General features: G+C 44.0%; 2 protein-coding genes and 2 pseudogenes across 2 annotated transcripts; 3 read left to right on the plus strand and 1 right to left on the minus strand.

Annotated features, from left to right (window-relative positions):
* The first annotated feature begins 14,742 nt into the window (after nucleotides 1–14,742).
* LOC118584666 lies at nucleotides 14,743–15,207 on the plus strand (annotated as a pseudogene).
* A 15,937-nt stretch (nucleotides 15,208–31,144) lies between these two features.
* Bmp6 (bone morphogenetic protein 6) lies at nucleotides 31,145–184,938 on the plus strand. The gene is made up of 7 exons (XM_036187195.1): nucleotides 31,145–32,627; nucleotides 151,478–151,670; nucleotides 167,003–167,151; nucleotides 167,959–168,156; nucleotides 179,453–179,529; nucleotides 180,527–180,637; nucleotides 180,728–184,938. Exons 1-7 carry the CDS (start codon nucleotides 31,973–31,975, stop codon nucleotides 180,875–180,877), a joined length of 1,533 nt encoding a protein of 510 aa, XP_036043088.1. The 5' UTR covers nucleotides 31,145–31,972; the 3' UTR covers nucleotides 180,878–184,938.
* Txndc5 (thioredoxin domain containing 5) lies at nucleotides 182,026–211,367 on the minus strand. Its single transcript, XM_036187196.1, has 10 exons — nucleotides 210,707–211,367; nucleotides 206,270–206,419; nucleotides 200,568–200,673; nucleotides 193,957–194,053; nucleotides 191,654–191,769; nucleotides 189,071–189,157; nucleotides 188,352–188,492; nucleotides 185,666–185,748; nucleotides 184,372–184,501; nucleotides 182,026–183,488 (listed from the first exon to the last, which is right to left on the minus strand). Exons 1-10 carry the CDS (start codon nucleotides 210,922–210,924, stop codon nucleotides 183,366–183,368), a joined length of 1,251 nt encoding a protein of 416 aa, XP_036043089.1. The 5' UTR covers nucleotides 210,925–211,367; the 3' UTR covers nucleotides 182,026–183,365.
* Nucleotides 211,368–235,039: 23,672 nt separating this feature from the next.
* On the plus strand, nucleotides 235,040–235,574 carry LOC118583458 (annotated as a pseudogene).
* Nucleotides 235,575–282,699: the final 47,125 nt, after the last annotated feature.

Consider the following 282,699-nt stretch of genomic DNA (forward strand, 5'->3'; position numbering starts at 1 on the left):
AATTTTGGACCTTTCTGCTGTAATTTAGCTTTTAAACACCACCCCCAGAAGCTTGGTTTCCAGGCCATGGCACTACTGTGTGGTGGTACCTTAAAGAGGCAGAACCTGGTGGGAGAAAATTAGGTCATTGGGGGTGCACTCTTGCAAGGGATATTGAGATTCAAGTGCTATTGTCTCGTGCTTCCTGGCCTCCATCAGGAAAGCAGCCTTCTCCTCCGTGTGCTCCTGTGTGGTAAGCTGTGTTCCCACAGGCTTAGAGCAACAAACAGGGTGAGACAACTGTGGATTGCAGTTTCTGAAACCATGGGCCAAAGGCAAACTTCCACACTCATCTGTTGGTTTTCTTAGGTAACTTGTCACAGTGATGGAGAGCTGGCTGGTACTCCTCCAAATGCAAAGAGTTTTGTCCTAAAGGAAAATATACTTGTGTTGTACCCTTTGGGTGTGGTAGAAAGCTCTGTCCCTAAGGCACATGGGTGAAACCCTCAGAAACCCCCTTCAGATATTGAGCAAAAGGGAGAGGGGAAGGTACTCTGCTAGAGGAATGTCTCCTTGTGAACTGGTCTAGGAACTGGTTTTCAGCCCAGGGTGGCAGCTATACATCCTTAATTCCCACTGAGGAGAGGCATCCTTCCCTGTGTGTTCTCTTATTTTCACACATTCTTACCTGAAAAAACTGAACTACAATGAAAAAAAATATTTATTTTTATTTGTGTGTGCATGCAATTTGGTTACCCATGGAGGCCAGAAGAGGTCTCCAGACCCGCTGGAGCTGGAGTTACAGGCAGTTGCGAACCCGGGGCAGTTGTGAACCATGAGGTATAGGTGCCGGGAGCTGAAGAGTTTTGAGCACTCCTAACCACTGAGCCATCTCTCCAGCCCCTGCACTTTTTGAGAGAGAGACTTCAGGAAACTTGTAGGTTCATCATCTTATTTGTAGTAGAAGAAAGTAATACAGAAAGGTCAAGGAACTTGCCTAAGGTCACATGGTGGATTCACGGCAAAACTGGGCTTCGCATCCAGATTCAGTATTTCCTTGGAACCCACCCTGCTACTGAGAACAAATTGGTTCAAAGAAATAACTGCTCCAAAGAGTTTGGATTCTTAAATCCTAAGAATATTATTTCAATCACTAAATGTCAGGAACATTAACACTGAGACTATCAAGCAAACAATGGGGATTTGGAAGTAAATGGAAATTGTGTTTATTTAAAAAAATTCTTCTTCTGTCCTTATATGTGCAATGATTTTTAGATTATCTTTTAAATTGTTGATGTTTAGTTTAGAAAAGCAATTAACTTTGAAAGACATGTTAATAAACTGAAATTTTATTTGTTGAATTTATGTAAACAGATGGACACTAGAATGTTATCTTTGAAAAGGATTCATTTGTTCCTGGTACATATGAGCTCAGTAAATATTTGTTGGATTATTGAATAAAAACTGCAGTGTATTTGACTGTAGACATATTAATAAGATGTATAAAACATGAAGTTGAGAAAAATAGCCAAGACACAAATTAGCATATTATATAACTGACTGGCTGACTGACTGACTCTATGTATCTATCTATGTATTTATGTATGTATGTATGTATCTATCTATCTATCTATGTATGATCAATCATCTATCTTTCTTTTGTTTTTTATTTATTTATTTACCTGTATATGCATTGGTGTAAAGGTGTCAGATCCCCTGGAACTAGAATTAGACAGTTGTGAGCTACCATGTGGGTGCTGGGAATTGAACCTAGGTCCTCTGGAAGAACATCCAGTGTTCTCAATTGCTGAGACATCTTTCCAACCCTATCTTTTGTTTGTTTGTTTTTGAGACAAAATCTGACTCTAGTCCAGACTGAACTGAGACTCATTCACTCTGTAGCCCAGGCTGGTCTTGAACTCATGGCAATCCTCCTATTTCAGCCTCCTGAATGCTGGGCTGAGCTTACAGGCATGAGTTACCATTGCTGTCTTGACTACTTTTGTATGAAGTTCAAAAACAGGCAGAGTTAATGTAGACTGTTGCAATTCAAGATACTGGTCATTCATGGGATAGGTTTCTAGTTGTTAGGAGTTTCTGGAAGGGAACTTGAGAGACTCCCATGTTTTTCTTGACTCGGGTGCTGCATATTTATGAGTGTTCAGCTTGTGAAACTCTATTAAGTTCTGAAACACACACACACACACACACACACACACACACACACACACACACGCACACACGCACACACGCACACACACACACCCCTGGAATTTCATACAACCAGAAAGGATGAACAGTTATTTACTTCTTGGGAGAAATTCCTATAGCATACATTTACAGATGATATCAGGGTGGAGTTTTTTACTTTCTACAATGCTGCTAACCATTTGCAACTCTCCTGCTGTCACTGGCTAGATAGACCTTGGAATGGCTCGTTGCATTCACAGCTCTCTCTGTAGACTCTGACAGGTTTATCACATTTTTGACAGTTACAAAGCATGTGTTAGACATCAGGATGATGCATGGTGGTGCTGGAGAGTCTGCGTATGCAGTCTCTGTAAACGGAAAATGTCTTGGCAGAAAATAAACCATGGTGTCAGTCAGTTAACCTATGTTGCCAACTCTATGGAAGCACTTTAAGTGTGATTCACTAAATACAAAATGCTGAAGGATTATCTTTCTAAATTAGCAAACTGGTTTTGGAAAAATCACATCCAAATGAGTACTTGTTTAGAAGGAGTATCTAGTGTTAGGTATACTAATGTGTGTCCATCAGGGTCCATCAGCACCCTTTTTAGAGGGAAATAGATAATCAAGTGATACTTGGCTATCAGAGGCTGAGGTGAAAACCTCTTTTGAATAGAGTTTTATCAGTTTTCTACCTCATCTCTTCTCAAGAAGAGGCCAGTGTATTTTTAAGAAGCAGACAAGTTCAAAAGACTCTGGCTCTTTTGACAAATGCTCTACACTTTGGAGCTAGCGTGTGTGTGTGTGTGTGTGTGTGTGTGTGTGTGTGTGTGTGTGTGCACTGGTGAGGGTATCAGATCCCCTGGAACTGGAGTTACAAACAGTTATGAGCTTGGAACTAGCTATCTTTTTAGTGTAGCCATAACAAAGGAATCCTTTTGTCTGGGAGATGTGTTCATTCGACATTTGATAGCCCTGTGTCTTGCGTGTATCAACAAAAGTTAAGAGGTAGGTGGATTCACATTCCAATGGGAGGGGCTTAACAAGAGAGTCCAATTGGTGCATAAATAAACACCCCCTTTCCAAAGCAGATTCCTTCAAGATCTGTTCTTAGTGGAATGTGTGCACCCAAATGAAAGTGTCCGTTCTGTGTTTTTGCAGTGAACAGTCAGTTGGTCTGCTTAAAGAAATACAAATGAATTAAACCAGGTACCATATGATATTCATAACTAGATTTATTTAGCATGTTACAGTGTACAATCTGTGTACTATTTCTTCTCTTTCTAGTCAATTCTCGCAGTAATTCTGCTAGGATTATTTAGGTATAAATGTTCTCTTTCTAAAGGAGAAAATTTTTTCTAACATATTCTTTGAAAAAATAAGTTTGCAAAAAATATGCTAGAATATGCTGAGAAAATTGTTTTCAAATGTACAACCTGTTTTCTAAAATAATAATTCACTATATTCAGCAAGTAAATTTTATTTTAAAATATTCATCCCTCCCCAACCCCACCCTCGTGGTACTGGGGATGAACTCCAAGGTCTTAGCCAATTAGGCAAATACTCTGCCTACTGAGATTCACTGTCTCTATCAACTTTTTATTTGACATATATCTGTTCAGCATCTCTTGGGAGTCACAAAGGATGCTGGGTTCTTGGGAGAATACACATGGTCCTTAACTTCTTGACAATTATGAAGTTGTTTGCCAAGACAGAGAACATTTTAGTCACATACAAATGATAAATGCAGTGGTCCACTAGTATCCACTGGGAGTTGTTATCAGGACTTCATTTGGATATCAGAATCCCTCCAAGAACAAAACCCTTCTGTAAAATGACATAGTGTTTTCAGAAACCTACACACACTTTCTTGTATGTATTGAAACTATCTCTCATGACTTATAATATCTAATACAACCTATATCATATTGCCTAGGGAATAATGATAAGAAAAAATGTCTATGTATGTTACAGTAAAGATGCAGGTTTTTTTCCCTGATTTTTTTTTTTTTTTTTTTGAGCTGAGGATAGAACCCAGGGCCTTGTGCTTGCTAAGCAAGCACTCTACCACTGAGCTAAATCCCCAACCCCTTCCCTGAATATTTTTGATTTGCAGGTCATTGAGTTCGTAGGTGGAGGATTGATAAACACAGGGGATTAACAGTTTAACTAAAAGGTGCTCAATACTACCATAATACCTGTAGAGGGCGCTGTGAGCAGTTGTCACTGGAGAGAAACCTAAAGTCCAGTGGGAACTTTTTGGAGGAAGTGATATAGAAGTATCAAGGCAGGGCTTGGGGAGGTAAAGAATTTTGGTGAGGAAGATTATTCCAGAAGGAAAGAACAGAGTTAAAGCAAAGTGTAGACTGAAGTTTCTTTGTCCTGCCCATTCCCACTCTGGCAGCAGCTGTTTTTATAAAATAATCACTCAGAGGCTTAATATTACTTACAAACTGTTTGGCCTATGGCTCAGGCTTATCGCTAGCTAGCTCTTACATCTTATTTTTTATTTGTTTGTTTGTTTTTTGTTTTTCAAGACAGGGTTTCTCTGTGTAGCTTTGCGTCTTTCCTGGAACTTACTCTGTAGCCCAGGTTGGCCTTGAAGTCACAGAGATATAAAACTTTAGACTCACAAATATAGGATAGATGATAGAATATTTTCTTTAATTTTTACCAGATACAAATAGACTAGATATTGTAACTGTAATTCTTGCTTGATAACTGTTTCGTTATAAATAATTTTACTATGTTAAAACGAAAACCTTCCTTTTTGTTTAGACAGAAAAGGGGAAGTGCTGTGGGATGGTCTTTCTGAATGCTGTGAATATATGTTGCTACTGTTGGTTATTAAAGAAGCTGCCTTGACCTATGGCAGGACAGGTTATAGCCAGGCAGGAAAGCCAAGCAAAGGTACAGAGAGAAGGAAGGTGGAGTCAGGGAGATGACAGACCGCCGCCCAAGGAGGTAGATGCCAGCAGAACAGAAACACCAGAGCCTTGTGGCAAAATATTGATGAATAGAAATGAGTTAATTTAAGATGTAATAGCTAGATAGCAAGAAACCTAAGCCATAGACCAAACAGTTTGTAATTAATCTTAAGCCTCTGAGTGATTATTTTATAAAAACAGCTGCTGCCTGAGTGGGACTAGGTGAGACTGAGAAATTTCAGTCTACAGCAAAGTCCCTGAGGCTGGAGACTGAGACCTTAAGGAAGTGGGAGGAGCCTAAGGGTAGCAAAGCCACATAGCAAATGGCAAGGGCAGAGAGTGGTTTTGAGGCTGTGAAGGTTGGTAAGGTTTTCGGAGACAGTTGGAAGATTTTGACGAGGGATACAATTTAGATTTCAAGTCTGTTGTGGCTGCTGTTAGAAGAATGGATGAAAAAAAAAAAGAATGAGCAGAGGCAAAGGACCAGAAGAAGGGATAGGATACAGCCAAAAGAGGACTTCATTCAAGTCCTGAGGCAACAGCGTTTTAAGAACAGGGATGAGGTCATGTGTACCTGCTACTGTGAAAAATTTGCAAAGCTCTTGGCTTTGACGGGCTAAAGCTAATGGTGGCCCGCAAGGGGGAAGGTAGAAGCCAGTTTGAATGAGCTGAAGAGGAGACTGCATGGACAGACCACTCTTCGTGGGAAAAGGAATAGATGGAGGGGAAGCTTGTGGGAAGGTGCTGTGCTCTGAATGTTTGTGTCCTCATCAACTGTCGGAATCCTAACCCCCAAGGTTACATGTTAAGAGATGATGCGACTTGGGAAATGATTAGGTCTCAAGGATGCTGCTCTCATGAATAGTGTTAGTGCCCTTATAAAAAAAGCTTGGCCACCCTTTCTACCATGTGAGGACACAGCAAGAACATCTATGTACCAGAAATCCCTTACTGGACACAGAGTACGCAGGTCCCTTGATCTGGGATTTCTCAGCCTCCAGAACTGTGAAAGTTGAGTTCTGTTGTTTATAAGCCACTCAGTCTGTGATGTTTTGTTTTAGCAGCTGAAACAGCCTGACACAGAGTATGCATTTATCAAGGGATTTTTATAAAGGGTAGGCCTCAACAGGCAAACAATCTCAAACTAAGGCACTTGGCAGAAGATGAATGTCATGTGTCATGGATGGAGAGATCAGTGATGATGGTGGCGTATGAGTGAGAAAATGTCACATAGGCACAAACTTTTGGCTCATCAAAACCAAAACAGCAACAAAACCAAAAACCAAACACCCCTCAACCCCCATAAAAAAGACCTAGGTAGTCACAAGATGTAGCCATAGCACACATGGAAGCCTATGAGTTTACTCTGCCTCTGAGGTAGGAGAGCCACTCCATTATTATAATACAGGACAGGGAGCAGATGTATCTATAGTCTTGGTGTAGGAGGATGGAAGCATTTCGTCCCAAGAGGTTGCTTGTCTTTCTCTTTCTAGCCTGACTCAAAGTCATAGTAAATGACAAGAAGTCAGCTGGAGCCAGGTGAGGACACACAACATTGCCTTTGTTTGGAGTTGGAGAGCTCTCATAGTGTAGTGTCTCCAAGAGACCAGTGAGGACCATGGTGACTCCAGACTGCACCCTGGGCCCTTTCTGTCCCCTGTATGTCCAGCTGTGCTATTTTGGAGGTTACATAGGTTGCAGAGAATAGCAGGGAAGTTGTTCGTTGGTTAGATTATACTTCAGTTGTGTTTTGGGAGACATCTAGGAGTTCCATCACAATACAGGTTGCAAATGTGATGTGGCAAGAATTGAGCTTCAGTGGCCAAGTGAGTCTGGCTTCTCTGGTCCTTTCATTGGAATCAGAAGTAGGTATTTAGACAAAGAAATAGAATGCCAACATTGGAAATTCAGTTTCTGGCTACTGAATTCTACCACAGTGTTGGATACCCTACCCCACGAGGTATTGAATCCTACCCTCTCTCCTCACATTGCCAAGGAGGGAAGTGAGAGGGACTCACTGGATCAAGATCAGGAGAAGCATGGCTTTTTTAGTCACTCCCTTGCCATGGAGGGCCTGTTTCTGCACAAAGCTGGGTATATGTGGAGCATCCACAGGACCCACTGTGAGAACGAGAACATTCTACAAAGGGAAGGTTGGGCCTCATGCCTTCACTTTGTGCCTGTGAGACTGGCAACCTGATGGTCGGCTCTCATGCTACAGGAGAATAAAGAGAAGCTAGGGAACAGAGTCCTGGGGAGGCCTGCCACATGTTCCCTGGAGTTTAGGGGGCCCATGTACATGGAGAAATAGGAACCTCCTCTGTTGGAAATTTCTCAAGGAGGGCCTTTGGTGGTCACTGTGCTGAAAGGCCATGGTACAATGGGCTTTGTATGAAGAGGGAGGGTGCCGAGGGGTCTTGCTGCAGTTTCCCTGGCCTTCAGAGCAATGGCTTGACACAAAAGAGCACAGGAACTGGACAAGGAGAGAAGGGAGAGTGAACCAGATGGACTTTGGGGCCACCAGAAGGAGATTCAGCTTAGGAGACAGAGGTCATGGGCCCCCATTCACAGTGTCCCCTTTCTGAAGGATCTTCAGTGGTCCAGGAAGAGAAGCAAACCCAAAACCAACCTATAGGCCACATGTGTAGACCTTAGGTCCTATGTGTGCAGAAAACACTGTGTCACAGAGGAAAGGAGTACCAGATAGGACCAGATGAGACTAAAGATGACTACCATTAACACCTTACCTGATGTTCCAGGTTATTCCTGCCATGCCCCATTCCTGTAGAAGATAGACTCAGGACAGGGAAGGGAAAAGGGTCCCACAGTGACCATACCTTTCCATCTGGTACTGGTTTGGAAGGATGGTAGGCAGAAATAGAGCTATAAGTTGCATGTATACCTACATACATACTAATAAACATATACACATAAGTATACATAAATATATGCATATAAAACATACAAATGTATATCCACAAGCCCATGCACACACAAGCACATCTACCCAACACACACAAAAATAAAATATGAACATACAATCAGACACACATGTTGTATATATACCCCAAATATAAGTATACATAGCCAACACAACACATGCACATATATACACAAACAACACAAAACACAAGTATATATGTATTCAACACATACAGAATCAGAATAGTCAAGGAAATGTATTTGGAAGAAAAAGACAAATAATTCGAGCACTTAAAGTTCCTGTAGGTGAGCCCACTCCTGGATTTTTCAAGTGTAGAACATACCTAAACTACGCAACCAAACAACACACAGAGTATGTGTAATCTTTTGCAAACCTGGACCAAGGTAATAAAATATTGCATCACCGATGAATCAGTTCTTCCATTAAGCCATCCCAAACATAAAATCCATTTAAATGTTAGAGCTCTTAAAAGATGAAGAACAAAGTATAAAAAGTAGAGATTTTTAGCCGGGCCGTGGCTGTGGCGGTGGTGGTGCATGCCTTTAATCCCAGCACTCAGGAGGCAGAGCCAGGCAAATCTCTGAGTTCGAATCCAGCCTAGTCTACAAAGTGAGTTCAAGAAAGGCTCCAAAGCTACACAAGAGAAACCTTGTCTCAAAAAAGTAGAGATTTTTAAAAAGGTTCATAAACAAATGAATATCACATCAAGACATACATCAGTAGGCACCCCCACTGCCATGTGTTTACATGCAAGGTAATCATGCTCATAGATCTCCAAGCTGTCTTAATTAGGGTTTCTATTGCTGTAAAGAGACACCATGACCATGGCAACTCTTATAAAGAGTTTTAATTGAGTGGCTTACAGTTTCAGAGGTTTAGTCCATTATCATTATGGTGCAGCAGGGTGGCATGCAGGCAGACATGATGCTAGAGAAGTACAAGTACTACATCTTGTGCAGGCAACAGGAAGTAGTCTCAGACACTGGGTGGTATCTTGAGCATATATGAGACCTCAAAGTCTGTCTCCCACTACAGTGACACACTTACTCCAACAAGACCACACCTACTCCAACAAGGCCATACCTCCTAATAATGCCACTCCCTTTAGGGACCATTTTCTTTTAAACAACTACATTCTACTCTCTGGCCCCCAAAAGCTTTGGAGCTATATCATAATGCAAAAATGCATTCAACCCAACTTCAAAAGTCTCTATAGTCTATAACAGTCTTAAACTTATTTAAAAGTCTAAAGTTCAAAGTTTCTTCTGAGATTCATGTAATCTCTTAACTATAATCTCCTGTAAAATCAAAATCAAAAAGCAGATCACATAATTTCAACATATAATGGCACAGGATATATATTATCATTCCAAAATGTAGGGAAGGGAGCTTAGTGAGGAAATACTGGACCAAAGCAAGACTGAAAACCAGCTGGGCAAACTCCAAACTGCTTCTCTATGTCTGATGTCAAAGAACTTTCCAGTTCTCTACCTCCATTTAGCTTTGTTGACTGCAACACACTTCTTTTTCTTGGGCTGGTTCCACTCCCTGTTAGCAGTTCTCCTGGGCAGGTATCCCATGGCTCTGGCATCTCCAACAATTTGGGGTTTCCAAGGCAATCCAGGCTTCAACTTGACAACTTCACAAAATGGCCTATCTAGGCCTCCATTCAGAGACACCTCTGACACATGCCTGGCCTCAGTGTCTTTACTTAGTCTCAAAGGCAAATTCCATAGTCCCTTTCTTCTGTCCTTAACTCTAAGCCAGAACCATGTGGCCAAAGCTGCCAAGTGTTGTTGTTTATTTTTGCTCTTTTGGGGGTCCTACCACCCAGCTCCCAAATAAACCACACATGGAGGCTTATTCTTAATTATGAATGCCCAGCCTTAGTTTGGCTTGTTTCTTGCCAGACTTTCTTAATTTTAAATTAACTGCTTGTCTTTTGTCTCTGGGCTTTTACCTTCCTCTATTTTTTTTTTTTTTTTTTTTTTTTTTTTGAGATAGGGGTTCTCTGTGTAGCTTTTGGAGCCTTTACTGGAACTCACTCCATAGCTGGCCTTGAACTCACAGAGATGCGCCTGCCTCTGCCTCCTGAGTGCTGGGATTAAAGGCATGAGCCACCACTGCCTGGCTACCTTCTTCTATTTTTGTATACCTTTCTTTCCTTCTTACTCTGCGTTTGGCATATATGAGACCTCAAAACCTGCTTCCATAGTGACACACTTCCTCCAACAAGACCACACCTACTCCAACAGGGCCACACCTCCTAATAGTGGCACTCACTTTGGGGGCTATTTTCTTTCAAACCACCACACAAGCTTTCCCTCCCTCTGAATATCATATCAAGAATAAAAAGAAACATGGTTTCATCATGACAGTGAACTGTTTTTCTTATACTTATAGCTGCTTCTTTCTCCTGGTGTTGGAAATTCAGGCTTTATTGGGGTAGAATTGAGAAGAACTTGCTGAGAAGCAGTGATAGTCTGTGAGACTGGCTTTTCGGAACATTATAACAAGATTTTAACTACTTTTCATTCAAGCTGGGGACTGAACAATGCTTGGGGGCCTGCTTCAAAGTATTAGGCATTTGATGAGGACATTGGAGGGCTATACTGAATGGAATCTTAAATCATTAAACCTTTACCATCTCTGCTAAGAGATGAAAAATAGGGATTTGAAAGAAAACAGTTGAATGCATAGATCTGAGAAAAATGTGTAGGGTTTTACATTTTGATTATATGGAACTGAGACCAGAGTAACAAAATAAACTTGATTTTTTTTTTGTTTGAATTTTTCATTTGCTTCTATTGCTGTGTAACAACTCACCCCAAGATTAGAAGCTTAGCACACACAGGCTTTCCCTGTCACAGTTTCTGAGTGTCAAGAAAGCCCAGCCAGGAGTCCTAGACTCCTGGCACCTGAGTTTGCTGTCGAGACACCAGTTCCACTACAAAGTCACCTGAAAGCTACTCTGGAGTAGGATCCCTTCCTAGCTCCCCTGTGTGGTTGTTGTTGGGCTTTAGTTCTTGGGCTGTGGGACTGAGGCTGGTTGGCCAGAGACCTTTCTCTGTCCTCCTACTGATAGGCTTCTCCACAGGACAATTCCTAACATGGCAGCTGGTTTTTCTCAGAGCAAAAGAGTAGGATGAGGGAAGACATGTTTTATTTTTGTTTTTGTGTTTTTTGTAAACAATTCACAGAAGGAATTTCCTTCTTTACATTAGAGGTGACTAACAGGAAGTATGGGTACCATCAACAGCCATCTTTCTGGCTGTTTAACCTCACCTCACTGTTCCTCTCTTCTCTTTCCTCTAAGGTTCCCAGTCTCACTTAGTAACATGGCTTCAAATTCTTTAAGAAAGCAGATAACTTCCTCTTTTTATCTTCTTGCAGTTCTTGTGCTGGCCTGGACAGGACAGGATGGTGATTTATCACACTCTGAAGAATGACACACAGTTTAAATCTTAGGAATTCTCTAATTAGGAAGTTTTCAGTTTAGTACTGTCAAACTGTAGTTGATGACAGGTAACTAAATGACCGATAAAGGGGACAACCACTTTTCTGTACATGAATTTTGTTCTTAAACATGAGATTGATTTTTCTTTTATTTTTAAATTATTTATTTATTTATTTGTGTGTGTGTGTGTGTGTGTGTGTGTGTGTGTGTGTGTGTGTGTGATATGTCTGTGTGGATGTGCATGTCACATGTGGAGGTCAGTAGATAACTCTTCAAAGTTTGTTTTCCTCTTTCTATCAGTACATTATAGGGGTCAAACTCAGGTTGCTAGGTTTGTGTGGCAAGTGTCTTTACCCACTGAGCCTTCTCATTGGCCTGTTTTTGGTTTTAGACAGGATTTTAGACTTGTAATTCTTCTGCCTCAGCCTTCTGAGGGCTGGGATGGTGTGCCTCCATCACCAGGACTCAGGAAATTATTTTATCTGGCAGATACCTCTAATTTATGGAATGGTTCTTCCATTCACTTGAAGATCTTCTTTGGATATCTCAGATAGATCTCCAACTAAATGCCTGTAATAAAACTTTTGCCCTTCATCCTAGCTTGTTTCCCTGTACAATCCCCCACCTCCATAGTGCCTTTCACTTTCCTGTCCACTTCCCTGCTATCCTCACCCCCTCATTCCTGCCGCCTGGTTCATTGCATCTGGCTTTTAGACTGTGCACAACAGCCTAATTAAACAGCTCAAAATTCTGTGTTCCTTTTTCCCTTTGTTCTCTGGAGACCTCAGTTACTCTAACTCATGTGCAATGTGTCTCCTGATGGTCCTTCCAAGCTCAGATCATTCTATCCACCTGCACTTACCATGTGTCAGCTGTCAGCTCTAGCAGCTCTGAAGAATGCCAGGTTCTCCACGGCAGTTCTTCCTGGACCTCTGCACAGTTCTGTTCCTTCAGTTTGAAATTCTTTTCCTTCTGTTTCTTGCAGTGGCTACCTCATGCATTTATCGCTAGCTCATGCAAAATTATTTAGTTGCACAGTTATGCATCCTGTTCAGTTATGGCCTATCACATTAGACTGAAACCTGCTTAGTTTTCAGCAGTAAATGTAGCACCAGCCACTTAACATGGTTCTTCTTAGAAGAAACAGCCTGCAGCCATGCTCTAAGTCTTACCTTAAATCTTCTTCTCTCAGCCAGTGTGTAGATGAATTTTTAGAAGGTCTTATTAAATAAAAATAAACCCAGGAGCCAAATATTGGGGTGAATGCTGGAAGATCAGAGAAACAGAACAAGCCACAGCCAACCTCACCTCGCCAATTCCTCAGCTGATTTTGTTTCCTCAAACTGGAAGCCTCTGTGTCCTAATCCAAATGGATCTCAGTTGAACTGCTGCTCAAAAGCCTAAAAGCTTAAAAAGCTTCTAGTTCCTGGTCCTCATGCTTTATATACCTTTCTGCTTCCTGCCATCACTTCCTGGGATTAAAGGCGTGTGACACCATGCCTGGCTGTTTCCAGTGTGGCTTTGAACTTACAGAGATCTGGATGGATCTCCGCCTCCAGAATGCTAGGACTAAAGGCGTGTGCTACCACTGCCTAACCTCTATGTTTAACATAGTGGCTGTTCTGTTCTCTGACCCCCAGATAAGATTATTGGGGTGCACAACATATCAACCACACCAGTGAAATCTTCCCAGATTCCTTCGGGCTCACCTAGACATTTCTTCCCCTTCCCACGTTCCCTGTAGCAGGGGCTGTGATGTATGGACCACTCTGCACTCCCTCTACAGTGAACCATACATACACTTGTGGAACATGTTTATTGTCTTTCCATCAGCCCAAACCCAAGCCTTCTTTATGGTATTTGATAGGGACACATGTGTGCCTGGTGATGATCTGAGACTGTGTGTGTCCACCACCCTGCACCAGCTCTGGGGTAAGAGGGAAGATGGCAGCGATTTTCCTGGCTCAGGCACAAAACCTGGCTCCCTGGCCGCTCTGCCAGCCTGGGACCTGTAGTAACCTGAAGGGCGTGGGAGCCTCTCTGGGAAGTGCCCCTTCCAGGCCTTGGGATTTTGCTAAGGGAAACATGCTTGCTGTAGGAAGGACAGCAGAAAGGTCTTGCAAAGGCTGTTTACTGAGTCCCTCTGCTCAAAGATAAGAGAAAATGACTCAGGACAAGGGTAGTTACAGTAACATGCTTAACCCTGGGCCAGTACACACACACACACACACACACACACACACACACACACACACACACATGGGAGTGATACCATCTTCATTTTATTAACTGAATACAAACAGCTTTTTCTTTCCCCTCAGTTCCCAGCTAAGGGCATGGGCAAGTCCCATTCTTCATTTAGCAGAGCATGCCTGGCGACAGCACCCATGTCCTGCTGGCATTGCCTGGAGGTTCTTTCTCCTACCGGTGCTGGGGAGGTGGGATTGGAGGCAGGTGTGAGTGTGCATCCAGAGGGCGTGTGAAGGAATCTGCTTCTCATGCCAGGAGATTCAGTTCTGGTGAGGGACATGAAGGAAAACTATGAGAACAAGTGTCCTATTCACAGGCTAGGAAAATAAATGTTTTACTAATCCTTAAATAACATTTTACTCTGAGGTGTATTGGCAAATTTTAGTTTTATTTCTGTAGGAAAGTCTCATTTTTAGAAGTGTGATTTGTACACATTTAGGTAGTAGAAGTGACTGTTAAAATTAGCTTCTATCATCCTGTTCTAATGTCCACATAGAAAGAGGGTATTGTGATTAAAGTTGTAACATTCTTGTAGTGTTTAACAAATAATATTTGTCATCACAGGCTGTAGCTTATTTTAAATGTTACAAACATGCTTGCTCATCTATGTTTTAATGCTCTCTTCTCATAGAGCATAGAGGACGATGAAGGAGGTATCCTATATGTTTTCTTTCCCCACCCAAGGACTTACCCAAGAAAATTCCATCATTGAACAAATATTTATTGAGCACTCTACTGTGTGCCAGGCACTGTGCTAAGTCCTGGGAAACAAAACAGCCTATAGCCTGACTTGCTGGTAGGTGAAAGTAGGTTTCTTATCTGTCAGGATCAGGAGGGATATTGGGAGTGACCGAGGAGGTGGCTGCTATTACCTGTGCTGTCCATCTCAATTCACATGTCAGCAGAATCAATTTGAGAAGCCTCTGTATAAAGACTGGGCAAATAATGCCACATAAAAGCCAAACAGATTAAAACTCAAGTAGCTGTTCGGGACCATGGCCAGCAATGAGTATTTCTTTATTGCTACCAAGCCACATGGGGTTCAGTGGGCTTGTGGGAGAGATCATCAAGCATTTTAGACAGAAGGGATTCTACCTTGGAGATCTGAAATTTATGCAAGCTTAGGGAGACCATCTCAAGGAGCAGTGCATTAGCCCGAAGGACCTTCTGTCTTCTACCTGCCTGGTGAAATACACACACCCAGGGCCTGTGGTTATTATGGTCTGGAAGGGGCTAACTGTTGTACAGACGAGCTGGTGATGCTTGGGGAGACCAAACCTGTGAATTCCAAGCCTGAGACCATCCCCAGAGACTTGCATCCAAGTCTGCAGGAACATCATTCATGGCAGCCATCCTTGGAGGGCATAGAGAAAGAGATCAACTTGTGGTTTTTGTCTGAGGAACTAGCAGGCTGCCAACCTCCTTCTCTTCGTTCCCGCAGGCAGGGCAGCAGACTGTAGCAAATTTAATTATTTCTAGAACTCCCTGATAGCCTAGTATCTTAGTTGCTGTTCTGCTGACGTGTAGAGACATCATGACCAAGGCACATTAGAGAATAAAACATTTAATTGGGGGCTTGCTTATAGTTTCTGAGGGTTAGTCCACAATCATCATAGCAGGGAGTGTGGAATCAGTTGGGCAGGCAGGCAGGCATGGAGCTGGAGCAGTAGCTGAGAGCTTACATTTGGCATGAGATTTTTGAAAAGCCTACCCCAGAGACATCCGTTCTCCAACAAACCCACATTTCCTGATCCTTCCTAAACAGTCCACCAACTGGGAACTGAGTATGCAAATATATGAGACTATGGAGGCCATTCAAACCACCACACCTGGCAAGAAACTCGGAGCTGTAAGTGTTTCCTGCCCGCCATTATGCATTGCCATCAGATCCAACAATACACTTCAACAGTGGCTTCCATTCCGTGATGGACTGACTACACCATCTGACTCTGACTGGAGAAGCTCCAGCATGTTTAATATATGTATTCAAGTAAAAGGGAGAAATTAGCATGTGCTCGTCACAATTGGAGAAAAGGATGTCAACACTCAGATGCTTCTCCAAAGAGCCATGAGAGCAAAAACAAGTCACTGCAGACAATCAAGCATCTGGGTGTGGGGAAGCTGGCTCTGGGAAGCCTCTTTTTTTCCGAAGACCTGGTGCCAGCCCTCATCAAGTGGGCATGGAAACCTCACTTCCACCTAGCCTTCTCTGCCTTCCCAGCTTCATCATTGTACTGCTTTAAGCCTTCCACGCGTGTCGCTGTCATCAAATCTGATGTCCGAATCTCAGAAGGAAAAGGATAGTCTGTGGTCTTTCCCCAAGTTTCTCATCTTTTTGTTCTTCCTTTCTGATCCTTCAAGATGATTTCTACCACTTTACTTCTGTTGAAGGGATTTCCTTTGCCCGTTCTTTAAAGGCAGGTCCCCTTAGGCCCGATCCCCTGAGTGGACCTTTGCCTGAGAATGAGTTACCCAAAGGAGTTGAAAACTTGCATCGACACATCCTTTCCTCCAATTGACAAGCAGATGCTAATTTCTCCCTTTTACTTGAATACACATATTAAACTGGCCTGGGTGTTGATAGCATCTCTCCTTGTAATTGTTAAAACCCAGAATGAGCCAACAACACCTGCTTCAGGAGAATGGATAGATCAAACCTTCCTAATGCTGTGACCCTTTAATACAGTTCCTAATGTTGTAGTGACCCGCCCCCCACCATAAAAATTATTTTCATTGCTACTTCATAACTATAATTTTGCTACTATTATGAGTCATAATGTAAATATCTGTGTTTTCCAATGGTCTGAGGGGATTCCTGTGAAAGGATCACTTGGCCCCAAAAGGGGTCACGACCCACAAGTTGAGAACTGCTAGGATAGACTGAGAAGCACTGGGATAGACAAAGCATGGTTCAGCCAAACAGTGAAAAATTTATCATTCAGTGCTAAGAACAAAAACAAATGCAAAACAACAGCAAACATGAGAGACTGATGTACATCATCCTGAGTAAAGGAACCGAGTCTGGAAACCTGGAGAGTTTGTCATCCCAACTCTGAATGGTTCTGAAGAAGGTGAAACCATGCAGACAGTAAAAACAAAAAGAAACAATATTGGTGAACTCTAAGTACAAAACAAAACATCAGAAACCCTACACTTCTGGGGATGCAGGTGAGGGATGAGAGGAGCACAGGCGTTTTTAGGGGAGTGAACCTGTTCCCTGTGAGATTATGGTGGTGGTTATGTGTCCCCCTGCATCTGGAGGTGCATCACCAAGTGAGGGATGTAGATTTTCCACGACAATGTGTCAAGGAGGTTTATCAGTTGTAACAAATGTATCACTCTGGTGGAGGGGCCAAAGGGGAAGTATCAAGGGCTTGTGGGAAACTCTTGCATCTTTCAGTTTTGATGTAAATCTAAAAATGCCCTAAAGAGTTGTGGGTTTTTTTAAAAAGATAAATTGACAATAGCACAGAAATCAAGCAGGTGTAGAAATTATCCCACATCATCCAAATCAAAGAGTTTTAACTAGTTGTCACAAACAAAGCACCTGCATTGTCAATTATACATTTTAAAGCAAATGAAGAGCTGCAAATCTTGGCAACAAAATAGAAGTTTTATATTTTATACTGATAAACTGCAGAAAAAAAAAACTTGCTAATTAGGCTGAGCAGCATAGATGACAGAGGACGCAGTTCAGAGTATCAGATCGTTAGAGGTACCAGTAGATTCCATTCATTCTGATAAAATGGAGAAAACCAGGGATGTGAATCAGCAGAACCCAGTGGAATCCATTCATTCTGATAACATGGAGAAAATCAGAGATGTGAATCAACAGAACCTGGGGGCCTGAGGAACAATCACAAAAGATGTCTAGTCCCAAAAAAGAAGAAAAAGCTGATTTTCCTTCTTTTGCCTTTTTCTCTCTCTCCCTTTCTCATCCCTCCCTCTCCCCTCCCTCCTTCCTTCCTTCCCCTGTTTGCTCCTTCCCTTCCTTCCTTCTTCGTTCTGACAGGATCTCAAGTATCCCAGACTGGCCTTGAACTCTATGTGTAGATAAGAATGACCTTGAACTGATATTCTTGCCTCTCTGCCTCCTGGTACTGGGATCACAGGCCTGCACCATTGTGGAGTTTATGTGGTTCTTGGATAGCGCTCAACTTACTGAGCTATAAACTCCAGGTTCTACTTCGTCTGACCCCCACAAGTCTGGCAATACAGCCAAGGGACCTTTATTTGTGACCTTTCTATTTCGGCTAGGATTGCAGGTATATGCCACCACACCAAACTTCCCTCCACACATTTTAACACATACCTACATATTTAGGAAGCTGAGGAAAGTCTTAAACAAAATAAACCCAATGAAACTCACTTAAAGACCTAATTAAACTACTGAAAACTAAAAACAGAGGGAAAGTCTCTGATGAAGACAGGGAAAAACAATTGGGACAACAGATATTCATCTGAACCCATGATGGAAGAGGCACAGCATGCTTCAAATGCTGAAAGAAAAGAGCTGCCTACTCCTGTCAGTTTACCTCCAGGGAAACTGTCCGTCAATGTGCCTGTTAATCTTTAAATATCAACTTGACACAACCTAGAATCAAGGGAGGTGTCTCCATGGAGGAGTTGCCTAGATCAGACTCGTCTGTGGGCACATCTGTGATGAATTGCCTTGATCGTTAATTATGGAGGAGGATACAGCCCACTGTGGGTGGCTCCATTCCCTAGGCCCTGGACTGGGCAAGAGTGAAGAAAGCTAACTGAGCAAAAGGGGCAAGCAGACAACATGGACACTTTTGTTTCTCTCTGCTCTTGAATGGAAGGGCTTTACTAACTGTTTGAGCTTCTGCCTGACCTCTCTGAAATGATGGGGGTGTAACCTAGAATTACAAACCAAATCAATCCTTTCTTCCCTAAGCTGTTTGTTGTAGGACATTTTAACATAGCAACAGAACAGATGTCAGGGTAGTAAGGAGTGACAGGAAAACAAAGCCTGGTTGCCTCCGAATGGGAGTGGTTCCGGGATGTCTTGCATCCCCAAAGCCTCAGGTGTTCACAGTTTGTCTTAGTTTCTCACAGGGAAACAACTTAAAGGAGGAAGGCTTTCTTTTGGTTTGTGGGTCAGAGGGGATATGGGTCCATCATGGAGGGGACATGGAATGCTGTTTGTATACCACCTATGCATACCCTCATGCATGCTTTAAATTATCCGTGGATTAATATATGGTACAATGTAGATACTGTGTGAGTTACATACATTGTTTAGTAAGAGATAATGGCAAGAAAAATCTGTATATGTCTAGTGCAGATAAGATATTGCTTTGGATATTTTTTTGGCCTGTGGTGGGCTGAATCTGGAGATGCAAAGTCTGCAGATAGGAAAGCCAGGAAAGCCAACAGTAATTCCAGCAGGAAAACCCACAGCTTACTGTGAGCAGACCTGTCCTTAAAGAATGACTGGAGGAAGATAATAATAATAAAAGATTCTCAGACATCAGAAAGGAGGATGGAAAACCCAGGGAGCAGGATGCTGGTGCACCAGAGACTGTCATTTTTCTCCTGAGTTTTAGAAATTCTGTTTGATGATGACCACAAAAATTATACTTTTGTCACATTTATATTATTACTTATAGGAAAATCAAATAATCAAACTTAAAAACAGGAAGGTAAAGAATGGGGTTAGAATCTAATGGTTCTCCCAGCCTGGGCTACCAAGTGAGTTCCAGGAAAGGTACAAAGCTACACAGAGAAACCCTGTCTCTAAAAACCAAAAAAAAAAAAAAAAAAAGAAAAGAATCTAATGGTTCTCAACCCATGGGTCATGACCCCTTTGGGGACTGCATATCAGATATTTACATTACAATTCATAACACTAGCAGAATTACAGTTATGAAGTAGCAATGAAAATGATTTTAAGGTTGGGGGTCACCACAGCATGCGGACAAAAGTCACAGCATCAGGAAGTTTGAGAACCACTGGTCAGATGGAAGTATGGGTCTTGTGCCTCATGCACAGGAGAAAGTGAAAGAACTTTAGTAAGCATGGAGTAAATGAAGTAAAATCTTAGTGACACAGTCACCAAATTGAAATAAAGCGCCCTATTCTTTCCTGCAGCGAAGGAAGTAGCTACATCTGTCACATCCTCACAGTAAAGCCACAGGAACACTTAAATTTTAAAACAGCTTTTATCTTGGGGTTCGTAGTTAATCCCAGCACCCAGAGTCTGAGGCAGAAGGAGTGCTGTGAGATTGAGGCCAACCTGACTACATAAGTCAGTGTCAATCCAAACTGGGCTACAGAGTGTGAGCCTGTCTCAGAAAAAACAAAAACAAAAACAAAGAAACAAATAAACAAATTCCTTAAACCAAACAAAGCAAAAATGAACTCAACACTTTAAAAAATACTTCTATTCCAAAATAAATTTCTAAAGATTTATTTTTATTTCTTTTAATTATGTGTAGATATGTATCTCTGCTTGTAGTTATGTGAAAGTGCCCTCTGAAGCCTGAGTCATCAGATCACCTGGAGCTGGAGTTATAGAATACTGTAAGTCATTTGATGTGGGTGCTGGGAACAGAACTCTGGTCCTCTGGAAAAGCAGCAAGTGCTCTTAATGGCTGAACTCACTTTATAGCTCTTATTCTAGTTTTTACCTTCAAGAAAGTTTTCACATGCAGTGGTGAGTTCCTGTATAGATCATGTGTAGTGGGAATTTGCTCTACCCATGACCTAGGGCTGTCTGGCCTGATAGAGGTGATGCTTCTTGTCTGCCTACATGTGTAGCAGGAATCTTAAAAAGTCTTATTAATAAAAATCAAACCTGAGGCCAGTTATTGGGTTGAATGCTGGGAGATCAGAGAGACAGAACAAGCCACAGCTACCTCACCTGCCAGTTCCCCAGCTGATCCTGTTTCCTCAGACTGGAAGCTTCTGTGTCCTCATCCAAATGGATCTCAGCTGAACTGTTCTGCTCAAAGCCTAAAAGCTTAACCAGCCAAGTGCTTCTAGTTTCTGGTCTTTACGCCTTATATATCTTTCTGTTTTTGCCATCACTCCCTGGGATTAAAGGCATGAGTCACCATGCTTGGATGTCTCCTTGAACACAGAGAGATTCAGGTAAATCTCTGCCTCTGGAATGCTAGGTAGGATTAAAGGCATGTGCTACCACTGCCTATCCTCTATGTTTAATATTGTGGCCGTCCTGTTCTCTTACCCCAGATAAGTTTATTAGCATGCACAATATTTCGGGGAACACAATACCACCACATTTCCCCTGTTTTTGTCTAAAATTTAAAAAGCTTATAACTAATACAAGAAAGATCATATCCAATAAGCATATACAATATACACAGTCAAGATTACATTAACGATGTCTAGTCCATTAACATTTGACAGATTCAGACAAAAAACTCCATTAATATATAACAATGTCCAGTCCATTTGATAAACTCAGGCAAAAAAATATTCATTACTTATCCTATTTAAAACAAGTAGTTCCTTTTTAAATGTAGATTTAATAATTGACCTTTTTATCTTATCATATCCATATTCTATTTTCTTTTCATAATAGATTCAGTAGTCTACCTTTTGTCATTTTTATATCGTCCCCTTTTTCTTTTTACAGTAGATTCAGTGATCTACCCATTTATCCTATTATTCTTTATCTTTATTCTCAGAGTAGATTCATACATGACCTCTTAAAAGAGAAGGGGGAGGGGGTGGCTAGCTCTCTCTTGGATGTAGAAAGCTTCTTGGCACACAGTTCTGAGACCTAGTCTGAAGTTTTCTCCATTTTTCCCTGGGAGGCCAAGAGGCAATAGTGTTGCTTCATTTGTATCAATGAGTCTGTGTTCCCCATAGAACCCCTTAATAAATTGATACATATATAGGCCAATGAGGTTTTCATTACAAGTGGTGCCCAACATAGCCCAAGGTCATGGGCAGAGTGAATTCCCACTACAATCATGCCTGGTGTCTCCTGTGATTGTAATGTACCATCTTACATTATTAAAACACATTTATCATATTCCATGAACCACCATGGATATTTTATATATATATATATATATATATATATATATATATATATATATATATATATAAAATAACTATATCCTTTTGCTGTGAATATCGCTCGGTGTAAATACAATTCTGAGTGGCCGGTGGCCAGGCAGGAAGTATAGGCGGGACAAGAGAGAAGAGAATTCTGGGAGGTGAAAGGCAGGAGAGACACTGCCAGTGCTGCCATGAGAAGCAACATGTAAAGACACCGGTAAGCCACAAGCCATGTGGCAAAGTATAGACTAACAGAAATGGGCTAAATATAAGAGTAAGAGCTAGACAATGGTAGGCCTGAGCTAATGGCCAAGCAGTTTGAATAATATAAGTGTCTGTATGATTATTTTATACGTGGGTTGTGGGACCAGGGGGCTTGGTGGAACCTGGAGAGAAGCTCTCCAACTACAAATGGCACCCAATGTGTTGGCAAGAGTTTCTACCTAAAACCTGAGAAAAAAGATTCTAAAATGGAGCTAAAAACAGCTTCCTAGTTGTCTCTCTCAAGTTAGTGGCAGCCTGCTGGTTTGAGCTACTATGGTGGGTTCCTGGCATGTGCTTCTGACCTGCAGTGTGGCGGGAATGAGGAGTCTACAAGCAGCACTTTACTCTTCTGCATGTTGGATTTAGCCTTTTCTAGTTAAAAAAAAAAAAAGTTTCTGGGCTATACACTGCTTTGATAGAACTGCTTCTGATAGTTGATGGTACACATGGCTCTAGACCCAGAGCTGGCAGTAAACTGCACCACTACCATGTTGGGAAGCTCAGGTGGGTGGAGCCAGCAGCCACAGCAGTGTTTCAGTCTTACAAAGATGGATATTACACAGAGAATCTGGTTTATGTTGTCTTTGGGATTTTTAACTGCAGAAAAAGATTTGATCTTAAAAGCTGTTGAGTTAAACAAATATGTAAATTTTAAAGGTGCCTTGACTTCAAAATTTGGATATAAGGATATGTTGCTTTGGAAAAGAGTCTCTGCTTTTGTTTCCACAGAAAGCCAGAGGCTATGGATTTGTTTCAGATTAAGATACATCAGGTTTGATCAGCCAAGACCACCTGAAAGGTCTCCGATGACACCATGGCCCAGATGATCCAACATCCAGAATGGTTTCAAGGCAACTGGCTCAGAGGTTTACCCTCATGGACTACTCCATAATCCTAAAATTTTCTTTATGTCCCCATAAGATACAGCACCCCCCTCCAGCAGGAAGTAGTAAAAAAAACAAAAACAAAAACAAAAACAAAACAAAAACAAAAACAAAAACAAAACAAAACAAAACAAAAAAACAAAAAAAACAAAAAAAAAAAACCGATGCCCAATTCCCAGCTGGCTTTGGAGATGGAATTGGCTCACTCCTTCTCTAAACCCAAACACATTGTTAAAAGAAAAGGTAAAGAGATTCTTGTGTCCCAAATCAGAAGAGCCCTCTGGTGTGGGACAGAGAAAAACCAATATTTTATTTAAAACAGGTTGATTATAAATACAATCTCTTTATAAAGATAAAAAGGGAATATGATATAGATATGTTAGGATGAAAGGGTAGATTAATGAACTTACTTCTAAAGAGCAACAACTCATTTAAAATATTTTACATTGGTATAGATTTTAGTCTATTGATACAAACTTAAAGTTAATTTTGTTATACTGTGTGTATATTTCTATTCTTGTTTAAGGTATTATGCTTGTGCAGCTCATTTAAAATTGTAATGGATGATTAAAAATAGATTAATAACTGGTCATCTATGATAATCATACTCATAGTCATGTTAGTTAAGTCTTCTAGGTATACACAGAGATATTTCAGATAGACAAGTAACCTTCAAACACTTCAAAGGTCTACAGAATATGGCATTTAAAATATTTTTAAAATTTAGACTTTCTGGACAGTGAGACATGTCTGCTCCTGGCAGCACCAATTTACTTCAGAGAGGAGGATGGGCATTAAAGACACTTCATATGGAGTTTATATTCACCTTGGCAAAAATAGCCATTTGGGCAAGAAACTGTTCTTGCCTGAACTGCTTGATCGACTGGATGTGCAGGATCCATAGAAAGGTGACCACTAAACTTTGCTTGACAAAATAGTCCTTCAGGTTCCTGCTTCACAGAGGAAACTGCCAGACATTCTACAGGACACTGAGAGAAGTGACCAAGAGACTCTAGCCCTGTGGGCTGAAGACAAATGCCCCAACTTTACAAAGGAACATTAGGTGACTGTCCAGGCTGCCAGCTGTCTCTGTCTACCCTACAAGACTCCTGAAAGTTGCTTGCATCCTTCTCCCGGTTCTCAGATAATATTATATCCTTCTGAGGTCTTTGATGTGGTTGAAGACTAGATAGTTATAATTTCCTCAGTTATGATACAAGATAAGTTAGATATAAAACCTTAGACTCACAAGTATAAGATAGATAGGATATCTTCTTTAATATTGTAACTGTAATTCTTGTTTGATAATTGTTTTGTTATCTGTAATTGTACTATGTAAAAGTTAAAACCTTCCTTTAACAAAAAAGAAAAGAGGGAAGTGCTGTGGATATCACTCTGTATAAATAAAGTGCTGATTGGCTAGTAGCCAGGCAGGAAGGATAGTGTAGGTGGGACAAGGAAGAGGAGAAGGCTGGGAACAGGAAGGCTGGGAGGAGACATTGCCAGCCGCTGCCATGAGAAGCAACATGTAAAGACACCGGTAAGCCACAAGCCATGTGGCAAAGTATAGACTAACAGAAATGGGCTAAATATAAGAGTAAGAGCTAGACAATGGTAGGCCTGAGCCAATGGCCAAGCAGTTTGAATAATATAAGTGTCTGTATGATTATTTTATATGTGGGTTGTGGGACCATGGGGGCTTGGTGGAACCTGGAGAGAAGCTCTCCAACTACATCCTTTAAATCTATCAGCTTTCTCTTTTTCCTTCTGTACTATCCAGGATACCACTGGAGGTTTTTAATTTGTTATTAAACTTGGAGATGAAGTCTTGTTATGTTGCTCAGGCTGACCCTTCCCACCACAGGCTCCCAAGTGCTGGAACTACTGTGGTATCCCATCATGCATAGCTTACAGGAGTTTTTGTAAAGTTTCTTCCTGTTGGTCTTCTCATGTCTAGGGAGAGATTCAGAGGTGGAGAGATGGTAGTAGAGAGTTCACTGGAAGGCTACTGGGGGGCTTGTCTCAAAGTTGTACCTTCACAGCAAGCTTCCGTTTTTCGGGGCATATTTTGTACTAGAGGGGCAGATGGAGAGCATGGTTACACTCTCTCCACAGCTCCTTACTATGACAATAACCTTTAGAGTCCTTGACTTTGGTCCTCAGCAAATTTATCTACCACTCCAGGCTTTGTGCAAGGAGTGGAGGTTGGAATGACTTGTGTATGCAGTTAGCAAATCTCCTTACTGGGCTCTGTCTTCACAACTTGTCCAGACCCATCTCCTTTTCCCTACATCTTCTGCTTCCTGCAGAGAGTTGCTGCGAGCTACTGTCCGTTCCCTCCTGATTACAAGCAAAGGGTTCATTGCTGGTCTCCCTGGTTCTGCTGCGAGAACGTCATAACGTTATTCTTAGCCCAGTGGCCCAAGAGATTCTGATAACAAATAAATCAGTTCTAATCTCTCCACTGCTCAAAGCTACTGATGACCTTTGCAGCTCACATTTATGTGATGCTATTGCTTTCTTTTAAACCGAAATTGTACTGACTTTATACAGAAAAGTGTATAAACCATGTGCAAAATACTCCCTGAATCAAGAAAATTGACCTCATCTGTATGGCTTCCACCCAGGTGAGAAAATGGACCAATGGCTGGGAAGTTCCTCTTGGGTTCCATGTCATTCTTCCTCTCAGAATATTTTTTGGAAAGAGAGCTACTCAACTGACTTCTAGATTCAGTCAGCCTGTCTTTGAATTTTACATAAATGCACTGGTAGAATGTGTTGCTTCTCATCTGTATGTTGGCAAGATGCATCTATGTTGAACCATCTCAATTTTTTTGTTTTTATTTCTCATCTATTTATTTGTTTGTTTGTGTTTGAAAGCTGATATCCTTATTAGGGTTTCCATATCAACTTTCTGACAGAATTTCCTGTTGCTGTTCCTTCTAATGTCTCCTGCTATAACCTCATTCTTCCTCTTTCTTTTTTAAACTTATTAGGCACATCCCCGCCACAGGGCTCTTGCACACACTGCTTCTACAACCTATAGTTGGATTTTTCTGTCCTGCCTGCCAGCTTCCAAATAACCACACTGAGACTTCTGATTAATTATGAAAGCTCGGCCAATAGCTTAGGCTTGCTACTAACTAGCTCTTACAACTTAAATTAACTCATTTTAATCAATCTACTTTTTGTCTCATGGCTTTATTACCTTTACTCTGTACTGCCATGCTGCTTCTTCTCTGTCCGGCTAGTGACACCCTTCTCCTTCTTCCCAGCCTGAAAATCCTGCCTAGCCATTGGCTGTTCAGTCTTATTAAACCAACCAGAATGACACATCTTCAAACAATGCAAAAAAAGGATTATTTCACAACAACGACCTACAAGCCCTTTTCAAGATATCCTCCTGATTGGCCAGCCTGGTCTACAAAGTGAGTTCCAGGACAGCCAGGACTGGTACATGGAGAAACCCTGTCTTGAAAAACCAATATATATATATATTTGACCTCCTGGCTGGTTTCATTTACTCTACCAGAGTTTCACATAAAGCTGCTTTGTTTGCAAAGCCATTTCTGAGTATCCTTATACTTCTAGCCCTTGCCCTGTCTACACATTCTCCATATGACTTATCATCCAAAGAAATATGTGTTTGTTTGTTTTTTGTTTGTTTGTCTTATTGCTAAAAGAGCACATATTTAGTGGTTTAAAACAACCTCACTTCCTGGTCACAGTTCTGAAGATGTGGAGCCTGATTCACATGGAACCTTCCTTTGAGCAAAGGTCCCAAGAGGTCACTGCCCTGGGCTTGTGTCTGTAGGCTCTGACCTGGAATCAGAGTGAAAGTTCCTCTGGGTTGTTGACAGGATTAGGAATTAAGGCTGGGGTCGCTGTTTACTTCGTTAGCTGGGCCCCTTGCATTCCCTAACGTGTTACCACTTCACCTTTAAAGCCTCTCTCTCCCTGGCTGTGCCTTTCTAACTTTTTAAGGACTTTTGAGGTTACACTGGGCCCCTTGGAAAATCCAGGACCAGCCCCATCTTTAGGTCACCCATCTTTAATTCTATCTCTGAAGTCCCCTTTGTAACACACTGTAAAACAGTTTGCATAGGTGTAGCACCTGGAGTAAAATCCCCAGCAAATTTGTGGTAGACTGCTGATCCCAATGTAGTTTCTTATTTTGTCCATTTCCCAATTAAGGCTGTAGGTGGGCACAGGTCTCTGACTATTTGGTCTCTCCAACTGGGACACTGCCCACCACACGGCAGATATTTGAACGTTTGTTAAGTGAGTGACTGAGGCTGGGTATGCAGTCTTGCCCTTCCTTCAGAGCTGAAAGTCAGTTATATTGATTTTTAGGGTTTTTTTTTTTTTTTTTTTTTTTTTTTTTTTGTGGTGGTCATTTTTTTTTCTTTTCTTTTTGTTTGTTTTGAGGTAAGGTCTCAGTGTGTGGCTCAGGCTGGTTTGGAATTCAAGTCCATCCTGCCTTAGTATCCCCAGTGCTGAGATTACAGCTATGCACCACGCCCCACATGACTTTCATTCTAACCTGAGTTTACTGGCCCTCACATGTCACCAGTATGGTCAAGAGGACTGATAGCACAGCCTGCCATCTTTTCATGTAGTCTGCTAGTAGACAGAGACATGCCTGGAATACTGGGTCATATAGAATGCCAAGAAACCTAGAGGTTGATGGGTCAGGGAACTCCCTGCTCTACCCAACCAAACACATGCCCAGTGCTTTCTTAGAACAAGACTCCTCAGGGATAGTAAAACTAGGCAGGGAAAACTGGTTTGTTTGGTTCAGCTTAAAGAAGTGACTTCATTTACACATGCCAGTTGGCCAATGAAAAATTCAGAAATGACTTAGTGAACCAACTGGATTCTGCTAATACTTCATTGTTCCATGTTATATAGATACTTTGGGTTCTAGGATCTTGAGATCTCAGCGTGTGTGAAAAGTGAAATTCAACAAATAACGGATTTGCTATTTGGGTTACAGTGTGGAAAAAAAATCTCTGGAAACAGAGTTATATATTAGTTTTTCACTTTGCCAGCAGATGTCCTCCGAGTAGGAAAATGTGATGGTCTGAGTGACATTTTGAAGTGTGAATGCCCAGCATTTTTGAATAGACAGTGAGGGGAGAGTGTGAGGGAATGCACATGTGACCACAGACTCTTGGATGAGACGCGCATTGTGAAGTTTGCCTTGCAGGTGTAGCTTTCAGAAGCAATATTTATTTAACACTCAAATGTTCGTTTCTCGTACTCAGCAAACATTTACTTAGCATAGTTCCTTTCCACTTAATCCCAAACTGGTATTTTTAAAATGTGAGTGGGTTTATTATATTTTGGAATTAATGTTAAACGCCTCCAACCTTGTGCTAATTATAATGACGAAAGTTTAGTGTTTCTAGTGGAGCATTCCAGGGACTTGAGGAGGGCAGAGTTCAGGCTTTTAACCACCACAGCCACATATAGGACTTTTATGTTGACTTCTGAAGGCAACAACTTACAGCTTGTAGGGAAGGTGATGTAATACAAAATCAAAGACTGCACTTAGAATATATTTTTTGGGTTTTTTTTTTTGTTGTTTTGTTTTTTGTTTTTTTGTCAAGACAGAGTTTCACTATGTAGCCCCAGCTGTCCTGAGACTCTCTCGGTAGACCAGGTTGGCCTCAAGCCACCTGCTTCTGCCTCCTGAGTACTGGGATTAAAGGGGTGACTACTACTCAGCTACTTGTAGTATATTGTTACTACAGCAATCCACAGGGAAGTATAGAGTATTTCATGTATTAAATAAATAAACAGTATTGTTTCAAAACAAGAATATTTAGCATGGTAAATTAATAAGCAGTCTCTTTTCAAGTCAGAAATTATAAGGCCAACTGTGTTGCAAACATACAACTTTCCATAATATATAAGGAACAATTTTTAAAATCCTCATTTTAAAGAATTTTCTGTGGGCTATTCTGTGCCCCAGTGAGGATTCCCACCCTGTCCCTAGTATCATTGAACGTGTGGAACAAATTTGTGCTTTATGGTGAGGCCATCTTCACTTCTTCACGAAGTGGGGAAAGGGTGGGACAGACAACCTATTTCCAGAGACTGAGGCCATCTGCATGAAATGTCAGCCAAGCAGCCAGATGTTTGCTATGGGTTGGCTCTCACATTTGGCTTCTTGACGGAATTCCTCCTCTTTTCCCCCATATGCTTGAGAGATGCTCAGAGAGAACTTAATGAAGCTTGTCTGGGTTTACAGAGGAAGGGGCCAGTAATATTTTGGTGTCCTGCAGGGGGCGAAGTGACCTCTGATTTTCTCCAAGTGTTCACAGTGAATCCAGACCTTCAACGTTATTCTACATCCACTTGGATCACACATGTGCCTTGTCCAGTCCCCTAATCTAAGACCTCTGGAGCACATGGAGTCTCTGATGAGATGTGGTCAGGCAGACATGTAAGAACACATCTTTTGTGACCTTCAGTTGGACATCACTGTCTTTAGAACCTTTCACATCATACCTTTTTCTAGGCTTCCTCAGACTCTCATACTCACCGCCTGAAGGCACCCCCAAACACCTCCTTGTTCTCGCCCTGTGTTATGAGAACAGAGTCCCTCTTGGTAGGGGTGGGGAGCCCATGACACCTGAATTAGGGATTCTGTTGTTGTGACTGAAAATACTTCACTAAGTGTTATTTTAGACTCACACTACATGGATCCCCCAAATGAAGGCTCCACATATGTGTTCTCTACGAGGCCTATCTCCATATAATCCTACACCCCAGATGAGTCACAACCCCACTTTTGTGTTTTAAATGGCACTGTCCTATGGAGTGTCCTCAAGGTTTATTTGTTCCTTTGTTTCTCTATTTCTTTCCACAGATTTCAATGCTGTCTTCTCTGCCCTTATAACTTGAACTTCTTTTACTCCATATGTGCCTTGCCTTACAAAGAAGACGTGGCTGAGCCTATGTGAGGAGGCCCTCGGCTAGAATCCTGCATTACTTGTTAGACTTCGGATCTTCTGAGTGGAGCTTCTGGCCTCTTGGGTAACACAGCAGTGATTTTTCTACTTGTAGGATGTCCTAGACAGAAGAAATGGTGCAGGCCTTTGGTTTCTCAGGGTCCTGGCATCCTAGACCAAATATCAATGACCTAAAATGTTTCAGACCGTGTAAACGAAAACTGAAAGTTGGTGAAGTTTTTGTTTCCTAATCCTTACATTCTCCCCAAGTGGAAGAATCTAATGTTTAAGGTGGATTTGCTTATACCATCCACAGATGAGCGGGCATTTGAATTGTGTTGAAGGAAATGAATTTTCGTCTTCATTGGTAGAGGGTGGTGTTGGAAGAGGTCCCAGTTTGTTCAAGGATTGAAACAACCCGTGTTAGGCCCCTGTTTATTATCCAGACCATTTTCTGTTCTTTCCAGGCCTCTGCCCTCATTGAGACTACCTTTACCACCCTCTTTACGTTTTACTTGGCACTGTGTAACTTATATTGTATTTCAGTACATTAAAATGCAATACCAACCGACAGACTGCATTGAGAGATTAGAAAGAACACAGGGAAGGCTTTCCTGGTAACACTAGCAGATTGAGGCCTCTTTTATTTGGGTTTTAGTTTAAGAAGCCAAACACAGCCCAAATGAAGAGATAAGTAGAAATACCCGACTGGAAACCTTCAGGACTCTAATCTGGCTTGTTCTCGGCCCTCTTTGCAGCAAGTGTGTGAGCAGCTTCCTCGCAGGGTGTGTCTTAACTTACTTACAGCAGCTGCCTTTGAGAGCCACGTGTCCGCTAAACGCCTACATTCCATCAATAAGAGAAACCAAGGAGGGAAGGAGAAGACTGTCACATTATTTTCTCCTTCAGTAACTGCATGGATTAAATAACTGTGTTTACTTATATTTAACATAATTGACCTTTGACGAGGTAGTAGCAGAGAAAGGTTTAGATCGGGATCGTGCTCAGATCTTTTTTCCTAGCAATGACCTCTTTACCTTTCTTACCCGCCCAAGCAACTCCCGGTGCCTCCAAGAATTCTCTGTGCTAGAAACCTACGCGCGGTGGAGGCGAGGCCTCGGGAGAAGGGAGGGTGAAAGAAGGGGTGGGTCTATGTAAATATCCACAAGAATCGTCTCTCCATTGGGTGGCAGCCTGTCCGTTACGGAGAAGGGCGGGGCATTCCTGGGCTTGAGTGCCGTACCTGAGCGAGACGCGCAGCAGAAAGCCCACGTTGGCGGCTGTCGGGAGCGCAGCGCTCAGAGGCGGGAGACTGCGAAATCCCGAGCCGACGCTGCAGCCTCTGCTCTGCGCCCGGGTCCTCTTCTCTCCCATCGCCTCGGAGAGTGGGATCCTCCGGGTATCCGAGAGACCGCCGAGCGGAAAGCGAGATCCTGGCCGCCTCCACTTGGGGAGGCGTGTGAGATTCCGAGGGGGAGCGACGGTGCCCGTGGGCGGAGGGGCGCTGAGTTTCCAGCTAGAGGGAAGTTAAAGCTACGCGGAGAAGTCTGGCTTTTCGGGACGCGGGGTCGCCACAGCCGGGGACCCGCGACGGGGGAAACTTCACGATTGTCCTACGAGCCAGGAGGGACGTGCGCAGGGATGGTGCCCGGCATCGCCCCCAGCTCCTGAGCTGTTGCCACGGGTCCCCCTCGGCCAGCCTTCTGCGAGGGCACAGGGCAGCGCGTGTGTGCGGACTGCGAGTGACCGCGCCGTGACCCGTCCAGGGGTGCCGGCTGCAGCGCAGTCCTTCCGAGGACACACCTGGCTCAGGCCGTGCGCCTCCAGAGACCTGTGGGAGAGTGGAGATCCTGGCCATCGCCCCTTCGTCTCTCCTCCGCCTGGGCTTCTGGGGGCGCCGCGGATGACCATGAGAGATAAGGACTGAGTGCCAGGTACGGGAAGAGAGCCAGCCGAGAGGTGGCGGGGATTGCCCACGCCAAGGGCCACAGCCGCCGCGCTCCGGCCTCGCTCCGCCGCTCGACGCCTCGCGTGGCCCTCCGGGGCAGCCGGGCCGGGCGGCGATGCCCGGGCTGGGGCGAAGGGCGCAGTGGCTGTGCTGGTGGTGGGGGCTGTTGTGCAGCTGTGGACCCCCGCCACTGCGGCCGCCTCTGCCGGTAGCCGCGGCCGCCGCCGGGGGGCAGCTGCTGGGAGCCGGCGGGAGCCCCGTGCGTGCCGAGCAGCAGCCGCCGCCGCCGCAGTCCTCCTCTTCTTCGGGTTTCCTCTATCGGCGGCTCAAGACCCACGAGAAGCGGGAGATGCAAAAGGAGATCCTGTCGGTGTTGGGGCTCCCGCACAGGCCGCGCCCTCTGCACGGCCTCCAGCAGCCTCAGTCCCCCGCGCTCCCGCAGCAGCAGAGCGCCCGCGAGGAGCCCCCTCCAGGGCGACTCAAGTCCGCTCCGCTCTTCATGCTGGATCTCTACAATGCCCTGTCCGCCGATGACGACGAAGAGGATGGGGTGTCAGAGGGAGACAGGCGGGAACCCGGGCCCCACGGAGGGGCCAGCTCATTCCAGCTCAGACAGCCGTCTCCAGGCGCTGCACACTCCATGAACCGCAAGAGCCTCCTGGGTCCCGTACTCCGCGGCGGCGGCGGCGGCGGCGCGTCCCCATTGACCAGCGCGCAGGACAGCGCATTCCTCAACGACGCGGACATGGTCATGAGCTTTGTGAATCTGGGTAAGGATTTGGGGTAGTGTCACGCCGAGAGCAGATCCCTCCTTTCCAGTCTCCCGGGTTCAAGCGGTGGGAAGCGGTGGAGGAGTGCGCGCGGCGGGCATGCGGGACAGCTGGCGCTCCTGCCACCTGCGCAGCGGAGGGGAAGGAGTGCGCTCCGCTGCAGTGGGAGGGGCTGGGGCTCGCCGAGGGGCCCGCGGAGGGTGTCTTCTTGGGGGGAGCTCGGGACACTTTCCCTGTATTCCTACTCCTAGCTCGGGCCACTTCAACTCAGTTCTAGCCCGAGTGTGGCCATCATTAGTAAGATAAGACCCTCTGCACTCGCCCCCCTCTGAACTGTCCTCCTCTGTCCCCGGACGCTTAGGGTGCTGGTTTACCCACCTTGACAATCAGACAGCGGTTGAGAACTTTGAGAACCTGATGTGAGTGCTTTATAAGAAACTCACAGGTGTTAAGGAAGGAGGGCTTTGGTGGCTGAAGAAGGTCCCACAAGACTGAAAGGGGTCCCAGTCCCAGCCAGGCGAGGCTTGCGTCAGCGTGGGGCGAGATTCCAGCTCAATTGGGGCAATCCACCCAATGCCAGCGCTCTCATGCCCTTGGCCATTGTCCCAAAAGGCTGACCCTTTAATCAACACTGCCCAAGCTGCTGGGGTGCAGGGTAGGGGCCAGGGTTGGCTGCTGAGCTCTACCGAACTCCGTTGCCAGGCAACAGAATGGAAAGTCGAGGGCGGCTAAATTGGGCTCTGCCACAAATGTTCTGTGGCAAACTCGGACAGAGTCACGTCCCCCACTCCCCCCTGAAGTTTCTCTCATCTGTAAACAGAAAAGGGGATAAGGAGGACTGAAGAGTCGATGCTTCCGATCCTCGATAGACTTTTTTTTTTTTTTAAATAAACTTAATATAGACCAGGAATGTAGGAGTCCTGTCCCCAGTGGGTAGACCTGGGGAAGTAGACACGCCCAAAGTGGGTGCAGCCGTTCCTGGGTCTGGGTCTTTGAGGGCTTTCTGACCCCTGGGAGACCCAGGCCTGTTCCCAGGCCCCAGAATGGGTTATCATGCGCTTGTCAGAAGGACTGCAAGGCCTGTGACAGACATCCATCATTTTCAAGACAGTAGTTACAGGAATGATCCAGTGTTCAGTATCTGACTGAGTTCTTTGCAAGTGTATCTAGGATTCTCAGTTATGCCGAGGTGGAGCGGGTGTGTGTAGAAGAAAAACCGAACGGAGAGTAGCAACAATCAAGTGGAGCAGAAAGTCTGGAGCCAGAACTACCGGCGTCCAAGTAGGGCTGAAATCCTGGGAGTTTCATGAAACAGAATCTCAGAGGGAGTGGAAGCTCAGGGCCTGCCAACCTGGCTACTTGGACTGCAAGGGGATCTGATTGGACAGCAATTCTCACAGTGTACTGGAATCAAGTGTAAGGTTGAACCACCTCCAGGAAGTACCCTAAGGAAATTGTCTCTCATGCCAGTCCATAAAACTTGGTGATGGAGGGGTGGGTGGTCAGGGCTGCAGAGAACCAGTGCCGACCTTATCCTAACACATCTGCTTCTTTGATTTCATAATTTCCATACCTGTTCTCTCCTTCAGCACCTCCTTCCTCTAGGTTTCCTGACTGCATTAGACGACATAGTTTATTGCCATTTGGGGTGAGTCCTAGGGTGAAGTGAAGGAAAGCTGGTATTGTTGCCTCCCTCAGAGCATCTTGTTGCAGTTCTGTGGAGGCAAGAGGTTTGTACCATATAAGCCTCAGCCTTGGCTGCTGACCTTAGTGTCACTTGGGGCCTATAAAGTACTAGGGTGCTGGTCCTACCCAGACCCAGAGATTAGCAGAATCTTGTGGGTGAGCTCAGGCATCTTTTATTTTTTAAAGTTCCTTAGATTTTTTTTTTTTTTTTTTTGAGTGTGCTACTGTGGTGAAGATGTCTGAAGGAAATCATATGTCATTTCTGGAGACATAAGAAACAAGGCTTCCAAACGCTGTGGCACATTAGAGTAACCTGTGAGCTTTAAGAGTCCCAGGTGGCACTGTAGCTCAGTTGGCATGTGGAGGGTTGGGCAGAATTCAGAAACTATTTCTTTTAAGTGCTGCCCCAATGATTCAAGGGTTCAGAAACCATTGTTTTTGATGGGGTTCAGAAACCATTGTTTTTGGTAGTAATTGAAATGTCAAGATCTGGTTTCAGACAAATTTGTTAAGTATGGTTTGTGTGTGTGTGTGTGTGTGTGTGTGTGTGTGTGTGTGTGTGTGTGTTGACTTCCAATTTCCCCTTTCCTTGCTTTTCTGACCTATTGTGGTTTACAATGCACACAGCTTCTGAGTCACACTGTTTGAAGGTGGTTGGCAACTAATTTTGTTATGGCTATACCGTTTAGCATCATATCTCCCTAGGTATGTTTTAAACTCTCTTCTTCCCTCCCTCTGTCTTTTCTCCTCCCTTTTTCTTTTTCTTTTTCCTTTCTCCCATCCCATCCTTCATTTTTGGGAGCCTACACTGTGTAGCCCAAGCTGGATGGGAGCTGGAAACCCTCCAGCCTAAGCCTCCAGAGTACTGGCATTACTGGCACACGGGATCCTATCTGATTTTATTTTTCATAAATGCTTTTTAAAGACTGAAAGTTCCAAGTGAGCACACCAATAGGACAAGTGCATTCCTAGATAGGCTGACTCAGAACAGGAAGATCCTATTCTTTGTCCAAGCCCCTTATATCCCGTCATGGGGCTCCCTGCTGTTACCTTTACTGTAGGTCCAGTCTAGACTCCACAGGGGGAAAGGAGCAAACCTCTTCTAGATAGGCAGAATTCAAGCGACAAGCATTACCACCTGCCAGTAAAAAGCAGTTGTTGTCACCTTAATCCATGCAGCAGTGGGAAAGACAGATTTCACCAGAGGCCAGAATGAGATGACATCTGATGGCCATGGCTGTGAACTAAGGAGCATTAATCTGAGGTAAAGGCCCCTGAAGCTCAGCAGTGTGGACTCTCTAAAGAAATTAGAGTCCTGCTGGCTTCCTAGTTGGTGTCAATGTCATGTTGAATGATGTAATACACGACTCATCTATTAAAGAATCTACAGAAAGATAAATCTTATATCACTGTGTTTGTACTGGGCTAAGAAGGTTACTCATTAAAAGCATAAGGGAAAGTTACCCATCTCGGTAAGCATGCCTCTTTGCTGGGACTAGAGGAATAATTTGCTCATGAAATACATTTGAAACACCCCAGCTTTGTCAGCCAGCCCGACATCAGGAAGTATGAATCAACAGGATGAATCTCTCATAGCCTGAATGCTGGTCATTCGACCAGCTCATTGTTGTTGATGTTCACTGTTCAAAATCCTATCTTGGAAACAGGCAGGGATGTGGACGGCTGTCTGCTGTTGATGCGATGTGTCAGCTGATTGCCTGGGTGAGCTTGTGAATTTACAGCAAATTAGGGCCACAGATGTCATTTGCTGTTTGTTTTCTACTGCTCAAAATGTCTTGGCAGTCTACTAAGCAAGCCTGCCAATTTGGTGACCTTGGAGAGATATCCTGAAATATCCTTTAGGTCTTAGGTTAAGATCCCCCACTTCTGCAAACACCTTCTTACTACATGCCCTCCCCTCTCCTTTATCATCACAGCCCCCTGGTCCTTTCCTTCCTCCTGCTGTCCATCTCTGTTTTTAAAATTGCTTACTCATTGTGTGTGCACACTTCAGGATGTCAGCCTTCAAAGGCTGACATCACATGGATCCACCGGGGTAGCCTAACCTAATAAACAGCACACTGCCGGTGCTTCCAAGAGATTGAATTAATGAAAATATAAACAGTATCTGCATTTTAAATACCCACTGATCTGTAAGCCCTGATTCTTTAGAAAAGACACTCTTTATTTATGTATGTATGTTTGTTGTTTTCCAAGACAGGGTTTCTCTGTGTAGCCCTGGCTGTCCTGGAACTTACTCTGTAAACGAGGCTGGCCTCGAACTCACAGAGACCCACCTGCCTCTGCCTCCCAGTGCTGGGATTAAAGGTGTACACCACCGCTGCCCAGCTTGATTTATGTTTAGTAAAATGCTTGGAGATATTTAGAACATTCATTGAGGCATTCATAAATAATAAATGCTTAATTATAGGCCTTTAAAAACCATGTGCATGAATTTGTAATATCTTGACATGTGTGAGACATAGAATTGATGCCTCTTTAAATCTCTGTACTTCAGGTTTATCTTGAATTAATAAGGTGTTGCACTCCAGATGCTAGGATTAAATGAAATAAAAGGCTCACATCATGCTCGAATAGGGAAATCAGTAAGTGTTAGTACAAGGAACAAGAAACTTATTGTACTGAAAATACTGGCAATCTTCTCAACAAAATTACTCTTGGGAAACATAAATTAGAAGAAAAATGGAATACTCCCTACTTGTGTTTGTAACCAGAGACATTCTACTGTCTTGCTCTCATAAACAGGATCAGTACTACAGTTTCTCATCTGGGCTGCCTGTACTTAGCAAAATTTCTCTCTCTCTCTCTCTCTCTCTCTCTCTCTCTCTCGTAACAGAAAATGAATTTGTTGCCTGTAAGCTATCCTCAGCAAAAGTAGCTGGGAGAATTTGAGAGAGTGTGGTCTAGGGAAGCTGTAGATGTTTTCCTGAAGGGTTTTAAATGTGAAATTCCGTGGCATTTCGACAAAGAAGCTGGACACAGTGTTCAGCTGAGATCAAAGGGCAAGTAGATACCATTGTTTAGCCCTCCGATGGCACTTCCTCTGTTGTCCTTCTAAGAATGGGTATAAATCCTTTTTTAAATGTGCTGAATCATGCTTAGTTCCTCTGCTGGAGAACCGTCCTCTGATTAGCTGGGAAAAGGCTTTCCCAGGCTGTGGGAATCTCAGTGCTAAGTGGAAAAAAGGGGATGTTCATTTTTCAGGGCTGGGAATCGAACCCAGGGCCCAACACATGTTAAGACCACACTCTGTCACTGAGCTGCACCCAGCCCCAATGCAGTATGTTGCATGGATATGGCTGGAGGTTGTGAAGACATGCCATTGAGGATAGCCGAGGTGGCTCTAAGGATGATTGTCTCACCCTAGGCTTGCTGGAGAAGTGTCTGTAGGAAAGTGGAGGGCGAGTCACCTTTCGGCCAGCTTTGTCTCAAATCAGCCCCACACTCTGCTTCCCATTGCACTATTCTAGGGAATGTGTGCTTTATAGCTTGATATAAAGTTATTGGGGTTTTGTTTTTTAATGTCCATTTTGGGCTGCATTTCTCTGCTTCTCTCTTTCTGAGTTTCATCCGTTTCACCGTTGTTGGCTTCCAGCATTGGAAAGAAAGTAGGCAATATTTTAATGAGGTAATTTTGTTTCTGATTAGAAGTTGTCTCGAGTATCGAGTTTAAAAAGCAGTGGGGATCAATGCAGGAGTAACATACTAGTAGTCAATTTACAAGGGCCCAGGCATGTAAACAGCTGTTACACATTAACTGTCCCACCCTCCAGAGGCTGAACTACAGCCCAACCACGTGCAGCAATCTGGCCCAGCTTCCCTGGCCACAGGCTGTCACCCAGGAGCTGACAAGGGGAATGGCTGGGGCTAGTGTCTTTCTTTTGTGTCACTATCAAAGCACCAGTGTGTTCTGTGGTCCTGTTTCTCTCTTGCCACGGAGACAGCTTAGTTAATCTCATTCAGACACATCGTTCTGTTCCCCAAACCCTCAGCCTCTAGTCCATACTCATTTGTGGTCCATCTTTGGTCCACATGAAATTGTGAGCCAGAAAGCAAATGCCGTCTCACCTGGAGTATGAGAAAAGAGTGACCATTGTATTGAGGAGGAGGAAATCATCTACCACTTTAGTAAAATTGAGGAAATCTACCACTTTAGTAAAATTTAGTTACTAAATAACCGGTGCTGTCAAACGCTCAAGTGTCTGAGCATGTCAGAAATTCTCAGAGCCTAAATTCCATCTGCCAGTCTTTTACTATTAACATGAGAAATTAACAATGGGTTGTGGGCTATTGATTGATGATTGATTGCTATTTGTTTGAGAAAAGGTCTTACTATGCAGCCCATTCTGGCCTCAAACTCACAATCCTCCTGCCTATGCTTCCTAATTGCTGGGATTACAAGTATTTGCCACTACACCTATATAATAATGCATAGCTGATCACTTTTTAAATTAGTTACAAGTGTTTTGAAGATGTTCTCTCTATATATATATATTTATATATTTAATATAAATCTGTAGTCTTCTAGCACCCCGTGAATAAAGTTAGGATCCATAATATGGCTTGGAAAACATTCACACTGTGGTTTTTCTGAGGAAACATGTCTTGTAACAGATAACTGGTTCTGGGTTTATTGATGAACCTAGTTTGGGATTATTGGTAAATTACTGTTAACTGAAGACTTTAGAGCTTGGAGAGTTCTCCCATGCCACCTGGCCTCCTCTGTTGGTAATGCATTTGTTAGATTCATTCAGCACCAATTTCCCTGCTCTGTTGCTAGCTTTCAGTGTTAAGGGGGAATTCCTAGACTAGAGAAGCCATTCTTAATGCATTGGAGCAGTAGGGCTGTGGGGCAGATGGATTAAATGATGGAGGAATGGCAAAAGCATCCTGAAGCACTCTTCCAGTTAAGAGGTGAGGGAGGCACACAGCTTCTGGATTTTTCTGGACTTTTTTGTGGCCAGTAACATTTCCCACTAGAAGCTTGCTTTCTGCAAATAAAATGCCAAGTATGTCTATAAATATGTCTTGCTTGGTATGCTGCAGGACTGTTGGCCCCACAAAGAATTGTTTTCTTCCAGAACCTGAGTTGAAAACCATGCTGACTTTCGCTGCATTGTTCCACTGGTATGCACCAGGAGATCCCTCTTCCTGCCCTTCCCAGCTCCATTATCCCCTGACCAGGCCCATAATGGAGATGGTATCTAAATTACATCAAGTAATTCCTTGATGGCTCCCCACAGTCTTATTCTCTCAAACACAATCCCAGATGACTGGGCTGAAGAATCTCCTTCAAACATTTCTGCAGAGAGAGGGGCTCCTGATTCTGGGAGGGTGGGCCTTCCTGGCTTTCAAGTTCATGGGCATACGCCCTTGGTGACTGATCCTGCTAGATAGCTTGGGACTGCCCTAGACCTGAACTGTCTGTGCTCCCAAGTGCTGGTTTTATGTTCAGATTGTTTTCTCATCATCAGGAGTTTGGTCTGGGCGGGGGAGAGTAGACTCACAGCAAGCCGGGACAGTGTCCCTTGAGGATCCACTCTGAGTTGACCTTTGCTATCTGCCACAGTCCTGGTGATCATTTGCTCACCACTTACCCTTTCACCGTGTCCAGAATGCAACTTCCAGCCCGAAACATCTGCGCTTGTTGATTGTTGTTCCTGTGTTTACAGTCTTGTTGGTTTCCTGTTCATGAACATGGGCTGGGAAAAATATTCCGACTTGTGTCTTGGAAGAGGAGGAGCTTAGCTGTATCATTGGTGCAAACTGTCTGTGCAGATGAGGCCAGGGGATATTTTCACAAATTGGCTTTGCTTGTTCTCCAAGACCACTTATTCCCCCGCCCAAAAAAAAAGTCTGAATTGCATTTAAATTGTCTGAAGCCTGACTTTTTCCAACTGCAAAATGTCACATTTTACTTAATTTTTCTTCCAGATTTTGTTTGTATTTTCCCGTATCAGTGTATGTTAATGACAGAGGCAATATGCTAAAAAATAAGAATGTATATATATTAGAGAAGTTTGAGTTTCATAACAAAATTGAGCAGAAAGTTTCACGAATTTCCTATGTAGACCCTAACCCACCACATGCACACATCTTCCCAGGAGCATCCCTCAGCAGGAGTAGTCCATTTGTCATAGAAGACACAGCATTGTTACCCAGCACCCACAGCTTACTGGGTTCACTCCTGTGGTGTACTTTCTGTGAGTTTGTACAAAGGTATAATGAGTGTCCACAGAACAGCTCATTGCCCTGGTGTGGAAAAGCTGTCCATTTAATGGACAAGAAAACTCCATGGATATATACACATTCAAAATTTGCAGGGTTGGGAGAAAGTATAATGAAATACCTTTGCTGTGTATTACTTGGTCTCCACAGTTCCACCCAGGCATTGTATAAAAACGTTTGACTGTGTATGACAACATGGGTCTTACAGTGTTCTTACGTGTTGGCAATGAATATATCAGAAATCTTTCTTTCCTTTTTTAAAGTCTAGGAGCTATTTTTTCCCCTCTGCATACTTTCACTGAGGTGTCTGTCACCATAGTACCTAGACAATCCCTCAGGCGGAGAGAGACACGAGTGATTAAATTTCTCCCTGGCTTGTGCTCTGTTTGATCCATGCTCGGCAGGATTTGAAGAAGTAAAATAAAGAGTCCCAAAGAATGAGCAAGAATTATTGGAATTTTATGCTTGTAAATTATTGAAATTGGGGGTGCTTAGGGGAGGAGGTAAATATTTTTCTTCCTTTCTGAAAATTTATATTAAAATTGTGTGAATCTGGGATTGAAAAACTTCTCTCTTATACACCCCCCCACCCAAGAAAATTTTTTTTTCTGGACCTAGAGGCTAGATCATAGCCTCTCTTAGGAGAAACTACTTAGGCTGCAGTAAATCTAAATTAATTGAGACTCCATAAATCCAAAAGGCTTTGTAAATAACACATAGAGTAGGCCCTTTTGCCTTTAACTGTTTTCTATTAAGAAGGGCTATTCAGATTACTGGTAAATAAATGTGAAAATGGAATACCAGGAACAAGGACCATGGGCACTCTAAGAGTGCCATTGACCTCACAGTAGTTTGTCTGAGATGTGTCAAGAGTTTGGGTATTCTTTTATGCATATTCATCATAGGCAGGGGTATTTTCCCATTGAATTATAGCCAAGTTCCCACCCCTTTCCCCATATACCTACCACCTGCATAAAGGCTCCTCCCCAAATAGGGCCATGGATGTAGAGTTAGGGTCAAGAAATTCACCTACAATACAAGGGACAGAGCAAAAGATTGTGGAGGAATTGTAAGAAGGTGGTGGGTACCTCCAGCTAGAAAAAAAAAAAAAAATCAACAACCCAGAACTGTGTTTCTTTCAGAGGGCCATGGAGCAGGCCTGTCCATTTTTATGCAGTTTGTGTTGGACAGGAACCTTTAACACCAGCCTTGGGGACTCCTCTTACACATTTGGCCCCTTAGTTACATTGCCTGCTTAATGAAAGTTATTTGATCCTATTGTTACGCAGACACATGTGTGCCATTGGAACAAACGTGGTAACGTGGTGGCCGGGATGTTGGTGATATCTAGTGGATTTTAGTTTTTTTCTCTTTGGTGCCTCTCTCTCTTGAAAAAAAATTTTTTTTGAGACAATTTTTCATGTAACCTAGGCTGGCCTTGAAGTTGCTGTGTTGCTGAGAATGACCTTGAACTCTCAACCCTCCTGCCTCAGCCTCCAGAGTCTTGGCATTACAGATGTGTCCCACCATGCCCGACTCCCCCTCTTTTTTTCCTTCCAATTAATAGCACCAGCAACTTCACTGCATTTATTCTCTCTTTTTAATGTATGCTTTTTTCCCTATAGTTTTGGTGCATTTGCCATTGACCCAATAGGGCAGGTAATACACTTTCCCAGAGAGCTTTGCAAGTCATTGCTGACTGTTATGGTTAAGTAGTTGGTTTCTTGATGGTGCTAAAGTACTTACAGTCTATTCCCTACAGATTAGAAGACCCTTTGGTTAAGATCTGGAAGCTTGAATTTAGACTCTAGTCTTTATAGTCTCCTTTTTTCCTATCTTGTTCAAGCCACTTAACCAAATGTCTAGGGTTCTTTCCTTGTCTATAAATTTTCAGTACTGGGCTAGATAAGCATTTCCTAAAAAGTATTTCATGGGAAACTCCTTTTCCAAAGTGGTCTGTGAAAGAAAGATCATGGAGGTACTTACTATTCCTCTTCCTGAGATGGATGTGCTTGTCAGGGTGCTGAGGCTGTGACTGGGCTAAGAGCAGATCAGCTACTGGCATCATAGCCTTGGAGCCTGCTTTTGTTACATAACCCCTTTCCATGAAAGCTCCTTTGTGTCACACCTGGGCTACTCACTGCCATGCCCATTCTTGGCCCTTTTTAGTTATTATGGTAGAGGACAGGGACCCCTATAGGCTCCATTTTCGGCTGCCCCTACCCTTCTGAGACTTCAGCTCCCACAGGCTGCCTTGTTCCATCTTGCAAAAGTGACCCGCGGGCTTTCCTCTTCCAGGAGGTAGGAAGTGGCTTACCATGGATCCTAGTCTGTTCAGTGCCATTCCACTACCTGTTAGGCTTCTGAACTTTCCCACTCCTATGGACCATCTCTTTATGACATCCCCTTGATGGAAACATTTGCTTTCCCTGGTTGGTCCCAGTGCTGGCCAGTTTTCATTGTTGTAACAAAATACCACAAATAAACAACAGAAGTGTGTGTGTGTGTGTGTGTGTGTGTGTGTGTGTGTGTGTGTGATGTGTGATTATATGTATGCATTGTGTGTGTGTCTGATATGTGTGTTCATGTACATGAGTGTGGGCCTGCATATGCCATGGCACATATATAGAGGTCAGCAGATAACTCCAGCTCCCTTGTTCAGGCTATGCCAGGCAAGATGGATTCTAGTCTTACTAAAATGTAAGAGTCCTATTTCAAAGAGGACTCTATTTCTACCCCATCTCATCCCATCAGTCCATTCCATAGGACTGATGGTAGTGCAGACATATGCTTCCATATCTGTCTTATATGGTATCTGGGGATTTGAACGCAGGTCCTGTGCTTGCAAAACAAGCTTTTCTCACTAAACCATTTCCCCATCTCCCCAATGGCTCTTAATGTTCTAGAATACAGTTCAGAAATCCTAGACTAGCCTGGAACCCTCCTAGTTCTAGGGTTGTTCTCTAATATGTTCCCCTGAGATATAGTCAGCTTTGATATAGAAGGTATCAGTGAAATTTTCACCACAGTCATAAAGAATAATATCTTTTGAGCTACTCCAAATAGTTTTCCACCAAAGGGCATGGAATGACCAATCCTAACACACAGGAAGTGATGCTCAAAGGCCTATCCTTCATCCATGCCATTTCTCTTGCTCTTATCCAGAGGATGTTTGCCGTCCATATGCATGGAATGCATTAAAGATATTTTTGAATGGTTTTCTTGGATCAGAGAACCACAGGCTCTGGTCTGCAGGGAGTCAAGTTGACTCTTTGTAACTGTGGTTGGCCTTAGTCTGGTATTTCACTTTTCTTATTTATGTTTGAAAAATCATGAGAAACGTAGGCACATTTCTTTTTAAAATTTGAGAGCTGCCATCTGGGGTACTTTGGGGTTGTTAGTGACCCTGTCAGCATCTTCTTTATAAAGAGTTGAGTTTAAAAGATTGGATCCTGCTGGAGAAAGCAGCACAAAGATGCTTCTATGGTTTTCTGTTTTAAATTCGGGCAATTTAGGGAGGGCATAAGTCCAAAAACTTTAAGAAAGCAGGCTCCAATCAACTCCCAACTTTCTCCCCATGCTCCCCCTTCTCCAAGGGTTCTGGAAGTAGAGGCAGATACTACTGCTTTTGGTTTTAGTGAGACAATGTAAATATTGTATTTTGTTATGATCTTTCACTTTATGGAATAGTTAGCTGATGCTATTTGTTTCCTTATTATCTCAGTAAGGCAGAAACTTCGACTTCACTAGCTGTGCATATGCACAGAGTAAGGCAAGAATTTGGAAGTCTTGGGAGAAAATGATATTTAAGGCAATGCTAACCAAAGTGTCTAAACAGCATTCAGTCTGTGTGTGTGTGTGTGTGTGTGTGTGTGTGTGTTAGGTGTGAATGTATAGTGCAGAGACCAGAAGTTGATGTTGAGTCTTCTCTATTGTTCCCCACCATACTTCTTTTTTAGAGGTCAATTTTCAGGTAGCAGGGACCAAACCCAGGGCCCAGCACATGTCAGTCAAGGTTTCTACCACCAAGCTACATCCCCAATTATAACAGTTCTGTTTTTACACAGAACATCTAGAAAGTTATAGCAATATGAACTCTTAGAAAATCAGTCAAAACTAATATAAAGGTTATAATCTGGAAAATGTACCATTTGTTAAATTTACTACAAATAGTATTGAATCAGTCAGTAGTAATCTGCTAAGCCTCCTCAGCCAAGTCTACAGCTATAGTTATACTTGCCCAACACAGGTGAATCTGGCCAGGGAGTTTGTTCTTTGGAGGTAAACTTTTCTCTAGTCCTTCCTCAGATTATGGTAAATTGAGTGCAAAGCCCAGTTCTGGAGTTCTTAGACATTCAAATCTAAAAGCTTGCAGTAGTGCAAAAGTTAAGTATTTCTGGAATTAAATTAATTTATGGCTTTAGACATAGTGAATTTTTTTTTAATGGTTGTGGGATAGCCTCAACCTTATTTGTTAAGGGTTATTCACTGAGCCTGGAACGTGCTGTTCCCGTTAGGCTGGCTGGCCAGTGAGCTTTGGACATCTACTTGTCTCTTCTCAACATTCTTGGTGCTGTACTTATAAAGACACTTGTAAAGGACACTTGGCTTTTATGTGGGTGCTGGAGATCTGAACTTAGGCCCTCATGTTTGGGGAGCAAGCACTTTGCTTGCTGAGGCATCTCTGCAGCCCATGCTTTTTTGGTGGTGGTGGTAGGGCAGAGTCTTGCTCTGTAGTTAGTGCTGGCCTTGATCTCATCATCCTTCTGACTTAGGCTTCCCCAGTGTTGGGATGGCAGGTGTGTGCCTCCATGCCTGGTTCATGTATTGGTTCTGGAAATGGCTTGAAGCCTTCTATTGCTTGCCATTCAGAGAGGCTGCATATCCCCTGCAACCTGGTTTCTGTCTTAGTTGCTTTGCTAAAATTGCTTTATCAATGGCAACTAATGGCTTTCCCAAGTCCTTGTCCCCTTCTCCACAAGACCTGATCATGTTGGTGCTCCTTTGCTCTGTTGTCTAGCTTGCTGTATTTTTGTACATTTCTGAAACATAACAGATTCAGAAGATTGACATGTGGCAGGAGAGCTACACACTGGGCCTAGGGAAGGAAAGGAGGGTACAGAAGGTCAAATGTGGGTGCAGGAGTGAAGGGAAGTGGCTAGTGGGTCCTGTGATGGTCACATAGAATTCTTGGGTGACCCATTGCGGAGGCCATGGCAGACAGTGTGTTCTGACATTAGCTGTAGAGAGGTGCCCCTCCTTCGCCTTGGCATGCAGACAAGGATACACTGAAGACGTTCCCTACCCTCCTCCTTGACTGACCCATCTCTTCTCTGAAAGGCCTACGACACTTGTGCCAGAGTCATACCGTTCAGCATTCTCAAACTGCCTTGGTACAAGAATGGAGTCATTTCTGTTTAGCAGACAGCAGTAACTGAGGACCTGTAGTTTTGCAAAATTCATGAGAAATGAATTACTAGAAAAGTGGCAAAAGCCAAATGTGCACAGCATCAAGCCTCAGTTCTGAGTTGTTAGATTCCATTGCTATAAGGTTTTTAGTTAGATTGCCATCGGACTGTCTACGTGCTCTCCATTTCTGTGCACATCTCATGGCAGGCCAGTAATGGAGAGTTAGAAATCATCACAGATACTGTAACACACAGCTTCTTGCATCTGCTCTTGACTTGGGGGGGGGGGGGGGGGAGTGTGCAATTCTGCATCATAGCAAACTCTTGGCGATGGGAGCCAAGTAAGGGTCGAGGAACCACAGTTTTCAGGTTTCAGTTTAATCTGCTCTCACTTCCACGTCCATCCAACGGCCAGATTCACTGTTTCTGATGTGGAAATCTCTTACTCCCACCTGCCCATCCTCTTTCCATTGTTTCCCAGGTTCCCCAGATGAAGCCTTTAAGATCCTTGGCTTGACTTCTGCCCTGGCCTCCCTGTTGCTAATCCACCCCTGCATCCCTGCCAGCCAAGCTTCTCTGTAGCACAGATGTGATCTGTTCCCCCTCCAGCACCTTCATTGGATCCTTATGGTCTACTGAAGGAAGCCAAAATGCTGGCTTCCCCCAGCCCCGTCTGTTTCTCCTCCATTCTCTGCTCTGTCTTTGCAAACACTCTCCTGTTCCCTCACTCTGCTCCATGACATTGCCCATTTACATTGTACAAATGTCTGCTTTCACACTTTCAATTCTACCTGGTTCTTTAAACCCAGCTCAGATGCCACCTCAGCCTGGAGACATTTCTGAGGTTCACATATCTGTATGCCAAGATTCTTTAGGAGAACACTTGGGGCCAAAAGAGAGAGGACTTTCTTAGTGCACAGAGCCCTGAACGGCATTCAGATTCAGATTCCTGTTTGTGGATGAGGAGCTGGCAGCCCAGAGTTCTTGTCTCTGCCACCCATCAGTTGTATGAACTGGTCCAATTCCTTGAAGACTGACTTGTCTGATGACAGTCCTCTAAGTGTTGTTTGTTTTGTGGTTGCTGGGGATCAATCTCAGGGCCTTGGGCGTACCAGGAGAGTGCTCTTTTGCTGAACTAGATCCCCAGTCCTTTCCTCTATATTTTATTCATATTTGGCATGTCTGTCTTCACACATACCTAGCATGGTGGGAACTGAGATGATATCTAAGAATACTAACATGTAGGTCAGGTTCTCTAACAATGCAGCAGCTTATGCTGCAGTCTTTTCTTTTTTCACCAAGAAGACCAAACTTTTGAATGGCGAAATCCTAAGTTGGGAAGTACCATAGGCTGAGAGTACTTGTCAGGTTCTGTACACGGCAATTGCTATAACAAAGAGAAGTTCTCTTTTTTTCAGGGTGTATGTTCAAGAACTTTCTACGTGGTTGAAAAAAAAAAAAAAACAGTCTGTAGGAAGAAGAAATACTAAATTCCCTGCATGTGCCGGGGCAGAAAGCTCACATGCAGGCAAGGTACAGCTCCTGCAGAAAGCTCACATGCAGGCAAGGCACAGCTCCTGCAGAAAGCTCACATGCAGGCAAGGCACAGCTCCTGCAGAAAGCTCACATGCAGGCAGGCACAGCTCCTGCAGAAAGCTCACATGCAGGCAGGCACAGCTCCTGCAGAAAGCTCACATGCAGGCAAGGCACAGCTCCTGCAGAAAGCTCACATGCAGGCAAGGCACAGCTCCTGCAGAAAGCTCACATGCAGGCAGGCACAGCTCCTGCAGAAAGCTCACATGCAGGCAGGCACAGCTCCTGCAGAAAGCTCACATGCAGGCAGGCACAGCTCCTGCAGGTGCGATACCAAATACTTATCTTGTCAGCTTCAGCTGTAGCCTTGTTTGGCTTACGTTGTGAAGGTGTTAAACATTCTGTTTACATAGGAGTTGAGGGGGTGACATAATGTCTATTGAAGCAGAGTCACTTAGCTCCCCACCAGGCAGCAGGGAACATTTAAAAACTGAAAACAGATCAAAGCCTCAAGCAGGGTTGAGATGCCCCTGTTTGGAGGGGAGGGTGGTGTCTTGGTTGGGTGCCTGAAACAGACGTGCATTATGGCCTCAGTGTATTTCCAGACCATTGGAGAAATGAATCAGGCGGAATTAGAGCTCAGAGATCAGTCCAGAGACACTGATTCAGTGAGTGCCAGTATGTCCAAATAGGTTGGGGAAAAATGCCATGAGAGTCAGCACATGCACAATGTGATGGTTCTCTTTTTACAGGCTGTTATAAAGTGTTTAAAATTAAACATCTTTTCAGTGCTGAAATTATCTCTAATGAGAGAGGAAGGTCTTGGGAGGAAGACCACTTTTCCTTTCCTTCCTGTCCTGGTTAACCTTTACTCTCTCCACCGGAGCCCGTGGGACGCAAATGCTCTCATCTCTAGGGCAGATACTAGTTGTAAGATGGAGAGAATGGGGAGGGAGAGAGATGGAGTTGACATAGTCGTGAATTCAGAGCCTTCCACGTTTGATTTAATGGAAATAGAATGGAAGGGAAATATGAAAGCCATTTTATTCTCATGTTTGTAAGTCCTATCAGGTGATAAACTTGTCTATTTTGATGAATTTTGGTGCCAGGCATGGAATCCAGGACTTTGGGCAAGCCAAGTATGTGCTCTGCCACTGAGCTATACTTTAGGCCTCTCTCGGGCATCTCATGTTTTTAGAATGTTTGACACATAGAGGGAAGTTTCTAGATGGTATGTTCTCCCTACACCTTCCCACTTCAAATCAGTAGTTTTGTGTTTTGTTTTTTGTTTTAAATTTTTATCTGCATTCTGAGAATGCTCATGGGTGGTGGTGTATCATTCACTGTTTTCAAGGTTTATTTATCTTGGCCTTTGACATACATGTGGCGTCTTTTTCTAGCTGGCAGGCTCTTATTAGAACCATTTATCTTGTGTCTGTAGGATGCAATCTAACCATGGCACCCTTCAGTGTTGGAGGACGTGGGGTGGTCCCTTTTAGGACAAAAGGATTGGTCATCCCTTTGCCCTTTTAACCCAGGCCCTGAGAAATGAACAAGCCATGCTCCACCCGCTAATTTAAATGCATGTTCATCAATAGGCAGGCATGCAAGTGTCCTCTCCTCTCATCCAGTACTTTCATGGCACTTTAGGAGTTTCGGATCTGGCTCACAGAAAGTTGAACTCAGACTCGAAGCTTATCCTGAGGTGCCACCTAATGCCACTAACCACACAGACTACCGGGATAGCCCTGTTGACACTACACAAATAAAGTATGTCACCAGAACATTTCACGGGAATGAGGATGTTCTTTCCATGATTCTCTAAGGTCACCTCTAGGACATGCTTTTTCCTACTGGAGGGCAAATGGGTTTTACCAAGCTCTTACCTAAGTGCTTCTGGTTTACAACTCTGTAATAAATTCCTGGCTTCCTTCGTATTGACTTCAGCAAATGTGGGGCTTCCACAGTTTTTTGTGGAGGGACCAAATTCCAAGTCAGGATGCGTCTTTTAATTTTTCCCAGCATTTATTTTTATTGTGAAAAGTTTCAAGCCTACAAAAAAAAAAATAGAAATGCTTTAGAGCCTGGCACTTAGACTCTACCATTACCTGTGACTACACCTGCTCTAAATATGTCCAGTCATGTTTTTATTCATGTTAATCCATCTCTTAAAAAAATTAATTTTAAAATAAAATGGCAGACACTAGCATAACAATATCTCAGAACTGCTCCTTGTGTGTCATTATAATTCAGTGCTTATATGGAATGTATGTGTTTTGTTTGCCATTTGATGAATTTTGATATATACATACACCCGTGCAAACCATACTCCTATTAAGATATGTAGTGCCATGCTGGGAGGTGGTGCCGCATGCCTTTAATCCCAGCACTCAGGAGGCAGAGGCAGGTGGATCTCTGTGAGTTCAAGGCCAGCCTGGGCTACAGAGTGAGTTCCAGGAAAGGCACAAAGCTACACAGAGAAACTCTGTCTCAAAAAACCAAAAGAAAAAAATATATATAGTGCCTAGAAATTTCCTTGAGGCCACTTGCTGTCTTGGGTGTGGATGGTTAGGGGTCGCTCAGAATTGAGGATTTTGCCTCCCTGTTTCTCCCTTCTGAGGCCCCTTTAATTGCTGGGGTGCTCTGTATCTATTCTGTGATTCCTTCAGGCAGGGCTGTGGGTCTCTTGCTGGTGATCCAGCTAGTGTCAGCTGTGCTTGGCTTTACCTAGAAGTCACAGAACTGGGAAAGCCATCTCACTTCAAAGTACCAAGCCCTGGAATATGCCAGCTTTTGGTTAGCCTCTAGAGCAGTGGTTCTCAACCTGTAAGTTGTGATCCCCCTGCCAGGGGTCAGGGGGGAGTGGGGCGTGGGGTCACATATCAGATATTTACATTATGATTCATAACAGTTGCAAAATTACAGTTATGAAGTAGCAATAAAATTTTATGGTGTGTGTGTGGGGGTGGGGGGTCACCACCACATGAGGAACTGTATTAAAGGGTCACAGCATTAGGAAAGTTGAGAACCACTGTTCTAGAGCCTTCAGGTAGCTGGATGTGGGCTTTTTTTTTTTAAATCAATTTTTATGAGTTTGTCATTTTTAATCTATGGAATGGTCCGTCTAATAGGATCTTACTGGCCATTACCAGAATGAATGGTATTAATTTCTTTTATAGTCATTGTGTGTCTAATGCCCAAAAGCTCTCATAGGATTCAGGCTGGATTGACTTCAAAGTCTTCTGCCTCATGCTGGTGCAAAAGCAGTTCATATTCTTTAGAAGCCATACTTGGGATTTTGATTTTGGATTATCACCCAAGCTGGCAGTATGCATTTGGCAATGCCAGTGGCAATGGCGGGCCTCTGTCCCTCACCACTCCATGATCATAAGAGGTGACAACTTACAGCTCCATAGTGTGCTGTGATGCTCAGATGAAAGAGTTGGGAGGTGACATGGATTCAGTGCAGTTTCAACTTATGTTTTCTTAAGATATATTAGATGTAAAAATCAGCTGTCATAAGTCAAGTGGTACTCATACTTATGAAAGGATGTCAAGGAGCATTATGAGGAAAACAGTATATGGACCCTATCATCATAAAACTCCAGAAGATGTAGTGACAATGTTTCTCTAGCCAAATGGAACTACAGTTCTAGCATAATAGAGTATTCCAAGTTCCCAAGTTCATAGAGTGTCTTCTGTATTGTATGTAATAGTTTTACTCGGCTGCACTAGCTGTGTTGGGTTGGCCTTGTCTATAGTAGAGAGGGATTAAGTTGGGGGTGCAAAATGCTGGGGGATAAACCACTGGTTTGAGAGAGAGAGAGGCAGTTGTTAAACTGAACCGACTCTGACCTCAGAGACACATGTTGATGTTTATTGAGGTAAGACTGGAATGTTCCAGGATCATCCAGAGGGTGTGGTTATTGAGGGGGGCACTTTAGACATGCAGACAGAGTGTGGAAAGCAAAGACGGGTTTCTTCTGGTTGATGAGGGTGAAAGGGGAAGGCTTCCTCAGGAATGTACCAGGGACCATGGCAATGGTGGTTTGGGAATGGCGAGCAGTCTCAGGGGACTGGTTCCCAGGGTGCACTGTTGCTGGTGGTGGCATGGAGCAAGCCTGAGGATCCAGGATTTGAATTTGTAGGCAGTGAGAAACTGTGACCCCTCAGGAAGACTGGAATAATGGCTGTGTACCTGTGGAAGAGGAAGGCCAGGAAATGGGGGCACTAGGTAGGACATTTTTTGCAGTTACCTAGATAGATTCCACCCCTAGTTTAAACTTTATTTGCAATGCTTGAGTGTGTGTGCCTTTTTTGAAATTTTAAAGTAGTTTGCATTTTTACTTTCCTGTAGCTACATTTAGAAGGTTTTAACCAAGTAGGTGAAATTAGGTGATGATGAATTTGTGACTAACACCCAGGAGATTGTCACTTATGGAACAAATTCTTGTTCCAGTAACTAAAATCTGGTGAGTTCTGATTTAAATAGACCTATCTTCCTGGAACTCTTCCCTTCATCTCTCCTTACTATTAAAAACACCCATCTGGGAGCTGGTTGCTTAGAATTGGCATCTGTGGTCAAGGTGCAGAGACTGTTCTCATTGTGAATCTAATTGGCCCACAAGGAGGGTTGGGTGATCTGGGACTCTTTCACGGGCTGCTCAACCTGCTTAATTGGCTGAACTAAATCAGCCTCATTTTCTCCCTGGCTTACCCTCATTCTCTTGCCCAGCCCACACCTGCCTAGGTATGGTGAAAGGCTGGTACTGTCGTCAAGGCTGGGACCCACCAGTGCCATCTGAAGCATGGTGATGGGAATGACAACTGACAAGATTACCCGCCCCCATTCACCGCACCCCTGCTTACTCCTACAAAGGTTTTGTTTATAGGATGCAGTTCCCAAAACTTCATTACTTTGGCATTAAAAAAAAAAAAAAATTAGGACAGCCGCATTTGCAGGTGTAGAAAAATCTAGATATTTTATTGCTGTGACAAATACCTGAGAAAATCAATATGGTCAGTTGGCTCATGGTCAGTTTTAGAGGTTTCATCCAGTGGCTGCCTGCGCCCACTGCTTTGGCTCTGAGGTAGGGCATAATGTCACGGCAGCTGAAGCAAGTAGCAGAGACTGCTTAATTCATGGCCACAAGGAAGCAGAAGGAAGAGTCACAGGAAGGGGCTGGTGACAAGATAAAGCTTTCCGGGGCACACTAGTTCCTCCAAGTAGGCCTTACTTCCTGCTTCCCACCTCCTTCCAATGATGCAGTCATGTGATTCCACAAAGGGATAATCCATTACTGAACTCAACCCTCCTGGTCCCCTCACTTCCCAAAGTCTTGGCTCTGAACACTAATGCACTGGGAAACAAGCCTTCAATATTTGTGCCTCTCAGCAGGACTGTTCTTACCCCAACCTAACAACAGCTGCGGTGAGTGTTTTCTGTAAGCAGGATTTGGGCCTCTTGATTTCTACTGCTGGCATTTTATCTGTTACTATGTCACCTTACCTTGCAAAGCGAATTATGATTACTGAACAGCTGACCTCAAAACAGGTGTTTTCCTGAACTGCTCTTCACAGGGCCCCTGTGAGAAGGAAGACAGGACATTCAGGTTGGAAGAAGAGACAAGAAGGGACTGACTCTCTGCTTCAGTATCTGAAGATGGAGGAAAAGGGCTCAGGCTGAGGAGCTATGACCTCTAGAAGCGGGAATAACCTTGAGCTGTCAGCCATCAAAGAAGGGGGTCACCGTGCTATAGCCACAAGGCACTCAATTCCCCGACAGGATAAATGAGCAAGGAAATGGATCCTCCTCCCCACCAGCATCCCAGAGAGGATGGAGTGCAGAGATGCCTGGTATCCTGACTTCAGCCCAGTAGACCTGTTGGGCTTCTCTCTTACAGAACTGGGAGTCGATAAAATTGTGTTGCTGTAAGTTGCTAAGTTTGTGAAGGCATCAATGAAAAATGAATAGCAGCATTATCTGTACAGTTCATTCTCTTGCCATTGCTTCATTAGAATGTTTTAAGCTGGTAGACATTTCTGGAGAGGCTGCAGAGTTGGAGTGAAGGTGCTTGAGTTAGCCTGTTCACTGGGCTTTGAATAAGCAGCTGGCCACCTGAGACTGCCTACTATCAGCCATGGTCAATGCCGCCATGTTTTCAACATCAGCATTGGTTGTAAGCTCTTTGGTACCTTCTCCTTCGATCTGTTTTCCAGAGTTTCAAAGACACCATAAACTTTTGTGTCCTGAAGACGGTAGGATAAGATTTGGTTGCCAGGGTTCCTTCTTTCACAGAAATGTTTCAGGATGTATGCTGTCTGGTAGTGACTTCATGTGCCACAATGGCACTTAATGGTATAAAATTTGATGCTGAGAATGTCATTCTGTAGTACATGCATCCTGATGTTTTCTGCATGGCAAATGCTGAAGAGATGAACACAAAAGGTCCCATGTTTTCATCTGCACCAATACTCAAGTTGAATGAGCATATGATCATTGGAAAGGTAGAGGAGAATGTGAATATGGTGGATACTATCTAGTGTTGGCATCCAGTTATGCTAAGAATCAGCAAGGTCACCATTACTGACTGGAAAGTATTTGACTTCCATGTTATCGCTTTCTTTCTGTATATCTTAATCACTTTTTAGATTAACTTTTTAGTTAGCACACACATGATTTTGTTGTGACATTTTAATCCGTACACCATTTACTTTGCAAATTTTTTCCCCAGCCCCCCAGCCACCCCTCCCCCCCCCCTCCCGCCCCGGCCTCTGCAATCCTCTTCGCCTTTTGTGCTTAAATAACCAGGCCTCCTCCCATTGCTTTGGAGAGTGCTGCTCTGCCCCAGGTGCTTACCATCTTGTTTTCATTCCTGCTGTGTGCCTTTTGATTCCTTACTTGGAAGTCTGGCTAGATTGCCAAATTAAGTTTATGATTGCCAAATTAAGTTTATGATTATGAAATAAAAACTAAATAACAGCTTAGCTTGTAAGGGGGTGTGGCTTAAGGCAAGTTGCCCCTTTTGGGCTTCCATTTATTAACCACAAAATGGAAAATGTGTACAGTTGTCAAGGTGGCTGTCAGGATTGGTTGAAATACTGCATTTGGTCAGGAATGGTGGTGCATGCCTATTGTCCCAGCACTTGCAAGACTGAGGCATATGGATATGGAGTTCAAGATTAGCCCAGGCTATATCATGAGATTCTGCCTCAACCCCTTCACATTCTAAAAGGAAAGAAATGATAACTACATGTAAGGAGGTTATCACAATGCATAGTACATTTTAAGCATTCAGTAGTTATAAAGCATTATTAGACTTGTTTGTAATAAGGGGCCACATAAAACAAGGTCTTCACGCTCCTTGCCCATTACATTATTTAGCACATAATCAACTTATGCTGAGGGTGGGAAACATCCAACAGAAAATTAGAAAACCTCAAGTTGTTCCTGTTTGTTTTTAAAGTTTTCTGGAAGACACTTAATATTTTGTAATTTTTGGAATGTGAACAGAAATGAAAGGCACTTGGAAGTTCAAGGGATCTGTCAGCGTATGGCAAAATAGACCAGAATTTTTGGGCTGTACTAGCCATGGGTACCGTGAAGACCCTGTGAGTTAGGTCAGAGCTGCAGTAGGCTTCAGCCTGGGGTGGAGATGGTTGCTATTATTGCTCTAACTCAAGTGGAACCACCAAGGTTCACTGCTGTTGTCTGAGTAGCCACCAGTACTGAGAACCATTCCAGTGACCTGGAATTTGGAATTCCTCATTCCCACAATTCCACAGTCTTATGGCTTTTTTGCATCTCACAGTGTCTCTATGACTGTAAGAGAGTGGTTGTGTTTTGAGGATGCCTTCATCCTGGAATCAGTTGAGGAGGAATTTAAAACAGTCCCGAGAATCTCTATGTTCTTGAATGTTCTTTTAGACAATCAGCAATCTTAGTAAAGATGAAAAACAAACAAACAAACAAAGAAAAACCCCTAAATACTATTGAGTATCCCTTATCCAAGACACTTGGGACTGGAAGTGCTTTGGGTTTTAGAATTTTGGAGATATGTTCAAATTTAAATACAAAATTCATTTGTGTTTCCTATTACATCTATATACACACACTAAAGATGATTTTATGCAACGTTTTATTTATTTCTCTCCCTTTAAAGATAGGGTCTTAGTATATAGTCAGACTGGCCTCAAGCTCCTAATCCCCCTGCCTCAGCCTCCCCACATGCAGTTGCAGTATTTGAAATGATTGTGTGTGGGGAGAAGATTTATACACTTTCCCTCTTGTAGTCTCATTATTGCTTACAGGTTCCCTATTCCCCATCGTGGTGTGTAGTTCAGTAGCAGAGAACTTTCTAGCACGCTTTGGCTCTGGATTCAATGCCCCTCTCCATCTCTCTCTCTCACACATACACAGACACAGACACACAGAGTTGGGGGGGAATGGGGTTTCCAGAGTATAAATACTCAACCTGAACCCATGATTTTTACTCTCAACATTGACACGCCGTGTGTACACTCTCCCTTTCAGTATGAGGATCTAGAACTTTTATTGCTGCTCATTGTCTACTGTGTGCCTTATCCATGAAAGGCTACCACTGAGGACCCATTGAATCTCCAACTCCATTGGAGTGATGTAATTTACTTGTTTATCTTAAATAATAGGGCCCAGAATGCCTTTATTAAATGACAAGCTTAATCCGACCATATCTAGAATGCAAGGGACAAAGGAGATAATTGTTTTGTTAGTGGAGATATAAGGGAAATTTTCTCTTTACTTTTACACTTTCAAACATATGTACAATGGAATAGGATCATACCTACCCTCTTTTGTGAACCCACAGCAGCTGTGGTAACCTGCATGAAATCAAGCCGGAAAAAATTCTGTGTAGATGAGGTCGGTGATCTCAGTGATGGGACTCTTGGGCTTTTTAGAACTGGAAGCTCAGCTGCCATTGTCTGGAAAAGTCAGGAGTTTGTTGTTGTTGTTGTTTGCTTGTTTGTTTGTTTGTTTGTTTGTTTTTCCTAATCAGCTTCTGATTTTTCCTAGTGAAGATTGGGACCCTCACTGGATGACATAGTTGTTCAGTGTTTAAAGAACTCTGTTTAGCATCTGGTAGGCATCTGCCTACATGATGGTTGATTTTGTCAACTAGATTAAGGCATACCCAGGGCATTAGTGAGGCCCAACTTTACATTGTCTCTGAGAGTGTTTCCATAGTTATGTCTCCCTAATGCCTTGGGAGAGGAAAGTCAACACTGAATGTGGGTAGCACTGCCCCATGAGCTAGAGTCCCAGACTGAGTAAAACCAGAAAAGGGGGAGAGTGAGCCGGGCGCCAGCCTTCCCTTTTTCTGCTTCTTGGATGCAGATGCAGGTGACCAGCTGCCTCATGCTCCCACATGCATTCCTACCTGCCATGACAGACTCTACCCCCTTAAAATGAGCCTTAGTTATCCGCCTCTTAAGCTGCTGTTGTGGGCACTTGATTACAGAAATAAATAACTACAATTAGCATACCCACCTTAACCATTTCTTGTTTTCTTGCCTCCTTTCCTGTTTATTCTTGTTTCTACATCTGCTGACCGGTTGCATCTGTTTCTTTACTCATTGCTATGACTCTATGGCAGTCTTTCTGCATTTCCTAGAGGAAAAAAAAAAACCCACAAAACACATTTGCATGCCAGCATTCATAAAATAAACAAGAGGAAGCTGGATGATGGTGGTGCACGCCTTTAATCCCAGCACTTGGGAGGCAGAGGCAGGTGGATCTCTGAGTTTGAAGCTAGTCTGGTCTACAAAGCAAGTTCCAGGACAGCCAGAGCTACACACACACAAAAAAACCCTGTCTAAAATAAACCAATAATAATAATTAATAATAATATAAATTTGGCTCACAATTGCAGGGCTTCAGTTCTAGTCAGTTGGCTTTTGCTTTGGGGTATAATGAGGCAGCATGTTCATCTCATGGCTGTCTGGAAGTTGAAAAAAGAGAGGAAAAGGGCCCAGGTCCCAATATAAGGGCACTCCCCATCTATGTAGCTTTCTTCCACTAGACCTCACTTCTTTTAGTTGTTGTTATTTAAATTTTTTATTAAATTTATAAACATTCTTTTTTTTTTTTTCCTTTGAGCTGAGGATCGAACCCAGGGCCTTGTGCTTGCCAGGCAAGCGCTCTACCACTGAGCTAAATCCCCAACCCATAAACTTTCATAAATATTTGAAATAAAAAAACTCCATACCCTATACATTTCCATGGACGTCTCTGCAGGGGTAAAGAGGTGTTTGGAGTAGAAGCTGTGGAGCCTCTCATTAGATTTACACTTTTACTGCCGAATATATTTGTTTTGAGACAGTGTCTCCTTGGCTGGCCTGGAATTCACCATGTAGTCCAGGTTGGCCTCAAACTCAGATCTTCCTGACCTTGCCTGTCATGTGCTGGGATTAAAGGCACGTATTACCAAGCTCGGCTTCAAATATATTTTTATGCATTCATCCACCACTCAAAATGAAAAGTCTATGATAGAGTTAGGCTAAGAAACACACTTGTTTATGTCTTTTTCATAAATCATGTTAATTACCTGCCCTTAGTCCTTCCTCATCCCCTAACATTTAGCCTTTCATGTTCTCATTTTTACACGTTATCCTGTGTTGTACCTGTGGGTACAGTATAACATGTAAAAACAATTTCTACCCTCCTGCCCCCTCAACACCTCCCATGTCCCCCTCTCAAATTCATGACCTTTTTCTTTTGTTAAACATGCATATGTTAAAAGGTGTATTATTATTATTATTATTATTATTATTATTATTATTATTGTTATATACATTCAAAAGTATATACACACACATATACCTAACATGTAAATGCAACACTGAGTCACTTTAGTATTCCTTGTATGGATATGTTTGGCTTCTTCCCAAGCCTCTGACACATGGGCCTTTGGAGAACATTCCAAATCCAAACCGTCACTATCAGTTTAAATATTTATTATGCCCTGTTGCAGTTAAATATTGAGAACCTACTATGTGCCACTACCTGGATGGGTCCCCATGATACTAAAGTCTTGAGGCCACATTCTCATGGAAGCATGTGGTTTAGAGGGGAGGGGCTGCTATGCTGAGGCATAGGACCTCTGCACTGTAGCAAGTACCAGTCCAGGAATATATTTGGACATATATCAATTCGGAAATGATAAGGGCAGGAAGAGGAAGCAGAGGGGTTCTGAAACTGAAAGCTGAGAGGGCTTTTGCATTTTTTGAGTTTCTAAAGTCATACAATGCAATGATTCAGCTTAGGATTCCCACAGTAGCTTTTATAACAATAACTTTTTTATTTTTCTTGGACAGTTCGCTTGTGTTTTACCTGCCTTTTTAAAAATTTAATGAACTGTAAGATATAGTGGCCTTGACGAGGTATATTTGAGATTTTTTTTCCAGTGGGTTCTGGAACATGAATTCTTTATTTTTTAAATCAAAAGCCTCTTTGACTTTTCATCCCCCCCATTTTAAAAATACAAAGCGAACATTCTTTATTTGAAAGATTAAAAATGGCAATTTTTTTTTTTTTTAATAACTTGGCTACTGTTTCTTTTCAAGTCTGGTTTCCATGGTCATCAAATACTTGGAGGGAAGTGTCAGGTAACCTCCTTCCTCAGCTCTGCCTCTGCCCCAGCTCTGAGCTGTCCGGATTGAGCGGCCCCCACCTTGCTTCTCTTCTGACTGCCTTAGTTGTGAGGGTGGAGGAGCCACATGGGATGCCGCTGACCCACGTCTAGAGGAGGGCTGACGTTTGCAACCTACTTCTGCCTGGCTGCAATCCAAGGCTGTGACTGTTGTTGGATTACTCTCTTCTCAGCCACATTAAGCTCCGGCCTTTGATGTAGCTGAAAGGCAGACTTGACCAAGTGGCATTGCCTCCCTCCTGCTGATGCTTAGGTGGAAGCCAACACCATAAAAATGAGCATTTCTCTAAGAGTGCTTGCTGGACTACCTGCAGGCTCAGCCAATCACACTGCCAAATTGGTCAAAGAAGAAATTGGCTTGAGAATTGCAAAGTCCATTCCTCCGGCCAAGACACAGAGCTCAGATCAGCCTCACGGGGCTCCCTAACTAAAATATAGTAGACATGGTGAACATTTTAATTGGAAACTTTAAAAAAAAAAAAAAACTTAAGAAATGAACCTTTGACAACTTAAGCATTCCTTATCTCTTACTTCTAGAAAATAGTACTTTTGTTTTAAAAGTTGTGAGCAGAATGGCAGATATTTCAGAGTATGTATATGGGTTGATGTATATATTTTTTGTCTCTACATCTGTGGGAAGACGAGAAGGATCTGGCACTCTGGATTGCATAGATACATTATTAAATCACATTTATAGATCTCTGTGGAGCAATTGTAGCATGCTGAAAGCTTTAATGGTCACAGTTAGACTTGGCTTCTGTCCAGCAGCATTAACTTCAGTGACCAGTTACTGACAAGTAGGCCTCCAGAAGGTATCTAGGCTTCTTCTTTGGAAGATACAAGTTTTCTTTTTGCCTTTATAAAGGTACAGTGTAAGATGTTATTCTTGGTTATCTAAGTGAGACTGCTTTTCAAGAAGGTTCATGTGGACCCCTGAGCAACTGATAGTAATGCAGTGAAGCCGAGGCTAGCAAGGATTGAAGCCCCACTTGGATTGACAGGTGCATCACTGCACCTCACTTAAGACCTCACCTCAGGGTGGTAGCCTTATATAACAACAGCTTAGACACTCCCAGGTACATAAAGTTTAGCATTGTGTAGTGTGATATTTTGCAGATTCCTGCTCAGTTGAGTAACTCTTCAACCTTCTAAAACTTCTTGATCTTTGATCAACTTCTGACACGGAGGGCTGTGACCCAGTGTGGGGTTGAGTAACTCAACATGGGAATCACAAACATTTTGACAGAGATTGAAGGTTTCTGAAGGTACAGCAACCAAAAATTTAATTTTAAACCAAATGTGGAACGAAACTGAGTTCCTGGCAGTGTCTACCCACGTGGCATTGCATGGCTTCTCTGTAGCTTTGGTTCTGAACACACAGCACACCCAGTGGTGTACTGCATGAGACATCAACATCAGAGAAGCTGCTGGAAACCTATTAGCTCATATTCTTGACTACTGTTGTTGCATACATGTTGTGCATACATATGTTTCTGGTCTTACAGAAACATCAGGATTTAATGATATGAAACAAAGACAATCTATTTTTCTCCCATCAATCCTCAGCATGTAAGTATCAAATTAGTATATTTTTTAGTTATATTGTCTTAGAATGTGATTTTAAAAATTGCTGACTTGAGTTTCACTTTTTAAAAAAAGTGAAATTAATTTTGGGATTAAGAAGGATTTCCAACAGTTTATGAAATGGTCCTAAACATGTTTCCACCATTTTGTACGATGTGTTTATGTCAAGTGGCATTCTCATATAATCAAAATATAATTATAAAATCAAAATATTGATACATTTTGACAAACAAAAAAGCTCTGTGTTCTGCAGTATCAAACATGCAGCCAATAGTTGTTTACTTAAAATTTTAAAATAGCATACAAAGTATTAGATATTGTTTTGGCATTTTCAAAGAAAGTATTTTAGTAGACTTTCTTTCCCCTTCAATTCCCTCCATCTCCCTGCACGAGATTTAGTTCTTTATGTGAAAATAAAACCCATCTCATTTGTGTGCAACTTGCTGTTGTCTTCAGTAAATGATGAGGTATGTGCATACTAAAGAATTATTTTAAAATAATTTTTTGTGATTTGTTGTCAATAAATGTTTGATTTGTATGCCTAACCGAATCTTAAGAGTACCAATCCTGATTCTGAAGAAGAGCCTTTGCTATTCATGGGGGTGGATTCTTTGGGCCTCCAAAGATCTTTTTCATATCATTGATCCCATTCATTCCCCATCCCTTTGCATCCCCTCTCTGCCTCTACACCCCCCTAAACAAAACAAAATTCAAGAGGAAAAAGAAAGAAAATAAAATGAAAAAAATAAAAGTAGGGAAAAAAATTAAAAATCTTGCCATGGAAGTTGGAGTGCAAGCCGACAGGTCATGCCGTATACTCCTTTGTCCATGCATCTCTGCTTGCACGTGGTCATTGCAGAGTCATTGGTCTGGTTCAAGGCTCCTGGTCTCCACTCCATGATTGATGCTGTGCTCCCACGAGGACTCTTCTGGACATCCTGCTGCTGCCCTGTGTTGTGGAGATCCTGCAGCTTTGGGTCTGTGGGTCAGGTCCCTTCATGTGCTCCAGCAGATCATAGATGGGATGGGTGTTGCAGCAGGCCGAGTCATAACCCTGGGTCTGGGCCTGAGCATCTGTAGGGTTAATCCACCAGATGAGAAATGGGGGCAGCTTTCCCATGGTCACAATTTCGGGGCTGGCTCACCCGCACATCTGCTAACAGAGTTGGCTCTGTTGTGCTGCCCTGGCAAGGTGCAGGACCTGCTCTCCTGAGTGTTGCAGCTGGTGGGCTTCAAGGATGGCTCTCCCACTCTTATGACCTCAGGGCCAGTTCTCCCACCTGCCTCTGGTGTTGATGGGTGCATTGAGGGGTATTTCTCCTCGACCCATATCACCACCAGACAGATGGGTAATGGGGATAGCTCTCGCATGGTCACAATTTTAGGGCTGTCTCTCCCACACCTGTGCTAACAGTGCTGACTCTATTGTTTTGCCCTGGCGAGGTACAGGGCCTGCAAAGGTCTTAAAGGCCCTCCAACTTGGGTGCCATTACAGTGGGCAGCTGAGGCTCAGTATGAGTTTTGCTGGGTCTAGCCACGTTCAAACCATAGCAAATTCCAACAGACACATTTGTAACTAGAATATCTGATGTCCTAAATATGTGTGTTTTCATTATGGAGTTCAATTTGCTTTTTGATCACATTTTTATTTATATTATATGTGTTTATGTGTCTATGTTTGTGTGCATGTGTGTCACAGTGTATGGGGAGGTTGGAGGATGACTTGTGGGAGCTGATTCATTCTTTCTACCATATGGATCCTGGGGATTGATCTCAGGCTGTCAGACTTGACATCAGGCCTTTATCCCATGGAGTCACCTTGATAACTAGTCTCCTACAGCACAGCAGCCTTGTTTATTCTTTTTAAGAGAATAATTGAGATGCTATTTAATTTTTAATGTAAGGAATCTATAGCTTCAAGAAAGTGCTTGTGGTACTCACGGATGAGCCTTATGTTTGAGTTGGCACTGTGGAGTAGAGGAAGGTGTCAGTGAACAAAGGCAGGGGTGGATATGGTTCTATATACAGCCATCCTTGCAGGGCTGTGGCAACTCAGTGCATAAAGTCACTGCATGGAATGCAGCACATGTGCTCTTTCCGCCATTCCACTTTGTACTTTCTTTTTTACTGGTTGGCACCTTCTGGAGGGCCAAAAGGTTGCTAGAATGTTATCCTCTGGGTATGTAAACGGCTCCATCTAGCTCAAGAGACCAAGACCTGGGGTCAACCAAGAGTCAGCATTGATGCTGCATGGAACCCGCACCATTTCCCATTACTCATGGTAAGAGTACTACTGACCTTAAAAGTTTTTCTGGTTTGAGTCTAGAGTAGTTTTAGATTTCAAAAAGCATTCAGAGTATTTTAAGAAATGGTTATTAAAGCCAGTCCAGACCTCAGTCAGACACCTGCTATTTAATTGATCCATTGGTCCCTGGTGACTCCCGTCTCTCTCTGAAAGTGAATAAGGACCATAAAGAGAAAGGAGGGGGTGCTAGGTGTGATATCCACTTTGCTCTGAAGTACAGGACTATCCAGGGTCTTTCAGAGATGGAAAGGATAGGATGCAAGAGGAAGTAAGAAAAAAAAAAAATAGTGGTTCCTAGTTGAAATGTATTTACCAATCAGTCTGTATGAACAAGCATGCTCCGTGGAGCCTCAGCATCTGTGTTACAAGGGATTGTAGTTAGAGGTGCAGAATATATGGTGTCTCCTCACCTCCCATGTGACTGTCAATCCTTGGCATTTGTGGCTTGTAGGAGTGTCACTTCAGTCTCCACCTCTCTTGTCATTGCCTTCCCTGGGCCTATTTCTATGTCTTTTTTCATAAAAGGATCTTTATCATATTGGATTAAGGGGCCACTCTGTTCTGATATGGCCTCACCTTAACTTTGGTTGTATCGAGGAAGAACCTGTTTTCAAATCATGCCACATTCTGTGGTTCTGAAAAGGACATTAGTCATGGAAGGGCACTAGTCAACCCAGGACATAGGGTGCCTATGAGTCCTAGCCTTCATTTGATCCTTTGATAAGGAAATTCCTTATCCGGAAGCAAGGCTAACTTCAGATATGTGGCTTGCTTTATCCCCAGCTCTCTCCTGTGTCTCTGCACCCTGCCCAGTAATCTGTTGGTGTTTTCTGTGTTACACAATGTACCCTAAGCTTCAGCTCCACACAGCAGGAATGTCTGATTTTTTGTAGGCCCCTAGATATCCTTGTATTGCAGAGCAGGGTAGATATCACATCTAGTATTCCTCTCTCTTCTCTTCATGGTCCTTAGTCATAACTGCTGGTCACTCTTTTATCCCTGCTAATGTCAAAAGTTCACATATGCTAGAATCCTGCCTTAGATGATCTGTACAAGTTTTCTTTGTGATGCCCTCCCCAGCTGTGACTCCTTTTCTACACAAAGTTTTAGAATAATGAATCATGGCAAATTATACTCCTGCTGGTGGAGAAGGGCACCATTGCCCGGGCAGATAGATGTGTTTCATTCTTTACTGAGCTACAGCTCAGCCTGTCATCATCTGCACAAGATCCAGAACATGCCCATCCTTTATCTCCCTCTCCCCTGCTTCTTTTTTATCTGTTGCTGGGATGGAGCCCAGGCCTCCCACTACTGAGCCACACCTCAGCCCCAGTGGGCTAGCGTCTTCGTGAAGTCACTGAGATTGTGAGTTCAGGTTGAGTAGCCACCACACTTTGATAAGCAAGATGTCAGTTCTGTGGGCAGAACTGTGTGAAGAGATAAAGATCCTCCCTCGAGGTTAAAATAGCAGTGCCAGGAATAGATTTAGTGAATTTGGGCTCAATATTCAACACCAGGCACTTTCTTAAAGACCAAAGACATTCAGTCAGGTGTGGTGGTGCACACCTTTAATCTCAGCACTTGTGAGGTAGAGGCAGGTGGATCTCTGTGAGTTCAAGGCCAGCCTGGTCTACAGAGCAAGTTCCAAGACAGCCAGGGCTACACAGAGAAACCCTGTCTTGAAGAACCACCCAATCAAATAAACAAACAAAAAATAACAACAATAAAACCAAAGACATTCATCCAGGTTTCTATTAGGTCCTTGCAGGGCCTTACTAAGTCGATGTTTTAGAAAATCACAAACTGACAGCCAGGATTTGCAACCAAGACTGTTTAAAACAAGATGAATGGATCTGCTCTGCTCTCTTCTCTGCAGTACCTTGTGGTGTGGCATCTTTTGTGTTCAGTTTAACTTCTCTTATGTAGCTGTGGCCATGGTGGCTGAAGGGTGAAGCTTAACAGTGCTTTAGAGAGGCCAGTTACAGGGGTCTCTTAGCCAAGTGTGATACCTAGAGAGCATGCCTAGTGCCAGGCTAGCCCTTGCTACCCTGCCATCCTGTCTTTTTTGGACATGACCACAAACACCATCACCCCCCTCCACCCTCTTTTCATGGGCTCATGTATCATACACGAATGCATTTGTGGTTCAGGGGGGCTATGTGGCCAGAGTGGAACTGAAGACCCGTGGAAGACCAACATGGATGCTCCATGTTCTGCACTGGCTTTCTCACGCCCCGAGAGCACCTTCTTGCTCCTGTTTGTACCTGTCATGTCTGCCACAGTGCTGAAACTGCACCCTCGGAATTCTCTTCTGAATGGCTAAATGGATCGAGGAAATCTTGCCATGCATGTCTTTCTGGGTGCTGGTCTGGAGACTTGAAGTTCCACGGCTCAGTAGGTAGTTTTTGCAGTTTCAAGTCCTGTAAGGACCACACTCCATGCAAGTGTGCTTGGCAGTTGTGATTGCACCAAATTACACCAGGAGCTCAGTGTCCCTGGGAACAGAGCTGCGCCCTCCTGGAATGCCTGTCTGTAGGGAGAGCTGTGAAGGTGGGTGAAAAGGTGCACCAGATGCTGTGGACAGTTGGAACGCGTGTCTTCCCACTCACCCACCACATAGCATACTGAAATCCCAAGCATGCCGGTTAGTCCTGGCTTTGCCATTAACATACTGGTGATTGTAGAGTTAGTCATGTGACATTTCTGGATGCCAGTTGTCTCGTCAGTGAAGCAAGCACATACTCTTCAAGAACCGTCTAATTCTGAATTCTCACCTGGTGTCTGCTTTGAGTTTTAAGTAATGGACACATGTAGGACTAAACATATTACTTAGTCTATTATTATTATTATTATTATTATTATTATTATTATTATTATTATTATTATTGTAGTGCTAGGGATTGAGACCAGTGGCTCAGTATTGTTAGACAAATACTCTACTGTTGACCTACATCCCCACCCAGTCCAGCATTGTAATTTATTTTAGAGACAAGGTCTTGCTGTGTTGCCAAGGCTGGACCTAACTTCCTGGGATCCAGGAAATGTCTTGCTTCTGCCTCCTGAGTAGCTGCCACTGTAGGTACATGCTCCCATCCCTGCCTCCAGTCAGACTTCAAAGACTTTCATGTTGGGTCCATGTAACCTGTACAAGTAACCTATGTATATCTGTAATCCCAGCATTTAGAGGAGCTGAGCAGGAGGCTTTCAAATTTGAGGCCAGCCTATACTACATTGAAAGTTTCAGGCAATCATGAGCTACATAATAAAACAGTTTCAAAAAAAATCTAAAATCTAAAATGCAAAACAAATAAGTAGGAAGCCTGGATAAAATAAAATATCCTTTGTGATTACTTTTAAGAAATAAGTAAAATTTAAAGACTAAATAATTTCTTTTTTTTTTTTTTTTTAATGTGGCCTTGGCTGGCCTGGTCCTCATTGTGTAGCCTAGGCTGGCCTGGTCCTCACTGTGTAGCCCAGGCTGGCCTTGGACTTGTGGCATTCCTCCTGTCTCAGATGCTTCTGGCGTACTGGGATTTTAGATTTACACCACCTCTCTCAGCTTTCAATTTGCTTTTTTTTTTTTTAAATGAAACCTTTAAAATTTCTAGTACGATAAATTCACAAAATTGAAACAAAATGCAGAATGATAACTTCTTTTGCCGCATTTCTGGAATGTCCTTGTCAGTTTTCACATGGGTGGAAAGAGATGTCAGAGTGAGGAAGACACTTTCTATCTTGACTTTTGTGCTGGGCGACTTTGGGCAAGTTGCTTCCCTGTCCTGGACTATGTGACTTCACATGTATAAAGGAGGATCTGCTAGATAAAATGAAAATCAAAATCAAGGTCTTGGGTGTTTCAAAAGTTCTCTGAACAGGCTAGGGAGATACCAGTCAGTAAAGTGCTCACACAAACATGAAGACCTGGGTTCAGACTTTCAGTGTTCATTGTATGAAGCTGGGCATCTTGTTTGAAAAGTGGATTTGCCCTTGCCTTCTATTGAACACAAAGCTATGGTGTGAGACAATATCCTCTCCAAGGCTCAAACTATATCCTCTCATTTCGTACTTCTCTATGTAACACGTCTCCAGGACTATCTTTGGGTTACTTATATGCACAGCTGTTTCATTAGACTGTGTTGGAGTTTATGAGTCAGAGCACTGTTACCCAAATGTTTGTGAAATCACTTCTGAAGTCATGGTTTTGCATCATGTACAACCTGTTTGACAATCAAAACATTCTGACCTTCAGCTCTTGGCTGGTCATGATAGTAAGTTTCCAGTCAAGTGTTCCACCATAATGTCATTGGCAGTGGACAGAAAGAACACAGTTTATTATCTTCGCATATCATTCTAAGTGTATCTTTTTAAGGTAGAGAAGGGCTTGTGGTAGCTTGTAATAGCCTCATTGTCATCAATTCACAGTACAGAAATCTTGCAGTATAGCTAGGAGGCTACAGACACAGGCCTGGTCATCCTTGCTATCTCACGGAGTCACCAGTTCTCAAAGAGATGCTAAATAGTAAGTCGAGCACATTGCCGTGGGCGGCTGTCTTTCACTGTCTTGGGTGTGTTTTTACGATGGCTCGTGGCCAGCCTTCAACCTCAGATGTGAGCTACTTCATTCTCCATATCTTCCCGGCGGAACCCCAGCTTTCCTGCTTCTCCAAGCCTTCTCAGCATTCTTTTTGCAACCCCCTTAATCCTTCAGTTCTTGCTTGTTTGCTTTCCATTTGTCTGTAACTTTCAAGAGGCCTGTGTCTTGCTTGTGTGTCTCACAAGGAAGAGGTTGCTCATTTCTTAAGATGAGACTCCTTGTGGTCGATGCTGTTTTTCCAAGGAAACATCCAGGCCCAGCCGGGGACTCCCTGGGTAGACCTTTGCCTCAATGATGAATTATCTCACACCTGCTGTTGCTAAGACACCATGTGTCGGAATTGAACTTGTCTGCAGTCAACGTTGCCTTCCTAGAGTTTTATAGCGTGTTGGGGGTGATAAGAAATGCAAAAGAAAATGAACAACATCATTGTGTTCTAAATGCTAGTCTAGTAAAACAGTTAATAAAGTCTGTAGAAATGTAAACCTCAGCCTTATTTCATAGCTTCCTGACTTCTGTTCTGGCTCTGGGCATGGAGGCATCTGTGCTCAGATCTGGTTTAGTTAGAAGATGCCACAATGTGCCTGTCCTAGTGTGTCTGTCTACAGGTTTTAAGTATTTTTCCAGTGGCTCTACAGGTTGAGCATCCCTAATCTGAAAATCAGAAATCCAAATTCTTCCAAAATCCAAAATGTTTTGAACATTGACATGGATACACAAGTGGAAAATTCCATACCTGGCCTGCTGTGAAAGGCAGGGTCAGAGCAAAGACGCTGAAAGCACTGTGTAACTATACCTTCAGCCACATGCATCAAGTGTACAGGAAGCATTGATGAGTTTCATGTTTAGAGCTAGGTCACATTCATAGGCTATTTCAGTATATATCTGCAAATGTAGCAGAATTGGGGAAAATCCAATTTTGGAAGTATTTCTGGATAAGGCATGATCAACATGTCATTTGTCCTACCAACACATGTTGCACATCCATGTAGTCACATTTCTCTTTTAGGGGATTAGGCAATAGGATGCGGGCTGGATCTTGGTAGTTGGCTTGGCAAAGAAGCCAGGTGTGACACAGATGTACATGCAGCTGAGCTGCACTTTGCACTTAAGGCATCCTGAGAGCCTTCTACACAGCCAGTTCCCCGTGGCTGTGCAGTTTAGGCCCCATGTTCGGCCTGAGCCCTAAACTGCTATGGCTCTGTACATCCCTGCACTCTGCTTGGCAGAGACAGAGAAGTCTGTGAGCCCTGGATGCACAGGTGTGTTTTCAGAAGTGTGTGTGTGTGTGTGTGTGTGTGTGTGTGTGTGTGTGTGTATTGCAGAGCAAAGTACGCATCTCTAAAGTGAGTTCTGAATGTGGAAAAAATTGTCCTGTGTGTGTGTGTTCCTTCTCTGGCGTTTGTGGTCAGCTCCAGGGGAGGGATACTGCAAAGGAGTTCTCGAATACAGAAGATACACCTTTAGTTTACAAGAAGAAGATTTAGTATTCCTTAAAAAAAAAAACAAAAACAAAAACAAAGTTAAGCCTTTTATTTTTATAAAGAATAATAATCCTCTTATTATTTTTATTTTAAAGCACTAGGGGGAAGGCATCCATGGGGGGAATCAGAGACACCCATACCAAAAGAAAACACAAGTGTTTTTCCAAATAGAAGAGACTCCAGGAAGCAGCCCATTTTCTTTCATGTCCTTGCCTTTTACCTCATCCTGGTCACTTTAAAAGATAGACCATGGTTGGTTTCATGCACAAAGCTATTTGCCTCCTGGAATCATGTGTGGGCTATAGAAGTGTGGTTTGCAGTCACTGACATACATGTTCACTCTGGGGAATTTCACAGCGTGACTACTGGGCTGTCCCCCCCTGTGTGTGTGTGTGTGTGTGTGTGTGTGTGTGTGTGTGTGTGTGTGTGTAAGAAGTGGGTATGCCATCAATAGTAAACAAAGGTCAGGTGCTGATGGTGACTGCAGGTCTGTAGGTGTGGCCTTTGGCCCTGCTGAAAGGAAAAAATGTCTGTTTGTCTACAGCATTTGAAGTAAATAATACCAGATCCCTGGACATGGCAGCCTTCTGTCTATCTCCCCGCTTGGCTCCCATTGATGGCAAGTTATAACTGGGCTACATAGAGCAATATATTGTGTAGTCTAGAGGGAGAAATGCCAAAAGAGAAACTCTGCTGGATCAAGCCAACGTGTCTTGTGCTCATTTCTAGGCCTGTAAACAAACACAGCTGTTGAGTGAAGGCCGGTCTTCAGAAATGGTGAAAAACAGCCCTGCCCTGCCAGGGAGCTCGCAGCAGGAGAGTGTTCTCCAGGACTTTGGAGGCACAGGGGAGGCTCAACAGGCTGTGTCCATGTGTCTTCTCTGTCTTCCAGAGCAAGCTGGGTGTGAGCAGGGCCAGTTCTGTGTGTCCAGCTGAGGCAGATGGAGGGGTCAAGAAGGATGAGTGTGGAAAGGCTTTGGGGGAAAAGGAGTCTTAAGTTACATCTGCCTTCTTCATTTGAAATCTTTTTTTTCTCCCCCATACACAAGACCGCAGCTGCCTTTCTTGGGGGTGATGGGAGAACTTTTCTCACTTTTCCTTACTCTCATTTAAAAATAATCTGTAATTTTTGAGTAAGAACATGGGGAAATCATAGACCAAGCAGCCTGTGGGCTTGTCAATTCCTGCCGAGACTGAGTCTTATATCTCCTGCTTCCTTTCTTTCTCTGAAGCTAAAACATATTACATGGTATGCTATATGTAAATTTTGTAACGTACAAGGACTGTACTAGTTGACTTTGTGCATGGACAGCCTGTGACCTTGGCATCTGATGGCTGGAGGCATCCATTTGTGCCTTCTTTTATTTAATAGACATCGATGAAGTACTTACCAAATACAGGTAATTAGCTGACTGCATGGCCGTATCTATTCTCAGTATTTCAAAGCTTGTGATAAACTTGAGTTTTGTTTCATTCCTTCTTATCTTTCTCACTGTTTTCCCCTTGTGCTATCATTTTCAGTGAAGGCCCCAAACCCACAGAAGTGTTAGGAGACGGAAACTTAACCTGATGTGGTCATTCTACCTTGTATTGTATAATGTATTGAAACATCACACTGTACTCCATAAATATGCACACTGCTCCGGTGTGCATCACTCTTGAGACTTGCAGGCTTAAATTGTCCCAAACATTAGTTTATCCCCTCTCCACCTGCCATTGGTTAAAATAGTTGGCTGCCCTAAAGGGTGCTAATGAGCTCAAGGTTGTGGGGTCGTTCTCAGAAAGTTCAGGTTTCTCAGAGAGGGAATCTGATTATTCTCATCACCTGCTGCTGCCTCAAGATGATGATGGTGACGATGCTGTCTATTGTGACAAGTATTGCAAGACTAGCGGCAGAAACAGGGCCTTGTGCATAGTCATCAAAACTTCCATCCCCTCCCTTATGGAGTCAAGGTTGTACTGTGTTGTCAGTCTGCTCCTCGACTCTTAGTCCACATCATTTATCCTCAGCCTCCTGAGGGAGGGGCTAGGAGTATGGGCGTGTGCTTCAGGCATCTGGCCTCCTAACCTCAGGGATGCTGGGAGAACAAGGTAACAACACAGTGTTACCACCAGTGGTCATCTCCACAGTCACAGAACCTGGCCTGAACTCCTGGCTTGGTTCAGTTAGGTTACCTGGACTAGTAGAGTCACAGAGGGTCACACACCAGCCAACAGTGTTTCTTCGCATGTCTGACTCTCAGGTTTCTCCGTTACCTCCTCAGCTTGACTTGCTTTTAGCACTGGTGGATAGCAGTTGGAACAAGTTACCAGAGACTTCATGGTAAGATATTCAGATATATTCTTCAGTTCAGTAGATAAGAGTTCATCAGTCTTACTGTATGGTCAAAGGTGCAGCAGGTTCTGGTCCTTCTGAAAGCTCTGGGAAAGAATCCACATCTCATGTATTATTTTTCCAGCTTCTACAAGTCACCTGTGTCCTTTGGTTGATAGTTCATGGCACTTTCTTAATGTTCAAACCTTGCAGTTGGGAACTGGGGCTGTAACCAATGGGTAGAACACTTACTTTGTACATGAGGCCCACAGTTCAACCCCCATTACTAGAAAAGAAAAGCTGAGCATTTTCTAACCTCCCCGTCTCTTTCCATTCTGATGTGGCCATCAAGTTCCCTCCGTAGACTCCTCTTTTTTTTTTTCTTCCTCTTGGAAGAGCCTTGTGTTAACTGGGTTTATTACATAATTTAGGCAGCTCTCTACCTTGTCCTTAACTTAGTGGGGGACAGTGTGAATTCTCTCTGGTTCTTCTAGGTAACCTGTTCACAGGTTCCAGGGATTAGGATGAGGGCATCTTCATGGGAGGTGGGAAGGCTGTATGATTCTGCCTGTTACAGGAGACTTGATGTTTCTCTGGTTCTCAACACTTCTGAATGGGAGGCTCTTTCTGTGTCTTGTGTTTTAGCAAATTGTAGGAAGACCCTGTGGAGACTTTTAAACTTAGGTTTGTGGGTTTTCTGACTTGTTTTTTTCAAGCAATCATTAATGATAAGTTAAATATTTTTTTTCAAGACAGGGTTTCTCTGTGTAGTTTTGATGCCTGTCCTGGATCTTGCTCTGTAGACCAGGCTGGCCTCAAACTCACAGAGATCCACCGGGCTCTACCTCCCGAGTGCTGGGATTAAAAGCATGAGCCACCACCACCCAGCCCATAAAATGTATTTTTTGAAATAATTAATTAGAAGGTATGTAATCATAGACTGATATTACTGAGGATTACCTGATTGATAAAATAAATTTAATGTGTAATTTGAAGGTACATCCTCCACAACTTCATGGCCATAGGTAAGGACATTCTAGCTATCACCTCTGTCTTCTAGATCAGTTTACTACTGTATTTCATAAATGGTTTTTAAAAAATCCAAGGAGGCTGGGAATGGTAGTAGGTATCTGTAATATGAGCATATGGAGTATGGTGTGTGTGTGTGTGTGTGTGTGTGTGTGTGTGTGTGTGTGTGTGTGTGTGTGTGTGTGCAGGCATCAACCCAACTCATTCCCTTAGGCAAAGCCCCCATGACCTAATCTCCTTTAATGGCCCCACTTCTTAATACTTTAGATTGGTGATTAAATTTTAACATGAGTTTTGGAGGAAACATTCCAGCCATGGCAGAAACATTCAGATAATTAAAAAAAAAATACTTCAGTTCATGAACCAACAGGTTTGGAACATCATAATATTTTGAAGATACTTCAGCGCTTCTAGTGCTTATTGTAGAGAGTAGCAAAAACATTTCAAGTAGGTCGTTCATTCTGCTCAGGGAGGTAGGGAGTGTGTCTCTGGGTTTCTTTCTTTCTCCTTTTCTTTCTTTCTTTCTTTCTTTGTTCCTTCCTTCCTTCCTTCCTTCCTTCCTTCCTTCCTTCCTTCCTTCCTTCTCTCTCTCTCTCTCTCTCTCTCTCTCTCTCTCTCTCTCTCTCCCTCCCTCTCTCCCTCTCTCTCTTTCTTTCTTTCTTTTTTTTTTTTAAGCTTCCTTTGGCACAGAGCAGTTTTTCCCAAACTGCTTGATCATCAGAGAACCTGGTACTTTGCAAACTGTAGATTACTAAGCCCCACCCTGGAGGTTTGAGTCCAGTCGGTGTGGGGGTGGATGCCAGGGAAACTCAGTTCCCAGCTATTTCCCCTCCCAGATACAAAGCTGTCTTTTTCTGTATTTATTATGCTAGGTGAAAACCTAATACAGTCAGCTCATTCAGGCCAAAGACAATCCTTATTCAGGAAGTAGCTGGCAAATCTCTTGCCCCTGGCACTTAGCTGTAGTTATTTCAATTTCCGGATGTGATCATTATGGCTTCTTTAAAGGCTCCACCTGGGTCTGTCTTGATGCTTGCTCTGTCCCTTCGAACTTTGTTTCTTGTCTTTTAGTATGCCTTATAATTTCTGTTAAGCTGGATTCCTGTCCATCGATGTCGGTGACTTCTGCTGCTCAAAGAAACCGTGGTGATGGGGTGGGCAGGTGTTGGGGAAGGGGAGACATTCTGAAGTCCATGGTAGGTTTTAGTCTTTAGGGGTGCTGGGACCCTCACAAAGCTCTCGTCTTCTTTCCTCCTCTTAGGTGGGGCAGGAGCTTGGGAATTGGATGCTTGACTTCCTCCAGGTTGATGAGGCCCAGATGAAGCCATTGGCTCTGCTGGAATAGCTTCCGTGAGCATCCTTTTATCACAGCGGCGCTTGTGCTTCTCAGAATGGTTCCTTTGCCTGCACCTGGTTGGAGGCAGAAGGAAAGTCTGTTCTCTTACTCGCTGTGAGAACCCCTTCAACCCTGGAGGCAATGCTGGTAAAAGTGCCACCACCATGGCTGGCCTCCCTAATTCTTTTATCTCCTAGACTTGTCTACAGGAAGCCTCTAGCAATCCACCAGTTTCCCAAGCCTGGTGCTGCATCCTCTGACATTTTCTATTGGCCTCTTCTGCTCTGGTAAGTTATTCTCTTCCGTATCCAGCTGTCAGTGTCCCCAGATAGCAGCAGTGTGTCCCACGTGCCCATTCCCTGGGAATCTGGGCAGAGTGGTTGATTTTTATTTTGGTTTGTACAGTTTCTAGCATATTAGGATGGTGTGCCTACCAGAGTGTCACACACAGGACTTGGAACCAGAGTTAAAATTACCAATGTCACTTGGGTTTCACTCCTTGCCTAGTCCGGCCTGGGGGCCCTGGGTTCTGTTACTTGGACACCTGTGTCTGAGCATAGGCAGGTCCCCAGCCTGGAGGTGGCCTCTGCTTCCTCAACACATGGGTGCCACATTCCATTTTGTCCTGTTCTTGTTGACTGTAGCGGTTCCTCGGGAAATGAGTTACCTCAGCCTGTCTGACATCACCTTGTCTCTTCACCAGGTCACTGTCTGGGGACCCATGGGGTCTTAGTTATTTCACTCCCTCAACTGGAGTGTCTGGTATATCCTGTCTTAGTAGTTTGAGGGGTGAAAAGAATTCTTCCCTCCCTTGAACTCCGTCTATACTTTATTTTTACTTTCATTGTGGTCTGTCAAATACTGTGGTTATTTGTGTCCTTTTCTACCATATTGTAAATTATAAACCCCGAGTCAGAGATGGAAGCTCATTGCTCTGTTCCCCAGTGTCCAAATGAGTATTTTAGAGTCAGTAATAGTGTACAGCAGCTTCCCTTTGCGGAGTACATAAAACAGTGCTGGGGAGTTGGGGGGATGGGGTGAAGGGAAGAGACTGTTCCTACCCATGCTTCTTTCCACACACCCTAACCCAAAAGTTGTCAAGTACATGATAGTAAGTACAAATTAGTGCAGTAAAACAAAATCCAGATCAGACTAATCAAAAGTCCCAAGTAACTTCTGAATTAAGGACAGAACCTAAGAGCAAAGGGTATGGGCTAGATAGTGGGGAAGGACCTAGGGGTCCACACTGGCCAGCATTCTTATTGCCCATCAGATAAGCATCCTGAAAGTTGTTCCTGGATTCTGTTGGACATTAGCACCACTTTTTTTTTTTTTTGTGGGGGGGGTGTCTTTAAAAAGAGTCATGCAGTTTACAACCCTTCAGTTTTCATGTTTGGGTATAGGAGCTAGGCATCTTTAAAAGACTTCCAGGTGAGCCTCTGTGTGCAGCAGCATTCAGAGCCACTGGATTTACATCAGATGTATTAAGCTGGGAATCAAGCTTAACATAGGTGTATTAGAGTGCCTAACCTTTTGTGGAGCAGTGTTTTCTGCATTTTGTAGTTTTTAAATTTAAAAGTTGTAAGGCCTAACCATAGATTCCCACAAACATGGAAAAATATGTATGGTGGTTTCCATAGGAGTTTTAGAACGTCAAGGAAAATATTTGGAAGAGTTATTGATGTCAGTTGTGAATTGTAATTTGCAATTCTTTTTTGCTTTTAATTGATTATTTGGGAATCTCTTTGTGCACCCCAATCTTGCTCACCTCCTGGTCTTTCAGTGTCTACCCCTCCTCTGTGACCCCCTCCCCCCAAAGAAAGCAAGTCCATTTTGTGTTGTCCATATATTTACTGGAACATAGTCAAATTCCTAGTGGCCACCCCCCCCCCCAGGGAGGATGAGTCTTTCTTTGCCTGCATCCACCAGAAACTATCAACTGAGGAGAGCCATGTGGCTACCAGAGAGGGGCAAGGTCTGCTCTCCCATGAGGGTTGAGATTAACTCTCTCTAGCCCACGGACAATATCAGGACTCTCCCACGCCCAGGCAGCAAAGCCTGAAGACATCACCAAGGCATCACACAGTGGCACCAACTGCTTAAGACGTGGATCTTAAGTTTCCAGCAGCATGGACCACAGTCACCAACATGGCTTCCAGGACCACAGTGGTCCTTCGAGAGGTCTAATCCAGAAAGTGAACCTTTCTTTCTTCATCTCAGGTTTCCATTGTTGCTCAGAGCCAGGAGGATCCCCGGCCCAGTGGAAGGTTTTTTTCGGGGCAGGGGGCTGAGTCTGCACCTGCATAAGCTCCAGACTGTTGTGCACCCTCCTGCTGAATTGGACAATGGCAGCATGTCAAGCCCAGCCCTTTCTCTCACATATCACCGCCATCCGGTCTCCAGTTCTGCCTCTCTCCATAGTGTACACACTCCTCCGTTTTTTCTCTTTCCTACCTCTCCATCACATATTTGCTTATTATAGTAGTACCTGCCTGCCCCAGGCTGTGGGGTCCCCAGGCGGAGCTTGGGTGTCTTCTGCCTGCCCTGGGGTCACAGGAACAAGCCACTGTAATTTGCAATTTTGTGTCTTCAATGACACTATTGAAGTTACTTGACAACAGTAACTTTATACATGAAGGTTTTCTAACCTCAAATCATTGTTGCATCCTGCAGTTAACCTTGTGGTTCTCTGTATATATTTTAACAGACTGTTATCTTAGTATCTTTAGATATAGTCAGATATAATTTGTTTTACATTCTCCTCCCCATGTTTCTTGAGTTTTGGCATGGGGTTGCATATCTATTTATAGAACCAAGTTAATGAGTTTGGAAGCGTTCTGCATTATTGTTGTTTAATGCCATGGACTAGTCTAAACAACACAGCATAAAACTTATTTAAAATAGGAAAATAAGCCACATCCTGTTTTGAAGCAGCTGAGCATACTCTGAATTGAATCAGTATCTAAGTACTTATTCAGTGGTGTGAGTGCAGCTGACATCATGGCTGAACACTGGGTCCTGGTTGTTGTTTATTCAAATAATATTGGGGAAAAATCCCATGGGGAGTGACCGAAACCACATGTAACAATTGATTCTCTTCTCTGGGCCTTGGGGTCCCCTGAGTAAGGATGGAGAATTCTCAGAATTGCTTTTTTTCTTGTTTCTTTCGTCTGTCTTCTAGGTCTAGGACATAGGTTAGAGCTGTAATAAAATCCCAAGGCGGGGACGCTGGGTTGTGGATGAAAACATAATACTTTGTGTCGTTACTTTCAGGTTCTTGCTGATTTTATGATTATTACCTACACTCTTCCCTAATAATGCCCCCCGTACTATGGACCCCACTCCAGAGTGGATCATTCAGAAATTCTAGGAAAGGGGGCTGGGGTGCATGGTAGTTAAGTTACCCCAGATCACCCCTGTTATGAGGGGAGCTAAGAAAACCTTGTCTTGGTGGAAATAATTTAAAATCCATTATACTGTGCTGTTAACTCTTGTCTAGAATCCATGGGGGAGCTTAAATCCCAATGTTCTGGCCTCCCCAGCTAAATGAATCCATCTCTGGAAACAAGCCTTGGGCACTGGGATTTTCAGTGTTCTCTGCCAGCTTTGAAATGTTGACTTTGAGCATTCCTGGGACCCAGCTGATATTCTTTGAGATGACTGATGGTTCTTTGGCTCATTGGAAGATCAAGACTGAGTATTACAGAGCATGATGTGCCTTTGTATAAATATGAATGACACTGAACTTTCATTCTGTTCTGATTTTTTATGGTACTTCACTGTCTTTCTTGGATTTAATTCTACTTTAAATCCTACTGGTCAACCAAGTTAAATCTTTGCGGGGAAACATATGTGTACCCAACACATAGTAAATGCTCAATATACACCAGTTACTGTTGGTAGATTCCAGATGTCATCCAGGCCCATCCAGCTCCCTGGGCTTGGGGCCCGATTGTGTGGGATTGTTCTTCCATGCCCCAGAGACAGCTGCCTGCCAAGTTAGAGTTGTGGGTTCTCCTGATCTTTGCTCTGTCTTCTGTACAGAGTTGGTTTTGATGTACAGGCAAGCATCCCATCCATCCATAGAACTTCGCGATAATTCCATCTATAGGACTGCCACAAAGTCACTGCCATCCTCGCCTATCTTCAATGAGGAAACGGAGGCAGAGAAGTTTTAGGACTTTTTTTCTGAGGTCTCATGGTGTGTGTGTGTGGATCAGGACCCTGTGTGAGGGCATATCATTCTGAGGTCTACTGGGTTCTCTAGCTCTGCACTATCAGCACTCGGTTTTACTGAAGTCTGGCCTGGCGTGGGAAAGGATGTCACCTGGGGGCCACAGCAGAACAGTTGCAATCTCAAACTGAATACCCATAGTTTCTTTTTCTCATACATCTTCTGCTGTCATGTGATCCAGGACCATGCTACTTGGTTTGTGTACCTGGGTGTACCGACTTGTCTCCTGCTGAGATCACCTGTGGGAACGCCACACACTTTGTCCTCTGTTTAACAGAGCGCTTCCACTTCGATTTTTCAACACCAGGCTCATCCAGGTCCTAGACTGGCAGAATGGTCTCTACTGAATGGAGATGGATTTCCTGTCCTCCTCAATAATTGGAATAGGATCACTACCTTTCCCATTCTCAAGTAGCCTTGTATTTGTCAGGGGTGGTTTTCTTGGGGGAACATGGGAACTTGGACCATGGTCTTAAAGGTCCATGGCCTGACATGTTGGCCATGAGCTTACTGACTGATGATGGCGTTACCGGGACAGAAGGCCACAGACAGCTCCAGTTGAATGTGGAGCTTTCTCTTCCTGTAGGTGGGGCTGAAGCAAGCCGCACTCCAAACTTAGTGCTGGTTTATTAGCATACACTGGGATGATGACTCCCAGTGGGACCAAACTTGTATCCTTTGGCCAATATGTCCTCTCCCCTAGTACTGACACTACAGAGTCATAGTATTACTGGGAGGTAGTTGTACAAAGCAGGAACCAGAATGCAAGAGTGCATTAGATCCTTCAAACTGTGACTTTTATTCTGTTTTCCTGAGGTTGTCTCACCTAATTCTGGGTGGTGCTTGGGTAAGACCTGTGTCTGAACTTACCTGTGGACCCTGCTTTCTGTTGTTCCTCCCTTCCTAATGAGACAGGCTCTCTTTATATAGCCTACGATGGTCTAGAGCTCACAATCTGCTCTCTTCAATCTCCCAAATGCTGGGATTATCCACATGAGCCACCATGCCTGGCTTTGGATCCTATTTTCTAAGGTCCGGTGGCTGACAGGTGACAGGAACACCCCCTTCCCCAGCTGATTACCACATTCTTCAGGTCTTTTTTTCCGATCTTTTGTGAAACACTTGATCTGATTACTCCCAAGCCTTGCAGGCCTGGGAGCTAATCTGTCTCTTTATGGTGGCTTAACTTGTCTTAATTGGATTCATTATGGGTTGATTTCCAAAATTTAATTTTCCAAGGGCAATTTTATCTCCAGATTCCCAGAGATTTCTCACTATAGCCCCTTATGATGTAGTCAGGAAAATAACTGAAGAGAAATACATACAAGGACTTAGTAGATTCTGTTTCCATAGGACTTTGACCAACTGATGCCATTTCCGGAGTTTCTGTATGTGAGTGCTCCCCAGTGTGATTGTAAAGTCCTGGCACGGTCCTCCCTCTGCCCCGCCTCTCTGCACACATGTGGACACAGCCCAGGAAAACCAGGTTTATGCTTGATTGCAGTGTTTTAGGCAAAGCCAGAGGAGTTCCCATATTCCAAAGGGAATTAGGAGGGAACAGGAGACCAGTGAACATCTGGAATTAATCGTGTTCACTCACCACAATGCATTTTCCTAGAGAAGGTGGCTGAGCAGACTCGATGGGATAATAGGAAAGTGGGGCTTACCATGGAGAGCATCCTTCAGACAGGCTTGGAATAGGGAGGTAGGAAAGCCAGACTGTACACCACATGGAAATGGCATGAAAATATAAGTAGTGAATGAGGTTGGTGCCAATGCAGAAGCAACCTCGAGTTTGTCTGATTTACTTGCATTTTAAATCTTTTGCAAGAGCAAAGGCATACAATAGAAAGAAGCTCAGTCAGACTGCACGAGAATACTTGAGTCCGTTTCGTGGCCATGGGGTACCTGGAACTTGACCTCTCGAGTTCATCTGTTAGTGCCTCTCTGGGTGCCGCTGTACCATTAGAAAACCACAGCCTATTCTGTCGAAGGTGTTTGTATGTGAAATGTTCCCCAGCTAGTGAGGTTGTCTTGGAGGTTGTGGAACCTTTAGGAGGTGGGACCTCATTGAAGGAAGTGGGCTGCTGGAGGTAGGCCTTGAGGGCGATAGGCCCAGCTTTGCCTTGCCCCTTCTCTTGTACCCTTCTCTACTCTCTGTGGTGCTCTATGAGGAGGTGAGTTAGTCTCAGGCTGCATATTCCTATGCCCATGGGTAGAGAGTCTTTATCTGTACTGCCAGCTCACACACAAAAAAAATGGCATAGAGACTTATTATTAATTTTGAAAGCTCAGCCTATAGCTTAGGCTTGTCCCACTAGTTCTTATAACTTAATTAGTAACCCACTTATATTAATCTGTTTTGTTTTGTGACTTTTTACCTCTTCCATCTTGCACCTCCTGTTTCCTCTCCATCTCCTCTGATGTATCTCTTGTGCTTAGATTTCATCTCCTCTTCCTCTCTCTCTCTGCCCAGAAGTCAAGCCTAACCTCTTCCTGCCCAGCTATTGGCCATTCAGCATTTTATTAAGCCAATTAGAAGGCACCTTGGCAAAGACACATCTTCACAGTGCACAAAAAGATTATTCCACAATGCCCATGGAACTGCCAGCTACCATGCCTACTCCAGCCATGCTGGATTATAGCCTCTCAAACTATGGGCCAAAATAAATAATTCTTAATTTTTTTTTTTTTTTTGTGTGTGTGTGTGTGTGTGTGTGTGTCTGTCTGTCTGTCTGTCTGTCTGTTTGTATGTCTGTCTGTGTAGACTGGAGGTCAGTGTTCCTCTGCGTTTTCCTCTATTGTTCTTTGCCTTAGTTCCTGAGACAGTGTTTCTCACTGAACCTGGAAAAGCTCATTGATTTGACTAGGCTGGCTGGCTAGCCAGTAGACTCAAGGGATTTGCCTGTTTCCATTGCCCAGTACTAGGGTTACAGATCTGCACCTGTGTAACTCTGTCCGGCTTTTACGTGGACACTGGAGGCTTGGGCGATTGCCCTTCTCCCACTGAGCCATCTTACCAGCCCCTTAAGTTGCTTCTTGTCAGGTAGTTTGGTGCAGTAATGAGAAACATACCCAAGAGAGGCCTCCTGTAGGTTCCTTTGGCTGTCTTGCCGATCATGATTGACAGGCATTTTTTTGAAATCTTGAGTTCTTTCACTGCATCAGAACTGCCTGCTCACTCAGCAGAGGTGCCCATTCCAGCTCATCTTGTTGAGAAGACTGGAGAGAGAGCAGAGCAGCCAGATTGTCTCTAAAGCAGTGTCGGGGAGGACTCTGTGTCCAGAAGGTGTGGGGATGGGGAGTGTATGGGGGAGGCTCCTAACCTTTGTCAGGGGTACTAAGACAGAGTGTCATTGAATTGGATGGATGGACATTTCAGCAGTTGGTCTCAGCTGACTCTCCAGCAAAAGCATTTGCTGTTTTTGTGGAGATTTGAATAGCTTGAGGGCCTGGGCTTGCCCTGGATTTTGTCCTTTAGAATGGGGATGATTCAGTGCAAGGTTGGACTTTCTTGCTGCCTGCAAGGACAGTGGGCTGGTTCTTCAGCCTTGTTCCACCCTCCTGCTGTGCTTTGCATCCTTCAGGCCCAGCTGCAACCAGCCTCACCTCTTGGCATGGTTCTCAATTCCCCACTTGGCTGTGCTTGTGGACAACTTCAAGTTAGAATCACCTTAGGAGATGGGAGCAAGGCAAGTGTGTGGGAGTGTGCATTTGCTGGTCGGTGCTGACCTTTCAAGCTCAGTATAGTATATTTGGTCCACCAGCAGATTCTTGTTTCCCAGGTTGTGCCTAAGATAATGTGTGGTCTTGGATTCCCGGCTGTCTGTAATTGTGGTATCACTTCTGGAGTGTTTTTCTAAGGCAGTGGTTTTCAACCTGTGGGTCGTGCCCCCTAGGGGGTCACATATCAGATATCCTGCATATCAGATATTTACATTAGGATTCATAACAGTAGCAACATTACAGTTATGAAGTAGCAATGGAGTAACTTTATGGTTGCGGGTCCCTCTGGTACTTACTGTGGCTCAGTATGCACCCAGTTGCCCAAACTAATTCTTTTTATAGATATAGCAGTCTGGTCATCAAGCTGACTCGAGGTGTCTCAGCTACTTACGGCTTTCTGTACAATTTAAGAGCCTGAGATAAAAAAAGTCCACATAGCTTATTAAAGAAAGGTCGGGAATTAAGATTTATGCTTTCAATAACATTGTGTACTGGGACAGCCAGTCTCCACCATAGTATCATTTCAGGGTTTCTAAAATTATGCAACAGGAAGCGAAAGAGAGCCCCCAACTTTACTAGTGTGATTCTGAGGTGGAGATATGAAAATGAGTTCATAGCCTTGCCTCATGGAAGTCAGGGTTTGAGGGGAGGGGGTATGGAGGGACCAGTACACAAGACAAATACATTCAAACTTCTATGCATGTCTATTTACATATAAAATCCTTTCTTCAAATTGCTATGTTGGGTTTTTGTAATGTTGGGGATTGAACTCAGGGCCTTATCTGATTTAGGAAAATACTTTGCCATTGAGTTATATCCCCAGCGCACTAGGTTGAGTTTTATTGTCTGCATCTGAACTCCTCATGATATATGTTGGCCCCTAAATATTCTCACTGCTTGGACTGCAAGACAAGAAGAATGATGACTATCACAGGACTATTTCAACCATCTCTCTGCTTCTTCCTTATTTTTATACAATATGATATCACACATACATGCCCACTCACACACACATGACATATACACAGCATATAACATACATACAAATCTATGAATAATAATTTATTTTATTGATATTTGGCACAGGGTCTTTCTATACACTGGCTGTTCTGGAACTCACTATGTACACCAGGCTGGCCTTGAACTCAGAGATCCACTTGCCATTGCCTCCCAAGTATACCACTATGCCCAGCAAAGTCCAGATTTATAAAAGATATGGGATGCCATGTTCAAAATGGTTTGAACAGACTGGGCGGGTGAATTTAAAATACATTCATGTTTAGCAGAAGCAAAATCTGAAACTTCCTACCACAAGAAAATCCCTCCCAGATATTGGGAGCAGACATAGAGTCCAACATTGAAGACTCTTCACTTATGCTGTTGTGGGCACAGAGTAGAAGTCCCAGGCTTGTGTTCCTTGTGTTCTTGTTCCTTTGTCTCCTTCAAGCCCCATTAGCAAACCTGTTCTTAGCAACAATGAGTTTTAGTAGTAATTTTACCTACAGACAGAGAGGAGTTGGCTGCCAGTGTTACCATTTAGCGGTGGTAGTGCTGATGTCCGGGTAGTGATGAGTAATTCTAATAAGACTCAAAAAATCAGTGACTTTGTGGGCGGCACAGAACTCTGCTGTTGTTCTCCGCTGGACAACTTGAAAGAATGCAAGCCTAACGCGTCCAAGAATTTCTTGAAATGGTTTCACAACATTCGTGTGAAAGCTTAAGCAGCAGGTTGAAGGCTTGCGCAAAGCCCAGGCCAAGTGGTATCTTAGGAAACCTTCTGGACTCACACTATTGCCCACAGAATCCCAGCTCTGAGAGCCCAATTCAGCGAGTTGTTTAGCAACTCTTGGCCTCAGTATCCTCACTGTAGAATGACGGAGGATAAGGTGGGTCATGCTGGAGTTCTTTCTGGCTTTAGATGTCTCTTGTCTGTATTTAATTGCTGACCATTGAGGCTGCTATCCTCGTGGCATGGGCTGCCTATCCTCGTGGGTAGGTAAATAAGGCAGCTGCATTGTACATAATAACTGTGTGTGTGGTGTGTGTAGTGTGTGTGATGCATGTGATATGCATATGGTGTGTAGTGTGTGTGTGTGTGTGTGTGTGTGTGTGTGTGTGTGTGTGTGTGTGCTGTGCATGCTGAATTCGGGTTTTCTGATGCCATTTCTCCACCCTCCCCCAACTGATGACAGAAGAGCTCTTATGGAGTTCAAGTTCAGGCTGTACTTTAGAAGTGTTTAAATTGGCATAAATCCACTATGTTGTCCCCACAGAATAATGTGCAGTGTGTCCTGTGTGCACCCTCCTGATCCTAAGAGCACATTTATCCCTTGTCATTGTCATGAGTCAAGCATGAGCTCTATGGCAGGAACCCCCTCTAAAATGGATTCCTACCAGAATCAACGAAGGGCCTACTTAGAATTAAGTTTACAATATGGAATGTTCCAGCATTTCAAGGGCTTGGTGCTTTTGTTCATTCATCTGTTCTTTCGCCTCCATGTTCTACAGATGGCTGTCATGTTTTCATGCTGGGTGGAGTGCTGGAGTCATGGGGCAGAATCCCTGGGGCCCTAAGCTAGGACAGAAATGGCGACGGCCCCTTTACCTTTCTTTCCATGTCCCTCTCACTTTCCAATTTTACCCTTTTATTTATTTATTTTAACTTCCTTTGTGTGTACATATTGTACAAAGCAATGTGGTTCCCAGCAACATTCTTTTTAAGAATGTCATGTGCTTGGACTATCCTCCTTCCTGTCCCCTTCCCCATCATATTTATCCTCTCTTTTAGATTGTCCCCCTTCTACTATGCCATATGTGTGTACACACACCCCCTCCACATATGAGAGAAAATATGAAATATTTTTGTCTTTCTATGTCTGGCTTACTTTGTTTAATATGATCTCCAGTTCCATCTATTTTCCTGCAAATGATATATTTATGTTCTCCTTGATGGTCCCATTATGTGTATAAACCCTTGTAGTGGTTTGAATAGGAATGGCCCCCATAGACTGTGTTTGAATGCTTGGCCCATAGGGAGTGGCTCTATTAGGAGGTGTGGCCTTGTTGGAGGAAGTGTGCCACTGTGCAGGTGGGCTTTGAGGTCTTTATATGCTCAAGCTAGGCCTAGTATGACAGTCTTCTTCTGCTGTCTGTCGATCAAGATATATTTATATTTACTTAGGCAGATTTTGTAATTTGGTTATTGTGTATAGAACTGTAGTAAACATGGATGAGCAGGTGTGCCTGTATAATGCCATCTGGTATTTCTTAGAGAATATCCAAATGAAATATAGTTCAAGGATAGTGCATCCTCCCCTGATGAACTGAGTTCAAGTGAAATCCAAGTGCATTTGGAGGGCATTGATGGAGAGATGTGACTCCAATACTGTTGTCTTGATAACAGAGAGGAGCAGGTGCCAGGAACTGTCATGTGATAAGGCACTCACAGACTTTCACTCAGGAGAATTGAACCACCTGCTTCCTTCTCTGTGACCACCTGGGAAATCACATCTTAGTTGCTTGGTGACTGGAGCTACAGGTGACAGCCCACCAGGTGTGGGTGTCCAAGAATCCTGATACTACCGAAATGGGTTTCCCATGGACCTGGTGTCCATGGCGCCTTCTCACATGGTTACCTTCACTCCTCATCTGGGCAGGTTTCATCTGAGACTTTGACTTCCAAGCAGCAAGCCTGGTGTCGAGCCTAGTGATAAGAGTACAATGCTCTTCCATAGCATGTTATGACATTGCAAGTGTCCTCAAACACAATATTCAATTCATTTGAACCACACCTTTATGAGAGAGAAGAGAAATTGAAGTAGGGAAGGAGGCAGAAGCTAAGTAGCCAAGGGATGCCAGTTGAGGTCAAGAAGGGATTGGGAGAAACAGCATTTTGCTGGTGTCCCCTCAGGCTGGCTATGTCTTGTAGTGTTCAGTGATTCTGCTTGGGTGAATGTGTGATCTTTCTTCCCTGGAACCACAGGTTGCCTTAAGGAAACCAATGTGTGGCTCTGGTTCACCTCTTTCTGCCTTACTCCACAGGCCGTGTTTGGCTGAGTGTATATTTACATTCGGGAGAATCTAGATAGCACATGCCTGGACATTTATTTCTATAGTTCTTTCACTCAACTGTAGTTGAAAGTCTTCTCTGCTCCTGCCTGGCCCCAAGGCTTCAAAGCCACTTATAAAATAATCACCCAGAGGCTTAATATTATTTACAAACTCCATGGCCTATGGCAGGCCTCTTGCTAGTGAACTCTTTTTTTTTTTTTCTGAGAGATGTGGGTTCAATAAAGTAGGGCACAGGGCAATGCTCACTCACTGTCCTGAGCTTGGTCTGCAGTAAATGCCGGCGGCCACTATGGGAATCGCTACTGAATTATGTCTTAAATTAACCCATCTTTATTAATCTGTGTTTTGCCATGCGTTCTATGGCTTTACCAGTTTGCTGGCATGTTGCTCCTTGGGTGGCAGGCTGGTGTCTCTCCAGACTCTGCCTTTCTCTTTTCTGTCTCTCTCCTTGGATTTCTCACCTGCCTCTAAGCTGCCTTGCCATAGGCCAAAGCAGCTTATTTATTAACCAGTGGGAACAATATATATTCAGTGTACAGAAAGCCATCCCCCAGCACTCAACTGTATGTTAATTTGCCATGGTTTATTCTAGAAAATCACTGTATTCTCACACTTCTCTTGTGTTTCTGAGATCACATTTGCTGGTGTGTTTTGGTGCTTCTACACTGTTCCCATGTCATGGTAGTACTTCTAGTTCTTTTTCTAAAGTAAAAGAGACTTTTAAACCTCTTAATTTTTCTCAATTCTTTTTTTCTTGGGACAAGGTTTCTCTGTGTAACAGCCCTAGCTGTCCTGGAACTTGCTTTGTAGAAGACCAGGCTGGCCTTGAACTCACAGAGATCTGCCTGCTGCTGCCTCTGGAGTGCTGGGATTAAAGGCGTGTGTCAATATTGCCTAGCTTTTCCCTCAGTTCTTGAATCAACATCCTTTTATACCTCCAAACAGCTTCGAACTTAGTGAGGACTGCATGCATATTTGTTTACTGTGAACAAGATAATTTTATTTTTCACGTGTACCTCTTGGGAACTTGCTAGTTCCCAAACAGGACAACACTTTGTGTTGCCATCTTTTATCAGCCCTGACACTCATTAGAGCTGTTTCCACAACTACTTTTTCACCCTCTCTCATGGAAGTCACTAGTCAAGGCTATCCACACTCTACTTAATCCCTATCAAGTGCTTCTGAATACAAACCAGGCACCCCCAATTCTGTGCACAGCCATGAGGCTCAAAATTTCACGTTTGGTGCATTTCTGAAGCCATGAGCCAAAACAGACCTTTCTTCATTCAAGCAGACTTTCTTAGGCATTTTATCACAGTGACCAGAAGTAGAATGATCCAGTGCCTGTCAAGTGTCAGGAGCTAGGTATGGGGTTACTGTGAACTGAAACCACAAGGCTGTTAATCACATAGTTACTGGATTGAATATAAAGACAAGCTGTGTTAGGTGCTCTGAAGGAGCAAGAGCTATGGGCTAACACAGGGAAGCCTGGGAGGTTTTCTGGAGTTGTAGCACTTGGTCAGAAGACCTGTCCGTGGGGGCTGCTGGACTTGTGGACAAGTGGAAGGTAATGTGATAAGTGCAAAACCTTATAGGATACATTTGGGATTCGAGTGTAGAAAGAGTAATGGGACCTTAGCTCAGTGGTAGAGTGCTTAGCCTAGCATGCATGAGGCACTGGGTCCAATTCCTAGCAGAAATAAATAAACAAAGGTAATGGGAAGTCACGAGAATCTCTATGTGACCGCGATTGAAATGATAGGAGGCAACTTGACCAAACATGCATTTGCAGGCAGCCTTTGAAGCTGCTCACACCTGTAATCCTAGAATTTGAGAGGCTGAGGTAGAAAGTCAAGAGTGCAAGGCCTGCCTAGGCTACATGGCCAGCCCTTGTCTCACAAGACTGAAAAACTGGCAGTAGGGAGAGCCATTGAAAAAGACACAATATGGGTAGATGAGAGAGTTGGGGGGGGGGGTGGTGGTGGAGGTGGGGGATGGGGGGGTGGAAGCCCTGACAAGCTATTTCTTTAGCTGGATGGGGCAACAGTGGTAACGTAAAAAGCAGGGAGGAAGAGTAGAAGAATTGGAGAGATTCAAGAGGGAAGTGAGAAGGGGGTGGGAGCAGATAACAGTTGAAAGAAGAGTGGAGTCTCTTGGAGAGAGTATGCTCTTCCTAGAGACTGGGACTCTGGAAGCCTGTGCACCAGAGAGAAAAGGGTTATGTCATTCATGCTCATGTTGAGTTGGAGGCATCTGTGAGACACAGAGGTGGAGCTGTCACTCTGGCACTGGTTGATAGAGTTCTGGAGGTTTAAAGAGCTGAGCAGGGTGGGTGGAGCTTGGTGCTATCAGTTGTACAGAGGAACTGAAACAGTGGGCATGGACGTAACAACAGGATACATGGGCAGAGGAGGGGCGAAGACTCAGGCCCAAGCCAGGACTGGGAGAGCAGGAACAGTGAGAAGAGGCATGTCAGGAGACAAGGAAGATGATGGAGTTTTCAGGATGGTGGTAGAGTTCAGCTATAAAACTTTTGAACATCCCTTACCGGAAATGTTTGGACCAGAAGTGTTTTGGCTTTTTATGAAATTTTGGAAAACATATATATGTATATATGATACCTAAGGGAGGGGTTGGGACCCAAATCTAAACACAAAATTAATATGTTTATACACATTGCCCAAAGATCATTTGTGTGTATGTGTACGTGTTCATGTGTGTTTGTGGGGGGTAGGGCGCAGAGACCAGAGATCAATACTAGGTATCTTCCTTAATCACGCTATCCACTTCTCCAGGCTATTTGTCTTGGATTCTATAAGAAAACAGGCTGAGCAAACCATGAGGTAAGCTGTACCCCTCCATGGCTTCTGTATCAGCTCCTGCCTCCAGATTCCTGTTCTTGTAGATGTAACCATCTTGTTAAATAAGAAACACAGAGCCAAATACAGAGTTAAAAGCCAAGAGGTCAGAGCAGTAGCTTAAAACCTCCTTACCCTTCCTGCCGCTGCTGTCCTTCCTTCAGCAAGAGCTCTACTTCCTGTGTGTCTGTCTTTTTTTATAGACTTTCTGTTCTGCCTTCTCATTGGTTGTAAACCCAACCATATGACCTCCTCATCACTGCCTGTCTGTACAGACCTCCAGGTCTTCTATGGTTGGTATTGAGATTAAAGGCGTGTGTCTCCATGCTGGCTGTATCCTTGAACGCACAGAGATCTGCCTGTCATGTTCATGTGATCTGGTGGTATGTCACCACCGCCCGGCTTCTGCTATGGCTTACTATTAGCTCTGACCCCCAGGCTACTTTATTTATTAACATACAAATAAAATCACATTTCAGTACAAATAAAATATCATCATATGTTCTGTTTGAGTTCCTGTCCTGACTTCCTCCAATGACAAGGGTGCTGTGGAAGTGTAAGAAAAATAAACCCTTTCCTCCCCAAGTTGCTTTGGTCGTGGTGGTGTTTCATCGCAGCAGCAATAGTGACCTAAGACAGGTAGATGGGAGGTAGGAGGAAGGGAGGACATGGAGAGCAGGCATCTGCTATGAACTCTGGCTGGGGAAGAAGGAAAAGGCAGATGTGAGCACTCCGAAGGTAGAGTGACTGTAAGAGGGACTTGAGCATGTTTAAACGGTCCCTGGGAGGGATCCAGTTCACACGGCCCAGCTGACTCCGCAGGAGGAAGAGGCCAGCTGAGAGTGTAAGGGGGAAAATCACCCTGTGGTAGTACATTGGGTTCCATGCGGCAGGTCTCCTCGCTTTCTGTGGCGATGGAGGTTTTTCCTGCATCCTTTCTAAGGTCCACGTTACTTGTCTGAAAAGCCTTCACATTTCACTGGATGCTCCCTTGCCATAGAAAACAGTATCTCACGACATTCTAATTCTTTCAAGTTCAGTGTTTTTATTATAATGCGGGTATGATTCTTCAGCAACGTGGTTAAAGTGTCTTGTATGTTCCACAGACGTGTGAGGTAGGACTTCTAGTAGCCTACCTGTATGTCTCACATAAACTTCAAAACAGCCCCTTCTTCCCAGCCCTTCTGTGATTGTTCACATCTAAAAAGACAAATCAAGCTTCTGATCTCTCTTCTTGGATCTCCTCTGCTTCAAACCTAAGTCCTTCTCCTTTATTACTTTAAGTGCTGGTTTCTGTTAAAAATCTACTGTCTTGACGGGTAGTGGTGGTGCACGCCTGTAATCCCAGCACTTGGGAGGCAGAGGCAGGTGGATCTCAGTGAGTTCGAGGCCAGCCTGGTCTACAAAGCGATTTCCAGGACAGCTTCCAAAGCTACAGAGAAACCCTGTCCAGTCTTGAAAAACAAACCAACAAACAAATCTACTGTCTTGCTGGTCGGTGGTGATGCATGCCTTTAATCCCAATATGAGGGGTAGGGGAGGGAGACAGGGGGGGGGGGGGGCACTAATGTTATCTGGAGGTGAAGTGCTAGTAAAGTTTTCAAATTTTTATACCAAACTTAGGTATTTTGCCCCTGAGTGTCTTTTATTTTAAAAACCATATGCATCTGGTGATATTCACTGTCTTGTAAAGCCCTTCCGACTTTAAATGGCAGGGTTTGATATGAGCGTAGAAGATCCAACACGCAAGTCCAGACGATGCAGTAAGTTGTTCTTAGTCCGTTCTGGAAGTCATTCCCCTTCTCAGTTGGATGCTCACCCAGAGTTTTAGGAGCAGTAAGGGAAGGGGGGCCACTGTCCCAGGACAGTGTGGCTACTTCCTGCTTTTGGGGTGGAAGGGCTGTCACGTGATTACTTTCTTTTTTTTCTGGGACTCCAGCATGTTCTGTGGGAATCACATGCTGAAGTGCACTCTTTACTCCAGGAAAGGGAGCCCCAGGACCCTGCCTTCTTAGTAAGTATAACACATGTGGAATATCCCTCATCCAAATGCATGGGACCAGATGTGCTTCAGCTTTTGGATTTTTTCCAATTTGGGAGTATTTACATAGACATAATGAGCTATCTTGGGGATGAGACCCAAGTCTAAACACAAAATTCAATTATGTTTTGTATACACCTAATATACATAGCCTGTTAGTGATGTATGCAGTATTTTAAATAGTTCTGTGTGTGAGACAACATTTCACAGTGTGGAATTTTCTGCTTGTGATATCATGTCAGCACTCACAGCTTGGGATTTTGCAGTGTTTGAAACTAGGAATGTTCAACTGTGCTTATAAACCAAGACAAGTTGTCATGGTGATGAGAAATGTAGGTCAGTTCTGGAGAAAACTGACCCCCTACCCCCATGCCAAACACCTGTTCTAGGTAGCTCGAAGGGGCACTTGAGGTTTACGGGCACAGTGCTGTGCCAGCTAGGGTTTTTTTGTTTGTGGTCCTCTCTCAGCAGCTATGACATAGTGACAGGCACTTGTGGTATCTCTATTCATGCCCTTGGAAGAAAAGAGGATACTGTGACTATTTCAGAAGTGATAGTGTAAACAAGCATCATTGCTGAAATGAATGAAATTTATTCATTCACTGATTGTGATGGCTCATTTGCTGGTGTTTCTCTTCCTGTACCACAACTGGCATCCTTGCTATTAGCCATCGTGGTGGATGAGAAAAGAGTGTTGGGGTGTGTGGAATTGGAATTGCCAGGCACTTAGTGAAATCAGTTGTCTTAGCTCTACAATGTTTGGCTTTTTCTGCTGGGCTGGGGGTGAGGGAGGGCTGTGCTGTTTTCACACAGGGCTTTCTTCTGCTTTCAACTCTAGTTCCACTTGAAGTGATTAAGGGAATAAATGGAGGCCATGAGGAAGGATGATTTTCCTTAATTGTCTTCCCATGACCTACCGTGTCTGCTGCTGGGAGGACTGTGTAGAGAACTTAACCTTCGGTTGTGTCTTTCGCCTTTCAAAAAAAAAAAAAAATCATCTATTTATGGAGGAGGCGGCCATGGCTGAAAAAACACTTGTACATAAAACAGCTGTTAAGCAAATCTCCACACACAGAGATCAAGAGAATGTGAAGAAATATGTTTTTCTGAGGACCCTTTTAGCAACTTGGAGCCTCCTAAAGAGAATAAATACAGCCATGCTACAAGTTTCTAGTAATTTAGTTACTGAAAAATACACTGGGCTACTTAAATCCTTGGACCTTGATTGGAAAGGAAAACAAAAACCCAGCAGCTCTGGGTTCTATTGTAGTAATGCACAGAGAGCTAAAGAGACTGCAGAAGGTGTCTTTGCTCTCTGATGAACCGTGTGCCCCATACAGTCTCAAAGGAAAAAAAAAAGCTCAAGGCAGAAGTCCAGGCATTCCCAACAGAGTCATTCGGTTCTCCAAACTCCATGTTCACTGAGCAAAGATCACCAGCCTCCTCTTACTATTTCTCCCTGTGGCCAGCTGTGGTGGGGACAGTGCACTCAGTGGCATTCCAGAAAGCTCAGTACTGTCCCCAGAGAACACCCTGGACTCACCGCTCTTGTGCCCTCCTAGGAACACCTGGGACAGTTTATTGCCTGAGATATCTTGTGTGGGCTGAGGTCTTGTTTCTGAAGTATGAAGTCCCTGTGAAGCTTCATGGTCACACTTAGAGATTCTGGGTTTGTGCTACAGATGTTTTATAGTTTATTTCCAAACAGCTGTTTTTCCCTTCTTTAGTCTGTTTTTCTTTTATTTCTTTCCTTTTTTTTTTTCCCAATAAAATCCTTCCGGAAACCATTCAGCTCACATCTTTGGCAAAGTGCTTCATAGAAGCCCTCAGGCTCCCTGTCATGGTATATTCCCACTAGCACCTGTTACTGTCCGCCATCAAGCTGACAGGTTGCTGTTTGGAGAGCTAGGAGTTTAGTGCATGCATCAAAACTGTAGATTCAATCCCCCAAGAACAGAGTGGCCCCCAATAATGGCAGCCCCTTCCTGTAGTTTCATGAGACAGTACAAACACTGGAGATTTCAGAAAGCTACACTCAGGATTGATGACTAGCTCAGAACATCAGGTAGCTGAGCAGGTGGTTAGCGCTGGGTTTCAAGGCAGCAGTTTCTTAAAGGTACCCCAGTTTGCCATTCCTTCCCCTCAGCCTTTGCCAGCAGCTAGCTGTCAGTGTCCCTGACCTTTAGAGGTATGAGCAGGAGGAGGAATTAAGATCCACAGATAATCCTTAAATCTTGCTAATGGTTTTCACATCCTTTGAGCCTAGGATCATTTTCTCCAGAGCTGCCCCATGGAGCTAAATGGCTAGTTTTTAAATGCAGTCTCCATTCCTGGGGTGGGGGGTGGGGGTGGGGCTGAAGAAAAAGTCCAGTCAGGGAGGGAGCGATGGACCAAGGTGGAGAAATCCTCCCGTGAATAACTGTCTATCAGCTCTCGGAAAGGGGGATGTATGTCTGTGGGTCTCCTTGCTAGTTGTACAAGGTCAAGTGCACACCATCTGCACAGTAAACACGTGCGCGGAGAGGCACCCAAGTGAGTCAGTGTCTGAGAGGGAGTTACACCTCTCCAGCAGCTATCAAGTGTTCAGGGATGAAGTGCTGCAGAAGCCACAAGGGTGAAAACAATCTATAAAGGCGGGTTTGGCCAGCCCTCAAAAATCTTAGACAGTTGCAACACAGTCCTTGGCTCCGGTGCTGGATTTTTCCCATTCATGCACTTTTTTGACAGATGAATTGTTGCAGACTGTGAAAAAGCTCTTCAAAGACTCCATCCTGCCCCTCGCTCTGAGCAGGGCTCCTTCCGGCTAGCAAACCCAGGTGCCCTGTGTTCTGAGTCATCCGCTGCTTGGCCACTCCTCACTCAGCCTTAGCAGCCCCATCTGGAAAGGGCTAGGTCACACTAGGGGCTAGTGTATGTTTGGGTTAGGCTGGAATGAGCCCTCCATTTGCTAAATCTTGGACACTGGTATAAGTCTTCTGGAATTTGTATTTCTTAATTCCTATGGAATGCTTATTATTTTCATTATAGCAGTAAGTTTTTTTTTGTTTGTTTTTTGTTTTTTTCTTTCCCTTAGAAGCCCACAAAATGGCTTGCCCTTGACATTTCCCTTCTAAAGCTAGCCTTCCTTTTTGCTGATAAGTGAGTTCACATTTATATCTGGCAAGATTTGAGTCACCTCCTGGTTTGCTGGCTGATAGACTTGTGTTACTGTTTTGTTTTGTTTGTTTTTGAGACAGAAACCCACCACAGGAGCCCAGGCTGGCCTTACCTCCCACCCCTCCCCCTCAGCCTTCTGGAGTACAGGTGTACACCACCACAGTCTGCCTTCAAATTAAAAAACAAAGTTTTTTTTTTTTTCTGCAGGGTGCTATTTGCCTATGCCTGCAAGCTTATAATCTCAGTACTAGGAAGGCTGAGGCAGGAGGATTCTGAGTTCCAGATTAGCCTAGCAGCACCATGAGACCCTGTCTGGAAAAAGAAGTTAAAAATCAAGCCATTTTTGATGTAATGAGTACCCACCTGACATAGTTTTAAACATGCAGCTTTAGACCACATATAGTAGATGTGCCCTATCGGTGATCCCACCAACACATGGTTGATGTTTAATTGCAAGGGTGGTTCTGCCTCTCTACAGACAGTCTTTGCACAACTCTGGGATTTGTGTCTTGAATCACTGGAGTTAAATGAAGTATCTCTCCAGAGGCTTAATCGGTTAGGTGTCACACCCTCAGGTCACACCCTTTCTTGTTAAAGGTTTGGTAGCAGTTAGCAATAGACCACAAACTCGGGCCATAGTTCAACCAAAGAAGAAGCACCTAAAACAGCTAACATGGAGAGAACTAAGTTTGCTTCGATCAGCGCTCTCTCACTGTAACGAACACCCAAGATAAAGCATTGCCTCACAGTTCAGAGTGTTTAGTCCACATTGATTGGCCTTGTTATGTTGAGTCTGTGGCAACAGCATCCATCATGGTGGGGACCACATGGGGGAACAAACCACTCACTTCATAGCCCAGACATGTAAGTGAAGAGGGGCACAGGGCTGGGGGTCCCTTAATTCTCTTTGAGGGCATGTTCCACTGACTTGAAGACTTCCTACCAGGCCCTTCCTTTTAAAGGATTCACAAACCAGGGCTGCCACATAGAGACTACAATTGTCTTTGGGTGACATTTAAGATACACACTGTAGCAGGATCAGCTTACTCAGCTAGACTCTAGAGAGTAACTTTTGTGTCCAAGATGGAACACAAGTATGTGCTGCTGTACACTGATGCAAAGCTGAAAAAACAATTAGTTACTCCCAGTGTGTGTGTGTTGAACAACTATAACCCTTTATATGTTTTTAAGTATCAACTAAAGATAAAAAAAAAATCAGCTTGGATAGTTTCAGAGTTGCACATGACATCCCATGAATCCTAACACTGTGTATATGCTTGAGTATAATTTCAGCAACACATAAAAGTTAGTAATTTTTCTCCTTTCTACTTGGGAAAATGATCATTGCAAATTATGGATGATGGCAGAGCTTGTCTTTATTCATAAAAAAGTTAATGTTATTTTGCCTTCTAATTTAAACTTATTAACATATACCCCAACCATATTAACATACATCCCAAACAACAATATTCTGTATGAAATTAAATTCTAAGATATGTGTATGTGGAAAGAAAGAGACAGTAAGGACATTGTAGTATTTGTTCCTGGAAAAAATGATGTCCCTTGTTAGCCCTCATCATAGCTTATTCTTACCTCTATCTGCTTTTAAAAGACTTGTTCTGAGCTCTGTCTTCAGGGGCTCCTCCTTGGGAATGTGTTTGTAGATTATTGTTTGTATTCAGCACACATAGCTCTCTCCCATAGATTTGAAGATATATCCTACATGGTTGACTGTGTGTTTAAAGCATCCAGCTTGATTCGACGGATTTACTATGCAATGTTACTTGAAGAACTTATCATGATCAAATAACACACCCATCACTTGAGCTTCATCTTTTTGTGTGAGAAGGGATCACTTACAATCTACCTTGTTAGCAGGTTTCACATGTGTGGTATGGTATGTGTTCCTAACTAACCACTGTCACCACACTGGACAGTAGGTCCGGAGACTTGAGTGACTGAACGCTTTGCGGAGCGGAGGCTTGGGCATCCTGTTTCACATCTCCCCACCCATCTCATAATCAAACAAGGAGGATAGAGAGTTTCTCTGTAACGTTGGTTACACAGAAGGGCAACAGGAAAGTCACAGTGACATGTGTTTAGGCTTTGTGGCTGACTTGGTGGAAGAGGGTAGAAAAGGTGAGGTGAAGGATGTGAGGGCAGAGGTGTAGAGAGTCTTTGCTTCTAAGGCCCTTCCTTAGGGGTGTTATTGTCTGAGCCCAATACAGGAAAGAGTTCATCTTGGCACTGAACTTCTGGGAACCGAGTCAACTTCTAAAAACCACCTGCACTCAGGTCTACTCCAGAATGTCATTGTAAACACCTAGCCGATTGTGAACCCCAGCTGGGAGATAACTCTCATGAGGCATGTGGAGAGAAAAACTCATTAAAGTGTTGTGAAAGATAAAACTATGTTATCTGACTACTTATAAAAGAAAAGGTAGATATAGGAAGACAGCGTGGAAGGAAGAATGAACCCATGAGACTGGGGTTCCCATGGATCCGTGAACTGAAACTGTGGGTGATGTTGAAAGACAGGGAGGTGGAGAGGCTGGCAGATCCCCAGATCTCCTGGGAATGGGCCACTTGTTCCTAAGCAGCCAGTTCCAAAACATCTGACCAACACACACGGGGCCAGTCTTCATTGTCCATCTTATGGGAGACCTTAGGAGACTCCTCCTGACTAGCCTTTTTACAAATATTGCTCCTATCTTTTCAAGATAAAGAAGGTTTTTGGTGGGGGTGTCTTTGAGCCTGAACAACCCACAGGGAGTCCATAGAACCTGGCTTCTTTTCACACTCCACCTACCACGGACTAGGTGGCATCCTGCCCGAGACCAATGTCCCTGTCTTCGTACCCCTTCCCCCTTGTGAGAATTTATCTAGTGTGGGTCAGGGGTACAAGTAGACAGTTACCATTTGGCAGTCATTTTGTGGTTCTTGGGACCTTAGTAGTACAAACAAAACTGAATGAGACACAAACCACCAGCTTCTGTCACCTGTGTGATGTCAACTGTGTTGTTCTTTATTGCCATCAAAGAACTCTCACTATGTCAGCCCGATACCTACTCCACCCCTTCCTGCCTCAGAAACCCACCCATCCTTTCTGCTTTCATGTTCACATACATGTCTGCAGAGTCCCCCCCCCCCTCCCATGACACCAAAATAAGCTTGGGTCTTTCTTTTTTAAATGCCTCCTTCCAGCCTGTTTTTCTCTTTGTACTCTAGCATAGAAATCTTTCCTCTTCTTCATAGGGTTGTATCTCATTTATTGAGTTTGTATGGCTTTAGAAAGTAAGTGGGGAGCATATGTCTGTCCTCGGTCATATTTTTCCAGGCAAATTCACTGGATGGTTTCCACATTTTGTACTCTCATCTCTTCCAACTTTGATAAATGCTGATACATCTATATAGCACTCCATTTTGTAGCACTGTAACTAAATGATGCTGGGCTCTTAACCTGTGGGTCGTGACCCTTTTGGGGGGGAATCAAATGACCCTTTCACAGGAGTCACCTAAGACCATCGGAAAATACAGATGTTTACATTATGATTCATAACAATAGCAAAATTACAGTCCTGAAATACCAATGAAAATAATTTTATGGTTGGGGGTCACCACAATATGAGGAACTGTATTAAAGGGCCACAATATTAGGAAGGTTGAGAATCACTGTTCTAAATAATAGAAGTTCATTTAGCTCAAGTTTTAGAGGCTAAAAATCAAAGATTAGGTGGTTGTAGCACAAATCTTACCGGGTCTTATTAATAAAATCAAACCCAGTGCCAATTATTGGGGTGAATGCTGGAAGATCAGAGAAACAGAACAGGCCACAGCTACCTCACCTTGCCAATTCCTCAGCTGATCCTGTTTCCTTAGACAGGAAGCCTCTGAGTCCTCATCCAGAATGAATCTCAGTTGAACTGCTTCTTGAAAGTCTGAAAGATTAACCAGCTAGTTCCTGGTTTTCACACCTTATATACCTTTCTGCTTTCTGCCATCAGGTGGTTTCATTGACTCAGCCTCTAGTGAGGGCCTCCCTGGCTGGGGTAGCATGATGGAACATGTAGGGAAGAGATCACCTGGTAAGGAAAGAACTCAGAACATGGAAAAAGGCAGTCTTGTGTTATAACTTCCTCTCAATAGGATTAACAGATCCCACAAGAACCGTCTATCCTTTCTGAAGTCCATGCACTCAACCACTCCTGCTAGACCCTGCCTCTATCACCTTTCTAGAGTTCCATGCTGAAGACTCATTGACCAACACATTAACCTTTGGAGGAGAAACCACTTCCAAACCATAGCCAGTTGCCTGAATTTTCAGGTACCTAGTCTAGGCCAACATATGCTACTTGCAAGTCCTTTTAAGATGGTGTGGCTATCTAGTAGTTAATTTCATCCTTGAGCACATGCTCTAAATGTCAGTAACCCCCTCTACCCTCTGGGGGCGCTATTCTCTGTGACTTTCTGAGTTATACAAGTGGCCATGTCTACCCTTCTGCTCCTGAATGTTGTATGCACTGTAGGTGTCTCCCAAGGCTCTCAAACAGGATCTGAAAACATACTGCATGTTGTATAACCTCTGCCTGAGGAGGCAACTTATCTTCTGGGCCCCATGCTCATGCTGTCCTGCTCTGTCTGGTGCCAGAGAGAGGGAGAGCAGAGGGAGATACACTCAGCTCAGTACATGCTCTATCAAAACTGCTTCCTTGGGGAGGGTCCCGACTTTTGAAAATCAAAATGTTGGACTCTGTGGTTCTCTTATTGTGCTTTGATGATTTGTTTGTGATAATGGCCTACTTCATATATCATAGTCTACATAGAAGATAGTCATAGGACAAAGAGAAGACTATCAGGGAAGAAATGCATCATTTGATAATTTCCAGTAAATCTGCCACAGTTACAACAGTCCTAGATCATATGTCACTGCTAAGAGAAGATGAAGAAATGAGATGCAAGGCTGCAGCTGCCATCACATTTACCCAAAATCTAGAGGTGGGGCAAGGTTGTGGACATGGGCTGACCTGATATCACTGTGTCATTTACCAATAAAAAAAAAAAAAAGAAAAGAAAAGAAAAGAGGCCGTTCTCCCAGGAACACCCATTCATGGTGTGAAGAGAACCAGCTGCAGTATTTAACTCAAGCAAGACTTTCCCTACTACACAGAGAAAGCTTTCCGTACCTGGGGATCCCCATTACTGTCTAGGAAATTATAAAGATCCCTTCTGAAAACACTGTTGTTTATGGCTTTTTTGTTTGGTTTTGCACCCTATTAAGCTGCAAAATAATACAATAGTTGCTATCTTAATGGTGGGAAAAGGCATACTGAACCATCTGTCAGTCACTATAGATAAAGCACCTACTGTGTGCAGGTGAGCTTGAAATTCTCCATGTCTGTGACCTTCCATGAGGAGAAACACAGAGAGGGTGGTTTTACTTTATACCTAGGCTATGATTTTGAAAGAAGCATATAGCATAGCTGCAGAGGTTCCCCAAGGAGGGACCCCAGCTCTATCTGAGGTGGCGGGTTTGGATTATCAAAGTCAGCGGCAATGACTAATAAAAGGAGTTGATTTGGGCAGATGATCTAGAGAAGCAGTTATCAATCTGTAGGTCAAGACCCCTTTAGGGATTGCACCACCCTTTCACAGGGGTTGCGTATCAGATATCTTGCATATTAGATATTTGTATTATGATTCACAACAGTAGCAGTAGTACAGTTATGAAGTAGCAGTGACAATAATTTTATGATTGGGGGGTGGGTCATCACAACATGAGGAACTGTATTAAAAGACCACAGCAATAGGAAGGCTGAGAACTACTGATCTAGAGGATATGTTTGGCAGGGGTAGGAGCTGCTCCAGGCTGAGCAGATGAAGAAATGAAGCCACAGAATGAAATCAGCTCTGTTGCGTAGAGATCTCTACCATGGAGGGACATGGCCAGACTAAGAGGCCAGGCCCAAGATGCACAAGGCCAGTTAGAGGCCATTTAGATGTAACCCCCTTATTCATGACAAAATACTGAAGCAACCTGATCAGGAGTAGTGTGGTCAGCCAGTGCCTCCCGGCTCAGTGGAAGACGAGTGGATGAAACAGAACCTGGAGGGGGAAAGCCATCCTGTAATCCAGCAAAGAGATGAAGGCCTGAGTAAGGCATTGAAGGCACAGATGGAGAGCAGGAGGTCCAGAAAAAGTATAGGAGGGAAATTCAGTTCCAGTCACTTTGCACTGAACCGGACTCCAGAGGGTGAGGTGTCAAGGATGACTCCTAGGCACAGATCTTAAAATTTTTAGTGGATGGGTAACTCTTGATGACTTAGCAGTGGTTCTCAACCTTCCTAATACTGCAACCCTTTAATTCAGCTCCTCATCTTGTGGTGACCTTCCAACCATAAAAGTGTTTTTATTGCTACTTCATAACTGTAATTTGCTGTTGTTATGAATCTAGATAATGGAGATATCTGATACACAGGCTGTCTGATATGCGACACTTGTGAAGGGGTTGTGACCCACAGGTTGAGAACTGCTGGTTGAGAAACTGAGGGGAAACAGTAGATTTGTAGGAGAGGCAGTTCATCATATGCTGAGTTAGAGGAAACTTTGGAACCCATCAGGTAGGCAACTAGAATCAAGACTAGAATTTTTTTTAAAAAGGCCAAGACTAGAATTGAAGGACTACAGCCTAGATTGATGCATAATTTAATAAATAGGAATAGCATTTCCCAGAAGAGTACCTGAAGTTAAAAATGGGGTAGTTACTGGGATAGACTAAGAAACAGGGAAGTAGTGAAGAGGACTGTGGGAAGGAGGTGAAATAAAAAGAAAGGTGTAGAATCCCAAGAGTGAAGACCAGTAGAGTCAATATGCTGTTCTGTAAAGAGGTCTAAAAAAAGCAGGGAAGAACTCCATCTGTGTTTCCAGAGAGAGAGAGAGAGACAGAGACAGAGAGATCTACCCACCCACCCATCCATCTACAGTGGCACAGGGGAGAGATAAGGCAGGGTTAGTGAGAGTGAAACCAGAAGCGGCCACAGTAGCTGAGAAAGGTTGGTCCTGTTTTAGGAAAGTCCTTTTTGGGCCAGATGGAAACATGATTCTTTCTCTATCCCATTCTCCACATTGTTTCTTTAAGAGCTGCTAAATGGCATCCCCCTCTTCCTTATGCATAAGAATGCTGGAGCTAAGATTAGTCTTTGCTGCTGGAAGATTGAACCAAACTTACCTAGATTCTTACCAGATACAAAATGGACATTCTAGGTAGAGAAAAGTTATCAGTAGGTCTCCAGGGTCTTGATTTTTAGGAAATCTAGACTTCCGTGTGGTGAAGTTATTTTTTCAGAAAAAGCAATACTCAGCAAATAATGTGGTTTTCCCTCTCTATTGTCCCAGTGTAACCCTGTACTGCTAGTAAAGTCAACACATGCAATTTTAGTTCTATCTCCTAAGATTTGATCTGTAAGCAAACCAATGCAGACTTAAAAACAAAGATAGTTGCTGGATTCACACAGAATGGGATCTTTACATTTTAAATTAGTGAAATAATTGGGGAAATAGTGGTCATACTCAGAGGTACAAAAATCTATCTGGACAATTGGTTCTGTGTTAAATGTCTCAGCCTAGCCTTCAGCCTCATAAAAAGAACCCAGGTTTGTTTTTTTTTTTTCTCTTTTTTTGTGATGTGGGTTAGAGTTTATATTTTATTTGTCAACTTAGACATAAAATTCTGAGTATAAGCTTCTTTACTAGGGTCCACCTCTTCACAGTATGCTTTACTGTAGAAGAACTAATCCAAAGATGAGGAGCTTTTGGTAAAGCAACAGGAAATTTTGCAGTAACTACAACAAATATACATCGTCACACTCTTTGTGAGGTGACATACTGGAAATTCCAGGTGGTGCTTATTTTTAAATGTATGCTCTATTTAATGTGTCCCTAAGTTCTCAGTCTCCAAAATAAATCCAGTGTGGGCAGCACCCCATCTTCCATCCACCATGCAGAACGTGGGCTATTACAAATCCCAAGCAACTGAGTGTTAGAATCATTCCAACTTTGTCTTGGCATCTAATGCCAAGGAGTGGATAGTCTAATAGGTGATGTATTTTAATCTTAATAAGCACCTAAGAATTTGTTGAATAAGAAGCTAAGGTTAGCAATTGACCTTGGCAAATGGAGACTTATAAATTCTGTCAATGTGAAATTGAATTGTAGATGAAGAATCAAGAGTGGGTGTTGAGAAGGAGCATAAACCATTGCCCTGCAAATGGGGACATTTCGTCACAAAACTGTTCTTATTGGACGTTATTCACGAGTGTACCTTTGATTTATTTTTCTCCATGGGTCTGTAAATCTCCTTCTTGGATTGCAGATTGTATGAGTAGTAAGTTCCATGTGCCTGGAGATGGCTTGATTCATCTCTTAGGTTTCAACTTTATTAAATACAGCAACAAAATGTTAGAGACATCAACATAAAAAGATATTTTAGATTCTGTGTTATTTTACATGTATTTCTTTTTTTCTTTCTTTCCTTTCCTTTTCTTTCTTTTTTTTTTTTTTTTTTAACTAAATGGCCTTCTCTGTGAGGATTAGTCCCGTCACAATGTGATGAGAAATACAGAAGCCAGCACCGAGTGGAGGTGACCATTGGCTTATCTTTCTTGTGGGGTGGGATGGCTTCTGCATGTAATAGTGTTGTAGATCTTCTGCTTTACTGTTTGTTTACCCCAAAGTTAGCATGAGTATGGAATTCTCTATTACCTGAATTGTAGACTTAACTCATTGACTTGTTTGGTTGGGTGAAGTATGGACAAGTACAAGACTTGGATTTAGTAATGGCAAAAACCATCTTCTATTTTAACCTAAGAATGTGTCACTGTAGAGTTCATTACATTTGTAGAGTCTTAACATTTGATGGTCATGGGCCACATATACTTGTAGGTTAAGTAGCCATATCCTTGTTATGGGTCATGAATAGAACTGGTTATAAGATCAGAAGATTCTGGACCTGCAGGAATCTCCTGGATGACCTGGGCCACTTTCCTTACCCTAAAAAGGATGAACTGAGAGCTTACAAGATCAAGTCCATGCAAAGCCCAAGCCTCTACTAGTTTGTGTTGAATGGCCACGCTTCTGCACAGTCTGTTTCTGGTATAGTGTGAATAGTTGTCTCCAAAAACATTCTACGTTATTGTCATAAATGAGCAAAATACACTAGGACCCATGCTTATAGGTTCCTAGCCATTTCTATTTCCTATTCCTCAAGCCAGTAACATCTCCCACTCATCTCAAAGGTGCTTCTTAGGTGTCCCACAGTCACCCATTAGACACTGCTGTGTGTCACATGAGTGATCACCAGTCAGATCATCCACCTATTAATGGAAAACACTTCAAAATAGTCTTTGGATTTTTGAACCATGTGTAGCATAAGGAAAATGCTACAAATGAATTCTCTTATGTTCAGCCTTTAGAATAACCCATGTAGGAACCTGAGGAGTTTGTGCTAGGGTTAGAGGTGACTTTATCCCACAGACTCTGTGGCTAGATGCCTGGGAAACACAGGGAAACTGGGAACGTGGTCACCAGTGGGCCCTTTTGGCAGGCAGAGGGGATTGAATCATCTCATTACCTCATTTTTAATTATTACCTCTTGACCTCATTCACTCACTCTCCCTCACCACATCATGTACTGATTTTAATTGGTCAGTAGCCGAAGAGTAACAAGCTTACTCGAACTTTCCAACACAGCTCAGGAAAACTTGGGCTACTGCGGATTCCAAGGTTTTGGATGGCAAAATCTGGCAAGGACTCCAAAGCAGGCAAGGAGCAGAGGGTGGCTTGCTCAACAGAATAACCTCATTTAAGGCCCGAGAGCCAAGCTCATTTGCTAAAATTACTACACTCACTTCTCAATTATGCATTTAAAGGATTATTTATGTTGCGGATTGTCAATGATCACCCTGCCTCAGCCAACCAAAGCAGGGGATGCAGTCAGATGCTAAATCAGTAATTGTGTATAAAGTAGGGTTCAGAGAACCGCTAATAACTTGGATTATTCAACAGAGAAGGCCTGTTGAAATTATTGAAGACATTAATGTTGACTTTTTTTTTCCCTCTGAAAATAGGGCTGCTTGATTCTAGGTGATCATTATCGTGCAGGTTGCCTGTCTTTTCTGTGACGCAGAATCTCCCTGTAAATTAGGGCTATACCAAGATAAATCTTAAGGTTTCCTCCAATGCTGGCATCCTATAAATATAGGACTGTTACTTTAAAAGGCCAATGGTGACATAAAGAAATGGCCAAATAATCTTGATCAGTGTAGCTTAATCAACAAGCAACTGTGGTCTTCAGTTAACTAAAGTACCACAAATCTAGGCTGACTTCTGTTATGGATACACTGTCTTTTTCTTATTTGTTTGTTTGCTTAGTTGGTTGGTTGGTTGGTTGGTTGGTTGGTTGGTTGGTTGGTTGGTTGGTTTGGTTTTTTAAGAATCTGTTATATTTAAAAATCATGTCATCTTAGAATGTTTTTTTTACTGGAAAGATCTTTGGTTTGTCTCAACCTTGTTATCCTTTAAGCTTGTTCTCTTACACAGACATCTTCTGCTTGCTTAAGGGATTGATTTCTTATTGATTAATGGTTAATGGTTAATGCTGAAGGGTCTGGTGTTGATAAACAGTCCCTGAATCAATGAAACTCCTGGTGTGCTATAGTTTGGACTATAAATGTACCCCAAAGGCCTATCTGTGTGTTAAGGGTATGGCTCCCAGGCAGGTGCTATTGGGAATTGTGGGTAATATAGGTAATATAGGAGGCAGGGTCTTGTGGGAGGTCTTTAGGTCATTAGGGGCATGCCCTTTGGGATAGTGGGGCCCTGGCCTCTCCTATTCCATGTTCTGCCTCTTTGCTTCTATTCATGCTTCCTGTCATGACCATGCTACAGCATCCCATCAGAGGCTCAAAGTAATGGCTCAGTAGAAACCGTTCCATCCCTTAACTGTCAGCCTCAAGAGTCCTTTTCTCTTTATAAGTTAATTATCTCAGTTATTTTTATCATAGCAACAAGAAGTTGACTAACACATCATGTGCAATGAATGCTTTGTAAGTTTTTATGCCCATCATTTTTCTGTTATCATTTGTATCTTCTTCTAACCAAAAGATGGCTATTATCGCAATAAAGGAAAGGGCACATAAGAGCACATGTATGAAAGCCTCTGTGTTTTATTTCAAAGCTCCCACTTGGCAGGTAGCTTCATTCCTCCTTATTTCCACCTTCAATCATCATCAGATTTCCTGGGACCTTTAATCTTAGATGCTCTGCTATAAAATGGGATAATCCTTCTCTTCCTTGTTTTCTCACAAGGAACAAATACAAAGACAAAAAGCATGAATGCTCCTTGAATTTTTAAGGAAAGTTTAAATGTGCATTTGAAAAATTGCCTTGCAGAGCTAAATATTTCCAGTAGAAAATTTCCTACATAGTCGATAATGTCCATAAAATGTTTCATTTGATCTCATGTTTCCCTATGGATTAGCTTCTATCTCCATGGCTCATATGTCCTCTAAAATTCAAACATTTCTCCTCCCTTGCCCTCAGAGGCCTGGAAACAAGGTCTAAACCATGTTGGGTGGCAGAATCTCTATTTTATCTTTATTATTCACTAGCTCCTCTTGATACTTACAGGAATTATTTTTTATCCTCTAGAGCAATGGTACTCAACTTTCCTAATGCTTCAACCCTTTAATACAGCTCCTCACGTTGTGGTGACCCCCCAACCAGAAAATTACTTTGTTACTTTATAATTATAATTTTTCTGCTATTATGACCACAATATCTGTTTGCTGAGAGGGTTGCAACTTATTGGTTGAGAACCCTGCTCTAGAAGTTAGATTTGTATATTTACTTTTTGGGATTGCATTCTATTTTTATCATACCATTTCATTTTCCTGTGCAGAAGCATAGTGGGAAAGCTCATCAGAGTGGCTTTATTCTGCAAACCCACTGACCACATTGATCAATAAATATCCCTTAATCTAAGCAAACCACATTCAACCACATTTTCTAGTTTCAATGATTCTTTAGCTAAGAGCAAGATTAGTCATTCCAGGGTGGCTATAAGACAAAGAAAATGAGGGGAGGCTGTATGTCCTTGACCCTGGCAGTCAACTGAGCTGGTTAGTCCCCAGATCTATTTCAGTTCTGTGGAAAAGGGAAAGCATTGGCTTCAGGTCGGAGGGAGCTGTCTGTGAGCTTTTCAGAATTGAGACTGTTCTCATCTGGCCACTGACTTTGGAAGAAGAAATGTATCACATTTCTGGAATGTAGTAATCAAGTCAAAGATGATGAGGCAAAATATTTCTAACTGGATGGTTCCTCCTGTGCACATGAATGATATTCCTTCAGCTGCTCAGCATTAGCTTTTTAATAGAATATTTATTAACTTAAACCATACCCTCTTAAAACTTTCTTGCAAAAATTCCAAATGGCTGTGTTTATTGTTTTCTTGAAGACCAGCCTTCTTGTTTTTGGCATTGCCTGATAGCATTGGACTTCAACCCAGTCCTTCATCGTTCAACAGTGACGCACTGAGAAACCCGATAGAGAAACACCTGTGAGGAGTGACGCTCGATTGCTTGGGTGGGCTAGACAGGACCCAATCTGAGTAAATCCTCAAACCCAGGTGAACAGGAAATCCTGGCCAATGGTCAGCATGGAGCTCTGAGATCCAAAGTGATCAAGTGGTGTGGCCCAGGACAATTGCCTGCTGCCAAATCATGCGTCCCTGCCAGCCTTGCTGTCCTCAGTGACCTTGGGGCCCCTCACGGACACAGTGCAGGGACTGAAGAGGTCTGTCTAGATAACAGAGCAGTGTAGTGTCAGAGGAGATTTTTGACTCTGGGTGGAGAAGGTGTGTGCCAGACTGGGACGTGTGGGAGGAAGTAGTATGCACACGGATGCCTTCTGTGCCTCTGTGAGGTATGTAGAGAGCCTAGGCATGGGTGCCCATCACGACTTAGTGGGCTTCGGAGGTGTTTCTTGACAGAAGCCATTGTATGCTTGTTGGATAGCAAGTATTGTGATGTTGGCAACAGTTCAATACTGAAGGTGATCAATATGGTCAGCTTCATATTGATTAGAGAGACAGATGTATGTAGAAATGTGTAGAAGACCTTCTGTTGGGATGACTTGGTGTGTTTTTCCCCAGCCTGAGGCTCAGAGGGTAAATTCCTCATTGGTTTCTGGATACATGGGCAGTGAAAGTGTTTGGTGGGCTTTCCCAGAGCTGGGTGTGGGGTGTGTGTGTGTGTGTGTGTGTGTGTGTGTGTGTGTGTGTGTGTCCCTGACATGAATCAGTTCATTTACTGCCCTCAATCATTTGTTCACATTCCATCAGTCATGAAAGAAAAAGCTTGGTTGTGTACTGATCAATTCAGATTTAAAAGGGAAGTGTGCATGGTCATGTTACAGAGTCAAGTGAGCACAGTATCAAACTTCTCTGTGCTGTCGGCCCTGGTTAGACAGTGGTGGACACAGCAGATGTAGCCTGCAGTGTTGGATGATGGAACTTCACTTGGAGACTCTGGGTAGCCCCAAGTGTCATTTGCCCCCCTGGGATCTGTTGGACACAGTTGTGACGTTGGCTTAAGGGGTTTTGAGAAGCCACTCCGAGTTAGTATACAGGCCCTGTTGGTGGCAGGGAGTCAGAGCACTCTTTGTCATCTTACACAGCAACCCATTGGTAACAGGAACAAGGCGATCATCTTGATTGGGAGAAGGATGCTGCCACTGTCGCTATGACCCTCATGAACAGACTGCTAAATGGAGGAGGTGGTAGCAGTGCCCTTGGTGAACTGGGACTTCTTTGATTGCCACCTGATGATTATCTGTTCTTGGGATTGTCATGATTTCTTCATCCCAGAGACACTCTTAGGCAATGTGTTAGTTCCAGATGGCAAGTCCGAGGAAGTCTGGGGACCATCTGGAATTCTGGCGTAGAGTGTTCTTGCTGCAGGGAGGTGGGGTCAGGCTTACGTGTGGCTGGATGCTCTAGGTGCACTGCTAGGCACCTGGGACCAACCAGAAGATAGATGGGGCCTAGCTGCTATAATGATGAACATAGTTTACTTATAAATAGAATAGAGTGCAATCAATCCAGCCTGTGATGGATGCTAGCGGAGAACATAGAAGCTGGGTAAGAAACTAACAGACCTGATGGGGATGGCTGGGGTAGGTCCCTTCTGCACAGGTGAGTACATTGAAGGCTGAGGAGTAAAGGAGTAACAGCCTAGGGCAGGGGGTTCTCAACCTTCTAATGCTGTGACCCTTTAATCCAGTTCCTCATGTTGTAGTGATCCCCCAATCATAATATTACTCCATTACTACTTCATAACTGTAATTTTGCTTCTGTTATGAATCATCATATAAATATCTGCTATGCAGGATAGCTGATGTGTGATCTCATATGAATGGGTCATAACTCACAGTTTGAGAACCACTGGCCTAGGAATAGGGAACAGTATGCACAAACACCCAAAAGCTGAGAGATCTTGGCCAGCTCAGATACAGATGTTTCAGTCAGTGGTCAAGGGGAAGAAGGGGTGGACTGGGTTGGAAGAGTGTGGGTGGCCAGACAGACTATCAAGTGCCTTCACGTTCCTGGGGAAGAGTTTGGGAGGTCTAACTAGAATTTACTGGTGGTTTGAATACAGTGGTGACATAGTCCTAGATAACAACACTAATCAGATTCATGGGCTCTGTGGGCTGATACTGCGCTGAAATATGGAGCTCTTTGCCTTCCATCTGCTGTTTGGAGTCCTTTGATTCTTATCTTCTGTTTCCTCCCAGTATGCAAAGTTAACAAATCTAATGTCAAAGTCTGCTCTCCTTCCATACACTCCTCCTCAAGCTTCCATTCATGTGATGAGCCAGGCCTATGGAAGCTCCCCTCCCCCCTCCCCTTCAAGGCTCCATTCATATGGCAATCCTTCTACCAGGCCTTTCTTCCATTGGCTTCTCAGTCCAGGTGTTATTTCTTTTCAGTACTAGCTAGCCCTTTGTAATTTAGGAAAACCATTGTATTCCATTAATCTCAAGATGTATGTTTTAAAGGAACCTGTCATTTCTATTAAGAGTAGCTACATAAGCATGAATATTTGTGTGTGTGCACACATGCACAGGCTTGCTCTGAAGGGACATACAAGCTATAAATAAGAGGGATTTACTCTGGAGAGAGGATTGTTCAATGTCTTTCCTCATATGTTAAAACAAAACAACTGTCTGATGACTATAATAGGATGCAGTTTTTGCAGTGTACTCAAGGCCAAGTGTTCAACTTGCTGGACCACTACTGCCAATTTTTTGAAAGCTAGATCAATATTCAAGTGGAGCATAATAGTTGTACAGATCAAAGTTTGATTTGCCAAGTTTTGACCTTTCTTAGTAGTTATATAAATGAATGCTGTGCTTCATTGAATGTGGCATCTTAAACTGGATGAAATACAGCAATAAATTTCAGCCTATAAAGAATCAAGGTAATTGCATTTTTCTGCATTGAAAACTATGAGCTTAGGGACCATGTGGTATCCTTTTCTGTATCCATTTTAAAACATGGAGATGTCTAGAGTGGATGGAGCATTCAGGTAGTGGAGGGCCCAAATGCTGTGCTAAGGATTTTTGATTTCCTTAGAATTACCTCAGACGGTATGTAGAGGCAAAGATACAAAGGTGGGGATATTAAAACAGAGCATAAAGTCCCTGCATTCTTGTCTTAGCTTTCTGTTGCTGCTAATAAACACCGTCACCAAAAGCAACTTGAAGAAAAAAGGGTTTATTTCATCTTAGAGCTCCCAATCACAGTCTTATCACTGAAAGAAGTCAGGGCATGAACCTGGAGGCAGAAACTGAAGCAGAGACCATGGCAGAATGCTGTTCACTGGCTTGTTCCTCATGGTTGTTCAGCCTGCTTTCCTGTACAACTCAAGACCTCTTGTCTGTAGTGTCACTGCCTACTTTGGGCTGGGCCCTCCCATATCAATCATTAATCAAGAAAATGCCCCACAGGCTTGCCTCTGGGGCAGTCTGGTGGAGGGTTATATTCTTGACACTTAGATTTAAAAAAGAAAAGAAGGGAGAAATGAAGGGAGGGAAGGAGGGAGGAAGAAAAAGTGCCTCTACTTGTCACTGTGTTGGTTAACTTCTTCATTTAGCAGTTTAGAGGAGGCAGGGCTTACTGCGGCTCATGTTTCTGGAGAGTGAAGTCCAGTGAAGCTCAGGATGCAGAGAGCTCACATGGAAATGGGGCCATGCTGTAACATAACCATCCAAAGGGCTGGCCCCAGGAACCCAGCTCCATCAGCCAGCCTCCTGCTCAAAAGGTTCACAACTTCCTAAAACAGCCACCAAGTTGAGCCTGAGTGTTCAAACACACAAGCCTGTAGAGGACATTCTACCTTTGAACTGTAACAGCCACTGTGCGTAGTTTCCCATGACCTGGCCTCAACATTCCCTTTCTTTTTCCCTCCCCCAACCTCTTATTGTTTGGTTTAATGACTGTCAAGAGTTTTCAGGGATCTCTGTTGACTACCAGAACCTATTCCCAAAGTCCTTTATTGAAGTGATTAATTTCATCTTAAGTCTGGACTTTAATGGAGATAAGAATTCAGAACATAAAGACACATGAGTACTACTGAAAGGAACCTCCTCCTCCAGTTAGAAAATAATCCATTTGTTCAATGAACATCTAATGACTTCAGGGGTGTGTGTGTGTGTGTGTGTGTGTGTGTGTGTGTGTGTGTGTGTGTGATGCTAGGGATTGAACCCAGGGTGTCACATATACCCTCTATTCCTCCAAGCTATAGTCCTGCACACCTAGTGTTTTCTGTGTTAGTCATAGTCTTGAGTTCAAGGAATACAAACAGAAATGCCCCCTACCTTCCATCAATTTCCGTTCTAGTCTTTTGAAAGCCATTTAGTCTAAGAACAGGACCTGTTTCTGAGTATGGATGAATATGGTATTTTCTGACTTAATTTCTGATTCCATGACCAAACTAGATATCTAAGCACTAACTTCCATTTCTTAAGAGAGAGTATGTGTAGATATACACACAAAAATGCATATTATATAAACTCTCTTCCTTTCCCTACTTCAATATGGTGCTTGTAAACTCATTGCCAAGCTATGGCAGGGTGATTTAAAAAAATCTTTCCCAGAATGCTAATTATTATTAAATTCTAAGCACTTTTCCAGGTTTAACCTTATGAATATACTATCTTTGAGCAGGTGAAAACTTCCCTTGCATATAATCTTCTAAGAAATAGCAGCAAGAAGGATCAGCAATATCACCTAGGGTCCTTCCCATGTAAAAGCTTACCTTTCATCTGCCATTCTTTTAGTAGAGCCTAGAGTAATTGAGTTTACTGTCAAATGCTTTATACAATGTGGGGTTCATAAATGCTATCTTTTGGATTACAAAGCCATACACTCACATACAGGTATGTGAAGTGATCCATGTCTTCCTGGTATTCACACAATGATGGGCTTGGTCACAGACAGTTTTAAAAGTAGACTGACATGTATCCTTTTAACTTGAGACACTGGAAAGCTGCCATTCCTGTTACTCTGTTGTGTTCACCTAAGAAAGCAAGCTTGTGCCTCTGGCAGTGGTGCATGCCTGTAATCCCAGCACTCGGGAGGCAGAGCCAGGTGGATCTCTGTGAGTTCAAGGCCAACCTAGTCTACAGAGCAAGATCCAGGACAGGCACCAAAACTACACAGAGAAACCCTGCCTCAGAAAACCAAGGAGGAGGAGGAGGAGGAGGAGGAGGAGGAGGAGGAGGAGGAGGAGAAAGCTCGCTCTCTCATGTTCGAGTGGTGAAAAATGGAATATTAACTGCATAGCTGCCTGGGAGGCAGAGGAAGGGAACCACGTCTAGCACTATTAGAGTTTTGCAGGGGTCTCACATAACAGAAATGAGCAGGAATCAGTGAGTGTGTGTATTGTAATCACGGCAGAAAACAGTCTCACTATCTGGTTCAAGAGCTTTGTGGTTTTCTAAGGGCCTTTGTAGGACCATGTAAGGCAAAATAAAACCCCACGAAGAGCAAGTTGAGGGTCAGTGAGACCATAAATTATTCTAGCACAGAAGTCAGAAGGCCATTAAAATCTGAAAAATACAGTGTGTAAAGTGTCCTAGTGAGGCTGAACGAGGTCAGCACAGAAGGCACATTTGAGTCCGCTTATCTCTGGTTGGACTGACACAGGACTCCAGTCACATTTGGTCTCATTACTGCTCAAGTGTGAAGGGTCCCCTTGGAAAGAATGTACCCTTTCACACACAAACATTGCTGCATTCTGAGACACGGGTCAGCAATGTGGTTCAGGAGATTAGCACCAAACGTTTCCACAGAGCATACTCAACACATTAAGTTGACCAGTTGGAAACACCCTCGCAGGGTGAGTGCTGCCCTTAGGTTTCCAGCATCTGTACCTCTTGTTTCAGAGACCCAGGCCCTCGAAGGAGGATGGCATGTATTGTAATCCAACCCAACTTGGTAAGGCTGTTTTCTTTGTTGGTGATCACTTCTTAGGGTGAGTGGGAAAGCTATACGTTAAACTCTCAGGTCCTGTTCTCAGGCTTCTAGACAGCTAATTGCTTCATACAAACAGCTTGGTGACCCTTTAAGATTCTTGTCCTGTGAGTATGTGGACTGTGACTTCTTTCATTCCCTTACAGGGATCTTTGACTTAAAAAAAAAGTCAGGCTTCTCTGGTAAGACTGCATCCTTCTGGCTTGTGATACTTTCTGTGATTCTAAGTACCACATTCCACCTATTTGTCTAGACAAGTAGGAAACTAAGTGACTTAAGCTGCCGAAGCCCAGTGAAGTAGTCAACAGAGACTTCTGTTGTTGTCTTCCCTTGGTTCTTTCCCTTCTTGGCTTGGCTGACATTCAGTGTTTTATATCCCAGTGAAATCAATGCTTTCCACTTAAGCCTAAAATTAGTTTATCTTCTATAAGCTGAAATGGGATTATTAATTTTTTTTAAAGAAAGCAAAGTTTAGAATTAAAGTTCCATGTTATAAAGAAGATAGTTCATGTAGTGTAATGAGAAGGCAAGAAATATTACAATTCATCTCACCGGGATGAAAGTGGATTCATTAACCTTTCTGTCCAGGGTGAGTCATAATACTGAATTGTAAATTGTCTCCAGTATTATTCTTCTGGCGAGAGGACTTTACTGCCCACCCCATCTCAATATTTAACAACCCTCCCAGTTCTAATCTGAACATCTCTTGACTCAGTTTGTCAGCTTTCTTACTCTTAAAAATAGAAACGAGTGAGCAGGCCAGATGGCTCAGTGGGTAAAGGCGTCTGCTGTCCAGCCTGACAACCTGAGTTCAAACCCCGGAACCCACATGGTAGAAAAAAAGAACAGACTCTCAAAAATACCTTCTGGTCTTCACACACTATGCTCTTCTCAAAACATGCTAAAAAAGATTTTTGTAACAAATTGACTGGTAAGATAGAGGAGGAGGTTGGGAGAGGATGTTTGAAAAAAAAATATGAAAACCAACTATCTTATAATATACATCTTTCTCTCTCTCTCTCTCTCTCTCTCTCTCTCTCTCTCTCTCTCTCTCTCTCTCTCAATTGGAGTTAACATGGGTTAATAACCCACCTGGAGACTATAGACTGCTGAACAAAAAGTGCAAGGTATGGGAAACCTCTTCCCTTTGAGTTGTTGGTCAGAAGAGTCCCAAAGACACCCCAAAACAACACAGGCTCTGGCCGTGGTTCTTGGTGGTCCATCAGAACTTTATAGTAGGACCCTATTGCTGAAGACACCACACAATTGAGTCATAGAACATGGAAAAAATCAGGCTGGTATTGATCAAGAACTGCCCTCCATTCTAGCAAGTTTTCCTAGTATGGGAAGGTAGTATGTAGGCTGCTGGAAGGAAAATCATCACTGTTTTGTGAATTTGTGAGCTACAGTAATGACCTACATGGCAAGATATGCTAATAAGTGCAGTAGTGGCACAAATATTATGGAAGTAACCATCCACTTTCTGATTGGATTTAGGCTCCACACACATGAGAGAGTAAATCTTGTCAAGAACCCATGGCTGGAAAGCTCAGGGAGAACTTACTACTATTATTTTCCTAAATGGACATAGTACCAAACTGCTATCTAAATGCACACCTCTCCTCTGTTCATAGGTTAGTGTGGTTCTCTGTCTTCATCAGAGAAGCTTCTTTGTACAGTAAATGGCAGTTAACACCAAAACTTAGAACCAGTCAAAGTGTAGAGGATAAATGTCTGTGGAGTGCCTGGTCATAAGTGGGACATTTATCCTTTCCCTGCAAGACTTAGGGATCATCACAGAAGTGATAAAAATGATCATAAAAACTAGAATCCAGGGAAGATTAGGGCATAACAGTATGTTCTAGACATGACAGGACTGTTTCAGTGATTACCTGTACAAGACATAAGATCAAACTAGTCAACATTAGAGCATGAGGAAGGGAAGGGCCCATGAACTCTCCCCACACTCAGCTGAGAAGCTATTGACAGCTGATGGCTACTAGGTTTTCATTAAGGGTGTTGCCTCTGGTAAATCAACCGTGCTTCAGTGGATGACCCCACACCTGTGCCTGTATGGACAGTAGAAATTGGATTTAGTAGGTTATTGGGGGAAAGCATAAAATTAAGATATAGTTAGAAGTCTGGGGGGGGGGGTAGATTCAGGAGGAGTGAGGGGCAGGAGTGTGGATGGATATGACCAAAATACATTATATGCATATATGAAACTCTCAACAAATTAATGAAAGCACTATATTAGAAAAGAAATAGAAACCAGTGGGCTATTATCCTACAGAGTAGTCAGTCACCTACTCATTATAGTTGAGAGAGTGGTACCCTGCAGGATGCTTAACCTTGTGTTCCATCTCCAGCCTTTTGATAGACACAGGGCATTTATTCTCAAAGTGTGCTCTGCATTTGTCAGCATTACTGTCCCTTGAGGACTTGTTAATTGTGGCTCTGGAGCCTATGCCAGATCACTGCTAACCTAGAAGTGTTGTATGGGGCCTAGCAATTTGACTTTTCCTTGGCCCTCCAGGAGCTTCAGATGTATACTGAGTTTGATGTGTGCTTGGTATGTAGACAGTTGAGGAGATCAGTCACAAGAAAGAACTCTGCCTCTGCCACACATGTCTGCTACTTCAAATTCATCTTGAAGACTCCTATGGTAGGCAGGCTTGACCAGTGATCCCTCAATGTCTATAACTGACTCCAGGCTTTTTTTGGTCAAAGGCAAACTTTTGGAATATTGAACATTTACTGATGGATGGGAAAGGATCTTTGGAATCTGCCCGTGAACCCGCAGATGTCATTCACCAGAACCTGCTCAGAACTTCTTGGGGGAACCATCCCTAATATCACTGTGTAGTTAGCATCCCAACACCATGATTACAAGTTCTGAATTGTCAGTTTTAAACTTTTCGTCTGTTCTTCAGACATGTGGCTCCTCACAAGGATTTCTATGGCTTTCATAACCTCATTCTCTCGTCCTTTCTGACAGCTGGTGCTAAATGGATTTCCAGATCATCTTATTTGCCTTGAAAGATCAAACTGGCCCCAAGTCGTCCATTTCCTATTGCACGTCTGTGCTTTAAAGGTTCTTGAAACTTGTGACCATCAGGAACATCAAGAACTAATTTTCTTCAGTGTGGGGCTTTGGTTCCTCTTATTCTGATGGGAACATGTCACAGGAGTATAGCCTTTTTATGTCTATGCTGATAAAAAAAAAAACTTTAAGTGGTTGCTTAAACATTTCATCCTTTCAAAATGCTTGGCTTGAGTTTATATAAGTGGAAATTTCTGGTAGCTTTCTGAAACCTGTAATAAACTCATTGGAATGAGTGAGGAACTGATATCACATGTTTCCTAAACCTTCCTTGGATCTGTGGCCGGGAAAAGCTGTCATTCAAGGGTTAATGGTATCCAGGCCTTATTTACATTTGTGGGATTGGGATGTGCAAAATGGGCCTCTTGCACTCTGTCCAGGTTTGTGGAAGATTAGCTGTTCTAAACAGAAATGGAAGAACAGCCCAGAAGAATTGGGAAAAGAATGCGTAGCATGGACAACAGGATTTTTCCCCTGTGTGTGGCTATGGAGGGTCGGAAAAGGATGAAATGAGGTTTAAAAATTAAGTGTAGACTCATGGCTCCTCTCCTGATTAGTGTCAGAATACATTCAGTCTGGGGGCTACTCCTGATGGCCTGACCACATTCCACCCACTGTGATTCAGTAGAAATCTCCAGATTCTGTGAGGCAGACGGGCATGGTTATGACTGCAAATGCTGTTTGTTGATTTCAGTTGACAGCCCAGTGTGTGGCTATGTTTGAACTCATGCTGTGCTGAGCTGGATGGGGAAGCAGCCATGTGGGTTGAATGTTTAGGAAGCCTTCTAGGGAACTAGGCATCTCTGAGACAGCAGAACCCCAGGGGACTAGACTTGATTATGGAAATAACTTATTTTTTTCCACAATCTCTTGCACCAAGAGACCTTTCATTTCAGTGTTTGTCACTGAGAAGTTGTCTGACTACTTACTGCATACAGAGCTAGAGATTAACTCAAAGCTTTGAGATGATTTTTAAAATAATTATGGGTAGTAGTGGTGCATGCCTTTAATCCTAGCACTCCAGAGGCAGAGGCAGGCAGATCTCTGTGAGTTTGAGGTCAACCTGGTCTACATAGTGAGTTCCAAGACAGCCAGGGCTGCACAGAGAAACCCTGTCTCAAATATAAATAAAATATAAATATAAAAAATAATTAAATATATTTCCATATCCTAAGTCCCTGAAGTTGGCTCTTCATTGGCTAATTGTATATATACGGGAAAATTTTAAAGCCATCATACTCAAATATGTTGATTTGGTTTACTAAAAAGTAAGAATTACATGTCCTTTGTTATCAATAAGTAGCAGAACGGAGGCCCTCACATTGTGTGAGGCCTAAAGTGTAAGAACTACAGAGGCTCCCAGAAAACCTTCAGTGTCCAGCGAGTCAGAGAACACCCAGTTCAGTATCCCACCCTCAGCAAGGGCACACTGAGCCCAGACAGGCTCCTGCTGCCACAGAGGCTGATGAGTAGCTAATCCCAGGAGCTTTGCATTTCCTGTCCTTGCCACTCAGGTGAACGTGCTACATGCACAGAATTCCTCTTTCTTTCTTTTCTCCCTCTCCCTCTTCTATTCTTCCTCTCTCTAGCTTTGTTTCACAAGGTTTCACTGTGTGACCTGACCGGCCTTAACTCATAATCCCCCTGTCTCTGCATCCTGAGTGCTGGCATTACAGGTGTGTACTACTGTGTCTGGCTTGCGTGAACCTCATACTGAGACACTGACTTGGTCTCAGGCGCTGTGCTGTCCCTGTGTGATGTCCCTGTCTCTGAGTTGCTCTCTTATTTGGCCTAAACCTTTCCTTTTGTGTTGCAAACTAGAAACTCAAAGTGTGAAATCTAACCAGTGGATCCGTTAGCGTTGCCGAGATTGTTTACTGGGCGCTTAGTTCATTATACTACAGAATTGCATTCTATATATCCTGCTCAAAGTGTTTACAGAGCCTTAGAACACATTTGTTCTTAAGAGGAGGGAGATCTCAGAGTGTGAGAGAGGCAACACCCACACTATGGCTTCTGCGCTTCTGTAGTGAGCATTGGTTTTTGATGATTGGGTATTTAAGAACAGGGAATCTTTTCTTTTTCTTTCTTTCTTTCTTTCTTTCTTTCTTTCTTTCTTTCTTTCTGTCTGTCTTTTTTTTGAGTCTTTTAAATAATTTATTTTTTATTTTACGTGCATTGGTGTTTTGCCTGCATGTATGTCTGTGTGAGGATGTTGGGTTCCCTGCGAATGGAGTTACAGACAATTGTGAGCTGCCATGTGGGTGCTGGGAATTGAACCCAGGTCCTCTGGAACAGCAGTCAGTGCTCTTAACCACTATACCGTCTCTCCAGGCCCAAGAATAGGCATTCTTATGCTGTGAAAGACTAGGGAAAGCAATAGTGTAGAGTCAGAATACCAGGGATGACCCTGTCCTTGCCACACCTGCCCCTGACACCCAGGTTGGACACTGAGTCCCTTTGAGCAATACCTCCTACCCCTTACATGTTAGAAAATGTCATGTGGAAGGACTCATCATAAATGTAGAGCACCTCAGGGCAGCTCACACTTAGAGCCGAAACATTTGAATCAGTAATTACGAAGCTCATGCTAAATGGAGTTAAAGGTCAGTAATAAACACGGCTGTTACACCATCCTTGTTTGTTTGTTTTTTTAAAGTAATGCCTGAGAGAATAGATTTACTCACCACACTTACTTCTGGTCCTAGAAGCTGACGGCATTTGCCTAGATGTGTGGCATTCCCAGCTCTTTCCACAGATGTGAAGTTGGTATCAAGAGTTAGGTTCTAAGGGCCAAAGTCAAAGTCGGTGAGGGCTGGATTCAAAGCATGAGGTCGTGAAGGCAGAAATGCTTGTTGTCAGGTGAAATGACGCAGGGCAGAAATCACTGGCAGAGAAGGAAATGGCAAAGAGCCTTCAAGAAGGCGGTCTGACGTACAGGACTGCGCCGTTGGCATGGTGACGCGTTGCTGTGTCTGTCTTGTCCACTTGTCAGCACGGAAATAAGCATGGAGGGCGAATGGATACTCCCTGGGGAGACGCTCTCACAGTTAGCTGGTTCCGCCTCCCCATCTATCTGAACTGACTGGAGGGAGGGAGGGGTGTTAGTGACACACGCTGTTCTGAAATGGGGTCCAAGTCAGCGCTCGTGTGTCGCCCCCACCCCATGTCCCTTGACAGGAACACGGTATAATTTGAGCCAGTTGATTCCAGGCCTCATCACTGTCTCCACTGTCCCCCACCTCTTTGTTCATGTGGGCTCTCTTCCCTTGGTTAGGCTTTTCCAGGAACACTGAAGTGGTGGCGATTCGTCCTACAAATACCTCTTACCTTGGAATCACTTAATATTCTATTTAGGTAGTGAAAGCCCCTGCTGATGAAAAGTGTGTGTGTGTGTGTGTGTGTGTGTGTGTGTGTGTGTGTTTTAAGCTGGACTTTTTTTCATCAAAAGATTTTAAAATTGCATGTATTTATGTGGGTGGGGTGGGGCAGAGAATGACTTGTGTCAGTTCCCTCCATCTACCACATGAACCTGGGGACAGAGTTGGAGTCTTGGAGGCTAGCCTGTTTACCCACTGAGCCACCTCTCTGGTCTGGAATTCTTAGCAAAATGAGAAAACGTACCTGCGAAAATGATTGTGATACTTCTGAGAACACAGGATAGTGTCTCCCTCAGAGCCTGGGGTCTGTATAGGCAAGTGTTGCAATCAGGTAACAGGGTGGAGGGCGCTAAAGCCAGAGTGGAGTTTCCAGGTTTAACAGTGCTATGGTTGTTTTGGGTTAGTGCCGGGTTAGAGCAAGCCTTGTCCATGTCGTATGCTTTGATAAGGTCATGTTATAACAGGATTAAGAAAACAGAAGGACTTTAGGGAGGGAAGAGTAAGCGAATCCATCTGCTCTTGAGACTGACAGAATATTCTCTCACATAACTATTTTAAACTCTCAAACTTAGGAAATGTTTCACTTGGTTTACATAAGGAACTCTCTTCATTTTGGTGCATTTGAATGCTGCTTTAGACTTTCGGATACATTTTGAAATGCAATAGCCTTTAGGCACCAGAAATTTACAAAATTAATCTATTATAAACTGGAAGAAAATAAAATCATTATGAATTCTAGCTATAAAGTAATCAGAGACCTATAATAAGGGATAAACATACACATACATTAGAACAGATGAAAAGTTAAAATTCACTCAAGTCGCAATAGAAACAGAATTAGGCTGGGGATGTAGCTCAGAAGCAGAATATTTGACTAGCATGAAGGTACCCTTGAGTTTAATCCCAAACCCAGTCTCCCTTCAACACACTATTAAACACACTAGCAGTATTAACCCTTTGGTATATTTGTTGGAACGGTGATAGACAGTAAGGGCCAAAGCTATTCTTATTTGTGTGTACATTTATGAGTAGCTGCATGTGGAGCCCAGAGGTCAGTCAGTCTCAGGTGTCCTCACAACAGCTGCCCACCTTTTTTTTTTTTTTTTTTTTTGAGCTATGATCTCACCTTTGGATCCAGAGCAGCTTGACAATTAGACTAAGATGGATGACCAGGGAAACCCAGGGATCTTCCTGTCCCTGCCTCCCCACTGCTGGGATTCTAAACATGTGCTACCACACTTGGCTTTTGTATTTGGGTTCTGGGAATCAAACTCAGGTCCTCATGCTTGCATAGCAAATATTTTACAGACAGCTATCTCCTAAGCCATCAAAAACTCTCCTCTTCCTCCTCCTCCTCCTCCTCCTCCTCCTCCTCCTCCTCCTCCTCTTCCTCCTCTTCCTCCTTCTCCTCCTTCTCTCTTTATTTATGTGTAGGTGTTTTGCCTGAATGTACATCTATGTACCATATCTCTGTAGTGCCCTTAGAGGCCAGAAGAGGGTGTCATATCTCCTGGAACTGGCATTACAAACAGTTGTGAGCCACCATGTAAGTGCTGGGAATTGAACCAGGATCCTCTGGAAGAGCAGTTAGTGCTCTTAACCATGGATCATCTCCATCCCCAAAGCTGTTGTTATATGAAGAGCCCGTAGAAGAACTATGTTTAATTATATTTAAAATATTCAAAGCACTAAAAATCTAAGGAAATGTAAACGTTTCTGGTGTGTTTTCACTACTGTTGGTTTCATTACTGGATAGCAAAGTACAGTAAGGACTTTATTTACAGTTTCAACACCTTGTCCAGCCGTAAGCCACCCCATAGGGTCTACTCTTGGGTCCCAGCTTTTCTTGGGTGACTTTTCTATGTAAAGTATATAACTGATTGTGGATCTTTGTTTCATCAATTGCTGAAAGTGCAGAAAACCATTCTTGGCATGGGTAAAGTGTCTTAATGGCACACCATTTGTCATTAATGTTCCTGGTTCCATGTTCTTACCTCTGTTCTGGTTTTCTCATTTAAATTTTTTTATCATGATGCATAACTGGATTTTTGTAAAATATTTCCAATATTTTGTAGAATGGCACTGGTTTCAGATGGGGTTGTGTCCCAGTAAGCCCACTGGAAGTTGAAAGGGCATGGAATACACCTCAATTACCACACTGGGTAGTGTAGTGAGGGTGGATGTGCCATCCAGTGTCACAGCTCAGCAGTCCCAGAGAAGATTGGTAATATCACCAGTCCAGGGCAGACAGATATTCCAATTGAAAGTGTGGCGTCACTGGACTTCCTGTCGCTTTTGCATTGGCATAAGGTAAAAATAATTTTAAGTTCGATGTCCACATTTTAGAACAGACATTACCCGTTCATCCCCTGCAGATTCTCTTGGGAGTTCCCCCATTCTCAAAAGGAAGTGGTCACGTGTATAAGAGGTGCTTCTTTGCTCCACCCACCTTTCCTTCTACTCCAGTTTCTCTAGACCACCACTAGAGAGAGGTTCAGGATTAAAACCTACTGTTCTTGAGTGGTGCCGCCCCCTCGTGGCATCCCTGGGAAACTGCAGCTGGTCCAATCTGACGTTGCAGTGATTCAATTTGTTGTGGTGGTTGGACTAGGGTCCCCTTTCTTTAATGGTGTCAGTCAAGCTCTTCTGTTCTAGAAATCTCCCATCTTCCTCGCCGACTAGTGTTCTTTTTGTGAGAGCCACTGAAAGCCCATCATGCCCGCAGTCTCCCTACCGCCCTTTGATACTGGCTTTCAGTTGCTCTGACGAGAGTGCCGACGGAAAGCGGCATACAAAGAAGAGAAGCTGGAGATTTTAGTCCGTCATCAGTTGGCTGTGTCGTTTGTACCCATGGTAGGCAGAATGTCACGGTGTGGGGACAGAGAGTGGACAGCCCCTAAGGCGGCTAAAGAAGGGAAGAAAAAAGGGCAGGGTCCCAGAATGCCTTTCAGGGGCACATCCCCAGGTGACTTAACTTCCTTTCACCACACCCCTTCTGCTAAGGGTTCTACCACCTCCCAAAATCTGTGAGGCTGGGGAATAGGCCTGGAAGACATGGGCCCTTGAAGAACTCTCTAATCATGGCCAATTCACAGTACAGCTGGATAAAAACTCTGGGCCTGTAAAGGGAGCCTTCGATGAATTTAGGCCCAAGTGGATAACTCATTCACACCGTGTTTCACTCAAAATGTACTGATTAGTAATTTTAATCATAACTTGAGCACCTGTTTGTTACATCATCTGCCATAATCAGGGCATGATACCAGGAAATCTTGGGGGGGCGGTGTCTCTAGAAATTTGCCTAATACAGCCAAAGCTACAAAACTATTAGTTTTCCTTCAACCTTAAGACTGTGTTTATTATCTTCTCCATTTCAGTATTTATTGTTCCCTAGCAAGGCTTCCCACATCTTCCTCTTGGGTCTAGCTTGAACTAACAAAGGAAGTCCAGATTTCATTGCAAGAATACCAACAACATAAAAGACCAAAGCAGCATCTTCTTTCCATAACCCGCCAGCCCTAGAGAGACACTTGCCAAGGAGAATGACCTGGATGAAATCCAGGTCACACAATGTATTTATTCACCAGCTTCTGATGTTCTTATTTTTATTTCTGGGTTGTTTTCCTTCTACATGAAATGTGCAGATTCTCTTTATGTTTATCCTTCAACTCTGTCCCTGAATCTTTCATTAATGACATGAATCCTCTCTCTACTGACCTCTTTCCATCTCTGTGTCTCGCTCTTTATCAGACCATTGCAGGGTGAGAGGGTCCAAGAGGCAGGAGGCCCCTATACTGGATGCAGCTCAGTCCCCAAAGTGAGTATGCATCATTATTCCCTTGCTGGTGACTCATGTGTGTCCTTGTTAGCTAGTGATATAATGAGCTTATCTATATATCTTTCAAAAGAATCATATTGTGTGATGCCAAGCTCATGAGTCACCTGCTAAATTGTTCTTCCCTTGACGGGGTCCCTTCTCTCACAACACCACAAGAACTCATGGACTTAATTAACCAAGGAGTCAGTCCTGGTTTCTAGCATTGAACTGGGAGAGTCATTACCTCCTGGAAGCTATGAATTCCAACCTCCACCAAGGACTTCAGCACTAACACAGTGGTGGGCTGATGGACACAAAAACAGTTTTGAATGTGTGGAGAATATCAGGGTGGTTATCAAAGTGAACTTTAGAACAAAGCTTCTGGGCTCAAGGCAAATGTACATACAGCCCCTGTCACGGATAGCCTTCAGGAACTGGGGGAAGATTGTCATCAGTTAGGAGCTGTGAGAAAGGAGTCCGGGTATATAGTGCTGATCACCCTGCTGGGTACATAGTAAGTATCCTATTGATTGTACATACTATCTCTACCACTGGTGGCCATGCTCATCCATAGTCTTGGCTGAAATGGCTTCCATGAAAATGTTGTAAAGGTTAAAATGATCCTAGGAGTCATGGGGAAGATCACAATTTGGATTGGGGTGTGAGTGTGTGTGTGTGTGTGTGTGTGTGTGTGTGTGTGTGTGTGTGTGTATGTGTGTGTGTGTGTGTAGGTGTAGTGTTGCTAGGAATTGTAGCATTTCAGGCAAGTGCTTTCCTATTTATTTAGTTGTATCTCCCAGGCCCAAAATATTAAAAATAGAGGGAAGAAATGACCTAATTGGGTCCCATTTTAATTTGCAGTGAGTTGAACAAGGGTGATGTGTTTGGTATTAAGGTTTTCCTTTGTCTCCAGTTGGTGGACTTCCTAACACAATCCCTGTGTCCAAAAATAGAACAAGAGGAAATAGAACACAGCAGAGCTGTAGAAATACTCGTTCAGACTGGAAACCAAATAGTTGGCAGGGGCATCTTGCTAATCTCTTGTGCATTGGTGTGGTTTCAATTAGGGTCTGACTGACACTTGAACATGGGTTCTGCTTCTGTGTTAGACTATCTCAATCATCAGTTGCCTGTGGAGGGCTGCCCTCTAGATGATGTAGCCAGTGGTTAGTCAGATAGAGAATTTCAAGGGAGACTTTGAGCACATTCACCCTCCATTCAAGAACAGTTAGAAGCTGGGCGGTGGTGGTGCATGCCTGTAATCCCAGCATTCAGGAGGCAGGTGGATCTCTGTGAGTTCGAGGCCAGCCTGGTCTACAAAGCTAGTCCAGGACAGGCTCCAAAGCTACAGAGAAACCCTGTCTCAAACAAACAAACAAACAAACAAACAAAAAGAACGGTTAGAATGGATCTTCTCCTTGGTTCTAACAACACACCGGCTGCTCAACCATTAAATGATCTTCTTGGCCACACTATTTGAGTGGGAGAGCCAGTATCTCAAACCAAAGTGTGTGTGATCACAAAACCCACCTATTAGCTACTAGAGTGACCTTGGGTTCTGACCTGATGAAGGACCACAGCCAGGAAGTCTCAGAGCATGTAGCCATTGAGTCACCGAGGGATCGAACAAGATGAAAACAAGAACTGAGAAAAAGCTTCTCCCCAAATGGAAAACTTCCCAATTAAAGAACTAGCCAGAGTGGTCTTTTGTCTATACTGAGTATTGTTTAATGATTAATGATTTGAAGATGAACTGAATTAGTTCATCTCAAGGTGCACCCTTGCACCAGGACAGGAGCTACCTGCAGCTTAGGTATCCAGTGTCTCTACAAGGCTCATGGAGTAGACTTGGTCCACAGGCTGGCTCTGCTGAGAGAGGTGGAGCCCTCAGGAGGTGGTATCAGTGGGAAGACATGGTGTCACTGTGGACAATGCCTTCAAAGGGGCTGGAGCATTCGGCCCCTCTGGTCTCTTTCATCTCTACCATCAAGTGAGCCGTTCCTGTTCTTGTGTTGTGTTTCCTTGCCACATGGCCAGTCGGTCATGCTCAGGAACCTTCAAAGCAGTGAGCTAAGAAACCTTTTCTTTTTTCTTTGTAAGTTGATTGTTCCAGGCATTATGTTAGTGGGATGGAAAGATATCATAGGTCAAAGAAAACAACACTGCATCATTAGGGGGACATACTCTAGAATGCTATAGAAGCAAAATTTGTTATCTACTATGTCTGATGTGGCCCTATGGGTGCTTGATCTTTTTCATTAGGTCAAACTTCAATTCCTAACACTCCAGTCCTTTAGTTAACCAGGAGTGTCAATTATTCTAAACACTACTTTAAAAGGGAGATGAGTCAGAAATAGAGGCAAACAGATACAAGCCCCAATTCCTCATCACACTTTGACTTTGGAGAAACCAACTTTCCGATTTCATCAAAAACACAAGGCTATGTTTTTGTGTGTGCACTTTCATGTGTATGCAAGTGAGAATTCATGGGATCATGTACTGCAGAATACATATGTGATCATGCATGTGGAGGTGCTGCTCACGTGTGTGTGTGTGTGTGTGTGTGTGTGTGTGTGTGTGTGTGAGAGAGAGGGGGGGGGAGGGAAGAGAGGGAAGGAGAGGGAAGGAGAGGGAGGGAGAAGAGGGGGAGAGGGGGAGGGAGGGAAAAGGACAGGGGGACAGGGGGAGAAGTAGGGAGGGAGGGGAGGGGAGAGGAAGGGAGGGAGGGGAAAGGAGGGAGGGAGAGGGAGGGAGAGTTTCTTGCTGACCTGGAACTCTTGAAGGAGGCTAGGCTAGCTGGCCAGTGAGTCCCAAGAACTCTGGATATTTGAACTCAGGAGCCTGGTGCCGACTCTGTAGCCCACACCTTGCTTTTGAACATCACAACTGTAACATGTTCTTACATGTGTGAAGGAGCTCATTTGGTTCTTATATGGTTTGAGAGGAGTCAGGTGCATGCTCTCATCTTGGGTCTTCTAGGGCTCAGCATCACTGACCTCTTCTTCAGTGGAGGTCCTCAGAACACTCAGTCATTAATGAGTAATGGGGTTATGTCTTCATAAAGTCAGCAAGCTGCTTGCTTTAGTCTGGAGCGGAAGTCCTGCACATGCGTGCATTTTCTTTTAACTTTCATCTAAGATTGTAAAAGTAGCCCCAAAACACCTCCTGTCAGTGTAGAAATGGGATGCTGAGATGGGCTTTGGGGACCATCTTCTTCAACTGCTTCATATTGCAAAGTGAAGAAACAGGGATCTGGAAGTGAATTGGCCAGCATTCTCCAGCCTGATCACTCCCATCTGTGTGGGGACAATTGTGCTTTGGGTCTAACAGGTGAATAAACTCAGATTGTGTCTCCATGCCCACATGGTATACTTGGACTGCTTCCTTGAAGATATTTAAAAAGCATAAAATAGACCAAATCCATGGCCAAGACAGTTTTGTTCTGCTGATTTTTCTCATAATTTACAAAGAATTTCAGTAGATCAAAAACAAGGCAAAAAAAATGTACAAATTAGAGCCAGGAAAGCATTCCAGATCTCCTAATCTCACTGTGCTGGGAGTATAAAAGAACGTTCTTAAAACATTCCTTTTTTCACATAACACATGAAAAAGTCACTAATTTGCTTGCTTTATGCCCGTGAGATATTTGTTTTATTGAGACAAGATCTCTCTGTATAGCCAAGGCTATCCCTAAATTTAAAGCAGCCCTCTTGCCTCAGCCTCATGAGCAGTAGGATTCTGCACTCCCATACCCAATTCCCTGTGGCATCCATTATGTCCTCCTTTGCTGAAGTGGACTTGAGCTAAAAATAGTTTTTTATCTTTGATACTCCCCCATGGAATCATGGTATTTAACTTAGTATCACAACTTGTGAAACATTTCAGCCCTTCCCATTCAGACTTGGAAAGTGTCTCCCGACCTGAACCTGCTGGCAGCTGTAGGTCATGGCTGGTATCTTTATGGAGTTCTACATTATCAACACACACAACTTGCAAAATGTCCCTTCTAGTGGCTGTTTAATCACAAACTAGTTCCCAAAGGGAGGTGCTGCTAATGGTTCAGTCACAAATAGCCAGACTATTGGCTCCAGCCAAAGGGCCTCATTCGGAGCACGGAACCCTGCAAGCCTGCCCCATCACCCTTCTCAAGAGTAGGCAAGAGTACAGGCACTTGCCTGGAATCAGAGCTGATTGGGAGGCTGAGGCAAGAGGACAGTGAGTTCAAGGCCAAGCTCAGCCAACTTAATGAGACCTTGCTCAAAAAGAGTGAATGAATGATAGAGGTGGAGAGGGTGTCTCCGTAGTACATCCCTTATCTAGTCAATGATAGGGGGATGGCTATCAGTTTAGGTTTGTGGCCTCAGAGGCTTCAGTTGAAGTCTGCTCACCTCCTGGAAGCCAGGAAGCAGTGTGTCCTGCCCTTTGCTACTGTGTTTAGTTGCCCCTGTCCCCATCACAACCTTTTCCCAGTGCTTAGCAAGCCAATGAAAAAAGTTTCCATCCCAAATGCTGTTTCCCATCTTCCAGCTGTAGTCGAGGTGACCCTGGGAGTTTTTAACCAGAAACACAAGCCTGGGGTTCTGTTTTCTGTAGCAGCTTTTGTACAGTGAGCAATCTTCCCATCAGCTGGAAAGAGGCATTACAGCTATGTCCCTGGCCATCTGAGAGTGCTCAACCAATTAAGGAAGAAAAGTAAGAGGCAATGAAATCAGGGCCATCGATGGTCCATTTAAACGATGCCTGTCTAACTTTGTCTTTTTAAATAACACATGTATTTTATTACAAACAGAATCTATTTGTCAGGAATCATTTATGAATTAGAGACAACAAAAGGCAAAAGGATTCATGCACAGTAATTATCACTCCTGATAAACGTAACTTTATTGTGTATTTTTCTGTGTGTTTGTTTTAATGTGTGTGTATATAATTGCACTATAGAACTATAGATACAAAAACTATATGTATAGTTCTGTAGATACAGTAAACCTCAATGTCTGAGGGGTTTGTATCGATGGAGACAATCAAATATGAAAACAAGTGGGTGATATGTACTCCTTTCAACCCAACACTCAAGAGGTGGAGGCAGGAGGATCAGGTCTTCAAGGCCAGCCTTGGCTACATACTGAGTTTGAGGACAGTTTGGGATCCATGAGACATTGTCTCATAAATGAATAAATGAACAACAACAACAAAAAAAAAACTAAGAAAAGTTGGGAACAAAAACTGGTTCTCCACTGAACAAGTGTAGACATCTGCATAGCATTTGCGTTGCCTTCAGTTTTAAATTAACCTGGAGATGATTTCAGACATTTATTAATGTATTATGGTCCTGAGAATTGAACCCAGGGCTTCATGGAAACAAGGCAACCATTCAAACCACTAAACTATATTCCTAGTCCTGGTACCATTTTATGTAAGAGACTTGGAAAGGTGTAGATTTTGGTGTCTGAAGGGATGTTCTAGAATACCCAAGGATAGGGAGGGATTACTGTGAACCTTTTCCTGCTCTCTCTTATGGTATTAGGCCCAATGCTAATTAGGAAGCTCTCATCTGGAGATAACAGATCTGTCCCTATGGTTTGTGGTGGATTGGGAAGCCATTGGGAGTAACAGGACCACAGATTTGGTTGTACATGTCACAGCTCTTAGGGAAAGGCTTCTCTTGTCTTGTTCATGGCCACATTCTGGCTCTTTGTCTCTTGCTGATAGCTCTTCCTGATTCTGGCTGTTCCAGCTCTCTACTTGCTTTGGAGTTTGGGAACCTTAAGCCCCTCTGTGCATAGTCCCATGAGGCACCAGGTGGAGCCAGTCCACTGAAACATGACCATTGGATTGTGCCCTGAAGCAGCAGGCACAAACAGCCTAGGGAGAGGACTGCAACCCGTGCCTCTAGCCCTGGAATTGTTTCTTCATCTTCGACTTCTCCTCAGGAATGTTTGTCCCACAGAGGGGAATCTAGCTGGCTCTAGGCGGTTTCTCCCATCTATAACTTTCTTCCAGGGAAATCTCAGACTCTTTTTTTAGTGTATTCTATTTTGTTTGAGACAGGAGATTCCTCTGTAGCTCAGGTTGGCCTTGAATTTGCAGAAAAGCTGACTCCTTGGTGCTGGGATTAGAGGCATGAAGCCTATGTCTGATTTAACCGACACTTCCTAAGCAGAATGGGGTTCATGCTTTGGGGTGCACACTGTACTTTACTTCCATCTGAATGTGGCAGTTTGAGCCCCAAACCATGAGGTGTGAGGCCCTGTGTTCTAACTTCCCTGTTCCCACTGGAAGGATGCTTTCTGATCTGAGTAGGAGCACTAAACTTTGCCTCTCAGGTCCTTGCATTGTAATGAGATCACTGAGTTGTGAGCTGGCACTGTCCTCTGAACTCTCAGGTGTACTGGTGGCTGCCCACGGGCTCTGGAGGATAGTAATTCCTACATGGGTTTAGGGGTAAGGTCTTAGGCCCTCATTAGCCATGTGGTTTAGAGTAAACTATTCCCCTCTTTGAGAATAATGTTCCTAATCATGCAGTCAGCACAGCATTGCAGCTACCGTGTGTGATTATCATGAGGACACTGTACACACACCACTCAAGCTCTCTCTGTATAGTCAGTGTTCAGAGTATTCCTATGGAAGCAAGATGTCTCTGACACAGATCATATTAGGAAAGTGTATATAATGGGACTCAGACTGTCACAGGAAGAAGCTGTTGGGAATGAGATTCAGCATAATGTCCTGCTTGGGGACTGGCTGCATATTAACCTGGGCTTTGGAAATGGGTGTCACATTCTCTCCCTTTCTCTTTGTGTACATCACTTTGAGGGTTGGGTCAGGTCTTGGAAACTCATTCCTGTTCCCATCTGGTGCATGAGCCTAGTTCTGAATGTGACAACATCTTGCCCCAGTGGGTTTGGTCTCTTTCTGTGGGCTTCATTTTCATCCTCGGGGCTTGTATGGAAACACCTTCCTGCTCCCTGCAGCCTGCTCCATCCTGGGGTTCCCCTGACTCCTTACCATTATCCACGCCTCTGCACTATGCTCTCTACAGCTTCACAGATCCTACTCCTATCTGTCCGCACTCAGCTGGGAACAGCAAAGTGAAGCGAAGTGGTACAAATAACCTAGAGTGTGGGGCGACTTTTAACAGTTGAAGTTTCAGAAGTCGTGGTGCCAGGTTCTGTGGCCTTGTTGATTGGATGGAATCTTAAGCCATGGCAACGAGTCCCTCGGGCACTTCATTCAGTCCGCTAACCACAGGGCTACTCCAGCCCTGCAGTAGGGCTGCACTGTGTGTGTGTTCCAGCAACTCTTTGCCCCCCCCATCCTCCCCCCACCCTTTCTGGCAGTGGTCCAGTTTAAGGTTTCTAAGTCTGAAATTACATATTGCAGCCGGCCTGTTCAACATTCTCTTGTGCCCCGAATGCTGCCTCTTAGATTCTCCCAGATCCCTGGCTTTCTTTTTCTACAGAAAATGTTCTAAGTTGAGGCACTGCAGCTGCCTCTGTGGTGTCTCTTTAAAAAAAAAAGTTCAGATTCACTTTATTTTTATGTATGTGTGTGTGTGTGTGTGTGTGTGTGTGTGTGTGCGTGTGTTTGCCTCTATGTGTGTATATATATATATATATATATATATATATATATATATATATATATATATATATATATACACATGTATGTGGGTGCCCTTGACGGTGTCCATCTCCTGGAGCTGGACTTACAGGCAGTTGTGAGTGGTCCAGTATGGGTGCTAGGAATCGAACTCCAGTCCCCTGCAAGAGCACCAAGCCCACTTAACCACTACGCACTCCTCCAGCCCAAGGAGGAGTCTTGACGGCCATTTTCCTGAATGTCTAGGGGGCTTACCTGTAGGAGGTGAAGCTGCTGTGTTGTAGGAGAGGGACAGAAGACACAAGTCACTCACATCTTTCGATTTTTGCAGGGTTCCCCAAATGCTTCTGTGTGCGCTACTTCATTTAAACATTGGGCAGCTCTAGGAAGCAGATGCAGTCTCTTCTGTTGCCCACTGAAGATAATGATATAGTGTTCAACAAATTATTGCCTAGTAACCAGGTTCCCTACACAGTTCCATACTCAGGAATAAATAGGCATCACACAAACAAGAAATGCTGACAATCTGGAGGTAGATCTGGACCGGCTGACACACCCAGGACTCCCAGAAGTCTTTCCAGGGCACTCTCAGGGTCAGTGAACCACAGACTATTTCTCCCTGTGGCCACTAGGAAGTTTCTAGGAAGTTCCGCCTCTTCCTCTGTCATACTTCCTTTGGACAGCAAGTATCGTCTTTTTCTGGCTGGCAGAGGGGAGGGTAGTACCTTTTTACTTCATTTCAAGGACATTGGGGAGGGGCTTATGGGAAGCCTTGACTGCATGTTGGATTGAATGGCAGGTCAGGATTCAGTCCGTTTGTGGTATTGTTAAAAGCTGTGAGGGCCTTTGAGTTTCTTTCCTGTGAAGACAAAAGCTATGTGAAGTGTGATTCAAGACTGCAAAGCTGGTTGGTTAACATGTCTGGTAGGGAATAAGTGATCGGTAAATATTTGTTGGTTTGATGAGTTCTGGTTGAATGTGGAGAGTCGGCACGTCCTGGAGCAGGCTGAGGGTGGTTCTTTTCTCTTTGAGTCATGGCTCACATATGGCATTAGTTACCAAGGAAACTGGGAGGGAGAAGATGAAGGAAGAAGGCACTTAACTGAGACTATGCCATTGACTCACCATCCAAGGAGGTGAGTGATGCCTCCCTAATAGATCTCTAGTCATCCCTGTTGGGATACCCAGCCTGTGGCATCCTGACAAAGGGAAGACTCAATCCATATTTTGCCTCCTTTAGCTGGATGGCACAATAAAATCTGGGCACTGACTGGTAACTTCTAAAACTTGACTGACTTGATAACAAAGTGTTTTTCCACAGTGTTGCTTGTAGGGCATATAGCTTTATCTAGCCTCATAGCAGAGGCTCCTCAGTGATTAAATGACAGCCTGTCCAAGAAAATGTTCTCCAGCTTTGAGTTTTTATTTTTACTGGCATCTTATTTGAGGCCATAAAAACAATAGTAAAGCAACAAGAAAGTCACCCAGTCATTCCAGAGTCCGTTTTTGCTCCCTGTTCCCTAGCTTAGCCCTGCCTAATCACATGAGGTCTCCACCACAGGAGGGAGGGGAAAAGAAGATGGCTCAGGCGTTGGGACTATGTTCTTCTCTGTTCATCAATGCCTGGGGATGGTGGACCATAGTCTTGGCGTTTTGTACACCACTCTCTCTCTCTAGTCAAGCCTCCTTGGGTGGGTTCCTCTTTGGTTCAAAAGGGCTCTAAAGATTCAGGCTCCTTTTCTTACTCCTTGAGGCAGGTCCTTCATCCCAGTCAGGTCCTTTCTGGAGTAGGCTCCACGATGGTTGCTTTCTTGTGTTCTCCTCCAGCTTGGGCAGATCTTTCCCAGCTGTATTCTTGGGAACAGCAGAACCTGGGGCACTGTGTCTACCTAGAGGGGCTCTACCAACCCCGCTTGTCAGCTTAGGTTTGAGTTCCCAAACAGCAAGTTGGCGTTTGTGCTTTGTTCTGTCCTGGGTTCCTGCTGGTCAGCTCTGGGCTTTTGAAGGTTCTGAATAGAGATCATCAATTGCTGATTGCTGTTTTATTGCTTCGGTGGAAAAAGCAAATGGTTAAGATGGTTTGCATAATGGCCTGAGACTTATTTCCGCCCACCTATTGGCTGCTTATTGCTGATACCAGACAGGAAGAGATAGGCAGGGCAAAGTGTAGGCTGTGGGGGCACCTCGATGTACCAAGTATACATGGACCATAGCACTTGTAAGTATGAAGTTAGGGCAACCATATGGGGACTGGGTTTGAATCTCTGTGCTTGTTTGCCTTTACTGCGTGGCCAATGCCTTTTGTCAGTAATGTGCCTCCCTCCCAGGTGCATGCTCCTTGACATCCCTCAACAACCCCCCTTCCTCTTACTCTTTTCTTTTCGGTGCTATGGATGGAACTCAGGGCCTTCTACAAGCAAGACAAGTGCTCTGCACTGAGCCACCCGATCCCAATCCCCACCTGCTTTCTTTCTGCTCTGTGAACATTGGCTCTTTATTATCTCAGTGCTCTGGTGAGGCTGGAATGCTGGTCTCTAGAAATCCCAGGTCAAAGGTCAAGTCAGAGATGCTTGCTGCTCTCTACCCATCCAGACCGCACTGCTGCTCCTCCACTTCTTCCCCAAACCTACGGAAATGCCTGCTTGCTGATCTCATCAGCCTGTGATCTGAGACCTTGTGACTTGGCCAGAGGGAGGTAGGGAGCCACCCACCCTGTGGACCCTCTCCTACTGCGAGGACCTGCTGTGCTTCTGGGAAAATAGAATGTGAAGTGAGCGGTTTAGCTTGGACCTGGTCCGGAGGCAAATCAGTCGCTTCACACGGAGATCCTCTGTCCATTGTGTTCTCAGGAAAGCTAAGTGAATCACCAGAGTGAAGAATGTGTGTCTGGTGCGGCCACAGTAAGAGAGTATAATGTTTTGAATTAGAGGAGGGAGGGAGACACTGAGAAATCTTTGGAACAACAAAGTGACCAGCCAATTACTCCCCTCCCCTTCCCACAGATATATGCTTGGATAAGAATTCTCTTCCCCGGCCTGGTTTTTCCTAAGCTCAATCCTGAAGTGACATGACAAGACCATGTTAGACATGGAAACTATTGAAGAGCAGCAGATCCAAAAGTCACATTTCACCAAAGGCCCCCGGAAGCAGAGACGAGGCCCTGGGAGAGAACATGTCTCCAACTCAACCCAAAATGTGTTTTCCTTGTCCCACTTGTTAATTAGTAAATCAAAACCAAACGAAAAATATAAATAAGTGCATGCCACAAATCTGTCACACTTGAAAGGTTCCCAGATTAATTTGTCTTCCTGGCTTTAAGCTATTCATTGGCATTGCCCTGTATGAGGAAAAGTGCCCCCAAATGCCTTGGTAGGTTGGCATCTCTGGGGCCCTATGAATAGAACAGCTTGAAAATGGCGTTGTCCAGGTGAGAGGTACCTGCTCAGCTCGGAAGTTAGGTTTCTCTTTTAGACAGCAAAGTGGAGGCAACAGGACATGATTTCCCTCATTCCTTCAGCTTTCTAGGTGCATTTTCTGTCTTGTTTGTTCCGAGTCATATATTCCCATGCTGAGCCCTGCTGAGTTTGTATGACTTTGGCAATGTAGGAAATGTTACTTTTTCAAGTACACTTAGCATCCAACAGGGCTGACCAGAAGCAGCTCAGCTGTGCCTAGGAGGGACAGACAGGCCTTGTTGCCCCAGAAAAGGCAGGCCGTTCTCTCAGAGCAGTGTTGGGAGAAACGTTTTGTTACGTCTTTACAGGAACCTGGGATCCAAGTCTTGTCTATTAAAGGAAAGGAGAGGCCCCCGTTCTGTTTGTGTGCTGACCTCCGCTGTACTGGGGAGCTCTTGGCACCCCCAGGGTGGTGTCTTTTTGTTCTTGGGTTTAGAACCCCTAGGTGTCAACATACAGCCCTGTTAAGACCCTCATTATCTGGTGCCAAGTCTCGGCCTTTAGTGTGACTAGGTAATCTTGACCTTGCTGTTTCCAGGCCAGCTAGTACTTGAAGTAGAGTTCTGTTGGCTTCAGGGCTGTTTCCCCTCATTGGACAAATGCATGCAGCTACCTGCTACGTGCCAGCAGTTGCTGGAGGCACTTGAGCCAAATGAACACAAAAGGGAATTCCATGTCCTCGCCTGCCTTACCTTTGGGACACACCTGTGTTTTCCTTTTCACTTGCCACCCCCTGAGTGTTATGAAAGGTGGTTCTGGCTAGGGACATGGGCTAGCCTCAGGGCCTAGACTGCCCTGTGCCAACCAAATTTGGGAGAGATTGGAAAGGATCATGAGAAAGAGCTCTACCCACATCCCCGTGTTTGGCACACCGGGTGCTGTGCCATGGATTATAATAATAAAATAATCTGATGCGGTGTAATTTGATAGAAATATAAACCTTGGTGACCCTGGGAACTGAAGCAGGGGACTGGGACTGTTGGTTACTTTTTTTTTACTTCTAAAACTTGAGTGGTTTGTTGAACCAAATAGCCCCATTGTCATGGTTAAGCCCACTGTGGAGAAAGCTAGGATTTAGGATTTAGTGTTTTGGGCTTTTTGTTGTTGTTTTTTTTTTTTTTTTTTGCCACCCAGTTTGAGAAACAGTTGCCCAAACCAGCATAGTTCAACTCTCAGTTATTCAGGAGATGATTTTCCATTTTGGAGGTTTTTATTTTTCCTCCCTAGAATCTTTCCTGGAAGCGGTAAGATGTGGTGGTCAGATAAGCAGAAGTTAACTCAAGGAACACGATCCCTGGTGCTGGAGAGGCTGATAAACAAGGCCTATAATGAAAGGAGGGCTGTATCGAGTGCCCGGAGCGACAGTTGGAGTGCACAGAATGCTTTGCCACAAGATAATCCTGTCGCTTACTCTACCTCATCTCTACAGGCTAGTCACCAGAGAGTGAACACGGGCAAGTCCATCAAAATGGATTTTTGATACCATAGTCCAATACGTGATAAAGTAACATAACACCGTCTTCATTTCTAGGTTTTTATGACCACTTCGAGAGACTTCTTCGGACCCAGCTAAAAAGAAGTGCCTTTGACTCTCCCATCATCAGCCTCCCCACAAGTCCCGCACACTAGGCTGCTGACCTTGAGAGGAACGCACAGGTGTCATTTGATGAGGGTTCCTCGCTCTTTAACTTTGCCAGACTCTGTTCTGGCAAGATGTGCCCTCTCTTGTCTTTGCCTCCCTCGTCATCCTTCCCACGATGTTGATCTGGGGTGTCTTGTTCATGTGCTGACTTCAGTCTGCAACATCCATCCAGTTCTCCCTCTCTTCCACGCATCTGTGACTCCTCCAGATTAACCTCATTTCCGTGCCACTTAGCAGATGCTCACTGTGAGCCTACTGTGTGCTGGCTCTGCACATTGACAGTGTGCACCAAATCCCCAACTCCTTTCCTCTGAGTTGTGTGGTGCAGTTGACCTTATGTTGAGATAAGCAATTTTATTTGGGAAGATGGAATTTTTCTGGAATCAGCTAAAGGTTGGGGTGTATGTTGTCAGTGTACAAATTGCCACTCAGTCGTTTACCTCAAAGTGGTTTGTTCTACATCATGTAAACTTCACAATGATTAAAAAAAAATGGAAGAGAAAGAAATAAGGAGTTGAGGGTCTGTGATGTAGAAATTCACCCCACCCACCTATGCGTGATGACCTGTGCTTTGGCTTGACTATCACTGAAATAACTTTGTTGGGTTAATTTCCTTCTTTTGCTTTATAAAACTTAGCATGTCTAGAGTTTGGGTCCTGGAGCAGAATGAGGTTAGTTATTTGGGCCGGATAGGGTTGCTTCTTTAAAGCCAGCAACCTTGAGTAGACATATTTACTGTACAGTTTTTCCAGCCAGGTGATAGGTCTCAGAGGAAAAGCTCACTAGAGCAGAGGTCAGAAGCATGACTGCTGTTTTCACTCCACATGCCCCCCGAGAGTGTTCCAGGCCCCACACAGAGTATCCAATCCTAGCTTGGGCATTTGTTTGTCATTCCTGAGTTCCCAGCCCTAAGCCCTCTCTTGGAGGCTTGGAGGTGACCAGGCATGGTCCCTGCCCTATGAGCTTACAGTGCAGTAGGTAATAATTCTTGATACAAGGTAGGGATGTGATACTGCAGATTTCCATGAGATGTTATGGGAACTTAGAGTAGAGGGTACCACAACCACTAGGAGTAGGTAGATTGACAGCTGTCTATTACTATAACACACACACACACACACACACACACACACACACACACACATATGCGTGCGCCAAGAGGAGAAACTAGTTTGCTATGGTTTTGGAAGCTTCAGTCTGTGATCAGTTGGCTCTGTTGGCTTTTAGGCTTGTGCTAAGGCAGCTTTTCATGGCAGAAACACAGAGCAAAATAAAGTTGCTCACATGAGTATAAAAGATGAAAGACATGGAATCCTGTGATGGCCTGAATATGAAATGTTTCCCAGAGGCTCATGAATGCTTGGTCCCCCAGCTGGTAGTTCTAGTCTGGAAAGTTCTGGAAACTTTGAGAAGTAGGACCTAGCTGGAGGAAGTAGGCCACTGGGTGCTGACCATTAGGAGTGTCTTGTTCCTGTCCCTTGCTTTCTCTCATCCTCTGTTCTCTGGCCACCATGCTGTGAACTGCTATGTGCCATCACATCCTCCCTGCCATGATGGACAGATGCCTTTGAGATGATGAGCCATAATAAATACATTTCTCCCTCTTATCATAGTGATGAGAAAAGTAACTAATACAGATTCTAGTCTCCTCTTCAAGGCCAGACACTCAGTGACTTAAAATCTCCCATTGACCTATTTTTGAAACAGTTCCATTGCCTTTCATTGTAATACTATGCTGGGGGCTAAGTCTTTAGCACATAGTCTTTTGGGGTGCACTTAAGATTGAAATTATAGCAGAAGGCTTCCTGGGATTCAGTCTTAAATGAAGATTTCAGGATTTATTGTTCTTGTGTTTAATTTTGTGTGTGTGTGTGTGTGTGTGTTATGCACATGTGAGTGAAGTGCCCAAGGAGACCAGAAGAGGGCATCAGATCCCCTGGATCTAGAATTACACATAGTTGTGAGCTGTCATTCATGAGTGCTGAGATCTGAACCTTGGGTTCTCTGCAGGAGTAGTACAAGCTTGTAACCACAGAACCATCTCTCCAGCTCCTTGCAGGAAGATTTCAAAGAGCTCTGCATTACTCTAACAGACTGAATGCTGGTGCCCCCTCTCCCTGCCAGATTCTTAAGTAGAGACATAATAACCAATGTGATGGCATGAGAAGGTGGGGCCTTTGGGAGGGGATTGTGTCATCAGGCCAGAGCCCTCATGAATGGAATTAGTATTTATATTTATGTATATGTTTCCACGGGGCTGGAGAGATGGCTCAGCGGTAAGATTGCTGCTTTTCCAGAGGACCTGTGTTTGATTCCCGGCACCCACACTAGGTGGCTCACAACTGCCTATAACTCCAGCTCCAGGGGATCTAACATGTAGATGTAACAGTCTTATTATTAAATAAGAAACATAGAGCCAAGTGCAGAGTTAAAAGCCCAAGAGGTCAGAGCAGTAGTAAGAGCTGAGACTTAAAACTGACTTCTTACCCTTCCTGCTGCTGCTGTCCTTCCCCTTAGCAAGAGACCTACTTCCTGTATATCTGTCTTTTTATTGACTTTCTGTTCCGCCTCCTCATTGGTTGTAAACCCAACCACATAACCTCCTTGTCACTGTTTATACAGATAGACCTCCAGGTCTTCTATGGTTGGTATTGAGATTAAAGGCATGTGTCTCCATGCTGGCTTTATCCTTGAACACACAGAGATCTGCCTATCATATGATTGGGATTAAAGGTGTGCGCCACCACAGCCCAGCTTCTGCTATGGCTTGCTATTAACTCTGACCCCCAGGCAACTTTATTTATTAACATACAAAAAAAAATCACATTTCAGTACAAATAAAATATCACCATGCTAACAACTTCTTCTAGACTCACACATACACACAAGCCCTCCCTCTGACACATGCATACACACATAATTAAAAATAGAAATGAATATTTTTTTTAAAAAGGTTACATGCGGCTGAGAGTATAGTTTAGTGAAAGACATGGTCAGTTAGCATCCCCGAAGCCCTGGTTCCAGTCCCTCAAAGCCCCAGAGGAAGAAAAGGAGCCCGAGAGTGCACCTTGCCCTGAGAACCGTGCAGGGGTAGTGTAAGAAGATACTCTGTGGGAACCAGACCCTCAGCAAACTCTGGATATGTTGATTTGATCCTGGAATTCTGGCCCCTCTCTGTAACTATAAAGAATAAATTCCTATAGTCTAGAAGCCACCCAGCCTATGGTTTAAATTTAAAAATATGTATAAAACTAAAAAAGTTGTCAAAGAAGTACCGTGCTAGGGCTCAGTTGTCAGATTCTCGCTCTATTGGGAGATGATGGGGCCTTCATGGGGTAGGCTAGTGCAGAAGGGGTCTGGGGGAATAAAGGTACCTGGAAGTAAAACACACCCTTTCAGTAAGGACAGCAGGATGGAGGGAGATACAGAGGAGGGGTGAGAGATACCAGAGAGGGGTGAGCATAAAGAGAATGGTTGAAATAGTAAACAGTGGCCTTTGGCCTTAGATTCCTATTGATTTTATAGCTTGATAGGACTTGCTCTGCCTACCTTCAGGGACAATTCGAAGGACAGAGAACATAATCACATGTGTGGTACTGCTTTGTAAACACTTCAGACATTAAGCTGTCTTTACAATATCCTTCAGATTTGAGAGGAATGCTTCCCAAATGTTTTCCAACATGAAAGATAAGACTTCAAAATATGGAAGTTTTCAGGGCAATCTGTGAGCTCCCTGCTGACATACTATCAGATCAAAGACAAAGAAAATCCAAAAGGCATTAGAGATGAGGGTCAGGGGTTCAGGGTGCTCCAGGGTGGCATGAGAGCCAGGCTTGGTTCCCAGGAGCAAATTAACATAAAGCCCAGGTTTCCACAAAAACAAAGGTCAGCACTACTGCAAAGCCTGAGACCAGTCGGGGACTATTGCTGAGGTTCACACAGCATGCTGGGACTCTCGGGTAATAAGTGGTCCCTAAAAGAAAATTACATTTTGCAAGGAACAACAGAAACATTAATTTAAACATTCATGGTGAATTTCTAACCCAAAACTTGAAAACCCCAAACACACAAAGAGGCACGCTGCCAAAGTGGGGATCATCAGAGGAGTTGGAGAGGAGTATCCCCTCAACTGTCCTGAGGACTTGGGACCTAGGTGAGATAGAAACTGTGAGAACTATGTAGAAAGAACAGATAACACTATAGGACAACTGGAAAGGACTGGAAAGACCCACAATAATGACAGCTGGAGCTATTAGAAATGAAAAAAAAAAATTCTATTAAACATCACAAGTTAGTATCAATGGAAGTGTAACTAGACCTAAAGAAATTAACCACTTCACCTACAAGAAGATTTAAAAAAAAAAAAAAAGCAAGCAAGGGAAGAGAAATGTTAGAGTCTACTGTTCATCTAGCCATTGTATTTGAAGGAGACAGTAAAGAGGGAGATTTTTCAAAAGCACACTGCAAGGCATGCTTTGTGAGAACCGAAGCTGAGGTGTCTCCATGCAAACCAGAGAGAGAAAAGAAATCTCATGTGTAATGCAGTGAGTCTAGGCTTAGCTTCCTCCCTTCCTCCCTGAGGACACACTGTCCAGTGGAAGTGGGAGGCGTGGGAGTGTGTGCTTTTCTTCTTAGGGTTTCAGTTTTGAGAAATATGTGACTTTTTTTTAATCACTTGTGAAAAAATGCATACTGTGCATATTGAGTTTTACTAAGTGTGGCCTGGTTGCTTTATCTAGTCTTTGTGAGTGGGCAAAAAAAAAAACCATAGCTATTTGATATTAATTGTGTCCTGAGACTTCCTGATCCACATTTGTTAAGTACCAAATGTGCTCTCTGATGGGAGCTGAGATATGCTGATTTCCCTAGTGAGACACAGATAGTTGAAGCTACCAAGAATGTTCCTGACCTAAAATGACATTAGTACCTACATTTGGGTGTGAAAAATGGTTGTAAAATGATGTTTTTAGTGATAAATGACTTGGTGACTTGGTGTATGGCTCAGTCTGTAGAGGGCTTGCCTTGCATGTGTGATGCCCTGTGTTCAGTTCCCAGGAACTCAATCCAGTTAGTGAGGAGGTAATGTGTGTGATTGCACACGAAGCAGATTTTTCTGTTCTCTTTCTTCATTCTCATTTCCTTGTCTCTTGGAGTTCTTCAGTTGAAATAGGTCCTACCTTTCTTTTTTCTAGATAATTTTTACATGTGTAGGTGCACATGGGTGAGGGAGCATCAAGAGAGTGTGGGGGATGGGGTTGGGTAGATATGTGGTGGACAGGGGACAATCTTGGGAGTCATTCTTTGTTTTATGAGATTGGGCCTGCCACTGGGTAGGTTGGCTGGCCAATGAGCCCCAGAAATCCACCTGGCCCCATTGCCCTAGCCCTGAGATTACAGACACAGGTCACCATGCCTAGCAGAGAGCAGGCCTTGGTTCTTGTACTTGGTCAGCCAGCATTGTACTAACTGGGATTTCTTCCCCAGCCCTTCTCTAGACGGACAACTTAAATAGATATAATTCAGCCATAGATGTCTTTTGGAAAAATACCCATATTTAACTATCTTTTTATAATCAAATTAAGCAACTGTGAGAAAAAAAAACATTTAATGAGACTGATAAAAGAAGGGAAAATTGAAACTGAATAATAGTTATGAAATTCTTTCTTTTTTTTTTTTTTTTTAAACACAGTGAGCTTATCTGTGAGTTCCAGGTCTCATAGAAAGATCCCAACTAAAAACAAACAAAACAAAAAACCCAAGGTAGTCATCTTCTGAGGTATGACACAAAGTTGTCCTCTGGCCTTCACGTACACACACACAGGCATGCACACACAACCCTCCCTCAAAAAAATCACTAGAATGAGGTGTTCTAAAGATAAGCTGCCAGACCTCTGAGAATATCACTTCTTAGGAAGAGTGCGATCATTGCTGGCAGAATCTGAGAGGATACTGTAAGAGAGAGGTATCTATCACTGGTCCTCTCATGAACACAACTGCAGAAATTCCAAATAAAGCTGGTGTGCTCACTCCCCTGTGACTCTTTATATGCCTGACTTAGCTTCTAGCACAGCACTGAAAAGGAACACCATCTTCATTATTTTAAAGGTCATGGTTCTTATGTTCCCTCTCTTGTTATCAGCTCTCTCTCTCTTTTAAAATTAGGCTAATAGAATTCTTTGTATGTCTGGTTAACTAGCTTTTAAAACTGTCTCAAGAGACAAAACAGTGAATTGGAAAAGAAGAACTCAATTGAGACCCCAATTCCATTAAGCCAAATGTAGAAAGATCATTTTTTGAAATGTTTGAGAAAATTTGATGGATTGGTTATCCTAGGAGAGAGTAAAGAATGTCTTAATTTAGCTGGGTATGATCATGTGATAGATACAGTATCTATTTTTAGTAGGTTATTTTTATTGTGGTTAAAAATATACATAGCCTAAATTCATCATTTTTAGAGATGTGTCCATTTTTACTTTTTATCTGTTTAAGTGTTTGCCTACATGTTTGTGTGTATATGTAGCATATGTGTGTTTGGTATCTGCAGAAGCTAGAAGATGGCATCAGTTCCCCTAGAACTGGAATGACAGGTGGTTGTGAACTGCCTTGGGGGAGCCAGGAACCAAACCCCGGTTCCCTGAAAGAGCAGCTAGCACTCTTAACGATTGAGCCATAATTTAAAAGCCTTTTGTAGGTGGAGTTTTTCCTGTTCCAGAAGTTGCTCCCAAATAACCACACAGAGACTTAATATTAATTATAAATGTCCAGACAATATCTCAGGCTTATTACTAACTAGTTCTTACAACTTAACCTAACCCATTTCTGTTCCTCTATGTTCTGCCCTGAGGCTTGTGGCTTTTCCTCTCCTGCATGTGCTGCTTCCTTTCCGTCTGGCCGATGATAACTCTCACTCCGGTCTTCTTCTTGCCAGTGTCCTTAGTCTGGTTCTCCCACCTTATCCTGTCCAGCTATTGGCCAGTCAGCTTCTCTATTAAGCCAATCACAGCAGCATATATTCACACAGTGTAAAGGAACATTCCACAGCCTTTGAGTGTTCAGTTCTAATGTGTCAAGTATATTCATATTGCTCTGTAATCATCTCCAGAACATTTTCATCTTCCAAACTGGAACTCTACTCACTGACCACTAACTTCCAGTTTCCCTTCCTTCAGCTCCTGGCAACAGCATTTTACTTTCTCTCTCTTTGACCTAAGCTATCTTAGAAATGTAACCATACACTGTGTATCCATTTGTGTCTAGCTTATTTCACTTAGCACAATGTCTTAAGATTTCATCTATACTGTAGTATCTGTGAGAACATTCTTCCCTTGTAAGGCTAAAGACCATGTCATTATGGGGTTTCACACCGTGTTTTGTTCACCAATGGACACTTGCCTGGCTTTTGGCTGTTACAAACACCACTCTGTAGTTAGAGTTTTCCTGCCTGGCCCAGTCAGGACAAATCTCTCTTACCCATCAGTCCCACAGTCGCTCAGACCCAACCAAGAAAGCACACAGAAACTTACATTGTTTACAAACTGTATGGCTGTGGCAGGCTGCTTGTTATCTACTTTTTCTATCTTAAATTAACCCATTTCTGCTTATCTATACTTTGCCACATGGCTTGTGGCTTACCGGTGTCTTTACATGTTGCTTCTCATGGCGGCGGCTGGCGGTGTCTCTCCCCAGCCTTCTACTTCCCAGAATTCTCTTCTCTCTTGTCCCGCCTATACTTCCTGCCTGGCCACTGGCCAACCAGAATTTTATTTACACAGAGCGATATCCACAGCACCACTCTCTCTGTAACATATCCAGAGGGATAATGACTGGTCCCATGGTAAGTCTACAAGGAGCATGTTGAATCGTCATACCTTTCTGCACAGCAGCTGTACCATCTTACATTCCTAGCACACAAGGGTTCACTTTCTCCACATCTGTGCCAACTCTTCTTGTAAGGAGTCTCCCATGTTAATAGGTCCATCTGAAGTAACGAAGAGGAAGGGAGATGGGACTAGTCAACAGCACCCAAAGAACAGCTATGCCCACCTGTGGAGCTGTAGCCTGTTTCTCAGCTGACAAGCAGCTGGACGTCTGCAGGGACTGTCTACACTCTCACTGTGAACATGACTGTCCTGTGTTCATAAGTGCCTGCTTGGTTTCTGCCAAGCCTGTAAGAGAAAAAAAAAATTCAAGGAAAAAAGAGAAACACAAAACCCTATGAATTGCAGCGATTCACATATATGTAGTAGAAGTGTTTGTTTTTAAGAGGCAAGGCATGATAAAGACATTGTTCATGATATGAGGCACTGTGGGGCAGACATGCAGTGGGACTGGTCACATTCTAGGGTTAAGCTGGTACTTCTTGCCCTGCTCCAGTGTCTGCCTCCACAAGCTGCATCATCCTTAAACCACGTCATTTCTGTTATTGGGGAAATGATGATCCAGAACTGGTCTGAAATCTAAACAGGTAGAATCTGAGGCAGAGAAAATAAAACGAGTTCTGTAAACCAAATTCGTTCCATTTAAAGGATGGAGTTCTGGTTCTCAGTCATGTCTTTCTGTTTTATTTAGTGTTAAAACAAATGTACTGTTGTGGAAATGGAATGACAGCTGAAAGAATGCAGTACATTGTTTTGTTTTCACTGACCTTACACAGGACGAACATAATGAGTAGGCAACCTTATACAAGGTTATTATGGGTTAAAAAACAAAGTTTTAACTGGTCCTTGAAATAAAAATTCTAGGAAGTATTGCCTGGGAGGAAGCAGCATCATTTTACTTGAAAGGAGGAGAATGTGATTTCACAAGTGCCTTTTTGGACAGGATAGTCTGTTCTGAGAGACAAAGCTAAGTTACACAAAGTATTAGTTGGCACTATCTAGGGAATCAGCAAAGGTCTGTTCTGAACTCATAGGGCTGGATTCTCAATTAACTGATTGTCACAGCATTTATTGTGTGTATTTACATGATGTCTGTGGCTATACTGAATAGGTAGTCTCATCTGATCGTAGGAAATGTTATCTCCACTCAACTGATGCTTGAACATACTGTCAGCATCATGTAAGAAAAAAAAAGGGGGGGGAGGGAGCTGAGATTTCACACTGCAATTTAAGAAAGGGTTTAATTTGGCTCAGGGATTAAGACAGGATCCATACAGTCCACGGTGGCAGGGAAGTCATTGGTGGCAGGGATAGGAGATGGCTTGGTGGCAGTCAGAACCTGAAGCAGCTAGTGACATCACATCCATAGTCAGGAGGCAGAAATTAGACAAGAAGTAGGACCAGGCTAAGAAACCTTAAAGTCCAACCCCAGGGACCTACTTCCTCCAGTCAGGCTCCACCTCGTCAAGGTCGTACATTCTTCCAAAATAGTGCTGTCAGCTGGAGACCGTGTCTTAAAACACATGAACCCAAGAGGACACTGAACATTCAAACTCTACCATCACATGGTCTTCAGGTGCACATGGAGGTAGTAACCTAAATGTATTTATGTCCTATGTCTCTGTGAGCCATCAACATACATACTGTGTAAAGACAATTATATGCAAAAGGTAGCAGAGAAATAGGGATCTTTCAGCAAACTTCAGTGATGATGGCTGTGCATCTAGGAGGAAAAGAGAAAAACAGGCAGCTTGCATTGAGCCATGGGAGAGGGTCAGGGATGGGTGAAAGATGCAGGCAATAGTCAGAGGCTCTTGGGATTATAGAGACCATGAATCTCCTCTGAAGAGGATAAAAGAAAAGAATGTTCGCTGTTGTCTTAGAAGGGAAAATGTCCCTAGAAGGCAAGGGGTTGTAATTCACACTGTAATAAAGCAATGTTTTCTCATTTCTAGGATCTTTATCTTTTTATGTCTTTGAGAATTTGCCAGTTTCTTTACCCATTTTTTCCTTTTCTTTTTTTGAGCTAAGCTTTTAGCCCACACTGTTTGTGTATGTATACACGAGAGGGTGCATATGGATGCGTGTACACGTATATGGAGACCAAAGATCAACCTTAGTTATTTGCCTCATTTTCCACCGTATTCTTTTGAGGCAGGGTCTCTCACTGACCCTCGGACTCACTTACTTGGCTAAACAGGCTGGCCTGCAAGCCCCAGGAATCCTCTAGTCTCTGTATTCTGTCCCATTCTCCATGCAGGATTATATAGATGCTCACCACCTTGCCTAATATGTGGGTCCGGGGACCCAGACTCAAGTTCTCCTGCTTGCACGGCAAGCCCTTTGTCAATGAGTCCCCTCTCTCCATGCTGTCCTTAAATTTGGGGTCCTCTGTCCTCTTCCTCCTGGTTGCAGATGAGCACCACCTGCCTGTCAGGATTCTTAGTCCTGCACGTTGCCTTTCCATGTTGGACAGTCTTTAATCTTAAGAATTACATGCCGTCACCCCCTTCCTAGTACGATCAGATTTCCCTTCCTCCTTCCTCTCTTAGCCTCTTTTGTCCATTTTCCTTTTCTTGTATTAGTTGCCTGTTACTGTCAAACAAATCTCCAAAAACGTAGTGGCTAGAAACAGCAATGCACTGCGAATTTTCAGCCCTTTGAAATGGCTGGGTTCAGCAAGATGGTTCTCCTTTGAGGTTTCTCATGTCAGGTGGTGGCTGCAATTGGACTTCTCTAAAGCTCTTGTGAACTGGATGTCCAAGATGGCTTCCTCAACTGGGTATAGTTTCATGCCTATAATCCCAGCCCTGGTGGAGGCAGACAGATCATTCAAGGCCAGCCTAGTCTACATAATGATTTTGAGATCAGCTTGAACTGCATGAGACCTTGTTTCAAAAAACAAAAAAGCTTTAGCTGGAGAGATGACTCAGCATTTAAGAGTGCTTGCTGCTCTTGCAGAGGACCCAGGTCCAATGCTCAGCACCCACATTGCGTGGCTTACAACCACCTGTAACTTCAGTTCCAGGAAATAGGATGCCCTCTTCTGGCCACCTCTGGTATTGCATGTACATTCTGCACATGCATTCACACACACACACACACACACACACACACACACACTCTCTCTCTCTCTCTCTCTCTCTCTCTCTCTCTCTCTCTCTCTCTCTCTTTCTCTCCTAATGTGAAATGGTTAGACAGTTGTCCTTATTCTCTTTCTCCATCATTTCCTCTCCTTTCTTCTATCCCCACACCTCTGTGTACATCTGCCATTGTCTGGGCTTCTTCATAACAGGAAGGCTTCAGGATATGAGACCTCTTACACAGTAACTGTCCCCCCTCTTTGTCCCCATCCCCCCCCCCCCCCCCGCAGGCATGTGAGGAAGCTCAGAGCCTACAGAAGCACAGGAGTTGCTTCAGGTTCACAAGTGCCAGAGTCCACAGTCAAAAGCAGGTTACAAATTTAGCTGGGAGTGGCTTGTTAGGAATGATGGTCCCTGTAAGGACCGATTGCCACATTTCCCATTTATTGAAAATTGTGGCTGTCCCTCTATTTCTTGCAACTGAAGTATCTTATGTTCGTTTATGTATTTTATTTTACATACATCATTTTTTTCTATTCATAGTAAGAGATGGAAGGAATTCTTTGAAGAATTCTTATGCATGCTTTCTAAGGAATCTTTAAGAAACCCATTTTCATTTAGCTATATTAAAATTAAGTATCCTAAAGGTCCTATAGAAAGGATTGTGACTTTTTTTTTTTTTTAAGGAAAATCTCTTTGAGAAACCAGATTTAATTCCTTTTTAGCCAACAATGATAACATATCAAATTTACAAGGCAGATCAGTTTTAGGGAAAGGTGATCCACCTTCTGTGTGGCCGTCCTTGGGTGAACCCTTCAACAATCTTGCTTTTTATTCTCAGTCACTGACGGGCAAACCTGCCATCGTGCCAGGGGCACACCATCATCTACTTTCTGCTCAGACCTCATTTGACTCTTACTGAAGCCAATCTTTTCCCTAAAGAAATTGAAAAAGGGGGCATGGAGCTGTTAAGGCCACTTGCTGCTCTTGCAGAGGATCCAGGTTCAATTTCCAGCATTCACATGGTGGCTCATAATCATCTGTAACTCCTCTTATAGATGGTCAATGTCATTTTCAAATCTTTCCACCGATAGATTATTTTATTTGATTAAATCTTTTTAGATTATTTTTAAATGTCTGGTTATTTTGCTCGCATATGTGTCTGTACCATAGTTCCTGAGAATCTCACACCATCTTCTGCTCTCTGAGGACACCAGGCATGCCCATAGTGCACATACATGCATGCAGGCAAAACATTCATACACATAAAAAAAAGATTCCCAACAGTTTTTGAACTGAAAAAGGAAACAAATACCTCAAATCTAGAAGATTGCTCATATAACTACATGGTAGTTTTGAAAAATCTTTATTGGAAACTTTGCAGCCACAGATAAACTAACTTTCATTAGTTTCAGGGGATACCATTGAGGACTTACGTTCTTCCAGAGAGTTATTAGGCTGGTTTTTGTTTTGTTGCTTTGTATTAAGATGCCAGATCTTCAAAGCTTTTCACTGGCAGTGATATAAAACAGCACATGTGGAAGGCAATGGGAAGTCAGGGTTGGCAAATAGTTAGGTTTTTGCTTTTTTCCCATGACCCCCTACAAAAACAGCCCATAAGAGATGAATTGTTCTTGAAGTTTCTTTTTTTTTTTTTTTTTTTTTTTTTGAGCTGAGCATTGAACCCAGGGCCTTGTGCTTGCTAGGCAAGTGCTCTACCACTGAGCTAATCCCCAACCCTTGAAGTTTCTTTAAGACTGTCATTAAGAAAACTAAGAGGCTGACAAGACAAGTCAACATTTAAGAGCATCCATGTTGGGCAGCTCATAAATGCCTGTAACTCCAGCCCCAGAGGACCCAATATTCTCCTCTGGACTTGGAAGTCACCTTCACTCAAGTGTATATACCTTCATATTGATATGCATGCATACATATATTAACTAAAAGTAAAAATAAGTGTGTAAAACAAACCCAAAGCATCATAGTGCATGCTTGTCATCCCAGCACTCAGAAGATGGAAGTAGGAACATTCTTGTAAATTCCAGGCTAGCCTGGGCTACGTGGTAAGATTACCTCAAAAACCAATGAAACAAACCAATGAAACAAAACATCTCCCCAGGAATGTCTCTCTACTCAGGCTTTGGTGGAAGTAGAGCCTCTGTCCTTTTGAAATGACTATGAACTAAAGCATCTGGGGTTTGATTTTACCATGTCTCTTACCCAGAAATGAATATAGACAGTTGAAACCTGACTCCAAAAAATAATAATTAGCAATTGCAAATTTCTTTTGCCTTTGCCTACATGCAGAAAAAAAGACAGATATTTTCTTTTCTGATTTTTTTTTTGAGACATAACAAATAAAAAGGACCTGTGCTGATGGAGTGCCACTGGTCTCTTCTCTGTCCATTGTGGCTGACGAGCCCCTCCTCATCTCATATGCTTGGCAGGTCTCATATCAAGGCATTGCAATCAGTTAGTCACTTAGCTGTCTATCAGATCTGTTAAACATATTCATCATACAGAATTTAACCTTTGATCCTTCTCATTGACTTTCTCTAAATCCCTTTCCACTATTTCCTCTGACCCCAGACAGCCACCATTCTCCTCTCTGCTTCTAGGAGTTTGATTTTCACAGATGCTACAGATGAGTGAGGTCAGCTGGCTTTGTTGTTCTGTACCTGGCTTATATCACACATGCCTTCCAGGTCCATCTGTGTGCCACAGAGGGCCAAAAGTCATTTAGTGTTTATATACTTCATTTCCTTTATACGTTCATCCACAGGAGGGAAACTGGGGCCCGGAAACTGTGTGGTGTGTGTGTGTGTGTGTGTGTGTGTGTGTGTGTGTGTGAGAGAGAGAGAGAGAGAGAGATCCATCTTTCTCTAATTTTATGGAAGCCATTCATAGCAAGTGACACTGTTTTCTTCATTCATTCCTTCTCTCTTGCTTGAAATCTGCTGTCAAATTAAAAAGGGCTCCAGCAGCTTTGTGGCATATAGGGATTCTCTCTTTAGTCTTCAGGGCTTGCTTCCATTAGGAGGAAATTATCTTCTGTGAGACTTTACCCTAGAGTCCTCAACAAAAATCCACGGACACCAGGCTCCAATGGATAATTCCAAACCCGTGGTCACACAGGTGGCCCTGGTTAAACTCAGTGGTTAATCAAAACACAAAGACGTGAACGGGAAAAGGGACTTGGGTGTCATAGGTGGACGGGAGATGAGAGGGTGTGGTGAGAAGAAGAATGTATTACATGCATGCATGGAGTTGTCAGACAACAAATCTAGTGTTCTACAAATATTTTCACGGAACAGCAAGCAAAACGCGGAGACTTCTGTCATGTCAAGATGGGGGGACACACTGCCTGCCCTCCACTCATGCCACAGCTCCCAGGTTTAGCTCAGGGTGCCCCTTTTCATGTCACCTACAGATGGTGACACATGGAAAAAGCCAGGGAGGGGGAAGCAGCAGGGAGGGAAAGGCTAGAAGGGTCAGGAAGTCATCCACATAGAATAATTATACATAATGATGGATTCCATGATGACTTTTCAAATATTCTGATCATATTAACCCCTCGCTGACTCCGTATCCCCCTCCTGCTCCCACTACCCTCCTCCCTCTTTCCAGCTGCTCCCAGTCTGCTTTCATGTCTTTTTCTCCCAATGAACCATCACTAGGGCTTCTTGATTACATAGGAACACGAGCAACAGGTTATTTATGGGAGCATAGGCTCCTCCCGAATGGCTGCACCACAGAAGAGGATGTCTTCCCCTCCTCCAGCACTGTCAATAGCCTGTAGATCCTCGGGGTGACAAGGCCAAATCTCCTGTGGGTCATAGGCAGGCTACCACAGTGCTGTGAGTTCCCAAGTGCAGCCATGTGTCATGCCCAAGCAACAGTGTTCTGTAACATTCCACCCCATCCTTGGGCTCTTACATCTGCCCTTTCCTCTTCAGTGCTCCCTGAGTCTTGGAGGTGGCAATAGACACAGACGTTCCACTTACATTGGACCCTCATTGGTCATTTATTCACCAGTCTCAGGGCAGACATGAGTCTCTGTAGGTCCACTACAAAAATGAAGCTCTCTTCCCGAAGCTGACATCAGCACTGACCTATGGGAATAAACATAAATATTTAGAAGGTAATTTGACAGGCACATCATGGGTGTTTACAAGAAAAAATAAAAAGTGGTAGCTTCTCACTAGGACCTCTGACCTGCCCAGTCCTGGGTCTTTGGGCAGGTTTACAGGATCAGATGTGAGTTCCTCCTACGGAGCGGGCTGCAGTTGCAGTCAGAAAGTGATTGGCTGCTGTCCTAACAGCCATGCCACTATGGCGCCAGTGGGCACAGCTTGCCTTGGTATAGTTGGTAGTATAGCAGTCAGGTCCACAACTGAGTTTGACAATTAAGGACTTTACCCCTCGAAGGCTCCACAGCACCTTGCAGCACCATGAGACCTCACAGTCAGGGAGCAAGCTTTTTCTCAGTTCCCTCTTGATTCTCTGTTCTCTGTAGCCAGAGCATGTGGCTTACTCACCAATGAGTCCTCACCATCTTGTTCTGGTGGGCAACCAATTACAGTGACTGTTAGCATGGGTTGTTTAGGGGGCCGACGACGCTTAGGAAGGTGTCATGGGTGGCAAGTTCTTCTTCACTGTTTCATTCATTCTCACACCTTTCTGCACAGTTGTACTATTTTTTTGCTGATGAGGGAACCCAAAGCCAAGCATCTTTAAATAACTTGATCTCGTGCATATCCTTTGTTCAGCTGACTCTTGAAACTACAGTAACTGAACACAGCACAAAGATTGTTATTCATCTCGGGCAGAAGGGAAAATTTCAATCTCAACCTGCAAGGCAATTCACCCAGTGTCCCTTCAGCCCCTCGGTCTCTTTACTCCGCCGCTGGTAACTGGTAATCTGTGAAGTAAAACTGGGGAACATTGGTGAGATGAGCCGTGGCACCAGGTCGAGTAACGATAGTTATCACTCTCTCTTGTTTAACCCTGTAGTGGAGTACGACAAGGAGCTCTCCCCACGCCAGCGACACCACAAAGAGTTCAAGTTCAACTTATCCCAGATTCCCGAGGGTGAGGCGGTGACGGCTGCAGAGTTCCGCGTCTACAAGGACTGTGTTGTGGGCAGTTTTAAAAACCAAACTTTTCTTATCAGCATTTATCAAGTCTTGCAGGAGCATCAGCACAGGTAGGAAGGCTCAGGGAAGCCCAAAGGTGGGGCCACTCCCTGCTTCTCACCCTCTCTCCTCATAGGACCTCAGGTGTCTTTGGAAGGTGGTCTGGAGGTCAGGGGCTGTTGAACGTGAAGAGCTGGTGCTCTGAGGGGTAGCGTTTAGCTGGCAAGGTGTTTTGCTGTTAAATAGATTTTTCAAATAGGGGTCTTTCCCTAAGCAAGCCAGTAAGCAGTACTTAGTAAACATCCTTGACGACCAGCCAATTGATTTACTGGGATAAACTGTTTCCTGTTATCGTTTGATCCTCAGGTTTGATGATGTGTGAGTGGCTAAAATTAATGCACACATTAAAATGATAGAATAATGCTTATAAGTGACTGCAAGTCAGGTGACTGAAAGGTATGTATTTGTATATATAGTATACATATTTGCTTACTTTGAATAAGCATATACAACCACTACCATTTAGGTACAGGGAATGATAATGATAGATTACTGTTTTCTGTATGTCTGTGTTATAAGCTTTACCAAAATGAGTTCAGACTGATTTATCGGGGGTTGGGGGGAATCTGCAATAAAGTATATTCATGGTGCTGCCTGGTGATGAAGAAAATATTCCCTAGCAACTGCTGGAGCTTGGAAGGGCAGAGGACTAGGCAATAAGACTTGAATTCAAGCCTGTAGTAACAGAAAGGAAACCAATCAGCGTGTTGAGCAGGTGGGGATCTGTTTAGTATGTCACTCAGTGAGAACGGCGTACAGGAAGTGGAGAGTAACGCAATATGGGGAGCAACCTAAGCCACTGGTCATGCCTACAGCAGTTAGAAAGCCAAGGCAAAGATAAGCATGAAAGAGGGGAGAAGACCCCATACTTATAGACCCAATGACACTGTGGTTTGACCTTTTTCCAAAGCCGGTTGCCATGGAGCTGAGGCTGGCCTCAGACTTGCAGTCTTTCAGCCTCTGCCTCCTGAGTCCTGGGGTTCCAGCCTGCCCACTGCCTACTTTGGCCTCAGAAACCAAGTCTAATTTGCCTTGGAGACTATTGACTTTCTAGGAGGTTCCAGAGATTCCAGACTGACCTTGGTTTCTTCTGGATATATCGATCTGTGTGTGTGGGGGCAGAGGGGAGGGATGGCAAGGAACAGGAGCTAGCCCTGGGGGAGGGTTGTTTTAGCTTTGAAAGCACACCAGTGTCCAGGAGGAAGATGTAGAAGGCTCTAAGAGCTGGGAGACCCACTTTATAGAGTGGGTGAGGAGTAGCAGGTGGAGGGAGGCAGCAGCTAAGTACTGGACTCTAGACTTTGGGGTCAAATCTGGTGGGTGGCAAAAGCCAGCAGAACCAAGCAAAGGATCCGTACATACCTTAGGAGAGACAGGTCAGCAGCCTGGTCCCGAGCGGTTGAGTCCCTAGGAGGGGAACTTATCTATGCTGCTCCCAGGTTTCAGCACCCGATGAATGGGGCGGGGGGGGGGGGGGAAGCAAAAGGAGAATGTGACTGCTCCTGCGTATGGTGAGGTTGACGTTTATTGTAGATAAAAGAGAGAACATAGCCAGAGGCAGACACATCTGGAAAAGTCCAGAGTGAACATGGTTAGACTGAGCCAGACCATGTGAGGAGAGAGGCAGGGGAGGCGCCAGAGACCAAGAGTGGCAGCCTGTACCAAGAGACTGGTGTAGCCAAAATAGCTGAGTTATACAGGGGCCAGAGGAGCGGGGGAAGGGAAGCCAGAGCGTCCAGGGTAAGAAGAAGGGCATGCCAGCCAAGGAAGACCCTGAAACAGTTGGGGACTGAGGGATGGGAAGAATCTGATGGCCAGCATCCACTTTGATATGTTAAAGGCATCTCAGTTAGCCATTTGTCCCAGATTTGAGACCTAACACTAGAAGAAGGACCAGCAGATGCCAGGCCCTGGGAACATCATGGAGCTGAATATCTGTACTAAGGTCGTGTCTTAGCTGGGACAGTTAAATAATGAGTAAAATATAGTCGTTGGGGTATGGTGACAATGGACCAGAATTTTAGAGCAATGAAGTTTCCTGGTCTTTTCTCTCATAAATACACGTTTATCTGATAGCTCTACAGCAGCAGGCTTGTTTGGGAAAACAGAATCTCTCCGTGCTAGATACTCATCTGTTGATGCACTGGAGAGAATTGGCATTCAGTGAGTCTTTGGCCCCATCTTAGCCACTGGCTTTTCAATCTGTCCAACTGGATATTCCATTTTTTTTTCTCTATTCAGAATGGCCTGAAGATACCTGTTGGGCTCACAAGTTTGTTTGAATGCATGATTTTCTCTCTCTTGCAGAAAAAGTGATAACAAAAACACTAGGCTAGAAGTATAGTGACTGTAGAATTTTTCAAAGGAATTTTTATTTTAAAGAGAGCAAGAGCTTTGTGAATTTCATGTTGAACTCTAGCCAAACAGGAACAGCTGCCATGTGCTCACGATGGTGGTGACATCCTTCCTCGGGGCCAGCAGTAAGTTTGGAAAGCAGAAACCAGAATGGCCCCAACCTTGGGTGGCTCTCTGGTCAATTTGTCTTGTAGGATGGGAGCATTTGGCAGTTGGATGTGTTTCATTTGTGGGCATAGGAGAAGAACACTGGGGAAGTCGGGAGACTTTCGTGCTTTTGAAGGGCTCCAGGTTGGCTGGGGGAGGTTTTCTTATCTGTGGGCCAGGAGCCCAGGCCTCCTGCTGCTTCCAAATGTTCTTACAGAGGCCTCCAGACTTAGCTGCAGGGCCTCCTTCTGCAGGTTTGACCTCACCATCTGTACCATCTTGGGGTGTCTTGGCTGAACACGATTTTCTGAGCGGAGAGGAAACTTATTTATCTAATCCGTACTGAAGGGTAATTTGTAGCATTTGCTGTGTTCACTGAATGTAACAAATGTTTGTGCTACAAAACAGTTGGCCTCCTCGAGGAGAGAAGTTGGGTTTTTAACTGCTAACTCAGAACTTGAGCAAAGGCAGAAGAAATGGTATCTTGAGTCTTTCGACATAAAAAGCTGATTGGGAGGTTGCTAAAACCTCTGAGAAGGCAAGGGCTGGCTGTAGAAATGTGTTTCTGTAGATAACCGGAGCAGATAAGTTTACAACAATAACAATAATTGACTTCCTAAGTACAGGCTGTATTTGAGAAACATGGTACTTGAGTCAAAGCCTGAGAATGGGTCTTGAGATGCAGCATATGTAAGTCATGGAAAGGCCTGAAGCAACCCTTAGGTTACAGTGAGAGCGACTTGATTATTTAGAAGTCCAAGGCATTCAGGATACCCTATGTATATTACTTACTTTAAAATTTACTCAGTGGTGGGCTGGCAAGATGGTTCAGTGGTTAAAGGTGCTTGCCATTCAGGCCTGGTGACCCGGGTTCAAGCCCCAGAACCCACATGAAGGTAAACAGAGAGAAGCAACTCCACAAAGTAGTTTTCTCATCACCACACACATGTCACAGTACACACATGTCACAGTACACACATACATCATGCACACAGACACATTATGGGCACATGTACACAATAATGACAATAAATTTAAAAGTTACTGAGTGGTTTTGTAAATGTTTATATTTTAAGATGAGTTTAATGGAGTGTCTCTCAGTGTAGAGTGCTTACTCAGTGCGTACAGATTGCTGGGTTCCATCCCCAGTACCTGAAGAGGGGAGAGTGGGTGGGAGTGAAGAGTGTACCTGGGAGGAGTCAGAGGGAGGACCAGGAAATGAATATGATGAAAACACATGGAATGTGTGTTAGTTACTGCTCCATTGCTGTGAAGAGACACCATGACCAAGGCAACTCCTATACAAGAAAGTATTTACCTGGAGGCTTGATTCCAGTTTCAGAAGGTGGGTCCATTTCCAGCATGGTGGGAAGCATGTCAGGAGACAGGACAGGACTGAGACCTACATCCTGATCCACAGGCACAGGCAGAAAGAGACACTGGACCTGGCATGGGCTTTTGAAAACCTCAAAGACCACCCCCAGTGGCATGCTTCCTCCAACACACCACACCTTCTAATCCTTCTAATCTGTCTCAAAAAAAAAAAAAAAAAATGGGGGAGTAAGCATTCAAATGTGTGAACCTGTAAGGCTATTCTCATTCAAACACCACATCCTACATGTGTGAAGTCCTCAAAGAATTAATAACGATGTATTTAAAATGAGAGCAAGATTAGGTACTGAAAACGAATACATCCTTACAGTAACACTGATATAAATTTGCATTCTTTATAGAACTGGCAATTTGGAAAAGGCCCTTCCCTTCATAGCCCCTCATTAGGATTTTCCCCTGTTCCATCAAACAGGAGAGGAAAGGTCACATTTAAGAAAGTAAAGCATGGCATATTTGAATTTTGCCAAGGCTAAATAATGCTGAAACTATGGTTTGTTGTGTTTCCTAAAAGTCACCCTGATAACACAGAGGTTATCCCTAAGCTAGGATAAGCAAGAAGTGCCCAGAAGAGGTTAGCAGGCGCCATACCTCCATCTTTTGAGCTCAGATGCAGGCGTCACAAGGATGCTCCAGTCTGTTCCCATTGGTGGCAGAGCATGTCTGTAGAATCCGGCCTTCCGACAGAAAGCCTTTCCATTCTTCAGTTGTTCTCCTGACCAGCCACCCGTCAACATGTTTTGTAGAGGAGGGGAGGGGAGGAGAAGGATGACAAGATAAATTGATGTGCTACCACCTGTAGTCTCTCACGGATCATCTGTCCATTTACCTCCACGTTGTGATCTTCTGTGTGAGGTGCACTGTAGCTGTCTTCACACTTGGAGGGAGCTTCCAGGCTGCTCTGAATTCCTCTTGCCCTCCCATACCCACGCGGAATAGCAAGATGGTAGCATGTCTTTTCCACACACATCAGGACTTACTTCTATCACATCTGCATTAGTTACTTTTCTCATCATGGTGACCGAGTTGAGCTGAGAAAAAGCAGATTGGGAAGACGGGATTTATTTTAGCCTGCAGGTTCATGGCCAGGGAGGCATGGTGTGACTTCATTTGTGGTAGGAGATGGGACACAGACCATTACATTTTCATACATGAGGAAGCAGAGAGAGACTATGGTGTGTGTGGGGGTGGCGAGGAATACCAGGGCTGGCTATAACCCATAAGCCCACCCCCCAGAGACCTACTTCTGCAAGCCAGGCCTCATCTCTTAAAGGTTCCACTACCTCCCCAAACACCAGCATCAGCTGGGACCCAACTCTTCACACTCCAGTCTTTGGAGGTATTTTACATTCAAGCTATAGTAGCACATTTAGGTAAATTAGGCAAATTTGAGGCCTTTGTGTCTTTTTTTTTTCTTTTGTCTACAGATCTTATTCAGTAAATTCTACGTTCTTGAAAGTCCAAGAGATTTTTGTGAGAGCCAGTCAGGAATTCTGACAGAAGTGTTTCCTTTCTGAGGTGTGGCTGTTCTATGCATGAATCAGTCATCTTGCCTCTGCTGGTTCTGGCTTTACACATCTTTCCTATCTAACGATCATATTGTTTGGCAGTGGTGGCTTATTCTTTTTGAGTATGATCCTTTCTTTACCATGTTCTATCATACAGGTTTCTTGGGAAGACATTTAAAGTAAGAATAAGCAGGCTTAAATGCATTTTTCCCCTGGTACAAATAGCATTACAGGGTGTGTGTGTGTGTGTGTGTGTGTGTGTGTGTGTGTGTGTGTGTGAGAGAGAGAGAGAGAGAGAGAGAGAGAGAGAGAGAGAGAGAGAGAGAGAGAGAGAGAGAGAGAGATGGGGGGAGTGGAGGGAGGAGAGGGAGAATGCATACATGTGTGATATATGAGTATGTGGATGGAGAGGGTTGAGTAGAGGCCAGAGAGGGGTGTCAGGTGTCCTCTCTTTCACATTCTCCACATTATTCCTTTAAGGTGGGATCTCTCCCAGAACCCACAGCTCACAATTTCTGGCAAAGCTAACATCCAGCAAGCCCCAGTAACCCTCCTATCTTCATGCTACACTGCTCTGGGTTTACAGAAATGTGGTGACCATGCTCAGCTTGTTACATGATTACTGGGGTTCTCATGGACCTAACTCTGGTCCCCATGGTTTCACAGCAAACCACTGAGTCATCTCTTCAATCCTGGTGTTGAATGTCTACATGCTATTATAAATGGTAGTGTAGTATAGTATGTGTGAGTGTGTGTATAATTGGTTTGTGCTCCCATGTAGAACTGCAATTGATTTTTGTGTATTGATCTTCTATCTAGGAACTTGAAATTTTATGTTAATACTTATCACTTTTCTGTTAAGACTTTTGAAATGTCTATGAGTATGATCATATCATCTATAAATATCTTTTATTTCTTTCTTTTCAATTCACTTTTTTGATGCTGCTTTTTTTCTTTTAATTTTCCTTGGCTGGGAAGTCCAATGCAATTCTGACATCTACTTATACACTAACCTTGGGGGATGAGTGAGAGATTTGCTGTCATGTTATTAAGGATGACTGTTATAAATGTTTCTGTAGACACTTAAACTAAGTAGACTAAAGAAATTATCCTCTAAATTTCCTAAAAGTTGTTGTTTGTTTGTTTTAAGATCAAGAATTGATGTGATATTATATATATATGTGTGTGTGTGTGTGTGTGTGTGTGTGTGTGTGTGTGTTTCTGATTTCATAGGATTGTGTAGTTTTTCTCCTTTATAGTGTCAATACATTAACTTTTCAAATACTAAAGCAATTTTAGACCCTGGAACAAGTTCAATTTGTGATTTGTTACTGTCATATATGCTTGAATTCAGGAACTGCATCTGCATCTAGTGTCCAGATCACCTCTGGGTCTATTGCCAACGTCTTTTAGTCCCTTGATTGTTTCTCCATTTGATTTTGTTTCCTGACATGCCTGACAACTTTTTGTTTATTCAATTTTGTGTATAATTTAATAAAAACAGCTATAGACATCGTTGCTCTCTTGCAGATGGAATTCAACATTCTTCGGGAAGCCAGAGGCAGTACAGAACAAATCATTTTACCCCTTTGTCCTGGATGAGGCTGGACTTTGGGTTCCCTAAGGCTCATCTGTTTCTGGTCCCCCTCTCCTCTTGTAGTTTAAACCCCCTGGGGGTTTCAGCTGAGACTAGGATACATATGAGAGTCCCTCATCCTTGGTGGGCTCTGAACTTTTTTTTTTAAACTCCCCAGCATTGTGAAACTGCCAGAAACCCTCCTCTGCTCTGAAGCTTCCAAACAGCTTGTTTCTGCTTGTTTGCTCAGCTTCCCATCCCATGTATACACAGCTTAATATCTGGCAAATATCTCAAAAGAAAATATTGGTGTTCATGGCAGCCAGAATTTGAAGAAAACTGAACCCAAACCTCTGTGAGATCACGTTTACATGTTCACTTCTAGCAGGCTGTTTCCTTTGAGACTTTCCTTCTGCATGTCCTATCTAACTTTGAACCATCATCATCGTTATCATTGTCGTTGTCATCCTCCTCCTCCTCCTCCTCCTCCTCATCATCATCCTCATCACCATTTGAACTCTCATTTTTATCCTTAGCTGGTGATAGTATGCCAAGCGGCTGCTTTCCTCTTTGGTACACTGATTGTAGGAAGTCACAAGTGCTCTGGAATGAAAAAGGCAGCAAACACCTTGCCTCAGTGCCCCGCCTCACTCTGGAGTCTTGAATTTGACCCCTCATGTTGCCTGGCTTCTTGCTCTATGATGATTTCAAACAGGCTTGAGTTTTTGTCAACACATTACTTTTTTGGGTGGTGGGGTTAGCTTGACGTATCAAAACCAGAAGTCTCCATCATCTCAGGAGACCAGCGTCTTACTAGCATTTTATTTCAGAGTTTCGTAATGGGCCCTCCATAAATATTGATAAATGTATTATTAACCAGACATAGATCTATATGAAGACCAGAGTCCAGGATCTGGCCCAGAATAGCATTACTTGTGGACAGATGGCACTGTTGTGAAATGCTATTGGGTTTTCAGCTAAGACAAAACTCAACCTTTTCAGATACCCGACAGTTTCTTTTCTGAAAAGAAGGGCACGTTTGGGAGAATCAGGATGAGAAGTTGCTTTTGCTGATGGAGGAGAGGAAAGCCTTCTGTCATGGTGCCCAGCCACACCATGCGTTCCCTTTTCTACCTGGCTTTCACAACTGGGTGTGGGCCTCAGGAAAGCAATAAGCCTTTTAGTATTTGTTCTTTTCCATTTGAAAACGGGGTAATGCAGTGCATCTAGAGCTTGGGTTATGTAACTAGCTAGCTTCTCCAGCTAAGTATATGCCCCTTCTACTTGGAATGCTCTCCACCTGAAGAAATACAAAACCAAAGCTCAAGCTTGAGAACCTCCCATGCCTCACTCCTATGATCTGTTTGTAAAGCACAGCGTAGAACTAAAATGATTAAAATACTGCATATACTCAGAAGAATACAGAGGTGTTTCATGTTGGAGGGAAATCAGGGTGTGCTTGGTAGGAGAGGACAGCAAGCCTTTGGGAACTGCCTACCTACTCGGTCAGCTTGAATGAGATAGGAAAATGGGTTTATGTTTCTGTGCAATGAGCCTATGTATTATTCATTGCTGGAAGCTGATTGCTTTTGAATGCATGCATCGCCCTGCATGCGGAGAGACAGGCTGCATTAGTGGTTAGAATTATTTTATGAAACTTCTTCTCCCCCTCAACCAAATTAGCAGTCTTTTAACTGTTTCATTACCCAACATTGGACAAAGATGTAGAAATGTAGGATCAGAGAATTAAAATAGGTAAGATTACAATGTATTCTTCCTCAAAGGGTAGAAGGATTCTTCATTCCCTTTGAGTTTGTTACTAGGGCAGGCTGGAATAGACTCTAGAACATAAAGCCATCATTTTAAGTAGCTATAGAAGACAGGCTGAGAAGCCCCAGATGTACATAGGCATCAGTTCCCTTCCTATCTTCTCAAATACTGCAACTTTGGACTTGATCTTTCTGTGACTCTGCTTAGAAGCCTAACTCGATAGCCAGTCCATAATACAACCAATCATTAGCTCATGGCCCAGCCTCCATCTGATGTGCACTGTTTCTGGAAGGAGAGGAAGAAAGACGTCTTGACAGCAGATGGCCTCCAAATGTGTGTCTACAAGCAGTCAAAGGGAGAGCTGAAGTATTGAATTATGCTTTGGGCCTTGCCTCATGGAGTGTTCTCCATGTCCAGTATTACTGCATCGCTCTGAAGTCTGTCAAATACACCTGGACCTACTGAGCCCAATGAGGGGTCAGAGTCTGATGCGGTCTTCAAAGTCTTCACTGGAGACCGAAAAGAACATGGTTAGGGGCATGTGCTATTGGCTGTGTGACCATGATGGCCAAGCGATTTAAACTTTGCTAACCTGTGCTGGTGCTGGTCACATTTCTCCATTAGGGTGCCGAGGAGGAGCTAACACATGCAAGAGCTCTTGGAACAGTCACAGGGCAAACACTGCTAGTATTCCCTGTGTTTGTGTTCTGACAGCCAAGTGCTTTGTACTGGGTAAAGATGAAAGGGTGCCTGCTGGTGTTTCAGCATCTTTTTAGAATAGCATAGTCACTGAGGTGAATACCTAGCACAACTATGTACTATGAACTCAATTCAAATGACCAATTTATGTATTTCTTCAGCATTGCCTCTCAAAACCTTGCATGTGCCTGCATGTATGCATGCGTGTGTGTGTGTGTGTGTGTGTGTGTGTGTGTGTGTGTGTGTGTGTGTGTGTGTCCTGGTTTGTAATACTCTATCTTCAAATTATAGTTCCCTGTCTACCTTTCTAGTGGCAAGATTTTAAATATGTATCTTATGTTAAGCAAAGCTCAAGTGTCAAATGTTCTTCAATTGTTTTTTCTTTCAGTCTACTCAAAAGCTGGAGTCTCCTTGTTTTAATGAGTTTACCAGTATTTGAATTTTGTTTTGTCTTAACTTTCCAGTAAATCCAGACACATACATGGCAAAGGAATGTATTATGAATCTGCTTATTTTGAAGGAATAAGTTCTACTTTATCAAGAACATTTTTTTTTCTAATAAAATGAGTTCTGGCAAACACAGCTGTTTCTGACAGGGCACTGTGACCTTGGGTACAGTCAGGAGAATGGATGTTTGGGCACCTCCTGCCCTTCTCTGGAATGAAGGAAGGAAAGTCCCACAGTGTTTTACCCAGGGAAGTATGATTAACCTGGAAGGTACCTTGGAAGCTGAGTCACAGGAGAGACCACTTGGGGACAGTTGTGCCCACCAACCTGAACCTTCCAGGTCTTTGAGTGGAATGCTAGTTGGTCAGCTTCAATTAATTTGTAGATCTCTTCAGTTAGCCTTGTCTATTGGTAAATCTTTTCCAGGATGATTATAGTCTGAGGATAATCACACACTAGAGTGGAGACACTGAGAAGAGTAACACTGCTCTGTCTTTGGACATGGAGGACTTGACTACCAAACACAATGGGATCTGAGTGGTGGCTGAGAGCAAAACAGTCAACAGATGCCTTACCAATTGTATCTTTCTTTGGTTTTAAGGATTTTTTTTCTTGTTGTTGTAGTTGTTGTGTAAATTGAGTCATCAAGAGTCCAAATAACCAGTTGGGGTGACTGTGGCTGGCGGGGAGTCTCCATTTAGGAGTGCAGGGTCTCTTACCTGAGGCCATCTGAACTCAGCTCTGCCAGAGTGTGATTAAGCGGAATCAGATGCATCTTGTTTGGCTTGGGGGACTCTTATTCTCCCAGTGCTGGGACTGGAACCCTTGCACATGCTGGGCAAGTACTCCAACACTGAGCTAGAACCCTCCATCTGCCCGAGGGAGGCCATACTTTACAGAGGAGTTAGTGCGCTAAGAGGCCACAAGTCACCGAAGAAAATGAATAGATGTGGCCAGAGAGTTCCTAGAGGCTGTGAGATTTAGGGTTTACTTCCTTTGTAATGTTCCTTACATTAGTTGTGTCAATGGGTGTTTCTTGGTTCACCTTGTTCCAGTATAACAAAATACCAAAGATTGATGTTTCTTTATAAAGAACAGAGATTTCTTAGTTCACAGTTCTGGAAGATGGGCAAGCCAAATTAGGAAGCCACAGCTAGTGAGGACCATCTCTTATGTCATCACCAGAATGGAAAGTAGAAAGAGAAAAGGAGAAAGCTTGTCCTCTATCAGGAACCTTCTCTGGTGACAAGGATACCATCCATTCCTAAGGGAAGAGCCCTTGGGACTTAATCACACCGCAAAGCCCCACCTCAGCACTGCTGCATTGGAGAATACGTCTCCAACCCATGACTTTGGGGGCAGACACCTTCAGACCTTAGCAGACATCAATGATGCCATCACACTGAGCACACTGTTCTCTTGAATGGGAGGAATAGGGAAAAGTCAGGAAGGCCTTAGGGGTTCCATGACAGCTAGCCATACTGGGTGCCTGCCTGGATGCACCTCTCAGGCTCCCTGATCCTAGTGTGAGGCTGATGATTCTAACCCTGTTACTGCCCTGTTTCCATATGCAGCTGACTCTGATCTTTAAACACACTGGGCCTTGATTCCATACTTTATTTGAGCCCTTGCTTGGTATTTTCAGCTGTACTGTGGCCATTCCTAGACTCTGCTTTTTTATAGATGGGAATGGAGGCCATAAAGAATGAGCCTCTGGTGCACAAGCCAAGAACTATGGCAAGAAATTCCTCCTAATGGAATATTCCAGGCAAGCTTCTTGATGAGGACATTTGCATATGTGGTCATCTCTATCAGAGAGCTATGGCTAAATCCTACAAACTCTCCAAATCAACGGTTTTTATTTCAACTCTTCTCATGAAAGCTTCCATTTGTCTCACCCTCTTCTGTGGGTAGGTAGGAGATGTGGTATGGGCATCTGTGTGGAGGTCAGAGGGAAACCTAGTGCTTCTGTGGGGTATAGGCATCTATGGGGCCATCAGAGGGCAACCTAGTGCTTTGGTGGGGTGTGGGTATCTGTGCGGGGGGGTCGGGGCAACCTAGTACTTAGGCAGGGTGTGGGCATCTGTGTGGAGGTCAGAGGGCAACACCAGACATTGGTTCTTGCAATCTAATTCGAGACAATGTGCCTTGTTTGTTGCTTCTTACACTAAGTTGGCTGATAGCTGTGAGATGAAGGCCAGCCTGGTCTACATAGTGAGATCCAGGCCAGCCAGAGCTATATAGTGAGGCGCTCTCTCTCTCTCTCTCTCTCTCTCTCTCTCTCTCTCACACACACACACACACACACACACACACACACACACACACACACATACACACACACACACAGAGCCCATAGTACAGTGTCTTGTGGAAGCACAGCATCCTGTATATATATGTATATTTCTTTATCCCATTTAGTCCTGTTACTTTGTTTGTGTATTAAGTTATTTCTTCTTTTGGTTGGAATATGAAATGTTCACCACAGGCTGGTGTGTTACACGCTTGGCCTCTAACTAGTGGTGGCATTTTGGGAGGTGGTAGACCTAGCAGAGGCTAGCTTGGGGTTTATTCCAGAGGATATATTGTTTTTCTTTCTACTCTTCCCTCTCTTCCTTTCCCCTTCCTCCCTCTCTCCTGTTTCTCTCCCTCTATACCTTCATACATCCCTCTTTACCCTCTGTCTCAAGAGACATCCTCGAAGTAAAGAGCTCTCCTCTATAGCATGCTCCCACGGTCAGGGTGTTCTGCTTGTGCCCATGGGTCCAAGCAGTTATGGATTGAACCCTCTGAACCCTCTGAGCCAAAAGTAATCCTTCCTTCTTTAAGTTGTATCTGTCAAGCATTTTTGTCATAGTTATGAGAAAGGGAATCAGCATATTGCTGTCCCTTGCAAAGGACCTGTGCATCCTAAAGTCAAGCTCCCTGCCCACTGTGTCTTGAACCAGTAGCTGTTGGACTGCATTTGTTCAGCCAGTCTCATAAGCATCAAGAACTGCCATGATCTTCATTATAGTGAGCAATGGGCACCACAGAAACAACTATGCATTCTGGGCACTACAGAGTGCAGTAGCTACAACAGAAACTCAGCCCCCAGTGTCCACTGATGACTATAAACCATTGTGTTTGAGTTTCTGTTGCTGTGATAAAACACCATGACCAAAGCAACTTGCTGGGGGGGAAGGGTTTATTTGGCTTACTCTTCCATATCACTGTTCTTCACTGAAGGAAGTCAGGACAGAAACTCAAACAGGGCAGGAACATGGAGGCAGGAGCTGATGCAGAGGCCATGGAGGGATGCTGCTTACTGTTTTGCTCTTTATGGCTTGCTCAGTCTGCTTTCTTATAGAGCCCAGGACCACCAGCCCATGGTTGGTCCCACCCACAATGGGCTGGGCTCTTACTCATGAATCACCAACTAAGAAAATGCTCTACAGGCTTACCTACAGCCTGATCTTATGGAGACATTTTCTCAGTTGAGGCTCCCTTCTCTTGATGACTCTAGTTTGTGTCAAGTTGACATAAAACTAGCCAATTCAGCCATATAAATAATTTCTTCCACATTGTACTAATGAATCTTTCTCATCAGCTCTTTTCCAATGTTGTCTCAGATTTTGCTTGGTCCCAGATCCATGTTTTGGCTTTCCTCTTTCCCTCATTCCCTTCTCTTTCTCTCTGTTCTGTTTTCCATCTCTGTTTTAGACAGTGATTTTCAGGGCTGGGATTACATGTGCACCACCATGTTCAGCTCTCCATCCTTTCTTATGAACCCTTCTCTTTAGAAACAAAACCATAAAGCCCATTTCAGCTCTGTGTGCAAACCTTGCCTGCCAGCCTTGCCTGCCAGCCTTGCCATATCCACATCTGTCTGCATCTGTATTGTGCTTCCTTTGATTTTAGGTGCCTGCTGCACAGCTGGAGCTCTGTACCTAACAACTGACCCTCGTCAGGGCCTCTGTATATAGGCACATACTCCACCTCCTACCTTGAACTTCTCTCTGGATCTTGGTTCTGGGGAGTGCCAGGCAAAGTCTGTCCCTAACATAATGACGTCCTCAGCTTTCTTTGGGACCAGGCTGTTTTTCCCAGAGGTGTTCATCCCGTCTGTGTTATTTCTGGATGAGAGTTTTCTATGACCTTGCAGAGTGGACCTTATGTCTTTCTGCGTCTCCACTTCAAAGCGTTGGACTCACAGTCCCCTCTTGCTGTTTTCCCTGAACACCCCTCATCTCCCTGCACGAAGTTGTTACCCCAGTCACAGGGGGGTAGTCTGTCCACAGGGGATGTGACACATCCAGGTGGGGGAGAGCTTTAAAGGGGACAGGCTTGAGTGTGCCCCTGCAGACTGCTGAGCAGCTGAGTAAACTCCCTGTCACTCTACCTACTGTTTACATGTGGGAACGATGACACTCGAGCTCCCTTCTGACTCCAAGCTGCCTTGAAAGGGAGAAGTGTGTTTCTCATCTAAGAAATCGAAGATGCTAAACTCAGATGTTGCACTGGCCTCCAAAATTGCCGATGAATGAGAAGTGAGCTTTATTCATGTATCATGGCATGTCTTGGGAAATAATCTCAAAAGATTGTCTGTTGTTCTGAAAATCTTTTTGAATCAGTGCTGAGCCCCTTGCTTTGTTCATTCACTAAATTCCCACACTGGTTTGCTTCAATCTGGGCTACATAATCCTGACCCATAACCTCATGTCTGAGACTCAGTTTCTCAGCTGAGAATGGAGATACTATACTCCAACAGTTGTGATTCTTGTGACAACTAGGTAAAGCAAGGTAAAAGAGAATACTCTGTAAATGTACACTATTAGAATGTGATGCTTATTTTAAACTAGTGAAGACTAAGTATCCACTATGTAAATTGCACGGGATTAGGAGTGTTTCTAGTAATGGGAGTAATTTTTATATATCATGAGATACTTTGGGAATGGCTGCTAAGTCTAAATGCAAAACTCATTTTTGACTCACATATATCTTATACACATGGCCTGATGATATTTATAGAGATTTGATGCAAGACACCTAATCATTATGTATTAGTTGGATCCTGACTTGATCTTGTCCTATACTTATTGCTCCCCACCTTCTACTTTTTAGAGTTCACTAGCCATAATTAAGCTATTAATAAATAGCATCATAAATGAAACAATGCCATAATATAAAATTAACTAAATATTGAGGCAAATGAAATAATATTTGCAATTTACCCTAATTCTGAGAAAAATGTGTTGTGGGAATCAGTAGGTGGTAATGAATTTAAGGAGCGCCTTGATAGCTCATGTCCTATGTCTTTCTTAATTATGTTGTGTCTGTATACTACGTGGTGTCATTCAGGCAGAGCTGTGGCTGGTAACACAAATGGGCACCGTCTGACTTCGGCATTCTTGAATGACAAGACACAGGACAGCAGGTGACCTGCTGCGCCATTTTTCTTTCTTCCTTTCAGAGACTCTGACCTGTTTTTGTTGGACACCCGTGTAGTGTGGGCCTCAGAAGAAGGCTGGCTGGAATTTGACATCACAGCAACTAGCAATCTGTGGGTGGTGACACCACAGCATAACATGGGACTCCAGCTGAGTGTGGTGACTCAGGATGGTGAGTTGTGATCTGCACCCTGCCAGCGTCTACCCACAGTCATCTCCATTCATTCCCTCTGGAGCAGCTGTGCTGAGACCATTGTTTGTAGCCCAGTCTTGGCGCCAGGATGACCTCCTTTTCTGTTTCCTCATGACCATATCGAAAAGCAAAATTTTTCTTCTAGCAAGGACTTGGAAGCAGGCTCAGGCCATGTCCCTTACTGTCCCCGACTCCATGAGACTAACAAGGGGAGGCTAGCTTCCCCAGGCTGAGGCAGGTGGGAGAATCCCCAGAGGAAGGCAGGAAGCTTGGGGCAGACAGCTCAGCAATAGAGCACTTGTCCAGCCTGTGTGTGTCCCTGGGTTCTACCCAGCACCAAAAGATAGAAGAGATGGAAGAGAAGAGGAAGGAAAGGGAGAGCCCGGGAAGGGGACAGTCGTTAGAATCGGACTGTCCAGTGAGTTTGCCAAGGGACCCTTGAGGAGACATCCCCTCCTGACTGGCTCCCTGCTGCAACTCCTGCACAGTTGTTCCATGGATGGGGAGAAATAGAGCCAGAAAGGAAGTGTGAATACCAATGAATAAGAAGGCCAGAACCAAGAAGACTCCCTGGGTTGATCCTGTACTCTTTAGGAGACACACTTGGAGTCTGCCCATCTAAAGGGAGCCAGCCAGGGTGGGAGAATGTGTGGGGCCTTGCCCATACTTTCTACTCTTCACTACTTTACAAGTACATGGAAGAATAGAAAGACTCACCTTATCATAATAGCTTTGAGACTAAGGTTCTGTGGAGTAAAGAGGGGTGGGCTTTGGTTTGCATTAAAGGACTCCACGTCAACCCCCGTGCGGCGGGCCTGGTGGGCAGAGACGGCCCTTACGACAAGCAGCCCTTCATGGTGGCCTTCTTCAAGGTGAGCGAGGTCCATGTGCGCACCACCAGGTCAGCCTCCAGTCGGCGTCGCCAGCAGAGTCGTAACCGTTCCACCCAGTCACAGGATGTGTCCCGGGGCTCCAGTGCTTCAGGTGAGTGTGGAAGGAGCTTTCCTTGGTACCCGTCAGGAAAAAGGTACCTATGGCCCCAGATGTGGGACAGCTTCTGCTCAGCAAATACAGTGGCTAGTGGGGGTCCTATGAATTGTGGCAATGTCCTGGCCACAGGTACCTATATAGAATCCTAGGACCCTCAGCATAGAGCACTATTACCCAAAGGCTAGAGCTGCAGGCATCCCCACCACCTCTTGATTCAGACAAGCATCTTTCTGTTGGACAGGATTTCTACTTTTTTTCCCTTCCCACAAAAATCATGGAAATACCTCAATTATTTTCATTTTTAGATTCATTTTATTTAATTCATAAATGTGTTGCCTGTATGTATTTGTGTGTGTGTCATGTGCATGCCTGATGCCCATGGAGATCAGCAAGATGTACCAGGTCCTCTGGAACTAGTTACAGATGATTGTGAGCCACCGTGTAGATGTTGGGAACTGAACCCAGGTCTTCTGCTTGAGGCCAGAAGGGTTTCAAATGTTTCTTTTCTTCAGATTTGGGGATACTTGCGTATATACATAATGAAATTTCTTGGGGATAAGACCTATGTCTGACAAAATTAATTTATGTTCTCTGTTCATTTTACATAATATAGCTATATGTTAATTTTATACAGTATTTTTAGTGCACTTTGGTTCGGCCACCACCCATCAGCTGATGCTTTTCAGACTTGGGGTGCTCAACTTGCATGAAGAAGTGCTGTACATTCATGCTCTGTGGGGCTGGAGAGCTGGCTCGGCAGTTAAGAGCACTGACTGCTCTTCCAGAGGACCCAGGTTCAATTCCCAGTACCCACATGGCAGTTCACAACTGTCTGTAACATCAGTTCCAGGGGATCATGGTAAAACACTAATGCACATAAAAACGAAGAACAACAAAAACAAATACCCAAAACCACTCATGCTCTATTTCACCAGAACCCTTGACTGGGAGCAATAGTCCACTCGGAGCCTCTAAAGTGGATTTTATTGCCTCACTGAACTGGGAAGTTCAGAATTATTTCTTGTTTTAGTTTGGTTGGATTGTTGGGAACTGATGGTACTAGAAAGTTGTATTTCTTGTTGGAATCCTCAGAAAGTCAGTGTATGGTATGGTTTCCCAGGGTCTCAAGGTGACCTTGGCAACCTCATCTTCAAATACAAGAATTCTCTCCCTTGCTGGGTTCAGCAGGAGGCCAGGCCTTGGTGCGCATTGGATTAGCTTATACCATATGCCCAACTAGGGAGTGTTCTGATTGGCCAAGCCTACTCAGTTCTATTCTGGTCAAGCAAATCCAAAGGGTAAAAGAGAGGAAACAGCCCCCAGTGTCTGAGGTTAATTCCAGCTCTCAGAAGTCTTCTCTAGAACTGGGAGGAGTGGGAAATGGAAGCTTCTAGAAGCAAGTGCATAGCTGTTAAGTGGTACTGAATTCAAACCTCACCATTGCTCACGCTAGTACAAGTGCTCCTGGGTCCTGGATTCCTTGGGTTATTCAACAGCCCAGAAAACAAGTGTGACATTGAGCATCTGCAGTGAGATTTTTCTGACAGAATTTTCTCTTTTGCGACCTTGTGACTTGGAGAAACCTGCCTGAGCTTCAGTTCACCGCTCTGTCAGTGAGGGTGCAAGATACCTCATAGAGTGTTAGGGCTTGGTGAGATGCAGTCACAAGGCACATAATCACCTTCAAAGATTACTTACACCCCCCACCCCTTGTAGGAAGTAGGTGCTTAGAGTATGTGCTGGGATCCCAAGGAAGTAAAACACTTCTAGACGATGTGTTTATTTCCCAGGAAGCTCATGACAACTGTCGTTTTTGGTGCCCGGGGGGGAATGAATGCAGCTTCTCAAAGCACCCCACTTTTCTCTGGGAGGAAATGTAACCTAGATTTTAGGCTGTAAGTTACTAAGCTTTCTCTTATGCTGGTAATTTGGATGTGACCCTTGAGTAGCCACCACCCGGTGTGATAAGACATTTTGTTTCTCCTTGTCTTGGTGTTTCTTGGAAGCACTGCACAGCATGGGTGTTCCTGTATTTACCACTAGAAACAGTCAGTATTGAGGCCTTGAAAAAGAAAAAGGATAAATAATGCTTGCTTTGCTTTATTCCCCTGGGAGGCAGTCTGCTGAATTGAATTAACAGTCTGCATTTTCCTCTGGGGCCTGATGATGAAGCCAGCCAGTGGTAGACTTCATTTGGGAACTGTGGCCAGTTTGGTTACTAGGACCTCAGACTGTGGAGGCATCCCCAACAGTGTTGATTGCTTTTTAGAATTATAATTTCACATGATTGACTCAACACTCACTCTACCCGCCTAATACATAGACCAGTTCATTTTAATTAAGAAAACATGTCTCTGATTTGGGCTTTAGCAAAGCCATCCAATTACTTTTGTCCAAGTCCCTTTCAACTTTTTCTTTCAGTCTGATGAGTTAAAATTAATTATGGATATTAAAGTGGCCTAATTTGTAAGAAGGTCCAGGGTCCCTGCTGTCCCTCCGTCTCCTTGCTCCACTTCCCAACCCAACCCTTCTGGTTGGCTTTGTTCCTTCAGTAGTCTGGGGCAATGGAATCCATGCCAAATCCCTGTGATCTCACATATTTAAAACCTCTAAGAAAGCACTGAGCTGAAGGGGCCTGTCATCTCAGAGCCTCCAGTGAGATGAGCTGCGACTCGAATTCAGCCCCTCAAAGTCTGCTTTATGCACTTGGCTCTTTCTTCAAGTAATGGAAATGGACATGCACAGGGCCTGGTTTTGACCTAAGAGAGGATTTCTAGGGCTGAAGATGCAGCTCAGTTGATAGCATGCACAAAGCCCTGGGTTTGATCCCTAATACTGTTTAAACTGGGTATGGTCGTGCATACCCATAATGCTAGCACTTGGGAGGCAGGAGGATCAGCAGTTCAAAGTCAGCTTTTCCTACATAGAGAGCTGCAGGCCAAAACACTTGTGTAGAGTCTAAAACTGTCTCAAAGTAAATACATAAAAACCCTAAAACCGCTGGGCAGAGGTGGTGCACGCCTTTAATCCTAGCACTCAGGAGGCAGAGGCAGGTGGATCTCTGTGAGTTCGAGGCCAGCCTGGTCTCCAAAGCAAGTTCCAGGAAAGGTGCAAAGCTACACAGAGAAACCCTGTCTCGAAAAAAACAAAAAACAAAACAAAACACCCTAAAACCAACTAATGAACCAACCCAACAGCAACAAACCACAGGAAAACTAAGAAATAAAAGAAGGAAGATTTTTCAGAAATATGGCTTGTGATTGGAGAATGGACATATCTCTTTCTAGGCTCCCCTTCCAGGCTCTTGAAGGGCCAGAGGTTGCTGGGCCTTTGGGAGCGAGTTCATCAAAAAGATGCCATCTGCAGTGTGACTCCACCCATTTGCCCCCTGTAAGCCTTTCAGGAGATTGGAGAGAGAGTTTTCTGTTCTTTGGTTACCCACTTCTTCTAGAGTATACTCCCAGGGCGTTGACACTTCTTCCCAAAGAGGCCCTGTCTAGAAGAAGCCCACCAGGGACATCTTGCACCTGAGTAAAGATGTCAGCATCATTCATCAAATCACCTGTCAGCAGAGTGAAACATGACAAGCAACTATTTTAGGAACCGAGCTGTGGATTTCTGAGAGAGCCAGGCCTGCCCACCACAAGGAAGTGGCCAAGAGCCCACCCGCTGTCTCCCAGTCCCTTGAGCCCACCCCAACCTGTTCTACCATTGGTAGTTGACTTCAAGCTGGCCTCGACAGACACGTGCACCAGACAGTGGGTTTGGAGGGAAGTCTCCCTGCATGTTGTCCATGTGCCCATGCTTCTCTACAGCTGTCCTCTCCACAGGAATGGTGGACGTTGGCTGAGTTACACTTTTCTCATGGACTTGGACAGCCTCAGGACGTGTCTTTATTGTTTTTACACCTGTTTGACAGTGCTGGGCCAAGCTGCTCTATGGAGCCCAGGAGGGATTCTTATGAATCTGGCAATTGTTTTTCAGCCCCAGTTCTTGCCGGTCTAGTGTGCTCCAAGCCTCTGCCCTAGGTCCTTCAACTGTAGCCTGAAGTCTCTGCTGGCTGCCATTCTCTCCTCTTCTGTAATATTTCTCTTGGCCTCTGCTGTTTCGTCTTGTTGGGGACTGCAATACCACTTGGCCAATCCATTGGGAGGTCAATGAATGGATGGCCTGGGAGGATGATTGCCTTTGGCAACACTAGGTTCTACTGCACTACATTCTCAGGACTCTCCCTGCCACATTTATGTCATTTCACGTCATCTAAAGAGCCCGATGCTGGGACTCTGAACTGTCTTGGTTTTATCAGATGATCATTGGAATTGCCACTTTTTTATTTTCCTCTTTGCAAGGGAGGGCAGTTTTCTTTTGGTGGTACTGGGCTTTGAAACCAGGACTTGGTGTGTGTTAGGCAACTGCTTTACCACTGAGCTACACAGCCCAGTCCTCACTATCACTGTTACCAGATGATGTGATATTTTGTTCCTGCTCTTCCTGCCTATGAACTAGCAAGCCCTCAGGACTGAGCACCCTTGGGCATGACTGTCACTACTTTGTTGCTACTGGGAATAAATTCTCCTTCCTTCTCTTTCCCACCCACCTCAACATACATCTCTGAGACCTCTCACAAAAGTGTGAGTTTCCAACAGTGCCATGTGCTGTTGGCCTTCTTATTGATGGTTCATATCCCCAGTCCCTTACATTTCCCACTGGGGTCCTTTCAATATACTTCCAGCACAAGAGAAGTAACCAGAATGAATGTCATAGAAAACATGTCTTCAATTACTTTATTATGATGTGTGATCTTTGCTGTAGAGTCCAGGGGCCCTGACTCACAGACTGGGGGGTCACATCTTACAGTGTTCCTGGTACTTCATCTTTGGCTCCCATGGGCTGAGGATGTTGAAGCTGAGGAAGTCAACCTACCATGAGCAACATGGTTCAGAAGAAGTCAGGACCTGGGTCTGAAAATGCCAACTTTTTGATTTTTCAAAGGAAATGGGGATTTTACTCTGTCATTTTGAGCTTAAGTTAAAGTTTTAAAGCCTGACCTTGGCTTCTAGATGCCTCAGCTAAGAAGTGCTTGTTTGGAGTGTGCTAGATGAAATCAAATCTTAATCTTGAATAGATGTGCAGGACTAAGTGTGGGCTAGTGACTCAAAAGTTGGAATCATTTCGAAACCCTCCTTTATCATGCTTGGCTTTTGCTATTAGATTGCTTTAGGATAATAGTCATCAGGGAGCAATAGACAGGAGGTCCTCTTCTGCCTCCGCCCTGGGATGCTGGCAACTGGAAAAGTCAGTCCAGACCAAGCATCCCCAATCTGAAGTTTCCAAAATTGAAACACTCCATCTAAAACCATTTGAGCATCCTGTCAACATTCACATGTGGGGGACAGGTTTGCATCAAAGGAGGTCAACTTAAGAAAGGTGATGCAAGTATTCCAAGATCAGAAGAACCTCAAAATCTGAAACTCTTCTGGCCTGGCCCCGAGCATTTTGATTCTCTACCTTAATAAAGCATAATAAGCCAAGTGTAAGATGCCCAGTAAGTTACAGTGATTACCAGCCATGGGAGGGCCCACAGAGTCAGGAGACACCTCGGCCTAGACAGAGCGAAAGGAAGTCGTGTGCAGCTCATGAGGTCTCAGTGTTTAAGGGCAATCTTCTGTTTTAAGGCATGTAGTTGAGAGGAGATCAGTGTCACATATTACATATTGATTAAGTGGCATGTATGTAAATGTAACCTTGAAATCCTAGAACTGCACTGGATGGGGCCTTCCCATGCATTCTAGTACTTATCGGACCAGGAGAAACAAAATCTAGACAGAAAGCTAAGCCACTCTGCAGTCTGAGGCTCCTGAGACCAGAACTCTGAACCCAAGTGGGTCCCTTGCACTTGCCTGATGTGGCAACACAAAGAGCTGGCACCTCCTGCATCCCCCTCAATGGCATGTTGTTCCCCAAGTGGAGTGAGTGGGAAAGAGAGACTGTTCTTTTGATAAGATGGGGCAAGGACAGCTAAGCCCCTGCAAACAGGTGTCATTTTAACAGCGACTGCTTTGTTTTTGCCCTTGTCATTTAAAGAGAAATGGAGGATAACAGTTGGTATCCTTAAAAGAAGGAGGAAAAAGACAAAGGAAGAAATGAGGGAGAGGGAGAGGGAGGAGAGAAAGAGGAAGAAAGAAAAAATAGAGAAAGAAAAGGAATAAATTAATAAGTGAATGAATGAATGAATGAATAAACAAACAAACAAATAAATAAGAAGGAAACTGGGAAGTCAAGCCATCAGGCTTGGCAGCAAGGGCCTTTACCTGCTGAGCCATCCCACCGGCCCTGCCCTCCTCTATGGGGTGGCTGAGGGCCAGGCTTTGCTTGCTGGGTTAAGCTTACAGCAGTCAGAACTCCTTGAAGATGTGTCTTGAGGCTGGGACCAAGTGTTCATGTCAGTGTGTCCCTGGGCTGCCTGGCATCCTGGGGGCCAAAGACAGACTGTGGCTCTATTTGGAGCAACAGTGTCCCTGCTTCTGATCCTCCAAGGTGGCACCTGTGGCTCTTGTGTGCTCAGACCCACCCCGACAGCAAGGTACTTGTTCCTGGTGGTTCTGACCTGGGGTCTGGATGGAGCGCTAGTGTCCTTTCAGTGGCACTGCTGGTGATGCCCAAGTGCCAGACACCGTGTCTGTGGGCCTATCACTGGCCTTGGGGCTATGGTGGCTCTGTGTTTTCACACTTGTCTTTGCCTCTAACTCTGTACCTACCCTTTCCTTTCTCTGCCCCCACTTGGACAAAGCTGTGATCTTCTCTTTTCTCCTATTTAAGTGGATATGTTCTTACTAAATTTTAGCTACAATTTTTTTTTTAAAAACCTGGCCTTCCTCCGGACCTCTCTTGTAAACAGATATCAATGGTAGTGTGGGTAAGAGGATTTTTTTTTCAGCCGCCTGTCAACCTGTAAAAACAAAACACACAAAAAAAACTGGGTCATCATCATTCCAAGTGGAATGCAGGGCACCCACCCCTGAGCTACAGAAACAAGTATTCCAAAGGTCAGTGACCTTCACAAATATTTATACGCTCTTTGCCAGCCCTCACCATGGAACTATAAGGAAACACAAGCTTGGCCTGAGAATATCTGTAGGAAAGGAAACAGGAGGATTGAATTCCTGCTTTTCCCTTCTCTGGCCCCAGTCCTTAATAACAAAAACGTCAATGTCTGGCTCTGAAAGAAATAGCTTCTCTTTCCAGAAAGCTCTCTGTGTTGAGCACCAAGGGGGTCACTCCAGGCATGTTCAGAGACAGCTGGGATGGTTGGGAAGTGGACAAAGTTCTTGGATCATGTGATCTCAGGTCCACTGCAGAGCAGAAGCTAGAAGTCCAGGGGTGAAGAAGTTGTTCATTTCTGTGTTCTGACAACAGTTTTCGAATACCAACCAGGGGACCTTTAGGTCTGCTCTAACTTGAGCTAACTCATTAGAGCAAGGTCCCCAGTAGGAATGCCATGCCCTATCAGACACTATCCTGAGTTGAGGTCTCTAAGCCACCCAGGTTTGTGTCTCGTTTTCCTACAAGTTGAGGAGTTTCTGTGCCCACTTCATATTTACTAATTTTCTCCAGAAGGCTATGTATTTATGGTTACCATTTTGTTATAAACTCAGTAATAGCCAAATCAGAGATCTAGAACAAGGTGGAGTGGGGGCTGGGGTCTTAGAGTTTCTGTATGCTCTCCAAGTGCACAGTTCTCTTACAGCCTCAGAATGTATACTCATCTGGAAATCTCGCTGAGCCTCATGGTCCAGGGCTTCTGTGTGGCTCAGTCCAGTTTGTATTGCTATAACAAAGTGTCTGTGACTGAGTACTTTATGAGAAAAAAGTTTATTTCAGCTCATGGTTTGGAAGCTGAAAAGTTTGACCGGCTCCATGTGATTAAGACCTCATGGTGTGTCAGAGTACAGAAGATGGTTACACACTGGATTCAAGGACAGAAAATGGTACATAGTGAAGACATCTAACATGGGATGGCCTTGGGTCATAGAAATCTCGTGTCAAGGTGACTGATCTAGTCACAAGAAGGGCATGCAGCACCTTGTGAGGTGGTGCCCCATGACATCCTTACCTCCTACGAGGCCCACTTTACTTCTCCCTCATAACTTACCCTGAGGACCAAGTTTCCAGCATGCAAACCTTGGAGCAACATACCATGTGTGAACCATACAATGTGGGATTTTGTTGCTGTGCACAATCAAATAATTGGTCACATGATTATACTCAATCTCCAAAGGGGAAGCTCCAACCCCAAGCTCCAACCTTCTTCTCATGTGCTAGACTTTTCTGATGCCCAGCACCCATCTTGATGCTTTTTAGGGGCCTACAATGAAGGATATAGGTGTGGGTGTGTGGAGGGGTCTTGTTAACACTCCTATCAGCAAATTACAAGGGCTTTCTATGCCCTCAGCTAGGAAATAGAGACAAAAAATAGATAATAAGTATTTTTTGAGACAGGGTATTACTTTATAGCCCTGGCTGATCCAGAACTCATTATGAAGCCCAGACTGGCTTTGAACTCATGGTGAGTGCTCTCACCTCAAATTTCCCAGGTTCCTAAATGCTGGGATTACAGGTGTGCACTACCATACCTGACCATGAACATTTTTTATTATTCCACTGCTCTTATCTGCCTGACCTCTGAAGAAAATTTATTTAGAAATCTCCACTTTTTATGTGGCTGGTGATTCTAAGATTGATCCAAAAGATTTTGAGGAAGTTTAGAAGAAGGACAAACCAGAATTAGGTTGATTATGGACATTCCAGATGAGTAACCAAGTCGGGGATCATCTAGTTGACCAGGACAGTTGCGAGGACCTAGGGCCTTAGAATCTCCAGGAGACTGAGCCCATGTACCCAGCTAGCAGGAAAGAGAAAGATCCAAGGACCCTGAAAGTGAGGAGGTCCTATAGCTGGGTATAAAATTTTAGATTAGTGGGATTTTTCTTAATGATATTTAATATTTGAATGCACATTTTTGTTAATTTTACCATCAATCTTCTTAGTAATCTTTCTTTAGTCTGAGTAACTTTTGAGAATTCTTCTGTTTAATATATTCTCATTTCACCAGATTATGACATCATAGGAATTTATTTATTCTGCTTAGGATTCCTCATGCCTTTTATTTGAAGGTGTTTATCTTTTTCAGTTCTAGGAAATTCTCAGAGCCTTTAGGTCTCCAAATTCTACTTGCCCTATCACTGTTTCCAGGAGTTCCAGATAGAAGAATGTCGGCTTTTCATTCTGACTTTCAGGTCTCTCTATAGATAGTCATATTTTCCTACCACTCACTTTCATGTTATATTTGAAGAAGTTTCTTTAAATGAGTGGTCTGATTCTTCTCTCTTAAGTCTTCCATTCTATTCTCAATGCTTATTGTCTTTTAAAGCTCCACTTGTTCCTTTTTTTTTTTTTTTTTGCATCCACCTATCTTTTTCATATCTGTCCTGTTCTTTTGCCATAATGTTCTTGCTTTAGTATGTCCTGCCTTTCTATTATTTATGCTTCCTTTGTAGCCTTATCTAGAGGTTACTCTGACCTGCGATCCCTGATCCCTTTTTCATTGATGGGTTATTTTCAGCAGGAAAGGCTTGTCTGTGCAGTGGTGGGTCATAATGCCCTGAATAAAGAAACGTGCCCCTCTGGTGGCTCTGAATTTCCTTCTTATGTGGACTTAAAACTACAGGTGGGGGCGGGGTTCTTCTGCAAGGTCAGGTAGGCAGGGGGTGAGGGTGGAAATGAGTAAGTTTAGAATTAGTAAATACTTGACCCACATCTCTCGTCCCAGGTCACTAGCCTCAGCTGATAGTTTCTTTACAAAATTATGAACTCTGCACACTTCTGATTTGGGGTTGGGAATTCTCAGAGTTAAAGTGTGGAATTCTAGTCCAAACACATGTTAGGTAACTCATTGTTTTGCATAGTTGATTGACAAGGGTAGGGGTAGTATGTGTGTGATCTAGACTCTCTTCTTGATCATATTAGAGGAAGAATCTTCCTCCAAAACTTCTTTTCCTCCTTTCCCTTCTCTGATCCCTCATAGCTAACAAACACACCTATGTGTCTTTTAAAACCATAGCTCTGAACTCCCTGACTCAAAAACCTTCCAAGACTCACTTCCTACCTCCACTAAAAAGTCCACTTCATTGTTGGCATTCTGAGTCATTCATTCTCCAGCTTTATCTCCCAACTCCATTGCAGTCAACAGAACTGCTCTCTTCCCCCCCACCCCTCATTCTCTCTTCTATAAGCCTCAGTAGTATTGACTCATGACCCTGGACCATGCCATTTGTACCCTGCGCTGTATTTGAGCTACTTGAGTACATTTCTCACACAGCCCCTTTGAGTCTTGCAAGTTCTTGGGGGGACAGAAACTATACATGATTCATCTCTCTACTTTCCTGGCACCAGGCAGAAGACATGCATGTCACAGAAAAGCTGCTCCGATGGGCTGAAATGAATCAAAGTGTTCCCAGGCCTCCTGATGAGGGTTGCTAAGCCAGGCCAGTGGCTCTGAATTGCAAGGCAGGTTCAGCAGATTGTTTCGTGGAACTGCTGATTTTGGAATGATTGTTTTAGGGCACATATAAAAGGTACAACAGCAGTAGTGAGGCTGGAACCCATGAAACAGGAGAACGTGGCCGCCCAGTGTCATCTTTGCTCCCATTCTGGGGCCAGAAGCTATCACCCAAAGCCCCATGCCATGTCTGGATAGTCCACATTTGAAATACAGTGACTCTGCCTGATACAGTTACCTATTAGTGACTGTCATCTCTCAAATCCGGTGGAGAGCTCCGCACATCCATCAGTAGGCCCTGCAGAAAGCAGATTCCATGATGCACATCTGCTCTTTAATGTTGTCCATGAAATCAACAGGGCACCCAAAGCAGACCCCAGGATGGGCAAAGTGCAGTGTGTTCTGAAGCTCCTCCAACTCAGTGCCAGCTTTCTCTAAGTCTTATTGCATTCTTTCACAGCCCAAGGGGAATGTATTATTTAAACCATTTTTATTTTGAAAAGAGATTAGAAAAAACATCGAATGATTAATTTCTCCAGTGGCTCTAAATTTAGGCAAACAACTGGGAACTCAGCTGAACTGTTGGAGGACCTTGTGTGCCAACAGGGGCCTGGTTCACAGCTGTCTTGAGCATCACACAGTGCCTGGCATGGATGAGAGGAAAGCTCTCATGGGAGATTCTAAGTGAAGGAAAATCGAGTTAATGAATACATCCTTTATCTCCTCCAACAGACTACAACAGCAGTGAATTAAAAACAGCCTGCAAAAAGCATGAGCTTTATGTGAGCTTCCAGGACCTGGGATGGCAGGTGAGTCCTCAGCATAGGGACAGGCCTTGATGGGTACCTTGTTCATAACTCACTGAAGGCTGCCGCCATCAGCTTCCAGGATGAGTTGATTCTAGAATCCAAGCTCTCAACTGCTCCAGCTGCTGGAGTAAGGCAGGAAAACTGGCAGGCTGGTGTACTAAACACCCTGCCCCCTTTATGGGCTTCTCTCTTTCCTCATTCTTTGAAAATGCCAGGCAAATGTATTTATTTGGACATTTAAGCAACTTTTACTTTGAAACAGGATTACAAAAAAGCTGATTAATTTCTTCAGTAGCTCTACATTGGCTCACTCAATGGACAAACATGTTTGGCTCACCCCAAATCCAGCTGAATGTGATGAGAAATGGGAAAAAATAGTTGCTCTGTATGTAGGTGGCATTACTTAGACCGGGACATAATGGGATCCTGCAGATGACCCTTTGGTTCTAAGTAGACATGATAGATCCTGACCTACAATGTTTTAACTGACCATTTTTCAGCGGTATGATGATGCAGGAGCAGTATGTGTTCACTAGATACAGTGCTTTGAGTTTTGAAGTTGAGTCTTTCTGGGCTAGAATCTCCTCATTGCTGGACACGATGTGTGGCAGCAGCAAGCTGCAGCACCCAGTCAGCCCCATGGTGCACCGTGCTAAGATACAGTGCTATTTTAGGTGTATCATGGGCTTTTTCAACTGGTATTTTTTTTGGATGTAACCTCATCCTAAGCCAAGAAGCATTTGTCCATCAAGCCAGCCACAAGCTCAATTCCAGACCTAACAGATTCTAGCTGCTTGGAAAGACTGAAGGCTCCAGGGTCAGACCAACCAGGGCCATCCCTTAGCTTCACTTGAATGTGAACTTGGGCAATTCCCAAACCTCCCTGCACATCCCCGCTGTGCACCATGATCAATGCCTTCTCTAGGGGCCACTGAGAGTGCAGATGATGCAGGGGTGCCTGGTGATCTTTCACAGCTTCCTTTTGCTTTATCTCAAGGACTGGATCATTGCACCCAAAGGCTATGCTGCCAACTACTGTGATGGAGAGTGTTCCTTCCCGCTCAATGCGCACATGAATGCCACCAACCACGCCATTGTACAGACCTTGGTGAGCGCCCTGACTTGGCTGTAAGTGGGATCAAACTCACATCAGGTGTCATTTCTAACAGTGTTCTCTCCTGTTTTTATTTTGGGATAGGTTCACCTTATGAATCCTGAGTACGTCCCCAAACCATGCTGTGCACCAACTAAACTGAACGCCATCTCGGTTCTTTACTTTGACGATAACTCCAATGTCATCTTGAAAAAATACAGGAATATGGTTGTGAGAGCTTGTGGATGCCATTAAGTCGAAGCTAGTTGCGGGGGGGTGACTCTGCCTTGGATTCCTAACTAAATCTGCCTTAAAACACATGAAGAAGCACAGTGAAGTGGGATGATGACTATCTGGAAGCATCTCCTGCTGGTGCCTTAGCCCAATGGGGATTTCATGAAGACCTTGCTGATGACTTCCCCAGTTCATAACTGAGCAGTTGCTCGTCTGTCGGAAGTTGTAATGCTTCAGGACAGGCCTGGGAACTGCAGAAATGTGTGAGCTCACTTCCTCCAGTCCCACCCAGACTAATTTTAGCATTCAGATCTAGCTGTTTGTGGTGTTAGTAGAGAATAACCTCGAAGGAATATTAAATATGCCTGGCTGAAAGACCAGTTGGTTCAGTAGCACTCATCAGTGGGAGATTGTGCAGATAACAGACTGGAGGGGAAGAGAGAGCTCTATCATTCCCTTCCCAGCAAGGCCAGCTCACCCAAGACCTGCATCCTGGCCATCAACATGCTTTGTGGAGGTGCCTTTTGTCTGCTGATGCAGTTACATGTTTTTTGTTGACTCTTGGTGGTGTGAGATGTACTAATTTTGTCCAAAGCAAAGTGTAGCATTTCTACACCTCTCTCCTCCCTCCGTTTCTGAATTCTTTACTAGAACCCAAAGTAGATAGACCATATTTTGTGGAAGGGCCGTGAGCATCTGCAATAGCCTCCATCTAAACCATGTAACAGCAAAATGCGATTCTGCATCTCTTAGGCAGACTGGCTTGACAAGCGCATTAACATCAGGAACACGGGCTCCAACACACCAGCTCTCTCCTAACTCTGTTCTTTGCCTTTTCCCTACAGTAGCATTCCATGGCTCAGGGCTAGTCTACAGCAGAAACCCACAGAGGAAGGGCCCCTGCCTCTAAGAATGGGTTTGTTGAGATGAGCATGCCATTTGTGAACCAAAACCACAATTTCCTCTTGTAGAAAGTAAGACTCCGATTAAATCTTAGAGTATTTTCTAGATGTCCTTTTTACAATCATGTACTGGGAAAGCCAATTTCATACTAAACTGATTAAATAATACATTTACAATCTGTAACTGTACTTACAGCTTTTTTTGTAAATAGAAACTATAATTTATTGTCTATTTTATATCCATTTTGCTGTAACATTTAAGCAAAGACCAGACTTTTCTTTAAAAAAAAAAAAATTTATTTAGAAAGTATAAACCAATTGTACCACTTGAGTTTTCTTTTAATACAAGACTCATGATGCAAAGCTGAAGCCACTGTGAGCTGGGCCTCAGGAGCTGGTTTTCCAGGACAGCTGTGATCCACACATGATTAATAATAAATGTCCAGAATGGGCTGGCAGGGGGGCCTTTGCTGCTCAGGAGTAGATGTCTTGTTTCTAGTCTCCTTACCATACATTCTGTGCCAGGTGTTGAGTTCACCTGCTCATGGAAAGTGAAGGGCTGGGCACAAAGTGCTTCTGAGGACAAGCACACAATGCGAAGACAGACAGAGGCACAGCGCGAACTTAGCTGCATCTTTGCAAGAGTGAGAGCAGCAATGTCTAATATCCAGGACGGCAAGAATTAGAAGGAGCTAGTGTGACATCCAACCTTGGGCTGGGGCAGCCCTGCCAACTGCGGTCTTTGGTCTTGAGGTCAAATGAACCCCACTGCTCATACATTAGAAAGTCAGCCTCCTTGAAGGTGGACATCATAGAAACAAACTGCTGGAAGGACTTAGGAAGTGAATTAGAGCTGTTGCTAGGAAGCCTGAGTGGGGGTGCAGAGTCTCCCTGGGCCTGCCTGGGCAAGCCTGTAAGGCGCTTTTGCCCCAGGAGGCAAACAGAAAGGTGAGGACCCACTGTGCTGCCTTCCCACATCCTCACTTTCTGCAGAAGACATCTACACCTCCCACTTTATGCAAAGCAGACAAGAGGATCCTTTGAACATCCATCAGAAGTACCATTCATTATGGCTCACCTCTCTCAACTAGAGAAGCACTAACAGAACCAGGAACCCAACAGTGGCTACAAAGGTATCTTCAAAACTCTGTGGATTTGTGTTCTGTTCTAAAATCTCCAAACTATGGACCACCACATTATGAAGTCAATTGTGACCTTCAGATCAGAGGGACATCATCATGCCACCTTTCCAGAATTCAGGCAGTTCAAAAACCTGCTTTTGGATGAGGCAATCCCTCAGGAACCAACAGAGTTCAGCAATTTGGTTTTCCTTCACAGTATTTTAGTAGCAAGGGAAGCCAATTTAATTTTGTCAAGAGAAAGGATGAATCGCCACTGAGAATATTTGCCCAGGGACCATGAGCTATGGTCAGAGAGAGGCAATCACAATCCGCAGTGTGCGGGGGCTCAAGAAGCACACATGGAGACACTACACGACTCAGTACAGGCAGCTTTCTGACTAACCACAGTGGACAGGCGGCTCTCCATCTGATGTCACTCCTGTGCACTGGGCGCATGAAGCCAGGGTCGTGACGTCAACGGGGCTTCTAGAGTTCATCCTTTGCCTGGCGCAGGACGAAGCTGTGTAAAGAGTCAAGGTCTCTACCTCCATTGTGCTCACCCACTTTTTCACCTCCTCGGAAAAGCAGCAACGTGGGATAGCCTCGGACCTTTAAAAGACAGAAGAAGAGAGTACTTTACATCACACCTAAATTGTTCCTGGAGACTGGAGTGGCAGGGGAAGTGGCACAGCCAGTAAAGTGCCACCCACGGAAGTATGAGGACTTGACTCTGGATCTCCAGCACCCCTGTAAAACCAGACCCTGGGGTGCCCATCTGTAGTGCCAGTGTTGGAATTGAGCCTAGGGGTTGAGATTGGCCAGCCTAGCCAATCAGTTCTAGGGTCAGTGGAAGATAAGGTGGACGGTGACTAAGACAGACATCTGACATCAACTTTTGGGAGTTCACACATACATGAGCACATAGGTAAGGCGGGGGATTCTGTGACTAATGTCAGTAGCACAGTATGACTGGGGTACGTATGAGGCCCTGGTTCCGTGCTCATCATCACTACACAAGAACCAATATAATATAGCCCATAACATCCATCATAGATAAGCTCAGAACAAACACATCAATAAGCAGACAGACACTCTAGCTATGGCCTTTACCTAGGGTGGTTTAGATGTATAGATTTCTTTTAGCCCCATCCTTCAGGATGCTTGTTTATAACTGAATGCTGAGCCCTCTGGTGGTTAGGACAGGGCACCAGGCAGCTCTGGGCAGGCAGGGCCACGATGGCTGCAGCACACCTCTCTCAACACCTGGCACCTCAGTACTGTACAGCTAGACCCAGCAAGGCCTCAGAACCTTCTCTGCAGCAGAGGAGAAGGCTGGCCTTTCAGAGTCCTTTATTTCTCAAATGGCACAACTCAAGATACAAGCTACTCTCTAGAGAGGTCCGGACAGAGTGAACTCATTCCATGCTGCCAGGTGACAGGCCCCTGGGGTGCTGATCCAAATCTTCAGTTCGCCTCCCCGGGAGGTACCCACCGAGTACTTGTTGCAGACATTCCGCTCAGCCGTGCAGTCTACTTCTGCGATGGTGACCTCTGCCAAGCCAGGGAATTCTTTTCTAGAGAGCTCCTCCCAGGTAGGAGCCAGGTTTTTACAGTGGCCACACCTACGAGAGAACAGGGGCAGCTGTGCTGAGATCTGGGTTGAGATCACCCTGTTTCACCTTCATGACAGTCATAATATCCTCAGAATCCACACCATCAAATTCTCTCACAGGCTACACATGGGCCCTTCCCTTCCCAAAAAGGAATTCAGAGTCATGCCACATTTGGTAACCTGACAGGTTTGCAAGGAAAGGTGGATTCTATGCCCACTTCCACACCATGGTGACGGGAGCAGCCGGGGTGAACGGGACAGTTAGACTGGGCTGCTGGGTGCAGATTCCCTGACGCTTTGGCCACTCCCAAGAGGCCACAAGGAAGTTAGGCCCGAGTCCTGCCTTTTGTGCCGACAGTCACTGTCTCTGTCCTTCCTCACAACAGGAGGGTCTTCTTTCTGCACACTCTGTACAGTCTTAGTGTTTTTCTAAATAAAAAATAACTGATGGCATTATGTGGCAACATTTCTTTTTTGTTGTTTCTCTTCTTTGTAATCTGAGCTGGCCACCACCTCACAATCCTCCTGCCTTAGCCTCCCTGGTGCTGGCACTTCAGGCATGAATCACCATACCAAGCGCAAAAGCTGCCCAAACCATGCGTCATGTCCTCATTAACCTGACGCTCCCGAGTCGCTGCTCAGAGTGACCGAGTGACCTCTGCGTATTTGGGTCAGTCGCCTAACTCTTCCAGACTCTGCTCGGTCAAGCGACTGTTGCACTGATGAAGACAAATTGTTGGTGCAACTTTACAGCTAAGGAAAAGAGGTCCAGGGGCATCCAAAGGACATGCGGCGTTCCAGCCTATCTATCATCCTCCGGCGCTGGGCGGTCTTGGTCTCAGTTTGCTCTCCATCCACTCTTATTCTGGTCCCTGAAGACCACACGGCAGGAAGGTTCAGGTAACTAGGTCACACACTGAATGAACTAAGAGAAAGCTGAGCTCTCCTGAACTTTTTATATGCCCATCCCAATTCCCTTCCACTTCTGTGCCTAAGGAGATTGAGCTTTAAAGCAAATTAATGTGTCTTTTTTTTTATAAAATAACTTTTGCTTGACAGGGTGCAGTGGCATTATTCCCTGCAAGACAGCCTGTGTAACTGTGACTCCAGCCCATCAGCTGGAGAACATGCTATGTGACAGGGTGCTGGCACCATGTCTAAGACGGCCACTTACCACGGAGCATAGAACTTGATGAAGGTTATTCCTTGTGCAATGGTGTCCTCAAAGTTCTCTTCAGTGAGTGCCAGCACAGTGCCCTTTAGGGAAGGAAGGTCAATTTAAAGACACCGATTAAAAGAGAACAGGGTGGAAAGATGGACTGTAGCCAGCGCCATCCACAGTTATATATGCAGGGCATCCAGAGCTCTTACTGGGCAGACATACTATCATATCACAGAGCTGCTGGGGGTGGGGCAGTAGGCTGAGACAGACCTCCCAGGCCTCTGTTCTGCCCATAACCAGCCCAGGGGCTTCAAGTACAGGCCCGATCCTCCAGGGCTCTGCAGTGTGGATCAGTCCATTCTAGGCTTAAGCCTATAGCTCCCAAGCCTGCAGCCCAAGATGTCTGTGGATCTGCATGAGCTCACATGCCATTTTTCTCTGTCATGCTTATCTTCAAGCATTTATCTCTTCTAGCCAACAGGAATCTAGCAGGATGGATGTGACTGGTGCTTTTAATTACACCCATACCAATGGGCTAATTATTCTGGTGTGCAAAATAAGTGAGTACGGCGTCCAATGCAGGCTGGAGAATTTCACACGGGCATTTTAAAGCAACTGTATCTTGACAGTTCTTCATGGGATTTCATTGGTATTTCTCTAAAAGTTAATGTTCAGCAGTCCAGTGAGGGTGCCACTGTGGGCCGCTACAGACACTTCCATCCTTATGTCCACAGTAAGCAGCCATGTTCTCTGAGAGGCCAGATTAGTGATGGAAAACTTGGTTAAAAATAGCCATGGTGTGTAATTACCCTGTTAGGGATGGCCATCATGACACACACGTTCCTTTAACATCTGTATGTGGTCACACGTCTTAAACCAAAAACTTCAGGCTACACGCAACCACAGCTAAGGAACGGGTCCCTGTGCTTGAGGGAGGCTCTTGCTGGCCCACTAAAGGGCAGGAGCAACTGACACCACTGATTTTTCCCAATTTCAATGCATTGGGTCTTGAGTGTTGGTCCCAGTGAGTCTCACCCTCTCTGCATACAGTGGGTGTTCAGTGGGTCACTGCCCTCATCCCAGGGAACAAGACATGCTCACCAGCCCTGCCCATGGCCCCCAGGGTCTCACTGTCAAGGAAAGAGCTCAGTGGTACAAGCTAAGCAAAATGTCCATGCAGTTCTCCATTGGTCCTTATACCAGTGGTTCAGGGTTTGCTCACATGAAATGACTGGACAATTTACATAGAATATACACACATCCTCCCATGCACTTTAGCTGGTATCTGTCACTCAGTGTGGACCTCCTGCTCTGGTCCTGAGTCCTGTACTGACTGCCCACGGTTTTGTCTCTACCCTCACACACACACAACCTGGAAACCAGACCCAGGCAATCAAACTTGCTACCACCCACCAGAAACTGCAGAAATCTGAGTCACCTCAGACCCCTCTTTCCCTTGCTTCCTGCTCCCCAGGAACTATCCTCACTGGAGTGGGATCTTTAGGCTCCCTCCTCCTACCCCCACTATCTCACTCCTACTTTGGGGTTGCCTCCTGTTTCAGGGTCCAGAGCAACAGTTCTCCTCACCCCAGCAGTTGCAGAGCATCTTCCTGAAGATGACCTGCTCAAACCAGCTGTGGCTCCACCCTCCAGCTCCTATCCCTGCCCCTCTTGGGCACCCCACCACACTACTGGAACTGGTTCCTCTCAGTGCCTTCCTGCCTTGCTGGGGCTCTGCTCTGAACACAACAGCTCATTCTCCCAACTGTATCTGGCTCACCAGCGCCCCCGTCTGGTAACCTTAGAGCCATCAGTTCTGCAAACACTTGCTCATTTCTCTTCTCTCTTGGCTGGCTACCCTGCACACATGCTTATCGCAGCCTCGTGACACCTGCTCATGTATTTTCTCTTGTTTCCTCCAGAGACCCTGCACCCTTCACAGGCTGGAAAACAGTTATAAAGGTTTTTGTTTGCTGTCCTGGCAGCCTATGATAGTACGTAGAATGTGCCTGAAGCATGATAAATGCAGAACTAAAAATACTGAAAGTCTAAAACCCAAGATCCCTTGGGGCTGGAGAAATGGTTCAGTGGTTAAGAGTGCACACTGCTCTTGCAGAGGACTCGAGTTTGGTTATCGGCACCCGCACTGAGCAGCTCAGAAACGCCTGGGATTCCAGGTCTAGGGGATCAGATGCCTCTGGCCTCTGCACGTGCCTACACATACACACATCTACCTATACACTGAATTCAAATAAAAATAAATCTTAAAACCCAAGATCTTGAATGAATAAGGGCAGAGGCAGCAGAAACAAATGAACTATTCCGTGATCTGGCTACTCAATCCTCTGTACAGCCCTTCCTGCTGCAGATCTCCCAGTCTTTGCTACAGGGTCAAAGTAAAACGACAGCAGCCAGTTCTGGAGTCAGCAGAACGGGGCCAGGGCAGCAGGAAAGGCTTTGGCAGCAAACCCTCACATACATCGTCCCCAAGGAACTGGGGCAAAGGGACCAGCTCTGGAGGCCTTTCACACCAAGTGCCCGCTCTCAGGATTGTTTCACATCTACCTCAGGTTTTTTTGAGGGAAACCTCTGCTGACCTTGTCCATGCAAAGACTGTAATGTAGATGAGAAATCATTTTGCAGTGAGAAGACTCTGTAGGGAGGCAGAACCATCTCCCTCCATCTGACAGACACCTACCTTGTCACCTGTGGGCTCAGCAGCCAGCACGGGGGCCTCTGAGGGCTCGACAGTCTCTGGGGCCTCCTCTGGATCCCGCAGTTGTGACTCCACGTAGTCTCTCAGGGACTCCAAGTCTCTCTTTCCCTTGTACTGATCCACCTGTCCAGGACACGGGCCACAGTGAGGCTGTCAGCATCCTCAGTCACAAGTCTCCCCCGCAGGAGGGGGGCTCAGCTCCAGCTGTGTCTCCTGTGATATCTGCCTGCTCCCGCTTCAATGGGAAATTAGATTCCACAACACCCACCTCCTACCCCTGCCCACAAGCAATACACCATCAGAGTCTCAAGTAAGGGCTAGCCATCCATCTGCCCTACTTCCTTGAGAATTATGAGATGCTGACCATGGGCAAGGCATGGAAGAGGGCCAGGGACAGACTCCCCACTGAGAGCAAACATTGCTGCTGTTCCTAGGCCTGGCAGGTCTGTGTTCATACCAGAGCACAGGCAGGTGTCTAATTCCAATGAAAACCCAAAAATGCCTCAGAACAGTCTGACAAATGTTGGTTTTCCTATCTACTGCGTCTTATCAAGTTAGGGAAACACACATATTGCATTCCACGTACACGTTCCTCTAACAGTGGACAGCAGCCATTTCCCATACTGTGAGCTCCCTGCAACTCAGCCACGGTGGCTAGGGAAGGATTATCCCCACACAGCACACAGGAGCTGAAGACATACCTTCTTGCCATCTCGAAACCAGAGCAGAGTCGGATAGCCTCGAACCTGGTTTTCTGAGCAGAGACCATAGTGCTGTGTGCAGTCAACCTGTGAACCAAATACAATAAAGCACCCAGTAAGTTTCTTCATAGCCTTGGAAAAAGCATTATCAGACAATTTATACTTAGAAAACAACAACAAAAAGTTTTATTCCAGATTCCATAGCATCTCCGGCAGCACCCTGCAAGTTTTAGAGAGGCTTTGCCTAGAAGCCACCCACACCACCACCCACGCTAATGGCACATAGTGACAAGATTTAAGATCCAGGATTCATTTGAATTCAATTGAAAGTGGCAGATTTAGGAAGCCTAGGAAGCCAGTGGGGAAGGGGTGTGAGCCAGGCTGCTGTGAGGAAGACACTAACCCGGGCAGTTCCCAGTGATGTGGAAACCCACTGTCACTCAGTTCTACAGCTTCGGATCAAGGCAGGGGACACAGTTCAGTGACGTTCATGGGTCCCTGCAATTTGATTCCTGTGCATATACCCTCACAAGTGTGTAGATAGAAGTTCCTCCGTGTCCCACCCAGCCCCACGATCTGGACAAATCTTTCCCACCCATGGTCCCACAGCCGCTTATAATCACTCAGAGGCTTATATTAATTACAAACTGTATGGCCTGTGGCTCAAGCTTCTTGCTAGCTAGCTTTTACAACTTAACCCATTTCCATTCATCTATGTCTTGCCACGTGGCTTCATGGCTTGCCCATGCTTTCACATCTTGCTTCTCCTGGTGGCTGCTCACAGTATCTGCTCCACTCTCCATTCTTCTCTCTCTCCAGCTCCAATGAACCGCCTCACCATTGGCCAAACAGCTTTATTTATCAACCAATCAGAGCCACACATATTCACAGAGTACAGAAAGACCTCCCACAGCACAAGCAGGAGCAAGTAGGTCGTGTTTAATAAGAACATGTGGTAAGTGTAGCACTATAACTTGTCCAAGTAACAATTACAGTAGCTCTTTGTTTTGGTAGCAACTGAACCCAGGGCCCTGTGCATATGAGGCAAGCACTCTACTGCTGAGCTACATCCCCTGCCCTTGTTAAAATATTTTTATTTTGAGATAGAGCCTCAATAAATTGCCATAGCTGGCCTTGAATTTGTGACCCTCCTGCCTCAGACTCCAGAATAGCTGGAGTTGAGACCTGTAACATCAGGCCTCGCTCAGATTACTTCATGTAAGTCAAGATTCTGCTTGCCTGATATTTTTAAAAGCATTATTTTAAAAAATTTTATCAGCATGAAAATTAGCCAAGCAGAGCGAAGCTGGTTTTTAGTGTGTCAATAAAGGATTTAAGTTACATTACGCTGTAAGACTGCAGTGAGAGCCATAAGTGTTAAAATGAAGTCCAGGAAGCTTTAGGTGAGGACTGTGAGGGGCACAGGCACTCTCCAGGGTCCTGTCTAAGGAGTGCCCAGCAATGAAGGCCCCTCACGGCTGCGGCTGCTGCTGCTGCTGCTCATGCCTGCTTCTGCTTAGAGCCTGGATAAAGTGCTTCCCATAAAAACTCACAAAATAATCTCAGTAAGGACACAGAGGTGGGGACAAGACAGAATGCAAAGTGATGTGCATTTCCACACAATGTTCCATGACTGAAATCATCACAGCACACAACAGGGCCCTGGACACACAGCAGGCGGAGAAAACCTAAACAACGCCCGCGCAATGAGAATGCTGACTGACTCAGCGTCAGCCCACCCCGGAGGGCCATGCTAAGCAGCCAATTCTCATGTTCTTGACCACACCATTCACCACCCCGGGGGGCCATGCTAAGCAGCCAATTCTCAACTTCTTGACCACACCATTCACCCTGCTTCCCTTCTGCAAAGGGGGATCTGAGTGGAGACATCTCAACCAAGGCCAGCCTGCCAGGTCTACCCAACCCCAAGGTTCTGCTTCTGACTACCATACCCAGATACACAGCTCCACTTCTGCATGCAAATAAGCCCTGTGGCCAAGTGGAAAAAGGAGATTTTCTTTTGAGAAATTCCATAAAGAGTGGCTGGTGAGTGTCAGAAAATCAATGAGATTCAAAATAAGCCAGTAGCCCAGGAGCTGCTCCAGAGTTCCAGAAAACCTGGACACACAGAAGTTGTTACACATTACTGCTGGCTCCTCTGCATGAACAGCTGGAAGGAATTGTAGACAGCAATGTAAAGGAGGGTTCGAACGCCATGAGGAATGCTGCTCTGAGCCTGTATGAGTGCAGAACCCAGGACCCCTGCAGAAAGCTACTGACCGAGCTCTATGGGCCCTACTCCATGGCTTTCCATAGCTTCAGGGCTGCCAACTCAGAACTGGCCATCCCTTCAGGATAAATCGGCCCAGGCCGTAATTTATCTCCAGGCTGTGGAAAAGCCAGCAGACTCCAAAACCAGGCTGCTGCTGCCATCTGCGAAGGTGAATGAATTGTCAAGTGGCACACTAACTGGAATTAATAAATCAAGTTTTCAACTTTGTACATGGAATGAATAATGGCCTACTCTGCTAATTAATGCAGCCCAAAGCAGACTGTTTGCAGTTAACAAGGGTTTGCACTTACCTTGCCAATCTTGACAGTTTCGGAATGTTCAAGGCCCAGAGCCAGCTGCTCCCAGGTTGGAGCCAGAGCTTTGCAGTGACCACACCACGGAGCGAAGAACTTGATAAAGTGGTCGCCTGGAGGGAAGGCCGAACGAAGCAGAGAGGAAGGGGAAGAAGTGTTGAGGTTTACGTCTCGCGAGACCAGATGCTGAACTGAAGAATACAGCCCTGTCCTTCTGCTCACAGATCTCAAGCCCTGCTGGGCTGGTAAAAAGGGACTCGCCGCCATGCATGTTATATTTGAGTTGAAAACAGTAACTCCAAATCAGATTTGCCATCTCTGAAGGGTGACAAAGAACCAACTCACCCCGAGAAAATTGGTAAAGAACTGTACACTTACTTACCCGGCCTCTTTTCCCACCCTAACGCTACAGTATAAATGAGGTCTGCACCAACAAGTCTGACAGGGAAGGACCAGACAGTGGCCATCAGTGCAGCCCCAATCAATCACAGAAACAGACATGCAGAGTCACTAGCAGCCATGAGGCCTTCCAGCATCCCAAAAGCACATATGGGAAAAACAAGGAAATGTATGAATCCATAGGAGATTTATTTGATCAGAGTCCAGACTCCAGACTGTGGGGAGTTGTGCAGGTCCACAAACCAAGTGCTCAGTACACAACACAGGAAGAAATGCTGGAGAACATACAGATCAACAGAGCCTTACACAGGTACTCTCAGCCTTCAGTGAGGTTTAAAAAGAAAAGCGTTTAAGATGCATAAAATCCAACATAAACTTGGGAGAAAAAAAGAAGAAAAGCATTAAACTGAGCCATGATAAGTCAGATGACTAAAGTCTAGTGTTTAGTAATAGACACTTGAGCTAAGGGGCCATAGGGAAAAGCCATGAGCCCACACATGGGGTAAGTGCCTTTGGAGAGAGAACGGGAGAGAGGCTTGGGATGTGGGTGGTGCACAATAGGCTTTCTGCACTTACATTAGATTTTGCCAAAAACCAGGTAAAACAAAACAAAACAAAAACCCAATAACCTTCTGGACAGTTTAAAACAAACAAACAACCAAAAGCAATCAAGTCCTCACAACATTATTTTCTGGACACTGGAGATTTTTACTGGGCTGTTCTTTACATAGGCTGACAGCAACCCCCAATCAGGAGAGAACCCCCAGTGGATGTCAGGCAGTGGGATGGTGATCTGCCACACTGATGGCTGAGGCTATGGTCTTCTTGTTATGACAATAATGCATTTCAGGGAAATGGTGAATCACTTATTGGAAATTACGAGCAACTTATCTTCACGGCTAAAACCATCTCTTCACAGACATGTGAGTACTAACCCTGGGCAGCAAGCAGGATGGAGATTGAATCCCCAGAACCCAAGCAGCTCTGATGGGAGGCCAGCGAGGGCAGGAAGCCGTGACTGCCTTTTGAGGAAAGCGCCTCAGTGAGCCCTGGAACACCACCATGTGGGGTCTGCAGGGTGTGTCCTGCAGGAGACATCTGCTCTGGGTAGGGCTCGGCTGGATTGTGGGAGACTGTCTATGTCAAGGTGATTCAGGTGCACATTCTCCACAGAGCCTGAGTTAGTTTGACTTCCTGCTAGTGAAGCACCAAGGTCCCATTGCTGGAGAGCTAGTACAGATTACATAACTCATCTGAGCAGGACTGAAAGACACCAGGAGAAAGTATTGAATAATACAGGTAGTGTGGAGGAGGTCTGGCTCCTGTCAGGCACATGCTTCAAGGGCAGATATAGGTCCAGGTTCTTTTTCACAGTGTGTACAACCCAGTCTTCCAGGGGGGTTCTCTCCAGGGTAGCACTTGATAATGGAGCCAGCAAGGAAGCTGTGTTTGCTTTCTAGCTATATGTGCTTGAGTCAACTTCTGAAACATGCCCACTGTTAACAAAGGGAGGCTTGTGTTTTAGTCACTGTAGAGACTGTGGGTAGATCTTTAAGAGACCAATTCCAAAAAGTGAGTATAAAGAACATCTAATGTGATTCCTAGTTGTAACAGTCCAACTACACTGTTTAAACAAAAAATGTGCTTGCTTCTGCCTCCAGCCAGTAAACACGTGACTACCATTAATAAAGACTTTCTTATCCAAGGGTTTAGCAGAGGTTTAGGCAGGCAGGCCTGCAAGGATGACAGAGGAGGAAGGCGTTACATAAGAGCAGGCTCATTAAGCACCAGTGCACTGGTGCTGAAGAGACTACAGGAGTTGTGACTAGAGGCTGCTATGAGCCCTCAAACAGCAAGAGGAAAAGCCAGCCCAGAGCCATGGCCACCAGTTCCATCCTTACCTTGAGAAACATGCAGCTCAAAGTTGTTGGCTGAAAGCTCATACAAGCCCTGCTTGAGCTCAGGGGCTCTGGGTGGCTCCGCTTCCAGCTCCGGTGTCTAGTAAGAAGCAAAACAATCATCTGTGAGTTTGTCCTTGAAGATGGCATTGATGCAGGGAGATGTACCTGTCCCTGTCCACAACAGCCCTCACCTGTCTATCTCACACCTGTGCTGAGCAATCACCTCCACCAAGTACTCAGGTGTGTTAGCACCAAGCTCACCCTATAGAGCTGAGGCTCTGGAGCAGCCACCTCCATCCCAAACTCAACCAACCAAACAAGGTGAAGTCTGCACAACCCCAAACCCTGCCTTCTTCTTGGACCTGGTCTGAGATTCCCCATGGGATTCAAGGTAAATTTCAATGAGAGGCTCCAGACAGGTAGGCGCTCAAGACACAAAGAGGGAAAACAGGCAAAACTAGAGTCGAAATCACAAGGGAACGGGTAGGTCCCCTGACCCTCTGTTCGTACCAGGGACGGGAGAACATGGGGAAGATGCCACCAGAGAGTGACAAGAACCAAGAACCCAACAAGCCACAGGAAGCAGAAGAATGGATGGGATGGCTTTGTGAGCTAAACCTCAAGAAAGCAACTCACATGGCAAGGATGGGGACAGAAATTCATAGCCTTGCAAAGGATCTTCTGCCAAGCACAGCAGCCAGCCCTTACTGCAGGTGACATATCCCAAGAACCCCTGCTTGAAATCATGGATAGAATCAAGCCCCGTATCTGCTGCTTTTCCTGAGTATGCACACCTGTGACAGTTTAATTCGTAAATGAAGCACAATGGGAGATTTAATATTAGCTAATGATAAAATAGAAATCACAACAATATACTATAAAAAAGCTATTTAAAACTTGTGAATTGGAGAAAGCCCTTAGCAGCTCTGGCCTCATTCCCATCACACCTGGGAGGAGCCACAGTCCAAGCCCAGAGCCACTGACACCAAGCCAGGCATCACCGGCAACAGAGGCCCAGACAACCCCATCAGGTGGCATATGCCAGTGAGGACCAGAAGTCATGAAGGTTTGGAGAACAGGAAAATGGCTCAATGTCAGAAACAGATGTGTCTTCCCCAACAGGAACATATAGCAGACTACCACAAAGAACCAGAGGAGTACCTTCTCAGTGTAGGGGGGCAGGGAGAAGCTGAGTTTGATGTCGGTGAAGGAGAAATGAGATAGGGGGCAGCAAATGTTACAGGCCCTGGTGGAGTTCCAGAGCAAGGCAGTATATACGCAGCAGACCATAACCCTTACAGATGCTATCTGCCTTGTAGAGGTCCTGAGACAATGACGATAGACTTCCAGAATAATGAGAGTGGGGAAGGAGGAGGTATGGAGAGCCCACAGCACTAGCCCTGCCACAAGTGAAGCTTCCCACTTTCCTGTATGTGTGGAGTCCACTGAACACACAGTATTCCAACAGTAGGAAGAAGGGACAGGGGATGTAACAACCAGGGTTCAGCCAGGCGGCGGTGGTGGTGCACGCCTTTAATCCCAGCACTCAGAAGGCAGAGCCCGGGAGATCTCTGTGAGTTTGAAACCAGCCTGTTCTACAGATCGAGATCCAGGACAGGCACCAAAACTACACTGAGAAACCCTGTCTCAAAAAACCAAACCAAACCAAAAAAAAAAAAAAAAAAAAAAAAAAAAAAAAATCAGGGTTCAGCTGAGCAAAGTAGACCAGTGACACAGAACACATATGGGTTACAGACTACAATTCCACAGGGCCCTCTTCACCAAAGACAGCCTAGAGAGGATGGCAGTGGAGAGGACAGGAGGAATTAAGGAGATGAGATCAAGGTCAGCAGCCACCTCATCATAACCGTCCCTACAAATTGGTTTACTAACACAGATGCTCAGAGAACCCCACACAGCAAGATGCCACAGAGACAAAAGCAGCTAATCTCTCAGCTAAGAACATATCTGCTCCCGAGGCTGGGCAGGACAGGGCTAAGTAGATGGCTTACCATCTCTACCAAAATCCGGTTTAGTCATCCATCAAGAATAAACAAATATAAAATTCTAGTAATAAGAAATGAGCAGGGTTGGGGATTTAGCTCAGTGGTAGAGCGCTTGCCTAGCAAGCACAAGGCCCTGGGTTCGATCCTCAGCTCAAAAGAAAAAAAAAAAAAAAAAAAAAAAAAGAAATGAGCAAAGGGGGCTGGAGAGATGGTCCAGCAGTTAAGTGTTTATTGTTTTTGCAGAGGACCAGAGTTTCGTTCCCAACACCCACTCAGGCAGCTCACAGCCTCTTGTAACTCCAGCTTTGGGGCTCCAACAGTCTTTTGATCTCCAAGGCAATTATACTCATGTGCACATGTCTCCACACAGATATAAGCATATACATAATGAAAAATAAAAATACACATATTTTTTTAAAAAATGAACCCAATGCCCCTTGACTCACACACTAAGCCTCACTGAGCCTGCCTATGCAGCACAAGCATTTTAATATATTTACTGTCTAGTAATGATAAATACTGTTTTTAAAAAGCCTGGTTTTTCTCAATACTTCTTTCAATGTTTTTACATTGCTTCATATCTAGTCAAGCTGAGATTTTTAAGAACTTGCTTTTTTATTTAAATAAAAGTGTATGTTCTCATTGTTTTCTGTTGCTGTAATGAAAACCATGACCCAAAACTAACTGGGGGAAGAAAGGATTTGGCTTATAGCCGTATCAGAGTGGGTCACTGAGAGAAGTCAGGGCAGACGTAGAGGCATGGAGGGGTGCTGCTTTCTGGCTTGCTCCCAATGGCTTGCTCAGCCTGCTTTCTTAGAGAACCCAGGACACCTGCCCGTAGGTAGCACTGCTACTTTGTGCACTGGACCCTCCCACATCCATCATTCATCAAGAAAATGCCCTACAGACTTGCCTACAGGCCCATCTTACAGAAACATTTTCTCAGTTAAAATTCTCTTTTCCCAGATTAGCTTTAACTTGTGTCAAGTTAACAAAAACAACCAACCAACCATGACACTGTCTACATTGCAAATTCAATATCCTTAACTCCAACCACAAATACTCCAAAATCTGAATTTTTTTGAGCAGGCACCTGTAGCTCATTTTTTTTATTCTTTGGGGCCTGGCACCCAGCTCCCACATAAATACACAGAGACTTATTCTGAGGTCTCTAATGAATAATGAATGCATGAATTTGAATGCATGGCTTGTTTCTAGGCAGCTTTTCTAACTTAAATTATCTCCATTCTCTTTAACTACATTTGGCCTCTGGGCTTTTTACCGTTCTTTGTTCTATATGTCTTTCTTTCCTTCTTACTCCATGGCTGGCTGAGTGGCTGGCCCTTGGCATCCTCCTCTCCTCCTCCCTTATTTTCTTGAGCCTAGATTTCTCCTCCTATTTATTCTCTCTGCCTGCCATCCCTGCCTATTTCTCTCTCCTACCTAGCTATTGGCCTTTCAGCTCTTTATTAGACCAATCAGGTGTTTTAGACAGGCAAAGTAACACAGCTTTACAGAGTTAAACAAATGCACTATAAAAGAATGCAACACATCTTTGCATCATTAAACAAACATTCCACAGCATAAACGAATGTAACACATCTTTAACTAATATTCCACAACAGGTACCACTATGGGGAATCCACACTGGCCTCATGTCACAGATTGAAGTCAGAAAGTAGGCACACTAAAAACACTGTACAAAAATTATCTTTGAGGCGTACATAAAAGGCACACATAACAAAACTATGAAACAACGAATCTCATGTTTAGACTTGGGGCTCACCCCCAAGCCATCTCATTACGTATATGTGAATGTAGCAAAATCCCAGCCCCTACTCCCACCCCCAGCACATGCACACAGACACAGATTAAACAGATAAATGTAATTTAAAAAAAGAAGAGTGCCCCATAGAAAGACCACCTATTTGGGGTTGGGAGTATGGCTTGAGATACCTGCCGTGAGTCAAGGCCCTGGGTTCAATTTACAGTGCCTCAAAAATGTGCATATTTAAACTTTTCCACAAGAAAGCATGCTGCCACTGTCATTCTTCCTGGTGTCTCTACTGCTCAGACACAAAACACGAAGCCTAAGTGACTGGTTCTGGCATGCCACAGGGGAGAGTCCACACAGCCATCTCTCTCCTACACTGACGAGGAAAAACCCTCCAGACATCTGTGCTGAGCCTGGCCAGCCCACCGCCCTCTCCTCCCAGCCTGTACTTCCCATTGTGGAGGCAGGCCTCTACATACATCTATTCTCCTTCTGACACCTAGTACAGGACAAGGCATCCCACCAGTAGGTCTCTTTAGTGCAGAGCTTTAGCTTAAAAGTTTTGAGACTATTACCTCCTCTTTAAAATTTTCTTCCTTACTGCACACCTACCCCTCAGAGAGAAAACAATGCTATTTCAATCTATATGAAAACCCCACCTGTCCTGCAGCTTTCCAGCATGAAAAAGATACAAATCCACCCAGAAGCTTGTGGCTTCCAGTTACCTAAAATGAATGCAGTCTCCAGGCAACCCCTCAACACTGTGGACACAGTAATGGAGGTTTTACATGTGAGGTACGGAAGCACGAAAGAAGGAGGTGAGTTTCTGGGACATCCACAGAGTAAAGACCATGGCTGGAGAGGGGCACACACCCTTGAAAATGGCACCAATGAGAAGTGGAGGTCAAGCCAAGTATCAAGCCGCAGACAGCCTTCCAGTCAGCGCACAGCTCCAACACAACAAAGCAGCCTCAATGAACTGCTCTCTCGGCAGCTGTGCTCAGAACTCCCAATGCTCGTGATGATCACCAGAGCTGTGAAACCAGGGAACGCTGGCTACTTTTCCAGTCTCACCAACACCACGCCACCATCCAAGTCTACCCACCCTTATCTAACCATCCACAGACAGAAGGACAAGAATTGTGTATGATCATTATGATTTAGAACACAATGAAGGCTTCCATATCATCCTTTAAGTAACACTCTTACAGTGTTCTGATGGGACCTACACACAGCGAGATGCAGGAAAACACATGAGCATTTACTAAGAGCTTTACATCATTAGTAAAGCCAGTTCAGGCCTGGAAAGCTGAGGATCAAGACACGAAGGAAGAGCCACACTACGGAGAGCCAGTGGGAGCAAGCCCAAGTGAGCTACGTGAGCTGGAGTTGGAGAATCAGGAGAATGCACCGGCGTGAACAGGAGATTCTGTTCTGGACCCGGTCTCTCCTGACTCCAGGTGGTCCAAGCCAGCCACTGGTACAAATGCACGGTTGCTCATTGCACTCATGTGAAAGTGACATAGTGGCTATGTTACAAAGCAAAAGGTGTGTCTGTGTCCTGAAATATTGACAAATGACATTCCCTGGGACAGATGCAGGAGGGATCAAAAGGAAGGGGAGACAAGGCTGACAAAAAGGGAAAATTGCACTTTTGTACATGTTCAAATAGTTTCACACGAAGAAACTGTTTCCAAGTTATTAGCAGTCAGGTCTAAGAAAGATGCTTAAATAAAAACGGAACCTGGAGACTGTGGGAGGCTCTCCTCCAGTCTGGTGGTCCTGTCTTGTCTTGAATGGCATAAGGAAAACTGAAAAGCAAACCCACAAATCTGAGATGACTCCGCCGTTTGCCAAGGACAGTCAACCATGGTGGTCTGCTATAGGCAAAGGACAGCTGCAGCTTCAGTGAAAGAATTCAGGAAAACAGATAATGTTATGGATGGCCTCCATGGCAAAGCCATCTGAAACAGCCTCCAAGGACCGGGAGCAGTCTTGCCCCAGCTGCCACCTAGACAACTCAGAATGAAGTAGAAAAACTATGATAACTTACTAAAAATCTAACAGTCACATTAAAAATTCATAAGAGCTCGCCAGGCAGTGGTGGCGCACATCTTTAATCCCAGCACTTGGCAGAGAGCCAGGTGGATCTCTGTGAGTTCCAGGCCAGCCTGGGCTAGAGAGTGAGATCCAGGACAGGCACCAAAACTACACAGAGAAACCCTGTCTCAAAGAAGTTATTCAGCTACAAAAGGAGCAAGCCATCAGGCCCAAGAGCAAGTATGGTGGCACACACCTATAAGCCCAGCTCTGGGGAGGCAGAGGGGGCAGGGGACCTGAGTTCAAGGCCAGCCTAGGCTACACACTGAGAAACACAGAGAAGTAAACAAGAGCCACCTGAGGACTTTAGATAAGGAACTGAAGACTGTCAGGAAGAATCCGTATCTCATTCTTGTCCAAGGAAACTAAGAATAGTTCTTTAAGGTATCAGTGTGATGGACTGCCTGTTCCCAATAGTGGGTGAGAAATCTACAGTTGTCCTGACAACAGGATACACCCCGCAGAGGTATCCAATGAACATGCAATGGAAACTCCACCGTTTGCTTCTTTTAAGAATGAGGATTCCCATATACTCAGCATCTTGTATCTTGTACTTAAGAGAACATGCTCAGTGTCACACTGGTTCCTGAGCTCCTCTGTGCTCATTAAACTCATTTGGTAACATGAAGTGGCAGCAGCAGAGAGGATCCACTTACAACTGCATAAAGAATTGTCAACTTTCACCTCTTCTGGCCTCTGGGCTGTAAAGGGAGGGAGGAGGGGACACTCACAGGCGGCTCCTCGTTCAGTGTCTGCAGCATCCAGTTTTCCAGTGTTTCGAAGTCTCTAGGGCCCTGGTACTTCACCGCTTCTTGGCCAGGCTTGAAAAACTTTAGGCTGAAAAAACATCAACAGATTAGGAAAAGTAGAAGTTTAAAAGTTTAAATGCTGCTCTGGGTTGAGAGCAAACCCACGCAGTGAACAGTAATGGAGCCGCCGGTGGCTGCAGCCAGGGACCTATCTGCCACTCAGATAAAGCTTCAAAGGGAAACTTTGAATGTTTCAGGAGACGCTCCTGAACTTTCACACACTTCTGAGGTTACTCAAGCGAGGTGAAAACTTCCAGATGGATGCAGGCTGTGAGTTAAACCTGCCTCCAGGCGTCACCTTATTAGTATCCCTTCTCTACCCTTCCGGGCCTCGGGCTTCCGTTCCTGCTGCCTGCCCCCCCCCCCCCCCCCCCCCCCGTGGGCAGCAGCAGACAAAACACTCTTCTGCAGTAGGTGTTTGCAGACCACTGTGGCAGATGGATACCCAGTCACTGATGGATGCCAATCATAGGGCACTCCAGCTGCTGCTGTCTATCTAGAGTCCCTCACACCCCCATCCATCCACCCAGTCCCTATCTTCGCTTGCTTCCCATGGAGCAAGAATCTTTTCTAGTCACTGGCCTCTGAGGATTCTTCAGAGATGGGGAACAATTCCTCTGATGGTGAGCAAAAGACATCACCAGAGGCTGAATCTCACACATCCTGGTCTTGGACCGCTCCGCCCACGCCTTAGAAAAGACTCTATATTAAACAGGCGGCTCCTGTCAGAAGAAAGAGAAGTGCAGGCAAGGACTTGTTCGCAAACCTGCCTACCTAGGAGCCTCTAACACCTCCCAGAAGTGATGTGGATTTTGTGAGGTGATACAATGTTCAGAAACAGATTTTTAACTTAGGATGTACACAATTCAGATAGGTAGGTGGAATGTCACAGGCAGTGTGGCCTACAGTGACACAATATGTATGACTGGCCTGGCATCCCATAAAGCAAAGCAATTCATTTCTATAGTTCCAGAGACGAAAGTCCAATTCACAGTGCAATCTATCCAGTGTCTATGGTGGCTTTCTGGTTCCCTGACGGCACCCTCTCCTTGTGTCCTTATGGTGCAGGAAAGCCAACAGAACTGTCTGGAGCCCCCTTAGGAGCATCCACCCCCTATACACTGCAGGTTAGAACGTCAGCATGTTTTTCAAGACACAAACATTCAGCCCATTGGACAGATAAGTTCCCTTTAAACGGAGGCTTTCGAACTGAAGCCTTACAGTGAAGTTCCTGGTTCTAGGAGGAAGCCAAACTCTATGTGGAGTGTACCAAAGGCTGAGGTAGGAGGCTAGCGAATCTGAGGCAAGCCTAGGACACACAGTAAAAGCCTGTCTGAAAAGAATGGAGGACACTGCTCTGCAGTAGAGTGCTTGCTTGGCACACACTAGGTTCCATCCAACGTCACAGAAGAAAGGGCAAAACAGCTGAAGCTGGCAGTTCGAAGGGCAGACTGGCCTTATGGAGAACATACGAGCAGATGCCCGGCGTCCTCGGGCACTCAGAGACAATGACCCTCAACTTATAGCAGGTTTACCTCCTCACAAGCGCATCCTAAGTTAAAGCCACAGTGAGCTGAAAACCACCACTTAACAAACATCCCACCCGGCCTACCAAGCACTCAGAGCACGCACAGGCGCCCCAGATGGGTAAAGTCACCTGAAACCAGAGCAGTGTTCAACGCCTCCTGTAACTTACTGCACTGAAAGCCGGGGGTGGGATGGCTGTATGGGCTGCTTCTGCCCCATCACCAAGGTGAAGGATCTCAAACTACCATGGGACCATTGACACAAGGAAAACCTAAAGTCTAATAGATCTAGCCACTATCCTGAACTTCCAATGAAGAGCATATGAAAGCTAGGCACAGAGGCACACACTCAGTATCCCAGCACTGTGGGGCCTGAGGCAGGTGAGTGACCCTTAAGCACAAGGCCTAGAAATTGAGTTCCAGGTCATCTTGGCAACACAGTGAGAACTTGTCTGAAAAAAACCACCCGACAACAAAACCAAAGTCTAAGCGAGCTAAGGTACGTTGTCACAATTAGAAGATCATCTGGGCCTGCTGCAGCTCTGGCAAGGAAAGCTGGGGTCCCAGAGACATGGAAGCTGGATATTCCATGTCTCCACCTTCCTCTCCCTTCTTTGCAAGGGCCTCTCCACACCAAAGTGCCTCATCGGGAAACAGATGGATTCTCAAAATACCAGAAAAAAACAAAAACAAAAACCAGGGTTTAAACTCATTTTGTTGTTGTTTCTTTGCTAGAGTTAAAATATAATAAGATCTAGCCTGTTTGGGGGGAGGGGAGTCTTTTTTTTTTTCTTCCTAATTTGATACACACCTGAGCAAAACAAAAATCCCTTGTTGGATTAAAAGTATCTTTCCAACCTTAAGTCTGGGATTCTTCCTTAGTAAGTTGGTAGGACCCAAAGAGGGCTGGAGAGCTGTTACAGACCCTCCTATTAGTCTGCAGCTCCAACTTTAATCCTTAGTTGACAGCCCTCTATTACAAACTTTCCATGGACATGTGTCTTCTGGTGATCCTTCCTGCGAAGCTATAGAGAAGAAAATCCCCACTTGGGCGTCACTCTGCACACACTATTACGAAGTATACCATTACTGATATGCTAGGGGTTTGATTGTGGCCTCCAAAACAGAGCTATTAAAAGCCTAACCCAACCTGAGGATGTGGCCTCACTCAGACCCAGGCCATCACAAAGGTCAATGTGACTTGTGACCTCACACAAGAGGGACATTTAAACACACAGATGTACAGACAAGGTCAAGGATGTAAAGAGTTGATGGGGATACAGTTTGGCTCTGAAGTCTGCCAAGGGCCCACCCATCAGAGTCTTGTTTTCCACTGTGGGGTGATGGGACTTTTTAAGAAGGGGGCTAGTGGGACAACTCAGGTCACTGTGGGGTACACTCTGGAAGACTGTATTGAGACTATGCTGAGCTTCCCCCCTCCCTTTCTCTGCTTGACTGGCAGTAAGTGCTCTATCACACCACTATGACCACATGCCACCCTGCTGCAAGCCCAGAAGCCACAGGGCCAACTGACCCTGCACAAAAACTTACAAAACTGTCAATCAAATCAGCCTTCTCTCTTTTGAGAGGGAGGGAACTGAGACAAAGTTTCACCCTGGTTCCCGCTGGCCAGGAGTTGACTAGTAACCTTTCCTCTGAGTATCTTGACTATTCCGCAAGAGTAACAAGAAGCTGAGACATCAGCAAACCTGAGAAGCCAGAAAGTGGACAAAAAAGGCAAGGAGGTTTGGGAAGAAATGTGGCCTTGATAGCACCTTAACTATACTCCAGCCTCCAGACCTGTGAGGAAATAACTGCTGTTTTCAGCCTCTGGAGAGCAATACAGGTGCTATCCGCACTCAGACCAGCCCCCTGCTCAGCATTTCCACCCAACAATGATTTTTGCCTGGCTCAAAGAGACTCTCTATACATTTTCCTGAACATAGTCAGCCATCTCTTGGGGCTCTGAAGTCCAAATGGCTTCCCTCTCTAATCCTGTACTCCACTTAAATGTGTCAGGGCAATGCTTTTAAAGTCCATACTCTAACACAAAGCCCGAGCTTGGGCATCTCCAGCCATCTTCTGATAAGGCTTTGCAACACTGTGTGAGACAGGACTGTCTGAAAGGAAGTGAAAGCACACACAGGTACACCCCCCTGCCTCAATGCAGCCACCTTCACAGCACTCTGCCTCCTGCATCCTGTGAAAGCCAAGACCAAGCAAAAGCCTGTCCTTGGTCACTTCTGCAAGCCCTAATCAACATGGGGTCCCTCTCAGACCACATTCCCTACAGTCTGGGCTTATTTCCATTTTCTTTAAACACACACACACACACACACACACACACACACACACACACACACTCTGATTTACTCGGGAGGACTTAATTTTCTAAATAAGTCAGGATGCAAAATGCAAGGTGAGTGTTTTTAAATTTGTCGGTGGCATCCATGGGGTCCTGAGGGTGCAGTACAAACACCTCCAACTGTAACCACCTAGAACCCTGCTAAGCTTCTGCAGTGGCTAGTTTTGTCAATGTGACACAATGTAGAATCATTAGGGAAGGGAGTCTTGGTGAGAGATTGTCAGGAGGTTGACCAGTGGACATGCCTGGGGTGAAGGGGTTGTCTTGATTACACTGATGTGGTAAAACATGCTTACTATGGGTGGCCCCATTCCCTAAGCCAGGGATCTTGAACTACTGAGTAACCTGGCTGACAATGAGCCTGCATGCATTCTCCCTCTACTCGACTGTGGATGTGACTAGATTCTCCCTCTACTGGACTGTGGATGTGACTAGATTCTCCCTCTACTGGACTGTGGATGTGACTAGATTCCCCCTCTACTGGACTGTGGATGTGACTAGATTCCTCCTCTACTGGACTGTGGATGTGACTAGATTCTCCTCTACTGGACTGTGGATGTGACTAGATTCTCCTCTACTCAACTGTGGATGTGACTAGATTCTCCTCTACTGGACTGTGGATGTGACTAGCTGCTTCAACTTTTATCCACCTTGATTTCCCACAATGACAGTCTATAACCCAGCGTTCATAGCTAAAACAGACTTTCCCCTCCTCTTTCCAGCTTTAGTTGGGTACTCTATCACAGAGACAGGAGGCTAAGATGGCTTCCCTCTCAGGAACACCTGTCCTTCTCAGCCCACTGTGACTCCAGTTTCAGCCTCACCACATGGAGCCCATCAACCTTGACCATCAGCTTAGAAAGAGAAACAGTGGATTTTGACAGTGTTTTAGATGATTGGGACCATGAGAGGACTGGAATTTGTTGCCTTTGGTCTGTACCAAGATAGAACCTAACAGACTCTCTCCTCGTAGCAGATATGAAAATCAAACAAACAAACAAACAAAAGACAACAGGAGAGGGCTGAATCACAATCTCCCCTTCAAGGACACAATTTCAATGAACTACCACCCACCAGCCCCCACCTCCTAAAGGTTCTATCCTCTCCCCACAGCACCACAGCTGGCCAGCCAGACACACTGGTTTGGGGGGGACATTAATCCAGACTGTAGCAGCCCGTCATGGCTTATCAGACCATGCAGATGCCTGTCAAGGGAGTCAGTGGCTGCTTGTGAGGCTTGTTGCGCTCTGGTTTGTTACCCTCACCCTCCTTCCAATAGAAAGAGACTTAAGGTTAGCCACAGAGCATGGAACTTTAGGAAAGACCTTGAATCAATAAGAAAAAGAACTGCAGTAGGGGGGTAACAGTTCAAACCGGAAGTGATAACCAAGTCCTAGCAGGCTATGTAAAATGTATTTGAAACATCACATGGGGCTGGATCTCAGGCAGCCAGACCCCACCACTGCCCTGCAAATGCTCACTTTCTCATAAATGGGAAATGCCAACCAAGATTAATTAAGGCTTTCCCCACGCAAAGTACAAAAAGGTGTCTACAATACACAGTGTTCAACATAATCTGCCTAATAGCAGGGACCGCCTGCTTATACTCAGGGATTCAGATCTATGAAGGAAGTTTCCAGTTCAGCTTGGGCGTTGCTTGGTCATGGACAACAGACACACCAACGTGGAAAGCACAGCATAAACAGGCATGCATTCTCTTTCTTCCTACTTACGTGGGGTATCCTCGAACACCCTGGGCAGAGCACACGTCCGAGTTGGCCGTGCAGTCCACTTTGGCCACGTAAACCTTGGCATCCTCCATGCTGTTGTATTTGTCTCCCAGGTCGTTCCAAGTGGGCTGCAGTCGCTGGCAGTGTCCACACCTACAGTGAGGCCAGAGAAAAAGCACATTGAGGCCCAGGTCCCAGGGTGTCCAGATTACTACCTCAGCCTTCTCTACAAAGCAATCACCTCTCCATCCTTGCTTTTCTCGAAATGCAGCAGATGGAGAGCTCACAATAACATTCTCCACATTCATCAACATTTTGCCAGCTACTGTCCTAGTATTAATTTTTACCTCTATGTCCAGACACTACCTCCTTGACTTCCAGCTGGCCTACAGGTACAACAGCAGTATTTCAATTTCCTGAAAATGATAAACTTGCTGAGCTCCACAGCTGTGGTGCTGTGGGGGAGGGGATACATACAGCCTACCAAGAATGTCCTGAAACTCTACCTGGAGGATTTCTGTTTGTCCTTCAGATTTATTTGGGCATCACTTCCTCCAAGAAGTCTTCCTTGGCTCTCAGGCTACTTGGTACCCACTCTCTTCTCTTCCTCCTCTTCTGGAAGTCTCAGACCCCTGCCCTCCCAACCAGCTTAGCACTCTGCTGTAACTGCTCCATGATTTACAAGGACAGGACTCAATGTACACAGATGCAAGGAGATCTCAAGATCAATCAACTCTGCACCTTCCCTCATCAGAAGCCTTAAGCTAAATACATTTAAATTATTTATTTATGTAGACAGGTCTTGGGTGTCCCAGGCTGGCTTTGAGCTTACTGTGTAGCTGAGGATGACCATGAACGTCTGCCTTACCTTCACCTTCCAAGCACTGGGACTGCAAATGTGCCCAACCACCCTCGGCCTAATGTGGTGCTGGAGATCAAACCAGGGCTTTGTGCACCGGATAGCACTGTGTTGTCTGAGCTACACCCCCTGCCCCGCAAACAACTAAGGTTGGTAGACTCGAATATGTGGTATTGACTGTGTGATTAGTTCTACACAAATATTTTAAAGTCATCTATCATTTTACACCAGCAAGGCCGTGGCTTCTGCCTCTCTTTGCACTGCACTACGGCATCAGGATCTCTCTCGTCACAGGACCTGAAAGGCAGTGCTGACCACCCACCTTGTAGTCTCATCTGAACGCTGCACTACATTTGAGTTCTGAATGAGTGCGATCACACAGCACTAAGGCACAGGGCTGTGGTTTCTTATCTAATAAACAAGTGATTTGTGCTCATAACATAACCACTTGCTGTCTTGCCTTCTGAAGGGATCCTTCTAAACAATGTACTGATAATTGGTATTGACTCAATAATGTCTCAATAAAATCTGTGGCAAGCCTCTTTTTTGACAGAAGACCTGACCTCCAAAACAGACATCTAAAGGTAGTCCTGAAAAGTTGGCTTAAAGCTAATGTTTTCCCAGCAGCACTTTCTTGAGATGTTAAGACAAATCCCTGTTTTATAAAGGCCCAAATAAAATAGGACTAGAGAGCTCAGTAGTTAAGAGCACTTGTTACTCTTTCAGAGGACTCAGCACCCACACCAGGCATCCCAAACTGCCTGTAGCTCTGCCTCCATGGAATCTGATACCCTCTTTGGGCCTCCTTAGGGACACACACACACGACACACACACGACACACAAACCCATAGAGATATACACATGCACATAAATAAAAATATATAAACAAATAAAAGCCTAAAATACAGCATCATTCCCTTTTTCTGGAAGATCATTGGTATTCTTTTTATGTATTTGGTATAAGAGCCAAGAAAGCCAGCACCATCCTGTCCAAATACTTGGTGTGCACTTAAGCACTTGGCAACATAACCAAAATGAATGGGGTGAAAATCCACACAGTGAAACTGTATTTGAGGACTTCTGAGAATTTGGCAAAGTTAGTTCAACAAGGTTGTGGGCTGGGGAAGAAAGGAGAGCAAAGGGGGGGTGGGGAGCCAAGACCCAAGGACTCCTTGAGTGTGTACACAATGGAGCCCATGGACTTTCTGTTCCCCAGCTGGCCCATGTTCCTGTTTGCTCCTCATGGCATCTGGTACTTAATCAAAGAAAGCAGGATTGGTTCTAATGGTGGGACAGAACCAGGTTATGAGATGTTGCTGGGTGACTAAAGGGTGTCTGCCTTCAGGTGGCTGCCACGGGGATTTCCAAGGGCAGTTCTAAAGTTAGAGGAATCTCATCTTTTAGAATTGCACACATCCTCTGCATCCTTGAAAAGACTCTGATGACAATACAAGATTAGAAATGAGGACAAAGATTTAGTTCTCTGCACCCCAAATTAAACTGACCATCTGGGGCCATCACCAAGCAGGCACAACCCTCTGCACCCAGGAGCATGGATGAGTCCACTGGCTCTTTCTAGCTGGCATTTCTGCTTTGGAGCCCTTGTGGTTCCAGCACCATTGAGACAGCTAGTTACATTTAGAAGGTGGCCTGGGGCCAAGGGACAGCAGAGGCACCTAACCTTCATCTTGACCTTACTGTCCCCAGGTTCTGTGACCCATAAACTGGCACCACAGGCCCTGTGATCTGATGCTGGCACAAAATGAACAGCAGGGGAGTCCTGCAGCCACCAAGCTTAGAACAAATAGACACAGGTCACTGTTTTCATTACACAGTGTCCTTGCCCCCAATATCACCCATAGGCATCTAACATTCGAGGCACTCAAACTGAGAAAGAAGTGGGGACGGGACCCCACAGTGTCTTCTATCTTGAACTTCATGTTGTTCTTAAAAGTCTAATTTTGAAATCTTAGCACTCCAAGGGCTGAGACAAGAAGATTGTGAGTTCAAGGTCAACTTGGCTACACAGAGAGGTCCTGTCTCAACTTCCCTTCAAAACAACAAAAAATGTAGCTCTCAAAGGCCATGGTGGGCACCTACATATCTCTAATATTTTAGCGGAGTAGTAAGAAGCAAACAACTAAAGGCTTACTTTGGGGAGAGCAGCAGCAACCTAAATACAATGAAAAAATTTATGTGATATCTATTACCCTACTGGCAAAGACTAGCTGCTTATTTATTGGGAATATTCTAAAATTAAAACTCCATCTGCACTGCAGAGAACCTAACTCTATCTGCACATCAATTATCCTTATAAAACTAAAAACCCATAGATTGATTCCACTGAAACTGGCCACAGTTAAATCCTGAGGTGTACTTAACTGGAGTCACTACTCTGAGAATACTCGTGCAGAGTAACTATTAACACCCACTGAATGTTGCAAGCTACCAGTATTTTCTCTTTCATTAGCAGTGCTACAGATTCAAGTCAGCTGTCCTTGGGAACAAACGTAAAACAATGTATTCCATTTGTGCATTCTTAATGGATAATGGCTGTGAGCCAAACTGATCCTTAAAAGTCAGCGTAACCCTAAATGAATTGAAATGCAAAAATAACCCACTACAGGGTTAAAAGGAAAGTTTCTCCCACTTTGGAAGGCACAATCATTGAATAAGTTGGATCCCACCAACACATTTTTGTTAACCGCTTAACTCCCTTTCCTTAACAAGTCCCTGCCGAGCTAGGGAAAGAGTACTTTGCTCAGCAATAAACACAATCAGCACATCCCCACATCTCAAGCGGCTCGCGCTCTAAACACTGCTTTCTGCTCTGGACCAGAGAGAATTTCTCCAAGTCTCTAGGACCCAAGAGAAAAGCACTGCTGTGTCTAGAATTCCTGAGGTACAGTACTCTTGATTGAAAGCAGCTGGGTGCACCAGGAAGCCCCAACCGGAGAAAAGCAGCATGAAGGTGCATGACTATTACAAAAACTTCTACCTCACCTCACACCTTCCAACTAACTGACCCGGGACCCGAATGAGCAAAGAATAGGAGGTGACAGAAGGCAGCCTCCAGTGTGCAGCGGGACCCCAGAACTGGCACTACTCCCGGCTCCCAGGGGTCGGGGTACCGCCACACTTCTATCTAGGTTATCTCTTCCCACCCTCGACACAGAAGTGGGAAATCACAGTTTGGAAGGGCCTCAGATTTTTCAATCCAACCCAGCCAGTACTGTAGGGCCAGCAGGGAGGACCCTCCAGGCTAGGGCACGTGGTCGCCGGGCTCCCGCCGCGTCCGGCCAGCACAGGAAGTTTGGGGAGCTGGGCAGGGGACTTGTGTGTGCGTGTGCGTGTGTGCGTGTATGTGTGTGTGTGGGGGTGTCTGGGCTCCAGCAGCGTGGCCGGGCAGAGAGGCCTTTCCGGGACTCCCCTCGGGGCCCGCCCTTCCTCGCGCTCGGCCCGGCGGCTAGCGCCACGTCAGCGACGAGGCCCGAGCGCAGCGGCCCACGCCCCCTGCACAGCCCGCGCCCTCCCCGGATCTCCGGCCCCGGCCCCGCCGGTCTGCGGGAGCTGCAGTTACCAGGGCGCGAAGAACATGACGAAGTGCGCGGCGCTCTGGATCCCGTGCGTGAACATGTCGGCCGTGTACAGGTGCTTGGCGTGCGGGTCCTGCTCGGCTCCGCTGTCCGCCGCCTCCTGGGCCCGGGCACCCCTGCGCGCGCCGAGCAGCAGCAGGAGCGCAGCCAGGGCCGGCATTCCGGCCAGCGGCGGGAGGAGGCGTCCTGGGCGCGGGGGCATCGCGGCGGGGCTGGCGAGCTCTCGCCGGGGCCGCGGGTCCCCTCCGCGGCGCCACCTCCCGCCCCAGCTCCTCCCACGACCGCATAACCACGCCTCCGTCTCAGAGCCCCGCCTCAACCACGCCCCAACTCTCAGAGGCACGCCCCACGGCCTGTGCGACCTCGGGGGGCAGCTTGCAGACAGCGGCCAGAAAGAGGTCTCTCAGATCCTGAGGTCCTTCGTGCAGCATCTCCCGCGTTATCCCAATCCGGTTCCGGTCCATCTCGCCGAGCTCCTCCACCTTCCCAAGCCCCTCAACAGCCTTATTTCCTTCGTTTCCCTGTTGGGAACGTAGAGGCCAAGCAGTGAAGGCACCGGGCAGTGGCAGCCTCTGTTGACCTCATCACACACCAAGACCCCCGAGATTTCAGGACCAAGCTGAGCTGCCGTCAGCAGAAAGGAGGAAAATGGGCAAAAGTGGGTGGGGTTTCACTCTCATGAGTCAAGATTCTTAGCCAGAGCTGAACTGTGATTTGAGGGCCTGGCCTCAGGGGTGTGATGAAACCACTTCCCAGGAGCACCTCTGTTTTTCAGCCCTGCCTTCACTTAGGGTGCAAAGGAGAGGCAGTCAAAGCTGCCCCTCCTTTCTGCACTGGCTGCTGCCCTATGTGTCCTAACTCACCCTGGTTACAAAAAAATGAATGTCAACAGCTGCTCTGGCTGAACCGGCCTTGTGTGTGCCTGAGAGCCATTGCCCGGGCTGAGGTGTAACTCAGGCCAACACTCGGATCTTAGGGCAGGTGGCAAGCCAAGCTCCCAGCCCTGCTTTGAGAACCTGAAGTTAAATTAGGGAGAGTGAAAGAACCCATAGGAACACGTGAGAGTGTTCCTAGCGCTGCACTCTATGCAGATGAAAAAGAAATTGATATTGTAAGAAGTGACCTCTTATTGGGACTTCTCAGCAGCCTTTCTGAGAATCACCTGATCCTTTATTAGTCTCAGCTCCCCTAAACTGAAAGCCTTTATTCTTGGGTTAGCAACAGGGGAAACTGTCGTCTTCTGTAACTAGTCTCTTCACCGTAGGTTGGGCCACCTGAAAAGGTTTAACCGTGGTTTGCCAAACACCAAATTTCCAAAACCTATCCCTCCAGAACTTAACGGCAGCACCTCTCGCTTGCTCCTTCTATTCCTTTGTGTCCTCACATTCTGAGTAAGCAGGTTTCAAACAACGCTTCTTCCCACTTTCCTGACCTGAACAGAGCTGAGCTTGCCCATGACAGGAGCATTCTATGAGCTTCCTTTGCTCACATGATTTTGACTATGGTAGTTTGCTGTTCAAACTCGGACCAGCACACCAACTGGCATATACACTAAGATGGAAATCCCTTGGTTTGCCATTCAAGGCTTTCTGTGATGTACTTCTATCGTGCTTTGAGCCCTGTGAAATTTACTGGTGGCTAAAAATCCAGTGATCTGTGATGGTCAAGCTTGAAGCTTTATGCTCCTCAATACTTCATACTTCTCAAACCCTCGCGCTGTGCTGCTGAGAAATCCCAGCAGAAGATCACCATACACACTGTTTCTAATATCAACGCCTCTTTCATCTGCATAGGTCAGTGATTCTCAGTGGGTCGTGAACCCTTTGGGGGTCGAATATCAGCTATCCTGCACATCAGACATTCACATTACAATTCATAGCAGTAGCAAAATTAGTTATGAAGTAGCAACAAAAATATAACTTATGGTCACCACAATATGAGGAACTGTATTAAAGGGTCACCGCATTAGAAGGTTGAGAGCCATAAAGCATAACTCTGGGAACCCTCTCAAGTGTTGACTGCTGACTGGTTCACACTTGAATTGCTCCCTTCTGTCTACAGAACTTCAACTGCCATTATATTGACTCTACTGAGTGTGGCACCATCTGCCCTTCTAGGTTTTGCCATTCTTCTAGGACACACCCTTTATTTCACTGAAGACTGTGGTTCCTCCCGGCTGGCAGAATTTCTAACCACTCTTTCCTGTCTTCACTCCTGGTGAAGTGAAGTGGTGATGCCCACTATCTCAGTGGATAGCTCATTGACATTTTCATCTGTAACTCCCTCATCAAAGGAAATCTAGAACATTCACTGTTTCTAATATCTGAGTAAAGATGCTATGGTTTGGGTCATGAATGTCCCACATGGGGTCCGTGTGTTAGAGATGCATAGAGGTGTTAGTGGGAGGTCCTGGCTCTTTAACAGGTGGGAGTGGGAGGTTGTAAGATGATTGGAGGGGCATCTTCACAGGCAATCTCAGGATCCCCACCTCGCATCCCCTGGCTCCTGAGGTGAGGAGGTGTATAACCCTATGTGGTGCTATCTCACCACAGGCCTAAAAGCACTGGGATGACTCATCATTACCCCAAAGCTCCAAGCCTGTGAGTCAGAATAGTTCTCTGTTTCTGTGTCTCAGGTATTCATTGTAGTGGCAGAAAGCAGAGTAACACGAAGACACCCCAGTCTGATCATGAACACTCCATTCTCTTCAGCTCACTGCAGTGTTGACACAGTGGACCCTCACTCCATCTGAATGAGTGACACTCACACACCTGAGTCTGCCATCCTCTTCAGCTTCTCTGATTTGCTTCTCTAGGCACTACTCAGGCTCCCTCTCCATGTTACTCTCTCAGGGCTTGGCCTCCAACCTGCCTGCTGTCTACACTCACTCTCTTGGAGACCTCGTGCATTCCCATAGCTGTGCACACCTCCTTGGCAGACAGCCCCCACAACCTAGCTCCAAGAATACTTGTCTGACCCCAGAAGGAAAGAACTCCTGTATACTTGTGACACTTTATCCTTTCCAGGCTGTTAACAGGACATTGGTCCCTGCTGCTATCGTTTCTTTGTGTGGCAGACCTTGCTCGGTGTGGGAGCTCCATAGCGTGAGGATTGTGAAGAGGTTTGACACCTGTTCATGAAATGAACAAATGGGCAATCTGTTTGCTCTCAGAGGCTGACTTCCTTGAGAAGGTGTCCTAAGAAGACAAGCAGTGAACATGGGGGCCATTACTGAACAAAGACATCCCGGCACACCATCTTTTGACTGCACCTTTGTGGGGTTGCGGCTCTTTCCAGCAGCTGTCCATGGGGTGCCTGGTGAAGCCCCCTCGTTCCAAAGCTTTCTGTGTCCCAGGGCATCCCATGAAAACAGAAGCAGGAGGAATCACTACCAAACAGACGAAAGTGGAGCTTTCAGGTCCCACCTCCTCACAGTGCCACACATCCCTAAAATAGCACTCTGAAAAGAGGACCCCACAAAAAGCTCAGAAACTGAAATGCCACCACTTGAACTACTTTAACAGGTGTATCCTGAGTTATTATTGGGCTAAAAATGCTACTTTTAAGCAGGGACCGAAAGCAAATATGTCCGGTTGTTCTAACTTTATCAGAACATTCTTGGTGCCTCTCGGGAGAGAAAGTATGTTCTTTTCTATAAATTAACTTTTATGATTGCTCAAATGTGAGATATGGAGAGGAAGTCAAAGAGAAGATTATTGTGATCACCAGAAAAAAAAAAATACCTAAAGAACAATGCAATTTCTCAGCCTGGAATCACTCAGGGAAATAGTGCCATTTTCAGTGTTTTAAAATAGTGTAAGAAACTTAATATTTACTCATTACCCACATAAGCTCTTGGACAACACAGTCTCCTGAATAGTTAATAAGCACAGACAAACACATTATAACATAATAGATTCAGGACTCTAATGGAAGAGAAAAGCTTTTGGAATCCATATGAGATCACTGTGGACAGCAGGGAGGGAATAGAAAGTTTCCCTGGGGAATGAACGGTTTGAGCACCAGATCTGTGTTGTCCGGTGAAGTCTATGGACCCTGGCTCCCGCTCCCCACTGTTCTGAGTCTGTGCTGATGCTGGGTCTCCTTCCCACTCATCATCTCTCAGCCCTTTGACTGCTGAATGCTTCCACAGAAGCTCCTCTGTTCTCCCCCCACAGAACCCCTGCACACAGGGCCAGCAGACAGAGGCATGAGCTTACCGACCATCGCCCGGGTTCCTGCCAATCTTCCCCTGCTAGCCATCGCTGACAGCAATCTCCATGGATCTGTGATGTCCTGGTTTGGCATGAAGGTAACTTTCTCTCATGGTGCTTAGGAGACAGCTTTAATGGACTGCCTGAATCCCAGAAGACTAGTCCAAACTCAGAATCCAGGAAAGTGGTTTGACTAACACAGCATTTCTCCATTCTGGCTGGCCCGGAATCACTTACGTCTTAAAGACAATATGGATGCCCTGGCCCAGCTCCCAAGGCTTCAAAGCACTGAGATTCAGTGGTGCTGCCTCCGGGGCTCTTGGAGGAGGTTATGGCTGGACTGAGGAGCATGCGGAAGTAGGTGTTTTCTTTTTTGTTGTTGTTTTTTTTCGAGTCAGGGTTTCTCTGTGTAGCTTTGCGCCTTTCCTGGATCTTGCCCTGTAGAACAGGCTGGCCTCGAACTCACAAAGATCCGCCTGCCTCTGCCTCCCTAGTGCTGGGATTGAAGGATCCGCCTGGCAGTAGGTGTTTTCTTAAAAGACAGGTTCTGACTCAACCATGTTTGGTGGATACTATGTTTATACCCCTCAAAATGTATAAAATTTATTTTGTATCCCGTCTGTCTCTCCATCTCTGTCCATCTCTGTCTCTATGTCTGCCTGACCCCCCCCCCGTGTGTGTGTGTGTGTGTGTGTGTGTGTGTGTGTGTGTGTATGTGTGTGTGTGGTGTGTAGAGGCACATGAGCCAAGGTGTGCATTTGGGGGTCATGGAACAGTTTGGGGGAGTTGATTGCCTTTCTTCTGCCATGGTTCTGGGTATCAAAGCTCAGGTTTCCAGGCTTGTGCAAGAGTTTTTACTGGCTGAGCCATTTCACCAGCCAAGAGGTCAAGTGCTTGCCTATCATGTGTATTGACCTAGGTTCAAACCCAGCCCTGGAAGAAAGAATGAAAGAGGGGAGAAAGAGGGAGGAGGGAACAATGGAGGGAGAGAAACATTTTATCCGTGGTAAATGCAAAGGGCAAATGGGGAGGGGGTATTAAAGGTTGGGGTTCACGGTAACAGGGTTTAGACTTCTAAGAGAAGGTGGAGAATAGCACAGAAGAGCTTTTGGAGGAAGAACAGTTTAGCTCGGAGAATGACATCTACAAGAACTCTTGAGTAGAATAAATTGAGGGACAAGTGTTACTGGGGGTAGTGAGGGGTCACAGGCACAGGATGAGGCAGTTCACAGTGTGAACGTGGCCTCCATTACTGACAAGGAATGATCTGGTATGATCTGGCTTCTGTGACCACAGCATCACTAGGGCAGATGTTAGGTGACCAGGGAGGGAGCTGTCACAATTGTGCCACAGGAGATGCCCATGACTCAGGCCAGGAAGCAGTACCAGGTGATGAGAAGCGGCTGGGTCCTGCAGCTGTTTTGATGTAACTGCCAACAGGATTGCTGAGTGGGCAGATGTGGGCTGAGGGCTGTGGGACTGGGAGGAGTCAAGGTGACTTTGTTGGGTTTAGCTACAGCAACCAGGAGAATTGAGTTGTCATCAGTGGAAGTATGAAGAGGCTTGGATGTCAGAGTCACTCAGCACTGAACACAGGAACTGGAGATGTGTGCAGGTCCCTGGAGTTGGCACACAGATATTCCAGTCCCGGGAAGAGGTGTGGGCAAGGTCGTTTGAGAAGCATTAGGGTGGAGGTAGCATTTAAAGCCGCCATGAGATGGAGTGAGATCACTGTGGGAGTCTGAGCGGTACAAGAGCGGAGCCCAAGTGGGGCAGTCTCTTAATGTTTCAAAAACAGCAGCCAAGGAGAAGTGGGGGAAAGACTGACAAGGAGCGACCAGGAGGGCGGAGGAAGGCCTGATCACTGTTATCCAAATGGAGACACAAATAGAATTAACAAGGAAGCAGTGAGCAGCTGTTGCAAATCTACCAGCAGATCTTGCGTTTCCGTGAACAGTCCCAGCTCATGCCTAGTGACTTGGTTTTGTTGATTCTAATTTGCAGAAGACTGTTGATTTGAACTGGATTCCTACACAGGGCAGGCAAACAGCCCAAACCAACACAGAAGTTAGCCACAGTGACTAAGCTTTGGTTGGTTGCTGGAGGCCCTGAAGCTAATTATCTAATGAAGCTGTAATCCATTGACTGGTTGACTGAGCTGTAGCCAGTGAAGACTACCCCTCACTTCTGATTTCTTATAAATGCTGGCAGATGGATGTGGTTGGCTGGGGGGTGCCAGGGTCTGCTAGCTGCCTGGTTTGTGGATCATTCTTGTTTTGCATTGTTTAAATAAACTCTACTAGCTAGGTGTGAACATGCAGGCACACGCTACGCCAGCACAAGAAAGGTACAGGAGGTAAGAGCATCAAGAATTCAAGGACACCCTTAAGTACATAATAAGTATGATGGCAGCCTGGACCACATGAAACCTTGTAACAAAAAAGAAAAACAACAACCCACTAGGTTTATTCAGTCTAAGGAAGGTTCTCTTTGAATAGTTCAATCCTCATTAGCATCTCCAACCATTCTTAAATGTGTCCCAACTTAGCCAACAAGCAGACAAGCCACCTTCTGATAGGGGAGATAGATAAGCAATGCATAGGTCGATGGTGACCTTGAGAACAGTGGTTTCAGGAGGTGCAATGCAAATCTGAGGGGAGCAGCTTTGAGAGCTCAAAGAGGAACTGGGGATGACTCAGGTACATGGCACTTTCGAGAACTTACCTTGCTAAGTAAAAGAAAGTGAGAATGGGGACCAAGACGGTTTTGATTTCCTAACATGAAAGAAAAGTCAGTCCACTTGATTTTGCATCACAAGAATAATGGCTTGGAGCTGAATGGTGACAGGGATGTCACCAGGTGAATAGGCAACCTCAGCTTTCCGCACGGCATGGATGTTGCCTGTGATGTGAGCAGATGGGTAAGGACAGATCCAGAGGGACAGGTGGGTGACGGTTTGGGGAGCTGGCGTCTGTCCTCTTCCAGCGTCTCCCACTTTCTTGCTTTAATGGGAAGCAATATCTGGAGTGGAAACTGAAGACAGAGGAAGTATTTGAGGTTTGGGAGGGCGGAGGAGGTCTGAAATGGAGTCTAGAAATGGATCAGGGTAGTTGAACATTATTGCCAGTGGCTTCGAGGGTCGAGCCATTGTGACAGGCCACGCATGTCCTACTGTACGGTCCGTCCCCAGAGTATACAGAGAGATGGATTTAGTCATCTTGCATCATGACCAAGTGGAGTAGTGGAGGTAGAAAAGCAACAGAGTGAATGTATGAGAAGAGTCATAATAATACTGGATCATATCATCTAAGTTAGCCAAATAATGTGATATCTCAGAAGTTGTCATACTCAGCTATGAACATAAAATATGTGTGTCCATTAACTCTTTGACCTGTTAACAATTTTCAGTGAATTACCTGTCGAATCATTTACTGAGACATCATCTTCTATGTGGATTAGTCAGCTTCCTTCTACAATAAGTGCTTAATATAACTTAATTATAAAAGGTAAAGTTTATTTTGGCTCTCTGTGGGCTTCTGGCTCTGGGCCTGAGGTGACACACGTCATGATGTCATGGCCAGAACATTCACTAAAGCAATGCCACTCACCTCATGGCTGGGAAGCAAAGGAGAAAACAGGGAGGGGGGCCGCCATCCCCTTTGTGGACACACCCTTGAAGATCAAAAGAAAGAGAATTACAGACCAATTTCCCTTGTGAACATAGATGCAAAAATTCTCAGTAAAATACTTGCAATCCAAATCCAAGAACATATCAAAAAGATCACCCACCACTATCTGGCTTTAACCCAGAGATGCAAGGATGGTTCAATATACACAAGTTGATAAATGTAACCCACCATATAAACAAACTGAAAGACAAAACCACATGATCATCACTTTAGATGCAGAAAAGGCCTTGACAAATATCTAGCACCCCTTCATGATAAAAGCCCTGGTACATTATAATTAACATAATAAAGACAATTTACAGCAAGCCCATAGCCAACATCAGCTTAAATGCAGAGAAACTCAAAGCAAGTCCACTAAAATCAGGGACAAGACATGGTTATGCACTCTCTCCATACCTATTCACTGTAGTACTTGAAGTAGCTAGAGCAATAAGACCACTGAAGGAGACAAGGGGATTCTTGGAAGGGAAGAAGGAAAAGTATCTTTATTTGCAGATGATAATATACATAAATGACTCTAAAAATCCCACCAGGAAATTCCTACAGCTAATAAATACTTTCAGTAAAGTAGCTTGTAGCCCACCAAAGAGGAACACTCAATCACAGTTTACAGTCAATTGAAAGTCTTTATTCCGGCTGGCTGGACCACACCCAAGTGTTCTGGAAACAGGGTTTTTAAGGGCAGAGACCTTGTAAGAGCATCTTCATCAATCAGTAGCTGCAGGATGGGCTTCATAGAGTAGGCAACTGGAAGCAAGTTTCACCAGATGCTAAGACAAGCAGTTAGCTGGAGGGGGAGGGTAATTCATGCTCAGTCCTTAGGCTTCCAACAATAAGGGTAAAGCAGACACTTAGTCAACACATCTCTGCAGCCTTGTCACAAGTCTCCTCCCCTGGACTTCTCCTTTAGGCCTTGTTAACATGCTCATGGAGGCGTGAGCAAAAGCTAGATTCGCTCCAGTGTTTAGATGTCAAATCCAAAGTCAATCATACCAAAATTCTTACTTCATATGATGGAGCCTACAAGCAAAATAGATGAGACTAGAACCCCACAGCACAGACACTCAACAGTCTTCATGTTTCTACTGCCATGAATTGAATCCCACCATACCCAAATCCCGAAACCATTTTGTTTTTCTACATACTTTATAATCATTTCTTATAAAATAAGGGTGGCTATTTCTTAAACAGTACAGGTATAACAACTATTTACATAGTATTTGCATAATATTACATACCATAAGTAATCAGAGATAATGTAGTCTGTAGAAAAGTCTGTCTATGTTTTATGTTAAGACTATGCTAACTGCTGGGTGGTGGTGGCGCACACCTTTAATCCCAGCACTCAGGAGGCAGAGGCAGGTGGATCTCTGTAAGTTTGAGGCCAGACTGGGCTACAGAGCAAGTACCAGAACAGGCTCCAAAGCTACACAGAGAAATCCAGTCTTGAAATTCTTACCACCCCCCCCCCCCAAAAAAAAAGACTATGCCAACTGTATAAAGTACTTGAGTTGAGCAATCCTTAGGGTTTAATAGCTGTCAGGATCCTGGGATCGATCTCCATGGATACTGGAGGCTAAACTGTATTCCCAAACCTTCAAATATAACCTCAACTGAGTAGAGAAAGTGCTTGAGAATGAAGGTTATTATAGGAGATGAGAGTTCATTTCAGCAACCCTGTACCAGACCTTATCTCTCAAAAGAGGTTAGTCCACATTAGTAGAGTCTGGCATCACGGGCTGCCCTGAATAGAACATAGCATTTCAAGAGCTCTTGAGGAATATTTTCCACCACACAGAACAATGGAAGAATAGTTTTAGCCACTGCATTCTTAGAAAATTCTCCTCATTTTGGTCATCTATATTTTAGTTAGTGTTTGAATTGTTGGCCACATTCCAAAGCTATCCCTACAATCATTTTGCTTTTCAACAAAACACATAATCATTTCCCTATAAAAGTGGGGTGACTTCTTTAAAAGCCCTTTGCTCTTCACTGGAATATTTTAACTTGCCAGGCATGGTGGCACATGCCTGTGATCCTAGCACTTGGGTAAATTCAAAGCCAGTCATGTCTTTATCTCAGAAACAAAAACAAACACACAGAGCTGAGAATGCGCTTAGTAGTGTGCTTGCCAAGCTGGTATCACGAAGCCTTGGGCTTCATTCCCTCATGCTCCCTTCAAGGCTGAAGGCACAGAGATAGATAAAAGCAAAAGGAATCCGTGGCAGGACAAGTGCTCCCCCAGAGGAGGGTAGTTATCATAAGCCTGAGGCTGCACTGTGGAGCCCAAGTGAGCACCCTGCGGAAGCTGATTGGTCCTTTTGAAGCCATGGCGACAGTAAGGCCTGTATGTGTCTACATTAGAAGCAGATCTGGGTATCCCTAGTGCATGAACTGGCTTTTTGGAGTCCATTCTCTATGGAGGGATACCTTGCTGGGGGCGGGGTGGTGGTGGTAAGGAGCAGCTTGGTCTTGCCTCAACTTACTATGCCAGACTTTGTTGACTCCCCAAAGGCCTTACCCTCACTGAGGAGTGGATGGGGGGTGGGGAAGGTGGAGGGCTAGTGGGAGGAGGGGAGGGAGGGGGAACAGTGGTTGGTATGTAAAAAAAAAAAAAAAAAAAAGAACCAGAGCTGCGACCATGATCAACCCAACCACACCTTCACCAACACAGCTTAATTTTGCATACCTCTTGCTCCTTGGCCCAGTTCTTCTGCTATTAAACCAAAGCCTTACGTCAGTCCTTGAAAGTGGACCTAGAAGTTACTGGATCCATTTGTTCCTCCCAGAGTGGCGGTATTGGTGAAATGTCCTCTCCCTGCTTTTCACCTATATTCATCTTAAAACGACAGGCTGGGGCAGGCGGTTGAGCCTTGTGTGTTGGGGCTGCTGGCACCCCAGCTTTTACCCTAAAACTCCAGTTACACTAGCTCCGTGGGCTCTTTGCATTGCTCAGAGCTAATAAGCACTAATAGGAAAAAGTAAAGCATGCAAAGCCAAACTACGTGAAGCCACAAGAGCAGAGCACACTTGACAGAGAAGAGTCGGATTCAGGCAACTATCAGGTGGTATCAGTGGCCCAGGGGCATGAGGGTTGAAGGACTGGGGGAAGGGGGCAGCACTAACCAGATTCTAAAGTTTCTAGATTGGAGGCCACTCTGAAAGAGTGACATGGAAGCTGGGTGGAACTCAGTGGTCAAGTTGAGCTTAGCTGCTGTAGGCCCTGGGTTTGATGGGAGATGGAAAGAGAGAGGAAGAAGGGAAGCAGGAGGAGGCTTGAAACCAGGCTGCCTGGCTTGGAGTCATTAACTCAGCAGCTTGGCCACTCAGCGCTGGTCCATCCAAGCATCCTCCTCAGCAGTTCTGGGAGCTCTTCGCTTCCTTCTCCTCTTCCCATACTCCAGCGGGGCCTCAGTCTCCCTTGCCTGATTTGTGGACCACATGCTTCTCCTTACCCATCTCCCACCATTTTGCTTGCTCCGTTGCCAATCCTGAATTAAAATTCTAACATTACTCATCCTAGCCTTGCCCAAGATTGATCAAGCCTTCTCACCGTCTGCAAAACTATACCTGAGTTCCTAGCCCTCTCCTTCTGCCTTGTTCTTTTCCTTACCACTACCAGCCTCACTCAGTCACTCACAGGGCATGAGGACCCTCAGTTCCCTCACAGGGGCAGCTTCCTATGTGATCTTCTGTCTGTGTCTGTTTCCAACACCTCCTTCTTGTGTGGCCGGTTCCATTTGTGAGCCTCAGATGTTGCTTACTCCATGAATAGACCTGGTTTTCTGATCTCCACAGTTAAGAAAATCCCCTTTGTCTCTCCCAATTGTCCCCTGAGAATACTCCCTTCATGGACACCTAGCAACTGCTCAGATTGTTGTGATTGTCATTCCCCTTATGAAGTTGTAGGTAGATTCCAACATGTCATCAGGTTTGGGGCAATAAAAACCATAGCAAAAGAGTAGTGGAAATCCTGTTTGAACAGTAACATCAATATTTACAACTCGGCACAGTATTGAGACTGTATATAACAAATACATGGTAATAAAGTAAATGATAAAATAGAACACTGTGGTTTCTATTCCCTGGAGCTTAGCTAAATCTACAGGAGCTGGAAAAGTGCCCCCCTGTGAGTTAAATTCATGACTTTATTTCCAAGACAAAAAGTTCATTATTAAGCTACAAGCTTATTATCAAATGTTGCTGCATACCATGTGTTGGAGGCATAAAATGTTTAGCCTTATAATCACATGAGAAAACATTCCTGACTGATTTTCAGTGCTTTGTTTCATATATGCATTGATTCAGGAAGCCTGAATTGAGTGACAGCTGAGTAAGATGATGTAGAACACAGTAAGACTCTCACGGCAACCACAGTAACCAAATAACTCCACAACTTCCTCTCCACCTTGTAACCCAACACAGGATGCATGACTGCATATTTAAAAGTGCCCAGGAGCCCAGGAGTGCAGGTGACTGATAAAGAACTCGTCAGCAGAGCTTGGACCTGAAAATAAGAAGAGGCATTATTACCAGGCACTTTCTAGTTAACTCTTTTCAGAAGAAATGGTAAGAGAGACAAATAGTTCATTTTAAATTGTTTATAGTTTACAAAAGATATAAATGATATCTTGGCCGTCAATATTGATAACCTCCAGCATTTTCTAAGAACTGTTCCAGAGTTGGTGGTAAATACAGAATGCCTCAAGATACCCCCAGCCCATGAAGGGATAAGATCTGAAGAGATGTTCAGATCTTTGCACACTGGCAGGCTAGACCAGCCTCTCCTGCATGCTGGCAGGCTAGACTGGCCTCCCTTGCATACTAGCATGTTAGACCAACCTCCCCTTCTAATCAGCTCTCTTGATAAAAACTCAACCACGTGTCTCAGGATTTGGATATTATGATGATAGAAAGGGGATATGGGGAAAAATGCAGTGTGGATTTTAACCCATAAAAATCTTCATTACGCATTCAAACTCATAAAACTTTATAGAATTCATTTGTTTGAGTGGAAAGAAAAACAACTGCACCACCTTCCCTTCTGTTACCATGAGCCCAATAAAATGCCACATGATTTTGCCAGGCTCATGGCAAATTTGGGAGCTCAGATCTGAAGCCACTGAAAGGGAAGGCCAAGTGGAGCATGTTAATTTCCAGGCTATACCAGATGCCTAAGACAACAGACTTTGAAAATGGAAGGTTTATTTTGGCTCACAGTTTGGGAGGTTTCAGTCCATGCTTGGTTGGCCCTGTTGTTTTGGGGACTGTGGTGAGACAGTACCTAACAGAACAAAGCATATGAAGCCAGATGGATGTAGCTGATGTCTTTAATCCCAGCACTCAGGAGACAGAGCCAGTCAGATTTCTGTGAGTTCAAGGCCAGCCTGGTCTACAGAGCAAGATCCAGGACAGGCACTAAAACTACACAGAGAAACTCTGTCTCACCCCCACATTGACACACTTCCTCCAACAAAGCCATAACTCCTAATAGTGCCACTCTGTAAGGGGGCCATTTTCTTTCAAATCACCACATTCTATCCCCTGGACCCCATAGGCTTGTAGCCATATTGTAATGTAAAAATATATTCATTCCAACTTCAAAAGTCCCCATAGGCTATATCAGACTCAAACTTATATAAAAGTCTAAAGTTCAAAGACTTTTCTGTAATCCCCTGTAAAATCAAAATCAAAAAGCAGATCACATACTTCTAACATATAATGGCACAGAATCTACATTACCATTCCCAAATGTAGGGAAGGGAGCATAGTGAGGAAATACTGGACCAAAGCAAGACCAAAAACCAGCTGGGCAAACTCCAAACTCCACATCTCCATGTCTGATGTCAAAACCCTTTCCACATTTCCAACTCCATTCAGCTTCGTTGATTGCAACACATTTCTTTCTCTTGAGCTGGTTCTACTCCCTGTTAGCAGTTTTCCTTGACAGGTACCCCACAACTCTGGCATCTCCAACATACTGGGGTCTCCAAGGCAATCTAGGTTTCAACTTCACAGCTTCATGCAATGGCCTCTCTCAGCCTCCATTCAGGGACACCCCTGACACATGCCTGGCCTCAGCCATTTTCCTTAGTTGAGGTGTAAGATTGCATCACTCCCTTTTTCTATCCTTGACTCTAAAGCCAACGCCATGTAACCAAAGCTGCCAAGTTCTTTCTGCTGCTTGTTGGAGCTGGAACATGGCCTCCTTGTAGAATTACATCTTCACCAGCTTTCTGTTTTCAATGGTTTCCTTTACTGCCTAAGTTTGGCTGTCTTGAAACTGGATCTGTAGACAAGGCTGGCCTCAAAACCAGAAATCTACCTGTCTCTGCCTCTAGAGTTCTGGGATTAAAAATGTGCACCACCACACTCAACTCTAAGCTTTTCTTTGATTCCTTTTCACAAGTTGTAAACTTACCTGGGTAGGATCTTGCCCTGAGGTCAGCACTCCCATTATTTCATTTCTTAATACGTTTATCTCCTTGAACACAGGACTTAGCTCTGTTCTACTTCCTGGTGCTCCTTTTCTCCTCAAATTGTACATTTTTCATTTTTCTTTGTTCAGTTTGCTCCTTTTCATTATAGAGCTTCATTAGAGTGAACACTAATAACCACATGACAGAGTCAATACTAGGCTATTTTGAGATGTCTTCTGCCAATGGAATTAATCCAAATCTCTTCACTTTAGCTTCAGACAGACTCTTCAAACAAAGGCAAAAAGCAGTCATTCTTTACCAAAATATCACAAGAATGATCTCTAGGCACATACTAAAATTATTTCTGTCTAATACCTCTTGAGCTAGGCTTCTACAGTTCAAATCATTCTCAGCGCCATTGTTTTCTATGTTCCTACTAGCACGGCCCATTAAGCCGTTCTTAAAGCATTCTACTGCTTTCCTAACCCAAAGTACCAAAATCCAAATTCCTCATACAAAAACATGGTCAGACCTATCACAGCAATATTCCAATCCCTGGTGCCAACTTCTGTCTTAGTTAGGGTTTCTATTGCTATGAAGAGACACCATGATCATGGCAACTCTTATAAAGGAAAACATTTAATTGGGGTGGCTTACATTTTCAGAGGTCTAGTTCATTATCATCATGGTGGAGCATGGTGGCATGGTGCTGGAGAAGGAGCTGAGAGTTCTACATCTTGATCTGCAGGCAACAAGAAGCAAACTGTGTCACTGAATGCAGCTTGAGTAAAGGAGACCTCAAAACCCACCCCCCACAGTGACACACTTCCCAGAAGATCATACCTACTCCAACAAAGCCATACCTCCTAATAGTGTCATTCTCTATGGGGGCGATTTTCTTTCAAACCACTACACCATGTCCTAGAAAAACTGTTCATACCATGGAAGAATATCAGATAATCATTAAGTTATCTATGAATATAAACATTGAATGCAAAAGGAATAATTGACTTGGCAATGTCTATTAAAAGCCTTAAAAAACAAAAAACAAAACAAAAATCTGTCCAAATCAGGGCTGGAGAGATAAGTCAGCAAAGTGCTTACCATGCCAGCATGATGGCTCAAATTCAATCTCCAGCACCCATCAAAAAAAAAAAAAATTAAACCAGGTATAGTGACATGTATCTGTAATCCCAGTTCTGGGGAGGTGAAGACAGGAGGATCCCCAGAGCACCTTGGGCAGTCCCAGTGAATCTGCAAGCTATCCTTAAAAGCAAGATAGAGAGTAGTTAAGGAAAACATCAAGCATCAACTTCTATCCTGCATGCATATACATGTGTACATACACAAACACAAAAATACATACACAAACATTCACACACACACACACACACACACACACACACACACACACACACAGAGAGAGAGAGAGAGAGAGAGAGAGAGAGAGAGAGAGAGAGAGAGAGAGACTGCCTAAGTCCTTCTATTCAGAACTGCCTCTAAGAATTTGCTTTAAGGAAATAATCTTGGAGACAAGATCTTGTTGGGGATTGTCTTTTTAAATGTGCTATCACAACAACACATACTTAACTAGTATAATAGCAATGGGTTAAAAAATACATATTTTGACTAAGTGCATCTATTTAATCAAATCAGTTAAAATTCTGTATCATGACTTAAAATGATACCTTAGTAGAATAGATGGCTGAAAAAAAGTCACACAATTTACTACTTTTGAATCTGGTAGTAAATGCACAGAGAAGCAGAGCCCATTTCTCAGACAAGATGCTGGATGCAATAAGATGCTGGATGCAATAGGGTTATTATGAGCCATTTTATTTTCTTCTTTTTAGTTCACATAGTCCAAGTATTCTACAAAAAATATGTAAGAAAGAAACACTAAAAATTCACTACTCCCTAGGTCTATATTATTTTTAATGACTTACTTATTCTGTGTATGCATGTATTTTATATATGGGTATGTGCACATGGGTGCAGGTGCTTGTGGAGACCAGAAGAGGGCATCAGATACACTGGAACTGCAGCTACTGCAGCTACATTTGGCTGTGAATCACCTGATGTGGGTCATGGGAATTGAACTTTTGAGTTCTGGAAGAATGGCAAGTGCTCTTAATCATGGATCCATCTCATCTGTCCAATGCACAGATCTATTTTTTTCATATAAAATATAAGTTATATCCCCTCTTTAAAGCCCCTGTAATTAATTTATATATAAAAATCACATATCTGTTATGTTGACCAGAAATGAAGTTTCAAGATGCTTATTTGCTATTTATTTACAACATCAAGAGAAAGAAGTTTGATGTTTCATTTTTAGAACATGTTTTTGGCAGTGCTGGGAATCAAACCCAGTGCACTGTGGATGCTAGGCAAGAGCTCCACTTAGTTCATCATTTTCACCTTTGCTAAGACAAGGTGTTATTTTGTAGCTCAGGATGATAATCAATTTGTTCTGTAGCCTAGGCTAACCTTGACTTCATGTAGTAGGACTTTCTTTTGACTGCCAGCACCCAAATAATGACACTGAGACTTCTTATTAAATTTGAAAGCTTGGTCTTAGCTTAGGTTTGCTCCCAACTAGCTCTTCTAACTTAAATTAACCTGTTTATATTAATCTACATTCTGCCATGTGGTTCATTAACTTTCCTCCATACTCTATGTCCAACTTGCTCCAGAGTTCCTATCACTTCCTGGAAGTCCCACCTATCCTCTCCTGCCTAGCTATTGGTCATTAATCTACTTATTAAAGCAATAATAAGGTGCCTTAGCAGATACATCTTCACAATGTACAAAAAGATTATCCTACAGCAAACTCATGGTTCTGCTCTTACCTCAGAGTCCTGGGAATATGGACATACACCACTCATCTGAGTGAAATTTGTATGTATTGGGGAGGTGTTTCTTGTAGAATTGTGTGAAAATAACTGAATTTTATGTGACTTCAGTTTATGGTTTTCTTCTCAAAAGAGCTAATCTTTGAGTCTCTCAATTCAAACTGAAAATTCCGTGCATTCTATGTTTTCAGGAGGCAGGGATGATTTCTCACTTGCCCTTGTATTCTTTGAGTGTAGTACTAAATACTCCATATAGATTTAATGAACAGGTTAGCAAATGTCTAAATATTCTTTATACAATTCTGAAACTCTTCTATTGCTCATAATTAGATCATCATCATCAGTATAAGCCTTCAGCTACATTAAGAAACATTTTTCTCTATTTCTCCTTTCCAGGGAAATTACCTAGCTTCTCTGGGGCTGTGGATTGTAGCCTAGTTATCCTTTACTTTGCAACTAATATCCATTTATGAATGAGTATATACCATATTTGTCTTTCTGTGTCTGGGTTACCTCACTCAGGATGATTTTTTTCTAGTTCCATTTATTTGTCTGCAAATTCCATGATGCCACGAAACAGTTTCTCTTGAAAGAATTATGGAAATTGGTCAAAAAGGGCAGCTTTCATAGTGGAATATTACTCAGACTTAAAAAGGAAATTCTGCAATTTGTGACCCATAGTAACTGGTGACACCTTTATAGAAAATCTAACATCGAATTAAAATTGGAGAAACAAGGAAGTTACCAAGAACTGACTGTGGATAAAACAGGAAAGTTGGTGAAAGGGTATACACCCTTTCATGCTGAGTAACTTCTGAGAATTGAATGTTCTGTGAGTAATTACAGTTAATAACAATGTGTTGTATATTTAAAACTTACTAAGCTTATATCTGAAGTATTCTTATTATCTCCCCTCTAAATGTGACTGTATCAGATGATGGACGTGTCAACATCATGCTGTGTACTTGAAATATTCACTTTTTTTTTCTATCACACCTCAATAGTCCTCAGTGCAAAAAGGTAGTTTTTAGAAAGTGACTTCTATGGACTGGTCTTCTCTAGAGCCAAAAATTGGTTTGGTAACAGCTATAAATGATTTAATGACTTGTCAAGGGCAATGCTGTGGATATCGGGTAGACATCTTTCTTCTCATCCAAGCAAACCAACTGGAGAGGACCCAATATCCTCAGGCCCCTCAGCACCATGCAGCTGTCAGCCAATCAGGCACTTTTGCTATTTTCTCTCAGCTTGGTGTGGTTTACGGTCAGTAAGAGACAAGTGGGTGAGCCATCTTGTACTCACCTACAAGGAGAGGACAGGGCCACTTTTGCCCTCTCTCTCTTTTTTTAATGATGAAGGTTAGGGTGGGTGGGGCTTATGGTCCTTGTTTAAAGCATTTCCAGGGCCATCAATGCCATGTAGTTCCTGTGTTTTGTACCTTTTCACACAGGCCAGCTGCTCCCTACTTTCAAAGAACACACCTGAGTGGAACCCTCCCAACTACAATCCTAGTGAGGTTCAAAAGCTCTGCTCAGACAGGAAGTTATTAACTGCTGTGCTTCTGAGGTTAGTGTTGCAGATATCACGGGATGCAAAGCCTTGGGGCTGGCAGCCTCGGTTATTTTCTCATGGAAACCCTGTGTGTCTAGTGAGTAGTTCCCACTACAAGCTGCAGCGCAGAGGAGTGACTGTAGAATGGATTCAGATCACTTGTAGGTGTTACTCATTCCGTGGCATGTTTCCTCTCCTAAGAAAACATTGACTTTTGACATCTGGCATTGGGGCTCCTGCGCATGTGGACGTGTCTCAGTTCCTGGAGAGAGTGGAGTGAGTTACAGAGTGAGTCACTGGGCCACACCTCAGTGTACTTACCCAGGTCACCAATATGGGATAGAGCACCATCTTAGGCTTCAGCCCTACAAGTAGCGCTGTAGAGGAAGAAAATGTCCAGGGAAGGTGGAAACTTTTTTTTATATTAATTCAGATTTGGTCTGGTTACTCTGTGAGAACAGTTTAGCATTAGGGTAAACCATAGCACAAAGATGAGCTTCCTACCCTGAAAGGGGAACTATCCTAGGCAGGAGCAAAGATATTCTAAACAGAGGAACAAGGCCTCTCTGTTTGGTTATCAGACTGTTGAGACAATGAACCCAATGAATTGGGATTCTCTTGGGAGTCTCATGCTGGGAAAGGAGACGGCTAAAGCCTTGGGCCATCCAGGAAGAACTTGTCTCTTTGGAGACATTTCACACTGTTCTGGTAAGTTCTCAGTCCACCTTGTAGGAGAGACTGGAGCGGGGACAGTGATAGGCAGGACTCCACGTGGACCAGGATTGCTTACCTATGCACACCTCTTACCCTCTACTTAAACCTAAATAAACCTTATATCTGGGCCCAGAAAATGGACTTGGGGATTTCCCAAATGTGACCACATTAAGTAAATCATTCTTGCTTTTCACTAATTCTTGGACCATGTGAGACAGGTGTCTGAGCCTAGCCTATTAAGGTTGCCAGGGCCAACATGGTGGATGGAGACAGCAGGCTGGTGGCGCCAAGAGGACCAAGGCTTTGACCCTAACAACTCTGGAAACAAAGGGCCCGACATCCCACCAAGCTGCTGTAGACTTCTTCTGTAGCTTGCTAGAGTTCACATTCTTTTTATTTCTTACTGTCCCCTTACTAACAGGACTGAGATTCTTTAGAATTTCCTATGATTAATTTTTTAAGTATAAAGGGAAGGAAAATGATCTTTGGGTTTAGATAACGCATTGTGACCAAATACACAGCAGGAAGTAACGCAAGGGAGGAAAGACTGTTTTTCTAGTTCTAATTCTGTCCTAACTTTTTCATCTTTTGTGGTAGATAAGTGTACAAAAATGTATTCAATCGTCAAAGCGTAAAATCCAATGCAAAGCTCCACAGCTTCAGAATTTCTATTCTAACTGTATACAATTAATTGTATAATATTTATGCAATAAAGCTTCAATATTTAAAAACCATTTGGGGAGGCTGGGCATGGTAGTGCATGCCTTTAATTCCAGTACCCAGAAGCAGAGGCAGATGGATTTCTATGAGTTCAAAGCCAGCTTGGTTCACACAGTTCCAGGCCTGAAATGGCTACATGAGACCTTTTCACAAAGAAAAAAATATTTTGGTGAAAAATTATACCTAAGAACTAAATAAAAACATAATAATGAGCCAGGTGGTGGTGTGTACCATTAATCCCAGTACTTGGGAGGCAGAGGCAGGTGGATCTCTGAGTTCAAGGCCAACCTGATCTACAGCACAAGTTCCAAGAAAGCAAAAGCTACAAAGAGAAACACTATCTTGCAAAAACAAAAAAATGAAAATGATGTTAAACAAAATATAAAATATCAATGAGGAGATAGAAACCATATAGCAAATAGCTAAACAGACATTCTGAAATTGAAAATTTCATTAGCAATTTTCTTTTAAATGGGATATTCCACTGCAGATTTAGGCATGTGAAAAAAAAAGAACAAATTTGTAAAACTGAAGATAGGTCAATTGAGATTCTAGTCTGAAAACAGTTGATAAAAGAATGAAGGAAAATGATCAGATCTTCTGAGACTACATGTGAACGTGAGTCTCAGAAGGAAAAGAAGAAAGAACAACTGAAAAAGAAATGGATGAAAACTCCACAAACTTAATGTAAAACATTTATATATGAAGTTTAAAAAAGCACGATGTAGGATAAACTCAAAGAGATTCTCATATGAACATAATCATGATGAAACTGTTGTACATCGAAGCCTAAGAGAGAAATTTAAAAGCACCAGATGAGAAGCAGCCTTCTTTGTGGACAAGTAGTTCTGAGGAATACCAAATGTAGGTCTCCCCTCAGGAGCCAGGGGAGCAGAAGACAGCAGCATGTTATATTCAAAATGCTGAAAGAAAAGCACCCGTTAACGGGAGAACTCTCTACCAAGCAAAGCCATCACTAGACACGAAGGAGAGACCGACACACTCTCCGGAAAGAGAGAGCCATGGCTCCGGTAGAACTGGTCAACCAAGACTAATCCAGGAGCTGGCAGGATGACAGAGCTGGTCAAGATGCTTGCCACCGGCTCTAGGACCAGAGTTTGATCCCTGGGACCCACATGCTAGGGGAAAAGAACTGACTCCCACGAGTTGTCCTCTGACCTCCACACACACCTCCCCTGAATAAATAAATAAACATAATAAAAACTTAAGGAATAATTTGGAAATCAAGAATCTTCTAGGATTAAATGGAGGATATCTGGCAGCCCCACAAATCCAACACAACAAAGAACAGGAGACCAGCAAAGAAAACCACAGAGATGACATGACTGTCACATAAGCAAAAGTCGGGACAAAGACACTTTCGTAACTGTTTTCCTTTTCTTTTCTTTAGAAGGTAACCACCATGAGAAATCACACACACACACACACACACACACACACACACACACACACACACACGTTTTCCTTTTCTTTTCTTTAGAAGGTAACCACCATGAGAAATCACACACACACACACACACACACACACACACACACACACACACACACGTTTTCCTTTTCTTTTCTTTAGAAGGTAACCACCATGAGAAATCACATACACACACACACACACACACACACACGTGTTTTCCTTTTCTTTTCTTTAGAAGGTAACCACCATGAGAAATCACACACACACACACACACACACACACACACACACACACGTGTTTTCCTTTTCTTTTCTTTAGAAGGTAACCACCATGAGAAATCACACACACACACACACACACACACACACACACACACACACACACGTGTTTTCCTTTTCTTTTCTTTAGAAGGTAACCACCATGAGAAACGTGTGTGTGTGTGTGTGTGTGTGTGTGTGTGTGTGTGTGTGTGTGCGTGTGTGTGTGTGTATTTTTATTGGGGGGCATATAATAGATAAATATGTAATATATATATGCATAGGAGAGCAAGAACAAAGTGGAACAGGAGTGAAGTTTTTTAAATTTATTTTAACTTTATTTTTTATGTATTGGTGTAAAGGTGTCAGATCCTGGAGAGCTGTACTTACAGACAGTTGTGAGCTGCCATGTAGGTGCTGGGAATTGAATCTGGGTCCTCTGGAAGAGCAGCCAGTGCCCTTAACCATTGAGCCATCTCTCCAGCCCCATGGAAGTTTTTATATACTATTGTAATTCAATTGGAATGGATGTGAACAATGTTATAAATTAAGACATTGGCAATCTTCAGGAAAATATCTAAGGAAATAACTAAGGAAATATGTAGATAAAAAGATAAAAATGATAATTAGAAGTTAACACAAGAGAAGAGCATAAAGGAGGAATAGAGGAGCAAAGAAGACACAAAGTGTATATACACACACATATATATAATACAGTACAGAAAACAAATGGAAATTGACATATCTAAATTCTACCATAATAGAAATTACATTAGATACAAGTATATGAGAAAAGCTATGAAAACAAAAAGATAATGTTTAGATTCAAAAAGGTATAAATAGATTGCAACTAAAAGGAAGGAGAAATATATGATGCAAACAATAAATGATAAATTGTGTCAGATAGACTACTTTCAGATAGAGTAAACCTTTAATTAGAAACTTGTTACAGGAGACAAATAAATTTAATAGAGATAAAAGGGTCAAGGTGTCAAAACTGTAATAATTATGACCATATATTTCATGCACCCACCAACAGCTACTCAAAGCCTGAAGCTGGGCCTCACAAAGGTGAAGGAAGAAATAGACACCCCAGCATTAGTAGTTTAATAGTCCACGTTCACATTAATTAACTCATTAATTTCTGGTGCCAAAAGCTGAACCCACAAGTTGGAAGAGTGCTTTACTACTAAGACACACCCTCAATCCTAGCACACCTTAAATAATGGATAAAACAAATAGACAGAAAGTCAGTTATTATCCAGGCAATTTGAATAACTCTATAAGCCAGATCTAACAGATGTTGATAGAACACTCCACCCGATAACAAAGGTAGCCCAATAATAACAATATCCATCCTTATCAAGTGCAGATGAGCTTATCCAGATAAATAGTACTATACCATAAAACTAGTCTCAATAAATGAAAAGTACTGGAATCATCAAAGTGTGTTTTTCCATTACACAGCAATGAAATTAGTGATTGGTAACAGAAGGAACTTGGAAAGTTCAAACCATACAAAAGTAAAGGGGCATAATCCTAAAATAATCTATGTATTAAAGAAATTATAAGGGAAATGGGGTAATTCTTTAAGATAATTAAAACTTTAAATTCTATGAGGTGCAGCTTATAGTGATATTAGAGGAGAAAAACATGTTTAGAGGGAAACTTATAGTTGTACATGCCTGCATTTAAGAAAGAAGTATGGCGGTGAATACAGTCAGTAGAATGCTTGCCTAGCATGCAGCGGGCCCTGGGTTCAATCCCCAGCACCTCACAAACCAGAAATGGTATGCAGGCCTGTAATTCCTGTACTTAGGAGTAGAAGCAAAAGGGTTAGGAGATCAAGGCTTGACTATATATTGAATTTGAGGCCAGCGTGAGCTACCTGAGACACTTAAACAAACAAAAATATTTCAAAAATCCCAAATTGTTAAAAAAAAAAAAAACCACAAAAAAAATCCCAAATTGATAAACATAAGATAAAAAAAAAAAAGAACATACTAACCCCTGGCCAACAGAAAGTATAAAATAATGAAAGGAGAAAAACAATAGAGAAAAACAAAAACCAAAAAGCAAAACAGAACTAAGGTTTTTAGGTAGACTGATCAAAATACAAAGATAGCAGGGATTCATATGATTAATTGTGGAACATAAGAGAGTGTGTTAGTACATATTTTGAAGATATAAAAAGGAAATTCCATAGATAATTACATGTCCAGATAAATGAACAAATGGCTACAAAGGTAGAAGCCAGAAAACTGACATAGGCAGCATGAAGTCTGAATATGTTTATAATAGGCAGGGAGATCAAGGTAATAGTAACAACAGTAGTTAATAATAACTACCCACGGAGGCACGCAACCCAAGACTCTGCAAGACCCTCTGGGCCCGGAGCATCTGAGTGGTGAATTCAAGTCTTTGATTTAAAAAAGAAAAAAAAAAAAGAAAAGAAAGAAAGAAAAATGGCCTCCAGTAAAACTACATTGCAAAAAAAATGGGAAAGAAACAGAATGGAAAGAGCAAAAAACGCTGAAGAGGCAGAGCCTGAAGATTTGTGGTAGAAAGAGTACTGGACAAGCGTGTAGTGAATGGGAAGGAGGAAAGGGTTCACAGATGCTGATAATACTTGGGAACCAGAAGAAAATTTAGATTGTCCAGAATTAATTGAAGCACTTCGGAATTCTCAAAAAGCTGGTAAAGAAAAAGACGGTAGAGAAAGGAAATCTTATCAGGCAGTGAATTGATGATAGCAAGTCGAAGAAGGGAAGAGCTGCTGCTGACAAACCCAGGGGCTTTGCCGGAGGTCCTGATCCTGCACGAATAATCAGGGCCGCAGCCGGCAGTGGAGAATTAATGATTCTCCCGAAGTGGAAGGACTCAGAGGAGGCAGACTTGGTGCTGGCAAAGGAGGCGAACGTGGAGGGTCCTCAGATTGTCATCATTTTTTATGAGGAGAGGATGACTTGGCATTCTTGTCCAGAAGATGAGGCGCAATAATTGTTTGCATTTATATATATAATCTGGATCTTGGGTTTTTAATTAGTAGTGTGGGAAAAATAGCATTCTAATGAAAATCGAGTTTGATATGCTGGCTTTGAAGTATTGACAGTAGTTGGGCTATTTCGGTTTTTGTTCTGCATCAAAAGGCACTGGTTCCTTTGAACAAATAAAAGCTTTCTGTAGTTGCTTCTTTAACAATAGAATATTTTATACCATGGTGTATTTCCTCGGCTTTGAAGAATAGCTTTTCTTAAATGCTGAGGAGATTTCACAGCCATTACTCAATCAGAACTTATTTTTAACTGGGACACAGAAGGACCATTCTGGGGTTTTTTGTTTGTATGCCTGTGGATGCATAAAACACTTATGTAACTTTTTTTTAATACTCAAAAACTGTAGGTGAAAACACGTATTGATGAGATACCATCATTGTGAACATTTTCCTAGAATCATAACCTTTCAGATTAAGTAGATGATTCTGTAATTTATTGGATAGTTTTCAAGCAACGACATCAGAATCTATGTATTGTCACATAAATAAAGTAGTTTACATACAAAAGTTTGTCCTTATAAACTCTCCCTTTAGAAAATGGAATTAGGCAAAGAAGTAACAAGACTTAAGCTGGGTGTGGTGGTGCATGCCTTTAATTCCAGCATGAAGGCAGACTGATCTCTGATTTAGTCTAGGTCAGCCAGGGCTACAGAGAGAATCCCTGTCTCTAAAAACCAAACAAAAAGTCTTAAACGGGCATGTAAAGGTTCCTCTAGTGAACAGTTCCTTTGTAAAAAGTTGAAATCTACTAAAAGGTTATGATTTGTGGAATATCTGTTTGCTGTGGAAATGGAATCATGGTTAGAGATGATGTTGGCAATTTCAGACCTGCTGACATAAATGAACAAAATTTGGTAATATAAATTAATGACTTGCATGTTTTTTCTTTACCCTGACTCATTCCTTGCTGGTAGGATCAATCTTTTCAGTATTTGGGTTCTGGTTCAGTGAGCCAGAAAAGTAACTTTGTGGTATTAGAACCAACTGTATATTTACTTTATTGTAAATAATGGTGAACAGTGGTCAATAAATAGTTTTATATTCTTTAAAAAGTAATAATAACTACCCTCTAAGAAGATGATGCATGGGTTGCTTACCTAGTGAACCAACACCAATCCCTTCCAATGTTTCTAAAAATAGATGTGAGATACTTCCTGGATCTCTCTGAGGACAGAACTACAGTAGTAGCAAGCTGATGAATCCAGTTAGAAAAGGAAACTATGTTTTTCCCAGAAGTATGAGTGCAAAAATCCCCCCAAAAGATCTGTATCCCAAATCCAGCAAGATATAAACTGCACTGTACACCATAAGGAAGTAGGGTTTATGTCAGTAACAAAAGTCATCTGAAAACAATACCATAGGAAGGATAATGCTCACACACTCTCCTCCACAGATCCAGAAGGAGCACTTAGCAAATTACAACCTTTAACTGATAATATCACTCAACAGCTAGGAAGAGATGAGAACTCCTGGAATCTGCTGGCATCAGCTACAAGGAAACCCCGTGGCAAGAGTTATCATCTACAGTGAGAGAAAAAGCTGCTCTGAAGTCAGGAACCCAAAAGGATGTCTGCCCTCACCTCTATAGAATGTGGAATGAGCATCCTGACAAGGTCAATTGGGTAAGAAAAACATAAAAGCAGTCCATCTTAAAATGTAAGAAGTAAAACAAAGATGAGAAGAGAAGGGAAGGCTTTTGTCTACACAGAACCCTAAGTGTGTACAGAAGTATTATCTATAGCACCTGCATGGTGAAGACAAATGCTCAGCAGTTAATGAACTGATGATATATAGTATAATATATAACGTAGCTCTCTCTATACACACACACACACACACACACACACACACACACACACAAACACATATGTACATGTGAATACACACATAAGATGGGTGAACTTTGAAAATACTATATCGTATTAAGGAAAAGAAGTTTGGCATTACAGTCATTTATTTAATATAAAACGTTCTAAATAGGCAAATCTATAGAGCAGAAAGTCAATGAACAGTTACTTAGAAAGTGAACCAGTGGGGCTGTGGATGCATCTTAGTTGGTAGAGTGCTTGTCTAGCTTACACAAAGCTCTATATTGGATCTCCTGCACCACGGTAAAGGAGGAGGAGCACATAACTGAAATCCTAGCATTCAGGAGGTAGAGGCAGGATGATCAGGAGTTCAAGGTCACATTCAACTACATAGGAGATTCAAGGCCAACCTATATCCACCCTGTCTCCAAAAGAAAAAACAACAAGTGAATCAATGCATCTGAAGTTTTTCTGAGGGTGAGGAAAATGTCATGGAATTAAATAATGGTGATGTTTATACAGTATGGAGATGAACTGAAAGCCAATACACTTTTCCACTTTAAAGTGGTTAAAGTACAGGGCTTGAGAGATGGCTCAGTGGTTAAGAGGACTGGTTATAAGTTTTCACCCATAGGGTAAAAAAGGCCAAGGAAAAAAACCCTGACCCTGACTTGAACCCAGGACCAGGGATTGAAAGCCCACCAATCCCTGAGCTTGCCCTAGAATCAGACCACAAAAATCCACCAATTCCAAGCCACCCTGGAAAGCTCCACCCACTCCAAGAAACCCTGTATAAGCTCTGAACCCTGTTCAATTTGCTGCTGCTTCTTACCCAAGGCAGCCACCCTTCTGTATTCTTCCTTCCCAATAAATCTCTTGAGTGAGGTTTGTTGTGTGGTGTGACACTTTTGCAGGAGCAGAGTTCAGCGGTAACAACTTCTGCCAGAGCTGGAACAGAACTGTAACACTTTTGCTGGGAAGGCTTTCAGATAGCAGAGCAGAGTTGTTACACTCTGTCATACCTAAGGAGAGCTGTAACACTTCTCCAGAGTTGAGCTGTAACAACTTCCCTGGGAAATCCTCTCCCGTGGGAGCAGAGTTGTTACATTTGCATTGGGCGAACCTTTCCCTGGATCAGGGCTATAAACTCCTATATTTACAGTGACTTTGTGCTATTCCTTGGCTCCCAACTGTGGGATACATTTCCACTGGAGCTGCAACGATTACAGGTTGCACTTCCAAAGGACCTGGATTCAATTATCAGCACCCACATGGCAGCTCACATCTGTCTGTAAATCCAGTTCTAGGGCTTCTGATGCCTCACACAGTCATACACGCAGGCAAAAAGAAAAAACAAACAAACAAACAGAAAAACCCCAATGAACATAAAAAATAAATTATAATAAAAGTGGTTAACATACAAATTCTGCTATGTAATCTTACCATTATAAAAAGCAAATAGAATAGAGGCCACCTCCATCCCCTTGGAACTTGGAGGACCCAGGGTCTGAGGTCCCTTAGTTCTTCCCCACTGCCCTTTTCAGCCATTCTTTCTAGCCCATTTCCATTCCTTTAAGACTCCCAGCCAGCCCATAAGTCAGGCACCCACAACCACCACACTTGGCTCGGCTCAGACCAGTGAATGGGAGAAGTTTCTTTCTGTAGACTGGAATTAACAGAGAGACCCACAACTGGGCAATGTGCGGAGAATGAAAGGCTTTGGAGCATTCAGTCCCAAATGGGGTGCCTTTATCATCCTTATACAAACCTGTCCCCTCAGGGTTCAGGAATCTGTGCTGAAAAGGAGGAAAGACTGTAAAAGCCAGGCATGGTGATGGTTCTCAGGAAACGCATCTTCCAGACACAATGGAACTAATACACTTATGATCTCATAGATACTGTGACAGCATGGGCAAGGACTGTACAGGTTCAAACTAGACAACGTCCCAGCACTGAAAAGGGTAAGTGGGCACCAAGTCCCACTCCTAACCAAGAAGTTATTTGCAGTTGATCACCTGCTGGCAAAAGGGAAACCAGTTTTCTCTCATGGAGTGTTACAGGGTATAGTAACCACTCCAAGGAAGGTCACGTGCCCAGAAGTAAGTGGCCAACACAAAACAGACTTAACTTTTTTGTGCATTTTTTGTTTCATTTTGAGTTTTTTTTTTTTTTTGTCTTATTAGTTTTTTTTGTTTGTTTCTACTTTTTTTTTTCCCCCCCGAGAGAGATAACATGAGAGCATGGTGTGGGATTAGTAAGGAGAATCTGGGAGGAGTTGGGGGGGAATATGATCAAAATATACTGTTTATAAAAACTTTTACTAAAACATTAATAAAATAATGGGCAATGATTTTCTACTGTAACCAGAAGAAAACCAAAATAATGATACCAGTTTGACCAGAGCATGTGACAATATTAGTTCAGATCCTGGATGGGAGGGTGGATACCTTTTCCTCTCACTAGGGAAGGACTTAAGTAGTCTCCAGGAGGGACTTTACCCTCAGTCCTTCAGAGCTTCTCTTTGAAGCCTTGGGTTACTGGTGGCTTTGGTTGGTCAGAGGGGAACAGTGTGACTTAGGGTAAGGGGGTATCTGCCCCAAAAGACCAACAGTGTGGTATACAATGGTGGGGGGAGATGTTTCCAGTGGAGAAGAGACTGGAAATGAGATCTACATGTGGAAATCAATCAGGCTCACAAAATGGAGCCATTTAAAACAAACAAACAAACCCCAAACCCTCTGAACACTGAGGTTTTGCTCAACTTTTACGGTTGTCAGTATTCCATCCTCTGGTCCTGACCCATCCTGACTCCATGGAGGAGGGCCAGCAGAAGCTCTGTATCTGCTACTTCCTGCGCCTTATGTGGGGGTTGGGGGGACCGATAACATCTGCAAGGTTGGAGAGTAGCAACACCCTGGTGTCAAAGCAGAGGCCAGAGATGGGCAGGGAAGAACATCACCTGCCCCTTGATGGGTAAGCAGTCTGTGGGTAGCCTGTGTGGACCATCTGCTTGGTTGGGTCAGAAGAAAAATGCAAAGAATATGGAACCCTCCAATTGGCTGAACCCATGATATACTCAGAGAACAAACTAATCTCTATAGAAATTGCCTTAGTCTTTATCCAGTTTCTGCTGTAAGTTCTCTTAAAAAGCTCCCAGACAAACAGATCAATGGTGGGGTTTACTTTTCTTAGGGCCTCTGCAACTATCAAGAGTTTCACTCACTTTTCCTTGATTTTCCTTAATAAAAGCTTATGTTTGCTTGTTCGTGTGTGTGTGTGTGTGTGTGTGTGTGTGTGTGTGTGTGTGTGCGTGTGCGTGTGCGTGTGTGTGTGTCTCAGGTAAAGGTCAAGTGTCTTCCTCCATGGCTTGTATATTGAAGCAGGGTGTCACACTGAACCTGGAACTTGCCATGTAAGCCAGCCAGTTGACATGTCTAGCCAGCTTGCTCTAGGGATTTCCTGAGTCTGTTTCTCATGGACTAGGATTATAGGCAGGATGCCACACCTATCCAGCTCTTACAAGGTCCTGGGAATCCTAACTCCAGTCTGCATGCTTTTGAGGTGAGGTCTTTACCTGCCAATTCATTGCCCCTGTCTTTTGCTGTTGTTTTGAGACAAGTCTCATGTGCTATGATGACCTCCAATGTGCTGTGTAGCCAAGTCCTGTCAGCCCTGGAATGATGGTATTACATGTATGTCTACCACTCTGGCTTCCCTTTTCTTGTCTCTTTCCTCTAGCATGGCAGTTAAAGAGCAGGAAGCTGGGATTCATTAGTAATGCCCTGGGTAGGCATCAGAGGGCAGGTCAACACTACCCACTGGGAAAATGCTTTCTGGCTTCTGGCTGCTTTTGTCTAGATCCTGGGCATCTGGATTATCAGGATAGACAGATCAGTCACCCACTTTCTATGGTGCTGGCCCTTTTCAGTAACCCAGGAAAGGGCCATGCGTGACAGTCTGACCCGGTTCAACTCCCTGAAGATGGATTCTGCCTTCTGTCCAAGTTTCCTGTGCCATTGTTCACTCTTCTGTATTTAGGGGTGGGGGGGTGGGAAGCAGGTCTCACTATGTAGCTCAGGTTGGGCCCTCTTGCCTCCACTTCCCAAATGCTGGGGTTATGGAAAGGCCTGTGCCACTTCATGGCTCATGCCCAGCTCTTATACTCCTCTTGTGGGGTTGGGGGGGGGGGGGGGGGGGGTAGGGTGTGTGTGTGTGTCTTCAGAACAGTGGGCTCTCTGGGCCAGTGTTGGCGATTCCTGAGTTTGCTGGACAAATTATTAAAAGCAAACTCCCTAATGTTTTCTCAATTTCCAAAAATAACCAGAATGTTTACTCAAGTTATGAACAGTCTGTACCTAGCTAAATGGTAGGTAATGCATTCAGTATAGTCACTGAAACAGAAAACACTTGGGGGGGGGGGGGGATGGTCTCTGAACTGATGAAATTCTAAATACCAAATTTCAAGAAAGAAACTTCAGTGATCATGAAACTACCCTCTCCACAGGTCTGATGTTTCGTTTTGTTTCGTTTCTTTTCTGTTCTTGTCTTCTCTCTCTTCTCTCTCTCTCTCTCTCTTTTTTTTTCTTTCTTTCGTGTGTGGAGTCTTTTGAGACAGGGTTTCACTGTGTAGCCCTGGTTGTACTGGAACTTGCTCTATAAACCAGGCTGGCCTCAAATCCACAGAGATCCATCCACCTCTGCCTCCTGAGTGCTGGGATTAAAGGCGTGCATCACCACCACCCAACACCCTGATGTTTCTATGGGTGAATTCTGTCCAATTTATAAGGACAGAAACATCAAGTCTTCAAGATAGAAAATACAAACACTGTACAGCCCACTTATATATGAAGATGTAGCTATTGGCAGATTCATTCAGAGACTGGGAGAGAGGGGTAGAATCAAGGAATAGAATTAGGGTTTGCGGATTTAGCTCAATGGCAGAATATTTGCCTCATAAATGCAAAGTCCCAGGTTTGTCCTTAGTTCTGGGCTGGAAGGTGGGGGAGGGAATTAAGAGGTGGTGATATTCATACAACAGAAAAATGTGCTCAACACCACTGGGCTAAACATTAAAAATGGGAAACAAGATCAATTTTACCACAATTTTAAAAAGTTGCCTCTAACAAGTAGGTACCCGATTAAGGAGGCTCTTGAGTCAAGCTCACCATAGCCTAGCAATGAGTCTAGGGCAGTTTTAGTCTATGACCAGGTTATGTGTTCCAGAATGTTATGCTGAAAGCAGTTCTGAGACCCAAGGCAGTCCAGTCTTACACAAAGCTGAAAGATGCTCACCCAAGAAAGAAACCATAGCCTCTTGGTCGGGAGCACACAAAAATAGCATAAAAACAGATGGAGTCCTGGAAGATGAAACCCTAATGTCCAAGTGTCTGATGTATAGTCTCTAGCAGGGGAAACCATTAACAAGAGAGAATGTAGGATATGACTGCCTCTCAATCTGAGGACCAGGAACCTAGCTGAAGTGCCATGGCTAGCTTCTCTGGTGACCTATAAAAGCAAATAATATCCAGCCATGAGATCATAAATCAAGATATCAAAGGAATATAGAAGCCAAAAGTCACACCTATGACACACCACCTATGGGCTAACACTTTACCTCAACACTCAGTCCTTAACAGTTGACTCACTGAGGCTGAGAGCAGGCAGAACCGGGTTGCATCTCTACAGGCTGGCACCATATGATAGGGTAAACATACTAATTATTTAAGGCATGAACACACTGTAAATACACCCTAGGTTAAAGTGCTCATTCATGTGCAGTTGCTCCAGTTATTCTGTAGCACTTATTAGGGACTCCTGTGGTGGCTTGTGGACCTTATTCGTTAGTGACAAACAAGAAACAGTTGTTTCCCACAAGTAGAGAAAAAAATGGAAAAGAAAGAAAGGAAGGAAGGAAGGAAGGAAGAAAGAAAAAGAAAGAAAGAAAGAAAGAAAGAAAGAAAGAAAGAAAGAAAGAAAGAAAAGAAAGCAAGCAAGCTAGCTCTTGGAGCCCAGATAGCCTGCCTGGAGAAGGGTCCTCTTTGTGCTCTGAAGGAAAAGTGTCAGTTAGAATCCTGAGGAGCTGAGACTCCTAGATGTGATCCTGAGACAGGTGGAGATCCAGGGTGGGGCCTTTACCTCCTATGAGCAATGCTGCAAGTTTACTCCCCAGATGAAGGGCTGGGGATACTTTGGTGGGGAACACATTCAAATCCAGCTTAGCAGCTATGTGAATCAAAGGGTACAGAAGTCCAGAGGTCACCTGCTAGTCCCCACCTTCTTGAATCTAGCCAGCAGTCTCTCACGTTTAGGACTCAGCAAGAAGCAGCCTCAACACCCCCACTTTCCTCTGTGATTCCTCCTTCCTTCCTTCCTTCCTTCCTTCCTTCCTTCCTTCCTTCCTTCCTTCCTTCCTTCCTTCCTTCCTTTCTTTATGCTATACAAGTTGGGCAGGATTTCATGATCCACTGGGAAACTACAGTCACAATGAAGTGGGGATGATGTAAGACTCACTGTGGAATGGAATGGGATGGGATGGGATGGGATGGGACAGAGGACCCAGAAATAGACCCACACCACTAAGGCAATTTAGAAAATAATTTTTACATGTATGGCTGTTTGAGCTGCATGTAAGTCTATGTACCACATGTGTGTGTGTCCTTGGAGGCTAGATGAGGGCATGATACCCTGGAGCCTAAGCTGCTGTGGATGCTGGAAATTGACCTCCAGAAGAGCTGCCAGTGCACTCAACCACTGAGCCATCTTATAAGCCCCCAGGTAAGGCCAGTTTTTGACAAAGGGAGTTCAAATGGGGTAAAGAGAGAACACTTTCAGCCAATGGTACTTGAACAGCTAAATAGTCACATAGGGAAAAATAAACTTTGAATCTATCTTCTCCAAATGATTCTTTGACCTATTGTGCAGCCCTAACTTACAGAATGTCTAGAAGATAATACAGGAAACAAGTGTTGTTCCCTTAGACAAATACTTTTCAGAGCTTTTTCTAAAAGGAATATGAAAATCACGTACTGTCAGGGTTAATTCCGATTGTTAACTTCATATGATCTGGAATCAACTAAAGATATAGATCTTGTTAAGTTAGGGAGATATTTCCAGGAAGGATCAATGAAAGAGAGAAGACACTCCCCTAAGTATGGATGACCTTCTAGCGGGTGGCCCAGATGCAGAGGTCCAAGATCAGTGCCTCATGACTGTTTTTGCGTCTCACTGGTGGGTGCGTGTATTCTTCCTGCAGTTGCTATTGGAATCCTCAACTAAACATCAGATTCCAGCTTCCAGTATGAACTGACATCCATGGTGCTCCAGACTGGGCCTGCTACAGCATCAGCTTCAGGACTAAGCAGCTACTGGGTTCTCAGTCTCTCCAGAACAAAAGCAACCATTGATGAACTACCCTGGCTCACTCTATGGGATATAAGCCATTCTAGTGAATTGAGAGTGTGCATGTGCTACAGAACCCTACCTAATAATACACTTACCATGAATGAGAATTGGATAAACTGGGCTTTATGAGAATTAAGAACTTCTGTGTTTTGAAAGAAACTGCTCTTCAGGAGGTTGGTAAAAGTATTTCTTACCTGGTCTGTGTTTCAACAGTGAACTTGCCAAAACTAAACAAGATGTCTGCCTTACACTTATGCAGCATATTGTTGTTAAGTAGAATTTAGTGAAGTTGTGACTAAATTTGGAAATGGGATCTATAGGAACTTAGTGCATGGTGGAGAAAATAAAGTCAGATCATAAGCCAGGAGAGAATTAGCACAGTCAAATTGACAGGGCATTTATATCTCTAAGGATGAATCACTACCCAATAAGGCAGGATAAGACATCCTGAACATGAAAATGGAAACAATAGACACTTCTTTATATAAGAATGTACAAATGGTTAAAAAAAAAAGAAAGAAATGCAAATTAAAACTAGGCAGAGAGATGGCTACCCATTCCCTATAAAAGCTACACTACAAAAAAAAAAAAGGATGCCAGGTGGTGGGGAAGGAGGAGGAGGTGGTGGTGGTGGTGGCAGCGGTGGTGGCAGCGCATGCCTTTAATCCCAGCACTCTGGAGGCAGAGCCAGGTGGATCTTCGTGAGTTCAAGGCCAGCCTAGTCTACAGAGTGAGATCCAGGAAAGGCGCAAAACTACACAGAGAAACCCTGTCTTGAAAAACCAAAAAATAAAAAAATAATAAAAAATAAATAAAAGGAAGGTTAAAAGTAATCCTCATTGTGGCATCTAAAAATGTCAACTTAGAGAAACAGAGAGCAGGATTATTTTTAGGGTAGTAGAGAGAGAATGGAAAAATATTGGCTGAAGGATACAAACTTCCAAGATGAATAAGTTTGGAACTCTAATGCACATACACTATGGACTATAGTTAACAATTATGTCTATTTGAAATTTGTTCAAAGTAAATCTTAATTATTCTCATCACACACATTTCCTATATAAGGTGAGTGGTATGCTAATTACCTCCACTGTGATAATCATTTCATAATGTATAACATTCAAGCTATACAACTTCTTCCAATTTTTGTCAGTTTTATCTTATTTTAGCAGAAACAGGTGGGGATATATTGTATAGCTTTGTCTTCTGAATTGAAATTTCCCTTCCTGGAATGAGGAGGAAGGCTCACAGGACTCAGAAAACTCAAGTTTACAGGGCTCAGGAAGCTCTTGAGACGTTCAGGAGTCACAAGGATGCTCCTCAAGGTTCTAAAAGCGGTAGGTGATTGCTCATGTTGAGACTCTCCGGCCCTAGGGTGCTTCAAAGTTGTGCAGGGAGCTCCAGGAATGTGATTTCACAAATTGTCACCCATGTTGGGATGCAGCTGCCTCTGATACAACTGTACTCCTGTAAATAACCCAATAAATTCATTGGTTGATCCAGTCAGGCTCCAGGGCAGTCTATCTCTGGTCTGTTATTAGTGCCTTATCTGGGGTGAGTAAATATCTGATATGTCCCCACCAGGAGAAGTCACATAATACTGATAAAATATAGATACAGATATGATGTTCATATGGCTGGGTGTGGCACATACACCTGTAATTCCAGCACTCACAAGGTGGGGGAGGAGGGTCATGAGTCTGAGCTTGAGACTAACCTGAGCTATATGGTAAAAACCTATCTTTTAAAAAATAGAAAAGATAAAAAGGGAAAACAAAAATATGAATCCAGATATGTAGATGGTAAACTATTACCATAGGAAGGATACACGCAGACACACATATACTTCATTGGCCCACGTGGTCTAAGCAGTGCCTATGAGATAGTGTAGAGGTCTTGTCTTGCCCCCTCCTCCAAAAATGAAGTGGGCAGACAGTGAAGGTGAACAAATCAGGAAGACTTATTAACAATTCGAAAGGAAAATAAAAGGTCACCATACTGGAGAAGGGAGCGACAGCTTGAACAGAAAACTAAATCGGGATGCCAAGAGAGAGAAATTGCGGTAGGGCCCTAACCCTTCCGCTCGCCTCAGGACCACCAAGTGCTGTTTTCCTTAGAACAGGTCTGCAGAAAGCATACTGATGACCAGAGGGGCAAAAGCAGCTGGTATCAGAGGGCAGGAATGGTAGGTCACGAAGACAACCAAACCAAACCAAACAACCAAACCAAACAACCAAACCAAACCAAACCAAACCAAACCAAACCAAACCAAACCAAAAACAAAACCCCAAACAGGCCCCCAGGCAGAGTGCCTGCAATCTTCTTCAGATGGCAGTCCCATGAGTCTTAGCTGGATGATGGAAAGGCTATGTCCAGGGCTTATATAGACCCTGATTGGCTGGGCAAGTGTATGTAAATGAGGCAAAGAGTAAGGACCAAATCATGAGTCTATTAGCCAAGGAGGTTAAACATAAGCCTGCCAAAACTCAGGGGCTGGGGGCACAGTTGTCAATCAAGGCCTGTGCTCTGTCCCCTCCCTTCTCCCTCACTGATGCTGTGGAAGTCAGGTAAGTGGGCAAAAGTTGGGAACCCCCCAAAACTGCTTCCACCATTGCCAAGAGCCCTCCTGATGCTGATGCTGGCTAACAACTGTAGCCGGGGCCTCTTCTACCCACCATTCAGTTAAAGACATTGCATTCACCACTACAAAGCAAACAAAACTTGTGCTTAGGTGATAGATACACAGCCCACCACACGTTTTCCCCACAGTCATAGCCACGCCTCTACCTGGTTTTCAAAACAGTCTCGGAGTTGCTTCCACCCGCCCGAGCTCTGCCCATTATGTCACAAGTCCATAGCTCTTCCTACACCTGAACATCACAGAATCCACTCTTAAAGGCTGAGCCCGCTCTGCTCTCTGGCTCCAAGACATGATTCTTAATACAGATAAAGTGGGGGAGAACTTTGATTTTTAAAGACGTTTGCTGGGCGTCGGTGGCGCACACCTTTAATCCCAGCACTCGGGAGGCAGAGGCAGGCGGATCTTTGTGAGTTCGAGGCCAGCCTGGTCTACAGAGCGAGATCCAGGAAAGGCACAAAGCTACACAGAGAAACCCTGTCTTGAAAAACTAAAAAACTAAAAACAACAACAACAAACAAACAAAAAACAAAACGTGGAGCTTAACCTGATACTAAGTAATACACCATCAGAAGGGTAGAGCAAGAAACAACAACTCAGTTTTAAACATTGACATTTTCTCCCCTTTAGTTTAAAATGAAGATTTAAAACTCTAAAAAAGTTGTTTTTGAAAAAATACAAGTCAAGTCACCAGTGATAGTTTTAAATTTAATACTATTATAACAAGTTAAATTTTAACTTGAAAATGTAAGATCATTTTTAATTTTAGATTACTTATTTTTATTTTGTGAGTATGGGTGTCTTGCCTGAATTTGTCTATGTATCGTGTGCATGCAGTACCCACAGAGGCCAGAAGAGGGCATCACATCCTCTGGAACTATAATTATGAACAGTTGTGAGCTGCCATGTAGGTGCGGGGAATCAAACCTGGGTCCTCTGAAAGAGCAGCAAGTGCACTTGACTTCTAAGCCAACTCTCCAGCCCCAATACCAGTTATTTTGGGATTCAATTACACAGTTATTTTATTGCATACAAAACAAACTTACCTAGAGTTTAAACGTTGCTACTTCTTAGGATCATGTCTCCCATAATTTTTATTTGTTCTTAGCTAAAAGTCCAAGATGCAGTCTCTCCTGAAAAGAAAATTTAATATAAAAATCTTTGGCAAACACATACAAACACCACACACACACACACACACACACACACACACACACAATTTCACATGTGTGTGACTTAATACATTCTTACATTTAATATTCATACAGTAAGAATATTCATAAAAACCAAAGCAATTAATCTAATAAAAGAATTATAATTTATATTACTTAGAAATACTTTGATTAATACAAAACCTTGTATTTTCTATTGTCCATGCTTATTAATCCACAGAATAGAATTATTTGTTTGGAAGGAAATCACCATCCAAATCTATATATCCAATGTTAAATTTTATAGCCTAATAAAACCTTTATCTTATAACCCCAGTGAATGTTATTTAATATAGACATGTAACATTTTATGTAACATTTATTTGACCCAAAGATACCATATTACTAGGTCCAAAGAATGTCAGAGTAGCTCAGTTTATATGTTATGTACTTATCGGGCCTTTTAATAGATCCCCAAACACTTATATTTACACATATGCACACACATTTTTTAAAGTAGGCATGCCAATATATACATATTTTTTTCTTTAAACTCAGGGTAAATTAATTAAAAAATTAAAGTAGCCACAAGTCTGGTTACTCAGCTATTTGGCAGAATTTTAAAACCAGTGTAAGCTCAGCCTGCCTTAGAATGGAGTGATGTACAGACATCTATGAACACACATGATACCATCACCTTAGCAAGGTGAAAAGTTCTTATCTCTGTGGATCTTCAGAGAGAACAAGGTTTCCTATGGGGAGATGTGGAAGGCTCTCCTTTGTCGGTCTCTTTTGCTGGGTACTGTCAGTCCTGTCACACAGGGACTAGGCCTTTACCTTAGGTCTTCATTGGTGAACTTCAAGATGGCAGGGACAGCTGAGGCTGTGGGGCCCGAGTTCCCGAAAGTTCTCCATGGTGTCTTAAGGAAGTTCCACTGTCTTAGGCAGTGGAAAGAAAAGCAGAGCAGGAGGCCTAGCTGAGGAAAAAGTTTTACTGATCTGGGAAGATGGATGGAAGATTGGGGTGCATGCCTACAAAAAGGGCAAATATGGAGATGTGGTTGTATTGAGGGAACCCAGCAGCATTAAGGACTCTGAGCAACCACATGGGTGTCATCATCTTGGCTGGTCTTTACCTGTCCTTGGTTGTCCGTAGACATCCTAGTGAGACCCCTGTGTCTTCCAGGCTCACCGTTAGGTCACTGTGGATCCATGTGGACCTCCCAGCAACCCCTTCCCACAACTGCCTCTCAGTTTTAAGGGTGGGTGGCCATGTACATTTCTTTGCCCCAGTTCATATCCCAGTGGGGCAGGAGAGAGAGTCTGGGCATATCCTCATCTCATCTGCCACATCAGCCACAGAAAGGAAGGCAGAAAGAAGAGGCTTATACTGAGCTCCTGTGGCAGTCTGCCCACCGTTTTCAAGGGCTTGAAGGAAAGAACAGCAGTGAGTTGGGCAAGCTTGTTAAAAATGAGTGGTTCAGAAGCTGCTAGAGGCATGGATCTGAGGGCACCTGGTGAAGTTTCTAGGTACTTGAGTCCCAGGACAAAGGACGTCACCAGGGTCACATGGTTACAAACAGAACTAGAGACCATTATTAAGAAAGGAAACGCACTCCTGAGAATGGAAGTGGACAGTGAGAGAGGGAAAACATACGTTCGCAAGTGCTAGGCCACAAGGGTCATGACCCCTTATAGGTCATCCACATGGCCTCGGTCCCTCCTGTTTCTTGCATATGCTCTGTTTGTTCCATGTTGCTCAGGTGGGGAAGGGTTTCTAGTCTTCTGCCAGCTGGCTTCCTTCACATGTCCATCTTGAAACTACTTTGTGCAGGCTCCGATCTCCAGCCACAGATTTAGGATGGTGACTTATGTTTGTGTCTATAGCCTTGGGCTGGGGTGAGAGGGATTAGATAAATGGACACCCCTTGGATGGTTAAAACACTCATACAAAAATCAAGCAAGAACTAAGCCAAAGTATCGCTAAACTGCCTTCCCTTGGGGAGATGTAAACAAGATCTATCCTTCCTCTTGTGGTCCCAATGATAAACTGAGGCATGATTCCACCAAAGTTCACTCTGTGGAACCAATGAACTTCCTTACAGGTCCTAAGTGAGGGGCCACAGGGGTATAAGCACCTCTTCCCTAAAAGGCCACACCTGGAAAGCCTTTACCCCACAGGAACAAAATGGAACACCATTCTCCTCTAGTCTTCGACACCTATATACTGCAGCCCTTCCCTGGGGCCAGACACCATTAAGGCACTTTGCACCTAATAGGGAGTAGGGAGATACTCGCGGGGGGATGTAAACAGTTAACAAGCCCAGATGGAAAATCCTTTTACAGTTTCTAAGTGCATGTTGTGATATATTCTGGTACATCTGCTTGCTCACTTGCCTGTTACACAGTTACTAGTCTGGAGTTTTCCCAAGAGTTACAGCCCTATTTTATTAAACACTATTCAGTCCAGGTGTTCCAATGGTGCCTGGCCTCGTGGAGAACTGCCAGATGATTTAGCAAATAAAGGGCCATTTGAGTGATCAGTGAATGATGCACAGCCTGTAGAAGGAGACCAGGAAGTTTCTGTTTGAGAAATAGGTAGATGAAATGAACCAGGAAAGGAGATTGGCTTCTCTGAGACCCACAGTCACCGACTGTCCACCAAAGCTCCCGGCACTCTTACCTTAACCACCATATCTCTCAGACTGAAATCCAAACAACCTGCTTTGCAAGATAATTCAGTGGCAGTCTGCTTCAGGACCGAGAGAACCAGGTTCACTAAAAGTGCTCCTGGTGAACTTCGATGCCAGCTGGCTGAGGATGACTAACGTCATGTTTGCGATTCAACTACAGATGGTACCCGACTAATAATGGTCTGACTTATCTTTTGGCTTTATAATAAACATTCAGTGGAGATTGCTTTTCAAATGTTGAATGCGAGTCTCTCCCCTACCCCAATCTATCAAAAGAAGGGTAATTGTTCCTATCCCACAATGCAGGACGTTGGCAATGAGCCTCAGCTCCCAGCCAGTAACCAGAAGGACAAACAGACACTGTACAGTACACTGTGGTATTAAACTGGATTGTTGGTAGGGCAGACGCATTAAATGCATTACTGACTCCTGATATTTTCATTATGATGTGCTTATTAGGAAGTATCTCCATACAAACTGTGGAGAATTTATATAATCTGGCCTATAAATTCTTTTATTTTTGTATTCATCCATTCTTTCATTTACTCATTATTTGAGCCTGGGTCCTATACTGAAGCCTAGGCTGACTGGGAACTTACTATGCAGCCTAGGCTCACCTGTAACTCACTGCAATTCTCCTTCTAAAGCCCCTTAGTTTTGGGATCATAGGTGTGAACCACTATGCCCAGCTCTAGCATAGAAAATTCTGACTAGATAGGACACAACAGAATCTCTGTGAGGAAGGACAGGAAGGATTTAGAATTTCTGATTTAACTGCTTTGTTTGCTTTTGGATTTTTAGCACTTGGTATTGGAGGCTTAGGTTCACAAAGGCTAGAAAGTGATCCAAATAATAGGATCAGATGGGAATGGGACATGGGTGGCTCTTAAATGTGAAGCTGTAATACCAGAAAGACAGTGGATAGTAACTATTGTGGAGAACTGAAGACCAGCTAACTTGGGGATGGGCGCCTAACCATGACTTTGGATTTGCTGAGCTTCAGGCAGCAACAGGATGTCAGCCAATAAAGGGCAAAAAAGCCATGAATGAGAACCTAACATCAATTCTAAATTACAGGTCATGCTATGCTGTAGACTACTTACCACCCAGGGCCTGGCACAGAACTTTACAAAACCACAATAACACTATTGGAATTGTTTTGTCAATGAGGTGATCCTGGGACATGTCTTTATAGCATGCAGATGAGACTGGGCACCAGAAAGAATAGAAGGTTGGAATGGGGCTGGTGGTCTCTGGAGGGGTCCATGGATGGAGAGTTGGGAGTGTAGATTGAATCCAGTCACATGGCCAATAATTTAATCAACCATATCAGCATATTGAAAACTGCAGTTAAAAAAAAAATCTCCAGCTAGCAGGGACTTCCTGACTGGTGAAGACACTGATGTCCTGGGAGTGTGACATAAGAGATCCCATGAGAGGTGGGATGAAAGCTCACTCCCAGGACCTCACCTTAGGAGACCCTTCCACCTGGCTGCTCCTCCATTATATCCTTTGGTTATGAAGCCATAAGTATGAGTGTAGTCCTCTCTTCACTTCTATTTGGGTTCTTCCAGGACCCCCGAACACCCTCATGGCATGGACACTTGAGTCCCTGCATAAATGGCATAGAATTGGCATGGAGCCTGCACACATCTCCTTGTCTGCTTCAAATCATCTCCAGAGAACAGAACTCGATTGCTATGAAAATCCTCATTATACTGTCTGTATTGGTTAAGGACCTGTGGCAAGAATAAGGACTATGTGTTCAGCACAGACACACTTCTCTTTGGAGTACTTTCATGTTGCAGATGGTTTTACCTATCTGTGGAACTGGAGGACATGTAGTGTCAGCGATATGGGCATCAACTATGTCATCCTGTTTTAGAGAAAGCAATGTAAAAATAAAATGCACCTTGAATTTCATTTTCTTTTTCTATGCAACTGCAGTTTGGAAACGAATTCTTCACTAAGCACCATGATGCATTATACCCTGGCAGAAACCAGCTTTGTCTCACAGATTCACAGACACTGCACGGCTTTGTGGTGCCCAGCAGGTATTCTCTGTGGTGCCCCACGAGAGCAGGACAGTCATAAAGGTATATTAGCTGGGTGGACATAGAAATAGGAATCCTATCAGAGAGTCTCATGACCAGAAACAGGGCTGGCAAGATGGCTCAGAGGGCAAAGGCACTTGTTGCCAAGCCAAAAGACCAGAGTTCAAGCCCTGGCATGTGTATAATGGAAGGACAGAACTGACTCCTGCAAATTTTTCCTGACCTCCACCTGTACACCATGGCACTTGCCCCACCACATATATGCATGCCTACCTACATACATACCTACCTACATACATACATAAGTACAAACCTACATACATACACACTCTATTTAAATACTATACAACTTTCAGGCAAAAGGAAGCTGGGTGGTGAGCTAGTGCCCTCAAAGGTGTTCATAGAAGGTTGCCCAACCTGTTCCTGTGCTCTGGGGGAGAGAGTGTGTTCTCTTGCCAGGAACTACTTGAGGCCCCTGGGTTTCTAAATGATCACATTACTTCCCCTGTCTGCTCCAGAAGTCCAGCCCAAAGGAGGGGTATCTACAAAATTAAAATTTATGATTATATTCCAGGCCCTGTAACTGACAAGTCCTTTATAACAAATATATCAAGTTCATGTCTTGCTGGCCTTGGTGTTTCATGGGTTGCCTACAGGAAGGTTAATGAACTGCTCAGTACAAGAGTACTCAGTACTGGTTCAAGAGTTCAGATGCTTAATCACAACTCTGGTTCGACCAAGAGACCAATGATAAAAGTGCTATTGTTGAATCGTGCTCCAGCCTGAGCAATGGAGCCTTATCTTCGTTTGCAAAAATGTGATGAAAACTAAAGTACAAAACCTAGCATAGTTGGCTCTATGGAGGTAAAGCCCCACATTTTGATGAGATCTTTCTCTTCAGAGGATGTAAGTGACGAACATACAAAAATAAACCTACACACATATTAGGCACAAGGAGTGCTGTAAAATCATAGGGGGAGAACACTTTACTCTTGGTCAGGTAGCTGGTGAAACATCATGACAGGTGTCTACTGAAGACTCCTGGAGATTAAGCTATATTACAGTAACTGCCTGAAGGTGATGAGGTGTCAGTCCAGAGTAGAAGTGTTTATATAATGCAATTAAGTTTCTTAGTGTCAGCCAGGCACTTTTATGTTGAACCAACACTATGCAAAAACTAGGTGTGGATCATGGTTGGAACAACTCCTCAGGCTAAGAGGTTTCTCTGAGTCACTGCTAAGAATAAGCTGTGTGACTTCAACAAGTGATGGGACAGAGCCCAGTCTCCTTACACCCACCTGCACTGTGCTCTGAGCGACTCTGGTGAGTAATGTTGACCCTGCTGTTCAGGACGTAGTGCACCTGAACATCTAAGCAATTTCCACAACAGTAAGGAGCTGGTTATAAGCTCATCCCTTTATCCCAACCTCAGTTATTATTCCATGAGGCTCGGAGACCATGAAGGGGCTTTTCTACCAGTGTCTAGTGGTAACACTGTCAAAGAGAATGCTTGCCTGTGTATTTAATGACTTGAGTTGAAGATGCCTCTCCAAGCCAATGTAGTCCATTTGTCCTTGTTCTAGCTCTGTAACAATGCCTTGCCTGCATTATGATGCCTGAGAAACGATGCCTGGATGATCTAGATCTACTTAAGAGGAGCAGAAGTTTGCTTTAGCTCCCAATTCTATGTTTCTGTCTATGATCAGGTGGACTTATTGCTTTTAAGGACTTTAGTAGGGGTGCTGTGGGCAGTGGTGGAAACACACAACAGAGAGAGAGAGAAAAACTAAGTTCCAATAATCACCTTCAAGTTAACACCCCCAAAGAGCTAAAATCCTCCCAGCAGCCTCCACCTCTTATAGGTTTTGTTATCTCCTAATAGTACTACTCTTGGGACCAAGGACATGGTCTTTTGAAGGACATTCTAGATCTACATCCCTACTAAACAGTGAATTTTGTCAATAGTCGGTGTTAGTTGAAATTCTCTTTAGGCAGCTCAAAACAGGCAAGTCAAATTACTTTGAATGATCAAATCCATCCTGTGAGAATCAAGGATGTGCCAGTCATTCCAAGGATGATTTATATGACTGTCCAAGCTTCACCTTTCCTGGATATGACACGCACCTATAAGCCCAGCACTTTGGAGTTAGATGCAGGAAGATTAGGTGTTCTAGGGCAGCCTCAGCTACATGGTGAGTTTGAGGAAAGCCTGGGCTACATGAGACACTGTCATAAAAATAAAAAACAGATACCACTACTTCTTTCTCTTTCTGCTCCCCCTTTCCTGATGATCCCTGAACCCTGGGGAGGGGGTTGATACAGATGTCCCGTTTAGAGCTGAATCCTTCACAGCCTGCAGCGAAACAGTGTTTGGTGGACACGATAGAGCTATTGTACATATGAACTCTCGGTGGCTGGGATGGCATGCATAAGACTCACACAAGACCAAGCCGGCCAAACTCCTAACACAGAGGGAAGAGGGGTTCATGAAGCCCCACCCCTACCTGAGGAGCTATGGGAGGAGAGGTGGTTGTCTTCTGGGATGCACTTCTGGAAGGTCACCTGTGCTTCAGCAGATTGCCCTGCACCTGTGCGCATACAGGTGGCCCTGGGTGGTCTCTGTGGGGTTAAAAGAAGAAAGCACATGGAGCTGGGAGGGGAAAGGGAGCAGCTAGGAAGGAGCTGGAGGAAGGGGTGCGGTGGGTCTGATTAATGCACGCTTGAAATTCTCGAACAATAAAAAGTTATTTTAAAAAGGATAAGTGAATGAAATGTATCCCACACTGAAAGTGTCAAGTTTAATCTGAAGCTTCACGGAGCCAGTTCAGTTCTGAACGTCAACTCTGTGTGAAGTCCGTTAAGCTGCATAGACTTTGAGTCTGATTAATTTTGGTCTGTGATGTTTTTACTTATTTGAAAATTGTTTTTAATAATAAAGTTTATTTTAAAAATGAAAATATAAAATCTTTCCATCTTTTATACACTCATGTCCTTGTCCTCTCTCTCTCTCTCTCTCTCTCTCTCTCTCTCTCTCTCTCTCTCTCTCTCTCTTTCTCTCTCATCTTTTTTAAAGACTGGGTCGTACCTGTATGTAGCCTTTGCTGGCCTGGAACTCACTATGTAGACTAGGCTGGCCTTGACTTCACAGAGATGGGTCTGCCTCTGCCTTCTGGGTGCTTAACGGCCTGCACCATCAATCCTGGCTCATGTGTCTTTTCTAAGAACAACAGAAAACACATTCTCTCCTCAAGATGAACTGCCTGCATTAACTTAACGTCCATGCACGATCCAGAAATAAACTTTGTCCTTCTGGCTAGCACAGGGGCATACAACTGTGTTGACAGAGTATCTCCAGGGACCAGGAAACCCTGTGCAAACGGGCTACTCTATCTCCTCTTCCTTTTGCCTGTCTGCCAGGTGGGGCCTTGATGTCCAGTGGCCGTCGGCCGTCTGGCTCTTGGTGGCACCCGCCTGTTATCACTGTCTGGCAAGCCACCACTCTGCTTCCAGAACCTCGGAGCCTTCCAGGGCACCGCCGATAAGGGATTCTCAGGCCATGGTGCCAGGGCTTTCTGGGCAAGGGACTGAGGAAGGCCATTGTTGTAGCTGGCTGTTATCTCTCACTCCGACTCCACTTGGCAGAGGTGCAAGGTCCATCACTGCAGTGTGGAAATGGCTGCTGGACACCGGAGGAGCCCGCGCGTCAATAAACACGAGGCACGCAGGAAATAGCAACCAGCCTTGCAAACAAAAAGAGAAACATTCTCAAGTTTATTGGATGCCGAGATGTTTGTCCTTGGTAGTGCTACCCGGCTTTATCTCACTCCACAGCCTTCCTATGGAAGAAGCAGGGAAGTGAGCGTTTTATCAGCGGGGATCGGAGGTAATGTTTATGTTTGGCTGACATAGCTCGGAAAGTATTTTTGGTGCGGAGGGTACTGTTTTTGTTCATTGCAAATGTCTGTCTGTGTCATTCACTTCTTTGTTAGACTCCATATTCTAGGAAATCCCCAGTCAACTAAGATGTTTCTTGTCTCCCCACGCCATCAGGGAACCTCCAGATTGTGGCCTCATGGAAGGGCAAACTGCCAGTGTGCTCTTGAAAGGGCAGCAGCAGAGTGGAACCCCTCCCCACAGGCTGCTGTGGCTCAGAAGCAGGCACATCTAAATGGAGGTAGCTTCACCATGCATGCCCCCTGCAGACATTGCATGATGCTGCACTCTAGCCCCTGGCCCAGTTCTGGGCAGCACTTCTATCAAATATCAGGATACCTTTCCTGGGTGGGTCAAATGCCAAGCCTCAACCATGTAGCAGGAACCAAGGGTTCCTGAGATTCAAATTCAACTGTTGAAAATGCCACCCTACCTCAGGATTCTGGGACAATTGCAGGGAGACGGAGCTACAGTGTCAGATCATCTTTCCACCCAGAGATCTTGAGTCAACAGGAGCAATAAAGAGCAACATTACAAACATCTCAAGACTAGGTAGTGCTGTCTGGGGTGACTCAGGATGCCTCACACTAATCCTGTAGTGAGAGTCGTAGCTGATAGCTCCATCTCCTCTAGGAAACAGGTTTTAACCCAGCACACATATTGGTAACATTCCCTTCCATGTTCAGAAAAGCACCTTCATTTGCATGGTAATGGTCCCCTCCTCATGAGCTATGCCAACAGCACAGCTCCTCTACAGGGCCACTCACCACCTGTGCTTTCCTGTAATTTGGTTTCAGCAAACACGCCTTAGAACAGCTGGGGATCAGCCCAGTGTCCTGGAACACACCTATTGCCAGCACTGGGGGGATCAGAGGCAAGAAGATTGCAGTTTGAAGGATATTTTGGGCACATAGTGAGTTCAAGGGCAGGCTGGGCTATATAGTGAAGGGGCAGGGGTTGGGGGGGGAGGGAGAGGAGGAGGGGAAGAGAGGAGCAGAGAGCCAATCATGGTGACACTTGCCTGTAATCCCAGCACTTGGGAGCCTGGGATACTTGGGAGCCAATCTCAAAAAGAAACAAAAATAACATAAAAAGCAAAGCAGTTCGTGTTCCCTTTCCCAGCAGTTTACAGGGCAGTAACTGGGCTTCAGGAAGGTGGAGTAACTTGTCCAGGGCCATATACAGGTATTTCAAAGACATTTCTATATATCCTAGGGTACCAAGTTCTTTCCTCCATGGCATGCTGGTTTTGTGGTTGACGTATCTACCCATGAACCGGGGTCTCAGGTGTGTTTTTAATCCTAAGGAGTGGAGTTAGAACAGGTGAGGTTCTAGGATCTCCGAGTAGCTGCAACTTGAACAGTGAGGCTAACAGAGGGGATTAAGTGAGGGGGACTGGTGGATCAGTGTATAGTGACCATGAGGAAAGATGATGGAAACTAGAAGCTGACATATTCCTGTCACCTTTAAGCCACAATCGAGGGGGTGTGGGCTATTGAAAACAACGCACTTGACCACAGGAAGAGTAAGAGCATGTAGTGACTATACCACCTGTCTGCCGGTGCAGTGGGGAGATACAGGACAAGATGAAAAGGAATGGCCAGGATGAGATGCTGTCTATTGCAACTAATGAACACAAAAGGAATACAAATTGCTGGGAAATGGGCATGTTCTTTTCTTTGAACCCATAGTCTTTTTAAACGCACAGCACCACTTCCTTCAGAGAGTACTCAAGCCAGTGGGATGAGTCTGAAGGGCCTTATTTTGGCAGTGCTGGGGCTAGAACCCAGGACCTTGAGTAGTAGAGCAAGTGTTCTACCACTGAGATATATTCCCTGCCTGGGTTTGCAGTTCTTATATTACTTGCTTCATAAATCTAAGATGTAATCAAATAGACTGTGTGTTTTCATAACATATCTTCTCACATAGACAACTGCCAGGGTGCTTGGCGCTTTAAGGAGAAACTTCTGCTGTGGGTTAGCAGCGTCACTTCTGAGACACAGAACTGGGCTGCTGTTCTACTAAGCTGTCCATCCAGAGAAAAACTTGTTAAAACCTATGCTAAGAACTAAGGAAACAGATACAGAGCTGTGACTGCTGCCGCCAAGAAGTTGTTTGGCTCACTGATGGAATTTCCTAGTTCCCATGTTGCTCTTGGCTCTGCAAAAATTAGATGCTTGAAATGTTATTATCTAAGAAGGGTATGTTATGCCACTTAGAGAGAGGAAAAGACCTCAGGAATGCTGCCCATGAGGATGCTTGTGGAGGTATCAGGTGATTAGCACAACCCCAAGACAGAGTCTGAGCTACTAGCTCCTTATAGAAGGGCAAGCCTGTGATACTTTTCCTACAACTGAGTGAAGGATAGCAAAGTGACATTCTCAAATTGTGTTCAGTGGCCTTTAAGAAAGAGAGCCAAGCTGGGTGGTGCTGGCACACGCCTGTAATCCCAGCATTTGGGAGGTAGAGCCAGGCTGATCTCTTTAAGTTTGAGGCCAGCCTGGTCTGTAGAACGAGATCCAGGACAGGCACCAAAACTACACAGAGAAACCCTGTCTCAAAAAAACTGAAGGAGAGAGAGAGAGAGAGAGAGAGAGAGAGAGAGAGAGAGAGAGAGAGAGCCAACACTCTGCACCAGAAGGAAGACAATTGTTATGTTACTTGGGAATGCTTTCTAGATGCTCAAGATGAACACACTGGTGAAACCAGTGTGGTGATTCACTCTTGGAATCCTAGCACTCAGGAGGCCAACCTGGGATACACAGGGAGCTACAGGTTCTTTGGGGCATGTTTCCAAGACCTCATCCTAGAGGGGAAAACAAATAAACTCAGCCTTGTGACATAAAGGATACGGAAGCTGAGGTGGCTTTGCTGTTTTCCGTTAATAAGACACTTGGTTCCTCACATATGACAGCTGCATTTTAAGGACCAGCAGTCATATGTGGCCACTGGTCCCTAGACTGCACAGTACCAACACAGGGCACTTCCTCCATTCCAGAAAGATGACTGGATAGTTTGGAAGTGAAATGTGTCACTGCTCTAGAGGCAGTGGAGGGCTGGAGAGATGGCTCAGCCATTAAAGGCTAGGCTTACCCTAGAGGCAGTGGGACCTGGGAGCTGATAAGTGAGGCAGACTGAAGTCTCACGCAATAGCCAGCTTTATTCAGAGCATCAGACCATTTATACTCTGAGGGTTAAGAGAGGTCACGTGAGTAGAGTTATCACGAGTTTAAGCTGTATACAATCACAAGGACAAGATGCACATGGGTGCAAAACATGTTTTTCCACAGAGGCATGTAAAGGATAGTTTGAACATTTAACTGAATGCCAACAGCAAACAATAATGACTAATCTGAAGTAAACTCAATCCTATCCCCTCCATCTGAGAAAAGCTTGAAAACACATCCCAAGAACAATTCCATGTTTTGAGGAAACAGGTCACAGAACTCTTGTCTCGTTTCCTGGAGTGTTCTCACAAGCGCTCAGAATTTTCTTCACATCCAGGACCATGCTCTAACAGAATGAGTCTCCAATAGAGGCTCAAAGTTGGGATTGAACACAGAGCTAATGGGTTTAGAAGTAAAAAAAGGGAAAATTATAGCTAATTACAATGAAATGTAATCAGAATTAAAAATCACAGTAGAAATGTGTGGGTTGGGGGATGGGGGACAGAGATTAACCATGGCTGATGTTCCTCAGGTACTATCTACCTTTGTTTTTGATACAGGGTCTCTTACTGGCCTGGAACTTGCTAATTAGAACAGTTAGGTGGATGGCCACCAAGTCCCAGGAATCCTCTTGTCTAGGCCTCCCCAGAGCTGGGATTACAAACACATGCCACCAAGCTTGACATTTCATTTGAGTCCTAGGAACTGAACTCAGGTTCTCAAACATTTCACCATCTGAGCAATCTCCCCAGCCCTGGAGAAACTTTTAGAATATATAAGTCAAATAAAAATTAGGGAAATAAGCCTTCCTCCTATCACTGTAAGTATCTGGGTGACCAGCTGTTTTGCATCTTGTTTATGTGACAAGTGAGATGCTGTGCCTGTGTGCAGCCCTCACAGTCCTGGGGTCCCTGGCTGAGTGGCCTCAGCGTTCTGCAGCTGCTGCCTGTCAGAAAGGGTCTGGAATTAAAACACTGGGAAAGAATGGGGCATTTGTCTATACATGAGCTTGTAGCCCTGCCTGGCCTGCTGACATCCTAACATATAGAGACAGTGTGTGTGCGTGAGTGTGTGTGTGTGTGTGTGTGTGTGTGTGTGTGTGTGTGTGTGGTTTGATAGGGTGGTGGGGTAAGGAGTAATAGGGTTGAGAGGGGGATAAGAGGAAGTATCAGGGGAAGAGTGATCAGAATATATTATATACGCATATGATGTTGTCAAATGGCAAAATCAATAAAAATTAAAAAACCAGGAAAAAGCAGGGCCTGTGGTTCATTTGGTTGTCTCACACACCTCCACTCAGATTAAGTCAGAGCCTGTTACAAGCATCCAGTAGGAGTCAGAGTGAAGATGGTGAGTGGGATTTTAAGAAGAAACAAGGGGAGCCGGTTTGAGCTACTATGGCGGGTTCCTGGCGTGTGCATCTGACCTGCAGTGTGGCAGGAGTGAGGAATCTACAAGTGGCACTTTACTCTGCTGCATGGTGGATTTAGCCTTTGCTAGTTAAAAAAAAAAAAAAAAAAAAAAAAGTTTCTGGGCTATGCGCTGCTTTGATAGAACTGTTTCTGATAGTTGATGGTACACATGGCCCCAGACCCAGAGCTGGTGGTAAACTGTACCACCGCCATGTTGGGAAGCTGAGGTGGGCAGAGCCAGCAGCCACAGTGGCGTTTCAGTCTTACAAAGATGGATATTACACAGAGAATCTGGTTTGTGTTGTCTTTGGGATTTTTAACTGCAGAAAAAGATTTGATTGTAAAAGCTGTTGAGTTAAACAAATATGTAAATTTTAAAGGTACTTTGACTTCAAAATTTGGATATAAGGATATGTTGCTTTGGAAAAGAGTCTGATTTGTTTCCACAGAAAGCCAGAGGCTGTGGATTTGTTCCAGATTAAGATACATCAGGTTTGATCAGCCAAGACCACCTGAAAGGTCTCCGATGACACAATGGCCCAGATGATCCATCATACAGAATGGTTTCAAGGCAACTGGCTCAGAGATTCACCCTCACGGACTACTCCATAATCCTAAAATTTTCTTTGTGTCCCCATAAGATACACCGCCCCCCTCCAGCAGGAAGTAGTAAGAGAAACTACACCCAAATTCCCAAATATATCAAGCTGGCTTTGGAGATGGAATTGGCTCACTCCTTCTCTAAACCCAGACATATTGCTAAAAGAAAAGGTTAAGAGATTCTTGTGTCCCAAATCAGAAAAGTCCTCTGATATGGGACAGAAAAAAAAACAGTATTTTTATTTAAATCAGGTTGATTATAAATACGATCTCTTTCTAAAGAAGAAAAGGGGATATGATATAGACATAATAGAATGAAAGGAGAGATTAATGAACTTACTTTTAAAGAGCAACAACTCGTTTAAAATGTTTTACAGTGGTATAGATTTTAGTCTATTGATACAAACTTAAAGTTAATTTTGTTATACTGTGTGTATATTTCTACTCTTGTTTAAGGTATTATGTTTGTACAGCTCATTTAAAATTGTAATGGATAATTAAAAATAGATTAATAATTAGTCATCTATGATAATCATACTCATAGCCATGTTAGTTAAGTCTTCTAGGTATACATAGAGATATTTCAGATAGATAGGCAATATTCAAATACTTCAAAGACCTACAGAATATGGCATTTAAAATATTTTTAAAATTTAGATTTTCTGGACAGTGAGACATGTCTGCTCCTGGCAGCACCGATTTACTTCAGAGAAGAGGGTGGGCATTGAAGACACTTCATATGGAGTTTATCTTCACCTTGGCAAAAATAGCCATCTGGGCAAGAAACTGTTCTTGCCTGGACTGCTTGATCGACTGGACATGCAGGACCCATAGAAAGGTGACCACTGAATTTTGCTTGACAAAATGGTCCTTCAGGTTCCTGCTTCGCAGAGGAAACTGCCAGACATTCTACAGGACACTAAGAAAAGTGACCGAGAGACTCTAGCCCTGTGGGCTGAAGACAGATGCCCCAACTTTACAAAGGAAGTTGTGTGACTTCCAGACTGCCAAGTGTCTCTGTCTACCCTGCAAGACTCCCGAAAGTTACTTGCATCCTTCTCCCATTTCTCAGGTAGTATTATATCCTTCTGAGGTCTTTGATGTGGTTGAAGACTAGATAGTTATAATTTCCTCAGTTATGATAAAAGATAAGTTAGATATAAAAACCTTAGACTCACAAATATAAGATAGATAGGATATCTTCCTTAATATTGTAATATTGTAACTGTAATTCTTGCTTAATAATTGTTTTGTTATATGTAATTTTACTATGTAAAAGTTAAAACCTTCCTTAAAAAAAAAGTGGGGGAGTGCTGTGCATATTGCTCTGTGTAAGTAAAATGCTGATTGGCCAGTAGCCAGGCAGGAAGTATAGGCAGGACAAGCAGAGAAGAGAATTCTGGGAACAGGAAGGCTGAGACGGAGAGACACTGCCAGCCGCTGCCATGACAAGAAAGATGTAAGGTACTGGCAAGCCACGAGCCACGTGGAAAAGTATAGATTAATAGAAATGGGCTAAATTGAGTAAGAGCTAGACAATGGTAGGCCTGTGCTAATGGCCAAGCAGTTTAAATAATTTAAGCGTCTGTGTATTTATTTTATAAGTGGGTTGTTGGACTAACAGGGCTTGGTGGGGGCTGGAGAGAAGGTCTCTAACTACAGGACACTTGGTTATCTTGGGGTTGTCCATATGCAGCAGACTTTAGTTAGTCCAATTTATCTTGCTCATGTGTACACAGCGCACTGTTTTCTATATGAATGACTTGTTCTGATAGAAGCCCATTTGACACATTCTGCTCTCACTTTTCCAACCGAAGACATAAGTGCATGGCTGCAGTGCCCCATGGCTTATAGCCAAAGCTGCCATAGGAGCAGTGGGAAGCTGGCAAGCACTGCTTTGTGTCTTCTGTCTGTCTCCTAGCGGACAGAAGCTAATAGTTAAGACTGAAGAGGAAACGTGAGAAAACAAGCGTGGACAATTTCCTGAGTATCTATTTGGTCTTAGAAGGCTAGGGTCTGTTTGCATGGCACTGCCAACTCAGCAGTGGAAAAACTGAAGCCCATTATTCTGCGTTGAAAGTGCTCTTCCCAAGTGGCTGGGAGCCCCTCAGCAGGAGGCTGTCCCCTGCCAGGGTGCCAAGCTCAGAACAGAAGGGCCATGGCTCTGGTGCAGAAGGGCGTAGGAGCTCCATGGCCCTCCTGGCTTGCAGTCCTTCCCTTGGACACAGACAGCACCCACTGATTCGGAAGGGCTGCCAGCTCTTCAAGGCAGTCATGTAATGCTGTCCTGGGGTGTTGGGAGAAGTCAGAGGGGCTGGGGAGCAACTCCCTCCTTGGCCAGAGTGATCAGCTTGCATCCTGTCCCATCAGACTTCATTGCCCTTACCTTTTCCTGCTTAACTATGACCAGACCTCCAAGAAAAAAAAAAAGAAAATCCAGCCACAATATTTGACTCCATGGCTGCCCGTGGTGGCAAATTCTTCAGACTAGTTGCATGCTGTGAGAAAAGCCATTTCTTCTCATTTGTTCACACCCAGTTCTCACATTAGAGAAAGGGAGAGAAAGGGAAGGGCTGTTCCTTCTCTCACTGTCCCATGTCAGCAGGGCAATTTAACCTAAGTACCCTCTACCTTCCTTTTCCATACTTCAGTCATGGTAAAACCTTCCTTTAAAAAGAAAACTTTTAGTTCATTCTGTAAGCTTCATTTGATCCTGTTCTCTCTCTCTCTCTCTCTCTCTCTCTCTCTCTCTCACACACACACACACACACACACACACACACACACACACACACCCTCCCCCAGTCTTCTCCTAGATTCCCCCAGACCCACCTCACCTCAGTGTTCTCCCATCGCTGTACCTTTTCTTTTTCACCCATGGAGTCCAATTGGTGTCGCCCACATAGTCCTTGGGTGTGGGCATCCACTAGAGTGTGGTTACCTACCAGGAGCCATGCTCTTGAAGGAAACTGAGTTTCCCTTCCATAGCTCCTCAGTCAGGAGCAGGGGCTTGCAAACCCCTTCTCCCTCCGTGATGGTGTGTTGACTGGCTTGGTCTTTTACTGGTGCTGTGGAGGCAACCACATCTGCTGTGTCCTCATGAGGTCCTGGAATGTCCAGAAGACACTGTTTCTCCCAGATCCTCCTGACCTCTGGCTTGTATACTCTTTATTCCCTCCTTCACAATGGTCCACGAGCCTAGGGTGTGTGTGCGCGCGTGCATGTGTGTGCGTGTGTGTGCGTGTGTGCGTGTGTGTGTGCGTGTGTGTGTGTGTGTGTGTGTGTGTGTGATACAGGTGTCTCATTTATGGCTGAGCTCTCCATTGACACTTACTCTCTGCACTAAGAACTCTGTACACTTGCCTCTGTTTTGGAGACAAGGTCTCACCTAGGCTAGGCTGGCACTGGCCTGAATCTCTTGATCCTCCTGCCTCCATCTCCCAAACGCTATTACAGACATATACCACTATACATGTGCCCCCCATCTTTTTTCCTCCCTTCTTCTCCCCTCCCCTCCTCTTCTCTCTCCTTCTCTCCCCCCCCCCTCTCTCCCTTTCTTTCTCTCTGTTTTGAGACAGACTCTCATCAGTCTAGACCTATTAGGCCAGGCTTGCCTCAATCTTTTGGCAATGTCCTGCCTAGCCAGCTCATTAGGATTACAAGCATGAGACACCGCACTGAGTTTTATATACAGCTTAACATAATGATAATAGATGCATTTTAAATGCTGGTAGAGCTGGGTGGTGGTGGAGCATGCCTTTAATCCCAGCACTCAGAGGCAGAAGCAGGCAGATCTCTGTGAGTTCGAGGCCAGCCTGGTCTACAGAGCGAGATCCAGGAAAGGCACAAAACTACACAGAGAAACCCTGTCTCGAAATACAAAACAAAATAATAAAAAAATAAATAATAAATAAATGCTGGTAGACGCCCCCATCCCCACAAGAATGACAATGATTAGCATCTCACTAGTATGATGACATTCATTGTCCTCACTTCCTTGCTTACTATCACAGTGCATTCTAATAACACTTCATAATTGCTTATTATATGTTGATTCTGTCGCCAAACCATACAAGGTGTGCATGTCACCAAAGAAATGTTGGGTGGGTCCTGTGGTTGGGGTCATAGCACAGTGGTAGCACATGGTGAATGAGCCCCAGGATCAAATTTCAATCCACAATTGTTTGTGTATGTGTTTTAGGGGTGGAGGTGGGATAAGAAGTCTTACTGTACCAGATTCTCAGAATGGTATATGACTTCTGTAAAAACCAAAACAAAAAAAATCAACCAAACCAAAAAAAACAAAAAACAAAAACAAAAACAAAAAAACAAAACAAAAAAACAGACCCAAGAAATGGTAGGCTGGATGATAAAGCAAGAGATGACATTTCAACTGTATAAAATCCAAATACTTAATTTTAATCTTAATTTAGGTAAACTAAATGACACTGTAAACTTAAACTATTACTAGGTAAATAACAATATGGCTGCAGATGAATTGTGTCCTTTTCTCTCTTGTTACCCTGTGTTCTGAGTCAGTCTCATGCCAGAGCTCAGGCTGACCATAGCAATGCCCCCTTCATCTGTTAAATGCTGGGATTAGGATTACTGGCATGTGGAACACCTCACTTGATTCTCAGAGTTTGGGTTACAAGGTTTCCAAAACAAAACTGGTGATCCACTTTGGTTTTTCCAGAGTTCTGCTCTATAAGTACAGATGTTAACAAAAAAAGAAAAGAGCTACCATGCGTGTCATCATTTCTTAAAATTACTTTAGTATAAGAGGCAGGAAAGCTAAAATCTAGGAGGAAAAGGCAGATCTTTGAATTGGATCAGTGTAACTCTGTTAAGCCCACTGCATTGACTCCTCATAGCCCCGTCCAGCCTGAGACTACAGGGGAATGTGCAGAGGACCACCACACGCTGCCCCTCAGGAAGCTTCTGAGCTCCGGCCTTTGCTGCCCCGTTTCTATGGGTTCTGAGGAAGGAGCTCTAGGGCCTGGAGTCCTAGCTGGTCGACTTGACTCTTCTTTGAAGCTCATTTGGCAACATCAGATGAGGGCAATAACAGCGTTCCCACTGTCTTAGTTTGGGTTTCTATTGCTGTGAAGAGACACCATGACCACAGCAACTCTTAGGAAAACATTTAATTGGGGTGGCTTACATTTTCAGAGGTTCAGTCCATTATCATCATGGTAGGACATGACAAGATGCAGGCAGACATGGTGCTGGCTACATCTTGATATGCAGGCAACAGGAAGTGGTCTGGGGCACTGGGCATAGCTTGAGCATATATGAGACCCCAAACCTGCCTCCACAGTGACACACTTCCTCCATCAAGACCATACCTATTCCAATAAGGCCATACCTCCTAATATTGCCACTCCCTTTGGGGATCATTTTCTTCCAAGCCACCACACCCACCCACTTCATAGGAGTTCAAAGAAACTAAGTGAGCAATTTCTGTAACCAGTGAGTGAGGGGCCGATAATGGACATTTATTAAGCCTCATGAAGCACCAGATACCAGTCACCAAGTGGGGAAACTGAGGCTTACAGAGGCTAAGGTAAGAGGCTAAATTTACAGAGCCAGGACAGGGCGAGAGTATAACTGGGTGCTTTGATTAGTTCCAATTTCATAATTTTAATCACTATCTCCATTTTCATAATGAATAATACAAAATTTACTAAGATGACTGAAATAACTGTGTTTTCAATTCCAGCTACTGGTCAAACTAATGATTCGGTTTGACAGGCTTGAGCTCTTCTGGTGTGTTATCAGGGCCTTTGCAGGTCTGGCCTTGTTGTTGGTGGTATTTTACTCTTTGGGGGGGGGGCCTCGACCCAGCTCCCAAATAAATACACACAGAGTCTTATTGTTAATTATGAATGCCCAGCCTTAACTTGGCTCCTTTCTTGCCAGCTTTCCTTAACTTATCCGTCTACCTTCTGCTCTGGGCTTTTCCCATTCTCTTATTTCTATGGATCTTACTCTTTCTCCATGGCTTGCCGGTTGTGTAGTTGTGTGTCTGCCCCCTGGAGTCCTCCTCCTTCTCTGGCTGCTAGCTCTCTCCCCTCCCATATTCTTCATCTATATATTCTCTCTGCCTGCCAGCTCCACCTATCCTTTCTCCTGCCTTGCTAGTTCTTTATTAGACCATCAGGTATTTTACACAGACACAGTAACTCAGCTTCACAGAGTTAAACAAATGCAACATAAACAAAAGTAACACACCTTAAAATATTCTACTACATGGCTTCCCAACAATTTGTTCAGGAACCAAGGTGTCACTTGGTGCTTTGTGTTCAGATGCTAAGCAGCCTTTGTGGATAAAAACATGACCTGGCAGGTAAAGGCATAATCTGTACTGTTCATTGTTTAGGAAATGGGTTGACTATTCCTGCCAGAGTGGAAAGCTGTCACTGGGTGAAGATGTGAAGAAAGCGGGTGGGGAGCTGGGAAACAGAATGAGATGTTAGATACATCTCAAAATACTGAGCTTCTGGAAATGTGTCCAGAGAAAACTGCACGAGGTTTGCTGAGCCCGAACCACACCTTGGGGACTACAGTGCTCCCTTCTCCTTTGCACTTTATCTGGAATAAAACACTACTGACTCTGCCTTTTAGTTAAGGGAGAATTATTCTTAGCTGATTGAAGGTTGACTACAGTCCGCCCAGGTAGCAGACTTCCATCCTAGCACTGTCTTATACTACCTACTGTGACACTGTCATCAGCCCCCTCCTGGAGCTTGCACCAGGATGCCTACTCTGAAGTCCCCTGCCTCACAATCCTGCTTTGTTAGCTACCATCTGCTTCATCCAGGTACCTTTTCTCACCTTCCCCAACCCAACTCCACTTTAGGTACAAAGGAGACTTCACTACTCCAGAGAAGACCATCTGCTTTACATATGTTCTTTACTCTCCTGCTATGTCAGCCAGGGGAGAGTGCTGACTCTTTCATACATACATATGCCTGAGTCATATATAAAGACATATACAATCTCTAGCACTGTGTGTGCATGCACAGATGCACATATGTATTTAGACTTTTTAAAATTTGGCACTGGGGATTGAACCCAGGACCTTATGGCTACTACACAAGAGCTCTACCATTGACCCATATCCCCAGATGATTTTACTTTTTATTTTGAGACAGGGTCTCATTAAGTTGCCCAAAGCTGGCCTTGAACTTGCAGTTCACCTGCCTCAGCCTCCCAGTGGCTGGATTACAGGCCTATTCCCCCTAGACCTGACTGTATACAACATTTTAAGCATTTGAGCAGCTACCATATGCCACAAACTGTATGAAGTTCTTATTTCATTAAGTATTCATCGCCTTCGAGGTAGCTCTTATGATTTATCCCAATACAGAGAAATGATCAAAGCACAAAGAAATAAAGCATGGGTTATGGCATGGTTCGGTTGGTAGAGCACTTAACCAAGCATGCATAGTATCCTGGGTTTAATGCCCAGCACCACAAATTGACAGGTATGGTCATGTAGACATGTGATCTCAGCACTTGAAGTTAGAGGCAGGAGAATCAAGAGTTCAAGGTCATCCTTGGTTATATAGTGAGTTCTAGGTCAACCTGAGTTATATGAGACTCTTAAAAAAATAGAGGAAAAGGGGACAATCAGTCAGGAGAGAAGCTGGGACTCAAATTCAGAGCTGTCTGGAATTTGGAGCCAAGAATATGCATAGTATATGAAGTTGAGCCAACTATTGTCTCCAGTCCTTAGTATCCTTGTGTAGAAACAGGCATGTAGTGTCCACTCTGCAGGATCAATGCACATGTGTACATGGGGCTACTGGCAAGGACCCTGGCATTCCCAGGTGGTTCTGTGAATGTTTCTCTTTTCATCCCTGCCCAGTTACAGTGCATTCATCTTTTATACCCTGCTACTTTCATGAAGACTTTTGGGAAGAAACAAAGACCTATTTTAACCTAGAGATTTCTCCTCTCACCAAACTCAAAAGTTCAGAGTATAGTTTTCAAGCTATTTATGTTTTAGCTCCTCATGGTTTCTTCAGTTGAAGGATCTCATAGGGTTGCAGCCATATAGTATATCTCATTTATATTGGACATTATTTAGAAAAGCACATGGAAATATATAGATAAATGTTGACTGGCTTAGAGAGAAATGCCCCAGAATGCAACTGGAATTAGTTCTTGCTTTAGAAAAAATCCGTTCCATTTTAACACTGCTTATAAATAGTTACATGGTAAATCTATTTACTCAGAAAGACTATAAATTAAGAGTGAGGAGAAAAACTCCTATTTATCTTGTTGCCTGAGTATAGCCAAGGATGTAACCTGTGTTGAAGGCTGACAGACTCTTGGTATTCACATTAAAAACTATACTATTCTATATCTAGAATTTCTGCATTACTAAGAAAATAACATCTATACCAGAAAACACATTTTTGCTTAGATACATATGGTAGCCTATTAAGGAGCTTTGATCAAGAGTGAAGGCGCATGTCTTTAATCCTAGCATTTAAGGCCAGCCTGGTCTATATAGGTAGTTCCATCTGAGACCACAAAGCAAGACCTTGTCTCAAAAATTAAATTAAAGTGGAAAACAACAACAACAACAACAACAACTAACCAACCAACCAACAAATAGAACAGAGATATAAGTATTGATTATTCATAGCTGGTTCCCTCTGGGGCAAATGATATAGCCCAAAGTGGCAGCTATAATTTATAGAATTTGCAAATGATTATGTTAAGCCAATCCTAGGAGTGAGCTAAGGCACAAAAGCCAAAAGTGATTCCAATGGTTACAACATATGCCATTAAGAATGAACATATGGTTCATTCTTAAATTCATATGGCCAGGCTAAATGGAGAGATATCTTAAAGGCAGAAAACTTCAAATTAATTGTTGTTAGCATTCCACCACTACAATAAAATGCAGGACACCATCACTTTATCAAGGGAAAATGTCCTTTGGACCGGTTTCTTTGGACCTATGGTGAAGTAGCCAACTGCTGTGGTGAAAGTGACGCTCAAGGACCAAAAAAGACTCAAAGTTGAGGTGACCAGAATCCCACAATTCCTTTAGAGGACAATATGCCCAGTGATCTAAGGGCCTCAGGCCAGCCCCCATCTCCAGAAGGCTCCATCACCTCCCAATAGTACCACCCTGAGGACCAAGCTGTCAGCACTGGGGCTTTGGAAGATGTTCATACAAAGCATAAAATTTCTTCCATGACTTACATATGACCAATTTCTAGTAGAAAAAGACAGGCCATTTTAAATGCCAACTTTACACTGTACCTGTACATACTTTATTAGAGGAAAATGTCAGAGAAGTTGATTCCAGTGCATCAGAATGGAGAGGCACAGGTTGTTGTTGGAGGTCCCAGGGAGGCAGCTTTATGAATGTGCTACCAAGCAGATGAGAAAACTCAGACCTGCCCTCCCACCCTCCCACCCTCCCACCCTCCCTTCCTCCCTCTTTCTCTCCCCCCTCCCTCCCTCAGCAATGCTAGCATCTTGGTTCTCTTCCTTCTGTTTAGGATCCTGTTCGGTAACAGATGACACACCCAGCATTCTATTTTGCATTGTATGCCAGGGGTCGAGGATGTGTCAACCCAAAGACAAACGTTCAGATGAAGCTTGAACAACAACCTCCTGGAAGTTTCCAACTCGCTTTGGAGCCGGCACCATACTGAAAACCAGCTGACTGTCTCCATCCTTTGCTAAAGACACAGAAGGAAACTCTGTGTCCCCGGTGAAACATGCATCCTGCCGGCTTTCCTTCTGGTGCGAACTCCAGAAGCCAATGTCTTCCTCTTAGCTGTCTCTGCTGCTGCCACAGCACCACTGTGGTGCCATTGAGATCGTGTATTAAGTTACTCTCGCTGCTGTGACAACATCCCTGACAAAGGCCACTGAGGACAGCAGGGCTGATGTTGGCTCACAGCTGCAGGGTGCAGTCACCAAGGGCAGAGGAAATGATGGTAACAGAAACTTGAGGAGACAGTGGCACCAACCCAGGCACAGTCAGGAGGCAGGGAGAGAGGTAAAGGCTGCTGCTGGGTTTGTTTGCTTCTTTTTATCCACGCCACCCCTTGGAATGGTGCCGCCCACATGTGGGGTGGGTGTTTCTGCCTCAGTGAATTCAACCCAGAAACCCTCACAGGTGTGTCCGGAGATTTACCACCCCAGTGGTGATTCTCAATGCCATCAAGCTGTCAGGATTAACCATTGAAGGATCGTAAAGAGGATAGTTCTCATGGTGGCACACGGAGGCAGAGGCAGGCAAATCTCTGTGTCACAGGCCAGCCTGGGCTACAGAGTTCCAGGATAGCCAGGGGCTACACAGAGAAACCTGTCTTGAAACAAACAAACCCCAAAATAAGCAAACCAAAAACAAGGATACTTTTTAGTTCGAATTCAAGGTCAAAGGAAGCCAAGAGGTTAAAAACCTCTCACATGGCTACAAAACTTGTTTGACTGAAATAGATACCTATTCTTTGTTGAAAAGCGGTTTTGTTTGTTTGTTTGTTTTTAAATCTGGAGCATTTGAAACAGAATCTGAATTATCTTTAGGAAAAAAATGAAAACACTGTCATAGAATAAACACAATCCAATAAACTTCAAGTCATCTCTGAATGGCCCCCAACCCTCATGTTACAGAATCCTGAATGTAGCTACCAGCACAACCAGAGCCCCTCTCCATCATGCCAAGTGGGTAGTGACTGGGGCTCTGGTGGCTGGATCCCCGTCGGGACTGGAATGCCATGCCTTCATTCATAACACTGCCCCATGGAATTATTTTTTCCGGATTCCTGGGGAAGTTAAAGTATTTGAGGAGAATATGAAGAACTGTTGTTTCAGCCTGTTTTGTGAGTAGATAATTGCCTTCCAATTCCATTACTTCAGGAAGTGATGTTTGCAGCATTGTTCCGAATGGGGGAGGTGATGTGTTTCGGCCAGACACACCAAACACAAAGCAAAGCCAGGAGCGAGGGAGTAAGTCACCACACTGAACTCAGACTTGGGAATCTGGTCTGCAGATAAGACAGCCCCAGACAACCTGACCACATACCAACCCCATTATTTTGAAAGGGTGTTAAGTACAACTTGTTTTAGGAATGAGAAATTTTACCACATTACTAAATGTGATCATAAAAAACATTTGGTAAATGAAATGTTATCAAAAGGGCTTTAGCAGAAACTTATTTGAAAGGCCAAACTTCTCATTTTGGTCTGAATCAAAAGCCAGCCTGGGAACTAGAAGCAAAACACATTTTGCCCTGAGAAATACCTTTGATCCTATGGAATATATTAGCTGATCTTCCTGAAGTGTGACATCATTTGTGGTACCAGCTGTGTGGGTGTGCCATCTAAGGATTTAGAAAACTCGCCTTTCTTTGGCTTTCATGTATATTTTAAGAGCACAGAAAGCAGTCTAATCCAACTAAACACTCCAAGGGGAACTGTAACAGACTTCAATTTAAGATGCTTCAACTTCTTATGGCTGTGACTTATCAACCTTTCAATAGTTATTACAAAGTAATTCCCAATGGGCACCGGGAACTTATGATAGCGATGACAAAATGGTTACTGAGCAAACATAAATGTCATACCTATGTTGTCAGCTCCCTCTAAACTTATCAGACATATTAGCTCATCTAATCTTCAAACTTAGGATGACCATATTGATACTTCCGCCAACTCAAGTGTACAAATGAGGAAACTGAGGTTAAGTGACTTGTCTATGGTCACCCCACAAAGGGAAAGAGCTGGGATTTGAACTCGCCCGATTTCCTCCGCTTTATCATCTCTCATGGTTCTCAGACAGTTTTGACTTAATTCAGTTATAATATGATTGTCAAATATTCTCCTAGCAAGAGCCATTAACTATGTTTTGTCAAGAAATGAGGAGCACTGAATTCTTTCTGGAGACTAATTTTTAATAGAATCAGTAGAATTCTATTCTGACTCAACACACAGTTGCTATGGGGGAAGTTCTGTCTTCTCTCAAGCAGTGGGCTTAGTGTTATTTAGCAAGTGATTTATCTGCTTCACTAAAGAAAGGGTTGCTTTTAAGTATCAATGCCGAAAACTATCACTCAACAGTTTATCTTCAAATGTTCTAATGTATTACCTTTTGATGCTTTTAAAAAATCCACTACCAAATGTAGTCAGGCTACTGAGAAATGCCTCAATTCTTTCATATTACACTTAAAAATAGCAAAGGTGAAGCTAAGCTGTCCAGGTGAAAGGAATACTGGGTTACAGCATGTTCTACCCATCCATTTACTCATCAATTTATTCACCTACCTACTGACTCACCCATCCATCCACCTAGCAAGCTATGTGTTCATCCATCCATTAATCCACCCATCCATTTATCCACCCCTCACACACACACACACACACCTGACATCCACCCACCCACTCACCCAGCCAGCCAGCCAGTAATCCAATAAATACTATATGCCAGGCATTGAGAATACAGAATGGATCAAAGCTTCTCATCCAGCTTATATTTCAGCGGTCAAAAATAAATAAATAGATAAATAAATAAATAAATAAATAAATAAATAAAATAAAAACAGGAGGACGGGGAGGGGGGTGCTGAGAAGGCCTCTATGGAGAGGTAGCATTTGTATAGAGAGCCAATGAAATTGAGAGAGGGACTTCTGATAGAAGCTGGGGAGAAATATGGGAGGCAAGAGCTGCCCTGGTGCAATCAACAATGTGGGAAGATCAAGAAAGCCAGCATGGTTAGAGAAAACAAGCTTGAGGTGAAATAAGAAATGAGACAAGCAGAACTTCAGAGTTTGTGTTTCATGGTGTGGGCTAAGTCACTGGAGTGTTTTCAGAAAGCAAATGGTAACTTCCACAAGATATAGCTGTGGTGTAAAAATGGACTGCTGTGGATATCGCTCTGTATAAATAAAATGCTGTTTGGCCAGTGGCCAGGCAGGAAGTATATAGGTGGGACAAGAGAGAAGAGAATTCAGGGAAGTGGAAGGCTGGGGAGAGACACTGCTAGCCACTGCCATGAGAAGCAACATGTAAAGACACCGGTAAGCCACAAGCCATGTGGCAAAGTATAGACGAACAGAAATGGGTTAATTTAAGATACAAGAAGTAGATAACAAGAAGCCTGCCACGGCCATACAGTTTGTAAACAATATAAGTTCTGTGTGTTTACTTGGTTGGGTCTGAGCGTCTATGGGCCTGGTGGGTGAGAGAGATTTGTCCTGACTCTGGGCCAGGCAGGAAAACTCTAATGACAATGGACAGAGGGAGACAAGCAAGAAGCAAGGAATCTGGTTAAGAGGTGACTGTCTTGGAACTGGGGTAGGGGAGCTGGTAAAGTAGTGGTTACAAAGCCAGGGCCAACTTAGCTAATACATGTTAGATGTGGGAAGAGTGAAGAAGCAAGCCAGACTCCCAGAGTGCTGTGGAAGTGGGACTGGGGATTGTTTCCCACCTGGTGGCACCACTTCTGAGCACAGCAGGAGTGAGCTAGGCCATCTATGAGGACAGATCTGGATGCACGCATACCAACAAGCACATGCAGCAAACCAAGTGCACATGCTATGCACACACTGCTCCGGAGCTGCATCTGTCTAGATTAGGGATCGCTTTTCCAGTCACTTCTAAATGAATCTGCCCACAGACCAGCAATGTCATGCATCAGTCACCCAACTACGTCCACAGAGTAAGCTTACTGAGACACTTAAGAGCCTCATTACATACTATCAGCATAAGCATAGATTACTGGAGTGGGCAATGATGCAAAAGGATGCTTAAAGTCCACGTGTAGATTTAGTGACGGAAGCATGGCTAAATGGGGCTTCTGACCCTGCATGGATGCTTCTCCCTCCCCTTTACAACCTTATCCACCATTTATCATCATCAAGGAAGTTTAGACATCGTTTGACTTTTCCAGGAGTATTTCCAGCTCACTCACCCTCACCCAACCAATATTGAATCACCCCTTTCTCCCTAGGAGTAAAAGAAATACCTAGAATAAGGCAGTCCGTAAGTGCTTATTGGGTTTCACAACCATCTTTTCATTACCCAGATCCTCATGAATTCAAGTTGTACCTTTAGTGCAAATGATTCCCTAATCACAGTTCACCAAGATAGTTCTGACACAGAGTTTGCTTGTTTTAATCATGCGCTACAAATTTGGTCCTGCTCATGGGAATGCTAAATACTTTTTGTTTTCTATTTTATTACAATATAGACTCAAATTCCTTAATGACAGAATTCAGTATTGCCTAGTTGTTTGGTTTTTGGTTTTGTGACTTGGTCCTGATATATAGCTCAATGCTCCAGTGAATACCGTGGGTCAAACTCTGGCTCCATATTGGAGAGAAATAAAACATTAGCAATTAGCTTTCTAATTCCCATTTTTATATTCCACCAATTATATTCTTATGTCTCTGAATGATGCTTTAGACATTGTAATTCTTCCTTAATTTGAAAGAAAACATTACAAGTTCCTCAGAGTCTGTGTAAGTCATTATGGATAATGTTCTTGATTCAGTTTTGATTACACAAACTGGAGCCTTGTAATATGTGTACTTTATTAAATTTAATATAAAGTCTAGAAAATTAAGGTTTTTTTAACCTTTACTTTTTCCTCTAACAAAACTCTGACGTCAACTACATAAAAAAAGATATGAAGAAAATGAGAAAAAAAATACAATTTTGAAAACCACTCCTAACCATCCATGTTACAGGTCAGTTCCTATATTTCTCTATCTTTATTCCACTATGTGAATACAAATTTATTATTTCTTATATGCTTTTGTCAACAGAAGAGGAGGGAAATAAACCTTTTATCACAGTGACACCTGCTGGTCTTAGTGTATAAAATTTAGATTCTAAGTGGAAGATGGATTCTCTGGTGTCGAAATTGCTTAGAGGCTGGGCATGTAGTGCACACACCCAGTTCCAGCATTTGGAGGGCGGAAGCAAATGATCAGACATTCAAGGCTATCCTTAGCTATGTAGCAAGTTCCAGGACAGTTTGGGATACACTAGACTTTGCCCCAAATAAAACTAAACACACAACAAAACACCACCAGTAGACATGCTAAGAGAGGCTGGGGGTGGGGGGGGGATGACGACATGGCCACAAGACCCCAACCTGACATAGAAAACTACAGACAATGAAGGAATGTTCAGAGCAGGAGAAAGTCTTCTCCAGGGAAGAGCACACCAACTGGCTATCCAATACCAAGTGGTCATCTCCGAAAACACACATACAAGTAATGCTATGCAGACTGAGCAGGCTGTATCTATATATTTAAGAATACACACACACACACACACACACACACACACACACACACACACACGTGCGGGGGGGGGGGAGACACCAATAATTAAAGAAAAAGGCATCATGAATTTGAAAGAGAGTAAGAAGGGATATATGGGAAGAAGGAAAGGGAAGGGAAGGGAGAAATGATATAATTATAATCTTAAAATAATATAATTACCTAATGACAAAATCTTTTAACAAAATCTAAACATTGTTTTCTACTTTAATAATTTATTTGCTATCCATTGAATTTTAATTTTAATATAACCATATAAGCTACCATGTAAATAGCATGAAGAATTTCTAAATCTTATAACAATAATCTCACTGTAACTAGATGAGCCATCTTCTTTAAATGCACCCATCTCTAAAAAAAAAAAAAAGCTGCATAGGCACTTCTGATGACATCAAATTTTTAAAACGTGAATTTTGTGGTTTTTCTTTTCAAATTCTCTACAAATTCTACCTTAAGGAAAAAAAATGATTAAACCTTACTGTCTGTAGAATATTTCCTCAAGAATTTCATGTTGGGGGCTGGGAATGTAGTTCCATGGTAGAGTGATTGCCTAGCATGCGTGAGGTCCTAGGTGAGATTGCCTAGCACAGTGGAAACAGAAATGAAGTGAATGTTAGCGATGTGAGGAAGCTTATGAAATGTGAGTGGGATCCATGGGGAGCACACTGAGGCCCACAGTGGTGGGAACACTTGCTCTGGTGGTTGAGAACCATTCATGCCTGACTCCACTGCATGCTTTCTTACACTGAAGGTGGAGGAGGTAGCGGCAGGGATGGTGCAAAGCACAGATCCCTGTTCTCTGAATCTTTTCACACCTTTATTCAGTTACCGGGTGCATGTGTGCATGTGCTACAGAGCACATGTGGAGGTCAGAGGACAACCTGTGAAAGCTGGGTTCTCTCCTTCCATCATGTGGATCCTGGGTATTGATCTTAGATGCTCAGGTGTGGTGTTATCACCCACTGAACCATCTCTCCAGCCCTCTTCCCTTCAATGGAAAATGGACGACACTGTTCTCGTTGGCTGTGGAGGAGACCTGCTGGCCACAGGGACCATGCATTCCAAAGAGGAAACGTGGTGCCATCTGATGAAGGGACTGTCTGTGCTCAGTGACTCTGAATCCTGAACAGATCTCTAACAACCGTCTCTTAACCAAGGCGGTACTCACCCCCACGTGTTTTGATGTATGCACAAACACTGGAGGATGACCAAACTGGGCTTACTAACATATTTGTCATCTTCTATGACATCCTATCCTGAGTCCCAGCCTCACAATCCAGTGAATGGTCAAATAATTGGAACCATCTTTAATGTTGTAGAGTGTTGTAGAAAAGCCAAACTTCACCCATATTGCATGGAAGCTATGTAATTATGAAGAAAAAAATTGGGATGTACCTGGAAAACAGATTTTTATGATAACTTACAGAACTTTAAAGAAAAGCATAAAATAGTCTACCTGACATATTTGTTCTTAGCTCAGAAGCAAGTAAGGTGTTTTTTGTTTAAAAGAACAAATACTTCCTAGTTATGTGGATGAAATGAGATTAAATTGGTACTGAAAAGTCATCTACACTGTTATACAAATCAATTATTGTTTCTCTTTACCTTGAGTTGGCTTTGACTATTTCATAGACTACCTGGAACCTTGAGTTTTAATGAGGACAGGATGCCAGTATACAGTGTACTAAGGGACTTATTGCCCTATGAAAAGTGGCACATTAGATAAGTGACGCTTTTTCCTGTTTATGGACACAAATGCACACATCCGAATTCTGCTTCACTGTCATCACAGCAGTTCCGGAGAAGCGCTGTTCTTAGCGTCAGCCCTAGGATGAGGGGCAACAGGCAGAAAGTGATGTCACTCTTCCACCCACTTCACTGCCAGACCTTGAGCTACATCAAGTCCATCAACTGTCAACACTCAGGAGACAGCTACAAAATCTTTTTAAGGTGTGCCTAGTGTGCTTAGTTTTAAATGTTATCTTGCCACAACCAGAATCAACCGAGAGGTTCGCTGAGAAACCGTATAGACCAGGTTTGCCTGAGCGCGTCTGTGGAGTTGTGTAGCTGGGCCCTGAATTACAGGAGTGAGGAAATCAAGCAGGCAGTGTGGCTGCACTCCTCCCTCTCTGCTCTTGTGGACACAATGTGACCAGCTCCTTGAGTTCCTGCTTTACTTCCTCAAAATGATGAGCTGTAGTCTGGATCTGTGAGCTGAAACAAACCCTTACCCCCAAGTTGTTTGGTGTGTGTTTCATCACAGCAACACAATGCAGCTAGAACATAGAGGATTAAGACTAAACTACTAGAAAATCCATGTTAGGAATGACAGTTTCAGGACTGAGGCTGGAGTTCAGTGGGTCCAATGCTTGCCTAGCATGTAGCATGTAGGAATACTAGAATAAAGCCCTGGGCTCCCCAGCACCTCATAAAGGGAGCATGGTGGCATATCCCTTGACATCTGGGAGGTGAAGGCAAAAGGATCATAAGTTCAAGGCTACTCTTGGCTATACAATGAGTTCCAAGCCAGCCCGGGCTATAGGAGACCTTGTCTCAGAAACAAAACAAAACTCCCAAATCAAACTAACAAGATAATAAAATGAACCACCAAAAGGTTCATCTATTCTGGATGAATTAATATGTAAAGTATTTTTTTGGTAAACTTAGATAATAGACTTACCCCCTCTACCTCCACGTCTATGGGAGTAGCCTGGGGCATTTCACCCACAATAAAGCCCTAAATCAAAGGCATCTAAAATCAGGTATTCAGGTAAATTATGCAGGTTTAAAAAAATGGCTTTATAAATCATGTCACTTATTTTGTATCCATGCATGTGTATGTGTGTGGCTATCAGTGTGTGTGTGTGTGCAGGTAAGAGGACAACTTGCAGGAGGTGGTTCCCCCCCTCTACCATGTGGTTCCCTGAGACAGAACTCAGGTCAAGGCCTTGGCATCCTGCTGCTGAGCCATTTCACCAACCCATTATGGAGACTTAGAATAAGACTATTGTCCTCATTTTGACTTTCATTAACGTATGAATAGCATACAAAATACAGTAGAAATAGATACAATCAAATCTGTTCATGAATAAGAAGCAAAAATAATAGAAAATATTTGGCACAAATATCAAAAGAAACAAACATTCTTTTTGTAGGAAACTTTAATGTGGCAATTTTGCCACATACTTCCTTAGCCGCTTCCATACACAGAGATCTCTCTGGCTATGGAATACCCCCCAAAAATGCTACAAGAAATGATTTAAGCTGTATTCTTTATTCATAGCTGAGTTCATGGGAAGTTAATGAAAACAAATGAAGCCCATTTGGAAGACAACACAATTCTCCAGGGTAATTCTCTTAGCTCTGGTATTGGAACTGCCCCGGAGGTGTCCCCTTCCTTCTGGCTAGAAGGGTTTGGGTTTCAAGCAGCCATGTCTACATGAGTGACAAGAATAAAAGGCAGGGATGGTGTCAGTCTACACTGGTTGTCACAGGGTGGGTGGCTCAACCATAGGAAACCACTCTTCTCAGACCTAGAAGCCATGATGTCCAAGATGGAGTTGCTCAAATACTTGTGGTGAGCCCCCTCTTTCTGGCTGTCAGATCGCCAACTTCGCTTCTTGCTAGACCTCACCTAACCTTTCCCCCTGTGCTCAAGGGGTAAGAGAAAGCAAATCAAGAACCATGCTCTGGTGGCTCTTTCTCTTCTTATCCAGACTCTAGTCTTCTTCTTTCCTTTTGCTACAAAATGACCATATTTTCAGGCCAGGGCTGTGAAAGGGCAGCTGTAGGCGCTGGTGGGTACTTGGAGGCTCAAATCACTCCTCTATGCCTGGGATCCATGTGACAATGAGAGGCAATCCTGCTCCTTCGTAGGACTGGTCAGAACTTACAACCTGGGTTAGACACGGGGTAAAGGGGATGTGGTCTGGTCTGCAGTGTTACGAGGGAGAAATGGGTGGTGCTGGGAAAGCAGAATGTCTAACTGTCACTAAAGGGGAGGATCTTGAAAGTGACCAAGGAGGGACAAAGGAGTGCTGATCACACAGACAGGTGTCACTTCAGAGGACAGGTGCCATTTCAGAAGCCACAAGGCTAAGACAGGGAGAAAGAAAATAACCATCCCCTGTAACTGCACCCTGACAGCTTTCCAGGGAAATCAAACCCAAGCTGTGGCAAGTCTCAGCAAGCGGCTCAGGGAGTCAAACAAGATGGAACCAAAATTCTAGATTTGTAAGTTGAGGGAGGAAATCAGACACTGTTCAAAAGCTCTCATGTTTAACAAGGGGAAGAACAGGAAATTTAGGTTTTGTATAATAATGCATGCTAAATTTTCTGGTGAGCATGAAAGATAAAAATTGAATATTCAACTTCGAAACTAGTATAAGAGAAGCACACGGAAAACCATTCTATCCAAAAGAAGGCAAGAGAGTAAAGGCCATGAAAAAGTAGGAAAGGGGCCAAACACACAACAAAATGTAAGGCTGACCTTGATCCCCAGAATCCATATGGCAGAAGGGAGAACTGACGTCCACAAATTATCCTCTGATCTCCACACATGCGGTGGTCTGTCTTTCCCCAATAAATGAATGCTGAAAGTTTATAATGATATAAGCAAATCCTAATATATTAGTAGTTTTAAGAAGTATAAATGGATTACACTTTCTAGCTAAAAATACCCAGGGTGGGGGGGAAAAAAAACTCTAGTTTTTGAAACACATCTAGTTGGGGCTAAACGTACTCAGCAACAGCACCCCAAAACATAAAAAAACAAAAATTAATAGTCAGTCTTAGGGATAAAATAGTAAACCCAGCAGAAAAGGAAATTCTAACATATTGCAGAATCTGAAAGATCATGTAAAGGAACAGAAATCCTGTACACAACAGGCC

The sequence above is a fragment of the Onychomys torridus genome, chromosome 5, assembly GCF_903995425.1.
Source record: "Onychomys torridus chromosome 5, mOncTor1.1, whole genome shotgun sequence".
In the NCBI taxonomy this organism is placed as follows: domain Eukaryota; kingdom Metazoa; phylum Chordata; class Mammalia; order Rodentia; family Cricetidae; genus Onychomys; species Onychomys torridus.

Excerpts from the sequence above, each read along its gene's own strand:
- Bmp6 (XM_036187195.1), top strand. The coding sequence starts at position 31,973 with ATGCCCGGGCTGGGGCGAAGGGCGCAGTGGCTGTGCTGGTGGTGGGGG. Across the intron at positions 32,628-151,477 it reads CATGAGCTTTGTGAATCTGG|TGGAGTACGACAAGGAGCTC; the intron begins GTAAGGATTTGG and ends TTAACCCTGTAG. Across the intron at positions 151,671-167,002 it reads TTGCAGGAGCATCAGCACAG|AGACTCTGACCTGTTTTTGT; the intron begins GTAGGAAGGCTC and ends TCTTCCTTTCAG.
- Txndc5 (XM_036187196.1), bottom strand. The coding sequence starts at position 210,924 with ATGCCCCCGCGCCCAGGACGCCTCCTCCCGCCGCTGGCCGGAATGCCG. Across the intron at positions 206,420-210,706 it reads GTCATGTTCTTCGCGCCCTG|GTGTGGACACTGCCAGCGAC; the intron begins GTAACTGCAGCT and ends GCCTCACTGTAG. Across the intron at positions 183,489-184,371 it reads ATGTCTGCAACAAGTACTCG|GTCCGAGGCTATCCCACGTT; the intron begins GTGGGTACCTCC and ends TGTCTTTTAAAG.